Below are 288,358 nucleotides of genomic sequence, written 5' to 3' on the forward strand. Positions count from 1 at the left end.
CCAACCCTAAAGCCTGCATCCTTCTCCTCCTCACCCAAACCCATGCTTCTCAGGCCAGCCTGTCCTCTGCATTTGCAAGAGCACTCTTAAAGCAGGCTCACATCCTGCCACCTTTGCTGCCCCTGGCGTCTGCCGGGCTCAGGGCCTGGCGCCAGGCCCTTGACTGGCAATGGGTGATGAATTGCCCTGTGTGGGGGTTATGGCATCAGCCCAGGTCGGAAGGGCCCGCTGCACTCTGGAGCTACCAACCCTGTAAGTGCCTGCTGTGTCCCCCTTCCTTCTGGCCCTGGGATCCACCTTAAGCATGAGGTCAGGAGGGCACTGGCTTTCTTCTGGTTCACTAAGGGGTCAGCTCAGGCCTGGGCAGCTACTTCCCTGGCTCACCTCTTATGTCCAGCTGCCCCAGCCTGTTGGAAGCTGGGTGGCAGATTAAAGTGGGCTGTTGGAATGATGACATGGATGCTTTTGGCTTTGATTTAAACACTGGTTGGAACCTCTGTACTGGAACGGTTGAGAGTCCTCAAGTCAAGCTAGGGCTTATCACGAAAAGGAGGCCAAACGGTTCAGCCCTACCTGATGGCCACAGGAACAGAGGTTGGGGCAGAAGAGTGAAGGGATAGGGGTGGAAGAGAGCACTGGCTGGGGAGTCCAGGAGCCTACTACTGGGCTTCTCAGGTGAGTCATTCACCTCAATTGCTCCTCAATTTCTCCTCTGTGATAGAGAGGATGGTGAAGCCGTAAAACCAGAAGTCCCTGAAATGGCAGGGAGGGGTGAGGGCGCACGGACTAAACTGGAGTCACTGGAAAGGAGTGACTCCAGGGCGTGGTGGGTCACACCTGTAACGCCAGCACTTTGGGAAGGCAAGGCAGATGGATCACTTAAGCCCAAGAGTTTGAGATCAGCCTGGGTGACATGGTGAAACCCCATCTCTACTAAAAATAGAAAAAAATTGCTAGGCATTGTGGCACGTGCCTGTGGTCCCAGCTACTCGGGAGGCTGAGATGGGAGGATGGCTTGAGCACAAGAGGCAGAGGTGGCAGTGAGCCGGTTGTGCCACTACACTCCAGCCTGAGCCACAGAGGAAGACCCTGTCTCAAAAAAATAAAAATAAAAATAAGGTCCCTGAAACCTGGAGACAATTCACAGCCCAGATTCCGGGGTTATACTCAGAGAGAAGTCAGGGCAGCCCAGGTCCCAGGCTGCCCAGCTCCCAGCCCCTCTCTGGGTATACTCTGGAGTGGGTCCTTCCCTGGCCTCCTGAACCCTGCACCCTAGTGCCTTTCCCCCAGGGAGTAGCTGCCCAGCTAAGCCCTAGCCTCCTCACTCAACCGCTCCCAAGACACTTAATTTCGTGGCCTTCCTATTTTTGGTACAAATATCTCAAGCCTCTCTAATTATGTCTCAACCTCCCATGAAAATAATCCAGCATTGGAGACGTGTTGGTGTGCCTATTCTCCTCTGTATACATGAAGAGTAAATGCGTTCTTAAAGTAGGAATTTTTCCTTTTAAGAAGTGGCCAGCAGAATCCGGTGACCTTGAGCCCTTTCGAGCCCTGGAAGTGCCCACAGTTCCGAGTTTCCGCCGAGACTGGCAGAGTGGCCAAGGCGGACAAGGCCAGAGGCCAGCTGCCAGAGGGCCTTCCGTCGGGCGTCCTCTGTGTGTTTTTCTATGGCCCAAAGCCAGGCCAGGGTTGCGCCCACGGCGTCCCCGCTTCCTTACAAGGGTTGCAGGTCCCACCGCGCGCGTGGGGTCTCTGCAAGGTTCCCGAGTTGCAATATCCCCACTCCCCTATCACCCCTACCCCGCCTTCCCCCATTCATGCACCCTCCCTGGATTGGCTCGGGAAGGGGAATCCAAGCAGCAACTCGTGAGGATCTATCTATTTCCTCTATTCCTGCTTGGCCCACGACATTTTCCTTCCTCTGGGCGCGGAGCGCAGAAGGCAACTTCCCATGGGCTTAGATGCTTCTCTGGCGCTGCAGCAGTGGCTCGCGCTCCTCCTCCCTCGAGTCCGGCACACATCCGCGTTTGGCGAACATTTGTTGAACGATTGTTGAACGAGTGAACTAGTGGGCGCGCTACGCTACAACGGGGAGCCGCAGATGGGTGGCGCTGCGTGCGCGCCACAGCCACCGGCCAAAACGTGTCCTACAGCGCAAGCATGTCAGAGGCATAGCCCATCCCCCGCAACCAAAGGCGCGAGGGGGTGGAAAAAGAGCCGCAGCCCGTCCACTGGATGCACGATGGGCACCGTCTGCATGGCGGGGAAGGCGGGTGTGGCCAGCTCCCAGCGCGCGGTGCGCACCAGCTCCACAGCTAGCAGCTGGAGCACGGCTTGCGCCAGCTCCTGGCCGAGGCAGCTGCGCGCACCGCCGCCGAACGGGATGTAATGGAAACCGCTGGAGGCGCCCCGCGAATCTTCGCGCGCTGCGCCGAAGCGCTCTGGGTCGAAGCCTTCGGGAGGGCTGCGGTACACCGCAGCCGTCTCGTGCGTGTCCCGGATGCTATACATCACGCTCCAGCCCTTGGGGATCTGGTAGCCCTGCAGAGAGGCGAGGAGACCAGCCTGACCACGAGGCACCTGGAAACGGGGTGCCCTGAACTTACCCTCCACCCTGGTGCTTTCATCAGGCTTCCAAAAACCGGGAGGAACCTGCGATTAATCCGGAAACAAGGAGAAAGCTCTGTGTTCCAATCTCAACTCCTTCACTGGTGAAATGTATGACCTTGGGCTAGATGCGCTGCCTCTCTGAGCTTCAGTTTCCTCATTGAAAAAAATGAGGGGAAAAATGCCCACTTTGTTGGTGAGGATTCAAATTAAGGACTTGGCACATATGAGTATTCAGTAAATGGTAACTATTAGTTATGTTCCTGTTTGGTTTTGTCTTTTTTTCTTCTGACCTTAGATCAGAAGACCTAAATTCCAGTGCTACATCTACCAGCTGCTAGAGTGGAAGAAATGCACATGACAATTCCTCGAGGTCAGTTCCATGGTGGAGCTCTCCTTTGCACTGAACTGAAAACTTTCCGTCCTTCCCATCCATCAGCTGGACAATAATGTTCAGATTTGGTACCACACTTTAAGAAGGCGCACATGAGAATCAAATTGGCCGTCCCTAAAATGCTCAAAGGCAGCTTTCATGTTCCCTCTGCCCACCCCTAGCATTTTCAACCATTTGGCTTTTTGATACGTCTTTCAACCCCTTGACTACACTGCTGCCCTCATATCAAGTTCCAGGGTGAATAAAAGTTTCTAACTGGGGAACAGAACATCTTGGAATCATCCCAGGAGCTCTCTCTCCTCTCTAGACATCAGTGTTCTCATCTGTGAACTGGAGGGTGGCTAAGACCCTTTCCTGTCCTCTGCTCACCTCCCTGATTCTGTGCTTCCCTAAGGTCTTGTAGGGCACTCCAGCGCCTGCAGAATGAAGCTTGCGTTCCAAGACTGATCCCACATCCAAGACACTTCTCAACATCCATCTTTGTCTGAATCTGCTCTCTCTGTAATGGGCTCTCCCATCCTAAACTTTCACTGCTCCAGTTCAGACTCCAGCTCTCAAAATGTGTTGCTGTCGGATCACTCTTTTCACACCACAAGTGGGCTGAGGCTGTCAGGCCCGGCCCCTTCCTCTCCAAGTGGAGCTCCTCCAGGGTAGAGTCCCAGTCCCTTTGATGCCTCCTGAACCCTGGCACGCAATGTGCCACAAATGTTCACTGTGGAATGCCCATCTTTGCCTGGAGCCAACCAGTCACCAAGCATGGTGCTCAGGGGACTGCAGTGACAGCCTTTCAGGCAAACACCCGCAGTTTGGCACAGCCAGAGCACCACTGCCTGAGGCCACCACCATACCCCCACAGCCCAGCCCCACCTGGATGGAGCGTCAGAGCTGGAAAGGACCAAGACAGCTTCCTTGCAGAGAGTAAACTGAGGCCCAGAGTGAAGAGGGAACTGCCCAAGGTCATACGGAGATGGAGTCAGTTCTAGACCTTAACCTTGCTCAGCCCAAACCAGCCTGATCAGAGATGAAGCGTCTACCCGGTATTTTAATTCCTCCCTCCCCTGGAATCTGGCCCCAGCCAAAGCCCTGGACGGGGGGCAATGAGGGATTCCTTGCTCTTGTGAGGGAGACAAAGGGGTGGAGTACAGGACATACTGAGGGGTTCTCTTTGTTCTCCATCCACACTCACTGGCTGGGAGAGGGTGCTGCACGGATAAAAGAGTGTTTTTATTCTAAAACTCAGCTCTCATTGAGTTGACCGTTCCGGACCGCTGCCAAAAGCTGAAGGGTATGAGATCCCTAACCTTGCCGGCTCGCCAGGCTATGCGTCCCTCAGTCGGGGATCCGGGGACGTGGAACAAGGCTCAGCCCATTTTACAGGACCGAAGGCTGAGGCTCTGAGAGCAAAAGAGGAGACAGCGCCGTCCGAGTCCCTCCGCCCTCCTCCCACCTGGGCGCCGCAGCAGGCGGCAGGAGGCAGGAGGCAGGAGGCAGGAGGCTGGCCATGGGCCGGTGCGGCGCACTTACATCGAGCTCGAAGGTGCGCAGCGCTGTGCGGTAGCCCCCAGACACCGGCGGCAGGAGGCGCAGCACCTCCTTGACCACGCAGTCGACGTAGCGCAGACGGCCCAGCGCCGCGAGGCTGAGGTCGGGCTCGCAGCCGCAGCTGGGCGGGGGCCCCACGCCGCCCCCCGCGGCCCCAGGCGCGCAGCCGCACGCGCGTCCCAGCCCCTGCGCCACCAACTCCTCCCGAATCTTAGCGATGGCGGCCGGGTGCTGCAGAAGCAGCAGGACGAGCGAGGTGCTGGCACTGGCCGTGGTGAAGAAGGCGGCGAAGAGGAGCTCCACAGCTGACTCCTGCAAGACAGCCCCGGGCGGCACTGAGTCTCCGGCGGTGGAGTCGCCCGGGGCGCTGACTCGACTGCCCCGTAGAGATGAAAAAGCACCCAAATTTACTATTGCGCAAAGCCAGGGGGCAGGGAAGTGCTATTATCGCCGCGACTGCGTGCACCGTTTTGAAGTCGATTAAATCCCAAGTCCGCCACTTGGGAAAGTCACCTACAGCAACAGGTAAAATTAGGATCTATCCACGCACCTTGTGATGGTTCCCAGAGAGAATGCGAGAACTTACTCTGTGCACTCTTCTTAGTGCTTTAAGCATATTCATTCATTCGGTTCTCACCTCCCCTCTGTGAGGCACAATTGCTGCTCTTGTTTTATGGAGTTGAAAACGGAGGCTCCAGAGAAGTGCTCAATGTCCCTATAGCTAGCACTCCCGGCAGGCGGGCTTAGGAGTCCAGAGCTCTTAACCACCTGGTGGTGCCGCCGCCAACCCCAGCGGAACAGCCTGACAATGGCTGCAGTGCAACAAAGGCACCTGCAGCGCAACAAAGTCACCTGCAGCAGCAGTGCCAGCCTCGTACCAATGTCGGCATCATGGTTTCATCCTCTCCCTACCGGAATGGTCCCAGGGAGTTACTAAAAGTCTTCCTGGTCTGCTCTGCCCAGGAAGGGCACGCGAGGGGCCTGGTGGCTTCATCCTCCAGGCTCCAATGCCCTGCCTCTGTCCTCTCAGGTCCCAGTGTCTTCCTTGCTGGAAGCACCCACCCTTTGTTTTATACACTGATTCCTGCTATCACAGGATAAACGTGTTCCTTCCCTTCCTGAACCTGGAGGACATGGGCTGTGTTTCGCTCACCACTGTATTCCCAGTCCCAGTGTGGAGCCCGGCACTGAATAGGTATATCATAATATTTGTGGAATGAATGACCTGGTTGCTCACTAACCCGCCCTGCCCCAGACAAGAGGGTAACTGGGATGGAGACTCTAGAGCCCCAGCATCCTCCCTGCCTGGCCCCTGATGTCCAGCCCAGAATTGAAGATTCCTGGCTAGTGAGTCCCTTCCTGAGAACCTGGAGGGTGCTGTCACTCCTCCCTAGTCCTGTCTACTCCTTTCTACTCCACTCCCCTTAGCCCTGAACAGTCCCTGTCCACCTGGCTCCCCCAGGACTCATGAGCCCATTGCTCATGTTCTTATTAGTTCCATTCTCAGAAAAGAAGCTAAAGCTGAGGCCCACCTTTCAGGGATGTCTGGTAGAAAGCGGGAAACTGAGGCCCAGAGAAAGGATGGGTGGGAGTTGCTTATGGAAGATTGAGGTCTCCCTATTTCTAACTTCCCCTCCCCCCAAGGTCTCCACTCCTTTTTGGGTGCTCAAGCAAGTCCTGGGCCATTCCAAAGCTTCCTACCTCCCCTCCACTTTGTGTGTGATATGTGTACAAGGGGAGGGGTCCTAATTCTCCAGGAGATCCACAGCAACAAGACAGACAGATAGAGGTGCCAGGTGCCAAGGTAGCTCATAGAAGGCGAGAGGTGATTTTGGAAGGAAGAAGGGAACTTTGAGGATGTGGAGTTTGATCCTGAGCCCCTTAGAGTTTGTAGAAAAAATGAATAATGAGGGCTTTGTAGGCAGGGGGACAGCAGAGGCAAAGGCATGGAGTGGCAGAGAAGGGCAGTGGGGGAAGGAATGGAGAGACAGCCGTTTGGGGCCAGAAACCTGCAAAGATGGGCCTAGCATTCTTGCCTTCAATTCTCCTACTGACCAGGGTGGTAGCTGGCTGAAGGCTCACCACTGTATTCCCAGTCCCAGTGTGGAGCCTGGCACAGCTAGTGACTGTGGCTGAGTCATTACTGGAACCCAGGTCTCCTCTTGCCCCTCATCTTGAGGACTGCCTGTGCCTCAAAGTGGGACTACACAGGATGTGGCTCTGGGGATGCAGCATTGGTGTAGGGACCTGCTGGGAATGCAAAAGAGGGGAGAAGGAGCGGCCTCTCAGCACCCACCTTCAGCTCCTGCATGGAGGGCTCATGGCCCAGTTCTCTTGTACTGTGAATGATCAGCTCCAGGGCATCACCCGGCTCTGCAGCCTTGTCCTCAAGAAGCTTCTCAGAAATGGCCCCCTCCAGGTGCTGATGCAGCTGGTCCCTTGCCCGGATGCCCTGAGAAGAAAGATGGGGCAAGAAGGCTAAGGGGGCCAGGCCTGGCCACTTACCCAGAAAACCTTCTCAGCACTGGCTCTGCCAACATCTTTGTGTTAACAGCTCCCCAGCTTAGCTCCTGGCCTGGCATATGGCTGGGCTCAGTAAATGGTCAGGGATATGTCCACTGTCCACAAACGCCATTCTGTCTTGATTATCACAAGCCTCCTCTAAGCCACAGCAGAGTTACTGTCATCCTGAGGAGAGGATGCTGAGGTTCAGAGAGGTCAAGCAATTGCCCAGAGTCACACAGCTGTCCATGTCCATGCCTGGCACAGAGCCCAGTGCGGCTAGGGTCAGCCCATTGCCCTTTCTCTGCACTAGGCTCAGGCTGGGGCACCTTGATGCACCCAGCAAAGCTCTGACTTAGAAGATACTATTGGATGTTGTAAGCATTAGCCTCTGTAAGGGCATGGGCAAGAGGGGATGCCTCTCCAGAGTTCAGGGAATAGCCACAGCAAAAGCATCCCCCACCCCCGGAAAGCACTGTAATTCAGCACTTGAGTTCCATAGTCAGAGGAGATGGGGTTCAAGTTTGTGTCTGCCCCTACTAACGGTGTGATCTTGGATAAGTCAATAAAATAAGTTTGGCCAATAAAATGAGAATAATAACACTTTGCAGGCTGCAAGGATTAGATCAGAAAATGTATCCACGGTGATCAGCATATAGCATGATCCTTTACACATATTATTTTTATGCAGGTGACTGAAAACCAGGGAATCAAACAGTGGGAAGTCCCAGAACAGGGGGACCAAAAGGCGGGATGGGGCATCCTAGCTGCTCTCGGGGTCCTGCCCATTGTTCTGAAGTTTGGAGAAGCAGAGGTTCACTGATCCAGAAACCTAGCGGATCCAGGGCTCGTGGAGCTGACGCCCAACCCCTTGAGTCCGGGGCTGGCGCCGGGCTGGGCCAGGGCGCATCTGCAGCCCTCACGCTCTCCTCGGTTCCACAGCCATCTGGGCTTCCGAATAAGTGATGGAGGCCGGCCCCAGAGGCGCCGCTGTGGGAAGAGTCGGACCCCAAACTCTGGCGGCTCGCACTTGCTCAGGCTGGAGCATGTAGCGGCAGGGGTCCCACGGAGGGCGTGTGGCCAGCCCCAGGTCACACCAGCGAACCAGCACAGAGGCCAGGCCCAGAGCCCACCGCCACGACGCCTCCCACCCCCGGACCTCGCCGCCGTTCCCCAGCAGAGGTGACGCACGCGCGTGGTGCGCCGTGGGCGTCCTCTCTGGGTCTGGGAGGCCCGTCTGCGCCGCGGAGTCTCAGAAGAAGGTGTGGAGCCCGGGCAGCCGTACCTTGCGCAGGCCACTGAAGGGAACGTCCAGAGGCAGTGAGAAGAGGTTCTCCACGAGATGCTCGAAGGTCCGGGCCAGCGTGGCGCACTGCGCCTGGTCTAGCCGCAACCCCAGCAGGATGCGCGCGGCCATGCGGAAGGTGAGCGCTTTGGCGGCGTCGTAGACTGAGACCGGCCCGCCCGCCGCGCACCAGGAGCGCACCTCATGGCGCAGCGCCCCCTGCAGGCGCGGCACGTAGCGCTCCAGCGCGGCGCGGCTGAACGCGCGCGCCAGGACCTGTGGGAGCGCGCGTGATCAGCGCTGGCGGCGGTCGGGCCTCCTCTGCTTGGCGATTCCGGAGTAGCCAGAAGGCCAGTTCCGGTCCTTTCCCCCTTTTCTAAGAGGCCCAGACCTAAACTTGCTGGCTTTTGCTTTCGCCATTTCCCCCAGTTCTGCTCTGATGCACACAGTCCCTCCCATCCATCCAGGCTCCAGCTGCCATCTCCTCTAAGAAGTCTTCCCTGGCCCCCCTCTCTAGGTCTGAGTCTCCAGCGCTTCTGCTATCACAGCCACGGAAGATGGGAGATGAAAGAACCTTTTAGCGCAGTCCTAACTCTGTAAACAGAAGCTGAAGATAACGGACCCGTCCAAGGCCACCCGCTGGTTACCAGGGACCTTGGTCAGGTTCACAGTGAATCCAACACCGGGGCCCCGGCTTGGCCCATGGCAGATGCTGGGGACTGCGGATCCGACCTTTCTACTACCCATTGCCGTTTCCACTCACCTTGCGCCGCCGCCGGTGTGGCTCGCCGACCGCACCAAGCAGTGTGTGCGAGCCCAGCAGGATGTGCGCGCTCTGTGGCCACTGGCTGCGCACCAGGCGGTGCTCGCCCAGCAGGATGGTGCGCACGTTCTCCGCGCCGCTCACGCGGATCACTGGCCTGCCCAGCAGGTGCGTCTTGAACACTGTCCCATAGCGCTCTCGGCGGGAACTGTGGAAGCGCGAGCCCTGCGAGTGAGGCGGAGCGTGGAGAGCTGGAACTTCTGGGCCTGGGCCGGGGATCTGACCCAGACCTCCCAGCTGCCTTTTGATCACAACTCTCTGTCTCTGGCTGGCGCGTTTACAAAACAAGATCCCCAGTGGGCCTGGCAACTACACTATGGGAATGTACATGCTCCTGTTCCTATTGGTGAGATGAGGAAACAGACTCAGAATGAAGACGTGAGCGCCCAAGGGCTCACAGCTGAGACAAGCCTCAGGCTCCTTTTCTATGCTTGCAGGACGTGCTCCTTAGACTCCTTCCTAAAACCCCTTCTGTTTACCCCCTGCATTGTGTCGGGGAGTTGCTCTGGGGAGAATTCCAATGACTTGAGGTCCCTTCGAGGGAACAGAGGAGCCAGGCAAAGGCGAGAGTTGTGCGCGCTTCCCGGGGTCGTGGGCGATGGGCAGGGACAAATCCCATGGGCATTGAGACTGAGGAGCGTCCAGTGGGAGCCGGAGGAAGAAGGGGCCGTATTAGCGCTCGGGGTCGAAGGACTGCTCACCTGAACTAACCAGTGCAGCGTTTCGCCGAATAAGGGCCAGCCCATGGAGCCCTTGGGCAGAGGCAGGGTGGAGGCCCGGTCCCGGCTCAGCATCCAGCGGAGGGTCCAGAGGTGCTGGGCCAGGCTGAGCAGCAGGCCCGCGCACAGGATAGCAGTGCCCGCCGCCCCCAGCACTGACAGGCAGCTCAGCCCCCAAGGGAACATGATGAGCCCGCGGGGGCCAGGCCGCTCAGAGCGCAGGGACAGAAGGGGACGCAAGAACCCGGGCGCGAGCAGTGCGCAGTGCTCACCTGTTCCGTCTGCAAAAGGCCTGGGGTTTATAAGCTCTGCCGAGAACTCCGTTCTAAAAACAGGCGGTGAAAGACGGTAGTGACCGTGCGCCCTTACGGAACGTGCCTTCCTCGAGGCCGGCGCACTCAGAACTTTCTCCCGGCTCCTGGGCCCAAATTGCCAGTCCCTCTCGAAGGTGCCCGCTTCCTCGGGAACGCTTACTCCCCGCTCCGCGGGGCACCTCCCACCTTCCCCCGTGCTCAGCACCCTTTGCATAGAAGCAGCTAAGGAGGGAGAAAGAAGAGCAACTCACCAGTGTTACCAACCTGGTCTGCAGACCCCCGCCCCACCTCTCCGTCCTCCAGTCGTTTAACCCTTCTTGGCCCACCCTGGACACGTTTATATAGATATTGGCTCCCTCCCTACGGACCGATCCCGGTTCACACAACGTGACGTGTCTTTGCATATTTAAAGCGCTCCACGCAGAGTGGTGATTGGAGGCAGTGGGCAGCGGCGCACTCACGGAGGGGCTCTGAGTAGGGAGTGGCAGGCGCTGGGGGGCTTGAGCTGGGCTGGGGGCTCGCTCCGCACGCGTCCTCGGGCGGGGCCTGCGGGTTCGCGCCAGAGCTTCCCGGCTCTTCTAAGCGCTCGGAAAGTGGGCGAACCCAACGCGCAGAACTGACCCGGGCTTGCGCTCCACAGCGCTCCTGGCCCATCCCCGGCTGCTGGCTCTCTCTTCGGTCCCCGCCTTCGAGCTTCTAGGTGCCCTTCTCTCGCCACTCCAAGGTGAAAGAACTGGGCTTTTCTCTCCTTTGCTCCAACTATTTCAGGGAAACTGCAGTCGTCGACGCCTGCATTGGCATCGCAAAAGCCCACGAGGGATAGCGCAGCCGAGATTCTCCGACAGCTCCCCACCTCTCCCGGCTCTCTGATCTACCACATCAGCTATCCTTCCAAAGATGGTAATTCCACTGCTGCCCTAGGCTTCATAAAGACGTCCTAAGCCTCCAGAAGCGGATACCCAAGAGCACCTTTCCGGTCTCAAGGACTGAATTCATCCTTCCCTGCACATCCTTCCCTCCCTCCCCCGAGTTTGCCCGACGACTCTTGTCAATCTACACTGCTGCGTTCTGGGCTTTGTGCTTCCCATTCAAGGGTTCCAAATGCCTCAGGACTCACTCGTCCTTGTCCCTACAGCGCAACCTGGGGTGTGTGTGGAGGGTGCTGGGTGTTTATATTATTGAAAAGAGGAAAGAGGACCGACAGTGGTCTGCTCCAGGTAGTGCAAAGGCGGTATCTCTCTGAATCCTGGGACGTCTCAGCCAAAGCAGGGGAGACACCCTAAGTACACTGGAGGGTTGGGTAAGGTGCGAAGGACAGCCCCATTCCGGTCTTCAAAGAGAGCTAGCTGTTCACCGCTCCTCTCTTCCAGATTTCCCTGTGCCTGAAGAAGTACTATGCTTTTCATGTAGTATTTTAAAAAACATTAAATACTTTGGATTAAGAGATGATCAAGAAAACAAGTGCGCATATATATATGTGTATATATATGTGTGTGTACGCACATATAGGTGTGTATATATATGCATGGTTACTATAGCTGTACGTTTAGTACCGACTTTCTTTGAACTATATTTGAACTAAGCCAAACTATATATATATATATATATATATATATAGAGAGAGAGAGAGAGAGAGAGAGAGAGAGAGAGAGAGAGAGAGTGTGTTTTGGTGCCACTCCCATTCCAATAACTAGGAAATAATATGCCTTTTCTCCAGGAAGCACTTGTTTTAAATCAGTAAGCTCTGAATAGACAAAATAGTAATGCATTTTCAACAACTTGCTCAATATTTTTAATATTTCATCACAAAATCCAGAGATGTACGTATAATTCTTTACACTTATTTTACAGAGTCAGGCATAGTTTCTTACAGGCCTAAATCCTGAAAAGGCAAAGGGAGGATTCAGCATAAATACAACAAAGGTATAATAAAGACTGGATTTATATTGTCATTTGGACCACGGAAACGTACACAAAGGAAAATGTACATTTGTTTTAGGTTTTCCAGAGTTCATTTGGTTTGGCTTGTTTCCACAATGAGGATACAGTACTGAAATCTGCTATTTGAAGAAAGTAACCTGACCCCTGTGGTAACTTCTGTGTGCAGGAACCATCTACCCTCGCACAAACTGCACCTGAAGTGGTTAGCCCCATTTAATTCCTGTCCTCTCTTTTAACTGGAACCAAACCAAACCAAACAAATCCAGAATGGGGTCGGCTACAAGCAATATAGTTAGAAATATTAACCCTGATGAACAGAAACAACACTGCATCTTTAGAAAATCCAAAACCTTTTGTTCATATTCAGAACGATTAAATTAAACCACCCAAGTAGAACAAATAATTCACATTCTTACTGAGTTAAATCAAGTTTGATTTCAAGAAGCTTTAAAGATTTGTCTATTTCCCCTTCAGAATTAGCAGAATTAGAAATTTTGGTCTGCTTAAATCACAATGAGGTGAAAATAAAAGCTAAAAGTCAGAAAATGGTAGTGAAAAACTACCGTATCAGACATGATTGAATTCCAAAGCCATATACTGATCAAAAAGCAGATTATCATTCAAGTCTAAATAGAAAAAACTACTTATGAGTAGAGGCATACGTTTTTCAAATGTATTTGTAATCAATTTCATGTACAATATGTGACAATTTATGTTTTACACTTTTGCATTTTCCCCTAAAAGTGAAAAAATGGTCATTTTTTCCATATATAAAATAGTATTCAATTATTTAAAAATCCATACAAATGACATTTATTACTATTTCTTGTTTAAGCCCTCATGTATCTTCTCTATTGTATTTTTGGATTCTGTAAACAAATTACTATATCATGACCAATACTTGCTCAAGATCAATGTTGAATCATGGATTTGGTGTCACTGAGTGCAAGCGACGTGAGGTCTACGTGTGCTGGGACATACCATTCACCAAACTTCTCAGCTGTTTCACGACTGTCTCTATCAACTTCTGTTTGTCTCGATCATTCTTCCTGAACTGAGCAAATATATTGTTCTTTTTGCTAGTATCCTTCATCCTAGAAACATATGTGAATGAAGCAGCTTAGTAAAAGAAAATTAAAAGCTAAGCTGTCACAAGTAAAATATCTCGGCATGCTCTGAATTATCCCACACTAATCCTATGCTTGAAAAATGTAGTTCAAAGAAAGTAGGTTCTAAATAAACATACAGATATAGTAACCATGCAAAAAAATAGAAGCTTTATTTTACATTCTATATTAAGTGGTATTTTTGCATTAGTATATACATCTAAAATATGCTAGGTTTGCTACTATCATACTATTTTCTAACATTATTCCACAAAGTATGCTAAAATACACACCCTGTATAGACTCAGCTAATCATATTCATAGCAAGATAAGGTGAAAGGAAAATAACATTAGAAAATGTAAAATAGCAATTTTTTGCCTCAGTTGCACTTCATGACATTGTAAAATAAATTTACATTTATTTTAAACACTTCCTCTTGTCCTTTCACATCAAATTCACTATAAATATTTTGAAATACAGGAAAATAATAACAATTTTAATTTAAAAGCTGAAAATTTTAATAGTGATACTTTTTTATTTTTATTTTCTTATCCAGCAGCCCCCAGAATCACAGCAGATTCAGAGGGCCTCCCAATAGTGATATTTTAAATGAAATATGATTGAGTAAAGAAAAGGTCTGTCACATAATGAGGGGGAAAAGTTAACACCTAAATTTATGTTTAGTTGGACAAGATGCATCAGTAAATCCTATTACCTCAGTTTTTACTGTATTGCTTATTTCAAATCACATATTTCTCTACCTGCAAAGAATCCAAGTCCACAATGCTGAGATTTAGATAACACTGGTGGCAAACATTCCAATTCCTGGTCACATTTGACAAAATACCTTCTTTCCTGAGTTATAGATTTTTTTTTTTTTAAAGAAAGCTCCAATTGTCACATCCCCAGTAAACATATTTCTAAGGTCAATTAAGCTTGCAATTCTGGATACAAAAGGAAAGATGTTTTGTTCACATCAATATAAACAGCAGTTGCTTATGAAATGACACCAACTCTGAAGGGCAAGAAAGAAAAGCTTATTTTTTGGTCATTAAACTAGAATGAGCTTTTAAGCTCTATCTAGACTTTTCTTTTTTGACAGAAATCTCTAGTTCTTTAGTTTATCACTGAATCAAAAGGTGCTAAAATGTTATACAAAAAAGTTTTCAGAATGTACTCACTTCTCCAAAAGAGTAAGGGCTGTGTTTGGATTCACCCGAAGGTACTTAGAAGCTGGCTGTCCATAATCAGCTAGATAAGTAGACCAATCCCAAACCATAAACAGGTCAAGGAGCTGCGAAAGATGGGGGAAATGTTAAATCAACTTTTGATTATTTACCCAGTTAACATACAAATTATATGCTATCCTTGTTCTACTTTAATATAGCCTGCTTCTTAGATAGAACAGAATAAGGAAATTCATTTTTAAAACTTCATTAACTGTACTTTACAACAAAAATAGATCTTTTTACTTTGAAATTACTAAAAGTGCCAGGGGTTGTTTTCTAGTAAAATACTTCGTGTTTTCAAATAATTGTAAAATAATGAAAACAGTTAATATATATTAATCCTTGTACTGATGTATGAAAATTTTACCTTTACGCATTAGTCAGTACCCAGATGTAATTAATAAAGGTTGGCGCTACTAACCTGTATGAAGAATTTTAAAGAACTTAAATTGAATCTCTTTTTCTTAGAGGTAAGTATGTTTACCTTTCAAGGACGCTGTTTGCACCTAAGACTTTTTCCAAAGTAATTTAAACCAAAAGCTCAGATAATCTCAATTAAGTGCATTTAACAACCTCTGCTGGATTTTCTCTGGTGATGGATCCTCTGTAGTATTATGAAATGAGGGCTTCAGGATTCAGCCTGTTAACTCTAGGCTACCATTTTGTATAAACAAACAACAACAAAAAAGAAACCCTCTTGTTTCCCGTGGTGTCTTAAAATTGACTATTTACTTTATAATCTCCAGTTAGAATCATTGTCAAATATGGAAGTAATCTTTTAAAAGCAATGCCATGCCTAAACCAAAGCACCAAAGTCTTTATCCAACTTTAAAACCCTAATCCCCTTTAAGCCATTTAAAACCAACTTCCTATCCCCATTTGAATTGTTTCAGAAAGCTAAATGCTTTACTTACTACCTTCCTTTAGTTTTTATATTCTTTCTTTTTGTTTTAACTCACTTTATAAGTAAGGGGTCTTACTGGTTTTGCTTTCAAATGGAGGAAACATTTGCATTTACTCATGGGATACAAGAGACAACCACTGACTCTGAGAGGGATAAAACTCTGGGGTGATTAAAACCTCATAAAGAAAGGTTACCAGAAACTAGCTTTTCTTGATGAAGGTAAAAAACTTGACTCTTTCCCTATCCAATTTACAGGTATTAATAGAGATTTTCTTGCCACAGGCAGAAAATTCTATAATGAAAATATTAACTATGAAAAGCCACTCTATTTTCTTTCAGACAAGATACCATTCTAGGCCATACCAAAAGTTGAAACACTAGGATAGAAACTATACTGAGACAATGTTAAAGAATATACCGTCTGAAAAAGAAAAGGGAACTTACTTAAAGTTCTGTGTAATTTTTAACTGTGTTTGGCCACATTTTTCCCTCCTTTCACAAAGAGGAAAAGTTACTTTCATACACTCAGATGGTAAGAGCGTAAATTAGTATAACTTCTCTGGAATGTGATTCTGCAATGTGTTTAAGAACCTTATTAAAAATGGCCATTCGCTTTGATTCAGCAATCCTGCTTTTTGGAAAGCAACTTTGGGAAACAGAAAAAAAATTTTATGCACAAAGATATTAATCTCAAAAATGCTATTTGTGTTATTAAAAACTGAAAAAAGCCTGAATCTCAATATTAAGAGACTGGTTAAGTAGTGAGGTATATCTGTATTATGACTATCATGTGGTTATTAAAATTAACATTTATGAAGAATTTTAAATAACATGGGATAATGTTTATGATAAATGTTGCTACTTAAGTTACATAAAAACCCATCCAAAAAGACTGGAAGAGAATTTGCAAAAATGTTAAGGATGCCTGTTATAAGCTGGGCATGATGATGTGTTCCTGTAGTCCTAGCTACTCTAGAGACTGAGACGGGAGGATCACTTGAGCCCGGGAGTTAAGAGTCCACCCCGGGCAACATAATGAGACTTCACCTCTAAAATAATAATTTTTAAAAAAGAACGATTGTTATTTATGTGGTGGGATTAAGGTTATCTGTTATTTTCTTTATTTTTGTAATACTCTACAATGAATATGTGTTAATACTATAGTTATAAATAAGGTTTATATGTTTATATATTAAAATAAATTTCAATAATGAACACCCCTCACAGAGTTGTCAACAGAAGCCTCATTTTCAAGGATTCTTCTTTCAGGTGTTGTGTGTATTTGCACAACTGTGCATGTGCAATGCACAGTGTCAGCGGAAAGCAACCTCTTAAGGCTCTTTTTCTCTAGGCTGATTTACCCCCAAGCGGGAAAGGAGGAGCTGACTTAATGAATGAAAAACCCGCACCAACTCCAACTGTGAATACAGAATTGATTCTTTTACAGCACAAAACCAGACTGTCCTAGATAAAGAAACACTATGCTTACAATGTTCACATATGGTCAGATACTCATATGCAAATCTCTTATGTGCAAATCCCTAGAAATTACAGGAACCACACAATTAAACCTACCTGCCCATATGTAGACAAATCTATATGCTTTCATATTTACATTAATCTTTGTAAAAATATGTATAGAAATACATATTATACACAGTTAATTTACAGATATCTATAGAAATTTGCATGAATTTGGAAATTAATGGTTAAGGTATTAATTGCCAATGCAGATAAAAAGGTCAACAATCTAGATAAAATTCATTTATTTATTCAACATACATTGTCTGCCCACCTATCATGTGCTAGATACTGTGCTAGGTAGCAGAGATACAGTATTGGAACAAAACAAAATATCTTTCCTCAAGGAGCTTACATTGCAAGATAGGAATAAAGCAGTAATCTTTTGATGTTAACATGGAAGAAATTATAAAGAAAAGCTATTCACACAGAATCCTGGTAATTTAAACTACAGTAACACATGAGGAAGCTACTATCCTTTAATATAGAATAAGATAGAAGCCATTAACTTATATAGAAGCTGGTGACTGCCTGCTCATTCCACTCAGTCTATGAATCCAATGGCTGAAGATCCAATGGCTGAGACATTTCAGTGTTTGTGTCCCAAAGACCACAAATGAACGTGAGCAGAGAGCAAAGATGGAGCCAGCAAGCATGTTGATCTCATATTCTCATTTCTCATTTTCATGTGTGTAAGGATTTTTCAAATGCATAGTACTGCTGGAACAAGTAAATAGAAACAAACTTCAAAGCTGGGCAGGCAAGCTCATAAAGTGTGTCTAGCACAGTGTAACCACTCAGTAGATATTTGGGAAATAACTGATTAATTGATGATGCCAGACCATTATTCCAAGTTTCCTTGGGAGCTTTTTTCTTAGGCTACAGGCTACTTTAGCTTATGTTGATAGCTCTCTGAAAAAGGCCAATGTTGGCTTGCAGGCAAACTATGGCAAGTGAATATAGTGAAGTGACATCTCTGTATCTCTCTCAGCTTTTCATTGGGATATTGATAAAGAGGATATACTCCATCATGATACAGCACTGGGTCTAATGTTAAGTGAGTTAAATGATCTTCCTGGAGAAAGCAGCGTTAATATTTCTGAATGGTCTACCAGTCTCCTTCACCCATAACAATTATAAGGTCATTTTTCACTTTTTATAATTCAGTTCTATTGAAGTGAAGGATAAAACATAAAACCGGGACTTTATTCCTGGGTCCCACCTAACATTATGCCAGGCCAGATTTTATGGACTGAACCCATTTCTACAGGTGGCTATCCATGCCTGTTCTGACCAAGATGACCCTAGTCTTTGATTGGGATGACTTTAAAAGAACATGATTGCTCTGGAGTCAGAGTGTGATGGGAAGAAAAGGGGAAACGGGGGTGTTGCCAGGTACAAACACTGATACTTGCCTTTGCTCCACCCCAACAGTCATTGCCTTGTGGACTGCCTCTCATAATTGGTTAAGCTTCACAGGATGCACTACGTTCTTAATACTAAGATCTACATTATGAAAAGTCTCACTTCTCTACTTAAGTTTTGCTTCCTTCAGATGGCAATATGCACAAATAATACGTTCGTTATTAATCACACAAAATCTCTTTCAGTCTTGTAAATAAACAGTAGGACACGGTCTCAACAGGTGAATTTATTAGTTAACACATATACCTGAAGTTCAAAGATGTAGATCAAACATGAACAAAAACAAAAATCTCCCCAGATTACCCAAAAGCAATTTTACAATTACTTATTAAAGGATAAAGTCGGGCACATGATAATGAAAATTGGTATTAAGTTCTATAAATGAGTTTCTTCCAATAGTCAAGTAAAGTAATTCCACCTTAAATCCTTTTGGGAAGTAAGCAAAGTATAGATGATATAAAAATGAAAAAGCAAAATCATGTGCCTGAATTCTACCTCATCATGATTTGTAAGATTATCTGAAATTAGTATCCCAAGTTTTTTTTCACCAAGGATTCAAAAATGCCCTTCATAACTAATCTGATAACATAAAGTGGATGTATGCCAATATTTGTAAGTGAGTTGTACGTTTCACTTCCTCAGCATTCCCTGTGTGTGTCCAGTAAACAAAAAGATCAGCTTAAGGAAAGAAGTGTTACATGGGTGGTCCCATATAGCTCAAAATAGTCGAATCACTTCAGAATCACTGAGGAATTCATTTGTGTCAACCCATTTAGCTTGCTGACAGTTTCCCATCCTACAGACTCATTCTCAATCCATGCCCAAGGAACTTGGGGTCTCAGACCTGTTGAGATCACTTTGTACAAATGACACAATGAATCTAGGCAGACTTAAAACTATTCTATGAAACTCTTGAAGTGACTTTTTGCCTTTTTAAAAGTGAACCCACAGTGCCAGGTCATTTTTTCCTTGAATCTGATTTAGCTTTCTTTGTTTTAGGTCTTTTGGGTTTTGCTTTTGAAGCACCTCAGGGGCAGTGACCCAGGACAGAAGATAAATAAAGTTAAGCCAACCTGAAGAGAAAAGCAACTGGGGATACCAGGTTTGCTTTTGTAAACGTGAACAGTGACCTGGGGGCTCAGGGTCAACCTCAGTCCCCCAAGTTCCCTTTTCCAAACACTAAATCCACCTGGGACCTCAGAGTTGCTTTGTGGATTCCAAAAGTAAACCAGGAGATCATTTTTCCTTTGCCACCAAAAAACAAAGCTGAGACCAGGGTTCCTAGAGTGCTCCAGAGATTTAAACAACAAAAGTCCTAAACCCTAGTACTGCTTAAAGGAAGAAATACTTGTCCTTCAAACAAATCCTGAGTAATTCGCCACTGGGAATTCAAGAAAAATGGGTCTTACTAAATTAGGTACATTGGAAAGAACTACAAGTCCTTTTCTAAATATATTGTGAGGTCAAATGATGAACTCCATATGATTTTTAAAGCACCTGGATTTTCCCTCCTTTCTAGCCATCTTTAACACCACATTTGGAAAACTCCACATGTAGCACAGAATTTTAAGTAGCAGTCCGAAGGAGCATAAGCAAAAACTACAATACAAAAAAGCAAAACAGTATTGTGCCTTCAGCCACCTAACTTTTTTCCCTTCAGGTGTTAATTGCCTTCATGCTACCTTCTGGAATCTCATGTACCCTCATCCAAGCCTGCCCTCTTCCAATGTCCCATCTGCTAGACTTGCTCTCAGCCAGTCCTTTCACTCCCACCTCTGTGAGGACTAGGAGTGAGTTCTGAGCACTTCATGCTGCAGAAGCTGCTTAAAGGAATTGGTCTCTTCAAGTCACTTCAAGAACATTCTACCTGAACTGTACATGCAAAGGTAGAATGTTCTTATTTTTTTATGCTAAGCTAATGTAGTAGTCCTAGAAAACCTCTAGGTGAGTATGGAATTTGAAAAAAAGAAAAAGAAAAAAGAGGCACACAGTAAAATTTACATAATCGGATTTACACACGTCCATATTTGCTTTATTTTGATTTTATTTTGTCACTACCATGGCTAAAATAGCATATAGATACATACATGTGAATTTATGAGGTTAATTTATTAAAATTAATTTTATCAAATATATAGTTAATAATCAAATGGAGCATATCATGAAACCAATAGTTCACTGTCATACTCAGAAGTAACCATGTTTAACTCCTTATTTATTTATTTGTTTGTTTTTTGTGTTTTCTGCTCTTGTTTTGAGACAGAGTCCTCGCTCTGTCACCCAGACTGGACTGCAGTGGCACAATCTCGGCTCACTGCAACCTCCTCCTCCCGGGTTCAAGCAATTCTTTTTTTTTTTTTTTTTTTTTTTTTTTGAGAAGGAGTCTCGCTCTGTCACCCAGGCTGGAGTGCAGTGGCCAGATCTCAGCTCACTGCAAACTCCGCCTCCCGGGTTCACGCCATTCTCCTGCCTCAGCCTCCCAAGTAGCTGGGACTACAGGCACCCGCCACCTCGTCCGGCTAGTTTTTTGTATCTTTTTAGTAGAGACGGGGTTTCACCGTGTTAGCCAGGATGGTCTCGATCTCCTGACCTCGTGATCCGCCCGCCTCGGCCTCCCAAAGTGCTGGGATTACAGGCTTGAGCCACCGCGCCCGGCCGCAATTCTTTTTTTTTAAGATGGAGTCTTGCTCTGTTGCTCAGGTTGGAGTGCAGTGGTGTGATCTCAGCTCACTGCAACCTCCACCTCCCAGGTTCAAGCAATTCTCCTGCCTCAGCCTCCTGAGTAGCCAGCTGGGATTACAGGCGCACACCACCACGCCCAGCTAATTTTTTGTATTTTTAGTTTAGAGACGGGGTTTAACCATGTTGGTCAGGCTGGTCTCGAACTCCTGACCTCATGATCCACCCATCTTGGCCTCCCAAAGTGCTGGGATTACAGGCATGAGCCACTGCGCCTGGCCTCAGGTTCAAGCAATTCTTGTGCCTCAGCCTCCCAAGCAGCTGGGACTACAGGCACAAACCACCACGCCCAGCTAACTTTTGTGTTTTTTGTACACACAGGGTTTCGCCATGTTGCCCAGGCTGGTCTTGAACTCCTGGCCTCAAGGGATCCACCCTCCTCAGTCTCCCAAAATGCTGGGATTACAGGCATGAGCCACTGCACCTGGCCTTTAACTCCTCTTTTGGTTCTAGTGATTATCTCACTATCCCTAATAGGCTTATTTTTCTAATTTTGTATTATTTTACAGCTATCACATATGAGAGTTTACCTTACTTTATACCAGCTCTCTTCTTGGGTAGCTATCTTACCATTTTTGTCTATTTTTGTTTTTATAATTTTAACACAATTAAACCTCTATTTCTTGTTATATAACTTTTAAAGTTTTTTTTTTTTTTTTTTTAAACAGCTTTGAGATGTACCATAGAGTTCACTCATTTAAAGGGCACAAATCAATGGTTTTGAGTCTATTCACAGAATTGTGCAGCCATCTCAACCAATTTTAGAGCCCCTGAACGAATCCCCACAGCCATTAGCAATCACTTTCCAAATGGGAATCAAATAACATGTGGTCTTCTGGCCTGCCATGATGGCTCACACCTGTAATCCTAACACTTTGAGAGGCCAAGCCCAAGGCTTGAGACTAGGAGTTTGAGACCAGCCTGGGCAACATGGTGAGACCCTGTCTCGACATACAATTAAAACATTAGCTGGCAGTGGTAGTGCACACCAGAAGTCCTAGCTACTTGGGAGGCTGAGGTGGAAGGCTAGCTTGAGTCCAGGAGGTGGAGGCTGCAGTGAGCAATGAACTGTACTCCAGGATGGGCAGCAGAGCAAGACCCTGCCTCTATTTAAAACAAAACAACACAAAACAAAACAAACAAAACAAAAAGATGTACCTGGTCTTTTGTAACTGGCTTCTTTCACATAAGCATAATGCTTTCAAGGTTCATGTAGCATGCATTATTACTTCATTCCTTTTTATTGACAAATAATAATATACTGAATGGATATACTACACCTTGTTTATCCAATAATCAGTTGATGGACATTTATCTTTTTTGGTCATTAAAAATAATGCTGTTAGGCCGGGTGCGGTGGCTCACGCCTGTAATCCCAGCACTTTGGGAGGCCAAGGAAGGTGGATCATGAGGTCAGGAGATCGAGACCATCCTGGCTAATACAGTGAAACCCTGTTTCTACTAAAAAAAATATAAAAAATTAGCTGGGCGTGGTGGCAGGTGCCTGTAGTCCCAGCTGCTCAGGAGGCTGAGGCAGGAAAATGGCGTGAACCTGGGAGGCGGAGCTTGCAGTGAGCCAAGATGGCGCCACTGCACTCCAGCCTGGGCAACAGAGCAAGACTCCATCTCAAAAAAACAAAAAAGTGCTCCTATTAACATTTATGTACAAGGATTTTGTAAAAAACTGTTTTCATTTCTCTTGGGTATAGATCTAGGAGTAGAATTTGTTATATAAACTTTTAATAGGATCTTCTGACTTTCCATTTAGTAGTATAAGAACATTAGCACCTTACGCAGTTGAGTTTTAAAATAATTCTTTTGGCAATTGGGATAAAATATTTATATTATGTATTCAAACCTAAATAACAAATAGATATTTGATTAAAGTTTCCTAAAAATTCTTTATGAATACAAAAAGATGTTAATAAATTCTTTTTTTTTGGATACAGAATCCCACTCTGTTGCCCAGGCTGGAGTGCAGTGGCACGATCTTGGCTCACTGCAACCTCTGCCTCCTGGGCTCAAGTGATTCTCCTGCCTCAGCCTCCCAAGTAGTTGGGATAACAGGTGTGCGCCACTACCCCAGCTAATTTTTGTGTTTTTAGTAGAGACGAGGTCTCACCAAAGTGCTGGGATTACAGGCATGAGCCACTGCGCCTGGCCAATGTTAATAAATTCTTAATCAACAATTTTTTTATTCCCTATTTTTGAAAAATAATAAAAACCTACAATTATCCAATAGAAGACAGAACCTGTCATATAATTTCCTCAAGTAGATTCACTTCAAATAGTTGAATGTGACTTAGATTTTTATAATACACACACACACACCACATGCACACACAGAAACACATAGGCACAGCTTGTTCTTCTTGAGAGTACTGAACATAAGAGTTCAGCTTCCTGATATTGTAAGGTAGGTCACACATGAACTAGCAGTACTTTACCTAATTACTGAAACCAAAAATCCGGATTTAGTCTGTTTTGTGTCCTCTCTCTCTCCCACAATTCTTTTTTTTTTTTTTTTTTTTGGTTTGTTTTTTGAGATGGAGTCTTGCTCTGTCCACCAGGCTGGAGTGCAGTGGCGTGATCTTGGTTCACTGCAACCTCCACCTCCCGGTTCAAACAATTCTCCGGCCTCAGCCTCCTGAGTAGCTGGGATTACAGGCACACATCACCACACCCAGCTAATCTTTGTATTTTTAGTAGAGTCGGGGTTTCACTATGTTCGTCAGGCTGGTCTCAAACTCCTGACCTCGTGATCCACCTGTCTCAGCCTCCCAAAATGCTGGGATTAGAGGCGTGAGCCACTGCACCTGGCCTCTCTCTCACAATTCTTCCATCTAATTTATTGACAAATAGTACCAATTTAACTTCCTAAATATTTCCTGTATTTACTTTCTTCCACCTTCTTCTTTTTTTGTTTTGTCTTGTTTGAGACATAGTCTCACTCTGATGCCCAGACTAGAGCGCAGTGGTGCAATCTCACCCCACTGCAACCTCTGCCTCCTGGGTTCAAGTGATTCTTGTGCTTCAGCCTCCCGAGTAGCTAGGATTACAGGCGTATGCCCCCATGCCCAGCTAATTTCTGCATTTTTAGTAGAGACAGTGTTTCACATGTTGGCCAGGCTGGTCTGGAACTCCAGGGCTCAAGTGATCCACTGCCTTGGCCTCCCAAAGTGCTGGGATTATAGGCGTGAGCCACCGCGCCTGGCCTTCTCCCAACTTTCCATCCCTACTATTACTACTACTACTACTGTCCTAGTTCAGACATCATAATCTCTCCCCTGTGGCCTTTTGTCTTGCCTATACCCTCTGCCTCTCTCTTCCAATATCCCAGGTTAGCCAGTCTCCACACTGCTGCCAGAGAGATCCAGCTAAAACACAAATTTGATTACACCATTCCCTTGTTTAAAACCTTTGATGGCTCCCCATTTCCTACAAGATAAAGTTCAAGTTCCTTAACATGACACGCAAAGCTCTCTTGCACCTTATCCAGGTCAACCTTTTGGCTTCCTCTCCCTTCATGTAATCCAGGCTCCTAAATGAGGAACTACTCTTAGTTCTCTTAGAAACCATGACTGGGCCAGGCACGATGGCTCACACCTGTAATCCCAGCACTTTGGGAGGCAGAGGTGGGTGGATCACCTGAGGTCAGAAGTTCAATACCAGCCTGGCCAACATGGTGAAACCCCATCTCTACTTAAAAACAAAAAATTAGCTGGGCGTGGTGGTGGGCGCCTGTAACCCCAGCTACTTGGGAGGCTGAGGCAGCAGAATTGCTTGAACCCAGGAGGCAGAGGTTGCAGTGAGCTGAGATCATGCCATTGCATTCCAGCCTGGGCGACGAGAACAAAACTCAGTCTCAAAAAAAAAAAAAAGAAAACAAAGAAAGAAACCATGTCTACCCTAGGACACTCCTCATTCCTCAGCTCTTCTGTATGGAGTCTCCTTTCCTTCCTTCTTCACCCAGGTAGCTCTTACTTAGTCCGTAACACTTAAGTCTAAATCAGTCTCCCAGGAAGCCTCTCCAGACCACCTTGGTTGGCTTAGCTGTCACTCTTTTGCGTCCTCATATTACCCTCCACACATTTGTATCACAGTGTTTTTCACAGTATATTGATGTTAGGGGTTAGTTTGTTTATCCACCAAAGAATCAAATATCAATAATTCCATTTTTAGTCTGGGTGAATCATAGCTATCCCAGCACTTGTCTCCTTCCAATATCTCAACAGTTGACGTGCCTTTTCCCTCCTTCTAATAGTGTACTTTGTAAGTGCCTCAAAGCTACTGACTTGTTTTGCTTAGTATCTGTATCTTCACATAGCCCAGTAACTGGCAAATACTAGGCATCAACTAAGTATTTGTTGAGATTCACTGCATATGTTACCTTTTGATACATAATTTCATAAGGCTACACTGAACCCATATCATATACACTAATAACAGGGCTATGTTATCATTTACTTGACATGTAAACTACCAGTAATTAAGACATCTCTGAATTTTAGTAATGTTTTATAATTATTCTAAAAGCCAGACTAGGCTATTGACTGATTGATTTAATTTGTGCCATAGGATGTACTAAAATATTTCACAACCAAAGTTCTGCTCCTTTTGTAAACTAGTGATGCCACCATCAAACGTGTTAAATAAACATTCCCAGGTCATACATTTAATTTTCTGTACAGATTCACTACATCATCTGCTACACTTACATAACAAGTAGTTATGTAATGACTTCACCAATGAAACTCAAAGACCTCTAATACTAAGGAAATCAAACCTTGAAACTCATGATGAGAGGTGTTCAATAGACTTTCAGTTCTCTCTGATGAGTCACTTTGCTCCATTGAAGCTACGAAGAAACAAGATCTGCTTGTATGAATTGACTTTGGAAGAACTTGAGCAACAAAGGAAGACAATATGAATTAGCCAGTGAAAAAAATTGTATGCCAACATATCTATACTCCAGGATACGGCAGTTGCTTGAATGAAGGAAGCCAGACCAGGCTAGGGTTTCCGCAGTACAATTGTTAAGAAAAACATGAGGGAAGAGAATAACTAGTTTTTCTAAATTTGAAAGAATCTAATTGGTTCTTCTTCCCTCTTGCCCCACCTCAATGGTTATGACTTAAAATAAGGCAAATGAACACTTGGAGAATCCAATAGCTAGGTTTAGTCTTCAATATAAGTACTCACATATGTTTTACCCTAAAATTTTAGAAAGTCAAATAATACTTATAATTTGCTATTCATTATAAACAATGACTCTGGCTTGTTTTCTTTTAAGGCTGAACTAAAATTAAAACTAAATACTTGGCTGGGCACGGTGGTTCACACCTGTAATCCCAGCACTTTAGGAGGCTGAGGTGGGCAGATTACTTGAGGCCGGAAGTTTGAAATTAGCCTGGCCAACAAGGCGAAACCCCTTCTCTTCTAAAAATACAACAATTAGCTGGGCGTGGTGGCGGATACCTGTAGTCCCAGCTACTCAGGAGGCTGAGGCAGGAGAATCGCTTGAACCTGGGAGGTGGAAGTTGCAGTGAGCCAAGATTGCACCACTGCACTCCAGCCTGGACAACAGAATGAGACACTGTCTCCAAAAACAGAAACAAACAAACAAAAAATCCCCAAAAACTAAATATTTAAGTCCCCAGAGGCATCTTATTCTCTTATTTAAAATGGAATTCAAGCCATTCAGGGTAACTGAAACAAACTAAGATCACTAAATCCCAATTGTCTCAAGAAGAAAAGGGAGATCACTTCTATGGCAATAAATTAGTGGGAAAAAAATAGACTCCAATTTTAGCAATAAATCTTTGGTGAAGTGATGTGCTGAATTTCAGACTCAAATCTCATTTCTTATGCTTTATAGAGATAAGGCCTCAGTTTTGTGCCCCAGAGTATAAATACAGACCCATTACCATTTTGCCTTGGATTCCTGAAGGGATGCAAAGTTGGATTACCATACTTAGCCTGATGGAAATAAGGAAACTAAGGATCTTTGCGGTCTCTGTTAAAGATAATATTACAATATCTTGGTGAGTATTGGTATTTAGGAGAGTTTACAATCTCTTTTCTTTCAAATCTTATATTTTATAATCTTTACTCAATTAAAAAGATATGTATTTAGTTTACTTTTCTTGAATCTCAAAGGTACTTCTCTTATGCTAGATAATATATTAACTCCTAATTATCCATTTACTTCCAGATCTGATTGTATATGTAATTACCTTTTGTCACGTACAATAATTTGCGCGACAAACATGTCAGAACACTTGCTGCTTAGTCTGTTTCAACAGATAAATGTAGTCTTTCCATAGCCTCAAGGCACAATTAAACATGAAGAAAAAAGGCAGTTATCAAACTATGCTGAAGCTGATTCACTAAGGCAGAAGTTCACAGCATGTAGTCAGGGCTTACTTGGGAGCCTGATGCTTGCTTGAATGCTTAGTTAGTAACAGATTTCTGAGAGAGGGAAACAGAGACAACACTGTTAACATTCTGACCAGTGCAGGTAGCCACATGAACTTCAAAATGGGCAACAGATGAACTTTAAGATGCAGCTTAGTTAAGAAGCAGCTACTGGTAAACAGCTACTGAAGTCATACCTTCACCACAGGTTACTGGATAAAATTTAAAAAGAGACACTAAATAAAAACAGCAGTTGAGGGAATTATTTTCTTGGGAAGATAAATGCAGCCACTGGAATTAAATGGATTGTGATCTAAGCCCCCTGATGCTTGCACGATGTGAATCTGCACTATGAGACTACAAAAAGGAATCTCTACCTGACCTCTGGATAACCTAAAAACAGGAAATTAGGATGTTTCTGAGCAAAATAGGCTGTTATCCTGTTAAGATAATTGTTTCCATTGACACTTTGCATAAACATTTTACACTAGGCCATCAGAAAAACTCAAGCCATGGTGTCTCTTCTTTGTAATACATAAAAACAGTGCCTGGCCCAGTGCCCTCAACACAGTTGAGGAGGTAAAGTTTGTTGATGATAATTAAGAGGAGAACAAAGAACAGAAAATGAAATAACAAACAGGTAAGAAAACTGGAAGCATTCTTTAAGTATTTACAGACTGGTTGAAAGTAAATTCATAAAATATTAAAAATACAACTTAATTCATAGTAAGAATCCAGAGTAATTAAGAGAGTATGCAATGACTTTAAGGAAAGCTCAACAGACAATGCAACTTAACATAAGTCAGCATTTTAAAAGAATAATTGTAGCCGTGGCTCAAGCCTGTAATCCCAATACTTTGGGAGGCCGAGGCAGGTGGCTCACGAGGTCAGAAGTTCAAGACCAGCCTGGCCAAGATGGTAACACCCCGTCTCTACTAAAAATACAAAAAATTAGCTGGGTGTGGTGGCGGGTGCCTGTAATCCCAGCTACTTAGGAGCATGAGGCAGAGAATTGCTTGAACCCAGGAGGCGGAGGTTGCAGTGAGCCGAGATTGTGCCACTGCACTCCAGCCTGGGCAACAGAGTGAGACTCCGTCTCAAAAAAAAAAAAAAAAAGAATAATTGTAAAATATCTGATATTTGATTATGGTGCTTCAGAATGTTAGAAATCCACACCACCTGGCTGGAAAAAATCAAGCTCTTCCTTTGTATCACTTAATCAATACTCCACGGATATTATTTGCCTATCCAATTATACTTCACTTAAATCAGAAAATACTTAAGAGCTAATACTTCTTATGACACCATCTTAGTCTGTTTAGGTTACCATAACAAAATACCATAGATCGAGTGGCTTATAAACAATACAAATGTATTTCTCACAGTTCTGGTGCATACTATAGCAGGCACCAGTAGTGTCTACATCTATGCCCTACTAAATTTCCTCTCAACCCAGGTTTTTAAAAATCAAGTTACTTTCATTTTGAATGAATCATTTAAGGAGAGTTTTTCTGAGTCCCAACTTCCTCTTCTGTAAAAGAGATTGTGTTCACATGTGACAAGCACTATATTTGACACTAGTGATGAAAAGATAGTAATGGCCTAGTCTTTGGATTTAAGAAGTTCATAAGTATAAACGGAAAGATATTCACACAAACATAATTACAAACTAACATGCTGATTACACAGATGGACATATGTATACGCTATTATCAGAGCATTAATTATCGCTTAGGGTGTGGGAAGTAGACCTAAGGAGCTGTCTTAGATGATACCCAAACTGAGTCTAAAGAAGGAGTTAATTAAAGGAGGGGTGGTGATATTTCAAGCAGATGGAACAGTGTGAGGAAAGACACAGGACAAGAAACAGTTGTGCTTATGGGGAAATTCCATGCACTTTAGTGCTGCTAAACCGAAATATGAGTAAGGGGGTAGTACAAGACAGGCTAGAGAAGGGGTCAGGAGCTGAGTCATAAAAGGATATATGTGCCTTGTTCAGGAATTTTGGGTAGCCATTGAAAGGTTCTAAACAAGGAAGCTGGCTGGGGGCAGTGGCTCAGGCCTGTAATCCCAGCACTTTGGGAGGCTGAGGAGGGTGGATCACTTGAGGTCAGGGGTTCAAGACCAGCCTGGCCAACATGGCAAAACCCTCTCTCTACAAAAATACCAAAATTAGCTGGGCTTGGTGGCATGTGCCTGTAGTCCCAGCTACTCAGCAGGCTGCGGCAGGAGAATCACTTGAACCCAGGAGGCAGAGGTTGCAGTAGGCCGAGATCGCACCACTGCACTCCAGCCTGGAAGACAGAGCAATACTCCATCTCATAAATAAATAAATAAATAATGCCGGGCACGGTGGCTCATGCCTGTAATCCTAGCACTTTGGGAGGCCAAGGCAGGCGGATCACTTGAGGTCAGGAGTTCGAAACCAACCTGGCCAATGTGGTGAGACCCTGTCTCTACTAAAAACACAAAAAAAATTAGCCAGGTGTGGTGGTAGGCACCTGTAACCCCAGCTACTTGGGAGGCTGAGACAGGAGAATTGCTTGAACCCGGGAGGTAGAGGTTGCAGTGAACCAAGATCATGCCACTGCATTCCAGCCTGGGCAACAGAGTGAGACTCCATCTCAAATAAATAAATAAACAAACACGGGAGCTGACATGGTCAGATTCACCACTTCAGTTCTGTAGTAAATGCACTTAAGGTAGAAAAAATAATTAGGAGACTGTTGTAACGATCTTAAAATACATTGGGACAGACAGGTGCATAATTGGGATAGAGAGAAAATGACGAATAGGTGGTAGACAAGTAGTTAACATGGAGAGAAGAGGATGGATTTGAGAAATACTTAGGAGAAAAATAATCCCTAGGACATGATTGTCCAGGACATGGTGGAGTGGTTCTACCAATCAAAACAGAGAACATGAAAAAGAGATGTGATCTGAGAATAAGGGAAGACGACAAGTCAACAGTTTTGGTCACACAGCAAGTGGGACACACACCTAAGTCTAATGGTTTACCAAGCAACTGGATATGTATCTAAGGCATATGCCAGAGATCTGATGACAGCGGGTCAGCTCACCTAGGTCAGCAGTATAGGGAGCAGCCTTCTAAGGACAGAAACCTTGGGGAAACCAACATTCAGGGGGCAGAAAAGGAGACCACAAAAAAGAAAGAGGAAGGATGTCAAGGGAGTACGACTTTGAAGACGAGAGAATTTTAAAGAGAACATGGTTCACATTACCAAATGCAACAGAAAGAACCAGTAGGATATGGGCTAAAAATGTCTACTGGCCTTCCCTGGTGACCTAAGTGAACACTATTTCAGCAATGTGGCAAAGCAGATAGGAATGGACTGAGGAATGAATGAGAGATGTGAAAATAAGAATAATCAATTATAAACCACTCTTTTAAGGATGCAAATGAGGGAAGAGAAATTGGAAATAGCTAAAATGTTTTTAGGCTAAGAAAAGGATAAAGTAGAGGAAAGGTAGATGAATAATGAAACAAAATCCCATAGAAAAGATAGGGTCAAGGGCATAGGAAGATGACAGCCTCATTAAAATGGCTTCCTAATATCTGAGAATGAAGGGCAGGAAGGAGGAGTGTGGATATAGATAAACTGACTACAAAAGCAAAAGTGAGAGGTTGACGGTGATGGAGATGGAAGACAAGAGGCTCAGAGGGGCTGGAGCTTTCACTCAAGAGTGGAGGAACAACGGTCTACAAATAGAAATGAGGAGCCAGGGGAACACCAATCTCGTTCACACTGTGCAGCCGTGAAAGAATGCATCCTGCCACTAGAGAGAGCTGCAGGGTTTACAGTATCCTCCGAATTCTATGAAAAGGAGGTGAGGAAAGCATTCTGCCACACAGTTGAAGCAGTAGGGCCATTTACATAGGAATGAGAGTTTTCAGGTGGCATAGAATAAGAGGGCCAGAAGAAGTGAAAAGATGAGTAGACAAAACAAGGAGTGAATGAAACAGGAAAAAAGTTGGAAGGTGAGAAGGCGTAGAGTAAGGAAGTGGAAACTACTTAATTTCACTGAATAATCAAATATTTTAATTTTCTAGGATGAAGGATGTGTGATTGGGAAGCAACAGAAACAGCAGTGTCTGATCAAGTCTCAGAGAGAAATAGTGAAGGCTGCCCTGAGATTTTCAAAGGAAAAGAAGCCTCTATTTGGATGGGGTGAATCTCCAGATATCTGGAGCAGCAGCAAGGGCACTTGCTGGGGACAGCTTCTAAGAGGTTTGGAGCCACGGGTTAGATTTTTGGAATTCCCTTCCAATTCTCAAGTCTTTTTTTTTTTTTTTTTTTTTTTTTAATTATATTTTAAGTTCTAGGGTACATGTGCATAACGTGCAGGTTTGTTACATATGTATACTTGTGCCATGTTGGTGTGCTGCACCCATCAACTAGTCAGCACCCATCAATTCATCATTTATATCATGTATAACTCCCAATGCAATCCCTCCCCCCTCTCCCCTCCCCATGATAGGCCCCAGTGTGTGATGTTCCCCTTCCCGAGTCCAAGTGATCTCATTGTTCAGTTCCCACCTATGAGTGAGAACATGCGGTGTTTGGTTTTCTGTTCTTGTGATAGTTTGCTAAGAATGATGGTTTCCAGCTGCATCCATGTCCCTACAAAGGACGCAAACTCATCCTTTTTTATGGCTGCATAGTATTCCATGGTGTATATGTGCCACATTTTCTTAATCCAGTCTGTCACAGATGGACATTTGGGTTGATTCCAAGTCTTTGCTATTGTGAATAGTGCCACAATAAACATACGTGTGCATGTGTCTTTGTAGTAGAATAATTTATAATCCTTTGGGTATATACCCAGTAGTGGGATGGCTGGGTCATATGGTACATCTAGTTCTAGATCCTTGAGGAATTGCCATACTGTTTTCCATAATGGTTGAACTAGTTTACAATCCCACCAACAGTCTAAAAGTGTTCCTATTTCTCCACATCCTCTCGAACATCTGTTGTTTCCTGACTTTTTAATGATTGCCGTTCTAACTGGTGTGAGATGGTATCTCATTGTGGTTTTGATTTGCATTTCTCTGATGGTGAGTGACGATGAGCATTTTTTCATGTGTCTGTTGGCTGTATGAATGTCTTCTTTTGAGAAATGTCTGTTCATATCCTTTGCCCACTTTTTGATGGGGTTGTTTTTTTCTTGTATATTTGTTTGAGTTCTTTGTAGATTCTGGATATTAGCCCTTTGTCAGATGAGTAGATTGCAAAAATTTTCTCCCATTCTGTAGGTTGCCTGTTCACTCTGGTGGTAGTTTCTTTTGCTGTGCAAAAGCTCTTTAGTTTAATTAGATCCCATTTGTCAATTTTGGCTTTTGCTGCCGTTGCTTTTGGTGTTTTAGACATGAAGTCCTTGCCCATGCCTATGTCCTGAATGGTACTACCTAGATTTTCTTCTAGGGTTTTTATGGTATTAGGTCTAACATTTAAGTCTCTAATCCATCTTGAATTAATCTTCGTATAAGGAGTAAGGAAAGGATCCAGTTTCAGCTTTCTACTTATGGCTAGCCAATTTTCCCAGCACCATTTATTAAATAGGGAATCCTTTCCCCATTTCTTGTTTCTCTCAGGTTTGTCAAAGATCAGATGGCTGTAGATGTGTGGTATTATTTCTGAGGACTCTGTTCTGTTCCATTGGTCTATAGCTCTGTTTTGGTACCAGTACCATGCTGTTTTGGTTACTGTAGCCTTGTTGTATAGTTTGAAGTCAGGTAGCGTGACGCCTCCAGCTTTGTCCTTTTGACTTAGGATTGTCTTGGCAATGCGGGCTCTTTTTTGGTTCCATATGAACTTTAAAGCCGTTTTTTCCAATTCTGTGAAGAAACTCATTGGTAGCTTGATGGGGATGGCATTGAATCTATAAATAACCTTGGGCAGTATGGCCGTTTTCACGATATTGATTCTTCCTATCCATGAGCATGGTATGTTCTTCCATTTGTTTGTGTCCTCTTTGATTTCACTGAGCAGTGGTTTGCAGTTCTCCTTGAAGAGGTCCTTTACATCCCTTGTAAGTTGGATTCCTAGGTATTTTATTCTCTTTGAAGCAACTGTGAATGGAAGTTCATTCATGATTTGGCTCTCTGTTTGTCTGTTACTGGTGTATAAGAATGCTTGTGATTTTTGCACATTAATTTTGTATCCTGAGACTTTGCTGAAGTTGCTTATCAGCTTAAGGAGATTTTGGGCTGAGACGATGGGGTTTTCTAAATATACAATCATGTCATCTGCAAACAGGGACAATTTGACTTCTTCTTTTCCTAACTGAATACCCTTGATTTCTTTCTCTTGCCTGATTGTCCCAGCCAGAACTTCCAACACTATGTTGAATAGGAGTGGTGAGAGAGGGCATCCCTCTCTTGTGCCAGTTTTCAAAGGGAATTTTTCCAGTTTTTGCCCATTCAGTATGATATTAGCTGTGGGTTTGTCATAAATAGCTCTTATTATTTTGAGGTATGTTCCATCAATACCGAATTTATTGAGCGTTTTTAGCATGAAGGGCTGTTGAATTTTGTCAAAAGCCTTTTCTGCATCTATTGAGATAATCATGTGGTTCTTGTCTTTGGTTCTGTTTATATGCTGGATTACGTTTATTGATTTGCGAATGTTGAACCAGCCTTGCATCCCAGGGATGAAGCCCACTTGATCATGGTGGATAAGCTTTTTGATGTGCTGCTGAATCCGGTTTGCCAGTATTTTATTGAGGATTTTTGCATCGATGTTCATCAGGGATATTGGTCTAAAATTCTCTTTTTTTGTTGTGTCTCTGCCAGGCTTTGGTATCAGGATGATGTTGGCCTCGTAAAATGAGTTAGGGAGGATTCCCTCTTTTTCTATTGATTGGAATAATTTCAGTAGGAATGGTACCAGCTCCTCCTTGTACCTCTGGTAGAATTCAGCTGTGAATCCATCTGGTCCTGGACTTTTTTTGGTGGGTAGGCTATTAATTATTGCCTCAATTTCAGAGCCTGCTATTGGTCTATTCAGGGATTCAACTTCTTCCTGGTTTAGTCTTGGGAGAGGGTAAGTGTCCAGGAAATCATCCATGTCTTCTAGATTTTCTAGTTGATTTGCGTAGAGGTGTTTATAGTATTCTCTGATGGTAGTTTCTATTTCTGTGGAGTCGGTGGTGATATCCCCTTTATCATTTTTTATTGCATCTATTTGATTCCTCTCTCTTTTCTTCTTTATTAGTCTTGCTAGCGGTCTGTCAATTTTGTTGATCTTTTCAAAAAACCAACTCCTGGATTCATTGATTTTTTGGAAGGTTTTTTGTGTCTCTATCTCCTTCAGTTCTGCTCTGATCTTAGTTGTTTCTTGCCTTCTGCTAGCTTTTGAATGTGTTTGCTCTTGCCTCTCTAGTTCTTTTAATTGTGATGTTAGAGTGTCAATTTTAGATCTTTCCTGCTTTCTCTTGTGGGCATTTAGTGCTATAAATTTCCCTCTACACACTGCTTTAAATGTGTCCCAGAGATTCTGGTATGTTGTATCTTTGTTCTCATTGGTTTCAAAGAACATCTTTATTTCTGCTTTCATTTCGTTATGTACCCAGTAGTCATTCAGGAGCAGGTTGTTCAGTTTCCATGTAGTTGAGTGGTTTTGATTGAGTTTCTTAGTCCTGAGATCTAGTTTGATTGCACTGTGGTCTGAGAGACAGTTTGTTATAATTTCTGTTCTTGTACATTTGCTGAGGAGTGCTTTACTTCCAATGATGTGGTCAATTTTGGAATAAGTGTGATGTGGTGCTGAGAAGAATGTATATTCTGTTGATTTGGGGTGGAGAGTTCTATAGATGTCTATTAGGTCTGCTTGGTGCAGAGATGAGTTCAGTTCCTGGATATCCTTGTTAACTTTCTGTCTCGTTGATCTGTCTAATGTTGACAGTGGAGTATTGAAGTCTCCCATTATTATTGTATGGGAGTCTAAGTCTCTTTGTAAGTCTCTAAGGACTTGCTTTATGAATTTGGGTGCTCCTGTATTGGGTGCATATATATTTAGGATAGTTAGCTCTTCCTGTTGAATTGATCCCTTTACCATTATGTAATGGCCTTCTTTGTCTCTTTTGATCTTTGATGGTTTAAAGTCTGTTTTATCAGAGACTAGGATTGCAACCCCTGCTTTTTTTTTGCTCTCCATTTGCTTGGTAGATCTTCCTCCATCCCTTTATTTTGAGCCTATGTATGTCTGCATGTGAGATGGGTCTCCTGAATACAGCAGACTGATGGGTCTTCACTCTTTATCCGGTTTGCCAGTCTGTGTCTTTTAATTGGAGCATTTAGTCCATTTACATTTAAGGTTAATATTGTTATGTGTGAACTTGATCCTGCCATTATGATATTAACTGGTTATTTTGCTCGTTAGTTGATGCAGTTTCTTCCTAGCCTCGATGGTCTTTACATTTTGGCATGTTTTTGCAATGGCTGGTACCGGTTGTTCCTTTCCATGTTTAGGGCTTCCTTCAGGGTCTCTTGTAAGGCAGGCCTGGTGGTGACAAAATCTCTAAGCATTTGCTTATCTGTAAAGGATTTTATTTCTCCTTGACTTATGAAACTTAGTTTGGCTGGATATGAAATTCTGGGTTGAAAATTCTTTTCTTTAAGAACGTTGAATATTGGCCCCCACTCTCTTCTGGCTTGTAGAGTTTCTGCCGAGAGATCTGCTGTTAGTCTGATGGGCTTCCCTTTGTGGGTAACCCGACCTTTCTCTCTGGCTGCCCTTAAGACTTTTTCCTTCATTTCAACTTTGGTGAATCTGGCAATTATGTGTCTTAGAGTTGCTCTTCTCGAGGAGTATCTTTGTGGCGTTCTCTGTAGTTCCTGAATTTGAATGTTGGCCTGCCCTACTAGGTTGGGGAAGTTCTCCTGGATGATATCCTGAAGAGTGTTTTCCAACTTGGTTCCATTTTCCCCCTCACTTTCAGGCACCCCAATCGGACGTAGATTTGGTACTTTTTACATAATCCCATACTTCTTGCAGGCTTTGTTCATTTCTTTTTCTTCTTTTTTCTTTTGGTTTCTCTTCTCACTTCATTTCATTCATTTGATCCTCAATCGCTGATACTCTTTCTTCCAGTTGATCAAGTCGGTTACTGAAGCTTGTGCATTTGTCACGTATTTCTTGTGTCATGGTTTTCATCTCTGTCATTTCGTTTATGACCTTCTCTGCATTAATTAGTCTAGCTGTCAATTCTTCCACTCTTTTTTCAAGATTTTTAGTTTCTTTGCGCTGAGTACGTAATTCCTCCTTTAGCTCTGAGAAGTTTGATGGACTGAAGCCTTCTTCTCTCATCTCGTCAAAGTCATTCTCTGACCAGCTTTGATCCATTGCTGGCGATGGGCTGCGCTCCTTTGCAGGGGGAGATGCGCTCTTATTTTTTGAGTTTCCAGCTTTTCTGCCCTGCTTTTTCCCCATCTTTGTGGTTTTATCTGTCTCTGGTCTTTGATGATGGTGACGTACTGATGGGGTTTTGGTATAGGTGTCCTTCCTGTTTGATAGTTTTCCTTCTGACAGTCAGGACCCTCAGCTGTGGGTCTGTTGGAGATTGCTTGAGGTCCACTCCCGACCCTGTTTGCCTGGGTATCAGCAGCAGAGGTTGCAGAAGATAGAATATTGCTGAACAGCGAGTGTACCTGTCTGATTCTTACTTTGGAAGCTTCCTCTCAGGGGTGTACTCCACCCTGTGAGGTGTGGGGTGTCAGACTGCCCCTAGTGGGGGATGTCTCCCAGTTAGGCTACTCAGGGGTCAGGGACCCACTTGAGCAGTCTGTCCCTTCTCAGATCTCAACCTCCGTGTTGGGAGATCCACTGCTCTCTTCAAAGCTGTCAGACAGAGTCGTTTGCGTCTGCAGAGGTTCTGCTGCCTTTTTGTTGTATTTTTTTTTTTTTTTTTTTTTTTTTTAGCTGTGCCCTGTCCCCAGAGGTGGAGTCTACAGAGACAGGCAGGCTTCCTTGAGCTGCTGTGAGCTCCACCCAGTTCGAGCTTCCCAGTGGCTTTGTTTACCTACTTAAGCCTCAGCAATGGCTGGCGCCCCTCCCCCAGCCTTGCTGTTGCCGTTTCAGGTTAGATCGCAGACTGCTGTGTTAGCAATGAGGGAGGCTCCGTGGGCGTGGGACCCTCCCGGCCAGGTGTGGGATATATTCTCCTGGTGTGCCCGTTTGCTTAAAGCGCAATATTGGGGTGGGAGTTACCTGATTCTCCAGGTGTTGTGTGTCTCAGTTCCCCTGGCTAGGAAAGGGATTCCCTTCCCCCTTGCGCTTCCCAGGTGAGGCGATGCCTCGCCCTGCTTCAGCTCTCGCTGGTCGGGCTGCAGCAGCTGACCAGCACCGATTGTCCGGCACTCCCCAGTGAGATGACCCCAGTACCTCAGTCGAAAATGCAGAAATCACCGGTGTTCTGTGTCGCTCGCGCTGGGAGTTGGAGACTGGAGCTGTTCCTATTCGGCCATCTTGTTCCGCCCACCCCAAGTCTTAGGATTTCATGACCATGAAAATCACTGAATCACAGACTGAAGGTAATTGGTAGATGTTCTGACATCTACGAAAATACAAATGGGTTCAAAGAAAAGGAGAGAAATATACACTGCAAAATACTCTAGGGACTAAACTGTGACTTAACTATGAGTACTAAGCACTGCAATGCATATCTAACAAGGAAGTTTAGAGAATAATGCTGTAAATGATAGTCTCAAACTAAAAAAAAAACCTTCAGCAATATCAGCCTTTTGGTGTATATTAGTAAAAATCTTCATGACAACAATTATCCACTTAGCTCTGAAGAGGTCACTACCGACCTTCTGGCCTCCCAAAGTGCTGGGATTACAGGCATGAGCCATCATGCCTGGCCTTTTTTAATAGATGGTGTGTGTGTGTGTACATATATATGTGTGTGTGTGTGTGTGTGTGTGTGTGTGTGTGGAAGAATATATCCCTTTGAAGTGCTAGCGAAGTGTTGGCAGCACTGAGTTCTCTGTACCATCTAAATTAGAAGATAGGTGGCTCTACGGGCCACTGATAACTTCCTAAAGTGCGGAGTGTGTACATATACTTACTTTTCTTTTCTATGTTTGTTTTCACTTTCTAATCAAATTTTGAGTTCTTCAAGGGTAGAGGTAATAGCTCTTCTCCCTTTAGGGTACTCAATTAAAGCTTGTTGAACTGAGCTAAATTATATTTCATAGAACACTTTAAGAAGCAGAAGTTTAAGAATTGTGTCTCTTCTGGGACAAAACAGCCACGAAGGAAAAGCAGAGATTATACATGAAAAAGCTTCTAATTTAAACCACTGGAAAGCTCAATATTGTTTTTTTTTTTTTTTTTTTTGAGACGGAGTCTCGCTCTGTCGCCCAGGCTGGAGTGCAGTGGCCGGATCTCAGCTCACTGCAAGCTCTGCCTCCCGGGTTTACGCCATTCTCCTGCCTCAGCCTCCTGAGTAGCTGGGACTACAGGCGCCCGCCACCACGCCCGGCTAGTTTTCTGTATTTTTTAGTAGAGACGGGGTTTCACTGTGTTAGCCAGGATGGTCTCGACCTCCTGACCTCGTGATCCGCCCGTCTCAGCCTCCCAAAGTGCTGGGATTACAGGCTTGAGCCACCGCGCCCGGCCTAATATTGTTGAATCAATATTGTTTGAGTCTAGAACTCTGTCATGTATATATATGTCTCACTAAAGTAGAGTGCTGGCTGTTCTCTATAAAAGTAGAAGTTGAGTTTCAGGGAAATTACGTGTCATGTTCAAATTTATATGTAAAATAGGATTAGAAGATAATTTCCTCAACTGATAAATTAACTGCTTAAACAATTAAGACTAGGATGGCTTAATGTACATAAACATTCCCTTTTATTTATATGTGTAGCCAATCTGCTTTCAAAAAGAATGCTTAGTAGGATTTTTTAGAACTCTGTTGTCATATTCACACTGGATATGGCAAATACAGTATATAGGTTGTCTAGGGAATATTATTTTATGTAGCAAAAAGATCATAACTGAAAATAGGAATTCTGGTTATAATATTCACTAGTATGTAAAATAAACAGTGCATTTTTTGTTTTTCTAACAAAGCATTTAAATATTTAAACTTCTCATAACTATCCTCCAAACTCAAAGAAACCTATAACAAGAAAAAAAATATTTCCAGTCAACAAAAAAAATTTATTAGAGAAATATATTTCTTAAAAATGAGTAATAGCCAGGTGCGGTGGCTCACACCTGTAATCGCAGCACAATGGGAGGCTGAGGTAGGCGGATCACCTGAGGTCAGCAGTTTGAGACCAGCCTGGCCAAAATGGCGAAACCCTGCCTCTACTAAACATAGCAAAACTAGCTGGGTGTGGTGGCACGTGCCTGTAATCCCAGCTACTCAGGAGGCTGAGGCAGGAGAATCGCTTGAACCTGGGAGGCAGAGGTTGCAGTGAACTGAAATCACACCACTACGCTCCCGCCTAGTCAACAAGAGAGAAATTCCATCTCAAAAAAAAAAAAAAAAAAAAAAAAAGAAAAAGAGAATAATAGGGCCGGATGCAGTGGCCCTATTAATCCCTGCACATTGGGTGGCTGAGGCTGGAGGATCACTTGAGGCTAGGAGTTTCAACCAATTTAGGCAACATGGTCAGACTCTGCCTCTACAAAAAATACAAAAATTAGCTGTGTGTGGTGGCGTGCACCTGTAGTCCCAGCTATTCCAGAGGCTGAGGTGGATCACCTGAGCCTGGGGAGGTTGAGGCTGCAATGAGCCGTGATCACACCACTGCTCTCTAGCCTGGGTGACAGAGAGGGACCCTGTCTCAAAAAAAAAAAAAAAAAAAAAGCAGAAGAAGAATAAGAAGTTTGGCAAAACTGTGAATTGATTTTGAGAGAAAAGATATAGTTCCTTGTTGAGTAATGCCAATGTTAATAGTTAATCATTAGTTTACTGCATATATGATATTTATCAAAGGCCAGAATATCACTACCCTCTATAGTTGACAGATTGTTCCAAAAATTTTAACCTATCCCTTTCAGTGAAAAAAACAGCAAGAATATTGATCATTGAAAACAAGTAAATCTGAGACTGTCTCTTTTTACATTATGCACAGTCTGTGGAAACAAAGACTTAATCCTTGTATAACTCACTGAAAATTTACCTTAAAACTTATCACATTACAATAATGCTTATATTGTAAAATAAGAAATATTCCATATTTGCCCAACTGCACACTTAAATGACATATTTTTTTCCATGAATCTGTTAACTTTGTTTATTGTCGTATTGCCAAGTTATGTATCTCTCTAAAAATAATTCTGATTTATATACTTTTTTGGAGAGCTTTTTCAGCAGTACCCAGTAATTCCATTTCTAAATGCCTACAGAAATACTTACACAAGTGCTCGATATATATGTATAAAGATATTAGTGGCAGCTTCATTTATAGATGGAAAAAACTAAAGAATCCATAATATCCAACAAATGAGGACTTGTTTAATAAATTATGGTATATGTACACTATAGACAGTACAAAGAAATTAAAAAGAATGAAACATCCATATTTACCAACATGAAAGCATATACTGCATGAAAAATGTGAATTATAACATAAATGATCCCATTTCCCTCCCCCAAAAAGGAAATAACTATATGTGTGCATGTAAGTATCTGCATGTATACAAATGTATGCTACAAAGGTCTGGAGGGAAATAAACCAATAACTGTGAGATGCTGAAGAGGAGGGAAAAATAAGAGCTTTCTCTCTTTTTTTTTTTTTTGTGAGATGGAGTTTTGCTCTTGTTACCCAGGCTGGAGTGCAATGGTGTCATCTCGGCTCACCGCAACCTCCACCTCCCAGGTTCAAGCGATTCTCCTGCCTCAGCCTCCCGAGTAGCTGGGAACACAGGCATGTGCCACCATGCCTGGCTAATTTTTTGTGCTTTTAGTAGAGACAGGGTTTCTTCATGGTGGTCAGGCTGGTCTTGAACTCCCGACCTTCAGTGATCCGCCCACCTCGGACTCCCAAAGTGCTGGGATTACAGGTGTGAGCCACCATGCCTGGCCTGAGAGTTTTCTCTTTAGGTTTGATTTTAGTTTAACAGTGAACACGCAATATCTATTTCCTGCGTTTTCATTTTTGTTTTTCTGGAGACAGAGTCTTGATCTGTCATCTAGGCTGGAATGCAGTGCCAACATCTCAGCTCACTGCAACCTCCACAGGCCAGGTTCAAGTGATTCTCATGTCTCAGCCTCCTAACTAGCAGGGATTACAAGCGTGTGCCAACGCACCCGTCTAATTTTTGCATTTTTAGTAGAGACGGGGTTTCGCCATGTTGGCCAAGCTGGTCTAGAGCTCCTGGCCTCAAGTGACCCACCCACCTCAACTTCCCTAAGTGCTGGGATTATAGGCGTAAGCCATCACACCAGGCCCCAGTTTCCTGGTTTTGATAAATACGTTAGCACTGGGGCAAGTGTACAAGGGACCTTTCTAAACTATATTTGTAACTTTTTGTGAGTGTGTAATTACAGTTCTTTTAAGAAATTTTTAAAAACACTGAGCATATACAATTTTTGTAATTATCACAGTGTTTTTGGTTTTTGAAAAATCATTTTACAGGGTAATTTTCCAAACTACAAAACAGCTCTAACGTTAACTCTTAAAATCATCATAAAAATCTGAGTTCAAAGTTCATAGCGACAGCTGAAGGCATAAGCACAAATCACCTACATATTTAAGCACATAAACTGTAAACTTCCGGAATTATGACACTGGAGCAAAAAGAAGAAAAAAGCAAAAGCCATTTAGGTTCAGACTAATCCTGTATAATCTAAGCTTTCCCAAAAGGGCAGCATACTTTTCTAATATCTGGACCTTAAGGTAAACTTTGTGAGATGTCTGGTCTTGTTATATTCAGAAGTAAACCCAAATTTATCTTCCTTTAATTCTTTGGCACTTCAAATGAATTCAGGATTGTCTGAGGAAAAAATGCTTGCTGGAGGAGCTGTGTGAACAAGCTTGTTGTCCTGCTACTATATCTAGTCAAGCATTCAGATACTACAACTTTGGCAAATCCTATTAATACTTTAAGAAGTCAACGACTTTAAAACTTCTAAAGAAAGTTCCTGTGAAGTAGTAGCAGGGGCAAGTTTAAGCAAGCAGGGTGTGTATACAATATAGTAACAAAATAATGCAAACAAAAGAAGATTTGTTTAATTATAGTGGAAATAATTGTTATTTAAAAGTGCCTTCTTCCTCATCATAAAAGAATAAACTGGACTAGTGGCAAAAGAATTGTATGTTGTGATGCCTTAAGATTAGAAACAGAAGACAGAAAAGTCCTGGCAGACGTCCAGTCTCCATGGCAAGAATTCTGGCCAAACAATTCCTTCATAAGTTTCAGGGCTTGTTCATGTCCCTTTAGACAGAACTCAAAGTTGTTCATTTTGAGTCAAATACAAGTGTATGTTTATCAAGATAGGGTTTTCCTATCTTTCTATGGTGATGTACATGGGAACTTCTTTCCTAAACCTTATAATCATTTGGGGGTATGGTAGAGAGAGATTATCAGGCCACGTATAGAAGGGTAAAAGAAAATGGGTGAGGGGCTAAGAACAAGGAGGTAGGTACCCAGAGTACTTCCCTTTTCAAGCAAGACTGGTGGAAGAAAATGTCAGCTTTTAATAGTTTACCTATGACACGACCTGGCATAGCCATGCCACTGCCCTGTTGAAGTGTTAAAAACCAATAGATGGTAGCTGCTGACTCAATCAACTGATAATCTCTTTACTGCAAGCTTCACATAATTCCTAACTTTAGCAATCAAGATTAAGCATGGTAAAAGCTCTCTCCCAGAAGTAAACTACAACATTTTCCCTTATAGATTTCATTAAACCATTGTAATATATATAGTTGAAATAGTTCAGGAAACAGTTTCCAAAGTCATGCAGTAGTTATTAAGAAAAGCAGGACTCCATCCTGTCTCCGATTTCCTACACAATAGTGTTCTTGTCAACAAGTCATTCAGATACTTTGGTGGTTTTCTTTTTACACTCCTAACTTTTTATCCTTTAGCTGTCTTTCAGAATCCAATAGTCTTTTGTCTTCAACTTTGTCTCATTAATGCCAACTAACTTCTCTCTCCAATAGTCTGGCTCTTATTTAATTGACTACTACTCACTTCTTTCTCCCCAGTGCCTGGCACTCAATCATTTTTGTTGAATAAATAAATGAGTAAATGAACAAGCAAATAAATCAAAATCTACCCACACCTAATACTTTTTACTGCAAACAGTTTTAGGAGTCCACTAACAAACAATTTAATTACATATTGCACAGTTCCAAAAGGGTTTTAAGGCAATTTACAAAAACATATGCAAGACAAATTTAACTTAGTTAACTGAGAAAAGCCAGGGCCACGAGAAAATGAGAGTAGGAAAGAAGATGAGGATAGTATACAAAATACATGTGACGCTATGCTATGTTCCTGAGTTTTTCTGTCTCCACAATAAAGAATAAAATATTATTAATTATACAACTCACAGTTCTCTTGAAATAAAAACAAACCAGTTGCTTAGGGTAAATTCAACCATCTGTAATACTGAAAGCAGAAATCTCTGAGTCTGCTGGGAGCTACTATGAAATATAGTGAACCCAATCATCAGTAGTTACTGCAGCAATTCTATCATCTGTAGTCTAGACTACCAAAACAATCATCTAATTGCTCTTCCTGATTCTAATTTTGTCCCTTTTAAATCTATTCTCCTTAAAACAGCCAGAATAAACTCTCAAAATACAAATCAGAGCATGACACTAACCTGCTTGAAACCCTTGAATGATTTCCCATCATACTTATGATCCAAACTCCTTAACAAAGCTCTCAAGGCTTACATGATTTGGCTCTGATAATCCTCCCAGTTTCATTTGCCCCTCTTCCTCTTGCACACTACTTTATAGCCATACTATTACCCATTCTCTTTCCCAACAGCACCTTAGGACTTTGCTCTTGCTCTTCCCTCTGCCAGGAATGCTATTTCCCTATATTTCCCAATTTCTCTTAGTTATGTGCCCAAATGCCACTGCCTTAAAGAGGGTTTCCCTGATCACTGAATCTGAAGTGGCCCACCTCACCACCAGTCACTATCACATTAACCTGTTTTGTTTTTCTCATCCCATCTAAAAGCTATTTGAAATTCCACCTAAAACTATTTAAATTAGCACTCTTTGTTGTGGATCTCCCTCCAACAAAGGTGGATTGTGAGAGGAGGGATCCTGCCTATCGTGTTCACCACTGTGTCTCCTGCACTTAAAACAGTGCCCAAAGCAGGTGCTCAAACATTTGTCGAGTAAATGAAGAAGCATCTGAAAACAGGACAGCTCTTGGTGATCTGGCTTAATCTGGACAGCTTTCAGTTTTGCTGAGCAGTGGTGTGTAGCTATCTATTTTTAGGTCATATATGCTGCCTTTGAGATGAAAACATCAGACTTTCTTCTCAGAAAAATGTGCATCCAAAATTCTGCATGAACCTCCTAAAACCAACCCATGGTTCTCAAGTTAGAACCCCTGACGTAAAGGCATATAATGGCCTTTGTGCAATGCAATCTACGTTGTTGTTTGCTGTTGTTTTTGTGACAGGGTCTCGCTCTGTTGCCCAGGATGGAGCGCAGTGGTGCAATCATAGCTCACTGCAGCCTTGACCTCCCAGGCTCAAGCAATCCTCCTGCCTCAGCCTCCTGACTAGCTGGGACTACAGGTGTGTGCCACAATACCCAGCTGATTTTTTGTCTCGGCCTCCCAAGCTGCTGGAATTACAGGCATGAGTCACCACACCTGGTTTGCAACCTATGTCACAACTAATTCCTGTCTGTGGAGATGAAGGCTAAGGGGGAAAAGATCAATAAAAAAACTACAAATTATTCATAACAGATTTCTCTATCAAGTGGTAGAACATAAGAGTGGTCAAATGAGTAATGCCAATGGCTAATGGTTGTTTAGTCTTCTTGTAGTATATCATATTGAGAAGCCCAGACTTACAATTTATCATTAAAGAAATGGCATATATATTCATGATACATGCATTCGTTTGTTATTAGAAAACAAACCTGTGAAGTGAGGGGTAGTATTATGGGGTTCCTCTTTTAAAAATGACATGGGGCTGGACACGGTGGCTCATGCCTGTAATCCCAGCACTTTGGGAGGCCAAGGCAGGCAGATCACCTGAGGTCAGGAGTTTAAGACCAGCCTGACCAACATGGTGAAACCCCATCTCTACTAAAAATACAAAAATTAGCTGGGTGTGGTGGCACATGCCTGTAATCCCAGCTGCTTGAGAGGCTGAGGCAGGAGAATCGCTTGAACCTGGGAGGCGGAGGTTGCAGTGAGCTGAGATTATGCCACTGCACTCCAGCCTGGGTGACAGAGCGGAGACTCTGTCTCAAAACAAAAAAAAAAAAAAAAAAAAAGAGAGAAAAGAAAAGAAAAGGCATGGACTATACTCTTGTCCAATTAAATGAGATAATATTAGATCAGGACACGGATAAGAACAAGTCAAGTTGTAAGAGTTGATAAAGTTAAAAACCAACTGAAAAATGAAAAAGAATGGGCTTTACCTTCAGAAATAATTCATGAACTCCTGGAGGTAGAGAATCTTCCCCGGTTTCAATTAATAAAAAGATTCACGTGCAGGGTAACAAAATGACTTTTTTTTTTTTTTTTAAGCATTCTTTAAAAAATGATGTTGCATCAAAGAAGTGATGACAGGAAAAAGAACATATCTAGGTGTAAATTTCCTCTCCTACCTGCAGGGAGAGCTTGGTGTCAGGGAAAGAGATCAACTGAACAAAGTAGCTTTTGTTCCTCTACCCCCCTACTGTTTCTGTATCTGTAGGTGCTCACAGCTAAATTAACGTGAAAAGTAAACCATCCGGGCCAAAAGTATCTATAAGTTCTAAAGGACTTACAACATTTTTTCATCCTATTTTTAGTACACTAAATAGTAATACTATTTTCTTCCTTGAAGTTTGGCTTTAAGGTTCTTATTTTGGCAAAAATTAGATTGTTTGCCTTAAGGGAAGGCGTATCTTGAAAAGTGTCACTTTAACTGTATTTCTTTTTTGTTAATAATACTACGAGACATTGTACAATAAACAGAAAAACACAGAACCTATCTTGATCATTTTACTAAAACATCTACCCTTCAAACTGTTCCCATCTCATTTATACTTTATTAAGTATATTAGTAAGAGAGAAAAGTAAAAACATCTTCTTTATTTTTCTCCATACTTGAAGACTGCATACTTTCTCTGCATACTTGCAGACTGTGGCTCAGTAACAAAAGCCTTTATGATTCACAAAGGAATCTAACAACTGTTAGGATTTGAACTCTACATGAGCTGGTATTTTAATTTCTCACTTAAATCTTTTCCTTCTTCACAAGGAATCCTGTATCACTGTTCGTGCTTCTTAAAAACAAGTTATTCTGTATGACTGACTGACTGGTTTACTGCATCTAAGCAGCATTAATTCTCTAGTAATTATCATCCTTCATAAAATTATCTGAATGCTTTTTTTAGAAGTTCAAATTATTTTTGAAAATTTACCATTTTTTGGCCAGGCGCAGTGACTCATGCCTATAATCCTAGCACTTTGGGAGGCCGAGGCAGGCAGATTGCCTGAGCTTAGGTGGGCAGACTGCCTGAGCTCAGGAGTCTGAGACCAGCCTGGGCAACACAGCAAAATCCCATCTCTAATAAAAGTACAAAAAACTAGGCCAGGCGCGATGGCTCAGGCCTGTAATCCCAACACTTTGGGAGGCCGAGGTGGGCGGATCATCTGAGGTTGGGAGTTCAAGACCAGCCTGACCAACATGGAGGAACCCTGTCTCTACTAAAAATACAAAATTAGCTGGGCATGGTGGCGCATGCCTGCAATCCCGGCTACTTGGGAGACTGAGGCAGGAGAATCGCTTGAACTCAGGAGGTAGAGGTTGTGGTGAGCCGAGATCATGCTATTGCACTCCAGCCTGGGCAACAAGAGTGAAACTCCATCTCAAAAAAAGAAAAACAGCACTGCCTCGTGGTGCGCAACTGCAGTCCCAGCTAATCGGGAGGCTGAGGCATGAGTATTGCTTGAACCCAGGAGATAAAGGCTGCAGTGAGCTGAGATTGTGTCACTGCACTCCAGTCTGGGCAACAGAGCGAGACTCTGTCCCCAAGGAAAAAAAAAAAAAAAGAAAACTTACCATTTTTCATCATTTTTGTATTATTTTCATTTTAATATTTACATTTCATCTCCTGAAAAGCTTATTTATTTGCTATTAGAATCTTCTGTTTTAACCATATAGTTGCAGGAACCAATAGACTAATGTAATGGTGGTCCAGGTATGTCTGTTTTCTGTGTGCCACAGAGCACTGCTTTGCAGGATGGTAAAGAGCTTTTCATTTTGAAAAGTATTCAATACATGGTTTTGGGGGAAAAATGAGTTATACCTTTACTCTAGGACTTCTTAAAGCCTTTAATATGTTAATGAAATTGTGAATTTACAAGACACACAATACGTAAAGATTCCTATGCTTATTTGAATTCACTTTCTCCATGACTAACTGTCCCAAACAACAGTTTAGGAAATACTGCTTTACTTAAACTCTGCTTTATATCAGTCATTGCTGATCACTTAATTAAGATGTACACTGTCTTTGTCTAAATTCTTATAATTTCCTTGTCCAAAATATTTCTTTATCCATAAAAGAATAAGCAGCAGTTGGTCCTGGAGAGATGACAATATTTCTGAGAAATAATTGACATTACTTATTTTATTATTATTTATTATCCCTAATGCCGATGACGAGAAATCAAAAAAGGTTTATGTTTGTTACACTTATAGAGAAGGCAGAGAAATGGGTAATGTATTTTTAGAAATACTCTCACCAAAATAATTTAAACAGAGAAAAAGTTTAGTTCCTTTAAAGGATGTTTATTTATATGGAACATAAGTTTATTATTCCATAATACCTCAATTCCTAATGTGTTGCTGTACAGCAAAAAAAGTTTTTAAGCATAGCTAAAAGATCTACATTTACTTATTCAAAACTTACTGATTGCTTACTATGTGCCAGGATAGTCCTAGCCCATGGATATACAGCAGTGAACAAAAAAGGCATGCTTCTTATAAAGTTTATAACTTAGCTTTTTATTTCTTTTATATGGCCTATATTGTTATAAGTACTTGCTCTGGAACTGTTTTATTTTTAAAACTACCTTTGATGTGGTAAGAGTATAGGTAGGCTGATATTTAAAAACCTCAAATGTGCCATCAATTAATTTGCTTATGAGGGATGGCATAAACCATGAAATACAGGCATATAGTTAACTGAAAGACTTGTACATTAGAAACAAATATCATTTATATCTCATTGTCTCATGATTTATAATTATTTTACATTAAAACACTATGAGAGGCCAGGCACGGTGGCTCAGACCTGTAATCCCAGCACTTTGGGAGGCTGACAGGGGCGTATCACCTGAGGTCTGGAGTTGGAGACCAGCCTGACCAACATGGAGAAAACCCATCTCTACTAAAAATACAAAATTAGCCGGGCATGGTAGCACATGCCTGTAATCCCAGCTACTAGGGAGGCTGAGGCAGGAGAATCACTTGAACCTGGGAAGCAGAGGTTGCGGTGAGCCAAGATCGTGCCATTGCACTCCAGCCTGGGCAACAAGAGCGAAACTCCACCTCAAAAAAAAAAAAAAGAAAGAAAGAAAAGAAAAACACTATGAGATCCATTTCTTTTCAATAAATGGTGCTAGGTCAACTGAATAACCATATGGAACAAAATGAATCTTGAACTTTACATCCCAAACTATGCATAAAGATCAACTTTGGATAGATTATAAACTTAAATATGAGTGGTAAAGCAATAAAATTACAGAGGAAAACAAAGGAAAATATCTTTATGATTTCAGGCGTAGGCAAAGATTTCTTTTTTTTTTTTTTTTTTTTTTGAGACGGAGTCTCGCTCTGTCACCCAAGCTGGAGTGCACTGGCCAGATCTCAGCTCACTGCAAGCTCCGCCTCCTGGGTTCACGCCATTCTCCTGCCTCAGCCTCCCGAGTAGCTGGGACTACAGGCGCCCGCCACCTCGCCCGGCTAGTTTTTTGTATTTTTTAGTAGAGACGGGGTTTCACCGTGTTAGCCAGGATGGTCTCGATCTCCTGACCTTGTGATCCGCCCGTCTCGGCCTCCCAAAGTGCTGGGATTACAGGCTTGAGCCACCGCGCCCGGCCGGCAAAGATTTCTTAAACAGGACATTAAAAGAATCATAAAAAATAATAAACTGGATTTCATCACTATTATGAACTTCTGCTCATCCAAAGACACTATTAAGAGTGAACAGACAAGCAACAGAGTAGAAGATATTTGCAATACGTAGACCTGATAAAGAACTTCCATTCTATAAATCAGTAAGACATAGCCAATCCAATAGAGAAAAATGGCCACAAATCTGGGCAGGTTATTCACAAAAGAGAACATTCAAATGAATGGCAAATACACGGATGAAAAAAAATTCAACTTTATAAGTCATCAAGAAATAAACAGGCATACTTCAGAGATACTGTATGTCTGGTTCCAGACAACCTCAATGAAATGATTATCACAATAAAGTGGGTGACACAAATTTTTGGTTACCCAGTGCAAAATGAAAGTTATGTTTACACTATATTAAGTGTGCCACAGCATGTCTAAACAATAATGTACGCACCCTAATTAAATGTACTTTACTACAAAAAAAATGCTAATGATCATTTGAGCCTTCAGCAAGTTATAATGTTTTTGCTGGTGGAGACTCTTGCTTCAGTGTGGATGGCTGCTGACTCATTCAGGTGGTGATTGCTCAAGGCTGAGGTGGCTATATCAGTATCTTAAAAAAAGACAACAATGAAATGTACTGCATCAATTGACTCTTCCTTTCACAAAAGGTATCTCTGAAGCATGGGATACTGTTTGGCAGCATTTTACCCAGAGTAGAACATCTTTCAAAATGGGAGTCAATCCTTTCAAATTCTGCCACTTCTTTATCAACTACGTTTATGTAATATTCTAAATTCTTTTTTTTTTTTTTTTTTAGATGGAGTTTCGCTCCTGTTGCCCAGGCTGGAGTGCAATGGCGCGATCTCAGCTCACTGCAACCTCCGCCTCCCAGGTTCAAGCAATTCTCCTGCCTCAGCCTCCCACGTAGCTGGGATTACAGACATGCGCCACCACATCTGGCTAACTTTGTATTTTTAGTAGAGACAGAGTATCTCCCTGTTGGTCAGGCTGGTCTCCATCTCCCAACCTCAGGTAATCCGCCTGCCTCGGCCTCCCAAAGTGCTGGGATTATAGGCGTTGAGCCACTGCACCCGGCATATTCTAAATTCTTTGTTGTCATTTCAACAATGTTCTTAGCCTCTTCACCAGGGGTAGATTCCATCTCAAAATAAAACACTTTCTCTGCTTATCCGTTAGAAGTAATACCTCATCCAATCAGATTTTATCATGAGATTGTAGCAACTCAGTCACATTTTCAGGCTCCAGTTCTAGTTTTCTTGCTATTTCCACTACATCTGCAGTTAGTTCCTCCACTGTAGTCTTGAACCCCTCAAAATCATCCATGAGGATTGGAAACTTTTTTCTTTTTTTTTTTTTTTGAGACAGGGTCTTGCTCTGTTGCCCAGGCTGGAGTGGAGTGGCACAATCACGGCTCACTGAAGTTTCGACCTCCAGGGCTCAAGAGATCCTCCCACCTCAGCCTCCAGAGTAGCTGGGATTACAGGCAAGCACCACCACGCCTGGCTAATTTTTAAAAAAAAAATAACATATGACAACGTCTTCTTATGTTGTCCAGGCTGGTCTCAAACTCCCAGCCTCAAGCAGTCCTCCCGCCTTGGCGTCCCAAAGTGCTGGGATTACAGGGGTGAGCCACCACCAATCACGAATGTCTTTAATGGCATTTAGAATGGTGAATCCTTTCCAGAAGGCTTTCAGTTGACTTTGCCCAGACCCATCAGAGGAACTATTCTATGGTAGCTGTAGCCTTTCAAAATGTATTTTTAAATAATAAGACTTGAAAGTTGTAATCATTCCTGGATCCATGGGCTGCAGAATGAATGCTGTGTTAGCAAGCATGAAAACATTTATTTCCTTGTACATATCCATCAGTTTCATCCATGAATTTCTTGAGTGATGAAATTCATTGTCAATAAGCAGTAATATTTTGAAATGATTCTTTTCTTCTGAGCAGGAGGTCTCAACAGTGTACTTAAAATATTCAACAAACCATGCTGTGAATAGATGTGCTGTCACCCAGGCTTTGTTACTCCATTTATAAAGCACAGGCAGATGTAACAATTCTTAATGGCCCTAAGGTTTTTGGAATGGTCATTGAGTACTGGCTTCAACTTAAAGTCACCAGATGCATTAGTCCCTAACAAGACAGTCTGAATGTCCTTTGAAACTTTGAAGCCAAGTATTGCCTTCTCTTCTCTAGTTATGAAAGTCAGTTGATACCTTCTTCTAATAGAAGGTTGTTTGATCTACATTGAAAATCTCTTGCTTAGTGTAGCCACTTCATCAATTATCTTAGCCAGATCTTCTGGATAAATTACTTGCTGTAGCTTCTCCGTTAGCACTTGCTGCTTCATCTTGCACGTTTATGTTATGGAGATGGCTTCTTTCCTTACACCTCATGAACCAACCTCAGCTACCTTCAAACTTTTCCTCTGCAGCTTCCTCACTTCTCTCAGCCTTCACAGAATTGAACAGAGTTAGGCCCTCCTTGCTCTGGGTTATACTCTGGCTCAAGGGAATGCTGTGGCTGGTGTGATTTTTATCCAGAACACTTGGACTTTCTCCATATCAGCAATAAGGCTATTTTGCTCTCATATCAATCTTGTGTTCACTGGAGTAGCACTTTTAATTTCCTTCAGTAATTATTTCTTTGTATTCACACCTTGGCTGTTTGGTGCAAGAGGCCTTGCTTTTGGTCTATCAGCTTTCGACATGCCTTCCTCATTAAGTTAATCATTTCTAGCTTTTGTGAGAGACGTGTGACTCTTCCATTCACTTGAACACTTAGAGGCCACTGTAGGATTATTAATTAGCCTAATTCCAATATTGTTACCTCTTAGGGAATAGGGAGGCTCCAGGAGAGGAAGAGACGGGAACAGCTGGTTGGTAGAGCAGTCAGAACATACCTGTTTATTGATTAAGTTCATCATCTTATATGGGCGTGGTTCAAGCATCCCAAAACAATTACAATGGTAACATCAAAGACCACTGATCACAGATCAAAAATAGACATAGTAATAATGAAAAAGTTTGAAACACTGTGAGAATTACAAAATGTGACCAAGGATACTAAGTGACCATATGTTGTTAGAAAAACGGTACTGAAAGACTTCCTGGATGCAGCAGTATCATAAACCTTAGATTTGTAAAAATCACATTACCTGTGAATCGCAACAAACCTAAGCACAATAAAGCAAGGTATGCTTGCATATTAAAACCACAGTGTAGCCGGGCATGGTGGCTCACGCCTGTAATCCCAGCACTTTGGGAGGCCGAGGCGGGCGGATCACAAGGTCAGGAGATCGAGACCATGGTGAAACCCCGTCTCTACTAAAAATACAAAAAATTAGCTGGGCGCGGTGGCGGGCGCCTGTAGTCTAGTCCCAGCTACTCAGGAGGCTGAGGCAGGAGAATGGCGTGAACCCGGGAGGCGGAGCGAGCCAAGATCGCGCCACTGCACTCCAGCCTGGGCAACAGAGCGAGACTCCGCCTCAAAAAAAAAAAAAAAACACCACAGTGTAAAACAACCACACAGCCACTGGAATGGCTAAAAAGGAAGAGACAGACAATACCAAGTGATAACAGGGACGCAGAACAGCTAGAACTTCTCTACACTGATAGCTGAAGTATAAACTAGCACAACTGCTTCAAAGTATCTATTAAAACTGATCATATGTATACACTCCCTGACTCAGCAATTCCACTCCTAGGTAAACACTTAAACAGAAATGTGTGCATATGTTCACCAAAATAATATGTAAAAGAATGATCATGTACTATTGTAACAACAAAACTGGAATCAGTTCATATGTCTACCAAGAGCAGAACATATACACAAATTATGGTTTATTTGTGCAAGGGCAGACTACACAACAAAGGGAGTGAATGAACCACAGCTATATGTAACAACATGGATAAATTTCAAAGACAGTGAGCAAAAGAAGGCAGAACCAAAAGTTATCCTGCATGATTTGGTGTATGCAAAGTTCAAACTCAGGCTACTTTTATCTTTGGTGCTAAAAGTCATGATAGTAGTTATTCTTGAGAGGGAGAGGAATAATGACTAGAAAGAGGCACAGTGTGGGGTGGGAACTCTCTTCTGAGGTACTAGTCAAGTTCTCCTTCTTGATCTATGTGTTCTACAGATGTAGTCACCTGGTGAAAAATCAGCAGCAGTATACATATGATTTGCCTGAATACATAATGTACTTTAATAAAACATTTATTTGAAAAGTGCTATGAGATCCACATATATTTTGCACATTTAAAATTGCCTTTCGAATTCTCTACATATCATCATTCAAAGGAATGATCACTCCTCTTTTCTCCAGTTTGCCCAAAATTAAAATACTTGAAATAAATTAAATACTTGAAATTAAATGCTTGAAAACAAAACCTAATCCTGAATGGGGTAAGCAAAATTATTATTATGGCATAGGATTATATTTGGAAGAATAAAATAGTACACTTGACTCATATATCTAGGCCAATAAAAACCTATTTTATATTCCTCTGCAAAGCTACACTTCTAAGCTTTAAATTAAATGTCCCAAAATTTAAAAACAGCTTCTCATATGACAAGGTATCTCATCCCTCACTAGCCTTGTAACTCCCTATTTAGGTGCTCTCCAATTTGTGAGTGTCTATGTCATCATGCAATACCCAGGCATAGTCTTAACAGCCCCAAAGCACAGTGGTCTAACCCAAATACCACAATTTCATGAACGCAGTCTAGGAATTACCATCACACGATTTGTTCATGGAGGTTAACTAAAACAACCAGATCTTTTTCCCATTATAAGTCAGATTTCCTACAACCCGAAATTTTAAAAATTTATTTTTAAAAAAGTTAAACACAGACTTAATATTTTTCTTACCAAATTTAACTTTGTTGGCTTTGGCTCATCACTTAAGCCTACTGAGAATACTTTGATTCTGTCTCCTGTCATCTTGGGTAACTCTCCTGGCCTCATATAATCTACACATACAATTCATATTTTTTCTATGTCTTAACTCAAGTTATTATTTTAAAAATACGTTGATCCCTGCTGGTTGGGCTTTCCAGGAAAAAAAGAGAAAAGAAAACTGTTGATCTCAAACTATCAAAGAAAGACATTTAGAGGGCACTGCCAGCATCTTCCTTAAAGCATATTTGCCAAAGGATGTTTCATGTGATAAACCCTAAAATGAGCGAGGGAAGTGCCCTGTAATGAGTTTGGGAATGCTGGGTCACTGCAGAATTCCTATCTTTAAAATTCTATAAAAGGCCAGGCACGGTGGCTTACACCTGAAATCACAGCACTTTGGAGGCCTAGCTGGGTGGATCACCTGAGGTCAGGAGTTCGCGACCAGCCTGGCCAACATGGCGAAACCCTGTCTTAGCCAGGTGTGGTGGTGTGCACCTGTAATCCCAGCTATTCGGGAGGTTGAGGTAGAAGAATTGCTTGAACCCGGGAGGCAGAGGTTGCAGTGAGCCGAGACTATGCCACTGTACTCCAGCCCGGGCAACAGAGTGAAACTGTGTCTCCAAAAAATTAAAATAAAATAAAATTCTAATAAACATGGTCTCTAAGAGGGGTTAAAATATAAAGTGCCTCCCAAACTGATCTGACTTGGAAACCTTTTCTCATCTTGAGAAATCAGTATTCCTGGAAAGACCCTTTGCGAAATGAAGCTCTAGGGTGATAACGATGCATCAGCCAGCATTCTTTGGGCAAAGGATTGTTTCATTAGCTTGAAACCCACCTTACTGCTTTATCATTTGACCTACCTAAACTTCTCCATATTTTCTAAAAGATTATCAAGATACTGTCAAATGAAATAATGATATCTTGCCAGTGTAAGTAACTTCTCACAAAATGAAACAGGATCAGTTAAAGAGGATTTAGTATAGTATTAGTGAAGCAATGGATGCCCAATCTACTGTGAAAATTACATGCCGTTAAGAAGAAGCTATGAAAGTGAAAGACACCTTCTTTAAAGTTTTCCATCAAAATAGCTATATTTAAAAAGCTTTGGCGATTAAAAAATAATCTTTGGTCACCTGGAAAATTCACTTATATGTGACACCTCATTTCCCAGTGATATTTAGTGAGATATTTCTATGTATTAAGAATGAGTTATTAAAAAAGAATAAGTTATAAAAAATCACTGAATACTGCATATTATACAAAGAATCTTACAATAATATAGCTTAAATTTTTTAAAGTTTTCATATATTGCCAAGAGAATTTCACGTATTCATCTGAAATCCACTTGAAAGATTATATTTAACAAAACATATGGTCTTTGTAAATGAAAACAGACACAAAAAAGTATATCAAGTCCTTCATCATTTAGCAACTTAATTTCAGAATGGGGGTAACAGGATGATAGGCTTTACTTGTAAAAAAATTTACACGAACAAATCATATTCACACAGCACATTTAAATTGATGGAGGCAGCATATTCACATAATGTGGCACCAGTACTGCTAATCCTCCACATTGTCTACTAGGGCTGTAGGATTCAAGATGTTGTTGAGATAACTGGCTTCCATTAGCAAGTATGTGATTGGCAGGATGATAAAGTCTTTTCACTCACAGGTCAGCTATTTCCTTTTCCTTAGAAGAGGGCAATCCCGACGATCCATCTTTTAGCTAGTCTCTCATAGAGTCCCAATTCTCTTGCCTTCAGCTTTGATATGGTTCTAACTTTCCTCTTGTATCAGCTCATACTTGTCATCAACTCCTCTATTCAGAACAGCAAATATCAGGAGTTTGACCTCAGGGCAAAGTCCGGGTGGGCAGGTAAAATGTGACCACTGGACCTACTTCCTAATCTTTCATAGCAATTCATGAAGCAGTATCAAATTCAAACTAAAAAACAGAAGCATGACCCCTTATAAGTACTAAGAAAAGGGCTCTTTTGCCTTTCTAAGTATACTTGAAAAGAACTGTCAACCACCCTATTAAGACAGAAATGGATCACAGACTAAAAAAAAAAAGAAGGAAAAGTACAGAACCCCAACTGAAATGTAAATAAAGGTGTTAGCAACCCCTTTACGTTTGGTGGTATACTACTTCACATAAAAGTGTTAAAGCAATATGCTATGAAACATCTTTATGAAGTAAGGAACATAAATGCCCTATCGAAACTTTAAAGCATCCTTATTTAAATAATCACTAACATCTGATTTAAAAAAAAGCTTATATCACCTCATGTGAGACTTAAATTTTCAAGACCGTTTTATTTTTATTTTTTGCCAGTTCCCCATACTTGGCATTTCACCACTTAAGTATTTGTAAACTAATTTTAAAAACAAATATAAGCAAAAAAAAAAAAAAAAAAAAAAACCCAAAAAACAAATATAGGTGAAAAACATCTATCTTTTTCAATGTATGAAGTCCAGGCTGCTAAAATAATAAAATTCAAGCCATGCCACAGTGATCTAGCAGCTAAGGAATTAGTTGCATATTCTTATTTTGGAATACAAAAGTCCAAGAATAGAGTATGATTAAATTTTGATAATAATAATCAGAAAAATTTATTTTAAGTCCCTTTTAAAACTAGAAAAAAATTAAAATGTAATAAAATAACTCATCAAAAATTTTCTATCCACTGATCTCTTCCACTGCATATTTACTACTATTCTCAAAAATTGTTTTATATTTAGTTATTTCTACATAAATCTTGTATTCTAACAATTCTACACATGTCATCACAGATTTCACAATTCTACATGTTTCATAATAGATTTTTAAAATTAACTTAGAAGTCTCTTAGATTACATTGATGAGGAAAAGTCAACCAGGACTTAATGCCCTCTAAGTGCACATACTTGAAAAGTAAATTCAACAAAAATGACTTGAGATGTTTATTAATATTTATAAGTATGTCTTAGTAACGATTCCCTAGCGAGCTACATACTTGTAAAGAGGCCTTCTATGCTGTCAAATGATGATTATCTTTGAAGGAAGAAAGTACCTGGGATCAGTGTTTTAATCTCCATTAAACCAACCACCTATCTATCTGGAAAAATCAAGGAACAGAATTCTTACGAACAGTTTCATAAACTATGTGGTCCTACTCACAATCCTACAATGAGATTATAAACTAGTTAACATCACACAAATGAGTTACCACCATAAAAATTCATATACAACTGAGAAAATGTCACATGATAAATTTCAAATTTTCTATAAACAGATTATTCATATATAATGAGAATTATTCTCAAATCATCTCCTCTTAAAGCTGTCCTTTGGATTGCAGAATATGTTTATGTCCTTGCAACTTACACCAGTAGGAAACTTACCCCACTAAGTGACCTTAAACCAACTGGGAAATGAATATACAATCAATCCTGCTTTCAACTTGCTAAAGAATCCTGTTTTCAATATTAGATCACCTTGTTCAGGGAAATAGCACTGCAACAGAGGGAACGCCTTCTAAAGGAAATGGATTTACTGTCAACAGAAAGAATCTCTTCTGGTAAACTGGAATGGAAGTTAAGAGTTGTAGGGATAAAGGGAAAACTCCCTCATCCTTGGAAATTTAACTGAAACATCAATTAACAAAAGGCAAATTAATAGGAGAAATAGCATATACATTTATTAGCACGCAGGAGGGAGAATTGCAGAGTGATTTTTCCACTTTGCAATGGGGGTATAGATGGTTACATGTTACTGTTTTGTTTTGTTTTAGAGGTAGGGTCTTGCTACGTTGCCCAGGCTGGTCTTGACACCCAGCTTCAAGTGATCTTCCTACCTCAGCCTCCCAAGTGCTGGGATTACAGGTGTGAGCCACCATGCCTGACCCTGTATCTTTTTTCTTAGGGGAAAGGGAGATGGGGGAAGTGTGGATGATTTTAGGAGGGTAGTGAATGATTTTTAGGGGAACTTAATGGGAATGAGGAACATATAATGATCTGGGAAAAAGTCTGTTGAGCCTACAGATAATGGTTTGATATGTGACAAAAGTCTGTCCAGGTGTGTTGACAGACTTCAGTCTTTCTCTTGCATGAGTTTAGCTAATACAACAAGGGAAGGAACCAGAGGTAACCGTTTTCTTCCTTGACAGGTCCAAACTTCAAGCAGATGAGGGAATTTTAGAGAACTTTATTCTGTACTTTGGAAGAGACAAAGTATTGAGAGATGGTGGGGCAGTGGGTGGGGGGTAGGAAGGAGGTCAGAGAGACCTCGATGCTGCTTCTTCAGTTCAGCATGTCAAAGCACCGTATTTTAGAGTACTGGTTTCTGAGCCCCAGCATTTCCCTGTCTAAAACTTCCCTGGAAGTTTCACATATTAAAAGCTGAGTTAGTGGCTGTGAAAAGACAAATCAAGTTAGTAGCTCAATGGCAAAAGGTCTCATCAAATCAGTCTCTTATTTTTGGGAATAGGCCAGTCCAATTAAACAGCTGTGTCTTTTTTTTTTTTTTTTCTGAGATGGAGTCTCGCTCTATTGGCAGGCTGGAGTGCAGTGGCATGATCTCGGCTCACTGCAACCTCCACCTCCAGGATTCAAGCAATTCTCCTGCCTCAGGCTCCCAAGTAGCTGGGACTACAGGTGCGTGCCACCACGCCTGGCTAATTTTTGTATTTTTTTTAGTAGAGACGGGGTTTCACCATGTTGGCCAGGATGGTCTCAATCTCTTGACCTCGTGATCCGCCCACCTCGGCCTCCCAAAGTGCTGGGATTACAGGCATGAGCCACCATGCCCGGCAAACAGCTGTGTCTTATTTTAGAAGACAGCATTGCAGATGGGCCCTCAAAGCTAGGCCTCTATATGTAAAGTGTGCAAACATATTTTTAATAAGAGGCATCTCTGCAGAAACAGAAGAAAAACAATGGTCAATGTCTGGAGTAGTCTATAAGCTAATTATCAGAGTCTCTGAAGCATCTTCAGGTTGCAGTGGCAATCTGACAGATTTATTATCATTATTATGGTTTGAATCAGGTATTCAAGCAAACTTTTTGCACAGTCCGTATATCTGTAGGCACAAAGGCTGTTAATATGTAAGTTGCTCTGGTTATTTTTGTTGAAGTTTATATTAAGCTCCAGTTTTAGGGCTTTAAGAAAAGTAGTTTTAATTTTTAGTGATTTTAAGTGAGAAAAATGTGAAGACATCAGTTTGGAGACTTGTAGCTAAAAAAGAATTTAGGATTTGGTCCAAATTGCAGGCAAATAATAAAAACTCAAAAATAATGGACAAGGCTAGAATCTAGTAATAGGTATATTACAGTTTTTATTTAATATATATTTTTTCTAGTCCCCCTTTTTAAAAAATCAAATTAAACTAGGACTAATTTATTTGTAAAATAAATTTTAGTCTTACCATATTTGGCCTGATTATTTGTATAGTGCAGCAAGAATAGTGATTCACCATATGGACTTTTTAAAAATGGACTTCGCTGAAACTTTTAATAAGGAATTTTGGATTAGACTTTTAAAAGCCTTAAGGGTAGGAAATCAAGTTGAGTATTTGTCATCAGACTGTGCCTCTAATATCAGTATGAACTGGGTGAAATTTTCTCTTTTCAAGGTCCTCGAAATATCTTGAGGTTCTTAGGCCTGCCAGAAAGTGACATTTTTTAACTTATCCCAAGGTCAGGAATCTTATAAGGGAATTGTGTGGACAGGATACAGGGCGAGTCTTTTTTTTTTTTCTTTTTTTTTAAACTTTATTGGCTTTATAAAGTCAACCTCAATCCCTCGAAGCGGTCTGGTCATATATGAAAACATGACAGTTTAGTCAAATCCTTGGTAAAATAACCAGTGTTTTCAATGTGTCCTGTTACAAAAGAAAGGATTCTTATTGAACTTACGTAAATAATTAGATTGTCATAAAACTAGAATATTTATGGATAGTTCCTAAATTCTGGAGAAATCATGTAGAGAGAAAGGTAAATGTTTTGATTTTGTTCATAAGTATATTTTAACTAATTGCTATAAGTTACGAATAGCTTAGAAGAAAAAAATTTCTTGGCTCTGGAAAACAAAACATAGAAAGAATCAGCAATGTTTTAAATAAAAAGTCATCAAAAAATCATTTTGGGCCAAGTGCGGTGGCTCACGCCTGTAATCCCAGCACTTTGGGAGGCCGAGGCAGGTGGATTGCTTGAGCCCAGGAGTTCAAGACTAGCCTGGGCAACATGGTGAAACCCCATCTTTACCAAAAATACAAAAATTAGCCAGTCACATAACCTGGTCTCAAAATAAATAAATCAGTAAATAAATAAATAAATAAATAAATAAATAATTTAAAAATACATAAATAAATAAATAAATAATTTAAAAATAAAATAATAAAAAAATTATTTTAGTCCATCATCAGTTCAGTTCCATTTAATTCTTATTTTGCTTGATGTTATTTTAGCAATCTTTATGAATGTATGAGCTGTTTAGAGTCCTGGAATATTTTACCTAGTCCAATGGTATGATTTCCAAAGTTACCAGACACCGGTATTTAAGAGCATTTGTCAGGGTCTTTCATTCTTTTACTTTAATATTTGTATTTTTATTGTGAAAAATTTCAGACATACATGAAAGTAAACAGCACAATAAACCCATCATCCTCACCTCCCAGATTCAGCTACTATCAGTAATTTTTCTTTGCTAAAGTATTTTAAAACAAACCACAGAATACATTTCCCTGCTTTCTCCCACTGATTTGTCTGAATTGGGATCAAAACAAGTTACAAACATTATATTTGGGTTTTACAGCTCTGAAATATCTGGCAAAAAAACAAAAAGTTCCTTTTTAAGATTTAAGAGGCAAGCACTATCTGAAATACAAAGAAGGAAATGTGAGGACAGTATGCCAGCAATCATATTTTGATGAGGGTAGGAGCATGGATGGGGAAAAAAAGAATGGAAAAAGACCAGCAGGAAATAAAACAGAATGCCAATAATGATGTGTTTAGGTAGTAAGACTATGAGTAATTTTTTCTATTTTTTTTGTATATTGTAATGTTTTTTGAAAACATGTATAACTTATATATATACGTACTTTTTCATTTTACCTATAATATTTTATTATGCCTCTAGTAAGGCATTTAAAAAACATATTCACCATTTCATTATTATACCTTTTACAAATAATTTAATACCAAGTATCTAATATCCATATTTCCCGGATTATCTCAAACCTGCTCCCTCCCTTTTTTTTATAACTGGTTTGTTCAAATTAAGATGTAAACATGGTCTGTACATTGCTGTTGGTTATGAGGTCTTATTTAATCTTTACATATAGGGGAGTGTGATTTATGTCAGATGGTTATGTGATGGTCTGCAGAAAGAATGTATTTCTTTTTAAAATTTTTATTTTTATTTTATTTCAATAGCTTTTGAGGTATAAGTGGTTTTTGGTTCCATGGATGAATCGTATAGTGGTGAAGTCTGAGATTTTAGTGTATTCATCATCCAAGTAGTATACATTGTACCCAATATGTAGTGTGTGTTCGTTTGAGACAGAGTCTTGCTCTGTCACCAGCCTGGAGTGCAATGGCATCATCTTGGCTCACTTCAACCTCCGCCTCCTGGGTTCAAGTGATTCTCCTGCCTCAGCCTCCCAAGTAGTTGGGATTACAGGCACCCACCACCATGCCTGGTTAATTTTTTGTATTTTAGAAGAGATGGGGTTTCACAACGTTGGCCAGGATGGTTTCGATCTCCTGACCTCATGATCCACCTGCCTCAGCCTCCCAAAGTGCTGGGATTACAGGTGTGAGCCACCGCGTCTGGCCCCCAATATGTAGTTTTTTATCCCTAACCCCTTCTCCTACCCTCCCCATTTTCAGTCTCCAGAGTCCATTATATAACTCTGTATGCCAAGAAGCAAATTTTGGACTTTAGTCAATTGTAAACTGCTTTTTGAGGAGAACCAAAGAAAAATAATTAATATTCTTTAGATGACAAAGGACTTAGAATAGCCATGATTAGGCCAACCATAGTGGCTCACACCTGTAATCCCAGCACTTTAAGAGGCCGAGGCAGGTGATCACCTGAGGTCAGGAGTTCGAGACCAGCCTGGCCAACCTGGTGAAACCCCGCCTCTACTAAAAATTCCAAAAAAATTAGCTGGGGGTGGTGGCACGTGCCTGTAGTCCCAGCTACTTCGGAGGCTGAGGCAGGAGAATTGCTTGAACCCAGAAGGAGGAGTTTGCAGTGAGCTGAGATCCCATCACTGCACTCCAGCTTTGGTGACAAGAGCGAGACTCCGTCTCAAAAAAAAAAAAAAAAAAAAGAATAGCCATGGTAAAAGACACCAATTGACAAGGGGATTTTGTTATTTTTGCAACACATAATAACTTAACATAATAATTATGACTGATAACACATATCAAGACATCAGAATTTCAGGAATCATTTTGGAACACATGAATAAGATATCTGTATAAATAAAATTCAAAACAAGTTAAATACCATTTCTTATTTGACAATGTTTCTCATATGGTTTTCTTATACTGAATAAGACTAATGTGTCTCTCTTGAGCTTCCAGGGGCCCTTTCCGGAATATCCAAAAGTTTGTTCAAAAAGACAATTTTGGAATCTGAAATTTGGGGAAGTATGTTAAATACCAAAGGTTTAAAAACTTGATTAAAATAGGATCACAGGTGGTTGGGCACTGTGGCTATACCTGTAATCCCAGCACTCTAGGAGGCCAAGGTAGGCGGATCACTTGAGGCTGGGAGTTCAAGACCGGCCTGGCCAACATGGGAAAACCCCGTCTCTGCTAAAAATACAAAAAAGAAAATTAGCCAGGCATGGTGGTACTATCTGTAGTCCCAGCTACTAGGGAGGCTAAAGCAGGAGAATTGCTTGAACCCTGGAGGCAGAGTTGCAGTGAGGTGAGACCATGTCACTGCACTCCAGCCTGGGCAACAGAGTGAGACTCTATCTCATAAATAAATAAACAAACAAATACAGGATCAAAGGTGACTTAAAATAATAGTCATTTACTTAGCCAGTGATAAAGATTTCAAAACACAAATTTTTTTTTATTCTTTGATAAAGAGAAGGCAGCTTTTTAAATAGTTAAATGACCTAATAAAGACCACCTTCTTCACTTTCTACTATCTTTCCCAACTCAGCAAGGTTAATCATCTAGAGATCTAGGTGACCTATAACAGTGTTTCTTGTTTGACATAATATCTGAGCACTGATTGCAAACAGAAGTAAATATGAATATATTTTATATGTACCATACTTTACAGACATAATTTGGAGATAAGAATGGCTTTTTAAGTCTCCTTCTAAACCTGACTTGAAGACATACCAATTATTTCCACATGACTCATCTATCTTTTTTGAGACGGATTCTTGCTCTGTCGCCCAGGCTGGAGTGCAGTGGCATGATCTCAGCTCACTGCAAACTCCACCTGCTGTGTTCAAGCGATTCTCCTGCCTCAGCCTCCCCAGTAGCTGGGACTACAGGTGCGTGCCACCATGCCTGGCTAATTTTTTGTATTTTTAGTAGAGATGGGGTTTCAAAGTGTTAGCCAAGATGATCTTGATCTCCTGACCTTGTGATCCACCTGCCTTGGCCTCCCAAAGGGCTGGGATAACAGGCGTGAGTCACTGAGACAATGAGAGCCCAGTCAGCAATTCATTGTCTTATAAGGATTCCTAACCAGTATATGTTTTGCTTCTCTAAAGTATGTTTAAGCTCCATCAGGATAAAACTATTTCTTATACAGTTTTGTATTTATTTCAAATACATCTTTCCTCTGCAAATAATGAATATATAATAGACAGTAAGTATTTAGGAAACACTGGGTTGGAATTATCTATATTCTCAAACATTTACTGAAGTCAGAGTTCCTTAACTGCTCAAAGTGGTCCTGCTCCGAACATCACTGTGGTAGAGTCTGTTCGTACCAATGATGAAGCCTCATCTCTATCCCCTAAAGGGAATGGGAACTATTAATAGACTGATACCACAGTGGCTTTGTTTTAATTCAATCTCCATATGGTTCTTCTTGCAAAGGCCACAGTCACTCCTACTGTCTATTCTAGCACTCCTGAGCCCTCTAACTAGGATCCTCCTTTCCTGCTACAACTCCCTTGTGACTTGACTCCCTAGCTTTATTAAGCTACTTAATAATAGGAATTAAAAAAAACAAAAGGGGGAAGAGAAAAGAGGAGGAAAAGAATAAAAAAAACAAAGAAGTGGAAAAAGGGAAGAAATAAATAAACTGACAATAGAGATGTCAGAGTAGCAAAATGAATAGATTTTTTAAATGATCATATTTGCTACTACACTTAGAGTATTGTGGCCAGAATAGAATTGTGTAAGTATCTCATTACATTTTTAAAACGTATTTTATCCTTCTTTCTGGGACCAAGAGAAAATTTATAAAAATAGCATTCTTTACCACTGAAAACATTTTATGCAAGGGGTTACTTTCTAGGTTGTAATAATTTACATTTAACTTGGGTCCTGAAATTAATGTTAATATTATCAATTTTCATATATGACAAGATTATTAAGAAATAATCTAAACATCAAGTGTCATTAAACCAAGCTACAAAGTTATGATTTAGTAATGTGCTTAGTAGGTAATAACTATTAAATAAATTAAATATTCACTGATAAGAATGCTCTATGAAGCTGAGGTACTGAATGCATTACAGGTTCAAAAAGAAGTGCCAAATACATAGTTATCAAGCAAGCATTTTTCTTAAGATAGGTTGTGTCAAGGCAAACAGGCATTCCTGTAGCATTAAGAAAAAAAAAGTGAGGGGAGGGCAAGAGTTAGAGGGCAACAAATAGGAAGTACATTATTAAATCTTACTTGTCTGAGGTCAATGAATGCTAGCTGCAGGGTATCCCCCTGGAATCCTGGCACAGGTTCAGAGCTGGCAAACACTATTAAAAGAAAGAAAAAACGAGAATAAAAACGAGATTGCAAAATATACAAGAGTTTAACTGATAAATTAATTTCTACTCATTATAAATGCATTATAATATTTACACACAATCACTTCAAATGAAGATTATTTATAACCTTCAATTTCCACTACTGAGAAAGTTCTCCACATCCATTACCTCAAGTGTTTTAATAATTTTAAATTTCGAATCTGCCATGTAATCATTGTAATCCTAATCACAATACATTTAGGAGGGTTTTCTTACTAAAATTTAATAGTAATGTACTTCAATCAAGTAAAGCTTTCTGACTCTTTTTAGCCTTAGGTGAATGATTGTAGAAGCATTTAAAAATTATGTCAATTCCATGGCTGTCAACATATTTTGAAACATTTGCTTTGCTACAGAATACAGAATAGGAGCTATTAAAAAATCCCACCTCTAGCTAATAGCAATAAAAGGCAGACACCAAGGTAAGAAGTCAACTTTACATGCAGACAATAGGTAAAATGTTCTAAGCAGAAAAATCAGGATGATGCAGGAATGCCTGTTCATGTCTTTTAATAATTTTTATTTATTTTTATTTATTTTTTTGAGATGGAGTCTCGTCCTGGCAGTGGCACCATCTCGGCTCACTGCAACCTCTTGACTCCCAGGTTCAAGTGATTCTCCTATCTCAGCCTCCCGAGTAGCTGGCACTACAGGTGCATGCCGCCATGGCCGGCTAATTTTTTTGTATTTCAGTAGAGATGGGGTTTCACCATGTTGCCCAGGCTGGTCTCAAACTCCTGAGCTCAGGCAATCCACCTGCCTTGGCCTCCCAAAGTGCTAGGATTACAGGTGTGAGCCACCGTGCCTAGCCAGTAATTTTTTTTATAAAGGATTCATGCCTCAACTAAAAAATATCTCAACAAGAATTTTAAAAATTTCCACAGATTGCTTCAATAATATTTTGTGGCTCAAAATTTTTAATACTACTAACATAGCTTATTTAATTAAATTAAAGACAATTCCAATATTAGTTATTTTAAAAACTTAAAAGACTTGGCTCGTAAAAAAGACCTTGTCATTTTACATGCAAGCTTCTCTGGTAAGAATGCCTGTAATCATTTTCCCACCCCATTAATATTCTAATTTTCTTTTCTTCTTCTTCTTCTTTTTTTTTTTTTTTTTTTTTTAAGAGACAGGGTCGCTTATTGCTGGCGGCCCTGAGGAGCCCATCATGGCGATGCCCCCTAAGCGGCGGGCGGTGGAGGCCACGGGGGAGAAAGTACTGCGCTATGAGACCTTCATCAGTGACGTGCTGCAGCGGGACTTGCGAAAGGTGCTGGACCGTCGAGACAAGGTATATGAGCAGCTGGCCAAATACCTTCAACTGAGAAATGTCACTGAGCGACTCCAGGAAGCTAAGCACTCGGAGTTATATATGCAGGTGGATTTGGGCTGTAACTTCTTCGTTGACACAGTGGTCCCAGATACTTCACGCATCTATGTGGCCCTGGGATATGGTTTTTTCCTGGAGTTGACACTGGCAGAAGCTCTCAAGTTCATTGATCGTAAGAGCTCTCTCCTCACAGAGCTCAGCAACAGCCTCACCAAGGGCTCCATGAATATCAAAGCCCATATCCACATGTTGCCAGAGGGGCTTAGAGAACTACAAGGCCTGCAGAATTTCCCAGAGAAGCCTCACCATTGACTTCTTCCCCCCATCCTCAGACATTAAAGAGCCTGAATGCCTTTGAAAAAAAAAAAAGAGACAGGGTCTCCATCTGTCACCCAGGCTGCAGTGGCATGATTACAACTCACTGCAACCTCGAACTCCTGGGCTCAAGCAATCAGCCTCCCAAGTAGCTGGGACTACAGGCATGCATCTCCACACTCGGCTAATGCAATTTTTTTTTTTTTTTTTTTTTTTTTTTTTTTGTAGAGATAGGTTATTGCTATGTGGCACAGGCTGGGCTTGAACTCCTGGCCTAAAGCAATACCCTTGTCTTGGCCTCCCAAAGTGCTGGAGAGTCTAATTTTTTAAGAGAACATTATAGACGTTCCATTTGTGAATTTATCTGAGCTAGAATTTTGGAAGCTATTTAAATTTCAGCCTATATAGTTCTTGGGATAACAAAAGCAATTCTTAAATTTTGTGTATTCTGTGTGAAATATAGTTTAGAAAGGCTCAAAATCAACAATTAAAAACAATAAATATACGAAAATTTGCACAGCTTAATTTATCTGGCATCTCTGGGGAATATTGAGTTCAAAATAAGTTTCTGTTGCTGTTGTATAATTTTTGCTTTAAGCATCAGAATTTTTTTTTTAATCTTAAGCAGTTTTTACAAAATTCTAAAATGTATCATTAATCCTGTGGGTCATCATTAAGAATACATTTTGTTCTATAAAGTAAAATTCCCAGGGGTTGTTATGGAAGTTAGAGCTTTTTTTTTTGTTCTATTAAAAAGCTGTGCTATTTGAGTTCTCATGTCTAGCTTTTCTAATTTTTCTGCCTTCTCCCTGGTAGTTTTAACATGAATTCTTACTCCCTACTCTCTCCCTCATCTCTCTTATTAATTTTATCTTTACTCTTCTTGAGCGGGTAAGCCAGCTAATCAATTACTAGAATTATGTCTAAAGTAAGAGCAAATACAAGCTAAGCAAGGGCCTCTCCTACTAGTAAGGTTAATAGGTTTTATATACATACCTTGGAACGTATGTACCTTTTGAGAATGAGTAACCTTTTGGTTACTCAGAGATGCACCACTTTTCTCCCTTTGTTCTTGGTTCTCTGCTAGGTTATGGTCATTAGATAAGTGACTAAATTCACCATTCTCAGACCCCTTTTTTCTAGAAAACCAAAATTTAGTGACCAAATCTAGCCACATTTTTCAGTATTTAGTACAATTTATTCATATCACTGTCTTGTTATACAATGAAAAGTGGTATACTTTCATACAGCGGTATTGCCATTACCTGCTACTATGCCCTAGGTAGCTGAGTTGCCTTTCTCCAGTATCATTACATCTTAACTGAAAAACGATAAACAAAATTATAATACCTTTTATATTACATTGTAAAATACATTATTAGTTTATGTTAACCTTTTATACTATAATCATAAAAGGTGTTAAAAGTAAAGGTGTTTTCTAACTTTAAAAAAATACTTTTTTTGGGCCGGGCGCGGTGGCTCAAGCCTGTAATCCCAGCACTTTGGGAGGCCGAGACGGGCGGATCACGAGGTCAGGAGATCAAGACCATCCTGGCTAACACGGTGAAACCCCGTCTCTACTAAAAACTACAAAAAACTAGCCGGGCAAGGTGGCGGGCGCCTGTAGTCCCAGCTACCCGGGAGGCTGAGGCAGGAGAATGGCGTGAACCCGGGAGGCGGAGCTTGCAGTGAGCTGAGATCTGGCCACAGCACTCCAGCCTGGGTGACAGAGCAAGATTCCATCTAAAAAAAAAAAAAAAAAAAAAAACTTTTTTTGGCTGGGCATGGTGGTCCATGTCTATAAATCCTAGCATTTTGGGAGGCCAAGGTTGGAGGATGGCTCAAAGCCAGGAGTTTAAGACCAGCCTGGGAAACATGGCAAGACCCCATCTCTACAAAAAAAAAAAAAAAAAATTAAAATTAGCCAGGCATGGTGGTATGCACCTGTAGTAGTAGTTCCACCTACTGGGGAGGCTGGGGCAGGAGGATCACTTGAGCCCAGGAGGTTGAGGCTGCAGTGAGCCATGATCATACCACTGCACTCCAGCCTGGGTGACAAAGTGAGATCTTGTCTTTAAAAGAAAAAAAAAAAAAAACTCAAGACCATCCAGCATTTTATTGGCCTTTTTTTTTTTTTTTTGCCACAGTCTCAGGCTACTGTCTGTAACCGTTTACCATAAATCCCTAGTGGTTCTCAACCAAGGCTGTAAATGTTACCATAGCTTCTACCACCACCATGGATAGATACACACACACTCATAAATAAAGACTTTTTATGGGCCGGGCGCAGTGGCTCAAGCCTGTAATCCCAGCACTTTGGGAGGCCGAGACGGGCGGATCACGAGGTCAGGAGTTCGAGACCATCCTGGCTAACACAGTGAAACCCCGTCTCTACTAAAAAATACAAAAAGCTAGCCGGGCGAGGTGGCTGGCGCCTGTAGTCCCAGCTATTTGGGAGGCTGAGGCAGGAGAATGGCATAAACCCGGGAGGCGGAGCTTGCAGTGAGCTGAGATCCGGCCACTGCACTCCAGCCTGGGTGACAGAGCCAGACTTCCTCTCAAAAAAAAAAAAAAAAAAGACTTTCTATGATGCAGGGAGACTCATTTTATCAGGCACAAAAATAAGCTCAATTTCAATTAGACATACAGTTATTATCTATTTAATGCTCAGAATTTTTCTACATTAAAAATAATCTTAAAATAATTTTTCTTTTCCCTAGGTTCTTGTTTAAGATACTATAGTTTAAGACCCAATGGCTTGGCAGTAAACCAAAGAGCTCAATGTCAAAATTAATGGTACTATAAATTTATATAGCACTTTATGGTTTACTAAGCACTTTCTCACACACCATCTGCTCTGAGCATCACAATAATTTATGTTAGTAAATAGGGCATGCAGATGATGAATCATAAAATCTTGCAACTGAAAGAGACAACCTCTTTGAAACACATCCAACAGTCCCCTAAGGACTCAGTTTAAAAGTTGCCGAGACTTTTTAATTTTTTGAGATGGAGTCTTGCTCTGTCACCCACGCTGGAGTGCAGTGGCGCGATCTTGGCTCACTACAACCTCCTTCTCCCAGGTTCAAGCGTTTCTCGTGCCTCAGCCTCCCAAGTAGCTGGGATTACAGATGTATGCCACCACGCCTGGCTAATTTTTGCATTTTTAGTAGAGACAGGGTTTCACCATGTTGGCCAGGCTGGTCTCCAACTTCTGACTTCAGGTGATTTGCCTCGGCCTTCCAAAGTGCTGTGATTACAGGCGTGAGCCACTGCACCTAGCTGAGTCCTTCATTTTATAAGGCAGAAAAATTAAAAGGAAAGTGACTTGCCCAGGATTATATAACTAATTCAGATTTCCTGGCATTTACTCCATTAATCCAGAATCTGATTAAGTATTCAGTCTCTCATCTTTTATCACATCTCTCATAAGAATCTAACCAATAGGGAAGCGAAATTCACTAGATTATAACACTCAGGGCTTTTTCTCAAAAATTTTTAGGGGTAGAAGGCAATTTAGTGACCTGATAGTCATCTGGCACAGAGGACATTCATACTGATATGCTATTGATTCATAGCTTTGTATTCTTCCCTTTATTTCTTTAAAAATCAAATGCAGTCAATCCTTTTGTTTCTACTTCCCAAAATATCTCGAGTCTGAATTTGTTTCTACCTGAGTACAAACTAACATCATTTCTTGCTTGGATTACTAAAATACACCCTATCTGACCTCCCTGCTTCTGGTGCAACTTCTCCATCCACTTATCCCAGTAAGATTTAAGTAGATGTAACTTGTGCCACTTCACAGTTTAACATCCTTCAATAGTTTCCCATCATCTTAAAATAAAATAAGGCTAAGGTCCTTTGCAATCTAGCCTTTGTCTATCTGCCAGCCTCATCTTATCATTTCCCTAGGGGCACCTCAGTTTCTATACCACACCAAACTACCTGTACTTCCGTGCATATGCCACTCTCTTTCCATGATGCTTTGATCCCTCTGCCTAGAGCATCCTTCCTCTTCTTATTTTCCATCTGGGTAAACTCTTATTTATCCTTCAATCATCATCTTCCTTGGGAAGACTTCCATTATCCCTGCAGGTTGGGTCATGTTCTTTCTGCGTGTTCTCACTGCAACTTTCTGTGCACAGCTTAACTTCAGCACTCACTTTGCTGCCTTCTAACTGTTTATCTGTCTGGGTCTTCCCACTAAACCATGAACTCCCTGAGAGCAGGGACAGTACTTTCACTTCTATACTCTTATCACCTAGCACAATGCCTGACTCATAATGAGTATTCAATGAAAGTTTCTTAAATGAATGAAGAAAAACAGAACCATAAATAAATAAATGCTAAGGGAATGCCACCCAGTATTGGATATTGATATATTATCTAGCTTGTTGATTAGATTTAGAATGATGCTGTCCAAGAGAACATTCTGCAATAATGAAATGTAATGTCCATGCTAAACTTAATTTTTGGTTTTATTTAATTTTTTTTGAGACAGGGTCTCACTCTGTTGCCCAGACTGGAGTGTCATGGTGCCATCACAGCTCACTGCAGCCTCCCTCAACCTCCTGGGCTCAAGCAATCCTCCTGTGTCAGCCTCCTGAGTAGCTGGGACTACAGGTGCCATCATGTCTGGTTAATTTTTTTTATTTTTTGTAGAGATAGGGGTACTATGTTGCCTAGGCCAGTCTCAAACTCCTGGCCTCAAGCAATCCTCTTGTCTTGGCCTCTCAAAGTGCTGAGATTACAGGTATGAGGCACTGCATCCAGCTTAATTTAAATTTCCTAGCCATATGTGTTTATTTAACAGTGCAAATCAAGAACATAACTGTATACACTTAGTGTATTTATATAAAAGTAATTAAGGGTGAGTGAGAATACTCCTAATAGCTTCTTCAACAAAAACTAAATCATAAGCTCTTCCACTAAACAAGAAGTTCCTGGGAAGGAGTTACATACATGATGCCTGTCACCTAGGAAATAGTCAATAAATGTGTGTTGAATGAATAAATAGCAATATAAATCATTTCTACCAATATTGTCTATGGTCCCAATGATTCATGGGGTCAATTTTAATCTTTTAAATTTTTAAAGAATTGATGACTAATTTTTGAAATCTCTTGAAGTACTATCATCAAATTACTTTTTGGCTCATCCAGATTCTCATTTTGTATATAATTTGTCATATTTTGGGGATTCCTAATTCTCCTCCCTTGGACTATCGTTCAAATTTTAAAAACAATAACGCCCACTTCCCTCCTATTATGGTGTCTTTGTTTTTGTCATTTAGCCATGCCTTTAAGGGTATTTTTAAAAAAACATTGATCCTGGTTACCCAATAAGATTTGTAAAAATCATTTCCAGACTCTATGAAATTTTCTTTTTTAAGAGATTCCAAATCTTTGTTTTTTTCTCTTAATGCCTCCAATTTGGCTATTTCCTTTTTAATAAACAAAATAATTTCAGGATATTCATTTCCTCTTATTTTCTGTAATGATAATAAATGATTTCAAGTTTTCTTTTCTTTTTTTTTTTTTTGAGACAGAGTCTCACTCTGTTGACCAAGCTGGAGTGCAATGGCACAATTTCGACTCACTGCAACCCCCACCTCCCAGGTTCAAGCGAGATTCTCCTGCCTCAGCCTCCTGAGTAGCTTTGATTACAGGCATACACCTCCAGGCCCCGCTAATTTTGTATTTTTAGTAGAGAAGGAGTTTCGCCATGTTGCCCAGGTTAGTGTCAAACTCCTGACCTCAGGTGATCTGCCCACCTTGGCCTCTCAACATGCTGAATTACATGCATTAGGCACCGCACCCGGCCTGATTCCAAGTTTTTAAATATTCTTAGATTAGAGAAGGAGGTGTCTGATCTTATTGGGAAGGTATATTATAACAATAGAATAAAACTGCTATATCAGCCTAACTTGGAAGAAGACTAGTTTGAATCAATTTAGATGAAAGTGGAAACAAAAAATAATGTATGCAGGGTAAGCTGTGATTATAACAAAAGTATCTTCCAAATTGGCAATCTATGAAGTTGTTTTTCCTGGTTTTTTTTGTTTGTTTGTTTGTTTGTTTGTTTTTGAGATGGAGTCTCGCTCTGTTGCCCAGCCTGGAGTGCAGTGGTATGATCTCGGCTCACTGCAACCTCCGTCTCCTGGGTTCAAGCAATTCTCCTGCCTCAGCCTCCTGAGTAGCTGGGATTACAGGCATGTGCCACCACAACCGGCTAATTTTTTTGTATTTTTAATAGAGATGGGGTTTTGTCATGTTGGCCAGGCTGGTCTCGAACTCCTGACCTCAGGTGACCCACCCACCTCGGCCTCCCAAAGTGCTGGGATTACAGGTGTGAGCCATTCCGCCCAGCTGGTAATCTATGAAGTTTTAAGAGAACAAAGAATATCTGTAGGCAAAACATGAATTATCTGTATACATAACAAAAAAATTTTTTTTAAGTAGGAAAACAGGCCCTTCCTCTCAGGATCTATGCAAAATGTAAAGGGTTTGGTACGAGGGGGGAAGGAAAATTGCCAAGATGTCAGGCCATATTTATCCTGACTAGAAAATATAAAACCTACTCTGAAATTAAACTCAGAGGGAATTAAACTCAGAAGTCCTTGAAAAATCTTGTTCTAGGCAGGCAGTTATCTTTATCATAAGGCAGAGAATATAGACTGTTTACAATGTAGATATAAAAAACATCCATACAAGGTAGGTAGAATTGTCAGGGGGTAAAGGGGATGGGGGAGAAAAAGGGCCCATGGATCATAAGAGTGAATACACCAGAAGCTTCACAAAAGATTGAAAGAAAGGGTAAGGAGGTTAGGCTACAGTTTTAAGACCTTGCTTGCAAATGACCACACAGGTGCATATAAAATGGAATAATTCTGTAACTAAATAAATGGCTGAATATGAAGGCCAATATTCATTCTATTTGAAGATACTTCTTGTAATTCCATTTCTATCTACATCTTAAGATTAAAGTAGCTAGTAAGAACTCAAGTTTTGTTTAACAAACTTTGTTATTAGGCAAAGTACCCCGTGTGGACCGGGTGTGTCATTAGAAGGAATGACTAAGAGCACCATCTAGTGGTTTTTCTGGTAGTGAATAACTTATGCCTGGGAATCAGGAGAGTTAGGATTCTTGGCTTTTAGATTATTTTCTGTTATAAGCGGTTAGCAACAGTGGGATGCAAACCTCAAGGACCAATTGTTACTCTACCTTCATCACCTCATTTTTATATAAAGTAATATCTAGTTTTCTCCATTTCTTGGAATTAAACCTGGGCAGAGTATCCTTCATCAGATAGCTTAGGTATCAAATTCAGGTATCCAAACCAGGAACAAACTCAGGTATCCAAACAGTGTAACAGCATCCAGCTTACTTTTAAAAAAGGCACTGAAATATTCTTCTCTTACCATCCAAATGATTTGGCCTTAATACTTTTATTACTGGGCACAGGCCTTTTTCAAGGCTACAATTAGAGGTCATAGCCACTAAAACTCTATAAACAGCATTCTTTTATTTTTTTTTTCTTTTTTAGTTAAGCTTTCTTGTTTTGTTTTGTTTTGTTTTTGAGACAGAGTCTCACTCTGTCACTCAGGCTGGAGTACAGTGGCATGATCATGGCTCACTGCAGCCTTGACCTTCCAGGCTCAAGCAATTCTCCCACTTCAGCCTCCTGAGTGGCTGGGACTACATGTGTGCACCACCACATCTGACTAATTTTTATTTTTTTTGCAGAGATGAAATCTCCCTATTTTGTCCAGGCTGGTCTCGAACCCCTGGGCTCAAGCAATTCTCCAGTCTTGACCTCCCAAAGTGTTGGGATTACAGACATGAGCCATCGTTCCCAGCAGGTTAAGTTTTTATCCAAAAATGAAGAAAGACCAAGGCTTTCACATTAAGAAACTTACCTACTCCTCAATAACTCACCTTTGAAATAGGTGCCAGCACTCTTTAAACTGGAGCTATTCTAATGCCTTTTCTAATATCTACAGATTTCAGATGTTAAACCCTTAGGAGCTGATAACCTAACTTAGATATTTGGGTAGAATGAAATAAAAAGTATATTCTAGACCTACTCTGGATTCTTAAAATATAAAACAGAATCTTTCTGATTGCTTGATGCTTTGGAAATAGTCTCCATTTTGTTAGTAATATGAAGAATTTCTGCGATACCTTTGTAAGAACTTGTCTAGAAAACATATTAATCTTTTCTTCTACATGGTTATATCTATAAGGTACCTATATTAGAATCGAATATATAATAAATATTTAATAAATATAAAACAAAGTACATACACTGATTCAGAATATCATTCTCATACCTTGGCAAATGCTCCTCCAAATAAGAAGACATTTATCTTGAACTTACACAAAATTTATACTAAGATCAAAAGTTCAATGTAGCTTTCAGAGTGAGCTATTTTTGCAATTTCCAAGTATGTATTCCTGGGTATCTTCCTGACTGTCTCCAAACACGCAGTTATACTAGTATTATGGTTATGGTCAAATTAACCAAAAGTTAACCTCTACATTCACACATAAATCCTACCTAGTATTCTCATACCATATACTTTTACAAAGTTTAACAACTTATAGTCACATTTACTAACGAAGTTATTTAATGACTGTTTCCCCACTGGACTTAAACTCCAAGAGGGTAAAGACCTTTTCTGTTTTGCTTACCACTGTATTCCCTCAATGCCATGCACATAATAGATATGAAGAAATAATTAATACAGGACTTCAAAGCCCCACACTCTTCAATGTCTTAACATTTAACTGCCTTTGAATCTTAGAATGAGGACGTTATCTTGAAAAAATTATCAATTCCAAATTCCATGTGTTATGGGAAAAATTTAGGCCTCTTGATGGGTGAAGGGTTTGTCCAAGTCACCTTGCTCAAGTTAGAGGCAGAGCCAGGACTGGAAGCAAGGTCTCAACTTCCTGACATGTACTCAGATCATCTTAAGACTGATCTGAAAGCACTTAAAAAAAGAAAAGTTCTAATATAAGTTCATATAATTCTATATTCCTGAACTTAGACATTGTATCCACTTTCACCAAGTATAGGTTAAAAAAGTAGAAAAACAGGAAAAGATCCAAAGAAAATTTACAAAAAGGCATGTGAAAATATCCTACAAGGAAACATTTTAAAAAATAACTGCATAGCTCAGAAAAGATAAAGTTAAAAGGTCATTCTTCAGTCATCAAATATGTGAAGAATTTTTATGAAAGAAATAATGATCAGTTTTGTTTAGATCAAGGAGTTAAATGATCTTGAGCTGAAATACAGCAATATCAGCTGGGTCTTAACTTTCTGACAACAAAGGTAGAACTCTAGAAGAGACCAGTGTTGGTTACAGAGAGTTCCTGATTTGTTACTTTGTTCATTTATTCAATAAATAAACATCTGTAGACCTTTTATTATGAGCATAGCACTCTGTAAGGTACCTGCAATTTCAAATCTTCTATGTTGAATTTAATTAAACTATCTATCCTGGATGGTTAAATCATATCAAATCATACCTTTACTCATTCACTCTTTTTATGTATTCCCTCCTCCAAACTGCCTGGAATCCATACTCTTCATTCCCACTGGCCAAGGTTAAGCTCTTTTTATATTTCACATGAAAGAGTTCAATAGTCTTTTAATAGATCTTCCTGCTTTCAGTCTCTCCCTCATTCCAGTACAAATTTCCAAATGACAAAAGAGTTAACATTCTGTGACACAGATTTAATCGTGTCATGGTCCTAATTAAAAAGCTCTATTTTGTAGTCCATCAACATATGACTGTTTGAAGATTCCCTAAACACTGTCTCATCACAGTGCTTTTGCCTATCTCATTCCCTCTGTTCAGAATGCCCTTCCCTGCTTTTGGTGAAATCTTATCCATCCCTTAACACCCAGCTCAAATTTTACTTCTGTTATAGTCAATCTTCTCAATCCCATGGCATACAGAATTAATTGCCCCCTCTCTACACAAAATATATATTCTATAAATAATTAATTATGCTATATTACAGTTATGTATCTGTCTCCTACCCAGCCAGACTATGAAATCTTTGAAGTTTGATTTATCTTTGATTTCCCAGTATATAACAAACATATAATAGGTTCTCGCTAAACATTTGCACAAATGAAACTTCCTATAAAGCAGTTGACTTAACAGGGGGAAAAGTTCTGTTTCATAATTACAGACTGAAATTTTAGCTCAAGCTGATTTACCTCACTGGTATATGTGTCACTCGTCACAAGGAATACCAGAAAAAAAAAAAAAGAGCATCAACACATTGTTTCAAAAAACAAGTGAGCACACAGATGGGTCAATGCTAATTATTCTTCATCATCAGAAAAAAAAAAAAAAACAAACAAAAACAAAAAGTACATGGCTGAACGATGGTACAGAATAATTTGTCAGTAACTGAATTATTTCTACCCTTCCACCTCCCCCACTACATCTAGATGTGCTATTTGTTTCTACCTGCAGACTGACATTCTGAGGCTGAGGAAATACATGTATGATGTTTTTCACAGAGTAACAAGAATGGGAAAACAAACATTTGCATTCTGATTAAATCAAATAAAGGAAAATCTAGCACAGAATAATGGTCATTGTTGGTGCTTATATTTCAATCTTGTAAGTGAAACTCACTTCCTATTGCTTACATTTTATGATTTAAGCACCTTTTCTGAGTTGCCCAGCATTTCTTTGGTGGCTCATGACTTCCAATCTGAGTTCCTAATCCCTGCTACTGGACTTCTTGGACTATGGCTCTCTTGCTAGCATATCACAGACTAACAGGATTTTATGTTAATCCTGAGAACCAATCACAGGCTATTAAGTAAAGATTTCTGAGAGTCTTCAAGAGAAAATGATCACTATGAGTCAATACAGATTTATGACAAATCCGAGTAATGTCATTTTCTTCTTTGAAAGGGTAATCAGATTGGTAGGTAAGGAAAATTAAATGGCCATTATTAGCACTTTATGCTAGCAAGGCTTCTGACAGAAGCTGCTCATAACATGGAGCAAGATGCCAAACTGTGAGTTGGATTCAATCGGGGAATTAGCTACTGGCTGAGAAATCTTAAGATACCCATAAGGTTCTGAATAATTGACCTAAATAGATACAAAGGAGAGGTCCATGTAATACAGTGGTTCTCAAACTTTACCATGCAACAGAATCAACTGGAGGGTCTATTCAAGCTAACTGCTGGGCCCCATCCCCAGAGTTCCCAATTCAGCAATTGGGGCCCAAGAATTTGCATTTCTAACAAGTTCCCACGTGACGCTATTGGGCTCATTTGGGGACCACATTTTGATGATGCACTGTATCTCAGGATATTGATGTTCTATAACTAAGGATACGAATAACAGGTTTTGTTCAATATTTTGCTAATGACGTTGTTAAATATGTAGAAAGAATGATTACAAATCCACATTTACTAACTTTTGATATAAAAAGATCTCAATAGGCTAGTTATGGAACACATCTCAACATTTATTAGGGATAACCTTAAAATCCTAAAATAAAAACCAACTATATATATATAGGATAAGAAAAACAGCTTAGCAATCACCAAAAAAGAGGGGAGAATACACAGAGATTATAGAATCCTGTAGCTTCAATGATTTGGAAGTATATTCTAGCTACTGAAAAAGGTTTAACAGTTTTGGCTTTATTAATCAATTATAGAATATGAAACAATGTATTTGATAGCAAAGCTACATAATTATACTTGTTCTGTACACCTATCTCTATATTTAATCTGGGGTATCAGATACGAAAGAGAAGATAGTTAAACCACTTTGTTAAGAGAAGATTTTTGGATCTAAAACTATATCACATAAGAAGAATAAGGAAGTATTGATGTCTGGCCTTCAGAAGATTCAGAGAGCTATAAGAGCAGTTTTCATGTAACTGGCTTGTGGATAAGGATTTGTTTTTTCCTGTGTGACCCTAAGCCAAACTTCAGATATAGTTGTCAGACTGCTTGCTATACACAGGTGCCCAATTAAGGAGAAAAATGGGAAGGGGAGAGTTAAATCCAGCTAATGTTTTATTTAATAAGCTATGTGTCTTGGTAGGGGCCAAGTCCAGATGAGAATAAGTAAACTTTCTCTAATTCAGACAAAGGGGGCAACTCTAGAGGGCTTTTTCCTTTTTACTGAGAACACCTTTTCTAATTTGCACAAAAACACAATATAGACTGGTAGTGACTCTAACCCTAAGGTAGAACTAGGTCTGTTAAGAGAAATTTAGAGAGAAAGTGGTTTCAGTTCAGTGTGAGAGATTACGATAGAGTGATGTATTGTATGGAAATGTATTTTCTGAAGAGTATTTAATCTCCCAAATTGGATGTTCAAGGAATGGCTGGACAATTACTTGGCAGGTTTATTACAGAAAGCATTTCAAGATGGAGGAGTGTGTGAGCATGTCTATGTTATTAACAGGGGTGTGAAAAAACTCAATGATCTTTTAGCTTCTAGTCCCCATCTGAACTACCCGCCTTTCCTCTTCTTCATATTCCAGTTGATTCCCACGGTATCCAGACCTTTTCTCTTCACAGACTTACCAGGCACTTTAGCCTTCCTACTACCTAGCCAGATTTTTCTTCTTATCTCTCTTTCTTCTCCCTTCCCTGCCCCAATATGCAGAAAGCATACATACTACATTAAAATTGAGAATAAGCTTTCATTTTTAAAGAACTACTTTTCTCCAAATTTAAACAAAAAAAAAAAGACGAAAACTTATTTTTAAAATTCTTTTAACATATTTATTAGAGAAAGTTAAGTTTCATTTTTAAAATGATTTATGTATCAATCACTGAAAGTCAGAAGTTGAGGGATGGATGGTTCTTTTGCATCAAAAAGACCTCTTTATCCATGCTATACTACTTAAGTAAAAAGATGTCTTTTGGAAAAGAGAACACCAGAGACAGTGAAATAAACACAAACATTTTTAATCAATTTTTTTTTTGTCCCATGAGTAGTAAATGCATGTCACTGTATTAAGAAGTAATGATTAAGGTAATACAGAAGTATTAGGAAGTAGAGCCAATCATAGGCAAAATCTTAAAGGAATCCAAGTTGTCTTCTATGGTTTGTCTTTGGAGTCCTGGTCTCTTCCTTTTCGTATCTACAGTGCCAGGATCTTAGCCCCCATTAGGCTAGGGTTTACCCCTCTTGCAAATGGCCCCAGGCTTCCTTGAGTTATAGCTCATACTCAGGACCTTTCTTGGTATTTTTCAAGAGACTAGCTCTTAAAGAAAACATCAGAGTTTTAAAAGGAGCCTCTAGTAACTCTGCCCAAAGGAGTACCTGAAAGTGGAAACTATCCTATGGCAGGATACCAAGGCAAAGATTCCAGGGTGTTTGGGCCTTTCTCTAAATATCAATAGGCTAGCCCTTCATAGAGAGGTAAGAGAATAGTGGGAAGGTTTAGACAACTGAACTTGTCTAATCAAACAGTAATTTCCATCTTTGAGCAATAAATTTAATTTAAAAGACACATCAAATGCCAACAAAGGTAGTTCAATTGTCTAGTTATTTTGAAGCCATACTAAAGATGTAACACAGTAATCCCGCCGGGCGCGGTGGCTCAAGCCTGTAATCCCAGCACTTTGGGAGGCCGAGACGGGCGAATCACGAGGTCAGGAGATCAAGACCATCCTGGCTAACATGGTGAAACCCCGTCTCTACTAAAAATACAAAAAACTAGCCGGGCGACCTGGCGGGCGCCTTTAGTCCCAGCTACTCGGGAGGCTGAGGCAGGAGAATGGCGTGAACCCGGGAGGCGGAGCTTGCAGTGAGCTGAGATCCGGCCACTGCACTCCAGCCCGGGCGACAGAGCAAGACTCCGTCTCAAAAAAAAAAAAAAAAAAAAAAAAAAAAAGATGTAATACAGTAATCCCATCTTACCCATGGGGGATATGTTCCAAGACCCCCAATGGACACCTGAAACTGCAGATAGTAATGAACCCTATATTATGTTTTTTTCACATACATACATATATACCTATGATAAAGCTTAATTTAAAAATTAGGCACAGGGCCGGGCACAGTGGCTCATGCCTGTAATCCCAGCACTTTGGGAGGCCAAGGCAGGTGGATCATCTGAGGTCAGGAGTTTGAGACCAGCCTGGCCAACATGTTGAAACCCTGTCTCTACTAAAAATACAAAAAATTAGCCTGGTGGTGGGCGCCTATAGTCTCAGCTACTCAGGAGGCTGAGGCGGGAGAACTGCTGGAACCCAGGAGACAAGAGTTGCAGTGAGCCGAGATTGTGCCACTGCACCCCAGCCTGGGAGACACAGCGAGACTCTGTCTCAAAAAAAAAAAAAAAAAAAAAAAAAAAAAAATTAGGAAGAATGAGAGATTAACAACAAAAATAATAAAATAGAGGACATACGATAATATACTGTAATGAAAGTTATGTGAATGTGGTGTCTTTCTCTTTCACACACAAAATGTCTTCATGTACTATACAGGAGGTAACAAAAACTGCAGAAAGCAAAACTGTGGATAAGAGGGACTACTGTAACACAAAAATGTCTTGAGCAATGCTTATATAAGATATTTATACAGACAATGTCATACTGGAATGATCTCATAAGACAACTTTTAAAGAAACTTAAGAAACCATTTTCAAAGTATTTATGGAATGGGAATAAAAATTACTTTCAGCTTAAAAACTTATAAAAATGGTCAGGCCCAGTAGCTCATGCCTGTAATTCCAGCATTTTGGGATGCCAAGTCAGAAGGATGACTTGAGCCCAGGAGTTTGAGACCAGTCTGGGCAACACAGCAATACCTCATCTGTAATTAAAAAAAAAAAAAAAAAAAAGTGTTTCTTTGGGATATTGTTGTAAATAAAAAATAGGCCGGGGTGGTAGCTCATACCTGTAATCCCAGCACTTTGGGAGGCTAAGGTGGGCGGATCACTTGAGGCCAGGAGTTTGAGACTAGCCTGGCCAACGTGGTAAAAGCCCATCTCTACTAAAAATATAAAAATTAGCTGGGTGTGTTGGCATGCACCTGTAGTCCCAGCTACTTGGGAGGCTGAGGCACAAGAATCGCTTGAACCCAGAAGGCAGAGATTGCAGTAAGCTGAGACTGTGCCACTGCACTTCAGCCTGGGTAACAGAGTAAGACTTTGTCTCAAAAAACTAAAACATAAATAAATAAATAAATAAATAAATAAATAACTAGCCAGGCGAGGTGGCGGGCGCCTGTAGTCCCAGCTACGCTGGAGGCTGAGGCAGGAGAATGGCGAAAACCCGGGAGGTGGAGCTTGCAGTGAGCTGAGATCCACCCACTGCACTCCAGCCCGGGTGACAGAGCGAGACTCCGCCTCAAAATAAATAAATAAATAAATAAATAAATAAATAAATAAATAAATAAATATTTGTCAAACGATAGCTTTACTTTGAGAAAGAAATATTTTATAAAAGTTTTCTAATTAGAGAAAATTAAAAATGCTTTCTAGGAAAAGAAAATTAATATTTCTCTTCCTTAGGAAAAAAAAATTTTCTTTTGCTTTCTAAATAAATGTTTCTTTTTTTTAAAAAAAAATAAATGGGTAGGTTTTTAGAAACTTTGGATAGTGTGTATGTGTGTGTGTGTGGTGTACAACAGACAATTGATCTTGTCCAAAGAACCTAATAATTTTCTATAATATTAATGATGTTTTTCCTAGCACAATGCCTTATACAGAATGGGCACACAAATATTTGATATCTGTTGAAAAAAATGAGTCATTTCTGCTTCAGTTGCAAACTGCTGACATTTAATTTTTTAATGTCTTTCACAAAGAATACATTATTGAAAATTTTTCCTCAGACAAATATTTTACAATCCTTCTTGTGCCCCACTGATTTTCAATTTATCAACTGTGGTGCCTGATAGAACTGTCAACCAGGGATTTTCATTGTTTAATCACTGTACCACTTATTTGAAAGCACTGCTTGAAAATTTCTCACATATACTCATATCTTGTACTTAAAGAATTATAATTTGAGGGTTGATAAAACCCATATCCAAAAGCACATATAACAAGGCTAATAACCAAATAGCATATTTCATTTGCAATGCAAGGTCCTGGGGTCATTCTTCTAGCAAGTATCTAAAAAGTTACTTACAGGGCAAGTAAGAATGACAGAATCATTTCATTTATTTATGACAAACATTAGGAGAGTCCTAGAAAAAGGCAAGAATGACCAGACAAGGAATAATGAGGAAAATGAGTCATGTTTTTAAATATCCCGATCTGGAATGCCACTTCAGTGCCTCTCTCTAGAGGCCCTAAATGTGAAGCTGAGATATTTTTATCTTCCTGTTTCAGGAAGTTAGCCCTACTCCTAAGGCTGCTGAAAGTTTAGCTGAACCAGGCCTTTTCCCTCCTTTCTGAACTATCCTGCTGAATACATTTTTTTCATATAATTTAAGTATAGATTCCCAGTAATACATAAGAATAAACCAATATAGTACTTACATTCACACTGTATGACATCTAAGTTAAACTGCTGAACAGCTCCCATGCTTATTTGTTTTAACTCACTGTCCAGTAACATCTGCATTAAGGATGTTGACAGATGCTGGCAGGCTGACATGCAAGCTGTCTGAGCAACTTTCCCCTGTTTAAAACAATCAAACCAAAAATCAAACAAATAAATAAACATAGAAATACATCATAAAGGATCAGAAAAATCATATACTTGGCATTCTTTTTGTTGGTTATGCTTGGTACAATGGTGATTACTTTCCTTCCTGTTTCTGTATTCTGAGTGGTTATGCCTTTATATTATAGAAATTAACATGAATATTTTTAGTTTACTTGGCTTTCTCAGGATATAAATATCATTAAAGCTCTAATTGCATAAAGGAAAATTAAAACACCAGTTAAAAACTGTTATTTCAGGCCGGGCGCGGTGGCTCAAGCCTGTAATCCCAGCACTTTGGGAGGCCGAGACGGGCGAATCACGAGGTCAGGAGTTCGAGACCATCCTGGCTAACACGGTGAAACCCCGTCTCTACTAAAAAATACAAAAAGCTAGCCGGGCGAGGTGGCTGGCGCCTGTAGTCCCAGCTACTCGGGAGGCTGAGGCAGGAGAATGGCGTAAACCCGGGAGGCGGAGCTTTGCAGTGAGCTGAGATCCGGCCACTGCACTCCAGGCCAGGCGACAGAGCGAGACTCCGTCTCAAAAAAACAAACAAACAAACAAACAAACAAACAAAAAACTGTTATTTCAGATCTCTTGAAATACTGAAAGCACTTTAGATATGCATATTAAAATGACATTTATGACACAAAATAAGTCATACTGACAGAACATTTTATCCACATAATGCTCCTTAATCTCTCCTTTACATAATTAACCAAGTAAGAATAAAGGAAGTTAACAGTATAACTTACTATTATTGCTATTTAAATTACAGCTAAAATTCAAAATACCCTTTGAATCATAAGAGCTTACTTCTAATCAGAACATTAGTCTATAGCATAGCTTCAATCACTGGCAGAAAAAAAAGGTTTGTCTACCAATATGACTTCAAGATTTTCTACAGATGTGCATTTAGCTTTAGAAATTAAGTTTTTAAATCATCTGGTATGTTGGAAATATGTGGTTGAATATTTGTGGCTTTCTTTCAGTATAATACACATCATTAAAATGTATTTCCTACTATAATAATCTCCTAAAACTCTATATGAACTTTCACTGATAGCCTAAATTGTTTTCTTAAAAATAGCCTTTTTAAATGTTTAGCCTCTGCATTATACAGCTGACTCACAAAACTACACCACTTTTAGTATAAATTTTTTTTTTTTTTTTTTTTGAGACAGAGTCTCGCTCTGTCACCCAGGCTGGCGCAATCTTGACTCACTGCAAGCTCCGTCCCCTGGGTTCATGCCACTCTCCTGCCTCAGCCTCCCAAGTAGCTGGGACTACAGGTGCCCGCCACCACGCCTGGCTAATTTTTTGTATTTTTAGTAGAGACGGGGTTTCATTGTGTTAGCCAGGATGGTCTTGATCTCCTGACCCTGTGACCTGCCCACCTTGGCCTCCCAAAGATAAATTATTTTTTTTTTTTTTTTTTTTTTTTTTTTTTTTTTTTTTTTTTTTTGAGGCGGAGTCTCGCTCTGTCGCCCGGACTGGAGTGCAGTGGCCAGATCTCAGCTCACTGCAAGCTCCGCCTCCCGGGTTTACGCCATTCTCCTGCCTCAGCCTCCCGAGTAGCTGGGACTACAGGCGCCCGCCACCTCGCCCGGCTAGTTTTTGTATTTTTAGTAGAGACGGGGTTTCACCGTGTTAGCCAGGATGGTCTCGATCTCCTGACCTCGTGATCCACCCGTCTCGGCCTCCCAAAGTGCTGGGATTACAGGCTTGAGCCACCGCGCCCGGCCGATAAATTATTTTTTTAAACAGGTTTTGCATTTCAACTAGAAGTTTAAAATATTATAAAAACTCTTTTAGGTAAAATTCTCCCATATAATACTGCTCCTAGGATGGCTATCTTCAACTGACAATTATGTTATTTGGTGATGGACTGACTACTATGATAGGATTCAAAGACCTATGAATATCATCAGAAATAATTACTTTTGGAAGACATGCTATGTTTTGCCTCATTTGCATTAACAAATATTTACCCAGTCATATTTGATAATTATATTTTTCCTACTTATCTCAAAGGCCAGAAAGCTACAAAATCATGACCAAAATCTCCCTAATAGAAATGTTACAATATATTAGTACAAAAACATCTTACATAGGATTGACTTGTGAGAAAGGTAATAAAGAACATAAATACTTGTTCAAGATGCTTATTACAACATTTGTTAAATCACACATTAAAAGTCAGACAAGAAACAACTTTTTGAATGAGTTTTTTTGCATTTAGACACTATGCACAGTGAAAAACTACGTATCTGAAACAGAATGTCAATTTCTCAATCAAAAACTTAAGAGATAAAAGCTGATGCAAACAATATATTTGACAGATACTGATGAACTGCCAAAAAGGAATGTAACAAACAATGCAAAACCCAGCATGATTCAAGATCCCCCAAACTCAAGAGGAATTAGTCTGGGAGACATGCAGCTCCATTCCCCAAGCAGAATAATATCAATATGAATGAGAAGTGGGGAAGCAGAGAAAGGAGAAATCAATGGCATGTCATTTAATTACAATGTAATAGGCTTCAGAATACTTAATGGAAATGTCATTTTGACCCAATGGAACAGTTAGTGCATTTTAGTTTAATGTGCTTCTCCATCAAATAAGCTCCATGTCCTATGCATGCTGCCACTATCATGTACTAACTGCAAAAGTTGATTAATAAATTGCCAGAAAATTACTATTAAATTCATTTCATAAGCAAACATACTGTACAATATAAGTGGTATTGTTTTATGTAAACCTTTAAAATTTAACATGGGTTCAGATGCTACAAATGACTACATAGCAATAGTACTGGAGCTGAAAATGATGGTAAGAGTAGACACAGGCTATTCAACAAACCTGGTGGAAATAAGTAATAAACACACACACACACACATACATACACACACACGAATTTAAATAAATATTTAATAAAATCTTTATTTAAATATCATGTGTAATACTAAAATCCTAACATTGAATTTCTTTTGATGAGACATATTAAATACAGGCTTATTGTTCTCAAAGATAGAAGATTAAAATATTTATATTTTATAAATCTTCAGATGAAATAAATAGCTCAAAATTTAAATTCATAATATCAAAGGTTCAGATTCTTTAAAATTTTAAAAAGTTATATTCCATAAGATTATATAATATTTTTCAAATGTCTACTCTGTAACTATAAAATGCATACAACTATTCTTAAACTTCATCTACTACATATTTTTAGATAGAAATGTTAACACTCCAAAAATTTACACACCCAAAAATATATTTGATAATTTATTTTTAATGTCTATAGCCGTTGGCACACTCTGGTATAATCTTCTGAACACTATTATTATTATTGTTGTTGTTGTTGATGCCTTTAATAATATATCATTTTCTAGAATAAAAATAGTCTCAGTACTTTTACAATGATCTTTTAAAAACTAGCCCTTTCCATTAGAGATGCTCTAGTTTTTAATATTATAATAAAAAAAAGCCAAAATAATTAAGTGAAGTGACTCAGAAAACATGGCACATTTAATAAATTTCAAGCACCTCAAAATTTCTCCTGCCCTCATCTGAAAAATTAATTGCAACTATTACCAACATTTTCCCTCTCTTTACAAAGTTCAATAAATAAGTAAAAACACCTGCTAAGCTTTTAAAGGTAACTACTTTTTTACCCTGCTCTAACATTTGGCTGAAAACAACCCGCAAAGAGAGAAAACCCTTAGACAAACTTCTTATATTTCAAAGGAACTTGTAAAAGAGAATCTGCTGACATATTAGATCCTTTTTGCATTACCGAAAAGCTTTTCTTTTAAGAACAATTGTGGTAAAGAGACATTTGGCTCCTAGGAAATTCCCAAAGGGTCAACCATATGCATCCTTCCATGGCACCTTCACAGTGCTGCTTTCTAGATTCATGTCTCAAAAACAGCTTTCATCATTTACTTGTGTGTCAGTCAATATGATTTATGGACTGCATTCAACAAAGTCAAAGCATATAGAATGAGAAATATGACTACAATCTGCTAATTTGTTTTGTATTGAGCCACTTAAGAGTCAAAGACCTGATGTCAGACTGAGACCAGTAACACAATTAACCAGCCGGTGACAGATTCATCCATCCTCCCTGCCAGGCTGTGCCAATCAAAGACAGCATGAGGTGACATTTGGTGAAATCAGTAAGAAAACTCATTCTCTAAGTAACCTATGTGAGGCCTTGATTGACATTTTTTGAATTTAGTTTGTGGAACATAGCCAGTCTTTACCCAATAGTCCTTCACTGCAAGCTGTGAAATAAGGCTTTTAATGCCAATCACAGGAACAATAAACCACAAACCACCAACCCTCAGCTTAAAAGGAATTAAGAAAACACATCTGTTTGTATGTCAAGACAAATTTTCAAAATAATTTACTATCATAGATTAGGCTAAAGATACTGTTTCCTGTGAAATATAAAATAACAAGGTAAAAACACAACATAGTTTATTAGATTATGGCTCAAAACTGGTTTGTTTTCAAAGTAATGTTTTCATAGATCTACTCTAATATAATTGTAAGAGAAATGTAGAATACTTAAAACTAATTTGGTCCATTTAAATTTTCATTTGAAGTTTTCATTTGTGTCTCACCATATTCTTATTTCAAAGATCTATTAAAAAAGGTTTGATTTCAACAGTGATTATTTGAAAGCACTTTCCAATGCTGCTTTCATTCTCTCAAGTACATTTAATGTTAAAATGTGCTCTTGAAATCACATTCTTTCCGTATTGGTCTACTCTTTCTTAATGAACCCAGGAGAGTCCATTTTTCTTTATTTATATTCCCACAAAAGGTTAACTTTGTACACTAAACTACTTTTTTACTTAAGGAAAAAATACACAGACTCAAATATATTGTACATTATATTATTCTTTACATTGATAAAAAGTTTTATTTAAAAAGTCTAACTCTTGCCAAAGAAAAAAGGAAAATCAAAATAAAATCATGGTCAATTTGGATATTATACCTAACACTGATAAGTGACTTCATTAATTCTGATTCTGTATGGCTTTTTAAAGTTATCTAAATTCACGCAGTAAAATATGGTCATTTTATACAAACTCACTATCATCATTTACTACATAAATTTCACTTATGAGACTATGAAATAGTCTTTTTCAGAAGCAAAACAAGGGAAGTAGTTTAAAGAATTAAATTTTTATTTAATTCATTAATGAATGAAGTAATGAATAAATTAATAAATTAATGAATTTAATTTCATTTCAGTATTTGTATTTTAAAAGGCTATAAATTGTAACTCTCTTTAGGAGAGAGCCTTTTTTTAAAAAATACTGAAAGAATGAGGTATTTCATCAGATGGAAATACTAAAATTAAAAATTAAAAAGTTAATTGAAATATTAAAAAAGACATATAGTTGAAAAACAGGTATTTTAATTCAAGAAATCTGTTATTCTTCAATTTTATATAAGAATCACTAATCTAGAGTTTTACTATATGAAATATCTTGTTCAAATGTAAATACTGTTATGAAATCAGGAAAAAGATACCTAAAACATAGAATATGAAACTTTCCCCAAGATTATTTCACAAATGCACAAGAATTTCTCTACCTAGTAAGATCAGTTTTAATTCATTTTCTGGCTGAACACTGTACGTAACACTGAAATGTCTGATTCTCAGTAATACAGAATAGACATGTTATAAAGGTTTAAATATCAAGATGAATTCCCTCAGCGAGTTTAAATAACATTAATACTACCTTGAAGACAATTTTTTTTTTTTTTTTTTTTTTTTTTGGAGACAGAGTCTCACTCTTTCGCCTAGGCTGGAGTGCAATGGCACGATCTCGGCTCACCGCAACCTCCACCGCCCAGGTTTAAGCAATTCTCCTGCCTCAGCCTCCCGAGTATCTGGGATTACAGGCATCTGCCATCACGCCCTGCTAATTTTTGTATTTTTGTAGAGACAGGGTTTCACCATGTTGGCCAGGCTGGTCTTGAACTCCTGACCCCAGGTGATCTGCCCGCCTGAAGACGAATTTTTGAAATTATGCTTTAGAATTCATAGATCTATCAAAATATACTCATTTTAACAGCCACAACATTCCCCCAAATACCTCTTCACACTCTATATTCCTCTTATACTCTATTTCTGTCTGTCTCTAACTACTTTCAGCCCTGAAAGAATGAATTGGGACATCAGTTAACCACAATCTCACAGTCAACTATAAATTCCCATTCTCCCCTCTCAGGTTGTTCTCCTTTCAACAATTACCAATCACAAGGGTATGAGACAGTAACAGAAATGCCTACTCTTAAGACACACACACACACACACACACACACACACACACACACACACACACACAGAGAGAGAGAGAGAAATAGAACATGATCATCTTAAAGTTGAAAAATTTTTTCCTGAACTGGGACAACCTCAGGACTGCATAATACATGGCATATTTTTATTTCCCTCAAAACTTCCCCTATCCCAATCATAGGGCTCATCAAACTTTGGCAGTCTTTAAAAAAAAAAACAATATTTTGAGCATGGCCTCAGAAGGCATGCAGTATCTAAATTTTTAGCTTTCTACAAGTATCACTGCTTCTGCCATGGCAGTCCCATGATATTGCCAAACTCATCCTTTTTTTTTTTTTTTTTTTTTTTTCTTTTGAGATGGAGTCTCACTCTGTCACCCAAGCTGGAGAGCAGTGGCACCATCTCGGCTCACTACAAGCTCCGCCTCCCAGGTTCAAGCGATTCTTCTGCCTCAGCCTCCCGAGTAGCTGTGACTACAGGCACGAGGCACCATGCCTGGCTAATGTTTGTATTTTTGGTAGGGATGGGGTGTCACCATATTGGCCAGGCTGGTCTCAAACTCCTGACCTCATAATCCGCCCACTTCGGCCTCCCAAAGTGTTGGGATTACAGGCGTGAGCCACCACGCCTGGCCAGACTCTGCCTTGGGGGGGAAAAAAAAGGTGCCAGAATCATTAACGGGTTAGACAACAAAAGTGGTTTACATATAATCATTAATTAGTAAACTGGACAAATGTCACTCAAGCAAACTGGCTCCTCTTTCATACATGTAGGTGGAAGACTATTATAAACAGCCATATATAAAAAGATAGCACAAAGTACGCCTTTGTCACTAATGAATTTGTATTTAGGTTTCAATTCTTGATATTGACTCTCAGAGTCCAGTACAAGTAGAACTTCATTTGCTGAGGCACACATTTGAATAACATGTTCTGTGAAACGGGTTATGATGGGGGAAAAAATGACTCAGAGACTGAGTGCAGTCAAAGTCTCAGCCTCCCTGCGGTTGGGGGAGGGAGAGCACTGGGATAAACAGATAATGCATGCTGGGCTTAATACCTAGGTGATGGGTTGACAGGGGCAGTAAACCACCATGGCACATGTTTATTTATGTAACAAACCTGCACATCCTGCACATGTATCCTGGAACTTAAAATTTTTTTAAAAACTCATAAAAACAAAGTCTCAACCTTCCTCCCGCAATGTGGCTTTGCTTTCTTCTGTTAGTTAACGTGAATGAAGTAACTCTCACTAAGGTCTACAGCTTCAATTGCATTTTATAGCATTTTCTGAAAGTAATTATACGGCATAGCAGTAGTCTCAAATTTGGGGATTCTCAAAGTTTTGATGTTTACTCATCCTGCATGATAAGGGTTTACTGAATTTTCACTAGCTCAAGCCTTAGATAGTGGGAATGGGGTTGCAGTAAATACTAACAGTCATTTCTAGTTGATGGAATACCTAGGATGGGATTTTTAAAAAGTAAAGGGAATATATCAAGAGAAGGGAAGATACATATTAAAACAAAACAAAATCCATAAAAAGTGGGAAGGGGCAATCAAGGTAAACTACTTTTTTTTTTTTTTTTCTAGAAACAACCTTGCACATGGCATTCAACAATACTCTGAGAGTGAATAATGTGTCCTACAGACATTTACATTAGGCGTTTGCCAATTGCTCCCCTCTTGCTTCCAAAGAATTGAAAGAGGTTTTTAATCTCAACACTACCAGCTACCACACTGACTTACATAAGAGACAGAAAGATGTAAAACAACATGACAGCTTTCCTACAGCGCCTAAAGTCTCCTGAGTGAAAGAAAAGGAAATGATTAAAAGTTTGTTGCCCACCTTCTGAACTCCTCCCCGATATGTAATATTAGTCTGAATATGCTCCTTTGGTGGGACCTTAACTCTGCAAAGTCTAATCTCTATACTTTTCGCATTCTAGTATTTTGCATACGTATTTATAAGTATATGTCAGCATCTTGGCCTGTTGGTTTTCCGTTATTTCTACCTGACTTGCAAATACCTTGTAAATATGAATGCACCAACACTGTTATACTTCTCTCATTAGCTCCACCCTGACCTTTCTCTATTACTGTTCCCTCCATAGAGGGAAGAAAAAAAGAAAAATAGAGGCTCCTTGGCATCACCAGTTCTTGGCCTGCACCAGAAACTTCTAACTCCAACATCATGCTCTACCGTCTCCTTCCTCCTCAGAGATCTGACCTTCTTTTTGCTGTCTTTTTCTGCTCACAATAAAAGGTAATTTCAACTCAATCTTTCCCCACACCTTTTAGTCCCTTTTCTTCTTCTCCTATTTCAACTTCTGCCCACTTAACTCAGGGGTGGAAAGCATCTTCTATTTTTTTCTATCATGGAAAACAGATTAAAGGGGGAAGATATCAGTTAGCTTCCTAAAAATCTGTCACTTCTATCTACAAAAGTCAAGTTTCTTTCTTTTCTTTTTTTTTTTTTTTTTTTTTTTTTTTTTTTTTTTTTTTTTTTTTTTTTTTTAGACAGGGGTCTTACCCTATCACTTAGGCTAGAGTGCAGTGGCACAAACGTGGCTCACTGCAGCCTCAATCTCCTGGGTTCCAGCAATCCTCTCATGTCAGTCTCCCCAGCATCTGGGACCACAGGCATGCACCATCACATCTGGCTAATATTTCTATTTTTTTGTATAGACAGGGTCTCACCATGTTGCCCAGGCTGGTCTCAAACTCCTGGGCTCAAGCAATCCTCCCACCTTGGCCTCCCAAAGTACTGGGATTACAGGCATGAGTCACCACGCTGGTCCTCAAGTAACTTTATAAACATGAATTCTCTATTGTTATCTTGTAGTAAAACCACCACATGCTAAACTTTCATTTGTTTTTTGTACTGAATCTTCCTGTTCAAGATGGTACTTTGCTCATAAAGCCTGGACCAATGATTTAGTCTATTTCATCTATAGTTCTGTTAAAGAGTGAAGTTATAAGAGACATATACATGTGTGTATATATATATGCATATGCACATAGGTACACTAATACAGTATATATACATATATTTAGTCTATAGACAAAGAAGAGTCCGTTTTAATTATTTCCATTTATACCCATCTTAGCTGTTACTTACAGGTGAAGTCTAGCAGTTTTTTCCTAATCCACCGGCCTCCTACTAAAACTTTCATGTTGTTTCCTTTTAAAAGTCCTTTCATTACTGCTACTTCCAACTAAGTCCTGACCAAGAGCAATCTGAAATATTGTTTTCTGCAATGTTTGACATCAGGAAAATATTTAAGTATGGTATGCTATATACAAACTTAAGACATAATTTATGAAATTAAATTTCTCACCAAGATTAGTCAGCATTTGGCTGAAACAACTTAGTAAATGTCTAAAAGGATTAAAGTTACAAAATACAAATATGTTCATTTTCAACTAAGAAGCAAGATTTTAAAAAAGTTAACATCTAGTAGTGAAAATCAATTGTTTTATAACATTAAGAAAAAGCTTAATAAGAATACAAATTCTATTTCTTTTTTTATTTTTTATTTTTATTTTTGAGACGGAGTCTTGCTCTGTCACCCAGACTGGAGTGCAGTGGCGCGATCTCGGCTGACTGCAAGCTCCGCCTCCCAGGTTCACACCACTCTCCTGCCTCAGCCTCCCAAGTAGCTGGGACTACAGGTGCCTGCCACCATGCCTGGTTAACTTTTTGTATTTTTAGTAGAGACAGGATTTCACCATGTTACCCAGGATGGTCTCGATCTCCTGACCTCGTGATCCGCCCACTTTGACCTCACAAAGTGCTGGGATTACAGGCATGAGCCACCATGCCCGGCCTAAAAATTGTATTTCAAAGAGTGGACCTTGACTATTTACAACTTTTTCAAATATTTTCTCTCAAAGTTTTTTTTAACTCTCTCTAATACAGAGATATATTAGATTGTCAATGTTTTGTTCATGATGATTTTTGTATACTTGGAATTAACTTGTAACAATGGATATAATATAAAAATGGATATCAAAATATATCATAGAAATACCACTTTCATTTCCACAGAAATAACTACAACATAAAGAACTTTTTGAAAATACTGGACGTTCAAGTGCCAAACTTTCAAAATCTCTAATGCAAATTTATCTAAAACTGATCCCAAAATCTGCCCCTGCCTCCTTAAATTGACAATAACAATTTGAGTTTTTGGATGGCACGGTCAGTCTTACTTCTGAATATCACTTCTGTATTTTGAATTACATGGTTCATCAGCAGGAAATCTGTTAGCAAGCTTAATAAGTACTCAACGATTATTATATTGAGTAAAAAGAGCAAATGAAAGCTTAAAGGTCTGTGTCTTCAATAGACACAGAAAGGAGTCACAAGGCAATCAAATAAAAAAGGAAAATGTATTCTAGTAATAGCAGAATCAGTGTTTAAAGTAGCAAAAGGAAATATACTCTAAAACAAGCAAGTTCATTCTGTGTGTGCTGCTAATTTAGAGGCATTCATCTATCATATAAATGTGACCATCATTTTTTATTCCGAAGATTTAGGCATGCGTTTTTACATCCATACTAATCAGACAAATCCTCCTCCAAACTTTTGTCTCTCTCATCAAGTTGTCTAGTCAGAATTAAAATACCAAGAGCTTTAGCAGTTATGTCTACTGAATAAGCAAATTTAGAACACATCAGTTCTTTGACAAGGTTCTGTGCTATACAGCAGTGATTCTCAAATATTAAGCAAAAAATGCAACTTGTTAAGCTTCAAAAATTTTAGTTCAGTTAGGTCTAAGGCCAAGCACTGGAATCTAAATATTTAACAAGAAGCTCTTCCCGCAGATGATTTTAATGCAGAAAGAAATGTCAATTTCTTCACAAACAACAAAATTATAGAGAACGTATGATTCTGAAGATGTTTAAGTCTGCTTCTTCACATAATCTGCTAATATAGCTTAAATAAATTACTCAAGGAAAGATGGCACACTAAATTATTTTACAGCTAATTATTTAAATGTTCTGTCTCCCTCAAGGAGTGAATAGCAAGCCAAAGTAAAAACTGAATCACTGGTCTCAATTTAAATACATATATGCCCCTGCTGTAGTTCTGTACTAATTATAAAGTACAGGTTTATTCCTTAAAAACATTAAGGATTAAACATTAATTCTGTAAAATAACAAGAACTCATTAAAATATCCTTAAAGTCTATTTAACTTTTTTAATTACCTAATTTACTTTTCAAATTTTAATAATAAAATATATGGTATTTAAGTACTTTTTAAAAAAGATATTTACCCAGACATATGGATTTAACTTTATTATATTAGGTCAGTGAAACTCAGAATTTATGTATTAGTGGAAGTTGAACTTCTGGTATCGCCTAGACTGAAGGTTCCCCTCCATATCGGAAGCTGCCCTCTTCATCAAATACACAATGAGTAAAGGAGAAATCACAAGCAGAAATGGAGGAAAGCAGATACTCACTAGCCAGGCTGGTCAACCTAATTAACCCTAGTAGGCAGTGGGACAGCAGTTGTGTTCACCAGACAAAGAACTCTTCTGGAAGACTGGACTAGACCCTAGATAAACACTAACTTTTTTTCTAGATTAACTTCGAATAAATCTTATTTGCATTAGTAAAATTATCCCACCATCATAGTTATTTTATTCAACTATATTTTCCATAATCTTTCGAAGTGTATATAAAGATGTCTTAGGAGATATAAAGGCCACAAAGTTAATGTGAAATTCAGATAAAATTTAGTAACCTAGTCAATAAAAGTCTGTCAACAACATTCAACATATAACTACTACGTATGTCATAGGATGTGATAATGAAAGTATCATAGTTCACAATATATCATTTTACATGAATTAAATTCAATAAATCACATCAACATTATTCAATGCCATTATAAATTTTTAAAAATTAACATTCAAATAAGAAAATCCAATTTTTAAGGATATATATACATAATATATGGTTATATTTTCATTTGATAGGGAAAGCACATAAATGTATTCAAAGCTGCCTACACCATAATTTAAAAACCTCAATTCTTGTATTTTTCAATTCTTTTCAGTGTCACATAAAATAAAGGGTTATTAAAGCCGTGATTGTACTGTTGACTATTACCTTTTTCCTTCATAGTTTCCAATCATGTAAAAGGCCATCTGAACCCATATACTTAGAAAAAAGTGTGAACCAAAAAATAAAGGGCAGAAAAGTACAGAGCTAAAAGAGGACATGAGGTGTCACAATAAATAAGTCAACATTTGGATTGAAACGTTACGTTTGTCTGAAAGAATGATGCTTAGAAACATACAATATTATATACAGGGACTTTAGAGATGATCTAATCTTCTAGGAGAAGGAAACAAGTTGTTCAGAATCAAGATGGTAGACTAAGTTAATGTATTTGCTTCCCATCCATCCTGAGATGCAAGTAAAATAAAAAGCATAGAACTACAAAAAAGAATAAAGTGTTTTTTCAACAGCAGAAAAAATGAAGGTGTAGGTGGGAATTCATCAAGGGGTGCTTTCTGCAAGACAGAAAGCAGATGAAACAGAGAAAAGAAAGCCACTGCCCATTATATGCTAACAAAGAAGTAGTACAGTAGAGTTTGCAGCCAGCTATGCATTAGAAGTCCAGAGCTGCAGGTATTAAGAGGATAAAAATGAGAAATGGGATGGAAAACAGAAAATTACTGAAGATTTCTGAAACAATTGTACCAATGATCCCCCACCCAGAGGGCCAGGAGTCAGAGAGCACAGGCAATTTCCCTAATGAAAGAATATTTTGGAGAGAGCTGAGGCTACTGATGTAGGGAGAAGTAAAGGGGAGCATAGGAGAGCAGAGGGGGATGGGGCAAAAAGAGGAAGAGGGAGAAGAAGGAAAGGGAATATGTTCTCATGTTTCTTAGAATTCAGCGTTTTTGTTCTGTTTTTTTTTTTTTTGAGACAGGGTATTGCTCTGTTGCCCAGGCTGGAGTGCAGTGGTACAATCATGGCTCACTGCAGCCTAGACTTCCTGGGCTCAAGTGATCCTCCCACCTTAACCTCCCAAGTAGCTGGGACTATAGATGTGTGCCACCACACCCGGCTGACTTTTTGTAATTTTTATAGAGACAGAGTTTCACCATGTTGCCCAGGCTGAAGAATTCAAATTTTAAAACAGATACTAAAACCTGTATGCCAGAAAACAATGGAGAAATGCAATGAAAGTCATCAGAGAAAAAGCTAATCAACCTATAATTATATAACCAGCCAAACTATCAATCAAGCATGAAGACAGAAGACATTTTTTAATATGTAAGGACTTAAATAGTATACTTTCCTTTTGTGGGAAAGTTATTAAAGTTACTGAAGTTTTATGGGAATTCAGCAAAACTGACTGGTAAAGTATTAAAACAAAAACAAAAACCAAAAAAAAACAAGAAGCCTGGGATTCCAAGAAACAGTTTCTAACACAGGAGAGCAAGGAACGAAAGTCCCAGGGTAATAGCTATGCCCCAATTCTAGACAGCAACTGGTACAGGTTAGGGACAAATACCTCTTAAAAGAGGCCTCCTGGAAAGAAGACAATTTCACACAATGGAAGGAAAGGAAATCAGAACACTCGAAATGATGAAGGTACAATATTCACTTATCAAAAAGGAAAAAATTATGTTTTAAATATTAAGCCAACTAAAATGTGTATAATTTCATTAAATAATGGAGTATAATTTTAAAAAATCTATTTGGCCATGATGCTAGAATTATTCTCCTTCAAGTGCCCAGAACTTGGATACTAGATCCAAAAATGAAAGGAAAACAAAAAAATCCAAGCATACTATGCTTTGTGTAAGGGGAACAATACGAGCATAATCATAACAAACACCAGTACTGTTTACTGGTGTTTAGCTTGGAAAGCCAGCCTAGGAGAAAGGATAGATTTCATTGTGGTTGTCAAACAGAATGTACATACTAATACCCTGAATAAGATAAAAATAATAGTACAGCTATCAGAAGAGAATAGATGGAAGAACTGATGGAGCAATGGAGAGGGAGGCTAACTCCTTTATTTCAAATAGAAGGGAATTAAGATACTGATTAAAGTAGAGAGAAACAGAAATAGAAGTACAGTATAACTATTTTATATAAACAAATAGGTTTAGCGCAGTGGCTCGTGCCTGTAATCCTATCACTTTGGGAGGGCAATGTGGTTGGATCACTTGAGGCCAGGAGTTCAAGACCAGCCTGGCCAAAACAGCGAAACCCTGTCTCTACTAAACATACAAAAATTAGTAGGGCATGGTGGCGCACACCTGTAATTCCAGCTACTCAGGAGGCTGGGGCTCAAGAACAACTTGAACCCAGAAGGAGGAGATTGCAGTGAGCCGAGATCCCTCACGCCAATACACTACAGCCTGGGCAACACAAGAGACTCTGTCTCAACAAAAAGAAGAAGAAGAAGAAAGAAATAGAAGAAATTTTAAAATGTAACAATCAATAGTTTAAAAAAGGGGAAGGGAAAGGTTGCTACGTGTACTTTTGTATTTCACAGGATCACTAGATATTCCCTGTTTTTTATTAACATAACCACCAGAAGAAATAAAACCAAATAGTGAAAAATAGCAGTCTGGAAGACTGGGAGTAGAAGTGGGGAAAGGGAAAGGAGAGGAGCTATTTTCCATTCCAAACTCTTTTGGACTACTTATCACACCATTTATGTGTATTAACTGGAATGAAAGCAAAACAGAACAATCTTTATTTTTAGCTTTATGAAATAAAATAGACATTAGCAAATTAATCCAGAGGCTAAATAATTTGTCTGCTTTCACAACTGCGGTTAATTGGAAGAATCAGGCCTAAAACCTAAATCTCAAAAATTTCAACATAGTGCTGAATTCTCAGAAAGAATTCTTTGTTTTTTTTTTTTTTTTTTTTTTTTTGAGACGGAGTCTTGCTCTGTCACCCAGGCTGGAGTGCTGTGGCCGGATCTCAGCTCACTGCAAGCACCGCCTCCCGGGTTCACGCCATTCTCCTGCCTCAGCCTCCCGAGTAGCTGGGACTACAGGCGCCGCCACCTCGCCCGGCTAGTTTTTTTTTTTTTTTGTAGTTTTTAGTAGAGACGGGGTTTCACAGTATTAGCCAGGATGGTCTCGATCTCCTGACCTCGTGATCCGCCCGTCTCAGCCTCCCAAAGTGCTGGGATTACAGGCTTGAGCCACCGCGCCCGGCCTCGGAAAGAATTATTAAGGAGAGAATGATTTTAAAAGTTAGGTACTATCCATTTCTATCCAAATAATGTACCTTTATTTATTCTGGAGCACATATTTGTTTCTCAATTAAAGAAAGCATAGTATGTTCTAAAATCGTTAATGGAAACTAAAAATGCAAATTAAAAATTTAGTAACATCAGACACATTTAGTGGGAAAATAATTTACAAAGGATACTAAATTGGCACTTCAGTAAAACACTACAGCCCAAAGCAAACAATTAAACCAAGGAAAAAAACTCTTCAAAGGAAATACCTGAAAAGAGAAACACCTTGAAAGGGACAGATGGATAAGTAGATGCTATTTAAATCGAGTTAACACTTGTACATTTCCCCATCTTGAAAGAAGTTCCTACTATAATATTTTTTAATCTTATTATTGAGCATATACTGTACTTGATTTCTTGAGTTAATAAAAACTAAACAATTTTTCTCTGACAGCATGATTTTAAATGTTATGCTTTATTTAGTGGTATGCTAGTAAATATGTAACAATGATTCTCTGGGGAAAAAGCCTTAATTTGTACCCTTTTTTAAAAAGAATGGTCTGACCACTCCTACCATGGCTACCAATGTGATGCCACTGAAGGCACAGTTGGAAAGTGTGCACAATTGGATCTTGGAATATATATTTCCCAACATGATCTTGAGGCCATTTACTATTAGTAAGAAGGCATTTCTAAACTCAGAGTAAAAGATATTCAGAGGAATAATCCTGTTAAAGATGTTTTTTAATGGACAGCTTTTTAGGCATCTAATATCTGATGTGAGATTTTCTTGAAAAATACCCCAAATTACCACGTAATTAGAAAACCATATGCCAACAGTAAATTCATATTATTACTAAAGATCATGTCTGGTTTTTTGTTTATTTGTTTTGAGACAGAGTCTCGCTCTGTCACCCAGGCTGGAGTGCAGTGGTGTAATCTCAGCTCACTGCAACCTCCGCCTCCCAGGTTCAAGTGATTCTCCTGAGTAGCTGGGATTATAGGCATGTGCCACCATGCCCAGCTAATTTTTATATTTTTAGTACAGACGGGGTTTCACCATGTTGGTCAGGCTGGTCTTGAACTACTGATCTCGTGATCTGCCCAACTTGCCCTCCCAAAGTGTTGGGATTACAGGCATGAGCCACCGTGCCCAGCCGATCATGCCTTTTTAAAAGAATTGTCCATCATACCACTTCCATTAATGCAGAAAATCAAAAGTTAAGCATATTTGAAGGCAAAGGAAAAGATATCTTTCTGAGAATAAATGTTTTGATATTTAAAATTCAAACTAGAACCAGATGTATTTACTAATTTAATATCCCTAGAGTAGTAGCAAAATTAAGCAAAGAAGATTACATTATCGTTAAAGACAAAACAATGAAGAGTTTCCAGAAAGGAAGAAATATGAACAAATTGATCATTCCAGATCTTCTATTTACTTCTAACATAAAAGACAACCATTTGTTAGTATAAATATTTAGATAAATTGGGTACCTTTAGTGATGAACACATGTGAAGACATTTTAAAAACTCATTGTCATTTACATGTCTCCCCAATGGATGGTAAATCAATAAACTATCCTCATTAAAATGAATACACAATTAACATTTATAAAGGAAGAAAATGTTAGCTGTTATTTCCAGAAACAGACCAGTACTGGGTGGTTAGGCAGTAAGTTCACAGTAAAACGTTACTGAGTTCCATTTGGCAGTCGTGAAGAATAACAAGATATGTCCAAGCTGCTCAACAACTTATTCTACTTATATTCATGTCAGTGGTGAATGAATGTTTAATGTTTTTTAAAATTCTTCTGGTTTAAATTTTCTAGCTAATATAAAATCTTGTTTAAAAAACAAAGCTTGTTTATAAATTCACATTAGAATAGTGTCATAAATGCATAGAAAAAGAGAATCTGAAGAATACTTGCCAAAATGTTAACAGTGATGATTTTTATTTTTATTTTGTAAGACAGAGTCTTGCTCTGTCGCCCAGGCTGGAGTGCAGGCTCACTGCAACCTCTGCCTCCCAGCTTCAAGCAACTCTCCTGCCTCAGCCTCCCAAGTAGCTGGAATTACAGGTGACCACCACCACGCCCAGCTAAAACGATGATGATCTTTTAACAAGATAAAGGTGATTTTTGTCCCCTTCTCTATACTTGGCTATATTTTCTAATTGTCAGAAAAAAATTTTAGAAAGAAGAGAAACTTACACATTTAAAATATTGAAAATTGGCATGATTTCCAAGGGTACTAATTTAGAGATAAAATTGTACTTACATATTAATCAGACTTCATTGGCATTAGCTAGTATCTGACTGTTAGCAACTGTAAGCACTGAAACTCAAGCTATAATAATGATTCAAATATGCCTTACAATGAATGCCTTTCAAAATAAAGAACATTTTCAAATGGCTATATAATGCAAAGTCATAAGGATGAAACCTAATATCAAGTTTAAAACACAGGCATAAATATAACAAGAAAAAAAGTAAAAAAAGTGTCATTACACAATGAAACTAATACTATAAAGAATTTTAAAATTGTAACAAGGGAAGAAAGGAGAATAAAAGACCAAACTAACATTTATTAACACTACCCACTTTTTGCCAACTACCCTGCCAGACAACTTTTCTACATACTATTTTCATTCATTTTATGACAGTCCTATGGGAAAAATGGATTATGCTCATTTCGCAGAAGGGAAGAGGCTCAGAGAGATTGAGCAACTTGCCAGGATCTCATAGCAAGTAAATTACAAACCTAAAGTTCAAATATAAGTATTTCTAACTCTACAGCCCATCTATGCACATCGTCAAGCACTCAGACCTCTAGAAACAATAAAAGATAAACATTCCTCACGGGAATTTGCCTTTTTATTATTCTAATTGAAGATAATATATTTAGCAGGGAAGCTTAACATTTTGGGTAACGGGAAAATATTTGTTATTTCTATCAATACTATTTAGCTTGCTGTTAATTCCTGTAGCCAGAAGAGAGTCTGCCTTCTCAGCTAGAGCACAGAAAAATGCAGATGAATCGGTATTTTAATCTGGAGGCAAGGTGAGGGGAAATTTTTTTTTTTTTTTTTTTTTTTTTTTTTTTTTTTTTTTTTTTTTGAGACAAGGTCTCCCTCTGCTGCCCAGGCTGGAGTGCAGTGGCATGATCTTGGCTCACTGAAGCCTCCGCCTCCTGGGCTCAAGCAGTCCTCCTGCCTTAGCCTCCCAGTAGGCTAATCTTTTAATTTTTTGTAGAGACAAGGTTCACTATGTTGCCCAGGCTGTTCTCCGACTCCTGGGCTCAAGAGATCTTCCTGCCTCGGCCTCCCAAAGTGTTGGGATTACCGGTGTGAGCCACCACAGCCAGTAAGGAAAGTAATCAATTCTCTCACTCATCTAACCTTGGAGATAAGAGGTGTTTAAAGTGAACATTATTCGGGTTATTGTGGTTTTCCAAATCCTACAGGTTTCCACTGCTACCACAATCTGTGAAAATGACAGAGTATTTTCCCTGGAGTCCATCAAAACCATCATTATCTATTAATCTGTACTGTTCTCATGTCCTGTGAGCAGAGAACAAAATTTCATTGGATAGATCATAACTTTTCTGGAACAAATGGAACTTTTCACTGGGCAATGGTGGTCAGCAATTGCACATCATGACAATCTTTGACTAAGAAAACATTCAGATTAGCCAGGCATGGTGGCCCGCACCCGTAGTCCCAGCTACTTGGGAGGTTGAGGCAGGAGAATCACTTGAACCTCAAGGTGGAGGCTGCAGTGAGCCAAGACTGCACTACTGCACTACAGCCTGGGCGACAGAGCAAGACTTCGCTGGAGGGGAGGGGAGTCCTTTTGGCAGGGAACTAACAGAAACTAAATACTCAGTGAAACTAAGGGTGGAGCTTTTAAGCTAAAAGTGTTCAATCTTAGGTAACTTTCAGGGTTAGGGGTTGAGAGAGTCACCTCTATCCCAGAAAATCTCCAAATTTTTGCACTATTGGCCAATATTTGCACTATTTGATAGAGTGGCCCTTAGTTTCTCAGCTTCCATCGACTCTAACATACTCCATTGTTCCCGAACACTACCAAAACCAAAGACAGGGCATGCGGCCCAAACCAGAACCACTACTTAACTCATGTCTGTAAGTAGGATGGCTTGTTCTGCTTAAGCAGACTGATTGGCAGTTAAATGTGATAAGCTTTGTCTGAAGCTTCTTTGAGGGATAAAGAAGTCCAGAATTGGCCCTTTACCCTATTTGGGTCCAAGAATAACCTTAAACCAAGAAATCATTTTCAACTTAAAACATTCAAATAAAAATGGTAGCTTAACGTAATGCCATACTTCATCTAGAAAAATAATAGATTTAATGCCTCTGCCTCTTCTCTTTGCTTAAAAGAAAACAATCCAGTTGAATTTTTAAAACAATTTCAGGATTTCAGAAAATATACAAAACCACAGTATAATCACTCTATTGATTCTAAAATTTACCATAGTCAATAATTTACCATTTTTGCTTGAAGATTATGCTGTTAGTTCATTCTTGAATAACAATATACTGTTGTTAGGACCATTTTTCTCTTTTTTTTTTTTTTTTTTTGAGACAGGTCTCACTCTGTCACCCAAGCTAGAGCACAGTAGCATGATTACAACTCACTGGAGCCTCCACCTCCCACACTCAAGCCATCCTCCTACCTCAGCATCCCAAGTAGCCAAGACTAAAGGTACACGCCACCATGCCCAGTTAATTTTTGTATTTTTTGTAGAGACTGGGTTTCACCATGTTGCACAGACTAGTCTTGAACTCCCAGGCTCAAGTGGTCCTCCCATCTTGGCCTCCCAAAGTGCTGGGATTACAGGTGTGAGCCAATGCACCCAGCCCACTTTTCTTTTTTCTTAGATGTAAACTATTATTTTCTTTTTATATGGTTATGCCTTGTATTTATAGTTGAATTTATTGGTCTACACTGTATAAAACTTTATTTCCTTTATAGAAAAATCTATGTTAGATGACATAAAAATCCAAAATTGCATATGAAGACTCAGTTAAAGTCATACAAAATGTCATAATAGATAGATGAGTGATCTAGTTAGATCAGGAGTCTATTTCTCTCAATGTCACCAGAATATGTCTTATGAAAAACCAGGATTTCCTCTAGGATGTCAGCCTAGAAGGTGACCTTGGAAGGTGAGACTTTTACCCCAAACATATCTAACATATAATCTCTCTTAATCCTATTCCATTTATGTACAAAATTCCTACCCATCACCTCAAAGCAATACATGACACAGATATTAAAACATAAAACTGTGTGTGTGTGTGTGTGTGTGTGTGTGTGTGTGTGTGTGTGTGTGTGTCAGCAAGCATCTGCATGTGTTTGTTCTTGGGGATTGCTTTTGTCTAGAAGCATGGAGATTTATACTGACAAGGTGAATTCAAATTACTTTAACAATTATTTAGTATAAACTATATAAAAAACACTTCTATAGAAATTCATTGATACAAAAATTAACTATATTTACAGATTGCCTTTTTCAGTTCAAAGACAGCATTTGGGAATACAGTATCATCCCTGGGTACGCTTCTAAAATTCTCTGGCCCAGATCCATGATGACAATCTCTTTAAAATAGTCTTCCATTAATTTTTCTTAGCAACACCTTCCCTCAACTTCGCCAGTTGGTTCTTTGAAGCAGTTTCTGATGGGGAAAGACTAAAGGATGAGGAAAATTACCTTTTTCCCCCTCATTCCAAGCAGGGAGAGGGTTGCTGGGGGCAGCTGTGTAGGTTCCAGATTAACCCATTTAAGCCTAGCATTCCATTATTGGAACGCTAAGCTGGTGGGAGTTATTTATATCACACTGCTCAAAGTCATCTCCAAGGTCTGATTTTTCACACAAAATAATTTGTAACCTCCAGCATAAATGGGTTAAACACTTTATTCTTGTGTTCAGCTATATCGTATCATAAGATAAAAAGGTTGAGAAAATTTCTTCCTATATTTTTTGTATAAAACTATTGCATTCATGTTTTAACAGTTTTATTATTTCTGGATATACCTAATAAGAGTATGTTCATCCCACCATATCTTTAGTCTTTGCAGTCCTCAACTGAAGAATCTAACATTTCAGCTTCTTTATACCCAAATGTCCTTGCTGTATTTTTTTTTTTTTTAACGTTTCATCAACCAACTGTCCAAAATGTAGATGTGCTATGACTACGTGCCAGGATAGAACAATGCTCCAGTTTTACTTTTACTCTCTTGGCTCAAAAACAGCCAGTAATTTCTTGGTCCTTTCTAACTGGAAAAGTCATTAATTATGTTGACTCTATGAAAATTATTTCTGTTAGAGATTATTTCTATTTAAGTCTGTATTGTCAGTTTCAGGGTTTTGCCTTGGCTTTGGTGGAAAAAGAGTTACAGTTATTTTGGTTAAAAATAAAATAAATTAAAATTTCAAACAATTTGGCTAAGTTATAATTTCTTGTAAATGGATTTATAATAATGGAAAAAGAAACATGCACTCCAAGAAGTTGGTTTAAGCAAGTAAACCTCAAACTAAATTCTAAAATATACTTTAGTAAGCAAACATAAAACAATTTTTGAAAATTTTTATACTTACAGGCAAATGAGTAAACACTTGAAAGATGCTTCTCAAAAAATTTATAAGGTCCATTAAATAACCACTAGCTCTTCCATCTGGCTCAGACATTGTCCAGTCATAATCAGCAAGCTGAACAAATTCATCAATTTTTTGATTCAGTTTGGTATATATTTCTCCTTCTGCTGCATGTCGAGCATCCTGACAAGGGACAAAATAACAACAAAAGATAAGAAACAGATAATAAAACAAGTGTTCTTACAATTCTAGATATTATTTTACATTTACCTTTGGTTAAATATTTTAGTCATTTATTCAAAGTCCAGGAAAACTGTTGTTGTTGTTGTTGTTTTCTGGCAGTACTCTATTTATTTGACTGGATATCACATCTTTTCTTAGTTCCTTTCCAATGTATCACCTTTTTTGTCTTTATGTGATAGAATACTTTATGAGATATTAATTCCTGACTTGTTCTTACAACTCTAAGAGGACCCTTAGAAGAAACAGAAGTGGAAAAATGGAAGTTGCCAAGAACACAGAAGACCACCTCTATCTAACCTCTGATTCACTGAGAGCAATTAAGTTGGACTATCACAGAAGAAATGGAGTATCTGCCAGTGCTTTGAGTTTAAGAACGGGTGGAGGCAGAAGAGAAAGAGATGGAGATAGTTAATTTCTCTGAGGAGAAAGAAACAACAGGAGTGATGCCAGCAAAAATAGCAGAGGGAGGATCTCCGAACATTTTCTCATTCATAAAAGTAACCAGAAAACTTATCAAAAATTATAAAAATCAACCTTTTCAGAACTCTGAAAATTACCTCAAAACTTGCAGAAATATAGACATCATTTATTCAAGAAAAACAGCTGAATATTGGTAGAAAAATTAGCTTTGTAGCATTTTAATGTGCCCTATTTCCATTATTCTTCCTCTGTTCCAGCTCTACAGTACTTTCGAAAGACAACATTCTAAAACTCTGGTGGAAATCTACAGCTTGCCAGCCATCAAAGCAGACAGAACAGAACTGCAGAACCTTCAAAGCCACATTCTCAGAGAATTATCATTATTTGACCTATCTGGTGGTTCCCTGTAAGACTCCATGCCTGTTTACAGGGATGTCTTTATTTGACCTGAATCAGGACTGCCTAGTACAAAAAGCCTTTTCCCCAGGGGGCAGTTATCAAAAACAATAAGAGGCAATAAGTTTAACATGGAGGATGCCTGAGATGGTAGGTAATAGCTGGAACAAACAATAGGTCAACCAAAGGGCTTAAAAGGAAAAATTGGGAAATAAAATGTCCACAGATGACTTTGAAAAGCTCTAACAGATTCCTGGGAATCTAAAAGGCCACATACATAAATAGGGCTGTGTACACACTTGGGAAAGACCTAAGAAGGCTCTAAGCTCTCATGTATGGCTGACCTTGAAGCTCTGTGCAAGACAGAAATAATACAAGGTAGCGACAGGAGAAAAGGAAATTCTAGGCAGCAGTTTTATGTGACTAGCCAAAGGAAACTGTTGAAAATAGCTGCAGAAGCTATGGGCTGATAAGACCCTGAAAAACAGGGTGTAAACCATGCTAAGACTGACTAGACTCAACATGGTGCTAGATGTAACCTGTTTCACCCAGGACTCAATGTACACTCATAACATACTCAATCACATACCCATCAGTGCCATGACAGTTTTAGGAACACTCATATTTGATGTAAAAATGGGTGGCACCACAGTAAAAAAAAAATTCCATCTTTTTCCAGGAATCATCATGAATATTTCATCCCTTGGTTAAAGAAACTCATAAAGGTAGCAGCCCCACTCCCCCTTGCGCATGACTCACTCACTCTAAGTGTGCCTGCACTCCCCTTTCTTGAATGTGTATTTTGTTTTGCAATTAAGTCTCCATACTTTTACTATTTTCTGATTCATCCTTGAATTCCTTCTCACAACAGTGTCAAGAGCCTGGACACTGGCTGGGATTGAGGTCCCAGCAGCATTTGGGGACCTCCCCCAGCCCACTGGTATCATGTGCAAGCAGGAAGTAAAAGCCAAAGCAGAATTATTAACTTCCTATCTCAGTGTTTAAGACATACCCCAACATGTACACAGAGCCCTTTGGCAAAGACTAGGGGACTCACAGGTTCCAGGCTTTTAAGCAAATCTGTATCCAATCACTAGCTGACCACTAACCTAACCAAGCAAAGACTTCAATGGCCACATATGACAAAGAACACAGACTTACAGATTTAATTCAGAAAGGTCACAAAACAAACAACAAATGGGAGAAACAACAAACCCTTGGGAGAGGAGAGAACTTCCAAAGTTGCCATCTTACATTATTTTAAATGTCCAGTTATCAACAAAAAATGGCAAGTTATGCAAAGAAACAAAATATGACCCATACACAGGAAAAAAAGCAACCAACAGAAACTGTGAGGCAGCTCAGATGTTGAACTTATAGGACAAAAATTTAAGAACAAAAGGAAACCATATCTAAAGAACTAAAAGAAAATTATGAGAATACATCAACAAATAGGGAATATAAATATAAATTATTAAAAAGTACAATAAGTGACGCCTGTAATCCCAGCACTTTGGGAAACCGAGGCAGGTGGATTACCTGAGGTCAAGATTTCGAGACCAGCCTAGCCAACATGGTGAAACCCCATCTCTACTAAAAATACAAAAAATTAGCCAGACGTGGCAGTGGGTGCCTGTAATCCCAGCTACTTGGGAGGCTGAGGCAGAAGAATCACTTGAACCTGGGAGGCGGAGGTTACAGTGAGCCAAGATGGTGCCACTGCACTGCAGCCTGGGTGACAGAGTGAGACTTCATCTCAAAAAAAGAAAAAAAAAAGTACAATAAGTGAAGTGAAAAAAAAATCACTAGGCCAGGCACAGTGGCTCACTATCCCAGCACTTTGGGAGGCTGAGGCGGGTGGATCACGAGGTCAGGAGATGGAGACCATTCTGGCTAACACGGTGAAACCCCATCTCTACTAAAAATACAAAAAAATTAGCCAGGTGTGTGCCTGTAGTCCCAGCTACTCGGGAGGCTGAGACAGGAGAATGGCGTGAACCCAGGAGGTGGAGCTTGCAGTGAGACGAGATTGCACCACTTCACTCCAGCCTGGGCACTAGAGCTAGACTCCATCTCAAAAAAAAAAAGAAAAAGAAAAAAGAAAAAAAAAATCACTAAAGGAGTTCAACAGCAGATTTGAGCAGGCAGAAAAACCAGAAGACTTGATTCACAATATAAATAAACTGGACCTAACAGACATCTATTGAACACTCCACTCAACAAGAGCAGACCACACATTATTCTGAAGTGTATAATCAAAATGTACCATTTCCACATTTTAACACTTCTTTGGCTTCCTCTCCAATTTTCACATTAACCACTTACTACTCACTGCCATGGTGGGCTGGGGAAAACCAACTACTGACAGACATCTTTCTCTCTGCATGCCTGGTTTCTAAGTAGGATTAGAACAAGAATTCCAAGATTATTTCTTCTCTGCCGTTCAGTGGTCCAACATAAAGCTGACATTAAGGAGAGGCACTGAGTTCAACACAGCCTCCCCTCAAATACAGAAAAAAGTTAAAATAAACATTTACTTTAGATAAAACAGATATTTAAGATAAGTTAATGTTAATGATAATGAATTGAAATTTTAATGAAGCACTATTAAACATGGTAGTAGCAAGATGAGCTCTGACTCAAAATAGTTACTTATACTGTCATCCTCTGGTAAGAGACTGGCTCCAGGATCTCCCTTGGATACCAAAATCTGCAGATGCTGAAGTCCTTTATGTAAAATGGTGTGGTATTTGCATATAATCTACACACATCCTCCTGTATACTTTAAATAATCTCTTGAGTACTTATAACACCTAATACAATGTAAATGCTATGTAAATAGTTGTCACACTGTATTGTTTAGGGTATAATGACAAGAAAAAGAAGTCTGTACATGTTCAGTACAGATGCACCAAGCATCTTTTCTTCCAAATATTTTTGATCCACGATAGGCTGAATCCAAGAGGGGGAACCCATGGATATGGAAAGAAGGCAGGAAGTATGTGTCTGTTTTCATTCACTGATGTATCCCTAGCACTGAGAACAGTGCTTGGCACATAGTAAGCAGTAGATGAGCACTTGTTAAATGAATAAAGGAAATCACCCCTGTCTTGAAAAAAGTTTATAATCTAGTTGAGGATAGAAAATCTAGATAAGGATAGAAAATACAATAATCGCTCACGCGCAGTGGCTCACACTTGTAATCCCAATTCTTTGGGATGCTGAGGCGAGTGGATCACCTGATGTCAGAAGTTCGAGACCAGCCTGGCCAACATAGTGAAACCCCGTCTCTACTAAAAATACAAAAATTAGCCAGGCTTGGTGGTGCACACCTTTAATCCCAGCTACTCAGAAGGCTGAGGCATGAGAATTGCTTGAACCCGGGAGGCAGAGGTTCCAGTGAGCTGAGATCGCACCACTGCACTCCAGCCTGGGCAACAGAGTGAGACTCCAACTCAAAAAAATAAATAAATAAAAATAAAAGAATGAAAATACAATAATCATAGAATGAATAAATATGCAAAAATTAATACTAACTATATGTATAGTAAAAATACCAAATAAGAAGAGATCATGTTGGCTAGAAAGAGGGTTTCATGGAGGAAAAGCAACGTGGTGATATGGAAAAATAGGAATCTAGAAGACGTATTTACGTGGTGGCTGTTCCAGTTACTATTTTTGAGTTAGTGGCTTAAAATAACAAACATTTTGTTACACTCACGGGTTCTATGGGTCAGGAAATAGTGGAGATGACTTTGTACTACAGTATCTGTGACCTCAGCTGGAAAAGACTTGAAGGCTGGCAATAAGACTCAACAGCTGGGGATTAGAATCATCTGGAGGCTTCCTCACTCTTATGTCTGGCACCGGGGATGGGTAGCCTTTCCATGTTGCTTGGCTGCCTCAAAGCCAAGCACTTTAGTGTTTCCTCAAAGCACTCAAGTGGCTAAAGAGTAACTGGGCTTCTTACATGGCAGCACAGGGCTCCAAGCATGTGTGTTCCATGCTTGAAATAAAGGCAATAACACATTGCCTTTTAGGTCCTAGCCTCAGAAGTCTAAAGTCTCAAATGATTTTTACTGTACTCTCTTGGTCAAAGCTGTCACAAGTCTGCCCAGATCAAGATAAGGGGATACAGATCCCCACTTCTCAATAAGAGAAGTGTCAAGGAATTTGTAGCCATTTAAAAAATCACCATTCCTGCTAATAATGCATAACAAAGGAATGGCTCATAAAGAAGATGGGTTAGTACTTTCATTCACTTAACAGAAAAAAACAAAAAGGGTTTGGGGAAATGGGAAGGCATCTGATTGCCACTATTTCACTTATCTTTACATCTCAAGCAAATTAACTTAATGTCTTACCTATGAAATGAGAATCATCCCCATCTCACAGGGCTGTTTTGATCATTACACAAGCGTCTATAATTAATACAAAGTATCTAACAGTACTTAGCACCCAGAAGTGGCTAAAACAAATTAGTTTTCCTACACTTACTTGTGTTTTATACCGAGTAATGCTCAATAAATGTCTTACTAAAAGAACTGTATGGAGACTATTAATATATCAGAATTCCAAGCCTTCCAAATTGCCCAAGTTGGCTTAACTTAGTGTAGTTATTTTTATGTAAGAGAGCAAAAATTGGGTGTTGAACATTAACAGGATTTTTTTAATGTAAAACTTGGCTCGGCACAGTGGTTCATGCCTATAATTCCAGCAGTTTGGGAGGCTGCAGCAGGAGGATCACTTGAGGCCAGGAGTTAAAGAACTGCCTGGGCAACATAGTGAGACTCTGTCTCTACCAAAAAATAAAAAATTTAGCTGGTCATGGTGACTTGTGCCTATAGTCCTAGCTACTCAGGAGACTGAGGTGGGAGGATCGCTTGAGCCCAGGAGTTTGAAGCTGCAGTGAGCTATGATTGCGCCACTGCACTCCAGCCTGGGTGACAGAGCAAGACCTTGTCTTTAAAAAAAAAAAAAAAAAAAAAAGTGAAACACTAATCAGTGAAAAGGGGTGTCATATTTAATATGTATAATTCATGGCAGTAACACCTACTTCTCTTTAACTTCTTTAACATTAGGGGCAGGTACCTAAGATGGTAAATGCTTATGACCTACAGAACTACAACATAACATACCTTAATGACATCATTTGTAAGAGAATTTTCTCAAAGCAATATAAAAATATTTATTTACCATTTTGCCCCAGTGTTCATAATCAGTTCCCTCATTCATGTCTCACTACTTTTACTGAATCTAAGCAGATGAATATAGGTCACTATACAACTGAAGACAGGCAGTAATTCCAGGAGGCAGCTGGAAAAGAGAACCCTAAGCCTCAGAACTATGTACAATCATCTCATAAATACTCAACCTGCTTCCCTTCTATCACCGGGCAAAGAAAATTGAGAATCTGATTGCTTCTATCTTCCGCTGCATTTCCTATCTGCACTCAGACCGTTATTTATGATTTCTTTTGCTTTTTTGGGATGCCTCTAATATAGGCAGGAAGAGAAGGAGATGCATAATAAGATTTTAAAAGACAGTTTCAAGAAGCTCCCCTCCTCCAAACTTACAGAGCTAAAGTACTTAGTTAAACTTTAGATTGACATAAAACTGGCTATTTTATTAAAACCCAAATTTAAATCCAGCTTTAATTTTTTTTACTTTATAGAACTTTATTAAAATAAAAAAAGAAGATGTTAGTTCACATTTTCCTAGATTTAAAAAGCAATACGGGACAATTGAAATATTAACCAAAAGTTGATGGGGTGGTAGAGACCAAATATCTAGAAATTTTTAAGTCATGAGGGAAAAAACACTATTTTTATCTGAAAGAAGAAAATTTAAAATGATGACAAAACCATTCACACCATCACGTGAAATAATTATAATTACATGCTTTCTAGACCACGTTAAGTGAAAAAGTGGTTCAGAAAACACTACTGTCTAAAATAAACTAAGCAAAAATAAAAGGGAAAACATAAAAATTGATGTATTGCTTTTTATTATTGTCACTAGAACTTTGTTGGTAAGTCTATGTTTCTGAGGTGACACCACGAGCAGGTTCCACTTTTCCCATAAAATATCTAAGTTAAAATAACCTTTTCTCAAGATGTTAAAAAACTTTCGGGGAAGGGTACCTAATATTTTTGAAAGTTTATTAATGCTTTCCACGGGCTATAATAGGAAGCAAATAAATCTATGTCAGGGAATCACGGGCTGTACTGTGTCAAAGAAAAATTTCAGACAGTACTCCCGAGCAGGAATATGATTAAAGTCAACACTTGAAAGGACTTTTCTAAGATCTAAGAATTCTGCTTATTTTGTAATTCAGGCAAATATAATCATTAGAAAACATATGTGTCTGATCTTTATAGCTGCATGAACTGACTCACTACATTTTCTTTTTAAAGAAATGGGAGCAAGGATAGAAAGAAGAGATAGAAAAGGCTTTCAATGTAACTTTTCCTGTAGTTATACGTAGGAATGCACTGAATTATTTGGTAAGACATTCCTAAGAGATGATTACCAATGATTACTAGCGATTTAGTGATTGCTAAGGAAATTAGTTAGAACTTCTTGGGGAGTTCTACAGTTGAACCCAGAATAGTCTCAATCCTTATGACCTTACCAGAAGGTAAAGAGCATTATCAACTCTTGACATTCTAAGAAGTCAGTTAGCATATCAGCTAACTCTTAAATAAAATGTAAAGATTCAGTTTATAAACAAAGTAATTAATTCTTCCTTTGTTTGTTAAGGAAATAGTGCCCTCTGGAGGCAGAAATGTATCTAGCATAATTTGAGACAACTTTAAAAAAAATTTTCAATGTGTAAGAATTAAATATACTATGAGTGGTTCCCAACCATAGGTGTGCAACAGAACCCACCTGAGGAACTTTTTAAAACATACACATGCACAAATTCCACCTAGACCTCCTGGAGCATAAACATGTATGCTCTGAATAAAAGCTAAGTAGTAATAGCTAAAGATTTTAGTAAACATCTACGATTTACTGTATATCGTCCATTCCCCTTCCTGGAATAATTCCCAAATATGTTTTGGAAAATTACTCTGCCCCCATTCACAGCTATCTCATTTGGGTGAGACTGAACCTATATCTAGCTCCAAGGACGGGTCTTGCTAAATTTAAGTCAATTACCAGTCCCATCCTCTTACAAAAAAATTATATAGCAGCTAGTGAAGGGAGACAGTTTCTCCTCCTTTAGATGACAGGACACGACAATGTGAGGTTTGGGACTGTGACCAGGCATTTTGCTACCAGACTGAGAGAGCCTAGAGCTGCTGGGAACTGCTGGGCCACTATAAGTAGTCTGATGATAAGGCCAAAATTGCATGAAGCAGAGTTAAAAGATGGAGAGACGCTGGGTCCATGGTGACATCTACTGAGCAGCAGTGCCCTATCTTTGGACATCTCAGTGTCACTGGCCAATAATTTTTCCTTTATTGTTTAAGAAAGTTTGAGTTGGTTTTTCCATCAGTTCCTGTCAATTTTCTGTTAATAACCCTGATTAATACAACTATCTTAATAGAAACATTTATTCAATATTTAAGAAAAAAGTTACATTTAATTTTGCTTATTTAGAGCAAGGGGAATACATCTATATTTTTATGGGCTTCAAATATGTAGTCAAGAGATAAAGTTGGAGCTATCACCATAAAGGTGTCCTCCCTACTTAACTTCTTCCTGCTCTAATAAACAAAATTCCAATAATCCATTATCTTGACCTAAAAATTTCTAATGTTAGTTACACTGCATATAGCATCCAACTCATTATCCAATGTCACTACTAATGCAGAAGGGAAAAAGTAAACAAGACTAACCAATGTAATTTATTAATAGTATTTAGTTATGATGAAGGAAAAGGTATAATAAAATGGGCAGAGAAGTCAGTTAATAAATTAAAATTTTTAAATATATATATAATTTCCATTATTTATTTTAGATGTCAATGTGGCAATCAAAAGAAGTTGTTTTATTTTTTATATTCTTGTTTATTATTTATTTTCTTTACATTTAGTACTTAAAATCAACCCCAAAAAAGGGGATTTGCTTGCTATGCTTCTCATTAAATTAGCAAAAAGCACTAATTCACGTGGCTACTATTCATCAGGATTTTTCATTATATGATATTACTGTGATTTTTTTTAAAAAAATAGTATTAGGCTTTAGGATATGTATTGTGCCTTATACACATGCAAATCATGCAAATCACAGATTTTTGATCAATACTCTGGGTAAAACAAAGCTCAAGATCTGCTCCATAATGAACTAAGAAATCAAAAGTTAAAAGCCATGAAAAGCTTGTATCAATTACAAGAACTGAAGTATCATAAAGTTCTAGAAATCTCTCTAAAAGATTATCTTACTGGGTACAGTGGCTCTTGCCTATAATCCCAACACTTTGGGAGCCTGAGGCAGGAGGATCACTTAAGCCCAGGAATTTGAGACTAACAGGGGCAACATGGTGAGACTCTATCTCTACAAAAAATACATTTTAAAAAATTGGCCAGGTAAGATGGTGCGCACCTGTAATCCCAGCTACTCGGGAGGCTGAAGTGGGAAGATGACTTGAGCCCAGGAGATCAAGGCTGCAGTGAACCATGATTAAAAAAAAAAAAAATTGCTCTTTGTAAAAAGAAATACAGTCATCACGGACTATAAGTCAGAGATTAATAATATCATAGTTCTAAAGTAGGCAGATAATAAATAGTATACTAAATGTTCTATTACAAAGATAGGTTACTGTAAGAGTTATGTTAATTATATCAAAAACAATTTTCAGAGGGAAATCCAAAGTACTTCTTACAGAGTTAGATAATGCAAGGTGAAGTATCAGGTAAAGCTATGCCCCAGACACAGCTGAAGATCGAAATTTAAGTGAAGGACACTGACACTAACTGCTTCTGGAAGAAATTACATTTTCCCCCAGAATATACATTCAAAACACATGTAAACCAAACATTATTTTAAAACAAAAATAAGCATCCTTATTAACATAAGATGAATAAATATGATTTTATATTCATCTTCTGGGTCATTGTCTGAATGTCTGAATATAACTTCAGCTATCTGCCTTCTGTGCGTTGGTTTATACCAATTCTTCCTTCTCCTCATCTCTGCTGATTAAAATCTTACCCATGCTCCAAACTGATACAAATACTTAAATGCCTTCAGGCTCCAGGCAGGTAACAAGAATGAGTATGGCAGGCAGGGTATTTACCATAGGCAGGATCATTATAGAGTTTAAGTCTCATCTAAGGGTATGCAAATTCAAAACATTTAGAAAAACCACAAAACCAAATGAAACATGTCTACAGGACCAAATTCATCTACTATTACACACTGTTGTTATTTGTTTGTAGTTATCTGCTTTTCTAGATTAAAAGAATCCTAGTGGTCAAGAAACATTCCACATCTTCCCCTCAGCAATTAGCACAGTACCACACAAATACATTTTGGGGCCTGACAGTGGCTCACACTTGTAATCCCAGCACTTTGGGAGGCTGAAGCAAGACGACTGCTTGAGTCCAGGAGTTCGAGACCAGCCTGGGCAACACAGTGAGACCCGGTCTCTACAAAACATTTTTTTTTAATCAGCCAGGGTGGTAGCATGGGCCTGTAGTCCTAGCTATTTGGGAGGCCTAGGTGGGAGGATCGCTTGAGCCCAGGAAGTCGAGACTGCAGTGAGCCATGGTCAAGTCACTGCACTCCAACCTGGATGACAGAGTGGGACCCTGTCTCAAAAACAAACAAACAAACAAAAAAACATATATATATATATTTTAACATTTTTACATTACATTATATATACATTTTTGCTCAATAAACATCATTTAACATACACCCCCAAGTGAAAAATGACACTCAGTTTAGACAGAACCATCTAAAGAATGACTGCTTTGTTTACAGGACTATCTTTTGGGACATAATTAAAGCCTTACTTTAGACAAGACAAAATATTTCATTTCTTGTTCTTTATCAAAGTAGCCTATCCTAGAATAACCTAAATCTCTCATAGAGCCACCTGCTAATTACCTCACTTGTAGAAGGATATATGGGTTTTGAGCTATACTCAGTGTCTGGAATAATTCAAAATCCAGTCTTTGGATTATCTGAGATTGTCACAGGTCACTGTAAACTAAATACTTCTCTAATTCTGCAATTACCTAAGTTATCTTCTTTTCCTTTTTAAAAAGTGGGTGCTACATGTTTACCTTTCTATTTTTCAGGGGCTTTTGTACCTCAAAAGTGTTCACAAATAATGACTAATGGCTTTGTGGTAGCATCTGCCACTCCTTAAGTGGTTGTTTGTCATCAGGTTTGCAAATCATCTGATATAAATAGCTTTTTAAAGTAGTCCTCAACCATTTCTCTCCATACTCTATTTCTGCTTTCCATGATCTTTGTAAGTGGCATTTGCTATAATTAACTGATTACTGATGATATTTAAAAAAAAAAAAAAACAGAAAGCTGAGCACTCTTATCTATGAGGATTGAGGTCTCTACATTTTGTTGATCCTCCTCTTTTGTTTACAGAACTGAAAAAATGTTTTTATTTTTCCTGTTACCTTTCATGTTTTTGGCAAAGTAGCATGTCCCTTATTTACTTTTCTCTTCTATTTACAAAGGGATCTAATTACTCATTCTATTCCATATATATTTGTTATTCAATCTGCTTTTGCTTTTGGTTGTTTTCTAATTTACATTTTAGGATTTTATGTTATTCAAATGTATTAAATCAGCTGTAAGCATAAAACTGCTTTATACAGTCCTCTCTAATGGGGGAAGACCAGAAAAGAAGAAGTTGGTGGTAAAGGATGACAAAAGAAATAAATGTCATATACATTGCCTTTTTAAAATGGCAATCAAATTGCATACACAATACAAGGAATTTTACAAAGGAACACTCCATCAATAAAAAAGCATATAAGTAATCAGAAGCTGACATGCAATTAATCAGTCAAGGCGAAATTTTGCAAGTGCCTTCACAAAGCAATTAATCAACTTTACATTTATAAAACAACATAACATTTTAATTAAAATGAAAAATTTTTAAACTGCCGATAATACCTCATTAGTTCTAAATGTTTATGCCAGTTTCTGAATTTGTATCTTTACAAATAAAAATTAAATAAACATAAATTATATTTTACCCATACAGTAACATCTCAGAAAGAGGTCACGTATCCAGTCAATAACCAGGAAGAAAGCAAAAGAAAAGTTTCTAAACAGCCAAAAGTGCTACAGTTCACACACTAATAAATAAGGTGTAGTAAATTCTATCATGGAATACCATACTGAATTCAAAATAAATAAACTACAGCTACATACAGCAACACAAATGAAATACCCCAAGTCATGCTGAGTAAAAGAAGTCAGAAACACAAAAACAAGCACTCTGTGTGATTCCATTTAAATAGAACTCAGAAACAGGCAAAACTACTCTGTGCCGTTAAAAGTCAGTACTGAGAGGAAAAGAGATAGTGACAAAGGAGAGGAATGAGGAAGGCTTCTACAGTGCTAGTAATGCTTTATTTCTTCATCTCATAGTTACAAGTGTGTTCACCTTTCTTTTGCAATTTAAATAGATGATTTTTAGAGTAGTTTTAGGTTAACAGCAAAACTGAACAGAAACTACAGAGATTTACTACATACCCCACAAATTCCAAAGTCCACAGTGTACACTGGATTCACTCATAGTGTTTTACATTCTATGGGTTTTGATGCATGTATACACAATTATATACTTCTAGAGCAACAGTTTCACTGCCCTAAACATCCTCTGAGTTTCACTTATTTATCCCTCCACCACTCCCTCACCCCTGGCTACCATTAATTTTTTTATTGTCTCCATAGTTTTCTCTTTTCCAGAATGTCACACAGTTGCAATCATACAATATGTAGCCTTTTCAGATTGGCTCCTTTCACTTAATAATATGCATTTAAGTTTCATCCATATCAATGGCTAGATAGCTCATTTCCTTTTAGTACTTAATAATATTCCACTGTCCAGATATACCAGGGTTTATTTATACATTCACCTACAGAAGGACATTTTGGATGCTTCCAAGTTTGGGCAATTATGAATAAAGCTGCTATAAACATCCATGTGCAAGTTTTTGGATGAACCTAAGCTTTCAACTCCTTGGGATAAATACCAAGAAGCACAATTGCTGCATCATACGGTAAGACTGTGTTTCACTTTATAAGAAGCTGCCAAACGGTCTTCCAAGGAGGCTGTAGCATTTTGCATTTCCACCAGCAATGAGTAAGAGCTTCTGTTGCTCCACATCCTTGTCAGCGTTTGATGCTGTCATTGTTCTGAATTTTGGCCACTCTAATAGGTGTATAGTGGTATCTCACTGCTGTATTAATTTGCATTTCCCTTATGATATATATATATGGAACATCTTTTCATATGCTTATCTGGCATCTCTGTATCTTCTTTGCTGAGGTATATGTTAAGATCTTTGGGCCATTTTAAAATCAATAGTTCATTTTCTTCTTGTTGAGTTTTAAGAGTTATTTGTGTATTTTGGACAAGAGTTCTTTACCAGGTAAGTCTTTTGCAAATATTTTCTCCCAGTTCTGTGGCTTGTCTTCTCATTCTGTTGACACAGTCTTTCATAGAATAAAAGTCTAAAGTTTTAATGAAGTTCAGTTTATCAATGATTTCTATCATGGATTGTTCCTTTGGGGAACAATCAAGACTAAAAAGTCATTGCCCCACCCAAGGTCATCTAGATTTTCTCCTATGTAATCTTCTAGGGGTTTTATCATTTCACATTTTACATATAGATCTGTGAAATATTTTGAGTCAAGTTTTTGTGAAGGGTGTAAGGTCTGGCCTAGATTCATTTTTCTGCATGTGGATGTCCAGTTGTTCCAGCACTATTTGTTGAAAAAACTATCTTTGCTACATTTTATTACCTTTGCTCCTTTGTCAAAATTCAGTTGACTGTATTTATGTGGGTCTATTTCTGGGGTCTTTAATCTGTTCCATTAATCTATTTGTCTGTTGTTTGTCCAATACCACATCTTATTCATTAGTACAACTTTGTTTTGTTTTGTTTTGTTTTGTTTTTGAGACGGAGTTTCACTCTGTCGCCAGGCTGGAGTGCAGTGGTACGATCTCGGCTCACTGCAACCTCTGCCTCCCAGGTTCAAGCGATTCTCCTGCCTCGGCCTCCCAAGTAGCTGGGATTACATGTGCACACCACCACACCCAGCTAATTTTTGTATTTTTAGTCGAGACAGGGTTACACCATGTTGGCCAGGATGGTCTTGATCTCTTGACCTCATGATCTGCCCACCTCGGCCTCCCAAAGTGCTGGGATTACAGGTGTCAGCCACGGCACCTGGCCTCATTACTACAGCTGTATAGAAAGTCTTGAAGATGGGTAGTATCAGTCCTCCAACTTTGTTCTTCTTCAATACTCTGTTGGTTCTTCTGGGTCTTCTGTCTCCATATAAAGTTAAAGATCACTTTGTCAACATCCACAGAAAAACTTGCTGGGATATTAACAGGGAATACATTAAATCTGTAGATCAAGTTGGGAAGAACTGACATGTACCATGTCCTTGCTCCATAGGAAGAGAATTTCAAGCCCTTAAAGACAATTTACTACTGTCACTTCAGCCACAATCCTGAAAAGCTTTGCTACAGAGTCATTAGCAGACAAAAAGAAAAAAAGGCAAGTTAGAAAAAGAATCAGAAGTGCATTTCTTCTAGGCATTGATAGTTGCAATTACTGCCAGGACTCAAAAGAAAAGTCTTCAGAGTAGCAGGCTGGAAGAGCTCCTTGGAGTCAAGTTAAAGATCCCTGATGCCAAAGAGAAAGAACTGGACTATTTCTCTACCACACAAGTTAGAAAGGGAATGGTATTTCCATTTTTTTCCTCTATACTGATGCAAATTTTTCCAGTTAGGAGAAGTCTTATATTAGCTTTAAGTAGCTCTCTATTTGGGTCTGAGTTACTTTCAAAAAGCTGAGGTATTGCTTGAGGGTAGGAACTACTTATTGAACCTCTTTTATGTCACTTACAGAGTTAGCAAACAAGCTAACAAAACTGTCTATACACTATTTCATAATCTAAATATATATGACACAAGATGAGGCAGTTTGTGTGTGCATATGTAGTTTTTGGAAGGGAAGCAAATGGAGGTATAGGTATCATTAAGTGCTTGTTTCCAGAATCATTAAGCAATCAAATAGAAATATGTTTTCTAGGGTCACTGAACTGAAAAAAAATCAGGCTTATAGGCTAAATAATCCAATCAAATGTCTACAGTCAAGATTGTACTTCAATCGTTTCTGTGAAAGAGGTAACAGACTATTCACTGTGAATGGAAATTCCCCAGTGTCCCTCAGTAATTCACTTTAATATTGATTTAACAATCCTTCCTGTTGAAGTGCTTCCCCTTATCACATTTTGAGACAAATTCCTCTTGAAACAGACCAAAAGATAGAACTGAAAAATACTTGACCTTCAAATATTAAGATGAAAACAGCTCTTGCTCACATATTAGAAAACAGAAAAGCATTTACTGAGTTCTGTGTGAAAACAAAATGCACAAATAAACAACAAAAAACAAAGATGCTTTGCTATTTACAGAGCAGAACTTGATTTCCAAGTAAATCCACCAAGGAGTATGCAATGATAGTTGTGGTTTCAACTCTGGAATGATGAACCAGAGTTAACATTTCTGAACATTCTTTCCCAACAGGCAGATTTTGAGAAATACAGTTCCAAGATCCCCTAATCTAAGAGCATTGTGTTCCAGTATCTTTGGTTCTTTGGCTTATAACCGATAAGAAAATTACTTTAAGATCCCTAGAAACACAAGATGCTAAGGTAATTCATGTTTTAATCAGAGAGTACTGGGTAAGCATATTAAATGTAATGTTGACAGTTAAATATGCCTACAATTCTAAGCCTGAGAAATCCCTTCTTGACAGAGTATGAGTAACACATGGATGTAAGGACAGAGAGAACAATGAAGAGAAAGTAGAGGCATTATGTAAAATCTAACATAAAAGCTAAGAATCAATTTGTCCTTGGATAAGTAAGTGACTAAAAACTTGTGGCGTCTCCCCCTATATTACCACACTTACCATACCATATTGTTAAGTGTCTTTTATTTTTTTCCTCCTCTGAGCTTCTTGAGGGCAGGGATACATTTTTGTATTCTCAGAGTCTAAACAGAGTGCTCAGAGCATGATTTATATACAGTGAATGGTTCTGTGCTAAGAATCTTCTTTACTCCTCATAATAATCACATGAGGTAGGTACTGTACTGTTACTCTAATTTTATAGATAAAGAAACTTGGGATCACTTACATTAAAGAACTTGCCCAAAACCACAGAGCAACCTAACTTCAGAGTATATGAATTTAATCACTGTACTATATTATCTGAATAAATGAATACCTGCTTTTTTAGGCTTCTAAGTTTTAATAACTAATCTTGTAAGTCTGCTGATTCAGATATCATTCTGCATTTGTGTCTTATGTATTGAAATTACTACATTAGCTCAAGAGGCATCAGAGGAGCATAATATTTGGGGGCCAAGCAGATAATTCTAGCATTCCAGGGTTGTTTGTGGACTTCACACTTTCAAAGTATGGTTAAATGTTAACATTAAATTAGTTATTTTTAAATACAAGAACATTCTTTTTTTGTTTCTTTTTTTGAGATGGAGTCTCGTTTTGCCGCCCAGGCTGGAGTGCAGTGGCATGATGTCCGCTCAACGCAAGCTCCGCCTCCCGGGTTCATGCCATTCTCCTGCCTCAGCCTCCAGAGTAGCTGGGACTACAGGTGCCCGCTAATTTTTTGTATTTTTAGTAGAGACGGGCTTTCACTGTGTTAGCCAGGATGGTCTCAATCTCCTGACCTCGTGATCCGCCAGCCTCAGCCTCCCAAAGTGCTGGGATTACAGGCGTGAGCCACGGCGCCCAGCCAGTACATTCATTTTTAAAAATGCAAGTTATTACAACAAAATCTTGGGGGTGATTGATAATATAACAAAAGTAGTTAAAGAGAATTCTTTTTAACAGGAAACTTTTAGAAAGCGCTATAAGGTTGAATTAGCAAGCCCATTTTACAGATAAGTGATCAGTACATGGTTTATCATTAGTTTAACAAGATATTCAATGCAAGGGGATTTATATACACTAGACTAAGCCAGTGTCTCATCTATGACTCCAAATCAACAAAATAATAAAATAGCTTATGAAATTATTTAATCTTACATTCTACCTAAAACAACTGTGAATTAATCCTCAGTATATCCTGTATATTATTCAAACAGAAATCTTCCCATCCACAAAACAGGCAGGACTTCAATGACATGTAATAATACTTATTTTTCTTCAGATCAGAACCAATCAAGGATGGAAACAAATCTATCCTTATTTAATTTGTCTTACATTTAAAATTTTCAAACATAAACACTCATATAGAATTAATTTTTAAACTGTGAAATATTAATTCAGTTAGACCTATTCAGCACTACTATAAATCATCAAAACATGAACAAAGCGTAATACATTGTAGAAAATATGTATACTTTTCTCCATGCTAATAAGACGTTTACGGTGCCAAAAAGAAACTTACATTTATCTGCTCATTGTTGAAAACGATTACCTCTATTCTTAATTTTTAGGAATACAGTAGATCTTGCATATAATAAGAACAGTCTTTAATTTTTTTTTTTCTTTTTTTGTTTTTTTTTGAGACAGAGTCTCGCTCTGTCACCCAGGCTGGAGTGCTGTGGCCGGATCTCAGCTCACTGCAAGCTCCGCCTCCCGGGTTCACGCCATTCTCCTGCCTCAGCCTCCCAGGTAGCTGGGACTACAGGCGCCGCCACCTTGACCGGCTAGTTTTTTGTAGTTTTTAGCAGAGACGGGGTTTCACTGTGTTAGCCAGGATGGTCTCGATCTCCTGACCTCGTGATCCGCCCGTCTCGGCCTCCCAAAGTGCTGGGATTACAGGCTTGAGCCACCACGCCTGGCCAGTCTTTAATTTCTTAACGTTTGCTTACAGTGACTGAAATGAAAACTTTTGGTCAAATTTTTACATACCTTAAAAGTAGAAAGTCCATAAAGTCTTGTAGTATGAACAGTTTCTTGAGAAATATTTGTAATGTTAGTTATAAAGTCCTCAAGATATTTACATGCTTGTTCCAGGTGTGTTGTGTTTATGATGATTTGCACCAGCTAGAAAACACAAGATATATCCAGTAAAATACAGATTACATGTATGTAAAATCACCTAATTTTTAAAAATAGGATTATTACTTCCAGCAACTGTACCATATCTACGTAACTACAGCATTATAGGATACAACTATCTGATTTTAAAAGCCTGCTGCAAATACTGCTTATGAATTTATATACATACATATATATATACATACACACATCAAGAATCTAACTGCCAGTTATTTTAAAATAACTTTTCATAGTATGTTTCAAATCTTAAACATTTAGCAAGTAAAAAATTAGGATTTTGGCTTTTCCTGTAGTCTGGCAATCAGAAATCTAAACAGATGTTCTAACATCTTTATCTACCATTCCCCATATGAACCCTTTTCCCTCACTTTTTTTTTTCTTCCAGAGACAGGGTCTTGCTGTCACCCAGGCTGTGTACTACAGTGGTATGATTGTAACTCACTGCAGCCTCAACCTCCTGAGCTCAAGTCCAGAGTAGCTAGGAATATAGTTGCACACTACCACGTCTGGTTAATATTCTTCATTTTTTGTAGAGACAGGGTCTCACTATATTGCCCAGGCTGGTCTCAAACTCTTGACCTCAAGCAAACCTCCTGCCTTGGCCTCCCAAAGCTCTCAGATTAGAGGCGTGAGCCACTGTGCCTGGCGTCCTCACATTTCTGGAATTTACACTGGGTATTTTCATTTTGAAAACAAATCTGCTTACATTAATACACTTAAAACAGGAAGCTAGTTTTACAGAATGATGTTCAGTAATAATTTAAAATAATTGTTTCATACAATGAAACATTTCACTATATGTGTCTTTTTAACCTACCTCTGTCAAACCTATATGAGGTTTTCTAATAAGGTTCAGTAAACAGCTACTCAAAGTTCTGGTCAGCAGCAGATTTGTTGATTTTCTAAGCATATCATCTATTTCTGTTGAGCTAAACAGAAAGACTAATATTATTAAACTTTCTACAAACTTTAATAAAAAATAATGAATATGGTTAGTTAACATCCTAAATAATTTAACACAATTTACTAAAATAATTTTCCCCAAGTCATTAATTTATATCTTTAAATAAACTACAATGACCCATATTTATTAAATCACAAACTTCAATTTAACTTTGCAAAAGGGACATTTTCCATAAAGTAGAATATTCATATATGGCATAATTTAAATGTATCCAATTAACAACTACAGAAAAATCATGGAGGACTTGGTATAAGGAAATAAAACTATTCCTAAATTCCAACTCCATCATGGGATAGTAACTTTGCCGCTTCATTATTTTTATTACTGTTTTTTAGCCAGGGTCTCACTTTGTCACCCAGGCTGGAGTGCAGTGGTACAATTATAGCTCACTGTAGCCTGAAAGTCCTGGACTCAAGCGATTTTCACACTTCAACATTCTGAGTAGCTGGGCCTACAGGTGCATGCCACCATGCCCAGCTAGTTTCAAATATTTTATAGAGACAGGGTTGCGCTATGTTGCCCAGGCTGGTCTCAAACTCCTGGACTCAAATAATTCTCCCACCTTGGCCTTCCAAAGTGCTGGGATTACAGACATGAGCCACCGTGCCCAGCCCCAAAAGACAGTCACTTTGAAAGAAACTTCATACACAACTACAGCTAAAAATTATTTTTAAAATACAAACTGACATTGAGCTCTTTCTAGATATAATTAACAAATTTAATTTTTAGCATAACTAAGTTATACATTTTCATCAAGATTTTTTAAGTCTTCAAATAAATAAATTACCTTAAACTAATTTTAATATGATGTTTCTTAACATCCTAAGTATTACTAAGCTAGCACTAAAAAACAAATTCTTTTCCCCAACCGTTAGGCCTTCAATTTAAGTAAATAATGATTTCCTGGATACAGCCTCATTATCACAACAGTTAAACTGTCCTTAGACCACGGACTATCCATCTTGGCACTACTGACATTTTACGGTGGATAATACTTTGTTGTGGAGACTGTCTTGCACATTTGGATGTTTGGCAGCACCCCTGGACTCTATCCACTAGTTTCAAGTAGTGCCTCTCCCCCGAACTGTAACAACCAAACATGTTTCTAGACATTGCCAAATTTGTGGGGAGGAGGTGGTGGCAGGAGAACCAAAATTATCCCCAATTGAGAACTACTGCCTTAGATATAAGCTAACATTTTTGCATCCTTTTACTTTTTATTAAAATACTACTTTTAAAAATCTGTGGTCCAGGCACAGTAGATTGTGCCTGTAATCTCAGCACTTTGAGAGGCCGAGGTGGGTGAATTGCTTGAGGCCAGAAGTTCGAAACCAGCCTGACCAACATGGCAAAACCTCGCCTCCACTAAAAATACAAAAATTGGCCAGGTGTAGTGGCGTGAACCTGTGGTTCCAGCTACTTGGAAGGCTGAGGTGGGAGGATCACTCAAGCCCAGGAGGTCGAGGCTGCAGTGGGCCATAATTGTGCCACTTCATTCCAGCCTGGGCAACAGAGTGAGATCCTGTCTCAAAACAAAACAAAACAAAAACAAAAACAAATAAAAAGAATTACCATTCAACCCAGCAATCCCATTATTGGGGACATATGCAAAGGAAAATAAATCATTTTACCAAAAAGACATATGTACCCATATGTTCACTATAGCACTATTCACAATAGCAAAGACATAGAATCAACCTAGGTGTCTATGGCAGCACCCCTGGCCTCTACTCACTAGTTCCAAGTAGCGCCTCTCCATTGATAGCAATGTTGGATTGGATAAAGAAAATGTGGTATATAAACCCATGGAACACTACACAGCCATAAAAAAGAACAAAATCATGTCCTTTGCAGCAACATGAATGCAGCTGGAGGCTAACAGCCTAAGCAAACTAATGCAGAAACAGAAAACCAAATACTGCATGTTTTCACTTTTAAGTGGGAGCTCAACACTAGGTACACATGGATGTAAAAATGGAAACAACAGATACTGGGGACTACAAGAAGGGGAGGCAGGGGTTGAAAAACTACCTATTGAGTACTGTGCTCGCTACCTGGGTGACAGGTTCAAGCATACCCCAAACCTCAGCATTCTACAATATGCCCTTGTTACAAACACGTACCCCATGAACCTAAAATAAAAGTTGAGGAAAAAAAAGTTACGGCATAAAAATAAAGTATTAATGTTTCATAAAAGTTATGACAAAAATGCATTTGTGATTAGTAAACTTACCTCCGGTGTAGTGACTCTGAAAATTTAAGGCTGGCATAAATAAATTCTTTAACTTGAATGTAAATATGAGGCACTGACTGAGACATGGGGAATTTCTTTGGGAAAGATTGCTGTAGAAAAAGAAAGTTAATATTGTTTTTGAAATTTTAGAAAAAGACATGCTAATCACTAAAAATGTAAAATTAAATTGATTTCACACTTGAATAGCAAATACCTGCATCAAAAACCCTGTTATATTTCTATATTTTTGATATTTTATCAAAGTATTTCTGAAGAAAATAATGTGGCAATTTACCCTTGTTTCTTAAATCATAGTATCAGACTTCCAACAAGCAGAGAAAACACATACCAGTGCCTCTGGTGTATTCCGATGATGAGTATTCTGTCTGTAGGTGATGCCTAGCTGTCTGCTTCTTTGTGTATTTATCATGCAAGAGTCAGGGTGGCCATGAAAATTACAGGCCAGCTTTCTGGCTCAGAGTAATTAAATAATTCTAAGACTCCCTTCACTTACCTTCAGTGAAGGCTTGAAGCCACTTCAAGAAGTTACTGAGTTTATTCCATTACTCCTAGAATACCTTATAGCGGGTTTCTGACCTCTATGCCATTAAACACTGGTATGCAGCCAATGGCTTACAGGGTGCTTCCTGGCTAAACTACTTTATAAGTCATCATCCATTTGAAATTCTCAGTCTCTAAAAAGTAAACTCCTTCCAAGATTGTTACCAAAAAAAAACCCTCTTTTCTATTTCATTAAGTCTAATATACCTTCTATCTTCACCTTCATTGCAATCTTGTTATACTGGTGAAAGTACCGTCACCAAGACCACCAGTGATCTCACAGTTGTTCAATCCAGTGGTTTCTTCAGCTCTCATGTTACCTGACTTTTTTGAAGAATCTGACACAGTTGACCCACTCCTACTTCATAAATGGTCTCTCCTTCCTTGGACTCCTGCCCACAATGGTTTTCCTCCTTTTTCTCTACCTACTCTGTTTCTTCTCCTTTAGCCATTACTTAATTATTGCTGTGCTTTTGGGTTCTGTCCTAAACCCTCTCTTCCTACTACGTATACTTTTCTTGGACGATCCCATATAGTCTTCAATCACCATGCAATCATCACGCAAGTACGAATATCTCCAAATCTACAACTCCAGATCAAATCTTTCTCTGAAGTCCAAATTCACGTATCTACCCATTGGACAGCTCCATTTGGCTGTACCATTTGAGATATACTCAAAAGGTCCAAAAGTGAAATTATCATCTTTTTCTTCTAAATCTGCTCCTCTTGTGTTTCTTATCACAGTGAATGCTGCCACCATCCAAGGTAGAAACTTAGTTATCTTACTTGACTCCTTTATCTCTGTTACCCCTCATATGCACATAATCAGCAACTCCTGTTGCTCCTACCTCCTAAGCATCTCAAATCAGCTTCAATGACCATAACCCCCATTCAGGCTACCTAACCCTCTTCTCTCATCAAGATAAATGCAAAAATCTACTAGGTGGTCTCCCTGCCACTAGTCTTACTCTTTTCCAATTCATTCTCCACATATTAGCCAGATCTTCCTAAAGCACAAATCTGGTTATGTTTTTACCACTTAAAATTCTTTCATGGCTTCCCATAATCCTCAGGAAAAAGGATAAACTCTCTAACACTGTTTAGTAGGGCCACTATGGTCTGGCCCTTTCTACTTCTCCAATTTACATCTCTTGATCTTCATCTCTTGTATTTCATCTACTTTGACCTTTACGCAGCCTTTCTGCATGGTGCATCCCCTGTCTTAAGCAATGCAAACTTCTGTGAATTATAATTTCTTATTTATTTTATCTTGACTATAATCTCATTGGGAAAAGAGAAGACACAAGATACACAACTTGAAAGTTATTCCTATCAAGAATTATGACAGGAGGTCGGGCACGGTGGCTCATGCCTGTAATCTCAGCACTGTGGGAGGCCGGGGCGGGCAGATCACAAGGTCAGAAGATTGAGACCATCCTGGCTAACATGGCGAAACCTCTTCTTTACTCAAAATACAAAAAATTAGCCAGGCGTAGTGGCACGCGCCTGTAGTCCCAGCTACTTGGGAGGCTGAGGCAGCAGAATCACTTGAACCTGGGAGGCGGAGGTTGCGGTGAGCAACTATAAGCTCCTTGACACCAAAGACTAAAAATCTAGCACATAGTACTGTTTCTGGTATATAGTAGGTATATGAAAAATATTTGAAATTATTTTAATGACATTAAAGGCAGAATATAAATGTTCTTATTTTGGCCAAATGATTCTAATAAAATTAACACAGCTATCTACAAAAATATTTTTGCATGTATGTTTACTATTACTCCTCCATTCATAATTTATGTTGAAAATAACTCAAGTTATTTGACAGTTTTATATATTTTCTAATAGTTTTAATTGAAAATTATACTTAAACTAAGAAAAAATATACATACACAACCAAAAGACTTTATTAAATAATTTATGAGATTTTTCAGTTGTCGTATTTTAATTTTCCATGTGATTTTTACTATTAACAGTAGTTCTTCTTTTTAATAGTGACTAATACATAGATCAATGAATACAACTCCTAAGAACTTAATCTTAAGAGGTACTGCATATATGAGAAACTCTCTGCAAGAAAAGTTAAATTTGCTTTTAATTATAAACCTATTTAGAATAGTTTAATATGATTGGAAAGGATATTAGAGATTACTGAGTTCAAACTCCTCATTTGACAAATGAGGCACAAATGCCTACACAGGCTCAGTCATTTGCCTATAATAAGCCACAAGCAGCCAGGCGCGGTGGCTCACGCCTGTAATCGCAGCACTTGGTATGGCTGAAGCAGGCAGATCATCTGAGGTCAGGAGTTTGAGGACAGCCTGACCAACATGGTGAAACCCTTTGTCTCTACTAAAAAAAATTACAAAATTAGCTGGGCATGGTGGTGCATGCCTGTAATCCCAGCTGCTCGGGAGGCTGAGGCAGGAGAATCGCTTGAACCCAGGAGGCAGAGTTTGCAGTAAGCTGAGATGGCATCATTGCACTCCAGCCTGGGCAACAAGAGCAAAACTCCATCTCAAAGAAAAAAAAAAAGCCACAAGCAGAGCTAGCACATGAATCTAGACCTAGTCTAGTGCTCTTTATATAGACACTAGCCTGAACAAACTCATTACCAGTAACTAAAAAAAAAAAAAAAAAAAAAACTAAGCCATGAGATGGAGAATATTCTGGTGATATTTCTTGACAGAACAACTTTCACTGGGCTTTCAAAAAATACAGAATTAGAATAATTATTCTGGCTTCTTGTATTAAAACATAGCTAATAGGTATATGCAATGGCAGCATTAGCTATAATCTAGAAGCTTTCCATTTAATTACCTGGTTCTGTATTTAGTGACTAATACACATAATATGCTTAGTTTATATATAAAAATATAACAAAAATTTACAGTCACGATTCACTCAGAATTTGATCTTGCTCATGCTGAAGTAATAAAAATTTAGAAAGGTAATGAATTATAAAAAGTTGAGAAAATAGTAAAGAAGAGTAAGGAGAAAAAAAACAAGAATAAAGAGAATACAAAAGTGACAGTTACAGTTACTATGACATCCTTTTCTAATGAGATCTAATTCTACCCAAAGATACTGGATAGGTACAAGGGAGCATGTTTGCACATATATATGCATATACACATGGATTCATGTGCATTCTGAGAATCTCCTACATGGCTGGTCTACTTACTTTCTCTACCCTTTTATTCAGATATCTTGACTCAAAAAATGTATATATTCCTACTTCAGGAAGAAATCTACAGGTAGCTATTGCTTTCACCTATCACTTATTTAACCAAGATAAACTTTTTGTAAAAGTGTACTTCTTTTAAAATCTTCCACAGTGATAAACAATTTAAAGAAATTCTTGTTTCATTCCCTAGGATATACTCTGATTACTATAAATCTATTTTTCATTTGGAATCCACCCAACATTAGTAACACCTCTCCTGGGAATCCACCTAACGTTTGGGGCAACTACTTCTAGTATCCCCAGGAAAGTCCCTTCTTAACGTCATCAAAATCTCAGTAGTAGTAGTAGTAGTAGTAGTAGTACTAGTAGTAGTAGTAGTAGTAGTAACACACTCTTTAAAACTTAACAAAACATAGTTTTCTCAATACAACAACAAATTGTCCCCCAAGAAACCACTCTTATTTACAGTCTCAGCTTAATATTTAATATTATGTAGTAACAAATACCATGAATTTATTTTTAAGAAAATACTTGAATTAAAAACTAGCTTGTACCTTTTCAAGGTCTGGATCTTGAAAGGGAAATTTGCTGATGACAATTTTATATTCTTCTTCATTGACAATAGGGATGGGGCTGTAATTATCTTCTTCAAAAATGTCCCTGTTAGGAAAGGAAAATCGAAAACTTATCATTACAAAACATATTATTAGAGTACTAAAAGACAATACCTTAAAAAACCCCAACTATTACAAAAGCAGTTTTTACTTGTCAGTTAAAGGTCCAAATAGGAAGATACAGCCTAAGCATCCAGAATTCTAAAATCCAACAACAAATAAGTCTTGTCCCTCAAAATTCAGGTACAATCTCCTTTTTCCACTAGTTTGTTTTACAACCTCTCAGCACTTTAGTTTTCTAATCTAGAACAATTCTCAAGGTGATATATTCTCAACAAGTTCATTATCTGTAACTAAAAAAGGATCCATGTAATGGAAAGCATTCCTGTCATAATTTTTTTTTTTTTTTCTTTTTTGACACGGAGTCTCGCTTGTCACCCAGGCTGAGTGCAGTGGTGTGATCTCAGCTCACCGCAACCTCCGCCTCCCAGGTTCAAGTGATTCTGCTGCCTCAACCTCCCAAGTAGCTGGGACTACAGGCGCGTGCCACTACGCCTGGCTAATTTTTTGTATTTTGAGTAAAGAAGAGGTTTCGCCATGTTAGCCAGGATGGTCTCAATCTTCTGACCTTGTGATCTGCCCGCCCCGGCCTCCCACAGTGCTGAGATTACAGGCATGAGCCACCGTGCCCGACCTCCTGTCATAATTCTTGATAGGAATAACTTTCAAGTTGTGTATCTTGTGTCTTCTCTTTTCCCAATGAGATTATAAACTCTTGAAGATCAAAACAATGTGTTATATTTGTTTAGCCTCTCATAATGTGACTAGAAATGGATCTTTTATAGTTGGTGACGCAGAAACAGTTACTACTCATCAAATATCCATGTGCTCTCCTGTACACCCCCTTGCAGTTAGGTAGGGCCATATGACTAGTTTTGGCCACTGGGCTGTGAATGCAAGTGACATGTGTTGCTTTGAGTTTAAAGCCTTTATAAGCCAATTGTGCAAACCTCCTTTCCATGGTGACAAGGAGACAACATGTTGAAAAGTTAGAATCACAAATGCAAATAGCTTGTATCTCTGACTAGTAAACTTATTGTTGGCTTCTGTATGAGTGAGGAATAAAACGTGTTCATCCACTGAGATTTGGGGAATTTTTGTTGCTACAGCATAACTTAGGCTGTCCTAATGTAATTGTCATCCAATCACCTTGGCAGGGTAGGGAGATGCCAAGATGTTCGTCAAAGAGTACAGTTTCAGTTAGACAGGGAAACAGGTTTTTGAGATCTATTCCAAAAGGTGACTACAGTTAATAATAATGTAACATATATTTCAAATTGCTAACAGTAGATTTTAAATATTTGCACCACTAAAAGAAAAAAATAAGTATGTGAAGTGATGGATATGTTAATTTGCTTGATTTAATCATTCCATAATGTATATAATATATCAAAACATCAAACTGTACCTCATAAACCTATACAATTACTGTCAATTAAAAACTAAAAAAAAAAAAAAAAAAAAAAAAACTAAATAAAAGCACATGTATCCAAAAATAATACAAAAATAAAACAGGGCTCATAATATAGTGAGAGAGAGTTGCATACAGATAAACTATAACAGTAGTCAGGTTATAAATTTTGGTCATGGTAGTAGTCAAGTTTTGAATATCACTCAATATTGATAATTTTTCTTTTTCCCCCATTTAACTGTTGGGTTGTCAATTCACTATTTATAAAATATTTGAGGATATGGGTCAGAGGTAAACAAAGCTTAAGTTCTGCTACTTCTTAAAAATTTAGGGAGCCAGACATGGTGGCTCACGCCTGTAATCCCAGCACTTTGGGAGGCCAAGGCGGGGGCATCACGAGGTCAGGAGATTGAGACCATCCTGGCTAACATGGTGAAACCCCGTCACTACTAAAAGTACAAAAACTTAGCCAGGCGTGGCGGTGGGCACCTGTAGTCCCAGCTACTAGGGAGGCTGAGGCAGGAGAATGGCGTGAACCCTAGAGGCAGAGCTTGCAGTGAGCCGAGATCGCGCCACTGCACTCCAGCCTGGGTGACAGTGCAAGACTCCATCTCAAAAAAAAAAAAAAAAAAAAAAAAGGAAAAAACATGATCTGGAAGAGTATTAAAAACAGAAGTCAACATATATTTGGAAATTGTGTATTAAAATTGACATGCTATCATTTGTTCTCCTCTACTATTACTCTGGAGGATAAAATTAATCCTCTCTCTATGTGAATGAAGCCATTAGCTTCCCAGAGAGAAAACAACACCACATGTTTTCCCCAGTCTTGAGGAACAATCTTACTACTAGAAGTCTTAAGGTAGATAAGAGAGAATAGCTGACCCAATACAATCTATCAACAGTTATGAAAACATAAACACCCTTCTGAAGAGGCCAATTAAATAACATCAACTCTGTAAGATTTTATAACTATAAAAATACCATATTACATCATATTATACATTGTACCATAGCATATATTTTCTAGATTACCATCTTTATCAATAAATGCTACCTTAATTTTTAAAACAGTTACTAAAAATAATTGTTGATAGTTACATATGACTCATCGGGACTGTCAATTATCCATCTGGGATAGCATCCTGATAATATCACTCCTGAAGAATGTAAATACAAAAAACTCAAATAAGGATTTGTTTAGTTGATTTTACTAGATATGTATCACCTTATGAGCCACTCAGGCATTAAAAAAAATTGTTTTTAAGAGCACGGTCTTACCCTATTGTGCAGGCTGGAGTGCAGTGGTGTGATTATAGCTCACTGCAGCCTCAAACACCTGGGCTCAAGTAATCCTCCTGCCTCAACTTCCCAAGTAGCTGGGATTACAGGTGCGCACCACCATGCCCAGCTAATTTTTTTTTTTTTTTATTTGTAGAGACAGGGTCTCATTATGTTGTCCAGGCTGGTCTCAAACTCTTGGCCTCAAGTGATCCTTCCATCTTGGCCTCCCAAAGTGCTGGGATTACAGGCATAAGCCATCTCACCCTGTTCGAAGATTCCTATTACAGTATTTAGAAGGTCAACCTCCATAGTTTTGAAAGCTGATGGGATAAGTGATAAGCTGGTATTAAATCATCTAACATACTTTTATTTTAACATCATCAAATATTGACACATTACTTCTATCATATTTTGGGTAAACAAGATGTAAAACCTCAAGATTGACATTTTCTTCCCGAAAGGGAGAAGGATGGAGAGAAAGAGACAAAAAAAGAGAGAGAAAGAGAGAAAGAAGGGAAGGAGGAAAACCTTTAGCAATTAAAGTGGGGGGGGCATATTTCTCTTCTCATGTCACTAAAAAGTTATATAGGTATTAAAATACTTTTGTCCATGGCCTGCAGACAAGTGGTTAAAGCGAAAGTAATTTGCTCTTTAGCTTCTTTAAGATTCTTAATCTAGTGATGTTGTTTGTAAAAACAGCACTTGCCCAAAACAAAATTTAAAAGCTGTAAGTTTCTGTCTCTAATACAAAATATCTTTGAATACTTAGAGCCTTGTAAGTATTTAATCACTTACTAGGAAAAAATTACAGATATTAGAACTACAAGTAAGTATAACTAAAAACTGATTATAAATGTTACAGCCACTATGGAAACAGTATGGTAGTTCCTCAAAAAGTTAAAGGTATATTTACATATGATCCAGCATTTCACTTCTGGGTATAAACCCAAAAGATTTGAAAGCAGAGACTCAAACAGATATATGTATACTGTTCTCACATTCACAGCAGCATTATTCACAATAGTCAAAAGGTGAAAGGAACCTAAATGTCCATCAACAGATGAACCGATAAACAAAATGTGATATATACAGACAATGGAATATTAGCCTTAAAAAGGAAAGAAATTCTGACATGCTACAACATGGATGAACCTTGAAGACACTGTGTTAAGTTAAATGATCCAGACGCAGAAGAACAAATATATACGATTCCACTTACATGAGGTACCTAGAGCAGTCAATTTTAGAGACAAAGCAGGAGTGGTGGCTGCCAGAGGCTGGGGGAAGGGGGAAATGGACAGTTATTGTTAAGCGAGTAAGAGTTTCTATTAGGGAAGAGGAAAACGTTCTGGAAATGGATGGTGATGACAGTTGCAACAATGTGAGTGTACACCACTGAACTATACAATTGAAAATGGCTAAGATGGTAAATTCTATGTGTACTTTACTACAAGAAAAATGATTATAAGCATTTTTATTAATATATGCAAATGAACCACTTGAGTATTTGACAAACGTATTCATTATATTAAGGCACCATGACTTAGACTAACCTGAAAACTCCAGCCCATTTCTTAAGCAGTGTTTCATTGTATTGATCTCTTATTTCAAATAAAAGGTCAAAAAGTCGGTTCACTGGAAAACCATAACCCTAAAATACAAAAAAAAAAAGCAGATCAACAAGTGTATGAAAATATTCATTAAAAATGTTGGGAATACTAGAGAATCATTTGGAAGGAATCACTAGATCCCACTGTATGCCATTCTCACAGTAAGAAAATAAAAAGATATATTTTGACTTTCTACTACATTGCATTTGGTAAAAAAAAAAAAGAGGTCCAGAAAGAGTTTTATGAGAATAGAATGGTTTTTCCATTTTTTCTCTTTTCAGTAATGATTACAGTGTTAGCCTTAAAAAGTATTAAAAGTCAGAGCTGGAGGAAAAAATTCAAGATAAGTTTTTACATAACAGTGTCTTGGGAAGTGGTGCCTAAATAGGATACAAGAAGAAAAGGGAATGGATTCTGTCTGAGACAGGCTGGCTTCCTTTTGCACCTTCAACTTAAGATTGAGTTCGTCCTATTGGGAAAATTTACATCTTTCCATTAAACATTCACACTTCCAAATTTTATTCCTTCCCGACTCCAAACTAATTGAAATCTTACCCACATCGGGACCAAACATTCTCTCTTACCTCACAGAATTCTCCACTTGTCTCTCCAAGGTTTCTCTCTCCATCTTTGTTCTTGAGCCTATCTCCTTCCACATAAACCATTCCATGGGTTAACTTCTTACTCTATTATGTCTTTAACTTCCACAGGCACCTTTCTCTTGGCTAAATAAATATGCTAAACTGTTTTCCATCTTTTAGCCAAGAAAAACAAGAGACCAAAACAGCTCTCCCTCAATTTTCTGTAGCCTGTCAGCTGCCGCTGTCACTCCCTTCACAGTCAAATGTACTACAATCTCTCACTTCTATTCCTTTAAACTACTCAACAATGTCACAACAGTCTATCTCCTAAATATCAAATTCAATGATCTCACTCTACCTGACATCTCTTTCTTGAAATTCTTCTGCTTTCAATTCTGTAACACCAATCACTCTTCTTATTCTCCTTTTACATCTATGAACAATCCTTCCAGTTTCCTTGTGTAACTTCTATCTGTATCCTTTAATCTTTTCTTCTAGCTCCCTAGGGCAATCTCAAATCTAATGATTTCAATCTCTGATGATTACTTCAAATCTGTATCTCTAGCTAGGCCTCTCTAAATTCCAAATATTTAATTCTAACACCTGTTTCATCTCCATTCAGTCAGTCAGCAAGTACATTAAACCTACTTCCTCTCTCCCCAGTGAAATCAAGTGTTCCTCTTATTTCCTATCCATAATAATAATGCTATCATCAACCTAGTTTATCAACAGAGAATCTAGAAAACCACCTAAACACCCTACCCCCACCACACACACATACACACACACACAAAGTAGTCACCAATTTCTTCTGATTTTACCTCTTTTATAAATCAAATCTTTCATTCTCCATTATCTACCCATCTTTCTTCCAGAAATATTCTTAGTGCCACTGCTTTATCTCAGGTCCTTAATATCTCTTACCTAGACCATTGTAAAAGCTTCCTAAACTTTCAACCATCTCTCTCTCAATCTATTTCCCAGATTCTCAAAATTACCATTCAAAAGTATAAATCTGATTGTGCCATTCCCCTGCCTAAAAACTACAAAATGCTTACTAAAGTCCCACAAGACGTCCCATAATCTGGGTCAGTTTCATCACCACTATTTGCCCTTCCTTGTTCACACCTATATTCTACAGTTTCTAATACCATCAAGCTGCTCCATTTCACTTTCACCACACCATGCTTTTATCTATAGTTTACACATGCTATTTTTTCTTCCATTAATACCCTCTCCTTCTTATCTATTTGCTGAACTCACCTTCAAATCCCAGCTCAAGTTTCAACTTTCTGTATAGCCTTCTTCAACTCCTAGAATCTAAGTTAGTCATTCCATCTTCTGCAAGCCCAAAGCTAACATATTGCTTGCTGCATTAGGATGTCTTATTAAGCATTTTATTTGTTTACAACTAAACTGGGAATTTCTTGAAGCCAAGGACTTTTACGTCCCTACTGTCTTACTGACTTCTATTATTTTATACATCAACTAGTCTGCTAACATATATTGGGTACTCAAAAAATGTTAATAAAGGAATCAATAAATGTTTACTTGTTATTTGCCTAATAGGTAGTAAGGAATATAAATATGCTGGTATTACTTTTTTTACTTTATTGTTTAGTCAGTTTTGTTTTAGATGATAAAATACTGGCATTTTAAAAAGCAAGATTTCCTTAGGGTGGCAAGGGCCAATTTAAAAATCTAAATATTATATAACATTCTTTAATTAGTTTTCATGAAAAGACACTTACCAGTTCTTCAATTAATAGTTATAAATTTAAAAGCCAGCAATCATTAATTCAGTATAAGATGGATCTAATACTAAACCTGTCAGCTTTCAGTGAAATGAAAATACTGCAGAAACTGAAAAAGTAGGAAGGAGTGGTTGACTTCTCCAGTCATATTTCAAAGCAATAATATGAGAAAGGTATCCTTGCAAGGGTTTATGTAACTATCATTGTTGCTTTTACAGTGCCAATATTACCTAAATATTATCTTTGACTTTCCTTTGATTCTCTGGAGAATTCCTTGGTACCATATCAAATACTGTAGATTCAGCTGTACTCAAAGTCCAGTCCAATAACTATTTATTACAGTCTACAAAGAAATAAGGAGTTTGCACCAGAATACAAATTGATGCTGCTACTTATATTGAAAAAAGTCTTGCTTGTAGCAAGATGCCAATCGCACTAAACTTTGTACTTGGGGATACAGTTAATTTACATTCCGAGGAAAGCTCCTTTTTGTTATGGATCTAAGAGATAATTTGCAGACTAACAATAAACAGTTTGCAGACCAGTGGTCCCCAGACCACACTTTGAATAAAAGTGCTTTAAGTCATTAAGTACAGCAAAATTACTATCCAAAATTACTATTACTTTTACTCTCCATGGCGAAAATCACAATTACTTTTGCACCAACCTAATATCTCAAGCTACTTAGAAATGGGTGCCCAAAATTTGGACAGCCCCAAATAAAGCTTACTAAAAGTTTTATTGCAGTGAGATCAATATTATACAGTCATCACAAAATTTATGAAAACAACAACAAAAAATCCCACAGTATTCCACTGTTACAGTATAAGCCATACAAATTAATATATAATAGACATGAGTAATAAAATAATTTACTAAAGGAGCTTGTGGAATCTTCTCTTTAGGTTTAAGAATAAAGTAGAAAACTATAATTCTAAGAGGCAAAGACTCTTGTGATAAAGCAAATAGTTTAAATCAGGATTTCCCAAAGCATATTATATAAAGTTCCAGATCTAAAAGATGTTCTAAAGGGGAAAAAGATTTAAGGGTCAAATATATTGGGAAAATGCTGCATAATCATCTTCCTTTTGGGAACTTATGGGTATAAATTTGCTCTCAGAAAAGTTTTCAGTAGAGAAATACGTTTTACTTTTGGACCACAGAACACTTTTTTTAAGTAACAGCTCATCACACTTTGGAAAATGTTAGTCTGTACTTCATGAAAAGTTACTTCTAACCATAAAAATCCCGTAAATTTACACAGGAAAAGAAAATGCAATCAATTCTTTATTATCTGTGATCAAGGAGGAAGGACAAGCTAGAAATCTCAAAACTTTGATACCGAAAATCGCAAAAACACTGAGTTTTGAAATAATTTAGCTTTAATCTTATTTTTTTGTTTCTTTCGTGTTTTTTGTTTGTTTGTTTGTTTGTTTTGAGATGGAGTCTCGCTCTGTTGCCCAGGAGAGTGCAGTGGCGCAATCTTGGCTCACGGCAACCTCCACCTCCTGGGTTCAAACAATCCTCCTTATTTTTAAAAAGAAAAAAACAATTCAAAAAAGTAAAGTGATTTGCTCACAGAACACATGGAAAACCAGAAACCAGGAAGAATATGAACACAGTTTTCAAATCATGTGTTTTCATACAAAGTATCATATTTAAAACTAAAAACAATTCTGAAATTAGTAATAAACCCATTTTCACAAATAAGGATCTAAAGCTTAATGAACCTGCAGGCATACAATTAGTCAACAGCACAGGCAGAACAGAAACTCTGGGTCTATGTGATTCTAGAACCCATTTCTCACTGCCCTAAGGCAGAATTTATATCTTCTAATTTCTAGTTCAGGGTTCTTTCCATTATACTCTGTATTCTTTTTTTTTTAACTGTAAAAATACTTTATTCCAACTGAATGATCAATATTTTAAAAGATAGTAGCATCCCTGAGCTCTGTCTAAGCTTCATAACTGAAAAGGAAGTAGTATGAATAGTTCTGGGTAATAGCAGAATACCAATACATAGGCAAACATTTATTACTACTAATTTACTGTCACTAATCTACAACAACATAAATGAGTATAGCCTATATTTTGTATGTTTTTAAGTGATCAGAATAACCATTAATTGTTAGGTTATCACCTACCTGTAAAGTATCTGCAAATATTACAATAAGATTCTTCAGCTCCAGAACAAGATCAGGATCAGTGCAATAGGACTGAGGGTGGAAACACACAAACAAAACAAAACACCGAAAACAACAAACCAGAGTCATATGATTAAAAACTAAGAAATAAGAACTTGATAATGTTTCTTTTAATCTGCCAGACTTATAATAAGTTTAAAATCTTGGTTGGTTAGATCCACAACTGACCTTCTCTATTCAGTATAAACTTTTAGAGGGAGATCATAATATGATACTTATGATGTTTATGTTTCAAAAGTCTTTAGATTTTAAGGAACTAGTTATTTAAACCGAAAAAGGTTTATATAGAGACTATGTATTTTCACATTTCATCTATTTACTTATTTTCCATCTTATAAAAGAGACACTATGTATTACTTTTTCCAATATAAGAATTACAATTTCATTATTTTCTTAGTAATTAACCAAAAGAAAATTATTAATTTCAAAGGGACAGTGAGATTTACTCTGTCCCTTTCATAGCATTTAATAAGATTTTGAAAGTGAAATGTTGTATCTAATACGACTTCATATTTGGTATCACGGAATTAACAGGAAACATACTTTAATTTTTTATACTCAGAGCTGATCTGAATATTGACCATGATAAAATGTATTGTTCCTTATTAATACGCTGGGAAAAGTTGTAGTTCGTTGGATAGTGTATCAAGAATCTACATTCCTGATAAACAAAAATGTAGCTTATTTATAATCTTAATATCATATAAGCTAACAATCTTTCTTCAATATTTTTAAAATCTCAATGAATTATAAAATTATAAATAGACAAAATTTTAAATATGAAAATATATTAATAAAGGTAAAACTACTATCTTTTAAAAAGGCCTATACTAAGTATTGTCTTTATAACACTAACATATTTGTTATTTCCAGAAAAGGCATTAGGAAAATAGTTGATCATTTAATTTTCATCTATAAAAACCTCTCATTACGCAAAGGTTCAATATTTCAAATGAGTTGAAATTTTGAAAATTGCAAATTTTAAAGAAATTCATTATTATAGTGTATTACTGTAAATTGTAAACACTGAAGAACAAGTTCTATTGAGTTTTAATGGTAGAGTTTATTTTAGAAACAAATAATTGAAATGATAATTAAAAACATTTTCTTCATGGTGCTTTTCAGTGATCTAATTAAGAGGTCAGTTGAGACTAATAAGACCTGCTTAATTCTTCATTTTCTATAATGCTAGAATAAAAGTATTTTATTTTATATTGTATAAAATATAAAATACAAAATAAGTATTTTATATTTATAATATAAATATATTATATTATATATATAAATATATATTATATATTTATATTTTATATTTTATTTTATATTTTATATTTCATATAAAATATATTTATAATATATGTTATATTGACTTTGAGTCAATGTTATCAACTGCTTACAGGTTTACAATTACCATTTTTATCAACTCAAAAGCACACAAACAAAAAATGTATATAATACTTATAAAATACTTTATATATATATAAAAGCCTGAGATTACCAAACAAAAGCCTGACATTACTACTTCCAAATCTGAGCAACTACTAAAACAATGCAGAAAGATGAAGGTACAGTTTTCCTCTGACATTATGCAGCTCAGAAGTTCTTGAAGTAACTGAATTAAAATTTTAGTAATGTAAATTGTCTGACTTACTGAATGAGCTCTAAGGACAGCAATTATCTTTGAGAGGGCCATGTTCCAAAGTTCATCAGTGTATGCTCTGGTTACTAATCCTTGGGTCACATGTAAAATGTGATCTTCTACCACAAAGAACCTAAAAACAGTAATTACCAAAGCACATGTTAAAAAAAAAACCCCAAATTATAAATAAGTATTTCTGGCATTTAACATAATATAAAATTAATAATAGTTATTTCCATATTAGATACATACCCTACAATTTGAGTGAAATATCTTCTATAGCCATCAACTGTTTCATGCTTAAAATGAAAAATAAAAATCAATTTAAACCAATAAATACCGGTAACATAAAGGTAAGTTCCAAGTCACTACAACTTCATTAACAAATATTTATTGAGAGCCTACTATATGCCACACACATTTTTAGGTACCAGCGATATATTTGTAAATAATAAAAAGTCCTTACTCTCATGGAATGTACATTCGAAAGGAGATAAACAAGTTAAAAAGGAAATATGATTTCAGAACCCCCTTCTCAGCAGACTAGTCAAAGCTGTCATCACCTCTACTTTGACTATTATACCATCCTCCTTCATAATCTCCCCAACTCCCAGCCTGTCCCCTACAGTCTATTCTCTATACAGCTGCCAGAATATTTTTCAAATAGTAATCAGATTATAAATTCTGCCAAAACCTGTTATGGTTTTATGATTGCCTATTGTTTATAATTTTAACAAAAGGCATATAGAAAAATATTTGATCATTTGACTTTCATTCATAAAAAGTTTATTACATGAAATATTTCATATTTCAATTAAGTTCAAAGGTTATGTTTTGCAAATTTCATAAATGTGATCAAATTTTCAAACATCTGGGTTTTTTTTCAGGTGTTTTGGGGTGAGGATTGTTAATACATTTTAGCTTAGAAATACTGTGACTGGAAAATATAGTCTACATGACACCAAATGCTTGATATTTCCTGATACTTGCTTTATAGCACAGTATGTAGTCAAATTTTTAATAACGGTCCATGTGTGCTTGAAAAGAATATGTTCCTACAGTTGTTGAAATAGGATTCTATATATTCCATTAGATGAAGCCTATTAAGCATGTTTTGTATTCTTACTGATGTTATGTCTACTTGATTTAGAATATACTGACACATATTTTAAAACTCGCTGGGCGGGCGCGGTGGCTCACGCCTGTAATCCTAGCACTTTGGGAGGCTGAGGAGGGCGGATCACGAGGTCAGGAGATCGAGACCATCCTGGCTAACATGGTGAAATCCTGTCTCTGCTAAAAATACAAAAAATTAGCCGGACATGGTGGCAGGTGCCTGTAGTCCCAGCTACTCAGGAGGCTGAGCCAGGAGAATGGCATGAACCCAGGAAGTGGAGCTTGCAGTGAGCCAAGATCACACCACTGCATGCCAGACTGGGTGACAGAGTGAGACTCTGTCTCAAAAAACAAAACAAAACAAAACAAAACTCGCTATACTTGTGGGTTTTCTATTTCTCCTTGTAGTTGTGGCAATTGTACTTTAAATACTTTGAGTCAATGTTATCAAGTGCTTACAGGTTTAGAATTACCATTTTTATCAACTCAAAAGCACACAAACAAAAAATTGTATTCTTATCATTCTAGCTCTCCCTGTATTATATAAAAGTATATATACCCTGTTTCTATTCCTTCAGTGGTTACTCTAGAAATCACATTACACATCCTTAAGTAACCAAACTCTTAAAGCTAGTCAATGTTTTTACTCTTCTGCTGGACGCTTTAGACTGTAGGATAGTTTAATTTCATTAACTTCCATCTCATTCTGATGTTTATGTTATTGTTGTGTATTTTAATTCTATCTTATTTTTTTCTTATTGCTGCTGCACAAATTAAAATTCTATGCTGTTTTAATGTCCATAATATTTTATATTTTTCCTACAGTCATTTTAGATTTACCTAAATATTTATACTTTTTTTGCTATTAATTCCTTCTTGCATCTCACATCTTCCATTTGGCATCACATTCCTTTTGTTTGAAGCATATCCATAGAATCTCCTTAGTAAGCGCATCTTAGTGGCCAACTCTGCTCTTCTTTGTCTGAAAATGTCTATCTCTGCCCTTGTTTCACTCGATATAGAATCGTAAGTTGACAGTTACTTTTTTCAGAATTGAAAATATTTTATTGTTTTGTTTACTTGAAAATAACCTCTTTTCTCTTTGGGTACTTTTAAGATTTTCTGTTTACGTTTGTTTCTAAAGTTAACTTTTATTGAGGTATAATTTACATATAATAAAATTAGCCCTTTTTTACATGTAGAGTTCACCAAGTTTTGACAAATGTAGACAGTTGTGTAACCACCAGAAAAATCAAAGTATACAACATATCCATCTCAGAAAGTTCCCTCCTGCCCTTTTGTAGAGAATTACCCTGCCGAACCCATAGGCCTTGGCCACCACTGATCCCATTCTGTCCTAGAGTTTTGTCTTTTTAAAAATGTCATATAACGTAACTCATATGGCATATAACTTTATTGTATATGAATTTTTTCACTTAGAATAATACTTTTGACATTCATCCATATCACTGCATGTATCAATTCCCATTTAGTGCCCAGTAGTTTCATTACATAAAACATACAATAATTTGTTTATACACATGGATGTACCACAATTTATTCACTAGTTAACAGACATTCAGATGTCTCTAGTTTTTGGCATTTATAATAAAGCTACTACAAACATTCACATATGAGCCACCGTATAAAGATGCATTTTCATTTCTCATGGATAAATACCTAGGAGCAGGACTGCTAGGTCATAGGAGAGTATGCTTAACATTGTAACAAATTGCCAAACCATTTTCCAAAGTGGCAGTATAATTTTATACCTATTAGAAGTGCATGAGAGTTCCACTGGATTCATATCCTCACCAGCACTTGCTATTATCAATCCTTTCAATTTTAGTCATTCTAGTAAGTATGTAGTGGTATCTTATTGTGATTTTAATTTGCATTTCCCTGATGAAAAAATTATACTGAATATCTTTTCATGTGCTTATTTGCCATCAGTATATCTTTGGTAAAATGTCTATTCAAATCTTTTGTCCATTTTTAAAACTGGTTTATCTGTCTTCAATTACTGAGTTATACAACTCAGTTGTATAACTGTAAAGTAATAATGTAAAGTAATTCTTTACATATTCTGGATAAAGACCCTTTATAGACATGAGTTCTGCAAATATTTTCTCCAAGTCTGTATCTTGCCTTTTCCTTTCCTTCCCCCGCCCGCACTCCCCGAGATGGAGTCTTGCTCTGTCGCCAGGCTGGAGTGCAGTGGCACGAACTGGGCTCACTGCAACCTCCGCCTCCCAGGTTCAAGTGGTTCTCCTACCTCAGTCTCTCTAGTAGCTGGGACTACAGGCACACGCCACCATGCCCAGCTGATTTTTGTATTTTTAGTAGAGATGGGGTTTCACCATGTTTGCCAGGATGCTCTTGATCTCTTGACCTCATGATACGCCCGCCTTGGCCTCCCAAAGTGCTGGGATTACAGGCATGAGCCAGCCTTTTCATTTTTTTAACAACATCTTTTGAAAACCCAAAGTTTTAGATTTTGATGTTCAAATCATCTACTTTTTTTCTTTTATGGCTCATGCTTTATGTATCTCACATAGAAAAACACTGTAAATACACTGTAGAATATCGTAGAACCCAAGGTAATAAAGATTTTATCCTTTGTTTTCTTCTAAAAGTTTACAATTTTAGCTCTTACATTTAGGTCCATGATCCACTTGAATTGTTGAAAGAGGTAAGTCAATATTCATTTTTTGCGTATCGATCATTTAATTCTCTTGCAGCCAGAGGACAGACTTTGTATGATTTCAAGCTTTTTCTATTTATTATTATTATTATTATTATTATTATCATTTGAAACAGTCACATTCTTGTCGCCCAGGCTGGAGTGCAATGATGCAATGTCAGTTCACCGCAACCTCCACCTCCTGGGTTCAAGCAATTCTCCTGCCTCAGCCTCCTGCGCAGCTGAGATTACAGGCACCTGCCACTATGCCTGGATAATGTTTGTATTTTTAGTAGAGATGGGGTTTCACCATGTTGGCCAGGCTGGTCTCAAATCCCCTTAGGTGATCCACCTGCCTCAGCCTCCCAAAGTGCTGGGATTACAGGCATGAGCCACTGCACCCGGCCCAGCTTTTTATATTTGTTGATGTTTGTTTCATGGCCCAGAATATGATATTGGTGAACCTTCCATGTGCACATGTAAAGCATGTGTATTCTTCCATCTGGGGTGGAGTATTCAATAAATGTTAATCAGATCAAGATAGCTGATAAGTTTTCAGCTCTTCTATTCCTCTTTAACTTTGGTGTTCTGCAATTTAATTATAAGGTTTCTAAGACTGTATTTCTTTTTATTTAAGGTATCTGGGATTCCTTGGGCTTGACTATTTCTCATTTGTCCCAGAAAATTCTTAGCCATATGGCATCAAATATTCTTCAGTCTCATTTGCTCTACCCTCTTTCTGAAACTCCAATTAGATATATGTTAGACTTCTCTGTATCCCTCATATTTCACTTCTGTAATTTTTCCTTCTGTCTCTTTGTGATGCTTACTTCCATATAGTTTTCTTCAGATTAACTAAGAGAGAATTCATCAACTGTTAAACCTATTCATAATATTTTTAACTTCAGTTAATATCTATTTAATTTCTAGATATTCTACCTGATATTTCTTCACATCTATTTGGTCATTCTTTATAGTTTCTGTTCCCTATTTATATTAGCAAGCTTGGCTTTTATTTCTTTAAATATACTAAGTAGCACTATTATATACTCCATGGCTAATAATTCAAATATCAAGTCTTTTAGAATCTATTTTTGTTGTTAATATTTCTTATGATTCTCACTCATTTGGTAATTATTTCTGACTGTGAATTGCTCATTTTAACTCTGGAAAGAAGGTGCACATATCTGTATTTGCTTCTGCCAGGCACCTGGAGATAGTATCAGGATGAAAATACTTTAAAAGTTGAGCTTGAGATGTCTTTGACTATCCAAGTATGATGAATTTGGGTTGCAAACACAAGTGGTAACAAACTGCTTGTTATGAATTCTCAGAGGGATTTTTTCTCTCGTTCACTCAGCACTCAGATTTGAGATAGGTAATTTTCCTTACAGTATTTGCCAGAGGGAACAGAAGGATTTTTAGATGGCTTTATCTCTAGCTCATCCTAATAATGGGGTTTTAAATCCTCTGGAGTCTCAGCTTTACAAGGGAGACAAACTCTTACTAGACACCTACTTTGGGTGGGCTCTGGCCTTAGCCCTCTGTACCCAATGTCCTCAAAACTCATGCTTTCCTACTCACCAGATGCTCCTAGGATAAAAGCTATATTCAATGTTTCATTAAACCTATCTGCATTTCTGCCTTCATTTGGGTTTTACTGTTATGATTGTTTTATAGTCAGATGTATTGAGGTATAAGTCACATACAATAATACTCTTTAATATTCAGTTTCTATGAGTTTTACAAACACATCTACTAACTATCACCACAATCAATATATAGAACAGTTCTTTATTCACTTAATTTCTGGTCTTTTTGTTTGTTTGTTTTAAATGTCTATCTAGCATCTTCAGTTGTCTTTTCAGTGGGACAATTAATCAAGGTACATAATCCACTATATTGTCAGAAACTAATTATCATTCCCTGATATTTTACATATTTCTTGTTGGTCTTTTTTTTTTTTTTAATTCGCTATCTATCTTTTCTAATAGAATGTAAGTTCATGAGAAAAGGGACTTATCTGTTTGGTTCACTGTTGTACCCTTAGCACTTAAACCAATGTTTGGAAATGGTAGGTGTTCAATAAATATTTGTAGTTGAATGAATAGTGATACATGCTCTGAAGAACTTAAAACAGGATAAGGGGATAAAGAGTGACAACATAACCAATTCAAAATATCCCATACTTACCATATTCGACTGGGGTTGCAATACCAGTCTTGCTTGTTTCTTTCTTTGTTTTCGATAATAGTTTTCAAATGTTTCCTCATCACCCTAAAATAAAATCAGCAGAGTAATGAAAAAGATACATACACACACACACAACTAAAACAGATACTTCTTTACTTCTGCTGGGGCAACAGAGTGAGACCTCATCTCTTTTTATCTTTTTTTTTTTTTTTCATTTCTTTTCTCCTCAGATTCCTTTTTACCATGAAACGCCATATTTAAAAAAATGTAAAATATATACATTCTAACTTAATTTTAAAAAACACTGTCTAATATGGTATGCTTTACTTTTATCTTTGAGATTATAAGGCTTTAGGTGTCATAGTGGGTTTTCTTCCTTGGGGTGAAATTATCATAATCAGTACTTAACTGATGCAAATGGCCTAACTATATCATACATTTTGATAATGAGTAAACCCAAAAGTATATTTTTATTGGAAATAAATATCTTAATAGAATGAGTGAGACTTTTTTCCCCCATTAATAATATACTTTCTGGTTCAAATTCTGACCTGCAGACTTAGGGCATTTGATTTATTTTTTTTAAAAGTCCACCCTAAAACCTAAAATCTAATTAGCAAAGCCAGTACTCATGATCAAGCTAGTAAGTCAAATTGTACTTAGTGTCTCTCCGGAAAAGTCTGACTCCAAGTTTCACTTCAAAAAAAGTAAAGATGAGCCTGAAATCAGAGGATTGCTTGAGGCCAGGAGTTCATGATCAGCCTGGGCAACATGTCAAGGTGTCTCTTCAAAAAAAAATTTTTTTTTTAAATTAGCCAGGCATAGTGGCATGCACCTGTAGTCCCACCTACTCGGGAGGCTGAGGCCAGAGGATCACTTGAACCCAGGAATTCAAAGTGGCAGTGAGCTATGATCTCACCACTGCACTCCAGGCTAGACAAAAGCGAGACCCCATCTCTTAAAAAAATTACATCATGAAAACCACTGAGAAATTATGGGTTTACACCATAATTTCACCAATGCCAGTCGCACCGGCTCATGCCTGTAATCCCAGCACTTTGGGAGGCCGAGGAGGACAGATCACTTGAGGCCAGGAGTTTGAGACCAACCTGGTCAACACGGTGAAACCGTTTTGTCTAAAAATACAAAAACTAGCCATGCGTGGTAGCACACACCAGTAATCCCAGCTACTTGGGAGACTGTGGCATGATAATTGCTTGAACCTGAGAGGCAGAGGATGCAGTGAGCCAAGATCACACCACTGCACTCCAGCCTGGGCAACAGAGTGAGACTCTGTCTTAGGAAAAAAAAAAAAAAAAAAATTATGGGATTACAAAAAGCAGCCAATATTATTTAAACCCAGTGTGATTGTTTTGTGCATTCACACACCTTAAAATCAAGATAATAAATCAGTTTCTCATTACTTACTCTGTTTCTCATTACTTAATTTACAATAATGCAATGTAATATACACCTGAAATTCTAAGCTTTTATGAAGTAAGGAGCATAATAAACAATACTACATGCTTTCCATTAACATGTGGACATAAATAAAACTCTGTTGTTCAACTTTTGGAAATAATTAAATACAACCAAGTATAAAAATCAGGGATATAAAAAAGAATAAAATAATGTTTTTTGGAGCAACTTGCATGAAACTAGACACCATTATCCTAAGTGAAGGAACTCAGGAACAGAAAACCAAATACTGCATGCTTTCAGTTATCAGTGAGAGGTAAGCTATGGGTATACAGGAACATGTGGGGTGCTATAATGAACACTGGAGATTCAGAAGTGGGGTGAAGGATGAAAAAAATCACCTATTGGGTACAATGTACACTATTCAGGTGACAAGTACGCTAAAAGCCTAGACTTCATTACTATACAATTCATCCACACAACCAAAAACCACTTGTACCCCTAAAGTTGCTAAAATAAATAAAAATACATAAATAAAATGCACTCCTACTAATCAATAAATCAAACAATAAAATCAGGCATAACTCCATTAATTTCATTAGATATGATCATGCTTTTTCTCGGTGTTTAACAAAAGAGAATAGTATATGCTGCTAAAAATGAATAGCCAGGGTTTACTCTAAATATGAATTAGAAAACATTAAACAGTTGGACTTAGACTTATGATAGCTAAACAGCTTTACCCTCTTTAACGAATCATAATGTACATGAATATGAAAAAATAAGGTTAGCCAGTGTAACTCAAAATTTTTGGCAGCCCCAGGAAACACTCCATTCATGTTTAAAAGATACAGCTTTACTAACCCATGTCATTTGGCTGTTTAAAGGTGTTTTTCTTTACAGCAAATGATACATCCTAAGGAAGAGTATTAAGATTAGCCAAAAATCATTGTTTACATTTAAACACATAGGACATAGCTTTAGCATTCAAAATTCTCTGTGTTCTCTTTGCTGTACTCTCACAGGGACACTCTCTTAAAAGCAATATACTTGTTGTCAATAGCTAAGGGGAAAAAGAATAGGTCATTAAAAGGAAACTATCGTTATTCCTACTTATGTCATTACTCCCTACTAAGATCTAAATTCAGAATATCCTACCACAGGACAAAATATACTGTTTCTAACATGATTTTACCCTTAACAGAAATTTGTGCAAAAATGGAAAGGAAAGAACTCCTAATACAGTTCCTTGATTAACAATTAAAAGAGACTTCTCCTTTATTTGGCACCCTGGAAGTTTTTACATCTCAAGACAATGCACCATGGTAGTACTGAGTATCAGTGAAGGGTATCATTTTCATTTATAAAGTAAACGTGGTAGCCTTCAAAATGGCCTCCAAAGATCCCCACCTCATGGTATTCATAGCCTTGTGTGGTCCTCTCCCACAATGCACCTGAGTTAATCTATGTGACGAATAGGATAAAGCAGAAGTAATGGTATGTCACTTCTGAGATTGTGTTATGAAAGGAATTATGGCTTCCATCTTGGTTTCTCTCCTGGATGACTCCCTCTGGGGGAAGCCAGCTGCCATGTCATGAGGACTTTCAAGCGGCCTGGTAGACACTCCACGTGGCAAGAAACTGAGGCCTTCTACCAACAGCCATCATAGAGGCAAATCCTCCAGTCCCTGTTAAGTCTTCAGATGACAGCAGTCCTCACTGACATCTTGACTAGAATCTCGTAAGAGACCTGTAGCCAGAACCACCTAGCTAAGCCACTCCCTGACTGCTAACCCTGTGAAATAATAATGTTTGTTGTTTTAAGGCAGTGTGTTATTCAGCAATTGATAACTAATATGGTCAGTATCTTAGGTAGCTGTCCTAGAAACAGAATCTGAGATCAATGATAAACTAAAAAAATGTTCAAGAAGGAAACTTTTCAAGAAGTGAAGAAAGTAAAAGGAACAAGAAGAAACCAACCAAGGGTACCATCTCAGGCAAAAAATTGGGTGCCTGATTCCACACTGCAACTTTAGAGCATAAGTTATATCTCAGTGTTGTCCTAATCTAGGCAAGGAATCTAGGCTTTCAAACACCATATCCACAAACCGTAACTGATTAATCTCAACCCTGGTAATCTGATGTGGGGTAGCTTCTAGGTGAAAACGGACCCAAAAGAATCTGAGCAGAGCACCAATAGTAAGAGAAGAACTATTGTGAAGACAGGTTGGGGTTCCCAAACAGATCATTTTTAGAAAGAAAGCTATGGGCCTAAAATTTATTTCCCTAAAGTTTCTAGCCCAGGGCCCCTTGGAAAGCCTTCATACACCGTTAAAAACTCCTAGGGCAGCAATTTGCACACTATATTCAGTATTCATCAGATAATTAGGAAATTAACTCATTCAATATTCAGTATTCTAAGAAAAATGATCCCTAAACTCAAAGTTTAGGACACAGCCAGCTAAGAAAAGTCAGATAAGATAATTGGGGGGGCGGAGCAAGATGGCCGAATAGGAACAGCTCCAGTCTCCAACTCCCAGTGCGAGCGACACAGAAGACCAGTGATTTCTGCATTTTCAACTGAGGTACTGGGGTCATCTCACTAGGGAGTGCTGGACAATCGGTGCTGGTCAGCTGCTGTAGCCTGACCAGCGAGAGCTGAAGCAGGGCGAGGCATCCCCTCACCTGGAAGCGCAAGGGGGAAGGGAATCCCTTTTCCTAGCCAGGGGAACTGAGACACACAACACCTGGAAAATCAGGTAACTCCCACCCCAATACTGTGCTTTAAGCAAACAGGCACACCAGGAGAATATATCCCACACCTGGCCGGGAGGGTCCCACGCCCACGGAGCCTCCCTCATTGCTAACACAGCAGTCTGCGGCGATCTATCCGCAAGGCAGCAGCGAGGCTGGGGGAGGGGCGCCCGCCATTGCTGAGGCTTAAGTAGGTAAACAAAGCCCTGGGAAGCTCGAACTGGGTGGAGCTCACAGCAGCTCAAGGAAGCCTGCCTGTCTCTGTAGACTCCACCTCTGGGGACAGTGCACAGCTGAAGACCAACAGGGGAAGCAGCGGGGGCCTGTGCAGACGCGAGCGACCCTGTCTGACAGCTTTGGGGAGAGCCGTGGATCTCCCAACGTGGAGGTTGAGATCTGAGAACGGACAGACTGCCTGCTCAGGTGGGTCCCTGACCCCTGAGTAGCCTAGCTGGGAGACATCCCCCACTAGGGGCAGTCTGACACCCCACACCTCACAGGGTGGAGTACACCCCTGAGAGGAAGCTTCCAAAGTAAGAATCAGACAGGTACACTCGCTGTTCAGCAATATTCTATCTTCTGCAACCTCTGCTGCTGATACCCAGGCAAACAGGGTCGGGAGTGGACCTCAAGCAATCTCCAACAGACCTATAGCTGAGGGTCCTGACTGTCAGAAGGAAAACTATCAAACAGGAAGGACACCTATACCAAAATCCCATCAGTACGTCATCATCATCAAAGACCAGAGACAGATAAAACCACAAAGATGGGGAAAAAGCAGGGCAGAAAAGCTGGAAATTCAAAAAATAAAAGTGCATCTCCCCCTGCAAAGGAGCACAGCCCATTGCCAGCAACGGATCAAAGCTGGTCAGAGAATGACTTTGACGAGATGAGAGAAGAAGGCTTCAGTCCATCAAACTTCTCAGAGCTAAAGGAGGAATTACGTACCCAGCACAAAGAAACTAAAAATCTTGAAAAAAGAGTGGAAGAATTGACAGCTAGACTAATTAATGCAGAGAAGGTCATAAACGAAATGACAGAGATGAAAACCATGACACAAGAAATACGTGACAAATGCACAAGCTTCAGTAACCGACTCGATCAACTGGAAGAAAGAGTATCAGCGATTGAGGATCAAATGAATGAAATGAAGCGAGAAGAGAAACCAAAAGAAAAAAGAAGAAAAAGAAATGAACAAAGCCTGCAAGAAGTATGGGATTATGTAAAAAGACCAAATCTACATCTGATTGGGGTGCCTGAAAGTGAGGGGGAAAATGGAACCAAGTTGGAAAACACTCTGCAGGATATCATCCAGGAGAACTTCCCCAACCTAGCAGGGCAGGCCAACATTCAAATTCAGGAAATACAGAGAACGCCACAAAGATACTCCTCCAGAAGAGCAACTCCAAGACACATAATTGCCAGATTCACCAAAGTTGAAATGAAGGAAAAAATCTTAAGGGCAGCCAGAGAGAAAGGTCGGGTTACCCACAAAGGGAAGCCCATCAGACTAACAGCAGATCTCTCTGCAGAAACTCTACAAGCCAGAAGAGAGTGGGGGCCAATATTCAACGTTCTTAAAGAAAAGAATTTTCAACCCAGAATTTCATATCCAGCCAAACTAAGTTTCATAAGTCAAGGAGAAATAAAATCCTTTACAGATAAGCAAATGCTTAGAGATTTTGTCACCACCAGGCCTGCCTTACAAGAGACCCTGAAGGAAGCCCTAAACATGGAAAGGAACAACCGGTACCAGCCATTGCAAAAACATGCCAAAATGTAAAGACCATCGAGGCTAGGAAGAAACTGCATCAACTAACGAGCAAAATAACCAGTTAATATCATAATGACAGGATCAAGTTCACACATAACAATATTAACCTTAAATGTAAATGGACTAAATGCTCCAAGTAAAAGACACAGACTGGCAAACTGGATAAAGAGTGAAGACCCATCAGTCTGCTGTATTCAGGAGACCCATCTCACATGCAGACATACATAGGCTCAAAATAAAGGGATGGAGGAAGATCTACTAAGCAAATGGAGAACAAAAAAAAGCAGGGGTTGCAATCCTAGTCTCTGATAAAACAGACTTTAAACCATCAAAGATCAAAAGAGACAAAGAAGACCATTACATAATGGTAAAGGGATCAATTAAACAGGAAGAGCTAACTATCCTAAATATATATGCACCCAATACAGGAGCACCCAGATTCATAAAGCAAGTCCTTAGAGACTTACAAAGAGACTTAGACTCCCATACAATAATAATGGGAGACTTCAACACTCCACTGTCAACATTAGACAGATCAACGAGACAGAAAGTTAACAAGGATATCCAGGAATTGAACTCATCTCTGCACCAAGCAGACCTAATAGACATCTATAGAACTCTCCACCCTAAATCAACAGAATATACATTCTTCTCAGCACCACATTGCACTTATTCCAAAATTGACCACATAATTGGAAGTAAAGCACTCCTCAGCAAATGTGCAAGAACAGAAATTATAACAAACTGTCTCTCAGACCACAGTGCAATCAAACTAGAACTCAGGACTAAGAAACTCAATCAAAACCGCTCAACTACATGGAAAGTGAACAACCTGCTCCTGAATGACTACTGGGTACATAACGAAATGAAAGCAGAAATAAAGATGTTCTTTGAAACCAATGAGAACAAAGATACAACATACCAGAATCTCTGGGACACATTTAAAGCAGTGTGTAGAGGGAAATTTATAGCACTAAATGCCCACAAGAGAAAGCAGGAAAGATCTAAAATTGACACTCTAACACCACAATTAAAAGAACTAGAGAGGCAAGAGCAAACACATTCAAAAGCTAGCAGAAGGCAAGAAATAACTAAGATCAGAGCAGAACTGAAGGAGATAGAGACACAAAAAACCCTCCAAAAAATCAATGAATCCAGGAGTTGGTTTTTTGAAAGGATCAACAAAATTGACAGACCGCTAGCAAGACTGATAAAGAAGAAAAGAGAGAGGAATCAAATAGACGCAATAAAAAATGATAAAGGGGATATCACCACCGACCCCACAGAAATACAAACAACCATCAGAGAATACTATAAACGCCTCTACGCAAATCAACTAGAAAATCTAGAAGAAATGGATAATTTCCTGGACACTTACACTCTCCCAAGACTAAACCAGGAAGAAGTTGAATTCCTGAATAGACCAATAGCAGGCTCTGAAATTGAGGCAACAATTAATAGCCTACCCACCAAAAGAAGTCCAGGACCAGATGGATTCACAGCTGAATTCTACCAGAGGTACAAGGAGGAGCTGGTACCATTTCTTCTGAAACTATTCCAATCAACAGAAAAAGAGGGAATCCTCCCTAACTCATTTTATGAGGCCAACATCATCCTGATACCAAAGCCTGGCAGAGACACAACAAAAAAAGAGAATTTTAGACCAATATCCCTGATCAACATCGATGCAAAAATCCTCAATAAAATACTGGCAAACCGGATTCAGCAGCACATCAAAAAGCTTATCCACCATGATCAAGTGGGCTTCATCCCTGGGATGCAAGGCTGGTTCAACATTAGCAAATCAATAAACGTAATCCAGCATATAAACAGAACCAAAGACAAGAACCACATGATTATCTCAATAGATGCAGAAAAGGCTTTTGACAAAATTCAACAGCCCTTCATGCTAAAAACGCTCAATAAATTCGGTATTGATGGAACGTACCTCAAAATAATAAGAGCTATTTATGACAAACCCACAGCTAATATCATACTGAATGGGCAAAAACTGGAAAAATTCCCTTTGAAAACTGGCACAAGACAGGGATGCCCTCTCTCACCACTCCTATTCAACATAGTGTTGGAAGTTCTGGCTAGGGCAATCAGGCAAGAGAAAGAAATCAAGGGTATCCAGTTAGGAAAAGAAGAAGTCAAATTGTCCCTGTTTGCAGATGACATGATTGTATATTTAGAAAACCCCATCGTCTCAGCCCAAAATCTCCTTAAGCTGATAAGCAACTTCAGCAAAGTCTCAGGATACAAAATTAATGTGCAAAAATCACAAGCATTCTTATACACCAGTAACAGACAAGCAGAGAGCCAAATCAGGAATGAACTTCCATTCACAATTGCTTCAAAGAGAATCAAATACCTAGGAATCCAACTTACAAGGGATGTCAAGGACCTCTTCAAGGAGAACTACAAACCACTGCTCAGTGAAATCAAAGAGGACACAAACAAATGGAAGAACATACCATGCTCATGGATAGGAAGAATCAATATCGTGAAAATGGCCATACTGCCCAAGGTTATTTATAGATTCAATGCCATCCCCATCAAGCTACCAATGAGTTTCTTCACAGAATTGGAAAAAACGGCTTTAAAGTTCATATGGAACCAAAAAAGAGCCCGCATTGCCAAGACAATCCTAAGTCAAAAGGACAAAGCTGGAGGCGTCACGCTACCTGACTTCAAACTATACTACAAGGCTACAGTAACCAAAACAGCATGGTACTGGTACCAAAACAGAGCTATAGACCAATGGAACAGAACAGAGTCCTCAGAAATAATACCACACATCTACAGCCATCTGATCTTTGACAAACCTGAGAGAAACAAGAAATGGGGAAAGGATTCCCTATTTAATAAATGGTGCTGGGAAAATTGGCTAGCCATAAGTAGAAAGCTGAAACTGGATCCTTTCCTTACTCCTTATACGAAGATTAATTCAAGATGGATTAGAGACTTAAATGTTAGACCTAATACCATCAAAACCCTAGAAGAAAATCTAGGTAGTACCACTCAGGACATAGGCATGGGCAAGGACTTCATGTCTAAAACACCAAAAGCAACGGCAGCAAAAGCCAAAATTGACAAATGGGATCTCATTAAACTAAAGAGCTTCTGCACAGCAAAAGAAAATACCATCAGAGTGAACAGGCAACCTACAGAATGGGAGAAAATTTTTGCAACCTACTCATCTGACAAAGGGCTAATATCCAGAATCTACAAAGAACTCAAACAAATATACAAGAAAAAAAACAACCCCATCAAAAAGTGGGCAAAGGATATGAACAGACATTTCTCAAAAGAAGACATTCATACAGCCAACAGACACATGAAAAAATGCTCATCATCACTCGCCATCAGAGAAATGCAAATCAAAACCACAATGAGATACCATCTCACACCAGTTAGAATGGCAATCATTAAGAAGTCAGGAAACAACAGGTGTTGGAGAGGATGTGGAGAAATAGGAACACTTTTACACTGTTGGTGGGATTGTAAACTAGTTCAACCATTATGGAAAACAGTATGGCAATTCCTCAAGGATCTAGAACTAAATGTACCATATGACCCAGCCATCCCACTACTGGGTATATACCCAAAGGATTATACATTATTCTACTACAAAGACACATGCACATGTATGTTTATTGCGGCACTATTCACAATAGCAAAGACTTGGAATCAACCCAAATGTCCATCTGTGACAGACTGGATTAAGAAAATGTGGCACATATACACCATGGAATACTATGCAGCCATAAAAAAGGATGAGTTTGCGTCCTTTGTAGGGACATGGATGCAGCTGGAAACCATCATTCTTAGCAAACTATCACAAGAACAGAAAACCAAACACCGCATGTTCTCACTCATAGGTGGGAACTGAACAATGAAATCACTTGGACTCAGGAAGGGGAACATCACACACTGGGGCCTATCATGGGGAGGGGGGAGGAGGGAGGGATTGCAGTGGGGAGTTATACATGATATAAATGATGAATTGATGGGTGCTGACGAGTTGATGGGTGCAGCACACCAACATGGCATAAGTGTACATATGTAACAAACCTGCACGTTATGCACATGTACCCTAGAACTTAAAGTATAATAAAATAAAAAATAAAAAATAAAATTAAAAAAGAAATGAAAATAGAGAAGAGAGAAAAAAAAAAGAAAAGTCAGATAAGCTCTTAGGACTTCTCAAAGTCTGAAAAATAATAAGCTACAACAAGCTATATTGTGAATATTGTGTGTAGCACAAGAATCCCTTGTTTTGACATTATACCTATTTTCCTTTCGTGGAATACTCATATTTTATCAAATAGAGTAGGATACCTTAGGATTTTGGACATAGAGCTTTTTTGGCTAAAATAGACTTATAGTCAACAGTCCTTGAAATCATACATATTGGCCGGGCGCGGTGGCTCAAGCCTGTAATCCCAGCACTTTGGGAGGCCGAGACGGGCGGATCACGAGGTCAGGAGATCGAGACCATCCTGGCGAACACGGTGAAACCCCGTCTCTACTAAAAATACAAAAACTAGCCGGGCGAGGTGGCGGGCGCCTGTAGTCCCAGCTACTCGGGAGGCTGAGGCAGGAGAATGGCGTAAACCCGGGAGGCGGAGCTTGCAGTGAGCTGAGATCTGGCCACTGCACTCCAGTCCGGGCGACAGAGCGAGACTCCGCCTCAAAAAAAAAAAAAAAAAAAAAAAAAAAAAAAAGAAATCATACATATTAATGTAACCCTTTTATAATAACCCCTTTAACATTTACTGCCTGCTATTTTATACCAGGTCCTATACCAAGCACTTTTATCATTTATATTGACTCTAATACCCAACATAGCCTTACAAATTGTTAACCATATTTTGCAAATATTACTTCTCAAATAAGAGAAGTAATTTTCCCAATGCTATAATGCTGGGAAATGGGAGAACTGGAATAATGAGTAGAAGGAGAAGGACTTGTAATAATACTAAGAAATTAGTGCCTGGCCACAGTGGCTCATGCCTGTAATCTCAGCACTTTGGGAGGCCAAGGTGGGCAGATCACCTGAGGTTAGGAGTTCGAGACCAGGTTAGCCAACATGGAGAAACCCCGTCTCTACCAAAAATACAAAAATTAGTGAGGCTTGGTGGTAGGCGCCTGCAATTCCAGCTACTTGAGAGACTAAGGCAGTAGAATCGCTTGAACCCAGGAGGCAAAGGTTGCAGTAAGCCAAGATTGCACCACTGCATTCCAGCCTATGAAAGTTTATTAAATTTATAGCATAAAACAGCAAGACCATACTGTAAACTCTACCTCTACAAAAAATACAAACATTAGCCAAGGATGGTGGCATGAGCCTGTAGTCCCAGCTACTTGGGAGGCACAAGTGAGAGAATCACTTGAGCCCAAAGAGGTCAAGGCTGCAGTGAGTTGTGATCATGCCACTGCACTCCATCTTGGGTGACAGAGCAAGACCCTGTCTGAAAAGAAAAAAAAAGAAAAGAGAAAACAGTAGCACAAAGAAGAGGGTATTAATCTAACTAAATTGTTGTAAAGTAAGATGTTAATTGCAATCCTCAGGGCAAATACTAAAAAAATAGGCCAAGCTAGGTGGCTTTCACCTGTAATCCCAGCACTTTGGGAGGCCGAGATGGGTGGATCACCTAAGGTCAGGAGTTTGAGATCAGCCTGGCCAACAAGGTGAAACCCCATCTCTAGTAAAAAAAATACAAAAAATTAGCTGGCCGTGGTGGTGGGCGCCTGTAAACCCAGCTACTCAGGAGGCTGAGGCAGGAGAATCACTTGAACCCAGGAAGTGGAGGTTGTAGTGAGCTTGAGATCATGCCATTAGACTCCACCCTGGGCAACAAGAGCGAAACTCCATCACAAAAAAAAAACGGGAAATGACAAAGGAAATGAAATGGTACATAAGAAAATATCTATTTAATGCACAAGAGGATACTAACGGAGGAATAGAGGAACAAAAAAGACATAAAACATGTTAAAACAAATGGCGAATATCATAGCAGACATAAATTCTACCTTATCAGTAATTACGTTAAATGTAAATGAATTAAACACTCCAATTGAAAGGCAGGGATCAGCAGACTGGATTTGAAAAAAACAGCCTGAACTATGTGTTACCTAGAGGAGACATACTTTAGATTCAAAGATACAAAGAGACTGAAAGTAAAAGGATGGAGAAAAACATGCTATGCCAAGAGTGCTCAAAAGAAAGCTGGAGTGGCTATACTAATTAAAGCCAAACAGACCTTAAGACAAAAAAACATTATGAAGAAAGATATTTTATGATATTTTTTAAAAGGTCAATCCATCAGGAAGACATAACAATTATAAACATATATTCACCTGCCAACAGCGCCCTAAAAATACATGAATAAAAAACTGGCAAAACTGAAAGAAAAAATGGACAATTCAACAGTTATAGTTGAAGACTCCAATACTTCTACTTTCAATAACAGAATAGGTAGAAGACCAACAAGGAAGTAAAAGACGTGAACAACCCTATAAATCAAATACACCTAAGAGATATCTATAGAACACACCACCTAATAACAGCCAGATACACATTTTTGGTGTTTTGGGGAGTGATTGGGGGGGGTGGGTAAGGAGTATTTCTGGAATTAGGTAGTGGTAATGGTTGCACATCCTTGTGAATATGCTAAAACCACTGAATTGTATACTCCAAAAGGGTAAGTTTTTTGGTATGTGAATTAGATCTCAATAAAGCAGTTATTTTAAAAAAGGAACATTAAATAAAAAATAAGAGCAATGTAGTATGGAATACACACATAGAAGTAACTTATAGGGACTGTGATGCAACAACAGCACAAAGGCAATAGGGAGAAATGGAAGTAACTATTACAAGGTTCTTAAAATAGACATGAAGTGGTATATCACTTGAAATTACACTATGATAAGTAAACATAAAATATAAGTGCCTTACACACAGTGGATATTTCACAAATAATTATGTGAAGATTTACAGCATATGATCAATTTTTAAGGCTTAAAATACATATATGCCTTCTGAATAATATAAAGCTATATATACATAAATATAAAACATACTTACCAAAACAGAATAAATGTGCAAACATCGATAAACAGGTGAAAAATCAACAAGATCCTGAACAGTTAAGACCTGAAAATTAAACCATTTTAAAAAAAATTACAGGTCAAATCATTAGACCACCATTAGATAATGTAAAGTTAAAGACAGGTGAAAAGATTAATGAACTTTGTGTTAGAACATTTATTCAATTCCCCCATAGAAAGCATATACTATAAACACAAAACCTTCTTTATTTTGCTTTGGCATTTCTTCAGCAGTTTATTCTTTGTAGTATGTTTATTATCACTGTTTACTGTTTTCAATTTAAGATAACAAAGGAGAGAAATTGTATATTTTTAATATGTATGATAGATTAACAGAAAATTGCTATGGATAACTAGATACCTCATTACTGTTTTGGGTAAAAATGATACATAGATTTTTTGGTTTAGCTATAGACAAAGTTCCTGTTCTTAGGCAGCTATGTCATATGATTGCTCATTATTGCACTGAATTAAAGACACTATCAGTATTATTTTATGGACCGCTAAGAAAGAAAAAAAACACTACCACTTAAAACTATAACACCATCAACTTTAAGATGTGTCCTATATTCCGAAATGTTATGTGAAAAAAAAGGCTTATAATTGATGAAATGTAGTACTATAAAGTTTCTCAAACTTGAGAAATACATAAACCCTTTTTAAAGGAACACATTTGTACTCAGGTGAATCTCTAGGGTGAACTTAAATTATTTTTAATATAATACTGCTTATTAGGAAAAATGATAAAAACAAAATGTAGTGCAGTATAGTAGTAAAATCGATCTGAGATAACAGGGAAACAACCAAGCTCCTCTAAGAGTATAGGTCTGGGGGTAAGGCATGATGGTGATGCTCCCAGCAGGAAAGATATACAGAACAGGAAGGGGAAAATTGAAGTAAGAAGACTAAATGGTCTATTTTCAACATTCTGAACCTCAAAGGAGAAAATAACACAGAGGTCCTCTGAATATTAAGAAAGAACAAAAAAGCAGATGTCAAAAATATTTATTTAATTTAAAGGGACAAAAAACCTAATAATAATTTCAAGGGACTAATCAGGACATACTAATTCCACATTAGGAAGTCATTTAACTGTTTAATGCTGTTCATTTGTCTGTATTCTGTACAATAGCAGACATTCACTACATATGCATATATATGCATACAAACACACATACACATACATGCATACATATTCACACCAATATATTACATATATATTACATATATACATATATACATATTCACACAAATATATGTAATATATATTACATATATTTGTGTGAATATGTATATATGTATCACCCCATCCTCAGATATACAGCAGAATGTACATAGTGGCTGGGTGTGGTGGCTCACACCTATAATCCCAGCACTTTAAGAGGCCAAAGCAGAAGGACCACTTGAAGCCAGGAGCTCAAGACCAGCCTGGGTAACACAGCAGTTTCCCATCTCTATAAAAAAAGACAAAAAATTTAGGCCAGGCGCGGTGGCTCAAGCCTGTAATCCCAGCACTTTGGGAGGCCGAGACGGGCGGATCATGAGATCAGGAGATCGAGACCATCCTGGCTAACACGGTGAAACCCTGTCTCTACTAAAAAATGCAAAAAAACTAGCCGGGCGTCGTGGCGGGCGCCTATAGTCCCAGCTACTCGAGAGGCTGAGGCAGGAGAATGGCGTAAACCCGGGAGGCGGAGCTTGCAGTGAGCTGAGATCCGGCCACTGCACTCCAGCCCGGGCAAGACTCCGTCTCAAAAAAAAAAAAAAAAAATTTAGCTGAATATAGTATATACAGAAATGTGCCTGTAGTTCCAACTATTTGGGAGGCTGAAGCAGGAGAAGCATTTGAACACGAGAGTTTGAGGTTACAGTAAGCCATGATTATGCCAACTGCACTCCAGCCTGGGTGACAGAGTAAGACCCTGTCTTAAAATAAAAAAAAAAAAAAAAAGAAAGAAATGCACATAGTAAACACTCAGCTGTTCATCCACTCACAAATGCAGTCATGAGCACACAGTCATATGGTTCAACTAAAAGTTCTTACTGTATCCTAATTATGTCCTTAGAAAAAGAATTTAAAATATCATTGGCAAGGCAAAACTTATAAATTAATTGGGAATAACTAGGTTCCTATGACAGTAGCTAAATTTAAAAAAAAAATTTGAAGATGACGATAAAAGGTAAGTTCAATAGAAGATTCTGTGGAGATAATTTTTTTGGAATGGGGGTCTCACTCTGTCACCCAGGCTGGTGTATAGTGACATGATCACAGCTTGCTGCATCCTCAACCTCCCCAGGCTCACTGATTCTCCCACCTCAGCCTCCCAAGTAGCTGGCAATACAGGCACTACACCTGGCATTTTTTTTGTATTTTTTTGTAGGAAAGGGGTTTCACCATGTTGGCCAGGCAGGTCTCGAACTCCTGGCTCAAACGATCCGCCCACCTCGACCTCCCAAAGTCCTAGCATTACAGGAATGAGCCACGGCATCAGGCCCTGTAGAAAAAACTTTCGAAAGCAATAGGATGCCGGGCATGGTGGCCCACACCTGTAATCTCAGCACTTTGGGAGGCTGAGTGAGAGGATAATTTGAGGCCAAGATAATTTGAGTTCAAGACCATCCTTGGTAACACAGTGAGACCTCTGTCTCTATAAGAATTTTTTTTTTTTTTAAATTAGCCAGGCATGGTGATGGCATGCTTGTAGTCCCAGCTACTTGGGAGACTAAAGTGGGAGGAACACTTGGACCCAGAAGTTGCAGGCTGTAGTGAACTATGACTACACCACTGCACTCATGGGCAACAGAGTGAGCACTATCTCTAAAAAAAAAAAAGAATGAGAGAATGAATTTGGATATAGAAGTTGAAAGAAAGAAAATATTTAAGGATAATTTTAAGGTTTTTAGACTTACTAGGACTTTTTATTCATTAAAAGACTTTAATTGTATTAGAGTTATTTTGCAGTATTTCAGCACCAATTTTTTAAAAAGGTAGACTATCCAGAATTAGGTCAAATGACAAGACATTGCGACAAAAATTTGACAACAAGTAATTCAAATATAAGTAATCACTATAAAAATAATTAGATTTGGGTGCAGTGGCCCATACCTGTAATCCCAGCACTTTGGGAGGCCGACGTGGACGGATCACCAGGCCAGGAGTTCGAGACCAGCCTGGCGAGCATGGTGAAACCCCATCTCTACTAAAAATACAAAAATTAGCCAGCCGGGCGTGGTGGCACACGCCTGTAATCCCAGCTACTTGGGAGGCTGAGGTAGAAGAACTGCTTGAATCCAGGAGGCAGAGGTTGCAGTGAGCTGAGGTTGTGCCACTGCACTCCAGCCTGGGTGACAGAGTGAGACCCCATCTCAAAAAAAAAAAAAAATTAGATTTACACTTTTACTACAGATTCCACTACCAGAGATTTACAAATACAATCTACAATATATCGTGTTTATCTGTCAATTATCTAGCCTAACATTTCAGATGACTCCATTGCCCTAATAGCTCAGTACAGTCTGATTAACTTTGTCAATTTGAAATAAAAATATATAGAGACAAATTTCTAAGCAAAAAAATTTATTTGAGAATAAACAAAAAAATAGGATTACAATCCAGGACATGCACAGACCAGGGTGGTCTCTGGCATGTCTGGAGAACAAAGAAGGTTAGGGTTTTATTGGGGAAACAGATTGTTATGCAAATTGTTTTGAAAGAAAGTTCACTGGTGAGTGTCACTAGTTGCTAGAAAGGACTTGTAATTTTGGAGTTATGGTTAGGCCCTTACAGTTTTGGATTGACCTTGTGAGATAGTTGTTTGTTTTTTGTCTTTTTTTTTTAGATACAATCTCACTTTGTCTCCCAGGCTGGAGTACAGTGGCACAATGTTGGTTTACTGCAACCTCTGCCTCCTGGGTTCAAGCAGTTCTCGTGTCTCAGCTCCCCAAGTAACGGGGACTAGAGGTGCCCACTACCACGCCAAGCTAATTTTTATATTTTTAGTAGAGACAGAGTTTCACCATGTTGGCCAGACTGGTCTTGAACTCCTGCCTCAAGTGATCCACCCACCTCAACCTCCCAAAGTGCTGGGATTACTGGTGTTAGCCACTGTGCCTGGCCTGTTTTGAAACAGACAATTGTTCACATGTAAGTGGCTAGCTGTCTTTGCAGGGCTGATGCAGTAAGCTATGATTTCAAAAACTTTATTGTGATAGTTCCTGATACCAGGCAAATCATCCATGACAGCCCTCCCTTCACGGCCTTCTCAGCCTCTATTTTGTCAAAGTTTGACACACATGACTCCATTTTGACTCTGACAACTTTTACAACATAAATTCATTTTGCATATGGGAAAACTGAATCACACAAATGTACATGACAATCCAAAAGAAAAAAAATTATCTAATAATAGAAAAGAAAGAAGGAAACCCATCACCTCCTCTTCATTCTCATCCTCTTCTTCAAGTGAATGTTTCAATACAGTTTCATTCCTTTCCTCTGGAATCCTATCATGATTTATATATATGTTCTTCCCAAATTTCATTTTATTTTGTTTCTGCAGAGAAACACTGAAGGTTTTCTGATGCTGTGCCTATTTTGAGACAGAAAAATTCAGATTATTTCAAAACTGATTATGGTTAAAATTGGTTAAAAAAATTTGTTTATAGTTCTTTTTTATCTTTTTAATGTCTGTAGGTATAGAATCTATAGTGATGTCCCCTTTCTCATTCATGATTTTTGTCTTCTCATTTCCTTTTTAAAACAAAAACAAACAAACAAAAAAAACAGGGTCTCACTCTGTCATCCAGGTTGGAGTACTGTGGCACCATCACAGCTCACTGCAGCCTCAACCTCCCCAGGCTTCGGTGATCCTCCTACCTCAACCTCCAGAGGAGTTGGGACTACAGGCATACACCACCACACCCAGCTAATTTTTTTTGTGTTTTTGTTTTTGTATTCTTTTGTAAAATGGGGTTTTGCCATGTTGCCCAGGCTGGTCTCAAACCCCTGGCTCAAGCAATCCGCCTGCCCCGGCCTCCCAAAGTGCTAGGATTACAGGCGTAACCCATCACACCCAGCTTCTCTTCCTTTTTAAACAGTCTTAAAATTATGTAGAACTATGTATTTCCTCAGTTAGCATATTGTGTGTTGGCAAGGAAGACTGGCCAACACTCTTTGGCCATACTCCCAACTTCCTTAATTAGCCATTAACCTCACAGAAGGAACTACAACATCAGATTGCAAGCTTATTTTACTTCCCACTGAAAATGCCCAGTTTGGGAAGACGAAGAATGCAGAAGCTGTTATCCCACAACTGATCACTGACAAAAAACAACATTTACACAGAATAAAAAGTTGAGAACCCTCATACTTTTAGGTATTTTAGTAATACTTCCCTATCAGAACTTCATTACCACAAATAGATAAAAACATAAACTTAATTCCAGGATTTTAATTTCCTTACACACTGCAAGACATTCTCTCTGTTTTGATGAGTCAGATTGTTGCTATTCTGTTCTCTTTTAGGTGAGTTCTCTCTAAGGCATATGTAACTGCCTATCAGCCCTTCTCTACTCTTAGGTTATCAGACCATGCAAGTTGCAGTAATCTGGCTCCTCTCTTACCTAGACTTTGATCCTGGCTGCCCCCCAGAGGCTCGTACTGGAGAAAATTATTATCACTCCTATGTATTCCCTTACCCTCTGGGCCCAAACTAACTTTGTCAATGACTTTCGGTCCTCAGAGTATAAAACCATTTATTTACAGTACTGTTTCCAAATTATGTTATGCAAAAAACTAACCATTCACACAGTAAAAACACATGTTCCTTGAAAAAAGTGTTCTAAGCTCAAATGAGTTATATAAATATTACATATTGTATCCTCCTCCTAGGAGATTTACAATTCATAAGTAAATAAATCTGTTTAACTTTATTTAACCTAGGTTTCCAAAATTTATGTGACTATTTAGTCCCTTTGTTCTCCCTAGAGCAGTGGTCCTCAGCCTTCTCTTGTGGGGGGATGGTTTCAGATGAAACTGTTCCACCTCAGATGATCAGGCATTAGATTCTCATAAGGAGTGCACAACCTAGATGCCTCGCATGCACAGTTCACAATAGGGTTCGCGCTTCTATGAGAATCGAATGCCCCTGATCTGACAGGAGGCGGAGCTCAGGCAGTAATCCTCTTTAGCAAGCCACTCACCTCCTGCTGTGTGGCCTGGTTACTAACAGGCCACAGACAGGTACCAGCCTGCGGCTGGGGGGCTAGGAACCCCGGCCCTAGAGAGCAATATTAAAATGTGTGCCAGAGAACATCATATGGAAAATGTTAACTTACCCAATATAAATTTTAGATATCTATTGCTAATTAAACATCAGACAAGAGTGGATTCATCTCTCATATTAGAATTTTTAAAATTCTCCCTAGACAATCTAAAACTCAGCTCTAAACTAATTTTCAAAAATAACTTTTTTGTGCCACTCATGTTAGGCATAATAGCTAGATCCCAGGAAGGCAAAAATAAGCAGGGCAAAATCCTTCACTTAAAAAATTCACAGCCTAGTTAAGAACATAAAAAAAAAAACTTGTAGTGTGAAAAGTACGATGGTATACACACTGAGGATGAAGTGACCATCTCTCACTGGCAGTAGTGTAATGGGTGATGGCAGAAGATTTCACAGAGAAGGTGATGCTCAAGCCAGTTTCTGGGAGGAAAAAGCAGGAATTCATGAGACTGAGCAATGTGAAAGAATGGAAGACATTCTCAGTGAACAGTTAGTATATTCCAAAATCTTAAGACAGCAGATACTGCTAGAGCATAAAAGGGAGACAAGTAGCAAGATGAGACTGAGGAACTTGGACTTAAGTAAAAGGTAACAGGGAATCACTTAAGATGAAGTGGTGTGGTCTTGTTTGCATTTTAGGACAGTAACCAAAAGGAAAAGAGCTATAGATACAGATAAGGAAAACAAATGATTCTATGTAACAGTTCAGTTATGTAGGGGGGAAACAGAATCTACAGGTATTTAGAAGCAGAACTGATAGTAACTAAGTAGGACTTAGTAACAAATAACATTAACAGTATCAATACTCCTGAAAAGTTTAAAATACTCCCCAGTTACTGGATTGTGGAAACAGGAGACACTACTATCTGAGATAGCAAATATAAGAAAAATAGATTTAGGAAAAAGAGAATGGGTTTAGTTTTAGAAATGCTGAGTTTGGGGTAGCTATAAGATATTTAAGTGAATACATAAGTCCATCCATCCATAAAAGGGATATGAGATCACAGAATTAAGCACAGGATACAGAGTGCACCCAAAGGAGGGAGCTGCTTTGCAAAGTATGAGCTTTACACTCATGCCACCTATAAGATTCCAGAACTAAACTGTGACTCTGCCAAACTGAGCAGAGCTGATGAGAGACTTCAGGAGGCTTCTCATACACACACACACACACACACACACACACGCACACACACACGCATACACAGAGAGAAACCCACAAGAAATTGAAAGGTGGCCTGAAGGGACACCAAGACAGAACAAAATACAATTTCTCTTATCAAATTTTGAGAAGTCTAACTCTCACTAGAAGGAAAACTCTCTAACTTCTCAACTCTGTGGAAGTTATTTCCGAAAGAAGAAATTGTAAGGAAAAACATCCCCACAGAGAGATGCTAAGAAAAGGTTTCTGTATGAAATGACTGTTTAAATTGCAATGATAGGGAGCTTGATGACTTTTATGAGGAAAAAATGATAGTGGACCAAGAAAGTCTATTCTCTCCCAGAAATAAATTATTGTAAATCTTAAATCCTAGGGTCCATGATTTGATGGACTCCCTAAGTGGAAAGAATCCAAAACTGGTCTATGAAAAACAAGTCAAAGAAGACAAGTTTAATATTGACACTTGTAATTAAAATCTATAATGGAATATGAACTTTAAACTGTTTGCATTCTCATACTGAAGAAATTTACCAAGTGGTTGTGTTTTTAACCCCCATGGCATGCACAGATTTCCTTGGCCAGAGGTAGGAGAAATAGTATTGAAAACACTGTAATACTGAAGGGAAGAATACAATGGTGAGGAGCTCTCCAATGGGGAAGACCCTCACTGACCAGGGGCAATCAGTAAGAAAAACTGAGGAGTTTCCAAAGTAGTTTGTAATATTTGGGGGAACAAAATCAAGCATTAGAAATCATATAACAGTGTGCAATGTGAAGACAAAAAGAAGAAATGGTGTTGGGCATTGTTCTGTTTCTATGACATTATAATTATTATGAGTTTTAACAGCTCTTGGAAAATTTAATTTTTTAAACTTATTATTAAAAATTTCAAACAGATTAATATCATGAACTCCCATCATTATCTTCAACTAATATTTTTACATTCTTGTTTCATGTACAACTTTATCCACTCACTCCATATATACTCCAAATTATTATTATTATTATTATATTATTATTATTATTATTTTGAGACAGAGTCTCACTCTGTCACCCAGTCTGGAGGCGTGATCTCAGCTCACGGCAAGCTCCGCCTCCCAGGTTCCCACCATTCGCCTGCCTCAGCCTCCCGAGTAGCTGGGACTACAGGCAACCGCCACCACACCCGGCTAATTTTTTTGTATTTTTAGTAGAGACGGGATTTCACCGCGTTAGCCAGGATGGTCTTGATCTCCTGACCTCATGATCCGCCCGACTCAGCCTCCCAAAGTGCTGGGATTACAGGCATGAGTCACCCCGCCCAGCCCCAAATTATTTTTTATAGTTTTCTATTTATAGTTTATTATTGTTTATAGTTTTTTTAAGTAAGATGTATATACATTGAAATATATAGCTAAGATCTGTACAAGTTTGACAAATATATTTTTATCATGGTATAAAACATTTCCATCTCCCCAGAAAGTCGCCTTGTGTCCTTTCCTAGGCAATTTCCCCACCCAGAGGTAACCACTGTTCTGATTTTCTTCATCTTAGTTTTACCTGCTTTTGAATGGCAATAAAAATGGAATCACACAATTTGTGCCTTTTTGCATTCAATTTCTGTGGCTCAACATATCTATGAGATTTATACATGTTGTTGCATTATCAGTAAGTCATTCATTTTTATTGCTAGGTAGTACTCCATTGTATGAATATACCACAACTTATGTATCCATTCTCCTTCTGATAGTCATTTGGGTTGTTTCTAGTTTGGGGCTAACTGTGAACAAAGATGCTATGAATATCATGAGGCCATGTTTTTTGTTTCTCACTGATAAACACCTAGCAGTGGAACTGCTGACTCAAAAGGTAGATATATTAACTTCATAACTGCTGAGGCTTTTCCCATTGTTTGTCCGTTCATTATTGAACTATAATAGTTTTTAATTCATGGTTAATATTTTTAATTTGTTTTAAATAGAGAACAGTTTAGAATCTTAGCGTAAAAAGGCTCCCACTTGCCTCTGTGGCTGCCACTGTTTAGCCAATTCTATACCAGATTTGGCTGGTGATAAAGGATAATAGAACACCACATACATGGAGAAGAAGCTGACAGTTCAGGTGGTAACTAAAGAATTTAAGTTAGACTGATTTTACTTAAAAAAGGAGTAACTGTGAAGCCAAAGAAAACACTGATAGAATCCTTTCTAAACAACAACCAGAAAAGAAAAGAAAAAGGTAAAACAAAAATAAGCATTTTATGTAAGTTAAAGAAGTAAGCTTTGGATATTTTCCAGATCCTATATTACTAAATAATATTAAATCAAAATTATTTTTAATCTCACCTGTTTCATCGCTGTTTCACCTATTTTGTCAGAATGTTTTCGAATGCTTTCCAAAAAGTCTTTGAGATCAGACATGGAGATTTCTTTAATATCCTCACGGAGTTTGGGAAGATTTTCTATCATGAGCTGACAAAACCGGTACTGACTAACCCAGGGAAAGTACACATTCTCTAATTGTTCCATAGTTTTTAGGGCAGAATAGTACCTGTGAGAAGGTAAAAAGAAAACTCTATAAAAAGTTCTTATCACAATAAATTTACAAGTAAGTCTAAATAATCAGTCTTACACCAATTATTCATTAAAAAGGACCTAGTCATAGTTAAAATAAGTAAAATTAATATTTACATCTATTTGTCAAGGACAGACTATAAACCACATAAACAAGCCACAGGCTCAAAGTTCATGGCATACATTAATGTAAAACTTCCTTATTTCACTTCATCTGAATCTATAACATCAAAAGCATTATCATAGTCATCTCAATACCTTAAATGAATATGTATAATTGTTTCAAATTTCTGAATTACAACATTTAGTGATTTGCTATATGATTTTGTATTCTATCTCCCATCCTAATACCCGTCCACATGGATTCACCATACAAAAAAGTACATAACTTGAATATAATTCTAATTAAAATAAAATTTATTTAACTTTTAAAAAAATGTCATACTACTATTTAAGGCAATTAGAAATACTGTTAAGTAACACACACACACACACACACACACACAAACAGGTAAAAATCCACACTGGTAGAGTGCTTTTTCAATTCAACAAATATTTACTGAATATTTTTCGGGCTTTGGGGGCTACTATTTCACAGTGTGACATGCTGGGTATGCAGCAATTAGTATAGCCTTTGCCCTAGATAAATTGACATATATTTTCATATACATAATTCAGTTTTCTTTAGACTTCTATGAGGTATACTTCTGTGGCAGATACTACAAGTAACATTCTATAGATGAGAAAACTGAAATACAGAAAAAGAGTATATAATTTGGCCAAGATACCATATTAATTGGTAGCAGGACTGAGACTTTACCAAACTGTCAGTTTCCGACAATAATACTCACCACCAAAAATCTATTTGAGAGTTAGGCAGAAGAACTTTAAAAATTAATTACATAGCATTCTATATCTTTCTACTGAACTGGATGACATTAAAAGTGGGAAAAGGCATTAACTAATGTACAAAAAAAGCAAAACTAAGTTGATAGAAACTATAAGACATAAGTGAAAACAAAATTAAGTTGAAAAGACCCACCAGGTGTGGTGGCTCACACCTGTAATCCCAGCACTTTGGGAGGCTAAGGCGGGCGGGTCACCTGAGATCAGGAATTCAAGACCAGCCTGACCAACGTTGTGAAATCCTGTCTCTACTAAAAATGCAAAAATTAGCTGGGCATGGCAGTGCACACCTGTAATCCCAGCTACTCAGGAGGCTGAGGCACAAGAATCATTTGAATCTGGGAGGTTGAGCAGTTGCAGTGAGATCATGCAACTGCATTCCAGCCTGGGTGACAGAGTAAGAAACTTTCTCAAAACAGAAAAAAACAAAACAAAACAAAAAAGACATTATATTCAAAAGCTGTTTTAAAATACCAATTAGTTTTCTGGCATATACTCTCAAAGACAGAGTATATTCTGCTAATTGTCACAAAATATGACCACTAATTTAAAAATTAGACTATCTAAATTTTATCTTGGTAAACATCAGCATGCTTATAATGTAAACAAAATGTACATTTGGTTAGAAACTAAAATATTTAGGTGGTGGTATGGGTGGGAGAGCTGTCATTACAATAATTTTGATAATGCCTGAGATATTAAAGGCTTAGATGAAGTGAAATAATGAATTAGGTATTTTCGGTATAACCCATAACATTTTAGATGCAACAGATCAATCAACAGTCAAACCACACTACCTGAACCTGGACTAATTTCCTGATTTTATATGAACTAGGTATATTTCAAAAATATTCTCTCTACAACAGGTATGGTTTCTGAAAATTCATGCTAATGTCTATAATGTACTTCAAAATACATTTCAAAATAGGATTTCAAAATCCTAAGTGGTGTAGAACAAATGGAAAATATTACCAGTAGTTTTTGCAACATACCACAGACACAGTCAACTTACTTCATAGCACAACTGTGCCTCCCTTCATGCTGCTCATCTCTCACCTCCCATCTTGGTGCTCCCATGAGACATTATCAGATGCATGAGAGGTCATAAGACTTACCTAGCACCCACATACACACAACCCAGAAATGTGGAGAGTTAATGTCAGGGGGTTGAACTCTTAACCAATAAGAAAAGCAAGTCAGAGATAAGGTCTCCTTTCCTCTTCCTGGAGGGAAGGTTATGAGTTGCAAAAACATATACAACCCTCCCTAAAGGTATTTAAATAACTCAATAACACACTCTCATATTTGCTCTCTCAGCTGATTTCCTGTCTCATTTTCCTTTCCCTAAAACTAGGATTCAGGGAACTTCCCTAGGATTATACTCCCTAAAAAAGTAGTAAAATATATTATTTTTACCTCAGACTCTGCTTTCTGGGAAAGTTCCAGTGAAGATATATGGAAAGTTTATCATCTTAGACAGAAAGCAGAAGTCAGAGACCAGGCCCTGGATCCTTTCTAAAATTTAGCCACAAATCTCCTATGCTTTATCTGTTTCTAAATGCAAGCAAAAATGACACCACAATAGATTACGATTTCTCCTTTAGATACACTTAACACTGTTTTTACAAAATTATAACAGTGATCCATAACCACTAGAAAAATACAAAACCTAAAAGGGGAATATAAAAAGCACCTATGATCTGATGTTATCATGTTGTAATTAACTCATCAGCATTTGGTCACATTTCCATCCAGTTATATATCTACACTTCCAGTTCTATAAGCACATACCCTATTCAACAATATATAATGGAATTTACCTTATAAATTATTTTAAAACAAATTATTACCCTATCTGTAAAGTCTTTTACTATAAGGTAATGATGTCCTTATAACTGGAATGTTAAGTCTCTGATTTTTAAAAATAAACAACAGTAGACCAAATTTTCCTATATATTAAACCTCTGACAAGGTGTCTGTTTTTATAAACACAAGATGCTTCAAAAAATGTATGTGTCATCACTAAATGGAGAACGTGTGAGTACTCCAATGATTCTCGAGCCTACAAGGTACAAATTATGCCACTGTTCTTACTTCATTTGCCTTCCCTTGGGCATTTCCATTTCACCAGAGTTTGTCCTACCATAGAATTGGTTACTTCATTCTCTTCTATTCTTTTTAAATACAATATCCTGCATACAAAAAAAATTTACAAGATACATGAAAAAGTACAAAATTTTTATTAAATTCTAAGTGGAAAAAAATAAGACACAACTATATGATGTCTGAATCACTTCAAATGTACAGACACAAAGAGATAAAAAACAAAGCGATAGAGAAAGATATACCATACTGACACTAATCAAAAGAAAGGTAGATCAGCTATATTAAGATGAAACAGATTTCAGAGCAAGGAAAATTATTAGGGATAAAGAACATTACATAATGATAAAATAGTCAATTCTCCAAGAAGACATAACAAGCAATCTTTATTGTGTATGTAACTGACAACAGAGCATCAAAATATGTGAAGCAAAAATAGAACTGTAATGGAAAATAAATAAATACACTATTACAAGTGCAGACCTCAGTAAGCCTCTAACAATAATTGACAGATCCAGCAGGTAGAAATTCAATAAGGACATAGTTGAACTGAACAGTACCATCAATCAACTGGATCTAATTGACACTGATAGAATACTTCATCCAACAACTACAAAATACACATTCTTCTCAAGCTCACATGGAACATCAAGACAGATACATTCTGGGCCACAAAACATGCCTTAACAAATTTAAAGAAACACAAATTATACCAAACTAGTATCATACTTAATGGTGGGAAACAAGATGCTTTTCCCCCATGAGATTAAGAACAAGACAAAGATATTCCCTCTCACCATTCCTAGTCAACATCAGACTATGTGGAAGTACTAGCTAGTGAAATAAGACAAGAAAAAAGAGGCAATAAGACTGAAAAAAGAAACAAAAGTCTCTGCAGGTAACAGGAAATGTATCTATGTAAAAACCTTCAACAAAAATTTTCTGGAACTAATACCAACTCTGATAGAAGTAATTAAAGAAAATCTAAATAAGGCCGGGCGCGGTGGCTCAAGCCTGTAATCCCAGCACTTTGGGAGGCCGAGATGGGCGGATCACGAGGTCAGGAGATCGAGACCATCCTGGCTAATACGGTGAAACCCTGTCTCTACTTAAAAATACAAAAAACTAGCCGGGCGACGAGGCGGGCGCCTGTAGTCCCAGCTACTCGGGAGGCTGAGGCAGGAGAATGGCGTAAACCCGGGAGGTGGAGCTTGCAGTGAGCTGAGATCCGGCCACTGCACTCCAGCCTGGGTGGCAGAGCAAGACTCCGTCTCAAAAAAAAAAAAAAAAAAAAAAAAAATCTAAATAAAAAATCTAAATAAATGGAAAGATATTCCATATTTTCCATATTAATGAATAGGAAGACTCAGTATCATCAAGATATCAGTTCTTCCCAACTTGATCTACAGATTCAATGCAACCCCAATCAAAACCCCAGCAACTTACTTTGTGAATATCAACAATGTGATTCTGAAGTTTATATAGACAGGCAAAAGACCCAGAATAGCCACACAATATTGAAGAACAAAGTAGAAGGATAGATTGACACTGCCCAACTTCAAGACTTAATACTGTATAAAGTTACAATATTAAAGACTGTATGGTAAAGGCAAAAGGATTAACAAGTAGGTCAATAAAATGAAACAGAAAGCACAGAAATACACAAATACAGTTAACTGAGGAAATGCAAAGGAAAAAGAGTAGTTCTTTCAACAAATGCTGCTGGAATAACTGGACATTCACATGCAAAAAAGTGAACAAATAAATGTAAACAGTGACCTTCACTTTTTATAGAAATTAATTCAAAATGGATCACAGACCTAAATGTAAAACATAAAACTCTAAGACTCTAGAAGATAACACAAGCGAAATTTTAGATGACCTTGGGTTTGGCAATTAGTTTTTAGAAACACCAAAGCACAATCCATGAGGGAAAGAAAAAAGGTAAATTGGACTTTTCTGATTTAATTTCATTAAAACTAAAACTTTCTACTCTTTAAAGACACTGTTAAGAAAATGAAAAAACAAGCCACAGACTGGGAGAAAATACATTCAAAACACAAACTGAATCAAGGACTTGTATCCAAAATATAAAAAGAACACTTAAAACTCAACAGTCCAAAATTAAGCCACCAAATTAAAAAGTGATCAGAAGACTTGGACACCTCACCAAAGAAGACATACATGTGAGAAGATGCTCAACATCATATGTCATTAGTGAATTACAAATTAAAGTAAGAACGAGATATCATTACACACCTATTAGAACAGGCAAAATCCGAAACAATGACAACACTAAATCCTGCGGAGGATGTGGAGCAACAGAAACTCTCATTCATTCTGGTGGGAGTGCAAAATAGTACAGCCACTTCTGAAGACAGTTTGGCAGATTCTTACAAAACTAAACATACTCTTACCATATGATCCAGCAATCGCATCCCCAGGTATTTACCCAAATTAATTGAAAATTTACGTCCATAAAACCTGCACACAAATGTTTATGGCAGCTTTATTCACAATTGCCAAAACTTAGAAGCAACCAAGATGTCCTTCAGTAGGTGAATGGATAAACTATGGTTCATCCATACAATGTAATATTATTCAGTGATTAAAAAAGAAATAAGTTATCAAGTCACGAAAGGACATAGAGGAACCTTAAATGCATATTGTCAGGTGAAATAAGCCAGTCTGAACATGTTACATATATACTATGTTATTTCAACTATCTGACATTCTGGAAAAGATAAAACTATAGAAACAGTACAAAGTTCAGTTATTGGCAGGGGTTCACAGCTGGGAAGGATGGGGAAAGATAGGGAACACAGGAAATTTTTCGGCAGTGAAACTATTCTGTATGATACTGTAATGGATACATGATGTATGTCTGCCAAAATCCATAGAACTGTACAACACAGAGTGAACTCTACTGTAAAACTATGGATTTGGTAAATACTTATGTATCAATATTGGTTCATCAGTTACAGTAAATGTGCCTTATTAATGCAGGACATTAATAACGAAAAACTGCTTGGAAAGAAGATAAAAGTATATGGGAACTCTGTACTTTGTGTTTAATATTTCTGTAAACCTAAAACTGCTCTAAAACATAAAATCTATTAAATAAAAAGTATAAGCAAAAGATGTGAACAGACACTTCACAAAAGAAAACATACAAACAGCCAAATACCAAATAAAAAGGCACTTATGATACTTAAAGATCTCTAGAGAAGCCAATTCCAAAGGTTTTCTTGCCACCAAAATTCAACATTCCCAAACCTTTATCATCTAGATGCCCTGCATTGTGTCTAACCTAAATCCTTTCTTTCTACAGTCTAAACCCATGATTTTTCTTCCTCTGATTTCACTGGTGGTAAAATAAATAAATAAATCTGTTTACTCCAATCTATAAACAATGAGTCATCAGGAAAATGCAAATTGAAACAGTAAGATACTATTTTATACTTACCAAAATGGCTCAACTAGAACAAACTAATTTGCAAGGATGTGAAGCAAATGAAATTCTTTTATTAATACATTGCTAATGGAAGTATAAATGGTACTACTAGAATAATTATTTTTTAAATTATATTTTAAAAGTCTATTTTTCAAATCATATCTTAAATAGAAAAGTATTTAACGGTTTCTTAAAAAGTATAGCATTCATTTATGCTATCACTGAGCAATTCTACTCCTATATACTTACTAAATGGAAATATAAACATATCCCTATAAAAAAGACTCGTACCTTAGTTTCATGGCAGTCTTATTCATAATACCCACAAACCTGAAACCACCCAAATAGCAACTAATGGATACATAAACAAATTCTAGCAATAAAAAGAAACTATGCAACCACAGACGAATTTTAAAAACATTACCAGGAGTGAAGAAGATTCCATTTAAATCAGTTCTAAAAACAAACAAAACTAATCTATGATGCTAAAACTCAGAAAGTGGTTATTTCTAGAGAAGGGAGGAGAAATTGGAAAGAGGTATGAGCAAACTGGGGGGGTGACGGAAGTATTCTGTATCTTGTTTTGGTGGCGGTGACTATGAGGAAGTATAAGAAAGCTTTTGGGTGGCAATAACATTCAACATCTTAAACCTGGTGGCTACACAGGTATGTTTATTTTAGTATAACATAAACAAAAATGCACAAGTCATAAGTCTACAACTCCAAGAATCTCTAAAAAGCAAACACAAGAGGCTACCTGAAAAAAAAAATTGAAGATCATAAAAGAGCTCCTACAAATTAAAAATTAGCAGAAATTTTTTAAAATCAGCACCACCTTTGGAAGGTAAAGATGAAATAATCTCATAGAAAAAAGAGCAAGCAGACCAAGAGATTTTAAAATGTCAAAGAAGAGATAAGAAAATTAGAGAACCAATCTAGAAGACTGAACTATTAATATCCTAGAGAAATAATCAAGAAGGCAGAAGGAAAAAAAAATTCAAAAAAACTTCTTAATGCTTAAGGATATTATAAGATTTAAAGGATAATTTCCAGATTAAAAGAAGGCTCACTAAGTACCCATCACAAAGAAGGTAAATAGACCCACATCAAAGTACATCATCAGGAAATGATAGACCACAGAGGACAAAGAAAAGGTTCTAAAAGAGAGAAAAGGTAGGTCACAAACTGACAACTTCAAACTGTGTGTGTGTGTGTGTGTGTGTGTGTGTGTGTATGTAATAAGTCACACACATACATCTTAGTTCCTTGTTTTTGTTTTTGTTTTTCTTTTGAGACAGGGTTTCGCTGTCACCCAGGCTGGGGTACAGTGGCTCAATCTCAGCTCACCGCAACTGGCTCCCTGCCTCAAGAGATCCTCCTGCCTCAGCACCCACCCCCCACAACCCCCTAGTAGCTAGGACCACAGGCACACGCCACCATGCCCAGTTATTTTTGTTTGTTTGTTTTTCAGTAGAGATAGGGATTTACCATGTTGGCCAGACAGGTCTCAAACTCTCGAGCTTAAGCGATCTGCCTGCCTTAGCCTCCCAAAGTGCTGAGATTACAGGTGTAAGCCACTGCTTCCAACCTATACATCTTAGTTTCTAAATACCATTAATACTAAAAGGAGCTAGGGTACCCTGGAGAATGGCTGCTTCCAGATCTGAGGCAAAAAAAAAAAAAAAAAAAAAAAAAAAAAAAAAAAAAAAAAGCACAATGAGAGCTTCGAACATCTTACTGTACGATAAACACAAAAATACTCAAAGACAGAGACACACGAACTAGTCTGAGGAGTTTCTCTTGTTAAATTTGAAACAATTTGTGCATCAAAATGAATAATGACAATAATAAATTTTTATTTTTAAAATGCATAAGTTCACAACAATAATCAGGAAAAAAAGAAAAAAGGTGGTGGTGGGGAATAAAAAGCTCTTCTTTATATATAAAAAAGCCAGTTAATAAATGTTAAAGAAATAATAGCATTTTTTAAATCAACATCTTGCAAATCCAATATAATAATGGATTAAGGCAAGAATGATAAAACTACTAGATGAAAAGCTGTTAGGAAACAGGACCCACAGATTACTTACTAATTGCAAAGAGAAAAATATACTTTTTCAAAAGACATCTGGTAGACTTCCCCTTAACCAAATGATCAAATTTAGCATAACCTAAGGACAACATGACTGTATAAGCCTCCTGATGTCATGCAATGTGAGATTATCAATTATGTCATACTCTTGCCAAAATCTTTTAACCTGAATCTAAACATGAAGAAACAACTAGATAAATCCAAAATGCCCTGGTCTACAAGAGAACTGACCTGGAGTCTGCCATGAAAACAACAAAGAACAGGAGGACTGTTCTAGATTAAAAGGGACAAAAGAACACATACCAATCAATGTTTTCAGGAAGGGAAAAAGACCTAACACATTTTGGGGATAGTTGAGAAAATGTGAGTACAAACATTAGATTATATTACTGAAAAACCAATAATGCCCCAAACTAGAAAATAATATGGTAATAATTAAAAGTTAGTTATTTAAAGACATAAATGTAAATACCAAAATAATCCATTAAAAGAGGTAAAAGTTTTTGCTCCTATAAAGAAGGAATGGTGAATGGGAAATAGGAAAGGTGATATCTGTTTGTTGTTGTTGTTGTTGTTGTTGTTGTTGTTTTGCAGCACACACATAGAGCAATTATTTGGATCTTTAAAATGTGAGGATATATAACACTGATTTAAAAAGAGAATATATTATTAACACATATGTGAAGAAAATAGACTTTCACAATAGTTTTTGGCTTGTTTATTACAGGGAAAAAATCATTTTACTAAATTGCACTAACTAGTAAAGCCTAACGAAATTCAACATGTAGCACCATGAAGCAGAACACACACACACATCTTTTACTATAGGTCTGTATATGATGTGTTCTGATAATTAAGTAGTTACTAACCAAGAAGAAATCATTTTTTCCCTAGTCCAAACTGTCTCATTTATTCTGGTTTTTCTATGTTACTTCTGAATCGTTTATTTTTTTTTTCTTTTCTTTTTTTAGGGGGTGGGGGTCAAAATGAGGTCTCCCTATATTGCCCAGGCTAGTCTCAAACTCCTGGGTTCAAGTGATCCTCCTGCCTCAGACTCCCAAAGTGCTGGGATTACAAGCATGAGCCACGATACCTGGCCAAAATTGTTCGTCTTTAAAATATTTTAAACATCACTATATCCAATGCTCCTATGGCAATCAATAAACTACTTTAAATTACTTTCTTTTTCATCTGTCATATACGCATTTGAGTTATAAAACAGAATGTGTACTACATTCACCCAGATTGTCAAAATATAAATGCCTACACTCTTTTCCTTCCACAATATGCACCTAGCCCTTAGTTACATGCAATATTAGTATGTTGGTAAGTTAATCAATATTTTCATTCCTGTTCAGCTATTTGTCCTTGATCAACATTACTAATCATTTATATCATTTATAAAGGACAATGATTCATTAATAAAAGGCTAAGATTTGCTTTAGTGGATTATCCTGATGCACAAATTTTAAGTACAAAGGTTAGGGTAATGAGGACAGCAAAACTCATGATTCACTATGATTTATAGTAAATGTATCTGTCCTTTCAATAATAGAAAAAAATTCTTATTTAAAACAATAAGAAAAAAAAACCAACTCACCTTTTGGCACTCATCTGTTCTTTCAGCTTACTGTACATTTCTAGCACTGCATTAAAAAATATAACATTTTAGCTTTCAAAATGAAAAGAAAATATTTTGAGAGATGAAAATAATCAAAGCAGGAAAGAGTATATTACAAATTCATTAGACTTCTACACCTTGAGTTAGGCTAATATTTTCAAATAAAATGTTAAATACTTCAAGTATATAAAAACATTTTAATTTCCTTATATACTGAACGTTTTATTATATATACACACATACACACACACACACACACATACACATAGATATATTACACTGAACCTGGAACACTTGTATATGTTAACACATATAACTGAGACATTAGCCTACTAACAATTATCCTATCCAGAAATTACTAATGTTTCTTCCCTGAAATAGAACTGGCATTTTAGACTTTAGTTATTTGAGAGAGACAGTTGAGTGTGAGATTCATTGATTTTTGACTCAACATACAATATACCAAACAAAATAACACACTTGTGTTAAACTCACTATAAACAAAAGTTTATACCAAATCCACAAAGAATGAAAAACGTCAAAAGCTTACAGCAGTAGGAGTGATTTATAATACAGCCAGAAGTAAACATAACAAAGTATCTTGATTCATTTCATCTTTTCTATCAAATGTAATTGTTTGATAGAAAGGAATGCAATTATTCAATAAATTAATCTTTGCCAAGATAATATAGTGTCACCAAAAGGGTTTTAAACCACATAGATTACCCTTTAAACTTAGAATTTCAAAGTACAGAATGAGTACACACTTTGCTTTCCCTCTACAATACGGATAGACAACACTTTTTTTCCAGATTTTTCTACAGTCATATGACTCCTCCTAGGGGCCTCCAAGTTTACAAAAAACATTGTTTATGTGTCTGAAAACCATCAAAACTGCAATGGTAGCTATAGTGAATCAACCCCGACTCTGTCGCCTCACAGGACCCTATGTATATCTCTATCATAGCCTTTATATTGTAATGTAATTTTTTTCACATTTTCCAACCAAAGCATTAGACGGACACATAAACTGGGAGAGAGCCTGCTGCAGTAAGTATAAACTTTCTTTGAAGTCTCCAATCTTAACAATTCATGTAAATTTCATATCTATCTCATACCATTTCCATATAAAAATAATGCTTTCCTCAAAAACAGTAAAAACTAACACACCAGGAAAATAAATCCATTGTTTATGCTGTGATTTTTTTTTTTTTTTTTTTTTTTTTTTTTTTGAGACAGGGTATTGCTCTGTCACTCAGGTTACAGGGCAATGGCACAATCATGGCTTACTGCAGCCTCAGCCTCCTGGAATCAGGCAATCCTCTCACCTCAGCCTCCCAAGTAGCTATAACCACCAGTGTACCACCACACCTGGCTCATTTTTTTTTTTATTTTAATTTTCTGTTGAGACAGGGACTCCCTATGTTGCCCAGGCTGTTCTCAAACTCCCGGCCTCAAATGATCCTCCCACCTCAGCCTCCTAAAGTGCTGGGATTACAGTCATGAGTCATCATGTCCAAGCTATGACTTCTTATATTCTCTCATACTCCTCCTAATCCAAGGAGGAGTTAGGCAACTGTACTGTAACTAATGACTTACTTGTCTTTATTCCCATAAGATCTGTGAACTCCAAGTATCTGAGACAGGTCTCAGTCAATTTAGAAAGTTATTTTGCCAAGATTAAGGGCATGCCCATGACACAGTCTCAGAAAGTCCTGAAAACATGAGCCCAAGGTGGTCAGGGGTACAGTTTGCTTTTATATATTTTAGGGAGACATGAGACATCAATCAATACGTGTAAGATATACATTGGTTCAGTCTGGTAAGGCGGGACAACTCAGAAGTGGGGGCTTTCAGGTTAGAAGTAGGTAAGAGACAAAAGGCTGCATTTTTTTGAGTCCTTGATCAGTCTTCCACTGAATATACAATTTAGTCTGGCCCAGTGAATCTGCATTTTTACACAAATAAAAGGGCAGAGGAAGCAATCAGATATGCATTTGTCTCAGATGAGCCTCAGAAGGATGACTTTGAGTTCTGTCTGTCCTTTGTCCACAAGGAATTTCCAGTGGGCAAATTGTGAGGGAGTATGTAGCTTCTTATCTTTGCAGCTATCTTATTCAGGAGAAAAATAGGAGGCAAGTTTGCTTGACACAGTTCCCAGCTTGACTTTTTTCTTGGCTTAGTGATTTTAGGGTCCCGAGATTTATCTTCCTTTCACAGATTATAGGATCCTTCAAAAGCTGAGATTGTGTTATTTCCAACTTTATAGTTCCAATACCTACCATGATGCCTGACATGCGCGTGCGCACACAAACACACACACACACACACACACACACACATTTGTAAGTGGATAGTAGGGCAGAAAGATGAATAGAGGAAAGCAGGTAGTTCTGGATGTGGCCATTAGGAACACAATATTTATATGAACTAAGAGTTGCTGTCTAGCCTTAAAAACAAAGACAGTAGCAGTAACAAACACCTGATCTCTACTTCCCTTTATTTCTCTATTTTAAAAAGCCCAGTGGAGAATAAGCTGAATTTGGCTCTTGCTCATTCCATCAATAACCAATTTTTAAGGTTTATTATCAGACAGGGACAAAACATTCAAACTTAGAGGACATCTTCATAGCTATTACAATGCACCTGATGGTAGCAAAGAGGTATTGTTAAACATGACTATAAGGAAACAGGTTTCTCAACCCTGAAACTTAACATAATAAGCCAACATTTTATTTACTCAAAGTTTTTATGTAAATATGCCTGGTCCATCAGAGATTAAGCTGAGTAGAATTTCAGTGATTCTAAAAAAAAGAAAAGCTATTCTCACAAGTCAAAAAACAGGCCAGGGGCAGTGGCTCACGCCTATAATCCCAGCACTTTAGGAAGCTGGGGTGGATGGAGCACTTGAGGCCAGGAGCTTGAGACCAGCCTGGCCAACATGGTGAAACCCCGTCTCTACTAAAAATACAGAAATTAGCCAGGCGTGGTGGTGCATGCTTGTAATCCCAGCTACTTGGGAGGCTGAGGTTGCAGTAAACCAAGATTAAGCCACTACACTTCAGCCTGACCAAAAGAGTGAGACTCTGTCTCAAAAAAAAATAAAATAAATAAATAATAATAATAACAATTTTTTTAGCCAATAAAATCTGCTAACAGTTTTAACAATTTAATTTGTAGTCTAAGCTAAATTTACATTATAAAAATAGCATATAGCCAGGCACAGTGGCTCATGCCTGTAATCCCAGCACTTTGGGAGGCCGAGGCAGGTGGACCATTTGAGGCCAGGAGTTCGAAACCAGCCTGGCCAAAATGGTGAAACCCCATCTCTACTGAAAATACAAAAATTAGGTGGGCATGGTGGTGGGCGCCTATAATCCCAGCAACTCGGGAGGCTGAGGCAGGAGAATGATTTGAGCCCAGAAGGTGGAAGTTGCAGTGAGCAGAGATCGCACCACTGCACTCCAACCTGGGAGACAGAGTGAGACTCCACCCCCCAAAAATATATATATATATATATATATATCATATAAAATATCTCATTCTATTCTGCTGAATATGGAAGTTTAGGCTCCTTCCTAAAAAAAAAATAATAAGTTTCAAAATGGGACAAAGGGTGGATTTAGCTTAGTATATTAAAAAAAAAAAAATGGCCGGGTGTGGTGGCTCATGCCTGTAATCCAGCACTAGGCTGGGGCAAGGGGATTGCTTGAGCCCAGGAGTTCAAGGCTGCACTGAGTTATGATCAAGCCACTGCACTCTAGCTTGGACAACAGAGTGGGACTCTATCTCTAAAAAATTTAAAAATTAGGCCAGGCGCAGTGGCTCAAGCCTGTAATCCCAGCACTTTGGGAGGCCGAGACGGGCGGATCACAAGGTCAGGAGATCGAGACCATCCTGGCTAACACGGTGAAACTCCGTCTCTACTAAAAAATACAAAAAAAAACTAGCCGGGCGTCGTGGCGGGCGCCTGTAGTCCCAGCTACTCGGAGGCTGAGGCAGGAGAATGGCATAAACCCGGGAGGCGGAGCTTGCAGTGAGCTGAGAACCGGCCACTGCACTCCAGCCCGGGTGACAGAGCAAGACTCCGTCTCAAAAAAAAAAAAAAAAAAAAAAAAATTTAAAAATTAAAAGAAATTTTAAAAAGTCATATACCTGCTTCCTTTTGTTTGAATAGAATGCATCCAACTTAAAGTATATTAAATCCAGGTAAAGCAAATACTGGTTAGTATCCTCAGAATTTATCTGATGCCCAAGTAATATTTAGCCCCAACAAAGAGACCAGAAACAGCATTTCCAAAATACAGGAGGAAAGGCAAGAATGGTGAAGATTCGGCACTTCTGGTGTTTTTCTTACCTTATCAGCACAATGAGATTGTGAGCAAAGCAAAAATAACCTGCTAAGTGACAAACAAAAAAACAATGGAAAACCAGAGGTAAAAAATCAGGCAAATTAGGTAAAGGTAACCAAAAGACTCTCCCCATGGGAAAGTATTCCAAGGAAAAACAAAAAAGGGTTCTGGAGGACAAAGGGCAAAAGAGGCAGACAGGAAATGGAAATGTAGAAGTTGCTGTTCTAGGAAACTGATGTGACATATAATCAAACAGAAGCTTTCTAACATGACAAAAGCATGAAAATTCACGGAATAAAATGAACCTGAAAGATAAGCATGGTCTATGTTGGCAGGCAATCACCAAATAATCTGTAATTCCCATACTAATGAATCACTATTTGCTATTATTAAATTATAATTTTACCAAGCCAAACATTTTATTATAGACAAGTTTAACTCACCTGGAAGGCATAACTGCAACTTTTCTACTACAGTTGTAATATTTCTCTGCTGAATTCTACATCGAATGATATCTTCTGTGTGGACTATCACCTTAGAAAAGAAGCAATGTTCATATCTTTAAACAAACAGTTAAAGAATAACTACATACTGAATACACAGAAAAGTATCATTTTCTCACCTCTTTTCCAGCATCTTGAAACCTTCGGTTGGTATCAGTAACTTGCACCTTAAAAATTTAATTTCACCTTAGTTAGACAAATATGCATAAAACTGCCCTGATGTAACTGCTCACCCTTGTAATCAGATCATGCTTCATGAGAAACTTAGAACAAAGAAATGCAAATTCAAATTAACTCTACAGCTTGAACTTGAACTTTTGATTGAAAAGGGCTTTTGTTAACTTCAATTACTTATGACAGTTCTTTTTAACAGATTCTGTGGCAAACTTCTCAAATTTACTCAGGATTTTTGAACTTTACTTGCTTCTCTAAGTCTGTCAAACAATTCAAATCACTGACCCAATTGACCACTGGTCCCCTTTTGATAACTTCAATGAGGTCTATGTGCCATTCATTGTCTGTAGGAAATGGTGATTGCATTTTATGGTAATTAAACATTCATACTTTGCTGAATGCAAACACTGGGTGGTTGATTAACATCAAACACAGAAATTTCAATCCACAGCAACATTTTAATGCTGCAGGTGCAGGCAAAGCTCAATCTCAAATTTTCCCACATATTAAGTGACTCATTAGGTCATCATAGTAAGGAAGCACATTCTGGTTTATTAAAAATCTCATTAATTTCTGAACAAAGATGCTCAGTGACCTCATTGATGCTGTAGTTAGTCTCTTGTTATCTGAATATCCTTTATACAATGGTTTTCTAATCATAACCTTTGGTGAACCAGGGTCATTTTGTCTGCTTAGTGCTCTAAATGTAAAGAAAGATAAATAGGACAATTCTTATAATTAAATATTTTTTATCCTGACTGAACAAATCCAGGTCTCTTTTAATAAATAATGCTTTATCTGCATGGCAGAAAGTGCAGACTAACTTTCTTTAAGAAAATACACACTGCTGTTAAACTTTTCAAAAAGTTTTAACATTATTAAATAATACTGAGGCAATCAGCATTATGATAAACAACTATTTATGGTAAGTTTTTAAAGGAATTTTAGAGGGTAACATTTTATAAATATTGTACTAATTGTCATTTTAGAAATTCAAAAACTGCAAATAGGGCCTTTCATTGTATGCATGTTTTGAGTTCACTTCCCTGCATGGAAAGAAATCCTGTTAAGTCAGTGCATTACTTGCTTCAGAAAAAGAGACTACTCCTGTCATTAGCATGACAACTGTGTTAATAGAGCATACAGAGCATTCCCAAATACATACACAAATTCACTTCTTGAAAGTAACACACTTAATAATGACTTGCACATACGTACTATAAACTAAGACTTGAGTAATTTAATGAGAACAAAGGTAAACAATTTTAACATATTTCTTACCTTCAGTTTTTCTGCATCAGTCCTTACTTTGAGGAGTTCTGTAATAGCATCTACAAAACCCTGATGATGAAAATTACACATCTTTTCAATTTCCTTGTCATGATTACGGATACAAGCATCTAACTTTTCCATAAACTTCTTGTGCGCATTTGGTTGGTCATCATACACAGACCTGAATGTATATAAGAAAGCTAAAATTAACCAAAATGTATTCTTTAGTAAGCCTGATCTTTGCAAGAGCTGATATCTTAAAATTAAATCCCTGAACAAATAAACTGATGATAATATTACCTTTAGTAGAAATAATTTGCGTGAAAGTATTTTATTTCTTCTTGAACACGATAATATTAAAAGAGCCACACAAGCTCTAGATATAACATGAGGTATCTGAAAATAAAGGTATGAGGCTCAGGAGATGTGGACCTAATACAAGTTTTTAACATACTAACATTAAAAAAAAAAATCACTGAGTGAATGAATGATTAAAGAATGAATGAACAAACTCATGATTTTTATAGCATTTACTATGTAAAGTAAATGCTCATGCTCTAAATGCTTTATATGTTAACTCTTTAATCCCCACAACAAGGCTATAAAGTAGGTATTGTCATTACCCTTGCTTTACAGAAGACTTACAGAATACTGAACTGCCATAAATTCCACAACCAGCAAGCAATAGCTGGGATATGACTCCTGACAGTCCAGCTCCAGGGTTCACATTCTCAGGTGCGAGCCCATATTGCAGTCACCACAATGTTTTCTAAACATGGCATATTCATTCCTACTGTCTCTCAGCTCATGCTGTCTCCACAGAGAGCACACCCCTCTATTCACCATGCAGTAAAGGACTATCCTTGCCACTGATTCCTGGGAGGAAAGCCTTTGGCATGCCCTGCCTAAGTGTCTTCTTCATTTACCTGGAAGCTCCGACTGCCAAACAGCAGATGCTAACAGTGTGACTGATGGTGAGGTCTGAGGCCACACCGTTAAAGCTGTGCAGGGGAAGGAGGTCAGCAATGTGGGCAGACAGCCAAGTCTACATAGGTAGTCAGTCATGGCTATATGACCAAACCCCAGTAAAAATCCTGGATACCAAATCTTGGATGAGCTTCCCTGATTGACGATATTCCATGCATGTTACCACACATCACTGCTGGGAGCAGTAAGTGTTGTCCCCACAATTCCACTGAGAAAGGACAACTGAAAGCTCACTCGTGGAACTCTCCTAGTCTCTGTCCTATGTGCCTTTTCTGTTGTTGATTTTAATCTGTGTAGTTTTTTGAAAGTTTTTGTTGTTGTTGTTTTGCTGTAACAAACAGTAACTATAACAACTTTGCTGAATTTTTTTAGTCCCTCTAGCAAATTTTTGAACCTGACAGCGGTCTTGGGAACTTTCCAAACCTCACCCCCACATCTGTTGCCCATTGTCTGAGGTTCATTTCAAGTCCCATTTCTTCCAGCAGGCCTTTGCCAATAATTCCCATGCCAAGTAATCTTTTCTTCTGCAGGACAGGTAAACTTACAACCCCTTACAGTTATTCTGACATGTAATCATATACTACTTTGTATTATCATTTACATGTTTTGTGTTTATATTTTGTTTCCCCAAATACACCATAAACTTCTTGAGGGGCAGCCTCTGTTTTAGGTTTTTAATGAGTACACTCTCTAATATAGGATACCAATTATTAAGACTTTAGGCTCTTGGCAGCCAGTGGCTCACACCTGTAATCCCAGCATTTTGGGAGCCGATGCGGGCAGATCACTTGAGGTCAGGAGTTTTTGAGACCACCCTGGCCAACATGGTGAAACACTGCCTCTACTAAAAATACAGAAATTCACTGGTGTGGTGGCAGGTGCCGGTAATCTCAGCTACTTGGGAGGCTAAGGCTGGAGGATCACTTGAACCCAGGAGGCAGAGGTTGCAGCGAGCAGAGATCATGCCACTGCACTCCAGCCTGGGTGACAGAGTGAGACTCCGTCTAAAAAAGAAAAAAAAAAAAGAATTTAGGCTCTTGGCATCTATGCCTACATTCTAATGTAGGTCAAATATAAGTTCTATTTTTTTTTAATTTTTAAAAAAGAATTTAGGTTCTGTAAGAGCTGAGTTAGAACTAGGCTCTGATCTTGGACATACTCTCTTTTCTATCTCTCTCCATGTCATCTTGTCTTGTAGCTTTAAATTCCATAAGCACACTGACACCTGCCAAATTTTTATCTCTACCCTGACCTCTCCTCAAACTCATATATGTTTCCAATTAGATGTCTGATAAGCATCTCAAATATGCCCAAAAATGAATTCCTGATCTCCTTCCACAAAACCTGCCCTTCCCATAGTGTTCCTCATCTCAATAAACCCCACTTTTCTAGTTGCTCAGGCAAAAAACCTTGGACTCATCCCTGATTATTCTCTTTCTCCAGCAAACTACCTCCCCATTGGTATCACCCTGGACTAAGCCAACAACACATCTTGCCTAGATTACTGTCAACTGCTTCCTAACTGGTCTCCCTGATTCTATCCTTGTTCCCTTTCAGTCTGTTCTCAACACAGTGGCCAGATGACAGGTAATGGGAATTATCCCATTAAAACCTAAGGCAGATCCCATGTCTCTCTTCTGCTCAAAATCCAATTTCTCTTACAACAGCCCGTAAGACCCTACATAATTTTGCCTCTTGTTACCTTTCTGATCTTACTTCCTGTTACTTACTCTCCATTTTACTTATTCCACGGCAGCAACATTGGCCTCCTCGTGGCTTCCTTAATACACAGGCATATTCGCATCTATGCTACCTAGATAAACTAGATAGAGAGACAGATAGACAGTCAGACAGACAGATATACACACTCACACACACTATCCCCTTCCCTGCTTTATTTTTTAATCTTCTAAAATAGAGAAGTTTATCACTATATCATTATTTCCACTGTAGAATATATTCTTTGTTCCACACTTTTAAGTATTATCTGTCTTCCCCTACTGGAATGTAAGTTGCATGAGAACAGAGTTTTTGTTTTGTTCCCTGTTGTATCCCGAGCCCTAGAATAGTGTCTATCATATAACAGAAGCTCAACAAATAATTCATTAATACATGGATGAATTAATAGATGAATGGATGGAATTAGAAAAGGCACTTACTAGCAGTTCAACTTCAGGTAAGCCACCTGAATCCTCTAAGTATCAGTTTTCACAACCATAAAATAGGGATAAAAATAGCACATACAGCAAAGAACAAGTGGAATTTGAAGTTAAACACACAATACCATTTACATTAGCATCCTCCAAAATGAAATACTTAGATATAAATCTAAAAAATACATAAGATCTATAGGAGGAAAACTACAAACCTTTGATTTAAAAAAATTCAAGGAACTAAGTAAATAAAGAACTATTCCATGTTTATGAAGAGGAAGACAATATCATTAAGATATCAGTTCCTCCCAATATGATCTATAGATTCAAGGCAATCCCAATCAAAATTCCAGCAAGTTATTTTGCAGACATTGATAAACTGATCCGTGGGTTTATATAGAAAGGCAAAAGACTCAAAATAGCCAACACAATATTGAAAAAGAACAAAATTCAGCCAGGCATGGTGGCATACGCCTGTCGTCCCAGCTACTCAGGAGGCTGAGATGGGAAAATTGCTCGAGCCCAGGAGTTTGAGACTGCAATGAGCCATGATTGTGCCATCGCACTCCAACCTGGGTGACAGAGCAAGCCCTACTCAAAAGAGAAAGAGGAGGGAGGAGAGGAGAGGGGAGGGGAGGGGAGGAGAGGAGGGGAGGGGAGGGGAGGGAGGGGAGGGGAAGGGGACGGGAGGGGAGGGGAAGGGGAGGGGAGGGGAGGGGAGGGAAGAAAAGGAAAGGAAAGGAAAGGAAAAGAAAAGGAAAGAAAAGAAAAGAAAAAGAAAAAGAAAAAGAAAAAGAAAAGGAAAAGAAAAAAGAAAAGAAAATTGGAATACTGACAACACGACCTAAGATTTCCTATAAAGTTACAGTCATCAAGACTGCATGGTACTGGCAAAACAATAGACAAACAGCTCAATGGAACAGAACAGACAGCCCAGAAATAGACCCACATAAACACAGTCAACTGAATTTTGACAAAGGAGCAAAGGTAATACAATAGAGAAAAGATAGTCTTCAACAAATGGTGCTAAAGCAACCAGACATCCACATGCAAGGAAACGAATCTAGACTATACCTTGAATGATAATGATGTGTCAATGTAGGTTCATCATTTTTTTAAAAATCTACTACTGTGATGAGGGATATTGACACTGGGGAGGCTTTGGATGAGTAGGATAGGGAATATATGGGAAATCTCTGTACTTCCTCCCAATCTTGCTGGAAACCTAAAACTGCTCTAAAGAAAAGAAGTCTTTAAAAAAATAGTATCTACATTAGAATGTTAGGAGGATTAAATTAGTAAACATGAAAACTTCTTAAACAATAACTGACACATGGTAAGTGCTCAACATATACTAACAACTAGTATAGTATGCACATAAGAGACAACCACCAGTGGCTGAACAATTGAGTACTAGAGACAAACATCAAATAAATATGACCAACACTCAATTATCACACCAAAGGATCTAACTACCACTACCACCTAACATTTTTATATGTCCTTCTGCATTTTTTACATTTAGTGTTTCATTTATTTCTTATACACATCAGAGAAAATATCACTGCCTCTTTTTCACAAATGAATAAACAGGTATAGAAATGATAAATGATAAATGAAAAATGACTTGCTCAACATAGCCTAGCTGGGAAGTAACTTCGTACTTTTTCCACAATTAACATGTATAACAAGAACTATTAACTAAATAACATTATTTTTAGGGAAAATTCTTGTGCAAGAAGTTTATCTAACTGATCTTGCTGTTTTATAAATACATTTTTATTTCATAATTATGAGAACTAATATTTAACTAATATACAGACACATTTCTATGTTTTTTTAACATTTTATTAAAAGTTGGACATTTATCTGGCTCTTAAAATACCAAATAATAAACATAATATACCAAAAGAATTGTTTCTATTACAATTATCACATTGGAGCAAAAATCTAGCAAGAGATATTTCAGGACTACACGAATACAGGGTCCCTTCAAGGGAGGATCTGACTACCTTTGTGGGTATAAAAGAAATACTGTTATGCCTTTAAAAAAGAGTAACAACATATAAATAAACAGAAAGAAGAGAACAATAGTTCTTTCTCAGAAGTCTATTTCAGTTTAGAAAGTTCTCAAAGTAAATCCTTTGGTATGTTTTTCCAATATATTCTTCAAAGTTTTAAAAACAAAACTCCTCCTGTTTTATAGTAATTCAGGATACTGCCAGTGCATCTATTATAGCATCAGAGGTGAACTCTTCTTTTTCTGTTGATGTTATAATGGAGAAAAACAATATTAGAATATATGCAATACCCACCCTCCATTAATAGAAAACCAAAGCCTGAGAGGGGAAAACATTCCATGCCTTCTGCTGTTAAAAAATAGAACCATAAGTTCCAATGAAAGAAATAAAAATATTATTAAGGTATTAGTACTGTGAATGAGAAGAGTAGGTCTTGATCTGTTACGAAGTCTCAGGCTGTCCCAACTCTCTCCTGACCCTAGATAACCATTTGCTATTCCAGACATGCACCAAGCTGTACTCATAGCTGATACCACCACTTGTCACCCACAATCCGTATCAATGAGCAGAGTATACAGAAATAAAGTCATCGAGGTGAGTAAAAGTTCCAAACCACAGGAATAAATTGCATTTAAAGAACGTACTGAAAGATCAGGCAAGTGCCAGAATCAAACATTCATCAAATGATAGAATGCTGGCCTTAGAAAAAGCCTAGAAAGTTCCTAGATCTATGTCATTTTAATAAATGCAGAACAAATCTAAAAGCCAGCAAGCAAGCACTCAAAATGGAATTAATCGGCTGGGTGTGGTGGCTCACGCCTGTAATCGCAGCACTTTGGGAGGCTGAGGCGGGGAGATTACCTGAAGTCAGGAGTTTGAGACCAGCCTGGCCAACATGGTGAAACCCTGTCTCTACCAAAAATGCCAAAATTATCTGTGTGTGGTGGCAGGAGCCTGTAATCCCAGCTACTCGGGAGGCTGAGGCAGGAGAGAACTGCTTGAACCCGGGAGGCAGAGGTTGCAGCGAGCCTAGATCATACCACTGCACTCCAGCTCGGGCGGTAAGAACGAAACTCCGTCTCCAAAAAAAAATGAAATTAATCACTATATGTAGTTGACTTAATCCTCTACTTAAGTTGATAAAAAGTAATATTTAAAATAGTCTAGAAATTTGCTAATAAGGCCAATAATAAATAGGTGACTGAATGGAGAGAAGCAAGAAAGGAGAAAAGATGGATACGTATCAACACTGGAATGAGGGAAAAAAACAAAAGCTACTCTTATCCCAAGAATTTCTTGACACACAGTATGCATAGCAGAAATTATGAACCTTTTCTCTTGATAACCATCTAGATGGTTAACCCTAGATGGTTATCAAGGGCCAGGAGAGAGTAGGGACAGCCTGACAATTTGGGAAGATGGTGGAGGGAGAAGAAAATGAAGAGAAGATGTGCTCTTCAGGTCAGCAATTCCCCACAGTGACTTAACTGGCCAGACAGGAGTCATGTCTGCTGCTTCTGGCTTAATGATGGTAATGACAAAAATAATAACAACCAACCAAGTGCTTATTATGTATTAAGTGCTTTACATGCATTATCTCATTAAGTATTCACTGTTAAAAACAGAACCCTAAGTACCAATAAAAAAATTAAATAATTAGTACTGTGAATGAGAAGAGTAGATCTTGATCTACCAATTACTAAGTCTCAGGCTGTCCCAACTCTCTCCTGACCCTAGATAACCATTTGCTATTCCAGACATACTTCTGGCTTAATTATGGTAATCATTACAGCTTTACAACATGGATTCTGTTAGCATCACAATTTACAAATGTAGTTTGGGAAGACTAAGGCATTGAGTGTGAAGTCATATAGTAACAGAATCAAGACTTAACCCCAGGTGTACCTGACTCCAAAGTCAGTGCTCTGAACTATTACGTTACATAGACTCTCCAGTCAGAAATGGTGATAAGTGGCATAGAATGCAGACGGAAGTTACCAGCATAGCAACCAACCAGATCACCTTTGAAGATCAACAATTGAGAATGACTCAATAGGGAATCCCTGATGTGCACTGTTGCACCCATCAGATGACATCAACCAATGGACAGAAAAGGCAGATGATAACTGAGGCATAGCTAATACGCAGTTTTAAATTACAAATGCAACAAAATAAGGAGCAAAAAGAAGTAGAGAAAACCAAGGGCCCTGTACTTGACCTCAGTTGAAGAGACTGAAAAAGCCATTTTTCTTTAAATGATAATCACTATTCTTTGAAATTCTGATCTGTAGGAACAGAAAGGAAATGATGTTTAGCAGTACTCACTCTTTCAGCCTAGGTTGGTTTATAGTTATATCTACCTAATTCATATATGAATGTGCTAGATTTATTGCCATTCTAAATTTTGAATCAATAAATAATTTTAACAAAAATAATTTTTGTCTTTCAAACTGTCTCCCAAAATTTTATTATTTCTATTGGTAAGTCTAATCAAGTTCCTATAAACAGACAAACACACACATATTTATATGTTAGAACCAGCAAGAGCGAACATTAGAAAATTAGTAAATTTTCCATTCTCCCACATACACTGAGAGTATACCTTAGTGCTCTATATATAGGTAAGACACATCAATGTAAGAGAATTCAGGGCAAAGGTAAAATAAATAAATGAGTAAAATAAAATTTGTTTAAAAGGAAAAAAGAGAGTGAGTGGGGGTTAGCTCAGTCATCCCTTCCAAAAGCTTAACACAATAAAATGTCTACTTCTGGCAAAATGTAATGCAACTCAAGACAGAAGTACAGATGCAAAATCATTCTTAAAAGAAGAGATGGCCGAGCACGGTGGCTCACACCTGTAATCCCGGCACCTTGGGAGGCCGAGGCAGGTGGAGCACAAGGTCAGGAGTTCCAGACCAGCCTGGCCAATATGGTGAACCCCTTGTCTCTACTAAAAATACAAAAACTAGCCAGGTGTGGTGGTGCACACCTGTATCCCAGCTACTTGGGAGGCTGAGGCAGGAGAATCACTTGAACCTGGGAAGAAGCAGAGGTTGCAATGAGCCAAGATTGTGCCACTGCACTCCAGCCTGGGCGACAGAGAAAGACTCCATCTCAAAAAAAAAAAAAAAGAGATGACTTTAACTTTCATGTGAACAGAGAACAAAGATGGCTTATTCCACACTAAAGATTTTACTTACATATTTTAATTTTAGCAACTAGGAATGTATTAAAATACTGCTTGTGTCTCAAAAGTATAGCTAAAAAAATTTTAAGTACCAAACACATTTTCTATCTTCATTATATCAACTCGTGAAAACCAAAAGTTTTCAAAGTTTAAACATGAGTTAATTCACTGTAACTGATCATAAATTGGCTTTAGGGAATTTATAGGAAGTATCTTGCAGAGATACTTTCTTGAATTGTGTGTTTAGGGCTCCACCTAGTGGTAGTAAAATAAATAGAAAAAGAAAGATAAGATATTAAAACGTTAAAATTGGTTCACTGGAAATTAATGCTTTTATCATCAAATCAAATGTCTTAACTGAGAAACTACGGCCACTTTAATTTTTTTTGGAAAGATGCTATATTCTGTAAATAAATGACTTAGTAAACATATTCCACAGTATTTTTTAAGGAAAAGTTCCCCTTTCTGATGAAAAACAAACATTCATGATGTATTATTGTGAAAAAAAAAAACCTCATCACTGGCAACATATTACATACTTCTTTTGTTAAAAATCACATAATATCCTTACACTATTTTGGGTATCTTTTTAATTCACTGCAATCGCCATTGTAAAGAATAAATCCATTACAACTGTGAAGAAAATAAAATTTATTTACTCTTTTTTACTAAAATAATGTCTACGCTTTGAGGAAAATCTGATATAATCTCAAAGTATCTAATTCAAATGTCCCGAAATTACTTATATTTATTAGAGTAGTATAGTTTCTTTTCTAGACAAAATAAAAATGGCTTTTCTCTGTCCCAGAATACTTTGTTCACTAACAGAATAGATATACTGGTTGCATAACCATAAAAAAGCATGGTCAGGGGCTACATCTGCACAGAGTGTAATGTGAGAAAGTACCTAGAGCAATTGCCATCAAAATGCTAGTCGCTGGCTGACTTTCTCGTGTATTTTACTAATGTCAATCAACAGCTTTTAAGAAAAAACAAAGACTAGCAAGAAAATGGTCTTAAAAGTACCGGAAAACTAGAAGAAATGTTGTTCAGGCATCCCTGGGCACTGACACTGCTTGTGTCAACTGACACCTTTTGGTGTCAAAGCTTTCTACAAAACCTTTATCAGAAAACAAAACTTTAGGCCAGGCACAGTGGCTCAAGCCTATAATCCCAGCACTTTGGGAGGCCGAGGCAGGTGACTCACTTGAGGTCAGGAGTTTGAGACCAGCCTGGCCAACATGGTGAAACCCTGTTTCCACCAAAAACACAAAACAATTAGCCAGTCGTGGTGGCATGCACCTGTAGTCCCAGCTACTCAGGAGGCTGAGGCAAGAGAATCACTTAAACCCAGGAGGCAGAGGCTGCAGTGAGCCAAGATCGCACCACCACTGCACTCCAGCCTGGGCAACAGAGCAAGACTCCATCTCAAAAAAGAAAAGAAAAGAAAAGAACAAAACAAAAAGAAAACAAAACTTAACTCTTTTACCCCCTGACAAAATACTATCAGTTACTTCTGACTTCCTTTGGATGCTTTTTAATGTCATTTTATACCTTTTCAAACACTAATCTATTTTCTGCCAGTTTTTCAAATGATATATTAGCCTTAAGTTTGTATTTCTATCAATAAAAAATTGCTTTCACATTCTTCTGCGCATTCTTTATTCTTCCAGTATAGGCAGTTTTACTATTATTTCACCAGTTCTTCAAATGGTATATCAAGCTTAATTTCTAGCATATCAATCTTAATTTTATATTTCTCATAATTAGTAATTAAACTTTGGTATTTCATATTAGTAAGAGTACATGTGATACTTCTTTAGCAATTTCACATTTAAACTGAATTCTTTTCAGATTCTAGGTACTAATCTTATTGACTAAAACTGAAATTTTGGTTACTAACTATAAACTAGATTTTTCTGACTATTAAATATATTTATATAAGACAACTAACCATGTGATAATTACCAGCTTTTGACAAACTAAACATTCTTTAAAATACTGCTATAAAGGCAGTTTTAAAAGCAAACACACAAAAAAAATAGAATAGAAATTACCAAAAGCTATTAAAATCATCCTATCCAATACACATCACTTGCTGTCAATCTCAAAATGACTTCAAAATATAGAATTTGGATGTATCAGTAAATGTGGTAAATTCACCAAATTCTCCTGCAACAAATTAGTTCACAATTGATTTAAAGCCAAGATTTGGAAACATTACTTTAAACAGAAGCACAAGAATTGTTACAGTTCTTTCAGAATAGGACATACCTAGGCCCCAAGTATGAAAGGGCAGTTATATAGCAAATAGTAAGCTTTCTGAGATGGAGAACATTGCCCTACATTGCCCAGATAAAGTTATCAGCAGTTTTCTCTGCCTCCCGTATGGATCCTGGAAAGTAGCAGAAGCTACACTGAGACACCCTATTTGTTCCTACCTGAGTGATCACGTTGTTTCCAGTAAATCTTTGTATTCTTTGTGATACAAATTGAGAATCTGATCTAATCTTTCAGTGGAGCAGCCTCTGCAATATCAATTTATAATCCACTTGAAACCCTGAAGTTAGACTCAGAAGTGAGACTTGAAACATTGCAACTCTCTTCAGTAGCCTCCAAATATACTTAAGAAACACAAAATTTCAGTAACAACCATGTGAGAAACAAAGAGCTAAAATATTATTTAAAGATAGTAAATAAATTATCATTAGAGAGATGGGGCCTTTTTTCATAAAGCCACATGATTTGGAATTATTTTCTTTTAAACCACAAATAGCAAAGACACCACCTCCCTATCTCATTGTTTTTTTTTTTTTTTTTTTTTTGAGACAGAGCCTCACTCATGTTGCCCAGACTGAAGTGCAGTGGCACGATCTTGCCTCACTGCAACCTCTGCCTCCCAGTTTCAAGTGATTCTCCTGCCTCAGCCTCCCAAATAGTTGGGCTTACAGGCACCTGCCATAATGCCTGGCTAATTTTTGTATTTTTAGTAGAGACGGGGTTTCACCATGTTGACCAGGGTGGTCTTGAACTCCTGACCTCAGATGATCCACTTGCTTGGGCCTCCCACAGTGCTGGGATTACAGGCATAAGCCACTGCACCTGGCCACCACCTCCCTATCTTAAATGCACAAAAGGTCTGCTCAAAGTAGCCACTCAATCTTGGAATAAAAATATTTCTACTACAGTAGTCAGCAATATGAAATACTAAGAAAAAAATCAATATAAAAGTATCACATCCAGTACTCCTAACATTTTTTCAACCATTTTATCAAATACAGCAAACATGAATAACAACTTTCCCATAACATTCCCTGATTGTGTTAGTCTGTCCTCATTCTGCTAATAAAGACATACTCGAGACTGGGGAACTGATAAAGAAAAAGAGATTTAATGGACTCACAGTTTCACATGTCTGTGGAGGCCTCAGGAAACTTACAATCATGGCAGAAGAAAAGGCCAACATGTTCTTCTTCACATGGCAGCCTGGAGAAGAAGAATGAGAGCCAAGCAAAGGGGGAAGCCCCTTATAAAACCATCAGATCTCATGAGAACTTACTATCAGGAGAATAGGATGGGAGAAAGCACCCCCATGATTCAATATCTCCACTTGGTCCCTCTCATGACAAGTGGGGATTATGGGAACTACAATTTAAGAAGAGATTTGAGCAGGGACACAGTCAAACCATATTGCTGATACTCTGCAATCCAGAAGCAAATAAGAAATACAATCGCTCCAAGGAAATAATAGGTAGGTCAAGAAAAGATTCCTTCTACCAATATTAAGTACTGTGTAAGCGCATAAGCAATAGAAACTGAAAATGAAGTGCAGAAAACAGGTATATACACAGGCAACTTTAATACAGAGCACAATTATTCCTTAAATCATTAAAATTTATCTACACTGAACCTATTCTTCAGAGAGGCAAGAAAGTAAATGAAGTAGTATTATGACATACGTCCAAAATTCTTTGCACATCTTATAATAAGAGGAAGGGTCTATACTCCCTTCCTTTAATCTGGGCAGGCTTGTGACTACTTTCACCAATGGAATATGACAGAAGTGACACTATGTGACTTCCAAGACTAGAAAAGGCCATGCAATATCTACCTGCCTCCTTTAGACACTTACTCTGGAGAAAGCCATCCACTATGTAAGAAATCTGACTATCCTAAAAATGACAAGCTGGAAAAAATGACAGCCACAGCAACTGCCAGCAATGTGAGTGAGCCATCTTGGCTGTCTAGTACAGTTGAGCCTTCAGATTACTTCAGTCCCAGCAGGTAGCTGACAGCAACCAATATCCATTTGACTACAACCACATAAGAGACCCCAACCTACAACTGCCCAGCCAAGTCTTTCCTGAATTCCTTAAAAAAAAAAAAAAAAGTTTTCATGTAGAATACAAATTACTTGGAAACTTGCATAAAATATTTAAAATAGTATTAAATTTAAAATCTTTCCCAAGATAATTCCTTTTTTCTCCATTTTTTTCCCTTTTGGCACTAATGCTTTTTGATGCTGTCCTAAACTTATTTTCTACCCCCGGATGCCCTTCCCCCTCTATATGCTTCAATACTAATTTTAAACTCCCTTCAAATTTCGGCTCAAGACAGTTCCTTAATGCTAATTTCATAAATAGCTATACTGGATAACTTTCCCATTACCAAGAATTTTCCCAGTTTTTTTTTTACATAAGGTCTATATTACACTATCTTTTATTAATATGTACAACACATCAAATTTACTCTCCCCCTACTTAGTGTATATTTTATTTTCTAAGGTCCTTGAGAACTGAAGGTGTTTTCTATTTCTACATCCAATTCACAAGTGCTGTGAGGATATAAACTACAAATCTTAATAAAAAGAACAGGCTCACTAGAGGGCACCCTTTACCAAAAAGTAACCCTAGAAATCCAAGTACAGTCGGCCCTCTGTATGAGGGGGTTCCGTATCCCTGGATTCAACCAGCCACAGATGGAAAATATTCGAGGTAAAAAAATGGGTGGTTGCGTCTATACTAAACACGTACAAACTTTTGTTCTTGCCATTATTCCCTATCCAATACAGTAAACCACTATTTACACAGCATTTACATTGTTATTAGGTATTACATGTAATCTGGAGATGACTTAAAGTACATGGGAGGATGTGCATAGGTTATATGTAAATATTATACCATTTTATATAGGAGGCTTCACCATTCATGGATTTTGGTATTCACGGCGGTTCCCGGAAACAAATCCCTACAAAAACTGAGATGATTGTGTTTTCCTTTAGTACTGCATCAAAATATGATGTGAATCTCATACTCGACCTGATCAACAACTAAGTATTATGAAATCAAAATAAAAATAAAATTTCCCCATTTTTTGAAGTGGTTTTACCCTGTTACCTATTGCTTTAATACAACTGTTTTTTAAAAAAACATAGAACAGAATCATAAACAGCACAAAAACTATCTGGCAATTCTAGGCTCCTATGGGTAAGTATAAACAACACAGCACAGAATAAACTTTTATACATTACAGAGTACCTGACATACAACAGGCATTCAAATATTGAAAGAACACATATAATAATTTTACTAAAGAATATCTTAAAATCAGTGTTTAAATTTGCAATAAATATATAAAAGTTACATATATTGAAAACTGATGGGAAATCAGTATTGATGGATAAGATCTACAAGGAATTGAATATCAATCAAATACAAACAAAAACATATTTTACTTGTCTTCTCCGTCAGCACTAGAAAATCTACAAAAGATGATTTGTTATGATTTATTCATGTTAGATGTCATATATGAGGATAATACTGAAATTACTGAACGAAAAATAACCTAAAATTTCTAACAGACCTATGAGCTTTTTTTCTGTTTTAGAGACAGAGTCTAACTCTGTTGCCCAGGCTGGAGTGCAGTGGTGTGATCACAGCTCACTGCAGGTTCGACCTCAGGCCCAAGTGATCCTCTCACCTTAGCCTCTCCAGTAGCTTTGACCACAGGTGTGCACCACCATGCCTAGCTAATTTTCTTAAAATTCTGCAGAGACGCGGTCTCTCTATGTTGCCCAGGCTAGTCTCGAGGGATCCTCCAGTCTCAGCCTTCCAAAGTGCTGGGATTACAGGTGTGAACCACCACAACTGGCCTCTATAAGCCTTTTAACCTACTTCTAAACTATATAATAGCATTAGCATTTTATAGGGGGAAAACATTAAGCAAAGTTAACGTTTAAAAAGATAATTTTTGGCAGTCCTGGCAAAGACAACATTGTATAAAGTATATCCTGAGGTGGAAGCAAGAACTTTACTAAATTGCAGAAAATTTAAAAAATGAAAGCCAGATGCAAATATATTTAATTCTAACTTTGAAACAAAGAACTCCCTGAAATACATACACATTTCTAAAGACCTTTATTAACAAGTGGCCTCAGTTTGCCGATTTCTTTGAAAAAAAGTGATAAGCTCTTATTACAAATTAAAAATGAAGTTCTTAAAAATCTCAACTTGACTAGGTATAAAACAATTTTTTTGTTTGTTTGTTTGTTTGTTTTGAGACGGAGTCTCGCTCTGTGGCCCAGGCTGGAGTGCAGTGGCGGGATCTCAGCTCACTGCAAGCTCCACCTCCCGGGTTCCCGCCATTCTCCTGCCTCAGCCTTCCGAGTAGCTGGGACTACAGGAGCCCGCCACCTCGCCCGGCTAGTTTTTTGTACTTATTAGTTGAGACGGGGTTTCACCGTGTTAGCCAGGATGGTCTCGATCTCCTGACCTCGTGATCCACCCGCCTCGGCCTCCCAAAGTGCTGGGATTACTGGCTTGAGCCACTGCGCCAGGCAGTATAAAACAATTTAAAACCCTTTAAGGTATATTGAGAAAACCCTGGCTTAAAAAAACAACACATTTGTCATTGTTACAAGTAGATAGGCATGGGCAGGGCAGGAGAGGGCTCTCCCCGCCACCCACGAGAAATGTCAGGTGATAGTTTGACAACTATCGCATTGTCTCTCTAAAAATGATAATTTGGCACCCCCACGAAGAAGCCACTTCCTGGGCATGCATGTGTGATGAGACAAAAATGGTGAAGTATGATCTTCCAGGGGCGCACTCCACCAAAACAGGAAAGGAAACCTCAGATGGGCATGCGTATCACTCCCTAAACACGCTGCGTGTGCTCAATTCCAAAGGGTAAGGAGGGCACTGGGCATGCGGAAAGTCCACCCTAAGGGAAGAATCATGGGAAAGGGGGAGCCTATGAAGTCCTAGGATCAAGGTTAAGGCCCCTTTTTTTGCTGTCTTCTTTTGCCCTCTTCTCTGTCTTGGACCTTCATGTGCCTGCTTGGCATCATTACCAAAAAGAGACGTCCACAGGGACCTTTCTTGCCAAAGACAACCTAGGAAGAACTGCAATGAAGAGGATAAGGAAAATCAAGTAGATGAGACTCAAGATCAGCAGTCACCTCACCATCAGTACTGTAGCAACTTCAATTACTGATGCAGATGCTCAGAAAAACCTAAACCATAACATGGCAAACAAATAAAAGCAGTCAATCCACCAGCTAGAATTCACCCACTCCCAAGGCTGAGCAGGGCAAGGATGAATAAATGCCGGTTCACCATCTCTACCATCATCCAGTTTAATTATCCAACAAGAAGAAATTAATAGAAAATTCCAGCAATAGGAAATGGAACAAAAGATTGGAGCTGAAGACCTTAAGTGCTTGCTTTTTGCCCACTGACCAGATAACTGGAACTATTTGCATTATCTATGCAACATAAGGTTTGTATTATTTTTACTTAAAGACATATCCTTTTCATAATGACAAAATACATTTTTAAAACTAAATATGTAATATATATACATTTAATTTGTTAAATGTTTTTCAAAGGAAAAGAATTTTGCCATATAAGTATATCCAGAAGTAGTATGGAGGAAAACAAAAATAGTGATATAAGGCTGATCCCAACTCCCATTACTGACCCTGACCACATAGTCCACTTTTATTGGTCATTTCTCAGTGCTGCAGAAGAATCGGAAAGAAAACAAGAAGGTGAAACAGGGCAATTCCCTCTCAAAAGCAGAATATAAATAACAAAACAAAAAATAAAAATCATCTTTTTCCATCCATATTAGAGCTTTGCAATCCACAAAGCAATTCTGCATACATCACTGCATTTGATATCAAGAACCTAGAGAAGTATAAAGGACAACTGGTTTTATATCTATGTCACAGACGAAGAAAATGAGGCTCAAAGAAGTTAAGGGATTTATTCAATACCCTGTGGCTTCTAAAAGGCCAGAGCTAGGTATACAATACAAATCTTAAGACTCATAAGGAATGCTGAAGGATATTACAGGACAAAAAAAAAAGGTAAAAGGAGATGACTGCAAAAACCGTCATTCAGTTGCTGACATTATTTATGTTCAATGTCGGTAATACATTCATTGCTGATTTCCACAGTATCTTTCTGATTATTATGGCAATGCCTGTAGTAATGAATTCTCTTCAAATTAAGCTCCTGCACAATGAAGGGGCAATACCAAAACATCAATACATATACTCCCTTACAAACCACAAAGGGTGGTTGCCTGCCTTCCCATTCAGGGATAACAAAAACAAAAAACAAAAAACCATTATGCAGATTCTATTAGGCTTGCTCTGTCAAACTAAAAAGAACCATCCCTTCTAGTAAGAGAGCCCTAAAAGCAAACTTGGTTTAAGTTCTTTTTTACCTCCGGAATGAATGAATGAGGGTATGAATGAAAAGGGAAGGTAGGAAAGGATTGTATTGCTTTGTTTTTTCCATCATTGAGAAAGGAAAAGGGGCATGCATAGGATAAAAGTGTCAGTGATTTTTCTTACACTAAGCAGCTCCTATCTCCTAAGGAAAACGAACTGGAGATTGGTCTCACTAAAGCTACTAGAGGCCTGTCCGGGAACTGCAGAGGAAGAAGGAACCTACATCACTTTACTGTAAGTTCATTTCAAGATCTGAGCCTCCTCTGCCCTAGCACAGGGTGGTCATACAGGATCCTCCCTTCCTGAGTGCAATTCTGGTCACATTCTTTAAACCCTCTCTCTTTTTTAGGTTAAAATTTAATAATGTTTTGACACTGCAGCTTTCACCATCTGATACTCCAGGTTAAAAGGCAAAGCACAGTGATTAAGAGCGTAGGCTCTGGAGTCAAATGGCCTGCATCCACATCTAGCTCTACCAATTACTGAGTGCAGGGGGCAAATGGCCTAATCTATCTATCCCTACCTCAATTTCCTCAGTTGCAAATGGGTATAACAATGGTACCTGATTTGCTTCTTAAGATTAAATAATGCATTTAAGTGTTTAAAACATTGGCACATAGTAAATGTTTAATAGATGTTAGCTATTATAATTACCTACATGATTACTTTTATCTCCAGGAATGAAGATCTTGACTAAGAAATTATTTTAGATTTAATATTATTTTCATAAAATTTCACACAAAATGAGAACCACTTAAATGTGCAACATAAGGAAATAATTAAATAAGCTAAGATATATGAACTTTAAAATATTAATCAACCATAAAGAATTACCTTACAGAGCGCTTATAACATAATAGGCATTGTCAATATTAAATTCAAAAAGATGAACACACAAATACAGATATACTCACAGGACAAACTCAGAAATACACACACCAAATATAGAGTACTTTTGGTTACTCCGTAAGTTTTAAGTGATTTGTATACATACACATTTGTTCTGAATTTTTTAAATGAATATTTAGTATTTTTATAATCAAAAAAATTGTACTTTTATTTCGGTGAAAAAAACAGGATGAAACTTACATACAATGTAGTCACTGCTTCACTTTACTACTATTTAATAGTAATCATCATTCAATATGTTGAATAACATAACTTTGCGCAATAAATATTCAATATTTACTACATGCCCACTATACATAGAAAAAACTCAAATTAATGTCAACAATGATTATCCTTTAGTGGGAATAAAAGTGATTCTTTTCTGCTCTCTATTCTTCTATATTTTTTAAGTTCTTCTATAAAGAAAGTTTTTGTTTTTCATTAATTCAGTCCAAAAGGATTTACTAAATCTACTGTACTCATGACATTCTGTTATGTAACACAGTAGGAACTCATGAGATATGTATGAAATCACAGGTCTCAGGGGGAATCTAATTAGGCCTATATTCAAAATATACTTATTCATATACAAAGACATACATTTACAAACAACAAAAAAAACTCTGTGTAGCATTTTAAAAGTTCATGCTATAAGAATCCAGACATATAAAATATATATGTGTGCATATCCATGTAGGATGCAGTATTCTAAGATGCAAACATTTCATGGAGGAAATAAGAGAATTCAAAAATAGGTAGTATTTGAATTGGTAGAGAAAGGAGGAGGAGGGTATTCAATCATGGGTAAAGACAGACAGGAAAGAACATGGCATTGTGTATAATTCAAACAGTTTAACTGGTATGAAAGATATCTGTTGTTACTGGGAATTTCATTGTAACTCCCATACAGTGATTCTTAATCTTTATTTAGGCTGTGCCTGGGGATAGCATGATTCTTCTATAATCAAAGTTAGAGTCATATCAAAGTTATATATAATAACTGATTATAGTTATAATCAAAGTTATAGTTCTCCCTAGGAAAGTGCGCAAACACAGCTATAATACATACCTTCTCTCTGAGAACTGCTACCCATTGACAAGGTTGGACAAGCAGCATAGTGTCTTTCAATCAAAGTACACTGTAACGGGGTGTACAATCTGATATACTCTCAGGAATTTTAAATTAACTGGAATTCATATAGTCAGGTATGTGTCTAACATATAAAAGCTATAGGTGGTCATCCTCCACCAAGCACAGAGAGAAGCAGAGAAAGTCAGACTTCACAGAAGGATGAAGACAAAGAAAGTTATCAAGGAGAAATAGAAAGAAACATGGTTTTCCACTTCTCTGTTTCAGTCTTTCAAAAAGTTTGGCTGCCCTAAAATTTTTGTAAAATACCCCAGTTACCTTCACCATTTATTTTTTCATTTTTTTCTAAGCTAACTCAAGTTGGTTTGATTAACCACAACTACAAATGTTTTTTAAATCCTGGACAAAGACGCTCACATGGGTGTGCACGTGTGGGTGAGCACACACACACACACATTTCTTACAATTAAAAAAGGTTACAGACACCTTCATCTGACTAGTACGTTAGAGCATATCTTCCCAAATGAGTAAGTTATGAGAATACCACAATATTGATCATCTCAGCTCTCGACCTAATTTTCTGTTTGTGTCATGACATAAAGAATGCTGGGAAGCCCTACCACATAATCCAGAAGTAAGGGTCAAGACATGGTTTACGTTACTAGACTCCTGAGGAAAATAGCATGTCAAAGAGGTCACCAGACTGATGATGATGATGATGATGATATGTCATATAAATTTTACACACTTTTAGTTTTTTCAAAACATCAACAATATTGTACTGCTATGTAAAAAACTGAAGTTAAGGTAAGTATCCTAAAACATTGTTGCTTGGTATTCAAACCAATGCTATATCCTGTAGCTGCAGAATAACTGAGAGTTTCTAGCAACTAAAGAGGGGAAAAAATGTATATACACAGAATCCAAAATTTTTTTTTTTTTTTTTTTTTTTTTTTTTTTTTGTGACAGGGTCTCGCTCTGTCACCCCAGGCTGAAGTACAATGGTGCGATCCCAGCTCACTGCAACCTCCACCTCCCCGGTTCCAGCAATTCTCCTGCCTCAGCCTCCCAAGTAGCTGGGATTACAGGCATGTACCAACACACCTGGTTAATTTTTTAATATTTTAGTAGAGATGGGGTTTCACCATGTTGACCAGGCTGGTCTCAAACTCTTGACCTCAAGTGATCTGCCCACCTTCAGCCTCCCAAAGTGCTGGTATTACAGGCATGAGCCACCGCGCCTGGCCCAGAATCCAATTCCTTTCACCGCGGAATACTGAAAAATATCTCTTGTTTACATAATACTCACGTTCTATGTGCTTTTCCATGAAATATTTCATCTAGTTTGCTACATGTGCTCATAAAATGCTTTATAAAATAATGCCCAGATGCTTCCTCTAATTTATTTGAAGACATTCTGTCAAAGAATTTTTAATGACAGAATTGATATACCTTAATATGTTTCTTAAAAGATACATTCGGCCGGGCGCGGTGGCTCAAGCCTGTAATCCCAGCACTTTGGGAGGCCGAGACGGGTGGATCGCGAGGTCAGGAGATCGAGACCATCCTGGCTAACACGGCGAAACCCCGTCTCTACTAAAAAATACAAAAAACTAGCCGGGCGAGTTGGCGGGTGCCTGTAGTCCCAGCTACTTGGGAGGCTGAGGCAGGAGAATGGCGTAAACCCGGGAGGCGGAGCTTGCAGTGAGCTGAGATCCGGCCACTGCACTCCAGCCTGGGCGACAGAGCGAGACTCCGTCTCAAAAAAAAAAAAAAAAAAAAAAAAAGATACATTCATATCTTAAAGGATTATATGACCCTTCAAAGCATCAAGAGCAAGCAAGAGCAAAAAAGTGAAGAACGATTTTCTCTGTATTTCTGATGTTGAATTTTACTTGACTTGTTCTCACAAATAGTATCCTGTTTCCATGCACAGGAAAAAGTCTAGTGCCATGTGTTAGTTAACATTGCTTCCTATAACTAGTGTTGACATTCTGTATTACTGACATTAATACTCACTGTAATTCTGGATAACAGCACAGCACACTGATGATCATTAATGAACATCCTCCATGGTGAAACCTGAATTCATAATCAGCCAACACAGATTTGCAATAGACTTCCTCCTTCCTGTTTTAACATTTCTGACCAAAGAGGTATCTCTTCCTGTTGACTTTTGGGCATTTGGTAAAACGTAAAAAATGAGAAATGAAAACACTCACTATATTTAATTGTATTTGTCCTCTAGGATAAATTGAATTGCGAAAATAAATTTTAATTCAAAAAGTTTAAACAATTAAGTAGATTAATGAATGCAAAAATAGACTGCTTTCCTAGAAAACTTTAGAAAATTAAACAAAAATATCAGACTGATTAGAGCAGATCTAATGTGCACTTTGCATAATAGCTTAAGAGATGAACTATATGCTTAACCCAAGTCTTTTATAGGAATCTTAATCTACAGTTAAGAAGAAATTCACTGAAGGGCTGACTTCACAGCAAAACAAAAAGAATACTGCTCAATCATAGAAAACAAAACAGAAAATTAATTGAATTTGCACTTATTATTAGTGCATTTATAATGCACTAATGATTTACAATCTAAAAACTATAAAGTCTATAAATATCTTTATTTTTCAAAATAAAGGTATAACATTAATGTTTATACACCCTAAAATTCAAAACCAAACTCATCGAACAGAAACTACAGGAGATGCAAGAAGAAAGAGAAACAAGTTAATAAAAGGGGACTTTAACATACCTCTCTCAATCCAAGAATGATCAGGTAAAAAATAACATGAGAGTTTAGAAGATATAATGAACTTAATTAATAAGACATGTATGTGTATAAAACTATGGGGCCTAATAAAAAAGAATACACTTTATTTTCAAGAGCACATAGAATGCTCATGAAAACTAACCATATATTAAGCCACTAATAAAACCTCAATTAATTTTAAAGAATAGAATAAAAACAGACTGAGCTAACTATAATGTAATAAAACTAGAAATCAGTACCAAAATTTAACAAATAAAAAAAACTCTCTATACTTGGAAAGTTATAAAAAACTCACACTATGAAAAAACTTTTGGATCAAGGGGAAAGAAATACAGTAGAACTGCTTTAAAAGAGCAATAAGGGAGATATAGGAGAACATGTAGAATACACCTAGAGCAACTGTCAGTGAAGAAGAACAGCATTAAATAATAACATCAATAAATGAATTATTTACAAAATGCAAAAAGCTAGGAAAAGAATAAAAGAATGGAAAGAATCATTAAAAATAAAAGCAGAAAAGAATGAGCTAGAAATAGAAAATGTGTGGAACTACTAAATCCAAAAACAGCTTTTTAAAAAAATCAGCAAAACAGAAAAACCACTAGTTAACCAAACAAAAGGGGAAAACAATGACTGAAATTACAAATACACAAAATTTAAATTTAAATACAAAAAAAGACTAAAATTAGGACTGACAAGTGGGATATAACCATTGAAAGAGAAGAAATTATTATTATTATTATTATTGTTATTTTTCTTTGAGACAGAATCTCGCTCTGTCACTCAGGCTGGAGTACAGTGGCACGATCTCAGCTCACTGCAACCTCCACCTTCCAGGCTCAAGCAATTCTCCTGCCTCAGCCTCCGGAGTGGCTAGGATTACAGGTGTCCACCACCACACCCACCAATTTTTGTATTTTTAGTAGAGACAGGGTTTCATCATGTTGGCCAGGCTGGTCTCGATCTCCTGGACTCAAGTGATCCTCCAGCCTCAGCCTCCCAAAGTGCTGGGATTACTGGCGTGAGCCACCGCAACAGGCCTATACTTTTTTTTTTTTTTTTTTTTTTGAGACAAGGTCTTATTCTGTTGCCCAGGCAGGAGTGCAGGAACATAATCATAGTTCACTCCAGCCCCCACCTCCCACCTCAGCCTCTCAAGTAGCTGAGACCACAGGTGTCCAGCTAATGTAGCTTTTGTTTGTTTTTTGTAGATAATGGGTTTCCCTATGTTGCCCAGACTGGTCTCAAACACCCGGGCTCAAGTGATCCTCCCACCTCAGCCTCCCAAAGTGCTGGGATTATAGGCATGAGTCACCATGCTGGGCCAAAATCTTATTTTTAGTAAAATTGCACAAGTCTACTCAAATTTGATAAACTTGAAGAAATAATTTTTCAAAAGAATACAACTTATTGACCCTCAAGAGAGAAAGTCTAAAACAGACCAATTATCACAGAAGAAACAGAAAAAAGAGTTAAAAGACTCCTCTACCAAAAGCACCAGATCCATTGATTTTCACAGGGGTAATTCTGAGAAACTTTTAAAAATAGATAACATCAGCCAGGCGCAGTGGCTCACACCTGTAATCCCAGCACTTTGGGAGGCCGAGGTGGGTGGATCACAAGGTCAGGAGATCGAGACCATCCTGGCCAACATGATGAAATCCCATCTCTACTAAAAATACAAAAATCAGTTGGGTGTGGTGGTGCGTGCCTGTAATCACAGCTACTCAGGAGGCTGAGGCAGGAAAATCACTTTGAACCAGGGAGTCAAAGGTTGCAGTGAACCAAGATTGCATCACTGCACTCCAGCCTGGCAACAGAGCAAGACACCATATCAAAAAAAAAAAAAAAAAAAAAAAAAAAAAAGATAACACCAACACTAATTATATAATGCCAAAAAAAGAAAAACTTCCAATTTTGTTTAATGAAATGAGTGTAACATTGATCCAAAGATCTGAAAAAGTCTGCACCAATATGCAAAGTGCACCGAAGTGCAAACTACAAAGCAATCTCACTTATAAATATCAATGCAAAAAATCTTTAAAAGCATACTAGCCAACAGAATTCAAAAACACGTTGAAAGAGCAAATCATTATGACCAAATGGGGTTTATACTAAGAAGCAGAACTATTTCAATAATAGGAAATCCATTAATAAACGCAATCATACTGATGGAGCAAATAAGAAAAAATCATATGACCATCTCCATAGATGCAGAAGAAACATCTGACAAAATTCAACAGCCTTTCTTGCTAATAAAAGCAGTATTGGTGAATACTTCCTTAACATGATAAAATACAAATACCTCAGCTCAAAAGCCAGATCTGGGCCTCACGCAGTGGGTCACGCCTATAATCCCAGCACTTTGGGAAGCCGAGGTGGGCGGATCAACTGAGGTCAGGAGTTCAAGACCAACCTGGCCAACATGGTGAAACCCTGTCTCTACTAAAAAAAAATACAAAAATTAGCCAGGCGTGGTGGTGGACACCCAGCTACTTAGGAGGCCAAGGCAGGAGAAACACTTGAACCCAGGAGGCAGAGGTTGCAGTGAGCCGAGATCATACCACTGCACTCCAGCCTGGACAACAGAGTGAGACTCTATCTCAAAAACCAAAAAAAAAAAAAAAAAAATGCCCACAAGCCAGAGTTATCCTGATAAAGAAATACTAAAGGTTTCCCCTGCTAAAGTCAGGAAAAAAAGATGCTGTTAAGTGGAGCTTGTATCTTCAACAATGAAAGGCAGTTTCAGAGACCTGTGTACTCCAAACTATTGACACTTCACAAAATAGATTCTAAAAGTTAAATACAGAATTACCATTTTACCCAACAATTCCACTCTTACGTGATTCCCCCAAACACTGAACATAGGCATTCAACTAAAATGTGTACATGAATGTTAATAGCAGCATATTCTCAACCACCAAAAGGTAGAAACAAATGTTTATCAACGAATGAATGAATAAATACAATGTGGAATGTCTATATAATGAGAATTATTCAGCCATAAAAAGAATAGTACTTTTTTCCTTGAGACAGGGTTTTTCTTGATATTGCCCACATAGCTGTCCATATGGACTGCTATAACTAAATACTGTAGACTGGGTAGCTTATAGACAACAGAAATTTCTTTCTCACAGCTCTGGAGGTTGGGAAGTACAAGATCACAGCAGTTTCAGTGTCTAGTGAGTTGTGGTTCATAGATGGTGCCTTGTAACTGCATCCTCGCATGGTGGAAGGGTCAAGCTAGCTCTCGGAATCTCTCTCTCTCTCTCTTTCCTAAGACTACTACTAGCCCCGTTCATGAGTGATGTGCCTCATGACTACCACCCAAATGCCCTACCTCCTAATACTATCACATTGGTGATTTAGGTTTTAACATACGAATTATGGTGCGGGGACATAAAACTTCAGACATAACAAGTACTGATTCATGCTACAATATAGATGAGCATGCTAAAGTGGAAGAAGCCAGACACACACAAAAACCACATATTACATTCTTCTATTACATGAAATATCCAAAATAGGTAAAATCATAGTACAGAAAGCAGAAAACTGGTTGCCAGGGGCTAGAAGAAGAGAGAAAATGAAGAGTGACTATTTAATGTGTACAAGGTTTCTTTCTGTAATGATGAAAAATGTTTTAAAACTAGATAGAGACAATGGCTGCACAGCACTGTGAATGTACTAAATGTCACTGAAATACACATTTTAAAATGGCTTTTTTTTAACATTGATGTTAACTCTATTTAGGAAAAAAAATAAAACAAGAATAATATTTGAGGGGGATACACTTCTGCAATAACAGTGTGAGGAAATCCACAAACCTGTTCCCTAATGAAACAACTCTAACTAATGAAAATTATTTTTAGAAACACCATCTGAATTTCTGAAAATTGTCGTAAGAGCATAGAGCAAAAGAAGAAACATTTATCCAAGAAAATCTACTACATACTTGGTAAGAACAGTAAGAGTTTGTGGCCCTTGACCCATGACCCACAACCACCTTTTCCCAACCACCTGTTCAGGTGACAGATCTACCCAGGTGGGAGTGGCTAAGAAGGCAGGGCTCTCTTTCCCACCAGGGTTTCAGTCAAGAGCCAGAGAAAGGGCAGGCATTCAGAATTTCTTACCCCTACCCCAACTGTGTTGCAGAACTAAAAAACAAGGTGAGTGTGGCAGAGAGAATAAGGGCTCCATTCTTCCAACTAGTCCTCCTTTATCCACCCAGCCCCTGGAGGATGTCATAGAACAGAAGCTATACCACAGTAATAACTACCACCAATATTGGGGACCCAGCGGCCCTCACCTCGGCCTGCTCATACCAGAGAGGCTCCACACTGAGAGAGGCAAGCCAAGACCAGAGACTGCCACCTCACCCAGCACCATGCTCTTAAAGCAAGGATATCACTCTAAGAGAGGAAGGCCACTGTTCGTGCCCGCAGATCTAGGGCAGTGGCTCAAGGATTATAATCCGGGGTGAGGTAGAAGGTAAGTACAAAGAGCTCCAAAGAACTCCTCAGGCAGGGCGCGGTGGCTCAAGCCTGTAATCCCAGCACTTTGGGAGGCCGAGATGGGCGGATCACCAGGTCAAGAGATCGAGACCATCCTGGCTAACACAGTGAAACTCTGTCTCTACTAAAAAAAAATACAAAAAAAAAAAAAAAAAAACTAGCTGGGCGAGGTGGCGGGCGCCTGTAGTCCCAGCTACTTGGGAGGCTGAGGCAGGAGAATGGCGTGAACCCGGGAGGCGGAGCTTGCAGTGAGCTGAGATCCTGCCACTGCACTCCAGCCTGGGCCACAGAGCAAGACTCCGTCTCAAAAAAAAAAAAAAAAAAAAGAACTCCTCAAAGAAAAATAGAAAATCTAAATTACTTTTGATAGTTTGTGTTTTTCTAGGAATTTGTTGTGTTTCATTTAGATTGTTTTAGTTGTTGACGTATAATTGTTCCTTTTTATTTTTAATTCTGTAACGTTCGCTCTTTTGTTCTTGAATTTAGTAATTTGAGTCTTTGTTTTTTTCTTGGTCATTCTAGCAAAAGGTTTGTCACTTTTGCTGATCTTTTCAGAGAACCAACTCTGTTTTATTCATTTTTTTTCTCTATTGTTTTTGTTTTTTCTTCTTTTTTTTTGAGATGGAGTCTTGCTCTGTTGCCCAGGCTGCAGTGCAGTAGCGCGATCTTGGCTCACTGCAACCTCAGCCTCCTGGGTTCAAGGGATTCTACTGTTTCAGCCTCTCAAGTAGCTAGGATTACAGGCACACACCACCATGCCTGGCTAATTTTTATATTTTTAGTAGAGACGGGGTTTGCCATGTTGGCCAGGCTGGTCTTGAACTCCTGACCTCAGGTGATCTGCCTGCCTTTGCTTCCCAAATTTCCGGGATTACAGGTGTGAGCCAGTGCACCTGGCCTCTCTGTTGTTTTTCTGTTATATTTACATCTGATCTAATCTTTATTACTTTCTTTCTTCTGCTTGTTTTGGGTTAGGTTGCTCTCTTTTTTATTATGATGGAACCCAACCTTATGATGGAAGTTTGGGTTATTAATTTGAGATTTTTCTTATTTTTTAATATTGGTTTTTACAGCTATAAATTTTTCTCTAAGAACAGCACTGGATTCATCTAAAAATTTTTGGCATTGTATGTTTTCATTTACCTTTCTTCAAAATATCTTTAATTTTCCTTATTATTTCCTCTTTGATTCACTGGTTATTTAGAAGTGTGCTTAATTTCAACATGTTTGTGAATTTCTAAAATGTCCTTCTGTTATTAATTTCTAATTTATTCCATTGCAGTCAGAGAAAATAATTTGTATGATTTCAGTTTACTTTAAGTTTATTGAGGCTTATTTTATTGCCTAACATAGTCTATACTGGATAATGTTCCATGTTCCCTTGTGTATCCTACCGTTGTTGGAGGGAGTATTCTATAGAGGTCTGGTAGGTCTAATTAGCTTAAGAGTATTGTTCAAGTCTCCTGTTCCCTTTTGGTCTTCTGCTTAGTTGTTCTATCCATTATTGAATGATGGGTAGTTTTTATGTTTTTTCAGACTGTGTTGTTAGATGCACATATGTTTATACTTTATATATTCCTTATTGACCATTTGTCATCATAAAATATCCTTTATTTCTAGACTTGTTTTAAAGTCTGTTATGTCAGATATTAGTATAGCTACTGCAGCTTTCTTATGGTTGCTCTTTTCATGATATGTGTTTTTCTGTTTACTTTTAACCTACGTTTGTCATTAAAAGTGTATTTCTTGTAGATAACACATCTTTGGATCTTATTTTTATCCAGTTTGAGGACCTATGCCTTTTGATTGTTTACTCTATTCATATTTAATGTTATTATTTATATCGTTTATATATACATTTATATAATGATATATATAATGTTATATATTTATGTTATATGTTATATATAGTTTATATATACATTTTATAATGTTGTTATTTATATAAACATATATATATGTTTTTCTTGTGTTCTATGTCTCATTTCTTTTTTTTTTTTTTTTTTTTTGCTCCTCTATTCCTTTACGGCTTCTTTTGCATTAAGCAAATATTTTCTGGTGTAACATTTTAATTAGCGATTTTTTTTTTTTTTTTTGGAATTTAGAAAAAAGTTATTTCTTACTGGTTGCTCTCAGAATCTACTTCAGAATTATTCTAATCAAGTAAGATATAGAAATGTTACTCTTATATAGCTATATTCCTTCTTTCCCTTTTTTTGTGCTATTCCAATAACACTGATTTTCTGTATTTCTGTCTCACTGAATTCCACTCTGATCTTTACCATCTCCTTTCTTCCACTCTTCTGAATTTCATATACTCTTCTTTTCCTAGTTTCTTAGGTTAGAAGCTGAAGCCATTCTTTTCTAGTAGAGGTGTTTGGTGCCATAAACTTCTAAGTATTTCTTCAGGGGCATTCACAAATGATATGTTGTGTTTTCATTTTACTCAGTTTAAAATACTTTCTAATTTCCCTTTTCATTTATTTTTTGTGTGTGTTAGTCAATGACCAAATATTTGGGAATTTTCCAGATAGTTTTTGTTTTTGTTTTTACTATTGATTTCTAATATACTTCTGTTGTAGTCAAAGAACCATGTTATATGTCAGGGCCTGTGGAAAGTTTATCACATGCTTCTCAGGAAAAGGTCAGGCCGAAAAATCTTCCCGCTGAGAAAAAACAATATAAATAAAATAAGTCTACAGGCCACCTAAAAGATAGGAAATAACAACAAAAATTAATCTTAATACTAAAATATTTATGAATAAATTGATGTCTTGGATTTCCTTCAAAATAATCCAAGATGAGGGGGAGCAGATAAGGGAAAAGATCAAACAAGACTGGCCAGCGAATGAATTGAAGCTAGATGACAGTTCATGGTGGTTCATTACACTATTTTACTTCTTTAAACATTTAAAATGCTTCCATAATAAATGGTTTTTAAAAATGCAATATTAACACTTCACTTAGTGAAACCTGAAAAAAAAAATACAGGGAAAAAACAGTAGTAGCTTAAACAACGTTCAAGAGAAAAGACTGCTAGCAGTACCCTCTATATGTGTGCAAAAAGCGTCTGCTTATAAATGAGACATAAATATACATATATATGGGATAAGTGTGAGTCACTAGAGTTTGCTAAAGAGAGTGGGTTCAAACAAAATGAGCCAGTTGAAACAACTGCCCAACAAAAGAGAACAGAATAACACTATGAATACAAATACTCTGTTCCTGAGTGTCCCAAAAATCTCTCAATATATCTCAAAATGTTCTTCTAAGTTAATTTCATCTTTTTTCAAGGACACTACCTAGCACATTTTCCCAAGATGAAGCACCTCTTTCATAACCAGTACTATTTTCACAAATAAACTACTCTAGTAACTTTATCACGCACTGCACTCTGTTTCAAGATGCAGTGATGAAAACAAAGCTTCCTTTTAATCTTCTTTCATTACCAAGTATGGTTTATTAAAATAATAATGTTGGAAAATTAAGGAAATGCACTAATTATGCATTATCATATCATAGCAGAAACTTTATGTAACAAAAATTTATAACATGCCTACCACATGCTTGGTCTTAGGGATACAGTAGTGAACAAATAGGCAAGGTCCCTAATGTTCTGAGCTTCCTGGACATCTGAATACTCTCCCCTCTGCATTCTACAAATAAGGAAACCGAGATCCAGAAAGGTTAAATAATTGTTTTCCATGACTGCACATTTCATCAGTGGCAGGACTAGGGCAAAACAAGAATCCAGGCCTCCTGACTCTTAAGGGTAAGGTGTATTTACATAACTTGAACTGGCTTCAATTTACACTACATTCACGGGTCCACAAACTGCACAGCGCTCTATTTCTAGGAAGAGGATTCTGAATAAATACTAATGATAAAGCATAACCAGTCTTAAGTTCCGTAAGTGAATCATAACTTCATTTATCATATCATCACTCCAAAAGATGAAACCTTGTATGTAAAAGGAACTTATTCTTGAAGACAGTGCCTAACCTAACCCATGGCTCATTACGGTGCCTGGCTAATAATATTCTATCGGAACAGCAGGTATTCATTCAGTCTGGCATGGAATATGCATTACCTAGTACTACTCTTAAAATGAATGAGGAGGAACTCGATTTAAAATAACCGGAACAATTAATGCAATTTTAATGAAATGTTTGTAAATAAGTAAAAGCTGTTCTGCCGCCAAAGAAGCTTAGATCCCGCGAGTGCAGGGTCACCCTAGCGTGTTCCCAAGCAGCAAGCAGCTCCTCCCCTCCAGCCCACGCGTTCTTCTCGCCCACTCCGGCCGCGAGGGGGAGCAGGGGAAAGGGGCCGGCGTCTCCCGCTCAATTTCAATTCTCCCACGCCCGCGGCAGCCTGGCGCACCAGGCTTTCCACCCGCGCGCGACCTGCCACCTCCCACACGCCGACTGCCGGCTGTCGACCCTAGCCTGGCACGCCCGCGGCCGAGCAGCCCTCAGTCCTGCCACGAGCGAGACTGGGCCAGGCCCCAGGAGTGTCCTCGGGCCCTGGAGCCGCAGCCAGGAGACGAACGCGGGGCCGCACCGCGGCGCCCGGGGTTAGAGACGCTGCGGCAGCCACACCCACCGGCTGCGGGGTGACAGCTTCAGAGGCGGAGGCAGGCCGCGCCGACAGGTGCAGCCGCCTTCTCGGTCCCGCCCGGGTCCGGGCTGGAGTTCCGCCACCCGCGAGCGCCCGCGAGCGCCCCCGTCCGCCCCCGCGCGCACCACCTGTCGGGGAGCTTCGCGCGCGGCCGGCGGCGGACGCCCCGCCCGGCTCCTCAGGAGCAGCCGGCGCAGGGCGGGGAGCCGAAGTCCTTGGGGGATGAGATCTTTACCGGAGGGTGGGCCCCACGCAGGCGGTGTCGGTGCTCTGGATCTCCTGCAAGATCCGCTCGTGCTCGGGGACGGTGCCCAGACCCTCGCTGCTCTCCGCCATTTTGGCTGGAAGCTGAGGAACCGGAGAGGCGCAGCGCCGCGGGAACGACGGGGGCGAGCGCCAGGTGGCGCGAGCGCGGAGGGGCGGGGCGGGGGCGGGGCGCGAGAGTCGGTGGCTGGGGGGAGCGCGGAACGCGGGCAGGAGGCGCGCGACCCGGCTCTCGCCCCCGCAGCTGCGGGAGTGAGTGGGGGCTGCGAGCGGCAGCCGGGTACCCAGCTGGCCTCCTGCTCTCCCTCGCGACTAGCTCCTCCTGGGAGTCTAGTCCCGGCCTTTGGGCTTTAACATATATTCTTGTCTTCTGTGTGTGCCACACCCTGTGCCACACGCTGGGGATACCGTAGTAGTCAGCGAGGTGGACACTCAGATCATCACCCTGCCTCTGTAATAAGAGCCACGGGGACATTTAACAAGGGCCTGATGTACTCTGCGTTGTGGGCAATCAGAGAAAGGAAAACATGCACTCACGAAAAGCAAAATTGCGCGTGATAGTAAGATTTATTTTAGGAACGAATAAAGATCCCAGTTGACCATGAAGACCGCTCCAGGTAGATTCATGTCCCCACCTGCAAGAAGTCCACCAGCGGCCAGTCAACTTGGAAATAAATTTTAAACGACAGAAAAATTAAATGACGAGAAATTAAGGCACTTGATGGCAAAGATACCGAAAAAAAAAAAGCCCAGGGCGATGTGTGATTCATGTCAAAGTCCCTGAATCCCAGTGCCCCCAGGTCAGGGTAGCTGGGTTGAGGAGTGGTGAGAGCTCTTGAAAGGGGGTTAGCAGCAGGGAGGTGGGAGAGAGAAGGCAGGGAGGCTTGGACAAAAGTATCAGTGTAGAAAAAAGTCCTGCTTAATGACATGTTTGTGGGACACTGAGTAAACCAGTTTGTCATGATCGAAGCAGGGAGGAAGGAAGACTAAACAGGAACAGAATGCAAACCTAGCCTGAGGAACAACTACTTTCTGCTCTACATTAATCCAGGGCTTTGAAAAGCTTCCCTTTGAGTCAACCAACTCTTTATCCAGCTGTGTAACTCAGTCACCCTCAGTGAGCTTTTACTTGAAACCTACCTCCAGCCTCCTTCCCACAAACATCCTGGGAGGTGGTTTTGTATAATAGAGCATGAGCTCTGAAGACCAGTGTCTGAAGACATTAATTCTTGGATAAATATCACTTGACAGCTGTGTTAACATTGGGCAAGAACCTAGTTCTATGTCAGTTAAATGACTGTAAATGACAATAGCAGTGTCTACCTCATATTGCTGTCCCATGGTGTATGAGTTTTCCATTGTTGCTATAACAAATCACTACAGATTCAGTAACTTAAAATGACTCAGACATATTATCTTACAGTTCTGTAGGTTAGAAGTCTGTCACAGGTCTCACTGGGCTAAAAATCAAGGTGTCAGCATGTCTGTGTTCCTTGCCTGAGACCCTGCAGGAGAATTTCTTTGCCTTTTCCAGCTTCTGGAGGCCACCCACATTCCTTGGCTCATGGCCCCCTTCGTCCATCTTCAAATCTAGTAGCATCTCTCTGATCATTCTTCTGTGGTCACATCTTCCTCTGACTCTGACTTAGGCTGGAAAAGATGCTCAGTTTTTAAGGACCCATATGATTAGAGTGGACCCAACCATTTAATCCAGGATAATCTTCCATCTCAGGGTCCTTAACCTTAATCACATATGCACTGTCCCCTTTGTCATGTAAAAATAACATATTCACAGGTTCCAGAGATTAGAATGTGAGCATCACATTCTAGGACCCACTGCCTACCAAACTTAGGAAGGGCCCTGTAAAACATTGCTAATGCCCACCTTCCTATTAATCTGGAATCTTCAGAGCAATGGATTCTGGCTATACACATCCATTGAGCTAAGATAGTCTTCCATTTCCTGCAGAGAGACCTAGCTTTTCATTCTCTTTGTGGGAGGGGATAAAGTTTGTCTTCATTTTTTTATGTCTCAGTTTCAATTTTCAAAAGTTTATTTTCCCCTCTTAAGAACTTAGCTCAAGCACAGTGGCTTACACCTATAATCCCAGAGCTTTGGGAGGCTGAGGTGGGAGGATCACTTGAGCCCAGGAGTTCGAGGCTGCAGTGAACTATGATAGCGAGCAAGATGAGGAGAGCAGGGCATGTGGCACAGGCCGGCTTCCTATTTGACCAATGTCTCCAGCTGGAGCATTACTTTCCTGATTATTCCCTACCTAGAACTTTCCCCCTTTTCTTCACCAGTCCTGATACCTTTTATTCCAAAGCCAGCTCCAAGTGTGCCCCTGCTCTGGGAAACCAGCCCTGCTTAGGCACTCCTCAGGCCAGGCCTGTTTCAACACCTGCCCAGAGAGATTACTTCAACATAAGCAGCAGTATCTTCCCCGAAATTCAAGTGAACATGGAAGGAAGTCCATTTACCACTTCTCCTTCTGAAACAGTTTTTGCTGGTTCCCTCTGAGACTTCTGACAGTTCTGTGAGTACCTGGAGGTTTTAGCTAAGAATTCAAAGTTAAATGTCCTAAATAACTAACTGTACATTTGTTTTGTTTGTTTGGTTGGTTTTTTTGAGACGGAGTTTTGCTTTTGTTACCCAGGTTGGGTAACAATGGCGTGATCTTGGCTAACTGCAACCTCCGCCTCCTGGGTTCAAGCGTTTCTCCTGCCTCAGCCTCCCGAGTAGCTGGGATTACAGGCACGTGCCCCCACGCCCAGCTAATTTTGTATTTTTAGTAGAGATGGGGCTTCTCCATGTTGGTCAAGCTGGTCTCAAACTCCCAACCTCAGGTGATCTGCCGGTCTCGGCCTCCTAAAGTGTTGGGATTACAGGCGTGAGCCACCACGCCCAGCCCTAATTTTAATCATGGACATAGATATATCAAACATATAAATGTGGGGTGGGGGAAGCCCATCCAAGGGATAAATGAATTTTTTTTTTTTTTTTTTTAAGATGGAGTCTCTCTCTGTTGCCTAGGCTGGAGTGCAGTGGCACAATCTTGGCTCACTGCAACCTCTGCCTACCGGGTTCAAGCGATTCTCCTGCTCAGCCTCCTGAGTAGCTGAGATTACAGGTGCAAGCCACCACGTCCAGCTAATTTTTGTATTTTTAGTAGAGATGGGGTTTTGTCATGTTGGCCAGGCTGGTCTCACACTCCTTCCCTCAAGTCATCACCCTGATTCGGCCTCCTGAAGTGCTGGGATCACAAGCATGAGCCACCACGCCCAGCCCCTAGGAGTGAATGATTTAATGTCTGCACTAAGAAGGTTATGGAGTAGCAGGGCACAGACAGGTGGATTGCAGGTGCATGTGGAATTATTTTTTGGCAGTGGATATTGACTTCCAGAGATCAATCCAAAATCTCTTTTCAGGACTCCTGGAAGAAGAAAGATACACCAGGAAGACCGGCAGAGCAGGAGATGCATTTTGTGTCCAGTATAAAACTAATTGGCAAGTAGGGATTTGACTTGTAATAAACTTACAAGTAAGGATTTGACTTGTAAATAAACTCTTAGTCATTAGCAACTTATCTTTGCATCATTTATCTACAGACTAATGACCTGTCTTGGGAAAGCACCTCCCTCAGAATGAGGTTGTAGAGTGCAGCTGCTCTGGTCTGGCATTTAACTACTTGAGTTCAAATTCCAACTCATCTCTTACTAGATGCTAGGCCTCGGGGAGTTACTTAACTTGACTAAGCCTTAGCTTCTTCAAGTGTGAATTAAGGACAGTAAGAATCCCTAGCTTATCAAATTGTGTGAGGATTAAAGACGGTAATATATGTATAATGTTTAGCCTAGAGCTCAGTCAACATTAGCATTGGCGACTAGGGTTATCAGGCATTTGCTAGTAAGCCAGAGAGCCCAGCATTTTAGCCTCCTCTTTGATAAAATAAAAATAGAAACCAGACACATACATGTTCTTTTTTCTAATCATTAAAAAAAAAAACCTGATTGTGTATCAGGGTTTTCTGCATGCTTGGTGGGTGTAAACCACCTGAAATATGTTTCCTGCTTTTGTAGAGAGGGAAACAGGAACACGTCTTTGGGTTGGATTCTTGGTTCCAGACCCACTTTAGTGAACCCTCTGGATCCTGCGCTTTTAAGGCAAGCGCCTTTCGTTGTCTTTGGGGGCAGTGCTCACTCATCCTTGGAAGCACATATCATGGTGGTGAACAAATCACTGAGTCTGTCTCCATTTCCAAGAACTGCTCCTACGTCAAGCACAGGGATGATGCCTGTATTGTTCACTGTCCAGCCCAGTGCCTTGCATATAGTAGGGGCTCAATTAATAAGTGAATGATCCACATGCGAATACTTCTAGTATTAAGCTTAATGTTGTGAATGGCATGTTTTTCTTTTTCCTTTTTTTTTGAGACGCAGTCTTGCTCTGTCACCAGGCTGGAGTGCAGTGGCGCGATCTCCGCTCACTGCAACCTCCGCCTTCCGAATTCAAGTGATTCCCGTGCCTCAGCCTTCTGAGTATCTGGGACTACAGGCATGTGCCACCACACCCAGCTAATTTTTTTTTTTTTTTAAAGAGAGTCTCGCTCTGTCGCCCAGGTTGGAGTGCAGTGGTGCGGTCTCGGTTCACTGCAGCCTCCGACTCCAAGGTTCAAGCAGTTCTCTGCCTCAGCCTTCCGAGTAGCTGGGGTTACAGGCACCAGCCACAACGCCCAGCTAATTTTTGTATTTTTAGTAGAGATGGGGTTTCACCATCTTGGCCAGGCTGGTCTTGAACTCCTGACCTCGTGATCCACCCACCTCGGCCTCCAAAAGTGCTTGGATTACAGGCATGAGCCACCGCGCCGGCCCACCCAGCTAATCTTTTGTATTTTAGTAGAGATGGAGTTTCACTATGTTGGCCAGGATGGTCTCAATCTCCTGACCTCGTGACCCGCCCGCCTCGGCCTCCCAAAGTGCTGGGATTACAGGCGTGAGCCACCACGCCCGGCCAAATGCATGTTTTTGGAGGTAGGGTACACATCTACAAAAAGATTCCCCTCCTCACCCCTGGGAACCCTATCATTATCCTCTCAAAACTTGGCATCATTCAAATGTTTCTTAAAGAGTTTTAGAGCTCTTGTTATAGAATTATAGAACTGTATCAAAATGTAAAGTACAGACAGTCTTTATACATTGGCTCTGATAAACTAATCCTTCCCCGCGGCGTTTAACCACTGGTTTCAGATGTCCACCGTCACAAGGGCCCTCCTCCAGCTTCTGCCTTTTTGTTGTGGTGACCCCAAGTGGCCACACTGTGTAAGTGCAAAAGAATAAACAAAGCCCAGCTGGTCTGGGAGGATTCCGGCTGTAAAACCCTGTGCAGGAATCGGCTGTTCCATAAAGATCTGGACCCCACGGTGGAGAACAATAGAAGGAAATTTGAAATTGAAGCCAAATAAAATCCGTTTTTTTCTAAAATACGGGCCAGTCCTCAGAGGAGTTCAAAAGCAACTAGCCCCGGGTTTTGTTCATTCAACAACTATTTTTATTAAATGTTTGTTGTGTACCATGTTCTGTGTTAAGCTCTCAGACAGGGCTGGCTCATGGTGTGTGACCTACGCAGTTGCCTTTGATTCACTACTCTGTCATCACCATCTTGTAATTCTTAATGATTTTTGAAAAAGGAATCTACATTTTCATTTTGCCCTAGGCCCCACAAATTATGTTGCCAACCCTGCCCTCAGAAAAATGTCCTGAAAGCCCCCAAAATGAAACATTTTAAAGTCCACTGAGCAGTTAAAGAACAATATCATTTTCTCTGAGTTCCATTCTGTCTTTCCTTCAAATAACACCCACCACCACCACCACCAACTCCACCACCACCAGCAGTTTATAAGACAAGCAACTGTCCCTGCTGTCTCCTCTTACCTTCCTTCTCCTTGTTGGTTTTCTTATTCGTTGTCCTGTTCAATGCACTGTCTATTCCTCCCTCTTTCCCTGCTTAGCCTTCCTTTACCGCCCTTTGCCCTTTCTCCCTTTCCTCTCACTTGTCTGATTTTTCTCTCTCCTCTTGGCAAAATAGGATTAGAAATGTAGCTAATGAAATGACAATGATAATGATAGCTGACATTTACTCCCTGGCTAGGGATATTAGCATCCCTAAACCCTCCTATTCCTTACTTTTTTGTTTTTTTTCTGAGACAGAGTCTCACTCTGTCACCCAGGCTGGAGTGCAGTGGCGTGATCTCAGCTCACTGCAACCTCCGCCTCCCGGGTTCAAGTAATTCTCCTGCCTCAGCCTCCTGAGTAGCTAGGATTACAGGCATGCACCACCACGCCTGGCTAATTTTTGTATTTTTAATAGAGACAGGATTTCACCATGTTGGTCAGCCTGGTCTTGAACTCCTGACCTCATGACTTGCCTGCCTCAGCCTCCCAAAGTGGTGGGATTACAGGCGTGAGCCACTGCACCTGGCCTATTTTTTTTTATTCTTCATAGCACTTATTAACACTTTTTTATGGGTGTATTTCTGGCTCTCTTCACTAAAATGCAAGCTCTCTGTGAGCACGGACTTTCCAGATCTTGATCTTGCTGTATCAACGGCACCCAGACCACTGCCTGTCACACTGTAAATGTGCCATTATTATTTATTTACTGAATGAATGAGTGAATGAGCATTTGCTATGATACATTTCATTATACATTTCATGCCTAATTCACCTAATCGTTTCAACAGCTCTATTAGTAATTATAAAGGCGGAATTTCAACCCGTATCCTTCTGGTTCCAAAGCCCATTCACTTAACCACTAAATAACCAAAACTGTCTCCCTGGTTGGAATATTTGGCTCCTAAACATAAAAATGTTTTTAAAGTTTTATCTAGTGTTGCAATAAACATCAAATAGCTAATGATATCATTTAAATGTCCAGCAAAAATTGGGTAACTGTATAGCCCACACGCATAAGACATTCCAGACTTTTCTGAGGTGCCACAGATGCAGCAAGCCTCAGTCATGGTTAGGCCCAAACTTATTTCTGAACAATTTCTCTGGACTCCATTTTTATGCAGAACACTATACTATTCTCATTAGAGATGAAATCAGGTCATGATATTGCATTAGTATAAAATATAAGCATTAGTGAATGTGATTTTTAAAATTAACACCTCTCTCCCCTGAATATTATGCAACCAAAATAAAATTTACATTACTGTAAGCCAGGCACAGAAACACAAATACTGCATGATCTCACTTACATGTAGAATCTAAAAAAGTTGAACTCAGAGAAGTTGAGAGTTGAATGGTAGTTACCAGAGGCTGAGGAGAGAGGTAGATGGGAAAAGGAAAGATGTTAATCAAAGATGTTAATCAAAGTTTCAGTTAGGAGAAATAAGCTTTGGTGACCTATTGCACAGAATGGTGACTATAATTAATAATAATATATTGCATATTTCAAAATTGCTCAAAATAGATTTTAAATGTTCTCACCACAAAAAAAAAAAATATGTAAGGTGATAGATACAATTAACTTGATTTAATCATTCTACAATGTAAACAGACCGTGAAACATCACAATATACACTATAAATAGGCCAGGTATGGTGGCACACACCTGTAATCCCAGCACTTTGAGAGGCCAAGGCAGACAGATTGCTGGAGTTCAGGAGTTTGAGACAAGCCTGGGCAACATGGTGAAACCTCGTCTCTACAAAAAATACAAAAATTAGCCGGGCATGGTGGCACACACCTGTAGTTCCAGCTACTCAAGAGGCTGAGATGGGTGAATTGCTTGAGCCCAAAAGGCAGAGGCTGCAGTGAGCCAAGATTGTGCCACTGTATTCAAGCCTGAATGACAGAGCCAGACTCTGTGTCAAAAAAATAAAAATAAAAAAAAGTTCTGTACTCTAAATATATGCAATTATTTGTCAAATAAAAAAAAAAATTTTTTTAATTTGCATAACTCAATATTTCACACTTGCTCAGAATTTCAAGATGTTATAAGTGATTGTTTACTTCACGACTCTAAAGTATATATTTATTAAGTCATACTGGAATATCCATCCCAAATGTAAACTAGACAATAATAGTCAACACTAATTATTGAGTATTTACTCTGTACCAGCCAACTATTATGCTAAGTACCTTATAGACACTAATCCTTTGAGATAGGTTTTATCATAATCCCCACTTTATAGTTTCAGAAACTAAGGCCAAAATCATACAAGTGGTAAATGTCCAGTCCAGATTAAAATCTAGACCTTTGATCTCAATGAATATACTTGATAAAATAAGATTTAATAGAAATCTTACATTTATAAAGATATAAATAGCAAGAACATTCTAGAACATCCACAGTTAAATTTAGTTTGTTTTTTTTAGTATATCATTCTAAGATTTTATAGTATATACAGTTTAGGGTTGGTTTTTTTTTTAATGTTTTCTTTCCTTTCCTAAAAGCACGTTATCTTTATTCCTAAAAACATGAAAGTCAAAGAAATATGATATCCTGTTTGCTTTTAAACTGATAAAACTTCACGGTCAGCTTTTGGAAAAGTGCCTGAGAGAGTCTGTGAATACAAGTGTGAAACAATTATGTTATCATAAAACAATTACAAAAATTTCTTCTGGTACGTCATCTTGTACAATTCCCTTTTCCTCCTATTTTTCCCAGTCCTCTGCAGGGCCTTCTTTAGACATCCACCCCCACCCCCACAGTCCCCTACCTTTCTACCTCCCACTAACTTTGCAGTACCCTACAATGGGTCCATGATTTGATCATCTCAGGCTCAGCTACAGCCACAAAACATGCTGTGACTTCTGAATCCAAGTCGGTTCAGACATTGTGACTTCAGGACCTGTTCTAAGGGGCTAATAACACACCTGCAGGACTCCAAGGGGCATCGTGAGCCCCAGGCTACATCCAGGTCTGATTCAGTATCCATGGGAGCATGTCTGATGGGTGATGCCTGACAGCAGGAAGTTCTAGTGTGAATATGGTAAATAAATGTTGCGAATACTGCTACTACCCTATCCTAGGACCATAGCTATCATCACTAATTTATCAGGATCATCCTCAGTATGAAGATTCAGGCAACCATTCCCAATGCATTGAATTGATATGCTACTTGAAACCTATTGACCATCCTTGTGCAAGTAAGTTGGTAATACTGAGTACAGCAGGGACTAATGTTGTTTTCTTGAACATGGCTCCGGACAGTCATTAAGTTTCCCAGGGACAGGTACGCCCCCTAGCGGAAGGAGCTAGCAAGGAGCCAGGCACATCTGCATCAAATGGAGAGGCTAGAGAGAAAATCAGGAAACCTCAACAGAATGAGAACATCCAGTAGAAATTAGCCTATGGTTGCAATGTAATGAAAACAGTCATGCTCAGGGCAAAAGGATTAGGGCAGGAAAACTAATTGCAGACTTTACCTGCCCGTTAAGTTTCAGCCTACCAATATTCTGCAAGCTAGGGGATTTTTTTTTTTTTTTAGCAGAGTCTTACTCTGTCGCCCGGGCCAGAGTGCAATGGCCCAATCTCGGCTTACTGCAACCTCCACCTCCCAGTTTCAAGTGATTCTCCCACTTCAGCCTCCCAAGCAGCTGGGACTACAGACATGCACCACAATGACCAGTTAATTTTTGTTATTTTTCAGTAGAGATGGGGTTTTGCCATGTTGGCCAGGCTGGTCTTGAACTCCTGAGCTCACGTGATCCACCGGCCTCAGCCTCCCAAAGTGCTGGGATTACAGGCATGAGCCACCCCGCCTGGCCTAGGTAGGGGATTTTGAATGCCCAAAGCTAAACCATGCTGGGACAACACAGGCACTAACAGTAGGCCTTCCTTTACATTTTCCCCTTTTTTCTTAAGTTCAGTCGCCATCTGCATGGCTAACATCAAATTCCACTTTTCCACGCTGGTATTTTCTTCCCCAATTCAAACTCTGTAGTTGTCTGAGATGGTTTTAATGGAAGTTTCATTGGCATTGCAAGTAAACCATGGGAAAAGTATAGAGTCTCAGCTCTCCCCTGAAACTATCTTTCCTTTAAACTTAATGCTATGGGCCTTAAATTCCATTTCACACAAAAAATGAAAACAAATGCAAGACCTCAGAAGCATCTGATTCTTGTCCACTGTTTCGAAAAGAGGGCCAAAGAAGCCAACAAAAGGGCTCACTGGGAAAGTCAGGCAGCAAATGAGCTGGACCATCTGGGAGAAGCTTGTCCTGGGAGTAGCCATGTATAAAGTCAGGAGGTGGGAAGAACACAGCCTGGTGGGGTGAAAGGCATTATAGGCCATTGACAATGATTCCTTGTCTCCACAACCCACCCATGACGCCTGAGACAGAGGAGACTCGTTTTCCCATATGGTGTATGGGGATGAGTATGCAGGAAGGTTTGAATGCTCTGCAAAAGAAATGTCGTTCAGGTGCCCTTAAATTACACTGGTAGAAACCATCTCTTGAGTCCTGAGTCACTGAACTCTCTGAGCTCAACTTGTTAGGGGAGTAAACTCCACCTGGCCCAGATATAAACTCTGACCTCAAATAGGCCACCTCAGGTTGACTACCTGCAAAACAAGGTGGACCGGGAAAGGAAGCTAACAGAGTTCAGGATTTTACAGCAGAAAATATCTGTCAAAGTAATGCCTTTCTTCTGTGACAGGGAAAAACACGTAGGCAAACTCTTCAATATTCTCTCTACCTGAATTCCCAGGTGCAAGCTTTTCCCTGGGAATGTTTCTCTCTTGCATTTCCAGTCCCGGTATCCTAACCTTTCTCTCACTGTTCATTCCAGGGCCTCACGGCAGGGCCTTCGGCTGCCTCCAGCCAAACTCCTTTTCCACCCTCTCAGCCCTTAGAGCTTATAGTTTTCTTTTGGTTTCGATTTTGTTTTGGTTTTGGAGACAGGATCTTACTCTTGTCACTCAGGCTGGGGTGCAGTGGCATGATCATAGCTCACTGCAGTCTTGACTTCCTGGACTCAAGTGAGCCTCCCTCTTTGGCCTCCTGAGTAGCTGAGACTACAGGCACAAGTCACCAGCTAATTTTAAAAAGTGTTTTATAGGGACAGGGTCTCACCATGTTGCTTTGGCTGGTCTTCAACTGGCCTCAAGCGATCTCCCACCTCAGCCTCCCAAAGTGCTGGGATTTAGCCACTGCAAGCAGCCAGAGCTTGACATTTTAAAATACTTCCTCCTCCTTCTCTTCTTTGCCGAAATGATGACATTCTTGCTCGACTGCCTCTTTTCATTTTTATTAGAAAGGTAAGTATTTTCTTCACTATTAGCCCATGAGCTCATATGAATCACATTCTTAGGGGCTTCCACAATGGAATATTCACATCTAGATGGGGATTCGCAATGGAATATTCACATCTAGATAGGAGAGGCTTCAAAGAATCCAGAGCATTTATTCTGGCTTGTGTGTGTGTGTTTATGTGTGTGCATTGTGTTATAACCATTTCAGGCTAAAGGTTCCTGAGGGCAGGGCCTGTGTCTTACTTATATCTTAGTAACCTTTATAGAAGTTTCCACAGTGCCTGGCACCTAGCAGCTAGGTAAGTAGCGCTAGAAAGAGCATTAGAGCTATGCCTTGCAAGATACGTTGGATTTTAGCAGGCAGAAGGAATAGTGAATAATAGGGGAAAGGAACCCTAAGCTCTAGGAAGCATATTGTCAAATAGCAGAGTCTAGTTTGACTGAAATGAGACTCATGTCATTATTTTTCAACCCTCATATTTGGCCACATGAGCTGATGTGTTCCTGAAGCACAGTTGCAGTAGAAATTTGGTGACACACGCACATATGTATGGAAAGGCATCAAACGCCAATCTAAGAAGTCTTCATCTAATCAACTTATTAGATGAACGGTTTAGAAAATTAGGAAAGCTTTTTGTTGAATACTGTCCCAGATAAAGGCTTGTTAGGGGCTTGTAACTTCACTCTACACCCCAAAATAACATCAGTGTGTTTTAACAGTAGCCTTTGGAAAGGAGTGTTCTCATCCTTTTTTTATACCCAAACATTAAGCTAACAATTGGTATTTTAGGTCCACTGCATGGTGGTGACAAGGTAGCACCTGGAGAACATATCTATGCAGGCTCTGCCCTTGAGGGTGATGCTGAGAGAGTGCTGTGGCTGCCAAATCTAAATGATTTTTTGCTGTAGAAAGACCAGGTACAAGATTGGTACCAGGGATATTTGTCCTAAGAAGAGAAGATAAAAAAGATCCAAGCACCAAGAAAGGAAGTCAAGTCCAACACCAGAGACAGACTAGCCGACAGGATAGTTCTAAGGACAGACAAAGTCTGTAGATGTTGGCCAGGGTTGTGAGACTGGGGAAACGTAGAAGGGGTTACAAGTTGAAGACCAAGGGCTCTGAAGCAGCAATGGGAGCAGAGGCCATAGTAACTAAAACACATCTAGGCTCCCTTCACCCTTTCTCTTGTTTCCACTTAGACTTAGCCACCTAGCACCTAGCACTTAACTACCTAGCACCTAGCACTTGACCACCTACGTAGCCACCAGGCAGATACACAAGTTTTAGAAGGCAATGGTACAATTCAAAGTATGCTCCATATGGAGAAAATTATTGAGTTTTCCATTGCTACAAAGCTCTGGTTTCTACCACTGAAAATTACCAGCCCTTTTTCACAGAATATTTATGATGCTCAGATAGGATGAAGGTATATATAATAGTTATAATGGAGTTGTAATTATTCTGCAACTATACCTACATATTGATAATCCAAGAATCAACCAACAAATCTCAATTGTTTACCATGTCCCTAACACCACCCTAAGACCTTTGAAGACATTCAAACTATGTTTAATGCAAAATACGATTTAAATAGCTGGGAGAAACTTATCCAGGTTTAAACTTTAGTGGACTTAGAAGCACTTGGCCCTGGGGACTTTCTGAGAATGAAGAGGTCACACACACACACACACACATATCCTTCCACTTAATCTACAAATATTAGTCAACAAATATTTATTGACTGTCACTATCAAATTCAGTGATGAATATCTTGTTCCCACACTGATAGGTGTAGAGACAGGCAGACATAGAGAATAAGAATTAAATTTTAAAAGCTGCCCTTTGAACACAATGACATATAGTTTTTCATTTTAATCCTATTCTTGAACTGTGCAAATTAATACCCACATTACCAAATAAGCCATTTTTAAACCTTATATGTTGGTATCCAAGAAGATGTGAAAAAGAAAAAATAAATAAACCTTATATGGAAACAAAATAATACATGAGCGGTCACCAAACACTCAAGACAGCAGCTACAATATAAAAAAATGGTCTACATTTTTTCCTACAACTCATATCCACCCAAATGTAAATTGGCTTCATTGATATGTCTAATTGTTCTGGATGTTTTTCACTAAGTGATATGCTAAAGAAAACAATTGAAACCTCAAATACATTTATTAGGAGGTGACTGAGGTCCTTTTTGATCATTTGAAAGTCATAGTTTTTAATCTTATGGTGATGAGTTAGGAAACATGCAAAATAAAATGGATTAATTATGTCCTGTAATTTCTCTAAGGATAAGAAAACTTTGAGATTAAGTACATACAGGACTGTAACTGTTTTGCAAAAATATTTTTTACTCTTATAAAGAATTATAAAAAGCAAGGAAAAGGACCACCTTATCACCGCTGAAGAAGACACAATAAAATGCAACGGTGCCCTACCTTAAAGTAGCTTCAATAGGCAGCTCGAAAGACTGAATCTCAGCCAGGACATTCTCGTAGGTTTGATCTGTTTCTTCTTCCAACATCGTTCCACAGGCCCCTGATTTCCCAGCTGCAGACATCAGATATTGAGTGAAAAACTGTTGTAATTTATAAAAATAAATGCCGTTTTCCTTATAATTATTGGAAGGATCCTCTGTTTACCCAAAGGAGCAACAAAAACAAGCTCACTGTCTGACTTCATGCTATCAAAGTCTTTGCTTCCAAGAATGTTGCACAGCTGTTGCTGTCCTGTCTCCACTTGTAACATTTTACTTATTATTAACCTTGACACAGTTCGGAAAGTTCCTGCCTAGTGCCGGCTATATTTATTCACTTGTTTCTCAAAGACAATAACTGTATGTAGGAATTAGAGTCATTACACTATATAAGTTTACTAAATGCATGTGATTTGACAAGGCATATATATTAATATTATTTACGCTAAATACACAACCAAAGCTACATTCCTAGTTGTTACTGCAACTATGTCGTTGACCACAAACCCAAGGAGGTAATTTGCCCAGGAAAAATGAAATGTGTTATGGGATGTGATTTTGAGGTCACTAGGCTAATTCCTTGGTGCCCTGTCTATCTCCTTTGCTTCTCTATTCTGCAGTGTCAATTTCCTCCATTAGCGATGGAGCCATTAGTTCTTTTATCTCTTGTTCAAATACAAATGCTTCTGGAGGCATTTAGATCTTACTCCTTTTCAGTTCCTTATGCCTCACTGTGAATGAGTTTGCTAGATCCCTTCTGCAGAATAGGTTTTGATGGAGAGAAAGAAAGAGAACGAAGATGTCAGCTAGCCTTTAAGAAGGCTAGCTGCCACTGAGAGGAAGAAAGAGTGCATGAACCAGAGGCCCAAAATAGCAAAGGAAAATGTGCCCTACAGCCAGCCCCAAGTAGGCCTGAAGAACTAATGGGCATGTATTTCCCATCACCACTTGCACTTGATCTTCTTCAATTCAGTTTAAGCTCAGCTTTCTTGCTTAATACAAGAAAGACAATATTTAAAGGAATGAGTAGTGACATTCTTCCATATGAAGCTTTTTTTTTTTAGTTTTTATCAGACCTTTTTTAAAAGTTCTGACAAAAAATTGAAGTTTGTTCTCTTAAAAATGTAGTATTCAAAGCATGCTATAGCTACAATCTATGGCATTTGTCATAGACTGCATCAGTTTGTCACCCCTGCCTGCATCCATACCCTTGCCAGTACCTCACTGTGGGCACACTATTTGTCCCTGTCCCATGACTTTGGGCTCAGCCATGTGACTTCTGCTGGCCAGTGATACATAAGCTAAAATAATAGCATGTGAGTTCTGAGCCTAGGCTTTCTAAAGCCTCTAAGGCATATTTCTGTTTGTCCTCTTGCACCTCTGCCATCACCTAAGAAAAGCATTCCCTGAGAGCTACGTGAAATAGAGTAATCCCCACTGGTCCACAGACCTTCAGGGGAAGGTATATATTTTCATCTAGCTGCAGTAGCCTGAAACAGAACTGCCCATCCAAACCCATGCTTATGAACCAAGCCCCAGCTGAGCCACAGATACAAGAGCAATACTAAATGACTGTTGTTTTCAGCCACAAACTGATGGGTTATAGAGCAATGGCAAACCAATGCAGCATTCTTCACTTCAATCCCGACCAATAGCCCCCAACCCTCAGCCCTAGTTTTGTTCCATGGCAGGACGGAACAAATACAGCACGAATATGCCTCACACCATTTCCCAATAAGATGAGTAAGTCCTTTGAGACTTGACAAAAATAATAATTTTCAATCTAAAAGTTCTTGGTCGGGCATGGTGGCTCACACCTGTAATCCCACCACTTTGGGAATCCGAGGCGGGTAGATCACTTGAGGCCAGGAGTTCGAGACTAGCCTGGCCAACTAAAAATACAAAAAATAGCTGGGCGTGGTGGCACGCGCCTGTAGTCCCAGCTACTTGGGAATCTGAAGCCCAAGAATCGCTTGAGCCTGGGAGGTACAGGTTGCAGTGAGCCAAGATCAAGCCACTGCACTTCAGCCAAAAAAAAAAAGTTCTTTATGTGCAAGGTTTTAAACTTATACCAAATTATAAGATTATATGTGTGCAGAATGTCCATCTGATTCATATTTGTATTCCCCATAATGCTTAAGAGTGTACACCTTGTAGGCCGGGCGTGGTGGCTCACACCTGTAATCCCAGCACTTTGGGAGGCTGAGGCGGGTGGATCACCTGAGGTCAGGAGTTCGCAACAGGCCTGGCCAACATGGTGAAACCCCATCTCTACTAAAAATTAAAAAATTAGCCGGCTGTGGTGGTGGGCACCTGTAATTCCAGCTACTCCGGAGCCTGAGACAGGCGAATCGCTTGAACCTGGGAGGCGGAGGTTGCAGTGAGCCAAGATTGCACCACTGCACTCCTGCCTGGGCGACAAGAGCAAAACTCTATCTCAAAAAAAGAGAGTATACACCTTGTATACAGTTATAGTAGATACTCAAGAAATGCTTAGCCAATGAATGAATGATAGTGAAAGCTACAAGCTGAGTTACCTCTGCCTTGTAAGGAAATGGTGCAAATTATGCAAAAATCTGACAATTCTAGATTGTATTTGTCAGGACCTGAAAATACATAAATACATGATGAGATATCACTCTTAAGAGAGCCATCAGCATCACTATATTACATTGAAGAGAAAAAAATTCATACATAATGCCACATATTCATGAACACATACATCTGTGATGACTGATCCAGTTCTAAATATCACATGGTTTTAAAAATTCATTCTTCTCTCCACACAGCACAAATTTTAATTTTGAAAATTTTCAAACTTATAGAAGAATTACAAGAAGAATATAATGTGAACAAAAATATACCCTTCATCTGATTCACCAATTGTTAATATTTTGCCACATTTGCTTTCTCTCTCTCTCTCTCTTTAGTCAAGGAGATTTTACAATGTAGGCATATGCTGTTAATATTGGAGCGAAAATGTATTAATTTAAATAGAATAGGCTGGGCGCGGTGGGTCACGCCTGTAGTCCCAGCACGTTGGGAGGCCGAGGCAGGCGGATCACCTGAGGTCAAGAGTTCAAGACCAGCCTGGCCAGTATGGTGAAACCCCGTCTCTACCAAAAATACAAAAATTAGCTGGGCATGGTGGCACGCGGCTGTAGTCCCAGCTCTTTGGGAGGCTGAGGCAAGAGAACTGCTTAAACCAGGCAGGTGGAGGTTGCAGTGAGCCGAGATCATGCCATTGCACTCCAGCCTGAGTAACAGAGCAAGACTCCATCTCAAAAAAGAAAAAAAGAATAGAATATAGTATAGAAGAATACTATACTCTAAAGTAGTTTAATTAACAAACCACTATAGCTTTGACTTACTGTCACTGCATGACCCCACTTCTCCTACACAGCACATTCATCCTCTTCCGGTACAGCCAGCTCAGCCTGGAGATTCAAGGTCTTCTGTCCTGGTGGCCCAGTTGCCTCCCTCTGCTCCTCAGCTCTCCCCACCCTCCCTCTACTCCCACCCCACTGTCTTCTGCTCCTCCCAGTCCTGCTAAGTGCAGTTTCTCTCTGCCTCTTAACTTTCTTCTATACTGTTTGAGACAAGGGCAACAACTTCCTGTTTCCACTGACTAAACCAGCATCTTCCTTTTATTCAAAACTTTCCTTGAGTGCCATTTCCTGCCGGAAGTTTGCACAGATTAAATGAACAAGAGAGGCTCTCCTCCCAAAAGTAACAGAGAAAACAACCTCCCCCGTCTCATAGTGCTGACAACAAATTCATCAAATGAGGAAAAGAAAAGGAGGAAGTGGAAAGTTTTGAAACAGCCATATTCCAAGATGTCCATAAAAAAGAATGGCGTGTGTGACTGGAATGTTCCCAGTCTGGACCCTTAACCTCTCCTCCCAGCTGCAGCTCAAACACTTTGACTACTTCCTAGAATTAAGTCTGACCACTGACAAGAGAAGTTTAAGTGACCCTAGGCTAGTGGTTCTCAACTGGGTGATCTTGCGGGTGCCCTGCTGGAGGGAAATGTCTGGTTACATATTTGATTGTCACCATGGGAGGTGGGTGGTGCTACTGACATCTAGTGGGAATGGGCCAGGGATACTGCTAAACAACCTACAATGCACAGCACAAACCCCCACCTGGCCTGCACCACACACACACACACACACACACACACACACACACACACACACACGAATTATCCAGCCCGAAATGCCAGTAGTGCCCAGGCTGATCTTTGGGACACACCATCAAGCCATGTGTGAAGTTGATATAGTCCTGTTCCTTAGGGCCCTTTTCTAGGCCTTTTTCTTTTTTCTCTATAACTGAGCCTCTGTCCCATTAGCCTGCTAGGAACCCCTGTCCCTCTAGAACTGGAAATCAACCTTTTATTTAAAGTAAGTTTATTCTGCAAATAAAACGGCATCAGTCGCTCACCTTTCTCACTCCATCACCAAGACTAGACTCTCAGGCTCCTTGCTCCGTACTGGAACCACTAGTAGGAAGCATTGTTTGTTACAAGAAAGGGCTCCCAAGAGAGGGTTCTTGGATCTCACACAAGAAGGAATTTGAGGCGAATCCATAAAGTGAAAGAAAATTTATAAAGCAAATAAAGGAATAAAGAATGACTACTCCATAGGCAGAGCAGTGGCATGGGTGCTCAGCTGCTTATACTTATTGTTGTTTCTTTATTATATGCTAAACAAGGGGTGGATTATTCATGAGATTTCTGGGAAAGGGGTGAGCGATTCCCAGAATTGGCGTTCCTCCCCTTTTTAGACCATATAGAATAACTTCCCGACATTGCCATGGCATTTGTAAATTGTCATGATGCTGGTGCCAGTGTCTTTTAGCATGCTAAAGCATTATAATGAGCAGTGAGGATGACGGAAGTCACTCTCATCACCATCTTGGTTTTGGTGGGATTTGGCTGACTTTTTCACCACAGGCTGTTTTATCCGCAAGGTCTTTGTGACCTGTGTCTTGTGCCAACTTCCTATCTCATCCTGTGACTTAGAATGCCTAACCTCCTGGGAATGCAGCCCAGTAGGTATCAGCCTCATTTAACCCAGACCTTATTCAAGATGGAGTCACTCTGGTTCAAATGCTTCTGATATGTTCATGTGTTTCATTGGCACAGAAGCCCCCTCTACAATTCACAGTCTCTAGGAAACATATCTGGGAAATTAGGGACAAGGCAGGGGTGCCCCAGAAGGTAGTGAAGTGGAGTTATTGTCTGGCCTTGTTGTCTGAGGTTCGTTGCCTCATGCCAAGGAAATCAAGGATATGGACACATGTGAAGTGAGGTTAAGAGCAGAGGCTTAATAGGCAAAAGAAAAAGAAAGGAGAACAGCTTTCTCTCCTGCGAGAGAGAGGGGCGCCTGCATGGGACTTCCAGCCTGTAGGGAGTGCATCAGATTTTGTAGACAGGCTTGAGGAAGTGATGTCTGATTTGCATAGGGTGCACAGATTGGCTGGACCAGTTGCAACATTTACATAGTGCATGAAGACGCTGGCCACCCCACCCTAAGCTTATTGTGCAAATGGGCTTTCCACTTGGCCAGCCCCATGTTGCCTGCTCCCTATGGCACATGTGGTTGGAAAGGAAAAGGGAAGATGGAGTAGTCATTTTGAACATGCCTAGTCCAGGTGGCCTTTCCCTATTGGCACAGCTGCCAGCATTCACCCATGCAAGCTTCTAGCCTGCCTTTCTATGTCTGCAACTCGATTTTATAGGCTCCTCTTTGTTAGAAAAGAAAATGATTTGGGGGTTGGTTTTCATTAAAAGGAAAAGCTTACGGAGGACTTCCTTACTCTATCTGCCTAAATAATTTCTTCTTAACTCCTATATCAGTAGAAGAAGAAGACCAGATGAGAGTGACTCATCCCTGGTAAATATCACCTGGTGTTTAATCCTTCTCAGAGTCTTGGTGGAGTTGGAGTTTTCCCTCCCATCCCTACCCCACTCCTTCCTGTGCATTTTGAAAGGTCCACAAAAAAAAAAAAAAAAATAAATAAACACACACACACAAACTCAGCAACCTAGAAATAGAAGTCTATTTAAAAAAAACAAAAACAAAAACAAAACAGGCTGTTATGGTGGCTCACGCCTGTAATCCTAGCACCCTGGAGGCTGAGGCTGGCAGATCACCTGAGGTCAGGATTTCAAGGCCAGCCTGGCCAACATAGTGAAACCCTGTCTCTACTAAAAATACAAAAATTAGCCAGGTGTGGTAGCACATGTCTGTAGTCTCAACTACTCAGGAGGCTGAGGCAAGAGAATCGCTTGAGCCCACGAGGCAGAGGTTGCAGTGAACCAAGATCGCACCACTGCACTTCAGCCTGGATGACAGAGCGAGGCTCTTTAAAACAAACAAACAAACAAAGCAAACACTAATATCTTGTTTGCTGACTAAATGCCAAACATTGACCACCTCATCTCAGGAAAACAACAATCACTAGCTCCATTCAAAATTGTCCTGGAAATGTAGCCAGTGTAATAAGTCAAGATAGGGCAATAAAAGATGTAAAGATTGGTAAGAAAGAAGAAAAATTGATATTTGCAGAATACATGATTGTATACATAGAAAATCTAGAGAGATCAACAAACAGAATAAATGAGTGAATCTATCAAGCACTGTAGACCAAAAAATGCTCGTCTATATGTTAGTCACAATTTGGAAATGAAATACAAAATCGATACCATATACAAAAGCAGCAAAATACATCAAATATCTAGGAATGTTGTATGCTACTGACTACAATTTGGGGAGCTGATAGGCCATAGCTGAAAGTGCTAACAGAGTCATAAAACATTAAGGAGTGTTAAGGTCCAAGATTTCGGAAAGGCAGAATGAGAGTTCCCAAACCCAGTGGAGCCAGAGGTCAGCGTGGAATTGGGGGCCTAGAAGATGAACAAAAATCCAAGAAAATCAGGAGTAACAAAGGCATGGGAACCCCTGAGCCTAGAATGACCTTTAGCTCTTGCAACTTGCTTTTCTGGAATCATTTGGTCTGTGGGGGGATCTTCTGGCTTTAAGGGTCAGAGGTGATGCCACAGATAGCAGCAGCTTTTTATTTGCCACAAGATATCACTTGCCTGTCCCCTCCAACACTCTGCCTTATACAAATCTGATAGTGTAAGCTGAAAGACAGAAATGCTGCCCAGGGTGTACACAGGTATTTCTCACTTCCTTTCCATAATACTCAACATGCGGAATTTTTTTTTTTTTTGAGACGGAGTCTCACTCTGTCGCCCAGGCTGGAGTGCAGTGGTGCCATCTCGGCTCACTGCAACCTCCACCTCCTGGGCTCAAGCCATCCTCCCACCGTAGCCTCCTGAGTAGCTGAAACCACAGGAATATGCCACCATGCCTGGCTAATTTTTGTGTTTTTTGTAGAGGTAGGGTTCCTCCATGTTGCCCAGGCTGGTCTTGAACTCCTGAGTTCAAGCGATCTGCCCACCTCAGCCTACCAAAGTGAGGGATTACAGGTGCCAGCCACCACACGCAGCCAAGTTTAATATTTAAAAAAATACTGTGTGGGCCATAGAATGCATCATAGGCACATTAGTCCTATAGACATGGTTTACATGTAATGCATTCATAGGAGACTGTTACTTATTCATTCAAATAATATTCTTTCAAATAATATCGTCATGAATCAGACAACATATCCTGCTTTTAAAATAATCTACAAGCCCTCCACATTCTGCCTCTCCCTCTGCCCTGGACTGCCCTGACCTCATTTTGTGCTCCTTACCTGTGTCTCATTCCACTCCAGTTGCACTGACCTCAGTGTTCCTCATGCTTTGCCAGGCATGCTCCACCTCAGGGCTTATGCTCCTGTTCTCCCCTCTTTCTGAAATGCTTTCGCCTCTGATACTCACTTGGCTCACTCCTTCAAAAATCACCTTCTCAATGACGGCTTTGCTAAAGATAAAATCCAGCATTTTAACCTTGAGCTGGGCCTCTCTATCCCTACCTCACTCCCTCTGCTTTGCTTCTGTCCCATAGTACTTTCTGTCTTTGGACACAATGTGCCCTTCACTTGTTTATTATCTGTCTCTTCTATAAGAATGCAGATTAATGAGCACAGGGAATTTTTTTTCTGTTTTGTTCACTGACATTATCTCCAGTGCCTAGAACTGTGCCTGGAAATAGGAGACAATAAATATTTGTTGGATGGACAGATGGATGGATGGATGGATGGGTGGATGGGTGGATGAATAGATAGATTTAAAAAATGAAGAAACACATAGATAAGAAAAGAAAAAAACAGATTTCATACATGAAGGTAAGAGGTGAGTGCTAGAAAAGAAGGGATTGAAAATGCCAGGAAAAGCAACCCAAGCACTCACCAACGCATGAATGCATCAGCAAAATGTGGTATAAACATGCAATAGAATACGATTCAGTCTTAAAAAGAAAGGAAATCCTGTCACATGCTACAACATGGAAGAACCTTGAGGACATTATGCTAAGTGAAATAAGGTAGTCACAAAAAGAAAAATACTGTATCGTTCCACTTACATGAGGTATCTAAAATAGCCAAATTCATAGAAACAAAAAGTGGAATGGTGGTTTCCAGGGGTGAGGGTAAGGGGGAGATGGGGAGTCGTTTAATGGACGTAGAGTTTCTGTTTTGCAAGATGAATACGTTCTGGAGATCTGTTGCATGACAATGTGAATATCCTTAACACTACTGGTCTGTACACTGAAAGATGGTTACCATGATTTTTTAAAAACAGAGGGGCTCAGAAGAGAATAAGAGTATCCACAGGAGGGATCACTGGAACTGTGAATTGGAGAGTGGATACCATTTGGATATTCCAGGTGGTGGAAAAACTCATAGCCAAGTCATAAGCAAAGAAGTTGGTGGGAACAGGGACCGCTAATGTGGAGAGAGGACATGGCCAGGGAAGTGAAAGTATGGCCAGGGTGGTGAGCATGGGGCTGCTTGCCTGAGACAAGTGTGGAGACAGAGAAGTAAGCAGAGACTTGGGACCTTATTGTTGTTTTGCTGCTATAGAAGCTAACACCATAGCTGGCACAACATAGGTGTTCGGTAAATATTTGTTCAACAATAATCTGGACACAGGAACACAGTGGTATGTAAGTAAAGAACAACCAATAAATATTTAATTATAATGTCACAGAGTTTGTCTTGCAAATGTTATCTAAAATAAAATAGTTAAAAGTTGTTTTCATTATATCAGTAGTAGTATTTCAACATTAGGAAATCTTTCAAGATATTCAGTTAAGTTCTAAAACTATAGCATTGTTATTTTCAGCAGACTTATATTAATACAGTTTGTTATTAGAAAGTTAGTTTTTTGTTTTTTGTTTTGCGTTTTGAGACGGACTTTCGTTCTTGTCGCCCAGACTGGAGTATAGTGGCATGACCTCAGCTCATTACAACCTGGACCTCCTGGGTTCAAGTGATTCTCCTGCCTCAGGCTCTGGAGTAGCTGGAATTATAGGCACCTACCACCACACCCAGCTAATTTTTTTATTTGTAGTAGAGATGGGGTTTCTCCATGTTGGCCAGGCTGGTCTTGAACTCCTGACCTTAGGTGATCTGCCCTCCTCACCTCAGGTGATCCACCCTCCTCAGCCTCCCAAAGTGCTGGGATTACACGCATGAGCCACCACGCCCGGCCAGAAAGTTAGTATTTTAAGAAAAATCTATGGCATTAAAAAATTGTGATTCTACAGAGCCATTATATGTTTTCTATATCATCTTTAAAAAATTCGGGATATAATATTTCATTACAAAAATGGTTTGATCTTTCAATGGATCTGTGATTTCTCAGTAAACTATATTCCTACTGTTCTTTAAAGAATAAAATTTCTTAGTAATAGGAAAATAGTTGGCTGGGCACAGTGACTCACGCCTATAATCTCAGCACTTTGTGGGGCCAGGCAGAAGGATCACTTGAGGCCAGGAGTTCAAGACTGGCATGGGCAACATGGTTAGACCCCATCTCTACAAAAGACTTTTTAAAAATAAATTAAAAATTAAAATTTTTTAGTTAAAAAATAGTTTTTAAAAATCTATTCAAAATCTCTGATATGACTTACCCCATTTTTCTGTTCATAAAATCCTAGAGGTCACAGTAGTATTTCTATGAATATTAGAATGTTACTACTGGTCTAATCCACCTGCTCCTTGGAACATGCCATGGTTTTGTACATCTCTAAGCCTTTATACATGTTACTTCCTTTATCTAGAATGCATTTCCCAAACTAGTTTTCCTGTCTCTAACATGGGTATAATAATAGCATCACCTTCCTCAAATGGTGGTTGTGATGATTACATGACTTCTAAGCATTTGTTAGGTAAAGTATTTAGGAGAGGGTTTGACATATGATGAGCAACAATAAGTGTCAGTTATTACTATCATCTTTCAAGACTTTGTTCAAACGCCACTTGTTTTGTAATTTGCTGCTATCTCCCATAAATCTTTTGAACATGTCTTTACTGAAGTTCTTATCCCTTAATATTGTTGTTTTGTTATATATTTATCTACCTTGCTGGGCCATGTGTTATGCAAAGGCAAGGCATGTGCCTCATGCTTCTTCAGATTCAAGGCACGTAGAGGATGTTAGGGACGTAGTGGGCATGTACTGAATGATTGCCGAGTGAATGGAAGACTTAAATAGGAATGATAAAGACACTGATGAATCAAAACAAGTATGAGTAATGTTTACTACTTCATTAAACTGGCGTTTTTCTAATTCGACAAGAAGATTCTAGACTAATTGTTTTAATTAACTATAATTATTCTTTTTCTTTATCTTCATGCAAATCTAGGTGTTTTTTTAAGAAAAGGCTCAAAATCTCTTCCATCTATAATGTTCGTTTCTCTGTGTTCTGAATAAAAATAATTGCTGTTCGTTTCTCTGTGTTCTGAATAAAAATAATTGCTATAGTAGAAACTTCACCAAATAAATACCTGGTGAACCTTATACCTCTTCAGTTTGTTACCTTAGGGTCTTCTGATTGAATAATTTACAGCTGCTTTTGTTGGTCTTTTCTCAGGCAAAAATCTTAAAATGTTTGCATCCTGCCCCATACAGAATCAGCACAGTGCTAGAGTACTAGAGCTAGATTATGGTGCTACCTAGTGGTCAGTTTTTGGCACATACGTCATTGAAACTGTCTTATGCTCTTGTACGTTTTCATTTTTTTTTTATATTGACAATTGTAAAATGTCATTAGAAATCACTAAAGATCGGCCGGGCATGGTGGCTCACGCCTGTAATCCCAGCACTCTGGGAGGCCGAGGTGGGCGGATCACGAGGTTAAGAGATAGAGACCATCCTGGCCAACATGGTGAAACCCTGTCTCTACTGAAAATACAAAAAATTAGCTGGGCATGGTGGCGCGTGCCTGTAGTCCCAGCTACTCGGGAGACTGAGGCAGGAGAATCGTTTGAACCCGGGAGCTGGAGGTTGCAGTGAGCTGAGATCGCGCCACTGCACTCCAGCCTGGGTGACAAGAGGGAAACTCCGTCTCAAAAAAAAAAAAAAAAAAAAAAAAGAAATCACTGAAGATCTTGCTCTCTTCTCTCTAGTATCTTTAGCAACTGTTCTATGCGTCATTTCTCTTCCATTCACCTAGTTTGCATCTCTTCAGCGAATAGAGAATTTAAAGACATACTTGAAGACCTATTATCAAGCCGCCAGATACCCTTTTCTCCCACAGGAAACCGGAACTTTTATAGGCAGAATTCATGACACCAGCTTCTTCGGGCCATGCTACCTACCACACGCCCCCTCTGACTCCAGGCGGATCTCAAAGGCTGCCCATGACAAAGGTACGCCCCTTTGCACACATTCTTCTAAACAATCATTCCCTTTTCCCTCTTTTGAAACCAAACAATTCCTTCAAAAACACAGTTTCAGGCATAAAATAGGAAATAGTACTAAACAAACGGAAATATTTTGCTTTAAATACTGAAGCCATTTGTTGACATTAAGAAATAGTTTGCATTCAAAGCCCATAAATGAAAAGAAACATGATTAATCCATCACAAGGGGACTTTATAGATAAGAAATAAGCTCCGGCCTGAACAATTGTCTGAAGTATGAACAACTCTTCTCTGGGAGCTTTTGCTGAGTCATTTTGCAGGAAGTGGGCTGTCCAGGGAGATTTCTACGGGAGGAACAATTGACAATATTTTCATATTAATAACCTCCAGTTGCTTTATTGTTCTCGAAACTTTTGTTAATGAGTATTTTCCTGTTCGGTGAAAAAAACATTAATCAAAAGACAAAGCCTAGTCTGATTTATTTGTATGTGTTTGGGGTTCTTTTCTTCTGTAAGTGATGTTAAATATATTTAAGTAGGAGTTAGCTAATTGCAAACCTAATTGTCTTCATTAACTGAGTATAACCTCAGGAAATATTTTGTTCTGAACTTTATTTTTAAATATATGTGCAATAACAGGTTTTGGAGGGATTGCAAATACAGGCTGATATAGTTTGGATGTTTGTCCCCACCCAAATCTCAGGTGGAAATGTAATCCCCAGCACCCAAATCTCAGGTGGAAATGTAATCCCCAGTGTTCAAGGTGGGGCCTGGTGGAAGGTGTTTGGGTCATGGGGACAGATCTCTCATGGTCTGGTGCTGTTCTCACCATAGTGAGTAATTTCTGATGAGATCTGGTTTTGTAAAAGTGTGTGGCACCTCCTGGACTTGCTCCTGCTCCCACCCTGTGCGATGCCTTCTTCCCCTTCACCTTCTGATTGCAAGCGTCCTGAGGCCTCCCAACAAGCTGAGCAGATGTCCCGCCATGCTGCCATGCTTCCTGTACAGCCTGCAGAACCATGAGCCAATTAAACCTCTTTACTTTATGCATTACCCAGCCTTGGTATTTTATTTTATTTCATTTCATTTCATTTTATTTTATTGAGACGGAGTCTCACTCGGCCACCCAGGCTGGAGTGCAGTGGCATGATCTCAGCTCAGTGCAACTCCACCTTTCAGGTTCAGGCAATTCTTGTGCCTCAGACTCCCAAGTAGCTGAAATTACAAGCACCTGCCACCATGCCCAGTAAATTTTTGTATTTTTAGTAGAGAAGGGGTTTCACCCTGTTGACCAGACTGATCTCAAACTCCTGACCTCAAGTGATCTGCCTGTCTTAGCCTCCCAAAGCGTTGGAATTACAGGCATGAGCCACCACACCCAGATTTCAGGTTCCTTCCTTCCTTCTTTCTTTCTTTCCTCCTTCCTTCCTTCCTTCCTTCCTTCCTTCCTTCCTTCCTTCCTTCCTTCCTTCCCTTCCTTCCTTCCTTCCTTCCTTCCTTCCTTCCTTCCTCCTCCTCCTCCTCCTCCTCCTCCTCCTCCTCCTCCTCCTCCTCCTCCTCCTCCTCCTTCTTCTCTCTCTCTCTCTCTCTCTCTCTCTCTCTCTCTCTCTCTCTCTCTCTTTCTTTCTTTTCTTTCAGCACAGTCTTGCACTCTTACCCAGTCTGGAGTGCAGTGAGGCAATCTCGGCTTACTGCAACCTCCACCTCCCAGGTTCAAACAATTCTCCCTTAGCCTCCCAAGTAGCTGGGATTACAGGCACCCGCTATCATGCCCAGCTAATTTTTGTATTTTTAGTAGAGACAGGGTTTCACCATGTTGGCCAGGCTGGTCTTGAACTCCTGACATCATGATTCGCCTGCCTCAGCCTCCCAAAGTGCTGGGATTACAGGCATGAGCCACCATGACCAGCCTCAGGTATTTCTTTATAGCAACACAAGAACAGCCTAACAGACAGGCATACCTTGCTTTATTGCACTTCACAAACATTGCAGTTTTTTAAATAAATTAAAGGTTATGGCAACTCTGTGTCAAGCAAGTATATTGGCACATTTTTCCAACATCATGTGCTCACTTAGCATCTCTGCATAACATTTTGGTAAATCTTGCAATATTTCAAACTTTTCATTATTATAATATTTTCTGTGGTTATCTGTAATCCATGATCTTTGATGTTACTATTGTGATTGTTCTGTGGTGTCACAAACTGCATCAAACTTAATCAGTAAATGTTGTGCGTGTTCTGACTGCTCCAACTACTAGTTGAGTTCCCCATCTCGCTTCCTCTCTGTGAGTCTCCTTATTCCCTGAGACACACGATATTGAAATTAGGCCAATTAGTAACCCTACAATGGTCTGCCTCTAAGTGCTCAAGTGAAAGGAAGAGTCACACATCTCTCTTTTTAACTCAAAAGCTAGAAATAATTAAGCTTAGTGAGGAAGGCATGTCAAAAGCCGAGACAGGCTGAAAGCTAAGCCTCTTGTGCCAAACAGCCAAGTTGTGAATGCAAAGGAAAAGTTCCAGGGAATCCATGAGTGATAAAGAAACAACCTTATGGCTACCATGGAAAAAATTTTAGTGGTCTGAACAGAAGATCAAATCAACCATGACATTCCCTTAAAACCAAAGCCTAATCCAAAATAAGGCCCTAACTCTCTTCAATTCTATGAAGGCTGAGAGGGGTGAGCAGAAGAAACGTTAGAAGCTGGTAGAGGTTGGTTCATGAGGTTTAAGGAAAGAAGTTGTCTTCACAGCAGAAAAATGCAAGGTGAAGCAGCAAGTGCTGATGGAGAAGCTGTAGTTAGTAAATAACTTAACCAGAAGATCCAGCTAAGATAATTGATGAAGGCACCTACACTAAACAACAAATTTTCAACATAGATGAAAAATGTTCAACCTTTTATTGAAAGAAGATGCCATCTAGGACTTTCATGGCTACAGCAGTGAGGTCAATACCTGGCTTCAAAGTATCAAAAGATAGCCTGACTCTCTTATTAGGGGCTAATGCAGTTGACGACTTTAAGTTGAAGCAGTGTTCACTGATCATTCCCAAAACCCCACAGTCCTTAAGAATTATGCTAAATCTTCTTTGCCTGTACTCTAGAAATTGACAACAAAGCCTGGATGACAACACATTTGTTCACAGCATGATTTACTGAATATTTCAAATTCACTGTTGAGACCTACTGCTCAGGAAAAAAGATTCCTTTCAAAATATTACTAATCATTGACGATACAACTAGTCACCCAAGAGCTCTGATGGAAATGTACAAGGAGATGAATGTTCTTTTCATGCCTGCTGACACAACATCCATTCTGCAGCCCATAAATCAAGGAATAATTTCTACTTTCAAGTCATTTTACTTAAGAAATACATTTTATAAGGCTGTAGCTAACATAGATAGCAGGTCTTCTAATGAATGTGGGCAAAGTCAGTTGAAAGCATTCTGGCAAGGATTCACCATTCTACATGTCATCAAGATTTGTTTGGAGGAAGTCAAAATACCAACATTAACAGGAATTTGGAGGAAGTTGATTCCAACCCTCATGGATGAGTTGGAGGGGTTCAAGGCTTCAAGAATTCGAGAACTTTGGATTCGAGTTCCCTTCAAGGTAGGGGTAAAGTTTCCATTTCATGGTTTGGAGGAACTAACTGTAGATGTGGTGGAAATAGCAAGAGAACTGGAAGTGCACCCTGAAGATGTGAGTGAACTGCTGCAATCTCATGAGCAAACTTGAACAGATGAGGAGCTGCTTCTTATGAAGGAGCAAAGAAAGTAATTTCTTAAGATGGAGTCTACCCCTGGTGAAGATGCTGTGAACATCACTGACATGACAACAAAGGATTTAGAATGTTGCATGAACTCAGTTGATAAAGCAGTAGCAGGGTTTGAGAGGATGAATTCCAATTTTGAAAGACATTCTAATGTGGATAAAATGCTAACAAACAGCATTACTTGCTACAGAGAAACCTTTCATGAAAGGAAGAGTCAATTGATGTGGCAAACTTCATTGTTGTCTTATTTTAAGAAATTGCCATAGCCACCTCAACTTTAGCGAGCACCACCCTGATCAGTCAGCAGCCGTTCACGTCAAGGCAAGACCCTTCACCAGCGAAAAGATGATGACTCACTGAAGGCTCAGGTGATCATTAGTACTTTTTAGCAATAAAGTTGTTTATTTTTTTGTGAGACAAGATCTCATCATTTTGTAACCCAGGCTGGAGTGCAATCACAGCTCACTGCAGCCACAACATTGCAGGCTCAGGTGATCCTCCCACCTCCGCTGCCTGAGTAGCTGGGACTACAGGCATGCACCACCACTCCTGGCTCTTTTTTTTTTTTTTTTTTTTTTTTGCATTTTTTGTAGAGGCAGGGTTTCACCATGTTGCCCAGGCTGGTCTCAAACTCCTAAGCTCAAGCGACCCACCTGCCTTGGCCTCTCAAAGTGCTAGGATTACAGGCATAAGCCATCGCACCCGGCTCTGCAATGAAGTATTTTTTAATTAAGATATGTACATTGGGTCTTTTTTTTAGACATAATGCTATTGCACTCTTAACAGACCAGAGCATAGTGTAAACATAATTTTTATATGCACTGAGAAACAAAAAAAAATGTGTGTGACTCATTTAATTGTGATATTAGCTTTGTTGCAGTGGTCTAGAACCAAACCCGCAACGTCTGCAAGGTATACCCGTAATCATTTTGGATTCAAATTCCCTTCAAGACTGGGGCAATGTTTCCACTTTATGCTTTGAAGCCTCTTCTCCCCAACTCCTTTTGAGATTGCTCTCAGTTACTTCTCAGGTAAGGGACAGTGTGGGCTTCTAGAGACCAACTAAAAGATACAAGGGCCCTTCAGAAAACTCTAGCAGGGTCATCGAGGACAGACAGGGTCAGTGTGCTCCCTGGAGACTCCTAAAATGTCCATGCTTTTTGGCCCTGTCCAGAGGTGCTCAGTTTATGAATGAGAACTTGTGACAAGGGACTGAGGCCCCCTGCCTATGAGACTGGGAGAGGTACATTGTCAAATCAGAACATAATGTGATTATGACTTCTGTTCATATAAATAATTATCATGCTTCTTGTCTCATTTAACACAAATACATTACCCACAACCTGCCCCCTCCCCACCTGCCCCCATAGAAGCTGTGATGAGAAAGCCTCATTTCACATCACAATGTAGCTTTCCTTCCGCACCAAGTGATGAACAAAATGGGTCCAGTTATGTGGTCAGGTCTCAGAATCAAGGGAGGCTTCTGTGCAGTGTAGCAGTTAGATTCAAAGACTCTAGAGTCAGACTGCTTGGGTTCAAATCCAACCTCTGCTACTTATTAGTGATGTGACCTTGGGTACTTTTCTGTACCCGGAGTTTTCTTTTCTACATAATAGACAAGCTCCTGTCTCATAAGTTTGTTGGGAGATTAAATTAAGTAATGAAAAGAAGGTCTTCAGAAGAGTGCCAGGAAAGTAATAAACCTTTAGAAGCATTAGTATTATGCCATGGCATAATGAGGAAAGATATTATGTACCACTGAAGATAATTATTTTAATTAACCAATTTCTATTTTTTGATCTGGTGAAAAGGATTGTTCCTCTATATCTTTTCAAATGGACACATGTGGATATTTCTCTGATATTCAATGATCAGTTTCCAAAAGATCAGTTGGAAAATAAAGTAAATATGTCCTATCCAAATTACATCCTATGAGAAGTACCATTCAGGACCTAGAGTGGCTTTGAAAAGGGGGCTGTCTGTGTTGAATCTTGAAGAATGTGTAGAAATCTGTTTACCAGGTAGACAGATGGAAGGGCATTCCAGATGAAAGGAACAGCATCTACAAATCTCCGCGCCTGGCTAATTTTGTGTTTTTAGTAGAGACGGGGTTTCTCCATGTTGGTCAGGCTGGTCTCGAACTCCAGACTTCAGGTGATCCGCCTGCCTCGGCCTCCCAAACTGCTGGGATTACAGGTGTGAGCCACCGTGCCAGGCCTACTTTTGCATTTCTGAGGCAAACCCAACCTAGTCGTGATGTCTCTATCTACCTTATACAAGATCATATTTAGTTTGTTAATATTTTGTTTAGGATTTTTGCTTCTATGTTCATGGGTTATATTGGTATAAGCTGTTCTCATCTGGCTTGCTATTGAGTTCATATTGACTTACAATTTTGATTAGGGATTTTTTTGCTCTTTTATTCTCTAAAATGGTTTATATAAAATGGATACACAATATCTTGTGTTGCCCATGAAAATGCTAGGTGACCACAATGTTCACACATTTATTAAAAAGTTAAAATGAATTCTTTGAAGCCCACTTTTGGGTGTTACTACTTTTGTAGTGAGCACTTAGTACAGGACCTCCTATGGAAAAGTCTTCAATAAATGTTTGCTGGAATAATTAATCAATGTAGTAAATAATTAATAATGTAGTCAATAACTCATAATGTAGTAAAATGGAACCAGTATGTTTGAGTAGTGAGTTATTCCTTCCTCCACCCATGCTTTGTCTTCAAATTTCCCATTGCCTACTGTCACTTTTCTGGATTGGTCACCACTCAGAAATTTTGATGTTGTAAATGTTTATCTTACAAAATTTTTGGAGTTAATTTGGTTTGTAAGGCCTGACACAATCTGGCCCCTTACAAGGACAGCTATTGTAGAGTAGAAATTGAGAGAATGACTAATGTGAATTCCTTCATTTCAAACACACTACGGTAAAAAGAAAAGTTTCCATTTATACCACGTTTTACAGGGTTATGGTTCAATAGGTGATCTGTATGCTTCCTTTTGACTTCCAAACACATGTGTTCCTTTGTTTCTCAGGAAGTAATCATCATGTAGCCATGGAAATCAACGAGTGCAAAGGAAATGTTGCAGGGGAATAATGAAGCCAACTAACTCGGCTCCACACAGTTGGTCACATCCTAAAACAATTAAAATACATCCAAAAGCCCCTAGAGGAAGTGTTGATCAGTGCTTGGTATTTTGACAATAACTTGTACAGTATGTGAAAGCATTTCAAAAATTCTAAAGCATTTATAAAATGTAACATATTATCAAGATGAATGAACAAATATTTATTGAGTGACTACTATGAACTAGGTACTTTTGCATATATGCCCTCCTTTTATTTCAACAGCCCTGTGGAATAGCTGGTTTTGGTATTATTTCCATTCTATTCATTAAAAAAAAAAAAAAAATACTAAGACTCCCAGAGGTTAAATGACTTGTCTAGTAAGTGAAAGAGACAATACGAATATGTTCTTTCCACCAATCAGAATTCATCTTAAAGATGAATCATGCCCAGATCCACGGCCTAAATCTCAAGAGGGACCCAACATGGTACAAACCACCTCCCAACCAGCTTTCCACACTGGTAAAAAAGACTTAACTGTTTCTCTCTCTGCTTAACTAGGCTGCAACTTATATCCTTGGAGGTAGGTTTGTGATTTAGAGGTTTAAAACTTTATCTAAATAACAGGAAAGATCAGGACTATGCGTTTTTTGAAGTCATTTATAAGGCATCAACATCTTATTAATCAAATTCTGACACAGTGGACAATCCCATTATTCTCCTTTTCTTTTGGAAGAGTTTGTGATGTTTACATCTTCATAAAGATCCAAAGTTTATATTATACAGACATTTGTCTTATGATGATGTTTCAGTAGAAGGAATTGAGAGTAGTAACTGCTTTAATCTTTATTTAGAGTCTTAAAGTAATGGAACTTACCTTTGGTGAAAACCTATGGACTCAGTCTCATTATTTTGTAAGCCATACCTTATATTTAACGCAAATTATATTATTAAGTTTCTCATGCAAAAGAGTCCAGATAAGGACTAGGGCAGTCTAAGCCTGGTATGGCAGCCCCCCAAAGCCATCAGACACCCAGACTGCTTCTACTTTTCTGCTTTCTAGCTTTAGCAAGTGACTTCCATTATCAAGGTCATCTTGGGATACAAAAACACTGGTGCAGATCCAGCCACCAAACCCCCAATCCAGGCAGCAGGAAGGAGGCTGGGGAAGGACAAAAAGGATGTGGACCAGCTGTGTGTCCCCCTTTCATAAGGGTTTTCCGGGAAATTCAATCCGGCAACCTCTGCTTTTATCTCATTGGTCAGGGCTTAGTCACACGGCCAAACCTACCTGCACATGATGTTGGGAAAGATAGTCTTTATCTGGTCTAAGGAAGAAAGAATGGGGGAATGGATACAGGGGAGGTATCCACAATTGCAACCATAAAAGATGAAGCAGAGGGACAGAAAAGCCCACATAAAAGATCAAAGTCTTCAAAATAGGAAGAATAATTGGGTTTGAATCTCATGTCTGCTATTTACCAGAGGTAGCCACATCTGGGAGACCAGCTAGAAGGGGATTTGGACCAGGGTGGTAGTGATGGAGATGGGGAAAGGTGGTCAGTTTCTGAATATGTTTTGAAGGTAGAGCCAACAGGATTTGCTAATGGATTAGAATGTGACGTCTCAGAGAAAGAGGAATCCAGGGTGACACCAAATTTTGTTGTTGTTGTTAAAGCAGCTGGAAGAATAGAGTTGTTCACTTACTGAGAAAAGGAGAACACGGTGGGAGGAGCAGGTTCAGAATGGGAGTGGAAGGAGATCAGAGGCTCAGATGTTTATTACACATTCAAATGGAGACTTTGAGTTGGAAGGTGGACATAGAGTCTGGAGCACAAGGAGGTGGTACAGACTGGAGATACATACATTTAGAAGTAAGCAATACATAGATAGTATTTAAATCCCTGAGACTGAATGAAATCATTAAAGTAGTAAGTGCAGATGAAAAATGGAAGAGCTCCAAAGAGTAAGCCCTGGGACAGTCCACCATTGTAGATGGCTAAGTGTTAACCAGCTTGGCCATAAACTGGCTAAGCGGGAGAACAGGAATGCATGTTCTCATGTAGGGCACAGAGAGTCCAGGAAAACGGAAAGAACCCGACAAGAAGATGAGAAGCAGTGTGGTGGAAGCCATGTCGAAGAAGTCTTTAGGAGTAGGGCATCACTGTTTTAAATGCTGCTGAGAGGTCAAATAAGACCACTGCATTTGCTATGTTTGCCTTTTAAGCGTAATTTCAGTGGGTGGTGGGGGTAAAAGGAGAAGAAATAAGAGGAGAATTGGAGACAACAAGTAGATACAACTATTTTGCGGAATTTTGCTATAAGAGGAAAGACAGAAATGGGGGTTGGGGGTGTAGTAAGCTACAAGGGAAAGTGGGATCAAGAGATGAGTTTTTTTTTTTTTTTTTATGATGAGAGAATGCTTATATGGCACTGGGAAAAAGGCAGAAAGTGACAATGCAGGGGAGTGAAGGGAGGATTGCCTGCAGCACTGTCATTGACTTTGTAGGCAAGGGAGGGAAGAAGTTAGGGTTCTAGTGTGTAAGTGGAGGTGTTGGTCTTTGTAAAAAGCATGGAGAGTTCTTCCAGGGAAACAAGAGAAGGCAGAGCCTATGAGCCCAGGTGGGTAGATGTGATTGTGGGACCTCATGGAAGTTTTCTTCTGCTCACTTCCGCTTTCTCAGTGTATAGGAAGAAAGGTTATGATGACAATGAAGATGGAGAAGAGTGGTTGAATTTTTGAGAAAAGAACAAAAGAATTAGCCAGGCATGGTGGTGCCTGTAGTCCCAGCTACTTGGGAGGCTGAGACAGGAGAACTGCTTGAACCCAGGAGGCAGAAGTTGCAGTGAGCCAAGATTGCACCACTGCACTCCAGCTTGGGCAAAAAAGCGAGACTCCATCTCAAAAAAAAAAAAAAAAAAAAAAAGAATAAAAGGTATGAAAGAATCCTCTTCCAATAGAGTAAATGAATAAATGAACGGGTAGGGAAACATAGTATGATTGCTAAGGGTCCACCAGAGATGAGTGATCAAGAATATAAAATGAGGCCGGGTGCTGTGGCTCACACCTGTAATCCCAGTACTTCGAGAGGCTTAGGTGGGCAGATCACTTGAGATCAGGAGTTTCAGACCAGCCTGGCCAACATGGTGAAACCCCGTGTCTACTAAAAATACAAAAATTAGCTGGGCATGGTGGTACGCGCCTGTAATCCTAGCCACTGGGGAAGCTGAGGCGGGATAATCACTTGAACCCAGGAAGGGGAGGCTACAGTGAGCCAAGATTGCACCACTGCACTCCAGCCTGGGCGACAGAGCGAGATTCTATCTCAAAAAAAAAGAATGTAAAATGAGGTCAGCTTAGCTGTGTGCTTTTGTTCAACTGTGAGATGGAGTAGGGAAAAGTTGAATTTAACAAAGATGGTAGTTTAGCCAAGATAGTTCAACAAAGTGAGAGGAGCAAGGAACTTGAAGGTGTATTCAAGTGAGTGATGAAAACATTTGACTACAGATTTGAGCTGGGCAAGGAGGGAAATGACATGGAAAAAGTTATCGACAGAAAACATATAAGAGGATCAATGGGTTTTAGATTCTAATAGAGCTGAAGGATTATTGGAGTTCACAGAGTATGTGTGAGCCCACTAACAACAACAACAACAAAAGTCCTGAAATTCTCAAGTCTAAGCCTTAATGATGTCCGAAGGTGTCTACAACATAGGGGCTTGCCAGTGTGAGTTCACCCACAAAAATAAAATCAATCAGCCTTCTTCCAGTCCTCTCCAACACTGACCTGAGACACACAGAGTGGCCTCCTAACATGGCAGGATTAAATCCCGTTCCAGGATTCCAGATGTTTATACACTTCCTGCCATTTTCTGCAAACTGGCAAAGAAGAGATTTCAGTGACAAAGGAGGGCTCTGTGACAGGGCAGAATGCCAGGTCAACCAAAGAATCTCCCATTTCTACAGCCTGAAGAGAACTGAACAGCAGATCTCTGGCAGTCTGTTGTGTTCACCGCCTTTCAGGGCAAGACCACATCTGTGTGAAGCGGTTCATTAAAGCTGCTCCACATGTACTGGGGCTGCCCTTTCCCTTTCCTGATTCCCACTCTTGCCTTGGGTGTGGAATAGAGAGAGAAATTAGAACATCTCTGGCCAGGCTCTTTAAACACAAAAAAGGAAGAACCCAACACCTTGGAGGTGTATAAGAAAGGAACAAAGTAGCCCTGAATCAAATCTCTCAGGAAAGACATTCCTTCTGAGTGTGTTGTGAGGGCTGGGTTTCTCCAGCCATTAACTAGTAAGTATCATCCTGAGCATCTTCATATTATTGACTGACATTACAAAAATACCAGAGTCAAAAACACATTTGCACAAGGCATGCTGAAATTCTCCTTCTTTCTCTCTATGCCACTGAAAAACCCCAAGTTTATTTACTATCTAAATTCATGACAGGCATTTTCAGCTTCCCTTATGCAAAAGTCTCTTATCTGGATTTTAGAATTTTTAAACCATTCTCTTCATTGAGTATACAGCCCTAAGAGAGAAGAAATGGTCAATCAATAGTCTTTTTTTTTTCAGCTTCTTAAAAAATCTTCCAGCAATAAATACAGCACCAACTATCCAGAAGTTTTGAACTTGAGTTTACTTGATTATAATGAACAAAACCAGCAAGTAATGTGCTTTGATTTCTTGAAATTTTTTTAAAGGCCATTTTTGAATTTTTAAGTAAGTGTCAGATAGTACTCCTCTTTCACTTTTAGTCAATACTGCTAATACTTGTTACCCTTCACAAATCCCAGGTCCTATACATTGTTGAACTTAGGTAAGGTAAGGATTTGCCACTAGAGAATGGAATGAAATCAAAATGTTCCGCTCCTGTGAGTTTAAGAAAAACCTCTAATGGTTCCTTTTAGTGTGGGGTTTGGAGTTGAGTAGTATTTAAAGCACTAAACTGTCTCTCCAGTATTTGAGGGGATTAGGTTTAGGGTTCATTGTGTTGACTGTCTTTTGAAAGATTAGATAGTTTAGTTAGGCTCCTACTGGCCATGTAAATGTCTCAGTGTTTATTGACTGTCTGCAGTCATTATCAAAGACTCTGAACACAATCGACACCTTGTAAACAGAAATCCCATTATTTTTGTAGTACCGATAAGATTTACTGAGAATTTAATTTTTTATGATTGACTGGCCAGTTAAAGGTATTAATGCATACAGGAGAGTGTGATAAATGAGTATGAATTCAGGTCAACAAACTTGCCCTTTTTTTGTTTGGAAGCTATAATCTCATTTTGCTTGTAGATTGTAGAAATAATCTATATGGTATTCTATTTAAAAATGCTTCTTAAGTACATTTGAATGTGTTATGTGCATTTCTATGAATCCTTCAATGATCTACAAAGGGATTTATGTTTTAAGGGGAAAGATGTCTTAAATCTTTCAGTACCCAGAAAGAAAAAAAATCTATGGATAGTGCCCTAATTTATGCAGGGAACAGGATAAGGATTTATTTTGGGGGTAGTCTGTGGCTGCATTTAAAAATGCTAGAGCTAAAATAAAATTTGGAAAGGCATGCAGTAGATATGTTGTGTTTGACCAGAGGCAAAATCCAAGAGCTCAACATTATTTTGATTCTGAATTTAGTGACTTCTGCAAGGGGATTGCTCTTCAAGCTTCCCTCCCCACCCCGCAGTAAGGTATGTGCTAGATAGAAGAGGGTCAAGGAAGTCTGGTTTTCTTGGGAACCTGCATGGCACAGCTTCAGGTGATGACTCTGACAGCATTCAGAGTTCAATCCGGGCAAGAAAAAGCCTTGCTTCAGGAAGCATTGGAAGGGGGCTGGAGTTTAAGAGAAAGCAGAAAGAAAGAATGAGGGTTAGACAATTCTGCCTGAGAGAAGTGGAAAGTGTGCCCCCAACATCTTTGATTGCCTCAGTGTAAAACATACATTGTTTAACACACACAAAACAAAATCTTTGCAATGAAACCCAGTACACTTCCACAGTCTCAGCTCCCAGCTCTGCTCTACTCATCTTCGAACACCTGCCCTGGCTCCACAGCATGTGCCTCCTTGCCTGTGCCTTTGCCTTCACTGTACCCTGCTTTCCCGCTTCCTGATGTGAAACTGCTCTTCGCCCCGTAAGTCCAAAGATCACCTCTTCTGTGACGTCTTACAAGCTCCCTCATATAACTCACTCACTCGCTCCACTATATGCATGGACTTCTTGTAATTTCTTTGTGTGTCTAGCTTCACTACATCTGTAAGCTCCTAGAGGGCAGGACTCAATCTTGCTCTTTTTTAAAAAATATCCCCAGAATCTAGCATATAGTATGTACTAATAAGTATACAGAGCAGGAAGAGGAAGAGCCACGTCTGTGCTTTTGCTCACACTCCATCCTCTTTCTTTCTTTCTTTTTCAAGACAGAGTTTCACTCTCATTGCCCAGGCTGGAGTGCAGTGGCGCAATATTGGCTCACTGCAACCTCCGCCTCCTGGGTTCAAGTGATTCTCCTGCCTCAGCCTCCCAAGTAGCTGGAATTACAGGCACACACCACCAAGCCTGGCTAATTTTTGTATTTTTAGTAGCAACGGGGTTTCACCATGTTGGCCAGGCTGGTCTCAAACTCCTGACCTCAGGTGATCCGCCCATCTCGGCCTCCCAAAGTGCTGGGATTACAGGCATGAGCCACCGCACCTGCCTTCCATCCTCTTTCAATGTAAAGCTTAACATTCCCAAGAACGAACTGTTTTTGTTTGTTTGTTTTTGTTTTTGTTTTTGAGACAGAGTCTTGTTCTTGCCCAGCCTGGAGTGCAGTGGCGCGATCTTGGCTCACTGCAACCTCTGCCTCCCAGGTTCAAGCAATTTTCCAGCCTCAACCTCCCAAGCAGCTGGGACTACAGGCGCATGCCACCATGCCTGGCTAATTTTTGTATTTCTAGTAGAGACAGAGTTTCACCATGTTGGCCAGACTGGTCTCAAACTCCTGACCTCAAGTGATCCAACCACCTTGGCCTCCCAAAGTGTTGGGATTACAGACATGATCCACCATGCCTGGCCCGAACTGCTTTTTGAAGACTTCCTTGACCAATGATCTCTCACATCTTTAAACTCTCATAGCACCCAAGTGAGAATTGCACACTTGACACTTAACAGATCTGTGGCCCCATCTTAGTTGTGTTTTTATATCTATGTGCTATTTCTCCAACTACAATCAAAGAACTCTTTGGACTAGTGGTTGAGTGCTTAACCTCTTTGTATCACCCATGAGGCCTAGGGGGCTTCATTTAGGGTTGTTACCTAACAAGTGGTTGTTGATGAAGAGCTGAGGAAGGTCTGAAAGGTAGATGAGGAAGATTATTTGACAGATTCAGTGAAGGAGGGCACATTCAGAACAGCCTAGGCAAAGACCAAGGTCAAGCAATAAGGAGCAGCAGGTAGACCTCCCCCAAACCCTCAAGCACCTCAAAAGGAGACAAAGCAAGTCCACCAAGTGTTTAACAAGAAGAAATAAAATCCCTGCACTTGATTAAGCTAATGGAAAGCCAGGGCACTTGCAACTAGGAGCACATGTCCACAATCAGTGGCTGGTGACAAACGAGGCAAAGAGGAAAAAGTAGTAACAGTGAGAACACTGAGAACTGAGGGAGAACAGTGAGGACTAAGCATTTGACATATATTCTTTTTCTAACACATTTTTATTGAGATATAATTTATATACCAAACAATTCACTTAGTTAAAATATACAAGTCAGCCGGGCACAGTGGCTCACACCTGTAATCCCAGCACTTTGGGAGGCCGAGGTGGGCAGATCACTTGAGGTCAGGAGATTGAGACCAGCCTGGCCAACATGGTGAAACCCCGACTCTACTAAAAATACAAAAATTAGCCAGGCATGGTGGCAGGCACCTGTAGTCCCAGCTACTCAGGAGGCTGAGGCAGGAGAATGGTGTGAACCCGGCAGGCGGAGCTTGCAGTGAGCCTAGATTGCACTACTGCACTCCAGCCCGGGTGACAGAGCAAGACTCCATCTCAAAAATAAATAAATAAATTAATTAATTAAATAAAAGTATACAAGTCAATGCTTTTTACTATATCCACAGAGTTGTGCAACCAACAGTACAATGAATTTAGAATACTGTCGTCACCCCAAAAAGAATCTCCATTCTCTTTAGCAATCGCTCCCTATTCCCTTCCCAACATTACCCTTCCACCCTGACCAGTAACTTTAGTCAACCACTAATCTTTCTGTTTCTACAGATTTGCCTGTTCTGGGCATTTCACATAAAAATAGAACACAATATGGCTTTCTTTGTGTCTGGCTTCTTTCCTTAGCATAATGTTTTTAAGTTTCATCCATGGTGTAGCATGTAGCAGAATTCACCCCTTTTTATTGCCAAATAGTATTCCATCATATGGATGCATAGCGTTCTACTTATCCACTCATTAGTTGATGGACATTTGGGGTTGATTATTAATATACATTATTTTATTTATTCTTTCCACTACTCCTGGGAGGTAAGTGTTACTGTCCTCATTTTACAGATGAGTAAACTGAAACTCAGACTAACTATCATGCCCCTTTATATAAGGAATGGCACTGCAGGCCGGGTGCAGTGGCTCAAGCCTGTAATCCCAGTACTTTGGGAGGCCGAGGTGGACAGATCACGAGGTCACGAGATCAAGACCCTCCTGGCCAACATGGTGAAACTCCATCTCTACTAAAAATACAAAAATTAGCTGGGCTAATTTTTAGCGTGCACCTGTAGTCCCAGCTACTAGGGAGGCTGAGGCAGAAGAATCACTTGAACCCAGGAGGCGGAGGTTGCAGTGAGCCAAGATCACACCATTGTACTCCAGTCTGGTGATAGAGAAAGATTCCATCTCATAAATAAATAAATAAATAAATAAATAAATGAATAAGGCACTGGGATTGATCTCAGTCTGCTTGAGTCCAAAGCCTTCATGTTTAATCACCACCTGTTATTTGGCAAACATTGTCTGTGGAGGGACGTGGCTCATGCCAAATTCCAAAAACTCATAGAGATCACTGGTGCCCCCCACCTTTCAAGGAATTTGGCTATAAATTTTCAAGTTTCATAGTTGTATGATCTGGCGGAAAGAATATGAGCTTTGGAGCTAGATAGTCTTGAATTTGAATCCCACATAGTAGCTGTGTGATACAGGGCAGGTTGTTTAACTTCTCTGAACCTCAGTTTCCTTTCCTATAAAAATGAAGATAATTCCTACCTTTCAGGATTGTTCTGAGGATTAAATAGCTAATAATAATATGAGGTATCTGACACACAGTAGCTATTATTATCATAATTGCTTGCAGTGGTAGCAAAAGCAAGTAAAATACACACACAGACACACACACATACACACACACACACACACTTTCCATAGAGAGGAATTTGAGGAGGTGAGTTTAGGATATGTGGTGGTGAGAAATCTGGGCAGAAATCTCCAGTGGTAGACAGACAGAGATAAAAGGCAGGAACTCAGGTGAGAGGTCAGGGCTAGAGATATGGATTTGGGGGTTATCAGCATGGAGGTGAGGGTTGAAGCTGTGACAACTATTTGGGTAGAACCAGGCAGAAAATAAAGAAATTAATCCAGTGCCTGAGCCCTGGGATGTCCATAATTAAGGCCAGCAGAACGAATAAGAAGCAGTAAACAGTATAGAGGTAAGTATTTGGAGGGGTTGTGATGATATCAGAATAGCATTTAATTTTGAAAGCCAAGGGAGAGAGGCTATTTAAGAAATGGATAAGGGACAGAGGAGAAAGTTGAGAAGGTTAGATTGTAGAAAAGTTTGCAATGGTGAGAACTGAGAGTAGGCTATTAGATTTGGCAGTCAGGAAGTCAACAGTGACCTGACACGTTGAGCATCTCTCCATCCATTCGTTCATTCATTCATCCATTCGTTTTTTCAGCATTCATTGAACATCTGCAGTGCATCTACAGGACGCTGTGCTAGGCTCCTGAGAAATATCCAGGTAAGACATAATCCCTTGCTACACCGAACATGACATAAAATGAAAGGAAAGGTCAATGTTTTAAGGCCCCTTTTGTCTAAGAGTTGAGTCAGGCATGAGAAACTGGGCCCCACGGGACAATTGTGATGGAAGGATAGTGCATTAGCAAATCAAGGGGAAGCAAAAAAGGCTTGTCAAAGGTTGGCTAAAAGAAGGGATGGGAATTTATTCATTTATTTTGAGACGGAGTCTCGCTCTGTTGCCTGCCAAGGCTGTAGTGCAGTAGCGCAATCTCAGCTCACTGCAACCTCTGCCTCCCAAGTTCAAGCGTTTCTCCTGCGTCAGCCTCCTGAGTAGCTGGGATTACAAACGCGTGCCACCACACCCAGCTAACTTTCACATTTTTAGTAGAGACAGGGTTTCACCATATTGGTCAGGCTGGTCTTGAACTCCTGACCTCATGATCTGCCTGCCTCAGGCCTCCCAAAGTGCTGGGATTACAGGTGTGAGCCACAGTGCCCGGCTGGGAATTTAATTTTAAAAGGGGGATTAAAGAGGAGGAAAAGAGAAGGCAGAAGCATTTCAGTTTATTTATTGGACATAAATGTCATCTGAAGGATTTTCTTTTTCTCATTGGTGTATGGTGGAGATGTCTCTACATTGAGTCTACCAATTTTTGACACTTGGGGTGAATTTTTAAAGTTGACGCTGCATTTTGAGTCCATATATTAATAATTTCTCAGGGAGATGCAGTCGCTCACACCTGTAATCCCAGCATTTTGGAGGCAGAGGTAGGAGAATTGCTTTGAGTTCAAGACTAGCCTGGGCAACATAGTGAGACCTCATCTCTACTAAAAATGAAAATAAAAAAATTAGCCGGGTGTGGTGGCGCATGCCTGTAGTCCCAGCTACTTGGGAGGCTGAGGTAGGAGGATCACTTGAGCCCAGGAGTTCAAGCCTGCATTGAGCTATGATCATCCAGCCTGGACAACAGAATGAGACCCTGTTTCAAAAAAAAAAGGAAAGAAAAAGAATTTCTCTTTTCTTCAAGGATCATCAAGGACACAGAATTTTTCTTTCTCCTAGAACTTTGAGTAAAATGAATCCTTCAAGAAAATGTAATGTTTATCCTATAGTTCCAGTACCTTTTGATCCATTAGAGAAACTACAGACTCCTCCCCTTCATCCCCTAGCCTGCAGCCAAGGTACCTGTAGTTTAAGAAGCAAGTTCGAGAATGACTTAGAATACCACAGCTTCACATTTGTAGCCATACTTTCTACTTACCATTAAAACAAATAGATCAAGAATAAAAATTAATTCAGGAGTTATGAAGAGGAAATAAAAATAAGCATAATAGAAATGGGACTACTAAAGTTAAGAAATAAAGCCAGGACCAGGCACGGTGGCTCATGCCTGTAATTCCAGCACTTTGGGAGGCTGAGGCGGGTGCATCATGAGGTCAGGAGTTCAAGACCAGCCTGGCCAAGATGGAGAAACCCCATCTCTACTAAAAACTACAAAAATTAGCTGGGCGCGGTGGCAGGCACATGTAATCCCAGCTACTTAGGAGACTGAGGCAGAAGAATCACTTGAACCCGAGAGGCAGAGGTTGCAGTGAGCCAAGATCAAAAGATCATGCCACACTGCACTACAGCCTGGGCAATAGAGTTAGACTCCGTCTCAAAAAAAAAAAAAAAAAAAAAAAGAGGAAGAAGAAGAAAGAAAAAGAAATAAAGCCAGAAGCCCAAAATTTAAAGGAGAAAATTATGACACATTAATATTAAAGAATAAAACAAATTAATATTGAAAAGATAAAAAATTTAAGAAAGAAACATATATATATATATATATATATATATATATATATATGTTTTTTAGAGACAGGGTCTTGCTATGTTGCTCAGGCTGGTCTCAAACTCCCGGGCTAAACCAGTCTTCCTGCCTCACCCCCCAAAGTGCTGGGATTACAGGCATAAGTCACCACAATCAGCCAAGAAAAAACTTTGAAGAAAAAAAGATTGAGGCCGGCCGCAGTGGCTCACTCCTATAATCCCAGCACTTTGGGAGGATGAGGTGGGCAGATCACGAGGTCAGGAGTTTGAGACCAGCCTGACCAACATGGTAAAAACCTGTCTCTACTAAAAATACAAAAATTAGCTGGGCATGTGACATGCGCTTGTAATCCTAGCTACTCAGGAGGCTGAGACAGGAGAATCACTTGAACCCAGCAGGCGGAGGGTTCAGTGAGCCGAGATTGCGCCACTGCACTCCAGCCTGGATGACAGAGTGAGACTCCGTTTCAAAAAAAAAAAAAAAAATTGAACTAAAACCACAAGAATCAAAAGACCACGAGCTAAAATAACATTTTTAAAACTGGATGCCAAGAAAATATTAGTAACATTAAGATAAATAAAAAGATACTGTGGCTCATACCTGTAATCCCAATGCTTTGGGAGGCCGAGGTGGGTGGGAGGATCACTTGAGGCCAGGAGTTCGAGATCAGCCTGGGCAACACAGTGAGACCCTGTCACTATAAAAAAAACTTTTAGACCAGTCTCGGTGGCTCATGCCTGTAATCCCAGCACTTCGGGAGGTCGAGGCGGGCAGATCATTTGAGGTCAGGAGTTCGAGACCAGCCTGACCAACATGGTGAAACCCCGTCTCTACTAAAAATACAAAAAAAAAAAAAAAGTTATCTGGGCATGGTGGCACATGCTTTTAATCCCAGCTACTCAGAAGGCTGAGGCAGGAGAATCGCTTGAACCCAGGAAGCAGAGGTTGCAGTGAGCTGAGATTGTGCCACTGCACTCCAGCCTGGGCAACAGAGTGAGTCTAAAAAAAAAAAAAAACCTTTTAAAATTAGCTAGACATGGCGATGAGTACCTGTAGTCCCTAGACACAGTGATGAGTGCCTGTAGTCCTAGCTGCTCAGGAGGCTGAGGTGGGAGGACCCTGTCTCTAAAAAAATTAAAAATTTAAAAAAGATAAGTAAAAAGAAAGTAGAAGTAGATTTTTAAAAATCTAATCAAAAGATTAAAGGAATGAAATATGAAATAATAAAATAATAAGATAAAAGTGGAAAATAATAACAGTGCAAATGAATTAAAATACCTAAGAATAAACTAGATTAAAAACCAAAAACTCAGATGTAAAAGAATAAAATGATATCAAAGCTAAAACAGGTAAAAATTAGTGAAACATTAAGTAAAAAGAAATATAAATCGATTAGAAAGTGTGCTATAACACACAAATACAAACATGTTAAAGCTAAAGTGTTAAAAATGAATCTCTTATACAATTACCTATCCACAGAGACAAATTGACAGGTACTGTCCACTCCTAATGTGATCCTCCAGGTTCAATGATGCTACACCCATCCACATCACCCAGGGGAGGGCAGAGCCAAGGAATCAAGCAGAGTGGGGTTCCTGTCCTCCATTTAGTTGGAAACACCCTGCATGCCCAGGATGCCAAGCAAGCCCACCTGTCCCATGGGCAGCTGGGAGATGCCAGGCTTCCCAGAGACTCCCTAGGCATGCACCACTGTCTCATTGTTGCTGCACACTGCAGAGCTCTTTTAGGCAGTGACATCATAGGACAACTGGCAGCCCGGTGAGGAATCTACAACTAGTTATCCTTTTCTCCAATACAAAAGGAAGTGTCCGTGAGGTTAGAGCTAGCTGCAAGTAATAGAGACCCAGAATAATAGCGGCTCAAACTAGCTAGAATGATGTTTATTTCTCATGTAACAGTCAAAAAAGTAAGCCCAGACTGAGATGCTAGTCCTAATCTATAAAGTCCTCAGGGTCCCGGGCTCCTTCCAACTTTCTGCTCACCATTCCAAAGACCCTACACTTAGTTAAGCCTTGTCCTCATGGCCCATGATGAAGCTCCTGTCAGCTCTCTCCAGGAGCAAGGAAATAAGAAACTGTGAAGAGTAAACACTAGTTACCTCTTAAGGAAGGTTTCCAGAAATGCCACCTGGCACTTCCACTCACATCCCTTTGGCCAGACTAAGTAATGGTTAGCTGCAAGGAATGCTGGGAAATGTAGTTTTAATTCTGGGGCCATGTGCATAGCTGCAAATTCTGTTATGGTAGAAAGTGAGAACGTATATTAGGGGTCAGCTACTGGGTCTCTGTTTTGGGAGGATGCAACATGAGTGGTCTTCTCCCTCCCCCTCCTGAGGAATGCATGTTTATTTCAGGTGTGACCCAATTTTAAAAGTCTTTTTTACCCTGGTCTAGGGGAGGAAAGAAAGCTCTAGTAAAACTACATAAAGAAATACTGGCATAAATATGAATGTTTGCACACATTGCAAGAGGGGTCATGATTTGATCAAAGACACCAACATCTCACTCTGATCTAATGTATCAGGAATCTGTGAAAACTAAAGTCATTACAAAGTTGTGAAGACCCAGGTTTGCCTCTTTATGTAAAGAAAGTAATTTGCTTTCTGGTTTGGCTTCTGCCTCCTATTGAGTTCCCTGAATATCTTGACCACCGAATAATAAGGAGAAAGGTTACCTATCCAGATACCTAATGGGAAAAGGTGGGGAAAATGGGAAAGGTTAACATTTCTCCCCATTCTCCCCCTTCTCCCCGTTCTCCCCATTTTCTTCTTTGGAGTAGGCCTTCTGGACCCAGAGAATTTACAGAGGAATTTAGAGAAATGTACAAGTCCCCATTATGTTTCTAGCACTTTATTATTCACTAACCAGTATCATAAAAGGAAAGGCCTTTGGACTCCATGAAGAAAAGATACATTCATGGGACCTCAGTTTACATCTGTGTGACAAAAGGATTGAATTAGATTTAATGGTTCTCAAACTATGGTCTGTATAAGCATTGCACTAAGTAGCTGGTTAACAAAAATTCAGGTTCCAGGTAGATAATATATTTTAGTGTAACAATATAATAATGATATAGACAATGATATAACCAATTATATGATTTCAGATTTCACATTGTAATTATCCTTTAAGAAATTGCTATTTATATAGTTTTGGTGAAATTGCAAAGAAAAAAATTCATAATAATCTGAAAATGCTATTAAAATACCCCTCTTTTTTTTAACCACATATCTGTATGAGGTCAGACTTCAACCAAACAACATAACAGATACAATGCAGAAGCAGAAAAGAGCCCAGCTGTCCTCTGTTAATATTAATATTATAAGATATTAAAGAGATTTGCAAAAATGTAAAGTGATACCACTATGTAAAATGATAAAATGATAGCCAAAATGTAAAATAATAGCCACTTTTTAAAATGTGGCTGCTAGAAGACTTTAAATTACATTATTAGTTGTTTGAGATGATATAACTTTTTTCACATGATATGCAACGTGCATTAACATAATGATTTTATTATTGCTTTTAAAAAATAAATAAATATTTAAAAATTGTGAAAATGTAGATTCTAAGTTCCCCAAACTGCCACCCCCCACCATCAGCAGCACCAAGAATTCTGGTTCCATAGGAATGGACTTGGGCCTGGAAATGTTCATTTTGTATAATTCCTCCAGGTGATTATGATGCAGGCGGTCCTCATCTACCCTTCAGACAGGTGCTCTCTAAGGCCCCTCTCACTCCTAAAGTGTAAACAGAAAGAATGAAGAGAAATATATTATTTTAGGGTCAATGGAGAGATTTAAAATGGTGTTTTGGTTTCCTCTGTGTAGATTTCAGGGTCAGTCATGTGACCTCACTACAAACAAGATTTTTTTGTGTCAATGCCTCAAAGTGTCATGGCTTCCTCACCTGTCCTTAACCCTGCCCTTCTGGCCAGTGCATTTAGCTATGTTTGAACTCAATGTTTCCTTTGGTAAAGCTTTTCCCCATTATAGTAATTTCTCAGAGAATTTATAACCTTCAAGGTAAAGGTCTCTGAAACAGGACTCTAAGGATGCTCCGCACCATTGACACATTAAGAGCACTTCAAGTACATTAATGTCCTCAGTCCCTGGATTTATTGCAACACAGTAAAGCCTCTTTTCAGAAAGCCTACTCTTAGTTCCATTTATTCAGCAGGCCTTTCCAGAAAGAGATTAGAAGTAAAATGATTTGAGATAGAATCAAAGAATTCCATCTTTTTAATTAGTGTGCTAAACACAGGAACACCTAATACAAATATTTGACTATGTGGTCCAGCTTGGGCTCTAAAGTCACCAGAGAAAATTTACAGGGAACTCCAAAGGCCCTGCACAATAATTGTCTTGGGTTATGACTTTCTGAATTGCCTTCATTGTCGGTAGCACTACATTTGGAAATAAATAAAATTTGCTGAATTAGGGCACTCTTCGTGTTAAAATGTTTAATCTTCACTTTAATGAGTTTTGGTCATCGAAGCCTTTTTGTTTTGTGAAAGGGAGAACCTTTACAAAAGGTTAGCTCTTTTTACACAGCCTAATGACTCACTAATTAAAAATCCTTTTTGGATAGACGCCAGGCTTGTCTGGTCAATGTGAGAGGGAAGGAAGCAGAAATCTATTTCAAAATATTTTAGGTTACTATAATTCTAAATTGCATAATTTATTATTAAAGATATTCCATATATGATTTTATGAAATGCTGCAGTAGAGAAGAAGGTGCCAATTCTGTCCTCATATCCTGCTTTGCATGGTAACTTATCTCACAGATGAGATTTGAGATTTGAGATTTCATTACATGATGTTTTACACCATGGGCCCTGGACCGCCTGCCTCTGATGTGCCACATTTGTTTCTTGTCTGAAATGAGAAGAAGCTATACTGTGAGATGAGAAGGGGCAAAGGAATCATCCATGGCCAGGACAGGCCATGAGGAACAAGGAGCAGGGTAGAGGGAAAAACTTTAGGGGCAGAGTGTGTGGCAGAGGAGTGTATGTTCCATTTTGGAACGTCTTTAAATGGACTTTTACCTTTTCACTAAGTTTTAACTCAGAGTGGTCTTTTTAATTTAGTTTAATTTGGCCGGGTGCAGCGGCTCATACCTGTAATCCCAGAACTTTGGGAGGCAGAGGTGGGTGGATCACCTGAGGTCAGGAGTTCGAGACCAGCCTGACTAACATGGTGAAACCCTGTCTCTACTAAACACACAAAAAAATTAGCCGGGCATGGTGGCGCATGCCTGTAATCCCAGGTACTTGGGAGGCTGAGGCAGGCAATTCACTTGAACCCGGGAGGCAGAGGTTGCAGTGAGCCAAGATTGTGCCATTGCACTCCAGCCTGGCCAAAAAGAGTGAAAGTCTGTCTCAAATAATAATAATAATATAGTTTAATTTAATTTTTCAGACAGGATCTCACTCTGTCACTTAGGCTGGAGTGCAGTGACACAATCATAGGTCACTACAGCCTCAAACGCCTGGGTTCAACCAATGCTGCTGTCTCAGCCTCCCAAATAGCTGGGACTACAGGTGCATGCCACAACATCTGACCAACTTTTTCTTGTTGTTATTTTTTGTAGAGCCAGGGTCTCTCTATGTTGCCCAGACTGGTCTCAAACTTCTGGCCTCAAGTGATCCTATAGGCTTTTTTTTTTTTTTTTCCATTGGTTATTGGAGTACAGGTGGTATTCGGTTACATAAGTAAGTTATTTAGTGGTGATTTGTGAGATTTTGGTGCACCCACCACCCAAACAGTATACACTGCACCCTATTCGTAGTCTTTTATCCCTCACCCCTCTTCCACCTTTCCCTCAAAGTCCCCAAAGTCCAGTGTATCATTCTTATGCCTTTGTGTCCTCATAGCTTAGCTCCCACATATCAGCAAGAACATATGATGTTTGGTTTTCCTTTCCTGAGTTACCTCACTTAGAATAATAGTCTTCACTCTCATCCAGGTTGCTGCAAATTCCTTTTCATAGCTGAGTAGTATTCATATATATATATCGCAGTTTCTTTATCCACTTGTTGATTGATGGACATTTGGGTTCGTTCCACAATTTTGCAATTGTAAATTGTGCTGTTACAAACATGTGTGTGCAAGTATCTTTTTCGTATAATGACTTCTTTTCCTCTGGATAGATACCCAGTAGTGGAATTGCTGGATCAAATGGTAGTTCTACTTTTGTTATTTAAGGAATCTCCACACTGTTTTCTATAGTGGCTGTACTAGTTTACGTTCCCACCAGCAGTGTAGAAGTGTTCCCAGATCCCTGCATCCACGTCAATATCTACTGTTTTTGATTTTTTGATTATGGCTATTCTTGCAGGAGTGAGGTGGTATCACATTGTGGTTTTGATTTGCATTTCCCCGACCATTAGTGATGTTGAGCATTTTTTCTTAAGTTTGTTGGCCATTGTCTATCTTCCTTTGAGAATTGTCTATTCATGTCCTTAGCCCACTTCTTGATGGGATTGTGTCTTTTTCTTACTGATTTGTTTGAGTTTGTTGTAGATTCTGGATATTAGTCCTTTGTCAGATGTATAGATTGTAAAGATCTTCTCCCACTCTGTGGGTTGTCTGTTTACTCTGCTGACTGTTCCTTTTGCTGTGCAAAAGCTCTTTAGTTTAATTAAGTCCCAGCTATTTACCTTTGTTTTTATTGCATTTGCTTTTGGGTCCTTGGTCATGAAATCCTTGCCTAAGTCAATGTCTAGAAGGGTTTTTCCAATGTTAACTTCTAAAGTTTTATAGTTTCAGGTGTTAGATTAAAGTCCTTAACCATTTTGAGTTGATTTTTGTACAAGATGAGTGATAAGGATCCAGTTTCATCCTCCTACATGTGGCTAGCCAATTATCCCAGCACCATTTGTTGAAAAGGGTGTCCTTTCCCCCATTTTATGTTTTTGTTTGCTTTATCGAAGATCAGTTGGCTTTATCGAAATCAGTAAGTATTTGGATTTATTTCTGGGTTCTCTATTCTCTTCCATTGGTCTATGTGCCTACTTTTATACCAGTACAATGCTGTTTTGGTGACTATGGCCTTATAGTATAGTTTGAAATCAGGTAGTGTGATGCCTCCAGATTTGTTCTTTTTGCTTAGTCTTGCTTTGGCTATGTGAGCTCTTTTATGGTTCCATATGAATTTTATAATTGTTTTTTCTAAATCTGTGAAGAATGATGGTGGTATTTTGATGGGGACTGGATTGAATTTGTAGATTGCTCTTGACAGTATGGTCATTTTCACAATATTGATTCTACCCATCCATGAGCATGAGATGTGTTTCCATTTATTTGTGTCATCTATGATTTCTTTAAGCAGTGTTTTATAGTTTTCTTTGTAGAGGTCTTTCACCTTCTTGGTTAGCTATATTCCTAAGTATTGTAATTTTTTTTTTTTTTTTTTTTTTTTTTTTTTAGCTATTGTAAAAGGGGTTGCGTTCTCTCTCTCTCTCTCTTTTTTTTTTTTTTTTTTTTTTTTTTTGATATGGAGTCTTGCTCTGTCACCCAGGCTGGAGTGCAGTGGCATTGATCTCAGCTCACTGCAACCTCTACCTCCTGGGTTCAAGCAATTCTCCTGCCTCAGCCTCCCGAGTAGCTGGGATTACAGGTGCCTGCCACCACGCCTGGCTAATTTTTTGTATTTTAGTAGAGATGAGGTTTCACCGTGTTGCCCAGTCTGGTCTCGAACTCTTGAGCTCAGGCAATCCACCTGCCTTGGCCTCCCAAAGTGCTAGGACTATGGGGGTGAGCCACCATACCTGGCCAGAGGTTGAGTTCTTGATTTGATTCTCCACTTAGTTGCTGTTGGTATATAGAAGAGCTACTGATTTGTGTACATTAATCTTGTATCCAGAAATTTTGTTGAATGCTTTTATCAGTTCTAAGCTTTCTGGAGGAGTCTTTAGGGTTTTCAAGGTAAATGATCATATCACCAGCAAACAGTGACAGTTTGCCTTCCTCTTTACCGATGTGGATGCCCTTGATTTCTTTCTCTTGTCTGATTGTTCTGACAAGAGGACTTCCAATACTATGTTGAAGAGAAATAGTGAGAGTGGGCATTCTTTCTTGTTCCAGTTCTCAGAGGGAATGCTTTCTTTTCCCCATTCAGTATTATATTGGCTGTGGGTTTCTCATATGTGACTTTTATTACATTGAGCTATGTCCCTTGTTTGCCGATTTTGCTGAGAGTTTTAATCATAAAGTGATGCTGGATTTTGTCTGATGCCTTTTCTACATCTATTGAGATGATCTTGCTGCTTGTTACTGGTCGGTTGAGGGTATCTAATTCTTCCTGATTTAAGCTAGGAGGGTTGTATTTTCCGGGAATTTATCCATCTCTTCTAGGCTTTCCAGTTTATGTGCCTGAAGGTGTTCACAGCAGCCTCGAATGATCTTTTGTATTTTAGTGGTGTCAGTTGTAATATCTCCCGTTTCGCTTCTTAATGAGATTATTTGGATTTTCTCTGTTTTTTTCTTCATTAATCTTGCTAATGGTCTATCCATTTTATTTATCTTTTCAAAGAACCAGCTTTTTGTTTTATTTATCTTTCATATTTTTTTTTGTTTGTTTGTTTCAGCTTTATTTAGTTCTGCTCTGATCTTGGTCCTTTTTTCTTGGACCTTGGACCTTCTTGATTTCTTCTGCTGGGTTTGGTTTGTTCTTGTTTCTCTAGTTCCTTGAGGTGTCACCTTAGAATGTCAGTTTATGCTCTTTCAGTCTTTTTGACGTAGGCATTTAGGGCTATGAACTTTCCTCTTAGCACCACCTTTGCCGTATCCCAGAGGTTTTGATAGGTTGTGTCATTATTGTTCAGTCTGAAGAATTTTTTAATTGCCATCTTGATGTTGTTTTTGACCCAAAGATCATTTAGGAGCAGGTTATTTAATTTCCATGTATTTGCATAATTTTGAAGGGTCCTTTTGGAGTTGATTTCCAGTTTTATTCCACTGTGGTCTGAGAGAGTGCTTGATATAATTTCACTTTTCTTAAATTTATTGAGGCTCGTTTTGTGGCCTATCATGGAGAAAGTGCCATGTGCTGTTGAATAGAATGTATATTCTGCAGTTGTTGGTGTTCTGTATTTATCTGTTAAGTCCATTCGTTCCAAGGTATAGTTTAAATCCATTGTTTCTTTGTTGACTTTCCGTCTTGATGACCTGCCTAGTGCTATCAGTGGAATATTGAAGTCCCCCACTATTATTGCTTTGCTGTCTATCTCATTTCTTAGTTCTATTAGTAATTGTTTTATAAATTTGGGACCTCCAGTGTTAGGTGTACATATGTTTAGGATTGTGCTATTTTCCTGTTAGACAAGGCCTTTTACCATTATATAATGTCCCTCTTTGTTTCTTTTAACTGCTGTTGCTTTAAAGTTTGTTTTCTCTAATGTAAGAATAGCTACTCCTGCTCACTTTTGGTGTCCATTTGCATGAAATGCCTTTTTCCACCCCTTTACTTGAAGTTTATGTGAGTCCTTATGTGTTAAGTGAGTCTCCTGAAGGCAGCAGATAGTTGGTTGGTGAGTTCTTATCCATTCTGCAGTTATGTATCTTTTAAGTGGAGCATTTAGGCCGTTTGCATTCAATGATAGTATTGAGATGTGAGGTACCATTCTGTTCATCATGCTATTTGTTGCTTGTGTACCTTGGTTTTTTTGTTTTTGCTTTTTAAGTTGTATTTTTCTTTTATAGGTTCTGTGTGATTTATGCTTTAAAGAGGCTATGTTTTGATGCGTTTCCAGGATTTGTTTCAAGATTTAGAGCTTCTTTTAGCAGTTCTTACAGTGGTGGCTTGATAGTAGCAAATTCTCTCAGTATTTGTCTGAAAAAGACTATCTTTCCTTCATATATATATGGTGCTTAGTTTCACTGGATACAAAAATCACATGATCATCCTATAGGCTATCTTTAAACACTGTGTTGGAGCCAGGCACAGTGGCTCACGCCTGTAATCTCAGCACTTTGAGAGGCCAAGTCAGGAGGATCGCTTGAGCATAGGAGTTTAAGACCAGCCTGGACAACATAGGGAGAACCTGGCTCTACAAAAAAATTTAAAATTAGCAGGACATGGTGACTCACTCCTGTAATACCAGCTACTTGGGAGGCTGAAGTGAGTAGATTGCTTGAGCCCAGAGGTCAAGGCTGCAGTGAGCCATGATCTCGCCACTGTACTCCAGCCTGGGCAACAGAGCAAGACCCTGTCTCAAGTAAATAAATATCTCTTTGGGTAGACCCTGAAATGGTTTCTTTTTACAATATGCTCCTCTAATACCACCCCAAAGATGACTGTCACTCCCAGCATGTACCTGAAGTGTCTTTATTTCCCTTTGTAATGCCCTCTAGGATACCACTCATAACATCACGGGCTGTCTTGCATCTTTGCATCCCAAGGGAAATGTTAGATGTTCATTAAATATTTGTTGAATGCATGGATAGATGGATATAGAGAATCATTAATTTAACACACAATGTTCAAAGTACAGACCTTCCTTATGATGGTTAGAGAAGTATTGATCATTGTCACTAATTTAATCATATTGGTTTCTCCCAGGAAGGATTAAAGAGGAATTTTGGAGCATGGGGCACTAGCAGAGAAGAGACAAGGAGCCAGGCCTGGGTCAGGACATCAGTGAGCAGCCAAGAAGAGAGCTGAAGGATAGGGTGAGGGGGTGAAAAGTCGCAGGTAATTTTCCAAACTGGGACCGCATTATTCTTCTTGCCAAAGGCTTTCACTCTCCTGAGATTTAATTTAAAAATTTTTTTTAAAAAACAACAACAAAAAAACCCAACTATTTTCTTTCTATTTCTCCCTGAAAAGCCAAGGTGTCCTCTAACCAAAAAAAAGGAAAAAAACCAAAACCAAAAAAAACCTTGCAAAGACTTAATTTGAGCATCTCAGGGGGAAATGGTATAGCTCAAAGAGAGGCATCAGTAACGGCCCCAGGCTATACAATTTGAACAATACATTTATTTATTTTTATTTTTATTTTTTTAAGGCAGAATCTCACTCTTTCACCCAGGCTGGAGTGCAGTGGTGCAATCTCAGCTCACTGCAACCTCCACCTCCCGGGTTCAAGTGATTCTCCTGCCTCAGCCTCCTGAGAAGCTGGGATTACAGGCTTCTGCCACCACGCCAGGCTAATTTTTGTATTTTTAGTTAGCGATGGGCTTTCACCATGTTGTCCAAGCTGGTCTTGAACTCCTGACCTCAAGTAATCCTCCCGCCTCTGCCTCCCAAAGTGCTAGGATTACAGGCGTGAGCCACCCATCCGGCTGAACAAACGTATTTAATTTCTCAATCTCTGATGGACTTTCCATTCTCCTTTCTAACAATGATGCTATTTTCACCATCAAAAAGAGGCTGTCTTGTCCATTGTTGTTCTAAAAATAGCAACAGTAAATTAGAACTAGCTTACATGTCCATCAATGGGGAAATGGTTAAATAAACTACGGACTACTATGGAATAGTTTAAAAGAATGAGGGTGATACATCTACCAACAGGAAGAGTTTTCAAAGTCATAATTGTTAAATGAGAAAAGCGAATTGAAAGAAATTATACTATGTCATCAAAAAAGTATTTTTTTTGAAACAGGGTCTCACTCTATCACCCAGTTAGACTGCAGTGGTAGCTCACTGCAACCTTGAGCTCCTGGGCTCAAATGATCCTCCTGACTCAGTCCTCTCGAGTGGCTGGGACTACAGGCACATGCCATGACACTCAGCTCACTAAGCTTTTTTTTAAAAACACACACATCAGCCTAGCATGGTGGCTCATGCTTGTAATCCCAACACTTAGGGAGGCTGAGGCAGGCGGATCACCTAAGGTCAGGAGTTCGAGACCAGCATGGTCAACATGGTGAAACCCTGTCTCTACTAAAAATACAAAAATTAGCCAGTCATGGTGGCAGGTGCCTATAATCCCAACTACTCGGGAGGCTGAATGAAGCAGGAAAACTGCTTGAACCCAGGAGGTGGAGGTTGCCATGAGCCGAGATTGCGCCACATCACTCCAGCCTGGGCAACAAGAGCGAAACTCCATCTCAAAAAAAAAAAAAGAAAAAATTAAAAAAAATTAAATGAAATAAAACACACACATCAAAGACATGCTTTACATATATGTAAAATCATACAAAATAGATCCAGAAACACCACACTGCTAACCGTGGCCACTTTTGGAGAGAGAATTAGGACCAGAGGCAAAGGGGTAAAAGGTAACTTTTGCTTTAGCTGTATTGAGAACAACGACAAAAACCCCTCAAATTATGGCCTTTTCTCTGGGAAAACAAAAAGGGAGACACTCACCATTTATTAATTCACATTCTAGTGGATCTCTCATACTGTTGGCTGATGGGGTCATCACCTCCAAGGGTAGAACCAGTGCCTTTGTACTTTACATAATCTGTGTCTCTGTTGTCCAATATGATTGCTACATGTGGTTACTGAGCATTTGAAGTGTGGTTAGGCTGAATTGAGATAGACTCTAAAAATATATGCCATAATTCAAAGATTTAACATGGAAAAAAGTAAACTACCTCATTAATAATTTTGTATCACATGTTATTACATGATGTTATTGATTATTGTTGACATGGCATATTAAATAGAATATACTATTAAAATTAATTTTACTTGTTTCTTTTACTTTTTAAAATGTGGCTGCTAGAAGAGTTTAAATTACATAGGTATAGGTGGCTCACATTACATATTTATTGGACAGCGCCGGTCTAGGTGATAAAAATTTTACACATGCTGATTACCTGAATAATTGTATAAATTACTGCATTTATATCGTAAACAAATTTTTCCACCTAAGAAAAGTTAAATGTGTGCTTCCACAACTTTGAATCCATTTTGGCTGGTTTACATCCAAAAAGTACACTGATACCTCCAGGACCTTAAACTGAGCTTCTGTTTCCCCATCTGTAATATTACCCACCTTGTAGTATGTTATAGTAATGTTTACAAGGGATCATCTACTCAAGGTCCTTAGTCTACAACTGTCTAAATGTGAAGTCCTCTTTGGGCTGGAAGCCTAAAGCATATTATGGTTTTACCCCTCCCTGTCCTTCAATGGCCCTGCAAAAGCCCAATAAATGTTAGTGTCCTCCTCCTTCCTCTATTCAGTTGTAAGAAAGGCACTCATTCACCTATCAATTGTTCCATATGGTTTTTTTTTGTTTTTGTTTTTTTTGAGACAGAGTCTCACTCTGTTGCCCGGGCTGGAGTACAGTGGCACCATCTTGGCTCACTGCAACCTCCACCTCCTGGGTTCAAGCGATTCTCGTGCCTCAGCCTCCCAAATAGTTGGGATTACAGGCGCATACCACCATGACCAGTTTTTTGTTTGTTTGTTTGTTTGCTTGTTTTGTATTTTTAGTAGAGAGGGGGTTTCACCATGTTGGCCAGGCTAGTCTGGAACTCCTGACCTCAAGTGATCCACCTGCCTCAGCCTCCCAAGGTGCTGGGATTACAGGCGTGAGCCACTGCACCCGGCCCCACCTGGATTTTTTTAAATGACTTTTTCCAAGTTAACTCCACTTAATATATTATCTCTTTCTGTTTTTTGTTTGTTTGTTTGTTTGTTTCCTTCTTTTGGATTTGTTCATCATATTCTTCTAAAATTAACACTTTATTCTCAAAGCTCCTTGTTCTCTAAGAAACCACCACCAGGTACCCACCTCCTCCCCACTGCCCTCCCACTGTGTCCCCTGCAAATACAGACTTCCTAGAAAACCATTTCCTACAGCCTCAGTGATTTGGACATAGCTGTTTGTTTGAAGCAACCATTTCCTTACATGCTCTAATTTCACTTTCAAGTTATATGTCCTTGGTTATTTGGTTCTCTAATTATAGATCCCCTTTTCTAGAAAGGAAGTAAAAATCATTTTACTGTATGTTGTAGCACTGAAATCTGTTTCCCAATCTTTTATTATAAAAGAAATTGAACTTACACTGTTTAAGATCTATTAAATTTCCTGCAGGCAAATTATTCTTCAATTTTTAAAAAAGTAATTGAGTCAGTTGTTTTTTCTCTCTCTAAAGAAAAAAAAATGTTTCGCTCTAGTTCTTGGTTGATATTTCTAACAAGGGGTCTTACTAGACAAAAGGGATAATGACAATTGACATGTATGCATGTTTATTATAAATTAAACACTGTACATGTACTTGATATTTAATATTTCCAACAATGATTCCTGAACCCTGCCTAGGGAGAAATTGCTAGGTATGTTCATTACCCTGTCTTCTATGTGTCCTTTTTTTTGTTGTGTGATCAGGAAAACCTCAGGTCCCAGGCTTTCCAATACTGGTTTTGAATATTCACACCCGAAGTCACTAATCTTTCTTGTTAACACCTTGTAGTTTGGCCCTTGATTAATTCAATCAGTGATTAGCACTTCTACAATAAGTGTTAATCTCTCTTTTGAAATATCTCAAAGCCCAACCCTTTACTGAGGCTTTCTGCCCCAGTCAGAGTATCCTGGAAAGGATTTCCCTATTGTGAGCAATATCTACAAGGCATTTCCCCTGCACACCAACAGTTTGGGAAAGGCCTGCTTCAAAGTCTTGTTGTGAAATTGAAGTACAGAATCATAGGCCCAGGTTTGCACCTACTGCATGCGGTAGACTCCAGCTGAGTATAGCTAGTGATCCTGTTAAAAGCAGGGGCCAGGCTGGGTGCGGCGGTTCATGCCTGTAATCCCAGCACTTTGGGAGGCCGAGGTGGGCAAATCGCTTGAGGTTAAGAGTTCAAGACCAGCCTGGCCAACATGGTGAAACTCTGTCTCTACAAAAAGGCAAAAATTACCCGGGCATGATGGAGCACAACTATAGTCCCAGTTACTCAAGAGGCTGAGGTGGGAGGAACACTTGAGCCCAGGAAGTCAAGGCTGCAGTAAGCTGAGATCATGCCACTGCACTCCAGCCTGGGTAACCAGAACGAGACTCTGTCTCAAAAAAAAGAAAAAACAAAAAAACTCTATTTTTTTGTTTTTTAAAGCAGGGGTCAGATTCTTTTGCAAAGCTGGAGGCCTTAATCAATAAGAAGTAAAAATGATTTTAAAAAAAAAAGAAGAAGAAGAAGAAGAAAAGGAGCCAGATTCTTCAACACCAGGAGACCAAAACCAATAAACCTCCAGAGGGCACCCCCAGCAGTTCAGTCTGGGACGAGGGGACTCGAGGCCGGACAGAGCCGAGCTAGGCGCTGTTCTTGGGTTTCCAGTCACCCAGATGCTCAGTTGCTCAAGTGTGACAACTAGGGCCTTCTCAGAAGCAGCCAGTACAGCCTCAAATGCTTCAGCTGGCAGGTGTGAAGGCCTGCAACTCTCTGAGAGCAGTTTTCTTCCTGACAATGGGTGTCTACGAACTAACAAATAAAATTTGAGATGGACCCTGCAATCGTCCTTCCCATTTCACAAGGGAAGATATGGGTTTGCCTTGACCACTGTCTAGGTTCACACTCCCCAAGTGGCAAGCCCTGAGAAGCCACTCCACATGAAGAAAGACAAACACAACCAGTTAACTTCTCCTCTTGCATTTGAAAGAGAACAGCTTTGATCTTGGTTTCATGGTAGGTGGTCAGCTTTCATTGATTTCAACTTTTTTTTTTTCTAAAGTTTCCTGTAAAGGAAAATTTCTCCATCCTCCCCGCTACTTCCAGAACACTGGGGGATTTCTCCCAACATAGAAGAATGTTGGAGTCTTACAATTTCTAAGGGATCATGGCAACCAGTTTGAATATTTTTCTCTATAGCACAACAGTCATGTCACACATGTCACAATCTTACCTTTAGAATATGTTTTCGTTGTTCCCACTCATCAACTCTTTGACATAGGTACAGAAAATATCTTCACCCTATTTTGCAGATCAGAAAGTAGAGGCCCAAAAAGATCCTGTGTCTGACTTAAACCACACAGCCATGTTACTGAGTGGGATTGAGATTTAAACTCAGGTCCCTCCAACTTCCATGGCCAAGGCCATAACTACCATGCTCTTAGCCACCACAATCAGGAGCCCTGATTGGGCTTCTTCTCAATCAGTGGGATCAAAACTTGGTGTGAGCTAATTCTTAGCAGCAGAGCAAGGACTAGAAAACAATTGGCAGGCATCGCAGCTGCACTAGTCCAAAGAGAGTATGTATTGTCCACAGCCAAGCCAAGGGAATGGAGGAGCCCCAGAGCCAGGCATGGTGGTAGCAGTCAGTTGTACAAAGACCCATGGAACTGGGGCCAAAAGAAGTGAGAACTCCAAAGGAAGAGTCAAGGGCAGCCATGAGTGAACACGTGCTTTCATTACGCTTCCCTTTCATACTCTCCTAGACCAGATGAACCTGGACCAACAAATGGTTCTTGAGCTTTATAGTAAGATCGCTAACGAAGGGTTGGGGGTGCTTATTAAAATGGAGATTTCTAAGTCCACCTTATTCCTATGAATCAAAATCCCCGAAAGTGAGACCCCAGAAGCTTGTGTAAACAAGCTTCCCAGGGATTCCAACCACACCTGGAGAAGCAAAGGCCAGATGGCAGAGGCATGTCTGCAGGTGTGTGTGACTTCCTGCAGCAAAGACAGCTCTGCCTGCTCCTGCATTTAGTTAACAAGAGCAGATGAGCAGGAGAAAGTTTCTCGTGTGCTGAAACAAGAAAAGAGTTACTAAAAGACATGTGACAGCGACAGGAGCCAATGTCCCAACCTATCCCAGAGAGGGCTTCAGCAGCATGGAGGCACAGGTGTGGTGAGGTCAGAGGGAAGACGCCGCCACCTGGGCATTGTCTACCAAAACCAGGCAGTGCAGGTGACAGGTTCCTTGTTGAAACAGGAAGGGGAAGCAGATGAGAGAACAACAGCAAGGAAGAAGCTTGTAATACACGTTTTACCTCAGCTGTCATTCTAACTGCTACACACACAGGCACACAAAACTTCTTTTTCAGTTTTTGTTTGTTTGCTTTTGAGATAGCCTCACTCTTTTGCCCAGGTTGGAGTGCAGCAGTGCAATCATGGCTCACTACAGCCTCTATCTCCCAGGCTCAGGCAATCCTCTCACCTCAGCCTTCCGAGGAGCTAGGACCACAAGTGCATGCCACCACGCCTGGCTAATTTTTAAATGACTTGCAGAGATGGGGTCTCCCTATGTTGCCTAGGCTGGTCTCAAACTCCTGAGTTTAAGCAATCCTCCCACCTCAGCCTCCCTAGTAGCTAGGACCACAGGTGCACGCCACCAGGCCTGGCTAATTTTAAATTTTTCTGTAGGGACAAGGTCTTCCTATGTTCCCCAAGCTGGTCTCAAACTCCTGGGCTCAAGCGATCCTCCCGCCTCAGCCTCCCAAAGTTCTGGGATCACAGGCTTGAGCCTCTGCACCTGGCTTTAAGCTGTTTTAATAGCAGCAGTGGAAGCCTTCACACACTAGGAAAGAATAATCTGTGTTTGTTGAGATGGGTAAGCTATGGCAAGACTCAGCCTTAGCCACTGAAAGAAGGCATTTTTCGAAGGCTGACTGGGAACATTAGGAATTATTCTGGAGAATTAACAGGAAGACAGGACTGCATTGATACTTTATATGCCCTCTTAGTGTTGTTGTTGTTGTTGTTGTTGTTAGATAGAAAATCCTCTTGTTATAGACTGAACTGTGTTCGCTGAAATTCATAGATTGAAGCCTTAACTCTCAATGTGGCTGTAGTTGAAGACTGGGCCTTTAGGGAGGTGAATTTTTTTTTTTTTTTTTTTTTTTGAGACGGAGTCTCGCTCTATCGCCCAGGCTGGAGTGCAGTGGCCGGATCTCAGCTCACTGCAAGCTCCGCCTCCCAGGTTTACGCCATTCTCCTGCCTCAGCCTCCCGAGTAGCTGGAACTACAGGCGCTCGCCACCTCGCCCAGCTAGTTTTTGTATTTTTTTAGTAGAGACGGGGTTTCACCGTGTTCGCCAGGATGGTCTCGATCTCCTGACCTCGTGATCCGCCTGTCTCGGCCTCCCAAAGTGCTGGGATTACAGGCTTGAGCCGCCGTGCCGGCCTAGGGAGGTGATTAAGGTAAAATGAGGCTAAAAGGGTGGGGCCCTAATCCAATAGGATTGAAGCCCTTATAAAAAGAAGAAGAAACATCAGAGAACTATCTCTCTCTGTCCTGGCACAGAGGAAAAGTCATTTGAGGACACAGCCAGAAGGCAGCTGTCTGCAAGCCAGGAAGGGAGGCCTCATCAGAAACCAACCCAGGAGGCACCTTAATCTTGGACCTCCAGCCTCCAGAACTGTGAAAAAAAAAAATTCCTGTTGTTTAAACCACCCAGTTTGTATCATTTCTTACGGCAGGTCCGGCAGGCAAATATACCTCTCTGAGCCTCAGATCCTTCATCTGTAAAATGGGGATAATCACATTACCTTTGCCATAGAGTTACTGAGAGAATTAAGTGAAATAATATATGTAATAATGTAATATATGTAATAGGTTAACTGGCACACAATAAGTGCTAGTTATTATAGCCCATGTCATAGGATTGTTAATTGGACTAAGTGAGATAATCAATGTGATATTCTTGGTACAATACCTGCACATAGTAGGTGCTTAATAAATTGTAACTATAAACACTGTTATAAACTTTTATTTATTTATTATTTATATATTTGTTTGAGACAGACTTGCTTCATCACCCAGGCTAGTCTTGAACTCCTGACCTCAGGTGATCCACATGTTTCAGCCTCCCAAAGTGCTGGGATTACAGGTGTAAGCCACCATGGCCGGCCTATAAACTTTTAAATAACGTTAAATGCAATCATGTTGCTAAAACAACTTTCAATCAAATGCAGCCATGGTGCAGTCACAGCTCCCTGAGACTGCTATCTCCCAGGCTCAGGTGATCCTCCCACCTTAGGCTCCTGAGTAGCTGGGACCACAGGTGCACGCCACCACACCCAGCTAATTTTTAAATTTTTTTGTAAAGATGGCGTCTTCCTATGTTGCCCAGGCTGGTCTCAAACTCCTGGGCTCAAGTGATCTTCCTGCCTCTGACATAAGTAAATGTCATGATTATTATATAACAGCTACCCTTCCAAAATGCTTTCAAATTCATACAAAAGACTGAAAAAGAGCTACAAGTTGACCATGTTATAAAGGAGAAATAAAGACCTGTAAGCTTAATTTTGGTGCCCAAGAAAATACAAGGGAAAAAATTAATACAACCAATTTTCAAACCCCTCGAGAGATCAGAGTGCACAATACTAATTTTATTAGGAAAAACTCTGGTCAGGCTAAGAAGATGGATTATCCAGAGCAGAGCAGCAGCAGAGCAGAACCGACCTGGCTAACTGTAGTGAGACTTTTGTCCCACATCCTTGGGTTTTCTAAAAGGTCAGGAAACAGAAGTCCAGGGACATTGTTCTTGGCTGGAAAGGCAAAGATTCTCATTAAATCAAGGAACCGAGGAGAGTTTTGAGAGGTCAGTCCTGGGGTCAGTGCTATTTCAAGGGTCCATTAGGGAGGAACTGGGAGGAAAGAAGGGCACTGCCATGGCTGTGAAGAGGTCAGAGGGCAGGGGTTGCACTGACAGGCACCCACCTTAGCAGGTGCCATCCCACCGCCCTCGGAGTTTCCCGCCAGCTGGGGAAATATTAGTGTGGAATTTCCAAGCTTGTTAAAGCCAGAGCCACATGAGGCAGAAACAAAGATGGGATTTGTACTTCTCCCCTTGCTTCCTTGTTCACTCTTTCCTTCATCCACACATGTTTGCAGGGCATCTCCTAAGTGTGAGGCTCCTGTGCTAGGCAGGAAATAAAACCAAATCCTTGCTTTCAATGGAGGGAGAGGCAGACAATAAAATTATAAGTAAAGGCCAGGCGTGGTGGCTCACACCTGTAATCCCAGCATTTTGGGAAGCCGAGGTGAGTGGATCACCTGAGGTCAGGAGTTCAAGACCAGCCTGACAAATATGGTGAAACCCTGTCTCTACTAAAAATACACAAATTACCTGGGTGTGGTGGCACACAACTGTAGTCCCAGCTACTTGGGAGGCTGAGAAAGGAGAATTGCTTGAACCCAGGAGGCAGAAGTTGCAGTGAGCCGAGATCGCACCACTGCACTCTAGCCTGGGTGACAGAGTGAGACTCCATCTCAAAAAAAAAAAAAAAAAATTATAACTAAGTATGTGATAAAATGTCAAGATACAGGCTCGGTGTAGTGGCTCACATAAGTAATCCCAACAACACTTTGTGAGGCCAAGGCAGCAGAATCCGTTGAGCCCAGGAGTTCAAGACCAGCCTGGGCAACATAGCAAAACCCTGTCTCTACACACACAAAAAAAACACAAAAATTAGCTGGGCATGGCGGTGTGCCCCTGTAGTCCCAGCTACATGGGAGACTGAGGTGGGAGGATTGCTTGAGCCCAGATCTCAAGGCTGCAGTGAGTCATAATGGTGCCACTGCACTCCAGCCTGGATGACAGAGTGAGACCCTGTCTCAAAACAAAACAAAAAACAAAACGAAACAAAACAGTGGGGATATGGGAGGTGCCGTGAAGAAAAAGAAGACAGGTAAGGGCATAGAGAGGGACGGGGCAGTGAGGTGCCATCTTAGATGAGTTGGTCAGAGAAGGCTTCTCCAAGGGAGTGAAGTTTGAGCAGAGACCTGACTGAAAGGACAGAGCAAGCCATGTAGACCTCTGAAGTAAGAGACCCACAGGCAAAGGGAGCAGCAAGAGGCAATGCTGGGAAAAGGAAAGGAGCGTAGTACTGGGGAGACAGCGCGGAGGTGGGTATGACCAGAGGAGAAAGAGAGAAGGAGGCGGGTTGGAAGACCTATCTGGGGCCAGGTTATATGGGATTCTGAGAGCCATTTAAGAGGGACCTTATGCTACATGTGTTGGAGAGTTACTGGGAAGCAAGCAAAGAGGCTATTGCAAGAATCCCAGGGAAAGATGATGGAAGCTGAGACCAGGGTGGCAGAGGTCAAGGGAGGAACAGCAGACTTGGAACATGGCTGTGATTGCCTAGCATGACACAGACATTTATTTTAGAATAGAAGGATGTCTTTTCCCACAAAATCATGTGGATCATAAGTTAACAAGTTCTCTCTCTTTCTTTTGAGACAAGGTCTTGCTCTGTCACCCAGGCTGGAGTGCAATGGTGTGGTCATAGCTCACTGCAGCCTTAAACTCCTCGGCTCAAACTACCCTCCTGCATCAGCCTTCCAAGTAGCTAGGATTACACGCCAGACTAATTTTCTTTTTTTTATTTGTAAAGATGGGTGTCTTGCTATGTTGTCCACACTGGTCTCGAACTCCTGGCCTCAAGAGATCCTCCCACCTCAGCCTCCCAAAGTGCAAGGATTGCAAGTATGAGCCACTACATCCAGTCACAAGTTCTCTTTTAAATATGTAAATCATTGTTCTAAAATCATTTGGGGGAAGAAAATTAAACTAACTGGCTGGGCATGGTGGCTCACGCCTGTAATCCCAGCATTTTGGGCAGCCGAGGTGGGCAGATCACTTGAGGCCAGGAGTTTGAGCCCAGCCTGGCCAACATGGTAAAACACTGTCTATTAAAAATACAAAAATTAGCCGGGTGTGGTGGCATACACCTGTAGTCCCAGCCACTCAGGAGGCTGAGGCACAAGAATCACTTGAGCCTGGGAGGCAGAGGTTACAGTGAGTCGAGATCATATCACTGCACTTCAGCCTGGGCAACAGAGCAAGACTCTGTCTCAAAAATAGCCAATTTGCGACGTTCTGGTCAATAATAGCTATCATTTTTTAAGCTTTTTAAAGTATGACAAGACACTGGGTTTAATAGTCTTGTGTATATTATCTTCTTAAGTTCTTACAAGAATCTCATGAAACTGACACTATCGTTAGTCTATGTTTTACAGATGGGGAAAGTGAGGCTGACTTTTAAAGAGTTAAATACCTTCATAAAGGTCACACAACAGGGTGGGATTCAAACCCATGTTTATCTAACACCAAAATTGACCATCCTTCTACTTGTCATTTCCCTGTCTCCCTGTCCCAACTTTTTGTTTTCATCTGGGCATCCCATTTCCACTGTTTCAGTGTAGTAATATTTGAGAATACATACAGTACCATCAGAAATAGTCAGGATGTGCCAGTTGATGACATTACTGAATCTACTTCTTTAAAAGAGGGATTTTTTTTTTTTTTTGAGATGAAGTCTAGCTCTGTCGCCCAGGCTGGGGTGCAGTGGTGTGATCTCGGCTCGCTGCAACCTCCGCTTCCCAGGTTCAAGCAATTCTCATGCCTCAGCCTCCTAAGTAGCTGTGATTACAGGCACATGCTGCCACGCCTGGTTAATTTTTGTATTTTTAATAAAGACAGGGTTTCACCAGGTTGCCCAGGCTGGTCTCAAAATTCTGACCTCAAGTGATCCGCCGGCCTCAGCCTCCCAGCGCTGGGATTACAAGTGTGAGCCACCATGCCTGGCCTAAAAGAAGGATTTTAACCTAGCATCCGTGGATCCCTGTGTTGGGGATGAGAGTGTCCATGGATTGTTTATCAAAATGTGTGTGAATCCCTGAAACTGTGTGCAAAATTTGGGGGATAGAATGTGCATTTTTGTGGAAAGAGAGTACCTAGCTTCCATCACGTTCTCAAAGTAGAACATGAATCCAGCACTTAGATTTCCAAATCACCATTTCCTAGTCTGTGCTGTTTGGCTGCTTTTTCATTTCAGATTATTCTAGTTTTCTAGTCACAGAGCATTTTCTCAGGAAGAAGGAAATTTTGTAAAGGAAGAAAAAATATTTAAAGGTCTCTTCTTTTTCTCCTCACCATCTTCCTAGTTTAAAGACATTCTCTATTGGTGATAGCGTTGCTGTTCCTTCTTTTCACTTGCTAGAGCTGGAAAGTTAATGCTATTCACTTTGATATTCATTAAAAGGTGCATCTTCTCCTGGTTTGACTTTTTTATTCCATACCTAAAAGACAGGGCTGCTTTGTCATATTCCTTCTTACCTATACAGCCCAATTTCCATTTTGTCAGTGGAATTTTCTCTTATTACTGAAACGGAAAGGTTCCCTTATACCCCAGTTGGGCATGTGGTGGGGTTGTGGCTCACTTCTTCAGTGTCCTGCTGCTCAAACCTCTAGGGGAGCGTACAGACGGGCAGGTTGTGGGGCTCTGACCCCAGGGCAGTGTCTAGGGGTGAATGTTTACAGCTCCTTAAGCCCCAGTGGGTTTGTGTTACAGGGTACTCTTTTAGTTTGCCATCTATAGGCAGCTTGTGTTAGTCAGCTCAATTAGATCCTCTACCTTGTCATAAGGACAGAGGGCTTTCTGTATCCCAGGGTTTCTTGCCTCGGTGTACTGGAAGAATTGGATTATACCTGGGCCTCACGATTTAATCACCTCCCAAAAAGACCCCACCTCTTTTTTTTTTTTTTTTTTTTTTTTTGAGACAGAGTCTCACTCTGTCGCCCAGGCTGGAGTGAGTGGTGCGATCTCGGCTCACTGCAAGCTCCGCCTCCCGGGTTCCCGCCATTCTCCTGCCTCAGCCTCCCGAGTAGCTGGGACCACAGGCGCCGCCACCTCGCCCAGCTAGTTTTTTGTATTTTTTTTTTAGTAGAGACGGGGTTTCACCGTGTTAGCCAGGATACTCTCGATCTCCTGACCTCGTGATCCGCCCGTCTCGGCCTCCCAACGTGCTGGGATTACAGGCTTGAGCCACCGCGCCCGGCTGACCCAACCTCTTAATACCACCACAATGGGGGTTAAGTTTCAACATGAATTTTGTAGGGCACACACATTCAAATCATAGTATCTTTTGAGAAGGGTTCATAATTTTTGTCATAAGGGTCTTGCACATTTTCTGTAAATTTTATTTGTAGATACCCTTAGTTTCCTCATAAAGTTTTCTTGTGAAAAAGTAATGAGATATACCAAGTAAAAAAAGCCTGGCACATAGTAGACGCTACATAAATATAAATTCCATTCCCTTACTTGCCCATATTTTGTCTTATATTATTAAAATCAAATAAGAAGCTCTAAAATTTGAATAATACCTTCCATAATTAAAATTTAAAGTATGCTTGAGAGGAAAGAAAAAGGGTGTTACCTGGCTGTCTTCTAAATATAAAGTGCATCACAATGGGAGTTGGGACTCTGGTTAAAGAGATGATATAAAGTGTGTACCAATGAACAGTGGAACTTCAATCCTTATGCCTAGAAATCACACTCTGAGTTTCACCACCCTTGCAATTGTTCATATTCATTTATTCATTCCCCATTCATTGGAGTCCTCCTATGGGCAAAGAACATGTACAGGTAGCATATATATATATACATATATATATATACACACTTTTTTTTTTTTTTGAGATGGAGTCTCACTCAGTTGCCCAGGCTGGAGTGCAGTAGCACGATCTTGGCTCACTGCAAGCTCCGCCTCCCGGGTTCACGCCATTCTCCTGCCTCAGCCTCCTGAGTAGCTGGGACTACAGGTGCCCGCCACCACGCCCGGCTAATTTTTTGCATTTTTAGTAGAGATGGGGTTTCACCGTGTTAGCCAGGATGGTCTCTATCTTCTGACCTCATGATCCGCCTGCCTCGGCCTCCCAAAGTGCTGGGATTACGGGCATGAGCCACCGCGCCCGGCCAGCATATATTATTTTATATCTTCAAGAGCAATTTGATCACTGGTTCCACACAGGAAATTTATATTCCACACAGAAATATAGAGCGGTTAGTAAATGGCATATTTA

At 39.2% G+C, this 288,358-nt stretch overlaps 2 protein-coding genes and 1 pseudogene across 10 annotated transcripts; 1 reads left to right on the plus strand and 2 right to left on the minus strand.

Annotated features, from left to right (window-relative positions):
• Nucleotides 1–1,270: 1,270 nt before the first annotated feature.
• Nucleotides 1,271–10,504, minus strand: LOC104676508 (cytochrome P450 26C1). The gene is made up of 6 exons (XM_010381329.2): nucleotides 9,858–10,504; nucleotides 9,097–9,321; nucleotides 8,334–8,609; nucleotides 6,843–6,998; nucleotides 4,529–4,858; nucleotides 1,271–2,544 (listed from the first exon to the last, which is right to left on the minus strand). The coding sequence occupies exons 1-6, from the start codon at nucleotides 10,401–10,403 to the stop codon at nucleotides 2,167–2,169; spliced, it is 1,911 nt and encodes a 636-aa protein (XP_010379631.2). The 5' UTR covers nucleotides 10,404–10,504; the 3' UTR covers nucleotides 1,271–2,166.
• A 1,449-nt stretch (nucleotides 10,505–11,953) lies between these two features.
• On the minus strand, nucleotides 11,954–236,770 carry EXOC6 (exocyst complex component 6). 8 transcript variants are annotated; one of them, XM_010381327.2, is made up of 23 exons: nucleotides 236,520–236,770; nucleotides 233,111–233,222; nucleotides 188,166–188,337; nucleotides 186,830–186,877; nucleotides 186,651–186,741; nucleotides 181,835–181,880; nucleotides 171,452–171,656; nucleotides 166,115–166,270; nucleotides 161,659–161,727; nucleotides 148,619–148,702; nucleotides 142,879–142,925; nucleotides 142,639–142,759; nucleotides 140,928–140,999; nucleotides 136,392–136,489; nucleotides 132,024–132,129; nucleotides 127,722–127,831; nucleotides 125,342–125,453; nucleotides 124,375–124,509; nucleotides 106,208–106,387; nucleotides 83,861–84,002; nucleotides 65,579–65,652; nucleotides 14,419–14,531; nucleotides 11,954–13,224 (listed from the first exon to the last, which is right to left on the minus strand). In XM_010381327.2, the coding sequence occupies exons 1-23, from the start codon at nucleotides 236,554–236,556 to the stop codon at nucleotides 13,092–13,094; spliced, it is 2,463 nt and encodes an 820-aa protein (XP_010379629.1). In that variant the 5' UTR covers nucleotides 236,557–236,770; the 3' UTR covers nucleotides 11,954–13,091. The 8 variants fall into 8 exon arrangements, with proteins under 8 accessions (XP_010379629.1, XP_030796388.1, XP_030796389.1 ...); XM_030940528.1 differs by lacking the exons at nucleotides 233,111–233,222; nucleotides 236,520–236,770 and adding exons at nucleotides 188,457–188,552; nucleotides 219,368–219,482 and having other exon boundaries at nucleotides 11,963–13,224; XM_030940529.1 differs by lacking the exons at nucleotides 233,111–233,222; nucleotides 236,520–236,770 and adding exons at nucleotides 190,874–190,965; nucleotides 219,368–219,466 and having other exon boundaries at nucleotides 11,963–13,224.
• Nucleotides 66,833–67,405, plus strand: LOC104676505 (annotated as a pseudogene). The gene has a single exon (XR_749924.2). The product of XR_749924.2 is annotated as a protein UXT pseudogene (transcript).
• Nucleotides 236,771–288,358: the final 51,588 nt, after the last annotated feature.

The sequence above is a fragment of the Rhinopithecus roxellana genome, chromosome 11 (genome assembly GCF_007565055.1).
Source record: "Rhinopithecus roxellana isolate Shanxi Qingling chromosome 11, ASM756505v1, whole genome shotgun sequence".
Taxonomy (NCBI): domain Eukaryota; kingdom Metazoa; phylum Chordata; class Mammalia; order Primates; family Cercopithecidae; genus Rhinopithecus; species Rhinopithecus roxellana.

Coding starts and splice junctions, on each gene's coding strand:
- EXOC6 (XM_010381327.2), bottom strand. CDS start 236,556: ATGTGCTGTGTAGGAGAAGTGGGGTCATGCAGTGACA. Junction 181,881..186,650: donor GTTGCAGTTATGCCTTCCAG/GTGAGTTAAACT, acceptor TTTTTAATGCAG/TGCTAGAAATGTACAGTAAG. Junction 13,225..14,418: donor GCCCTTACTCTTTTGGAGAA/GTGAGTACATTC, acceptor ATATGTTTCTAG/GATGAAGGATACTAGCAAAA.
- LOC104676508 (XM_010381329.2), bottom strand. CDS start 10,403: ATGCAAAGGGTGCTGAGCACGGGGGAAGGTGGGAGGTGCCCCGCGGAG. Junction 4,859..6,842: donor CCTCCATGCAGGAGCTGAAG/GTGGGTGCTGAG, acceptor GCTGTCTTGCAG/GAGTCAGCTGTGGAGCTCCT. Junction 2,545..4,528: donor TGCGCACCTTCGAGCTCGAT/GTAAGTGCGCCG, acceptor GCCTCTCTGCAG/GGCTACCAGATCCCCAAGGG.